General features: G+C 42.0%; 1 protein-coding gene across 1 annotated transcript; it reads right to left on the minus strand.

The window, feature by feature from the left end:
- Positions 1–516: 516 nt before the first annotated feature.
- Positions 517–124,364, minus strand: HMGA2 (high mobility group AT-hook 2). Its single transcript, XM_074901530.1, has 5 exons — positions 124,254–124,364; positions 121,599–121,685; positions 113,929–113,979; positions 23,562–23,594; positions 517–1,017 (listed from the first exon to the last, which is right to left on the minus strand). The coding sequence occupies exons 1-5, from the start codon at positions 124,362–124,364 to the stop codon at positions 970–972; spliced, it is 330 nt and encodes a 109-aa protein (XP_074757631.1). The 3' UTR covers positions 517–969.
- Positions 124,365–232,404: the final 108,040 nt, after the last annotated feature.

Consider the following 232,404-nt stretch of genomic DNA (forward strand, 5'->3'; position numbering starts at 1 on the left):
TAGAATTAGTCAAACTAAGCAAAACATCTGGTTTATTTTTGTTTAGATAAATTCATCATTAATTTTGAGGTACCTTTCTGTATGTTTGAAAACACTTTTCTCGATAAAGACTTAGTCATTAATGGCATAAGAGTGTTTGGTGTCAGTCATTTGTTTCCATGGAAACACCTGACTCTACAGAAAGACGACTCAGTCTGGATTCCTATAGTCCAGAAGATGAGGGCTATTAATTTTGTTTACTACTGCTTCTGCTGATATGTTTGTATCTATAACTATACAACGTATCTTTGTCTTTCTTCCCTTTTGCAAAATGAAAGTACCTTTTTCATGTTGATGTCTTCTGATTACCAGCTGAATGAAGTGAAAGATCAGCTTTCAATACTTTTCCTGAAATAACAGTAAGTCTTAAAATATTTTTTTTTTTTAAATCAAGTACAAGTCTACAAGGTTACAAAAGAGGAAGCAAAATATTTATCCCCTGTCTTTGGTGTTCTAAAATTGACTAAGTAGGGAGCGGGTTGCTGGAAGTGTTGCAAGGCTTTCGTGTTACACACCCAGCCTTTTCTATTTCAATGCCCATTATAATGACTATGTTACAAATTTCTTGTTTATATGCAGTGCAGTGAATGACATAAACCTGATTCAGAGCTCTTCTTGACCCATTCACCCTTACTTAGCAGCTCAAACTATTAGTAGGTTAAGAAAAAAGAAAACAGTAATTAAAAGTTGCATCGTTAATCTGTGTCCCCCCCCCATTGTGTTACAGCAGTTTTTCACTAAACCTGGGACTGTGAAGGGATTACAAAGAAGATGATTTAGTCAAATCCTTTTTAAGGTTATGCAATTATTTTTTTTCCCCCAGGCAAAAGTGGAAAGACCATGGCAATAGAAAATAAGTGGTCAAGGCAGCGTCTTCTCCCTTAAAAAGACCCAACTGCTGATGAGGTAGAAATTGCATGGTGTGGTCTCCTAGTCTTCCTCTGCAGACTCTTGTGAGGATGTTTCTTCAGTCTCTTCCTAGAATACACAAACAGAAAATATAAATACTGTGGTGAACATGTGTCTTAGGCTGCCACCTCTCTCATGCAGCTGACAACTACTTCCTGAACTAACAAAATGCCCTTTACAGATGCTGTGACATCTGAAGGAACCACCACCTTGGGGTGGAGGGGAAAAATCCCCTGCTCTCTGATCCCCCCACTTTGCCTTGTCAGGCTTTCCTCCTACCCCAGGGGGTACGAAGAACAAGTAACCCATGCCATGCTCTCTCATGGGCATCTTATGGCCAACAGACACGGGCAGCTAGAAAATGGAAAAGCATTTTGAGCAGGTATCCAATATTAAGCAGGTGCTCTGGGAAGCCTTCTCCTCCTCATCAGCTGTCGTCCTCCATCCTAGTGCTACCTTCATGTTTACCTTCAGCAGGCCTGACCAATGCAATGCTCTTACACTGCTTATTTAACAAATATGCAGTACCTTTCAGGACATGGGTGGTAAACTGAGGGCAATAAACATTTCTAATCAAAGGGGCTGTCAGTGCAAAGTTGTTTTTTATCAAACGCTGTGTATCATCACCTAAGACAGCACGTGAAAAAGATCTAGGAAGAAGAGGAATTTACCCCCTCAGCCAACTGAGACCTTTAAAGAATGACCAGCTTAAAACAGCTTATAACAGTCTTCATACTTTAATAGATTTGATTTTCCACATGGCTTCATTTTGTCTGGGTGGCTAACTGACACAATTTATAACTCTCTTCCTTTCCCAGGCCACTACAGTACACCATTCAGCAAAGCATGCCTTAAAGCTTGCCTGCGTTATATGACCAAACTTCCATTCATTAGTGTTTGAAACACCTCAGCTGTGAAGGGCTCCTAAATGCTACCATGTGTGACACTGCTGCAGAGGAGCAGCATCAAGGAAAAACACTGGGCTTTAATCATAGGCCACCACTCACTGCAATCCCCTTTCAAAAGGTTTCAACCTCCCCCAACACCTCCCTGCAAGAAAAGGCTGAAAAAAAGCTGTAAATCTAGGGAATAAACATAAGTATAAATGAATGGATGACAGCTTAAAAAATACAACCATAGCAGCATCAAGCCATGAGATTTCACACTGGTTTTGTTTAGTCTGCTTTGGGTTATGTGGGAAATGTGAAAAGCATGAAGCAGAGGCTCTCCCCTTCCCTTCATACCCCCACCCCCTGCTAAAGCTTGGGCCTCAGATATCTAAGCCAGTAGGTTTATACCTCTTGACTAGGAAACAGGCCATGACCCTGGGGTACTCTCTCGAGCACCAGGCACAAAGAAAGATGTAGCATGATCAAAGCTGTGGATGGAGGAAAGAGAGCAAAGTCAAGTGTCAGCTGCCCTCTGACCTTGAATTTTCAATTAATATTTAAATTCCAGAAGACACCAATCTATCATGCAGATGAACAATTTCTTCCTCACAACAACTTGTGTCCACTTGTAGCAGGGTTATATTCACAGTGCTGCTACAAAAATTATCCCCGACTCATGAGCCGATTAAGCGAATTTTTTTCTGCTCCTGGCAGCACTGGGGGGACCTGAGCTCACACTCCATTGAATCCCATTAACGTGTAATGCGTTTTCCCTGCTTATCTTCCCCTGCAGAACGGGACTGTGACTGTTACAACATTTAGCCAAGAAGAAAAATGTTATCTACAGGCACCTAAGAAGGGCTAATCTGGGCTGCACGTGGAGAGACAGTGCGAAATATGTTGGTTTGAGCCTTGGTAACTTAGAACTCAGGATGACCGTGGCAAACACTGGCTTTGCCTCCAAGCCAAGGATTTCAGTTAAAAATGGCAACTGTGGTTCCTGTGCTCTCAATACAGGCAGACATATTTTGGTATTTGATGATGATCACGTGTTTAATTCCTTACAGCGCCATGGTCAGCCTTGAGCCTCTCACTGTTTACCAGAAGACAGCAGCGCACATGTGGGAGGAGAGCAGCAGCTCCCTTTGTTTTATGCCTGGCTTGTCAGGGAACTACTGAAACCTGATGGACTCATTTTCCATGAAGGCAGACTTCCAGTCACAGCATAAGAAGGATGGGGTAGAGGCAAAGTATGTGGAAGGACATACTTCAGAGCCCAGCCAGGGTGGCCACAGAGAGCTATTTTCGAGTTGACCACTCTAATGATTTTTACTGTGAATCTCACAATACTTATTTTTTCTTGTAGCCCCTGCTGCAGCAACCAAGAAAATTAGTAAGAAACTCTTCCTTCATGTATATATAAATGTTCATGTAATGAAGGATGAGTTTCTTTTACCTGCATGTGTACGTGTTACAACATGCAAATGTGTGTACCTGCAGTACCTGAAAGGATGAGAAAACAAAAATCAAGCTAATCCCCCCCCCCCCCCCTATTTAAATAATAAACTAATTATTAAAAATTATTTGAGACTGGGGGACTTCAAATTCACATCAGTCTTGGGAAAGACTTTTTTCTTCATGAAAAAAAGATGGCAAAGGGATCAGAATGTTGTGCAGCAAAAAGAAAACTTTCCTTCATTAAGTTCATTCCTTGCAAAAGCTTAAGATAGCTCAGTTACAGATGGGTAGTTTTAAGCCAACCTATCATGTAAGTCCCTTGTCAAGACACAGATGGAGACATGATTGCTGCTCTGGAGTGCTTACAATTCAAACAAAGGGATAATACAAATCAGACATGTATGCATGGAGGAACCCAAAAGCAGCGAGTAGAGGTTCTGAAAAAGAAAATACAGATGTATAAGACAGAAACAGAGATTCTGTCAAAGACAGATTTTTTGCACTTGTGAAAAACTGGTTGCAAATATCAGACAGTTGTGCAGCTGTGATCCTTAACCCACCCTTTGCTTCTACAGCACCCACGTGCACACACACTTCTCCCCAAAAGATGGAGCAGGGCAAGTGTTTTGAAAACTGTGCACCCCTTAGAAGTGTCAAACTGCTCTACGTTGGGTGATTTCAGGCAGAGATTTACTAAATAGCATTGCTTGGCATGCCAGGGCACTGAGCACCTCAGGGGAAGGATGCTTTATCATCAGTTAGCACCCTCCAGGCACTTAAAAGTCCTCACAGACCAACGAAGGTTGATGGCATAGCCATGTATCATAGGATCAGTCCCTCAGTCAAAAGTTGAAGGAGGAATGGCGCTGAAGCTAAATATTTTGTAAGTCTAGATGTGCTTCAAATCAAGTTGTAGAGAACAGCAAAACTCAAGAAAGAGAGCATGGTCGTTGGAGAAGATATCAGAAATCTAAGTCATTCAGCCACAGCAGGATAGCCCTGCAGAGCATGAATTCAACAACCACAGGAAGCCGCAGCCAAGAAGCTAACGTTTCAGGTTACACCAGCCTTAATTCAGGTTGTTCTCATTTTCTAGGTGCATTCACTGTAGTTGTTGGAAACAGAATGGTGACATGTGTTAATTGAGCGTAAATGTTCATCGACCCAGTTTTGCCTTGAGCAGCTACTCCCCTCGTTATTTGTTTTCTGCTGCAGCAAGCTAGCGAGAGGCTGAGATAGCAGACTGCAAAGAGAAACCTGAGAAAGCTTCAAATTAACCAGGTCGGATCTGGCTAAGAGAAGCCACAGCGACACAGAGCTCAGGGTGAATAGGACAAGCACCTGAAGGGTAGGGTAAATACTCACATGTATAACTCAGGCTTTACTCCCTGCTGCTACTCCCAGGTGGCTCCCCATGCATCTGTGTGCCCCCCATACATGTGTCCTCAGGGACACACGTTACACTTCAGACACACGTGACTGACATGTGCCACAGAAGCAGTTTTACTCGGCACATCCTGTTCTTGGTTGTCGCATACATGGGTAAAGTTGCTACGTGATACTGTAAGACAAACTGGAAGCCAGCACGCTGAACTGTTTCCACCCTTAATTGCTATAACTGCCCTGATAAGCAGGGAGTGATGGGGAGCTGCTCTCTTTCCCAAAATAAAGCAGCAAGAAGACTTTCTCCAAAGCTCCTATGTGCACAAATGTTTTAACAGGTCTTTTCTTGAGCAGTATCACTGGCCAGTGGCTGGCAGATGCGGACACTGAACTTGGACCCTCGCCTCTCACTGATGTTGGGCTCCAGCAGGAGAGAGAGGACAAGGGTTTCCCAATGGCTCACAGCAGGTATCTGCCCTCAGAAGGGCTACTCTGTGGGGGCTGGCACCTGATTTGCGGAAAATAGACTTTACAACTTGAATAGAGTTCTAAAGCGGGTATGTTTACTCCAGTGCCAGGGTGCAAGGGGATTTCTCCACAAAGCTTGCACCCCCCAGCACGTTTTACCAAAATCTTACAGAGTGGATATTCATTGGATTACATAATACAAATATACATATGCATGAGTAAGGCTGGGTTAATTCGAAAGGCTGGTGTCAGCAGTTTATGTTCTCTTTGCGCCTGCGCATTGCCTCCTGGTGGTTGTCTTCGGGGGTCTTTGGGAGGAAGGCTTGTAGTCTTTCTCACTTGTACTTTTCCTCGGAGCACGTTCAGATTCTCTTAGCCAATTTCTTGAACAACAAGAGTGGTTTCAGCCGGTTTACTCATTCTATCTTATCTAAAAGTACCGGTGTATCAATTTCTACCATCCATATATGGCTATCTATTCATTAAAAGACTAAACTAGTTAGAGCACATCTGCTTTCCAAGGACAAGAAACATATTTTTGTCGAACATCGTAATTCTTGGTAAGTTTCCACAGAAAACTGCTTTGCTTTGATGAACACAGTAGTCCTTGGTAAGCTTCCACAGAACAGTCAGGGCAAGCAGGATTATTAAGCAATAGTCAGAAATCATTATAAGTTACTGTAAGTTGTTACAAGAAATAAGTTGCAAAGCAGGTCATCATTTCCTTGTATCACACCACTATTGTTAGCCGTGATTTAACAGAGGTGAATGTAACAAAAAGGACCAGGAGGCAGGACAGGAGGCTTCAGGCTTCAGTTAGAAGTCCTCTCTGCAGCCATTATGCCTATTTGGGCTTGCCCAACATACAATTTCAAAATATTACATTTTTGGTGGGATCTGGTTGCCTGAAGATAGGACCTCGGGGCCCTTTTAGATGCTCTGGGTATCTCATCTGGTATCCAACAGCCAGGCCAGAAGGGTGCTGGTCCCCTGTGTCATGCCCTCCTGCTCTGTGTAGATGCCTGTGATCCCCTGGGACACCTAAAAGGGCACAGAACAGCAGTGTCGAGATGTGTGGTCCCACTAACCCTCTCCAGAGCTATGATGCTGCATCTCTGCTTTTGAAGGTTCTCCACTATGGAAAAAACAAACTGGTGCATACTGCAGGAATATATGAAGTGGTAACTCCTAGCACAGCACCTCATTTCTAAAGCTCAGAGGTGGCACCATCCAGAATGGAGCTGTGCAATGAATGACTGTATTTAAGTGACAGTGTCTTTTCAGGTCAGAGTCACTCCATCTTCCCAAGAGACTTCTTTCCCATGACATCCTGCATGGGTGAAACATAGCTCTACTTGTCGCTCAAGATGTTCATTTGGTGATCCACATTTGGTTGGTGCGGGCTATTTTTCTGTCAGTACAAGCAGCCAGTAGCATCCTGGTGTCCTCAAGAACAGACAGGTTTAGTTGGTCTTTGTATGTCCTCGGCATTCCTTTTTTTTTGGTGGACCCCCACACAATGGTCACAACAAAACTCAATGATGAGACAACTGCTGGGTGTTTGAGAGGAGCATTACCCTCACCTGCAGAAGGGCAACTGTTTGGCATTTGTGTAAAAACGTTTGTTCTAATACCCTGGAACAAAGCTCCTTTACAGTTACTTCAAGGTTAATTGTCTTTGCCTCAAGAAACTCACTGGCAATTCATTTTTTTCACCTTCTGCTCATGAATTTCTGAACGGTGGATTTAAAAAACCAGAACCAATTTTGTGAGATGAACTGCACGATCATAGTAATGCTACATATGGAGCCTCCGAATTTGTCAGAGCTTTTATTTTATAACAAAGTATTAGCTATTGGCACAGATTTTGCTGGCTGCTTTCTAAGCCCAAGAGGGTATGCTTGAATAGATATGTCAAAAAGAACTGCTGACAAGAGCAACTTGCAAACTGTGGGCCATTGTCTGCTGTTAACTTGTCTGAAATCCCCTGGCATGCAAGCTAATATTTTCAGAGGAGACCCTGAAGCCAGTGGCTCCTATTGCACACACAGGGGCCCAGGTTGTGCCCAGCTGAAACACAGTGCCATCCCGACTGCTCCACAGCCAATGCAGCAAACTCCTTTAGAAATTCTTACAGCACTAACAGGCACAGTAGGTTTCCTCTGCGTGAAGTTTAGGGTGGGATCTGCTGCTCTGAGCTACTTGTCTCTCTTCAACAGGCACTGGTGAGCTTAGTGACAGCTGTTACTCAGCAGTAAGGCAAAGTTTAATTCCAGAAGCTGGATTCGGAGCTCTAATTGTTGCATGTATTTACTTCACACATCACAATAAAAGGATTTATTAGGGTGTTGTGGTATAAGACCAGAGGGCAACTGAGCACCACACAGCCCCTCGCTCACTCCTTCCCCCCCCAGGGATGGGGAGGAAAAAAATAAAACAAAAGGCTTGGAGACAGAGATAGTGATAGGGAGGGATGACTAACCAACTATGGTCACAGGCAAAAGACAGACTTGATTGGGGAAGAAAAGAAACATAAATTTAATTTGACCACCACTACCACAATCTACCAATCAGAGTAGAACAGTGAGAAAATACAAGCACATGTAAAAAAACCACCTTCCCCCACACTCACTTCTTCCTGGGCTCAGCTTTGCTCCCAATTACCTCCTCCCCTCAAGCAGCACAGGGGAGCAGGGGATGGGGGTTGTGGTCAGCTCATCACCTGTTGTTTCTGTCTCTCCTTCCACTTCAGGGGGAGGACTCCTCACACTCTTCCCCTCCTCCAGCATGGGGTTTCTCTCATGGGAGACAGTCCTCCATGAATTCCTCCAACATAAGTCCTTCCCACAGGCTGCAGTTCTTCACGAACTGCTCCAGTGTGGGTCACTTCTACAGGCTGCAGTCCTCCCAGCAACAGACTGCTCCAGCACGAGCTTCCCTCAGAGTCCTGGCCTTTCTTCAGGTGCAGCCACCTGCTCTGGTGTTGTGTCCTCCATGACCTGCAGGTGGGCATCTGCTCCCTGTAGACCTCCATGGGCTGCAGTGGGACAGCCTGCCCTCTCACCATGGGCTGCAGGGGAGTCTCTGCTCTGGCGCGCCTCCCCCTCTTCCTTTCTTCCACTGATCTTGGTGTTTGCATAGGTATTTCCCTCACTACTCCTCCTGTTATTAGGTTCTCCTTCTTAAATATGTTATCACAAAGGCGCAGCGACTGTCACTAACTGGCTTGGCCTTGGCCAGAGGTGGGTCTGACTTGGAGCTGGGGGAGCTTTGAGAAGCTTCTCACAGGGAGCCACCTCTGTAGCCCCCTCCCTCACTACCAACACCCTGCCACATGCAAACCCAACACACAGGGCACTGCGACCATATACAGAAAGGCCACACAACTCTTCTTACTGCCAGATTAAAGCATGTTTTTAAGAAAGGCACATAAGGAAATTATTTTAATACAGAAATTCCATATCTGAACACATGTAAGTCAACCAGCCCACAAGCAAGTGATTTCTGTGCACTGTCACTGCTAGCATGCAAGAAGGCACAACTCTATCTTGGTGGCTAAAAGCACAGTTAAAAGACTCTGCCTACAGAGCAGTTCTGAGACCCCCTTCCCACTCCCAGCACTGTTTCTGCAGTCATTGACTAAAGTATGGGACAATCCTGGAGGTAGTGAGCAGGCAGAACCCTCCAAGAAAGCAAAACTCTTGGTACTTAAATGATGTTAAAGATAAAAATAGAGAGATGACAGCTGATAGGGCAGTTTTGAATTGATATTTAAGGACTGGAAACCAACATTCTTGCTTTAAATGTGTAAGTTCCTATGGACTTAGCCTCTAATGGCTCACCTCATCACATAAGGATGATGGCCTTCAAAAGACTACAGACTTGGCCCTAGCATGAGTCCAATATTTGGATCCCAGTAAGCACCCTTGTTGAGCTGCCACTTAACTCTCCCAATGCCCAAATGCATGCTGGTGGACATATGCACAGCTGCCTAATGCTCTTGTGAGTAGTCTAAGGGCTGACAAGTGTCTTAAAGATCATTTTGACTTGGAGATGTTCTCAAAGTTTCCACATTCAGGAAGGCAATGCACAACAGACAGTATGAGTAACACTTTTCTTTGAGTGTGCATATATGCAATAGTTTGCAAACTCACAAGCAGACTTGTTTTGAAATCCCCGTGCTCTCTGATTTGAAGCAGATATTTCAAAATGCATTTCCTAGCTTCTAGGAAGAAGCCTACCCACCAAGCTGTTGTGTATGGAGGATGCACCTTTCTTCTGCTGAAGTCACTCTGCTTTTACATAAACGGAAAAGGAGCAGATGGAAAGGGAGCAGAGAGAATAAAGCAAAACACTGATGCTGTCCTGCAGGTGATCAGCCTGTGGCTTTTGAGCTGCATAGTTAGTAAGCAAATTAAGGGAGTCCTCTCCTTTCACTGCTGGAACAACACTGCTCGACTAACAAAAAGGCTGTTCATGGGGATAACTGGATGGTCCACATCCCCAGCTGTTGGAGGAAGTGAACTAGCTGGGGCAGCCAGAGTGAAGTTGCTGGGGCTGCAGTGTGACTCAGCTGCTGGTGGGTATGGCCCAGGCCAACAACAGTAGTAGAGGTCAGAGAGAGCTACCATCCTTGCACACCCAGGAACCACTCCTACAGATCCCCTTCTGCTGGAAGAAGTGTCTCACAAGGCTTGGCCAAGTTTTGGTCCTTGAGTAACAGGTTCACATAACTGGGGGGTGGGGCAGGACACTGCTCAGGAGGATCCTCTCAGGACAGGACAGGACAGGAAAGGAGATTCCTCTTTAAGTTAGAACAGCCTTCTTTCAGTACAGTCAATTCTTCTTTCAATTCAAGTCTCTTCTTCCTGTTAGATTAAGGGAGATTCAAAAACATTTCTCTATCTCCTAGCTTAACTCCCACCTGGAGAACTGTTTGGTATAATGGAGTGATAATGAGTCTCTGGTTACCTTGAGGGAAAGGGCTTATCTGACACAGGATTTTTAAATCCAGGAGGGCTCACACTGAGAACTTCCAGAAACAGGCATCAGACGGACATTTAGCTACCTGAGAAAGTACCTACCTGAGGCTCTGCCTCTCAACATGTCCTACAGATAGGCTTGAACTAGCCTGAGCTCCAAGAGCCCAACTTTGCCATGGATTTTAGAGCAGCCCTGAAGTTAACTCAGCAGTGAGGTTTCTGCAAGGCAGCAGGTCGCTCAGCACTGAAGCCTGTGCTGCTGAAGCCTTTTGAAATTGAGACTCAGCTGTCTAAATTACGTCAGGCCGGATTTCTTAAACACGTTTTGGCATCTGAGTATAGCAAGTGCCTTTTTGACCTAAGCAGGTCAAAACACTTTGAAAAAATCTGTTCCCCATGTGATTAAAAGGAGACTGAAAATCTCCAGCAATATCTCAGTACTGGTCAAAAGAATTTTGCAGGAAGCACCATTTAAAGTCTACAAAGCACAGACCTAAAGTGAAAATGGTTCTTGAAGCAATCGTGGGTGCTGTGCTAATACTGACAGAGACGTATTTTGTCTTGGAGAGCTTCAACCCTACAAGACGTAAATAGTTCTGGTGGGAAGGAAATAAAATATTAAGGAAAAGAAGGCAGGGGTTGCTGTTAGAAATATATACAACCAAGCTGGATTAACCCCAGCTTTAAGAAGCTGCTCTTACAAACCTCTTGTGGAGGTTGTAAACTGGAGGAGTGGTAAACTACTTTGCATTCACACAGCACACCACGCTCTAGAGCCAAAATCCAGACTGGAGTGCAAGGCAAGCAGAGGCTCTCATAATAGTCTCTAATCACTAATACAAACATCCATAATTAGATGAAAGAGAAAAAAAAAGGTGAATGCCAATCTGTAGAAATCCTTAGGCTTGTACAGTTCACTGAAACGCTGTGGGTCACTACATTACCTCTGCTTTCTTGTGGCAGTGGAGATGGCAAAGCCAAAAAGGATACTGGAGCCCCCACAGGCAAACCTGAGGGAGCCTGCCTTCCTCCTGAGCCCCTGTGGTACTTGAAACAGAGCCAAGTTCTGTGTGCATTTCATGTGAAGGTCTCCCAGAATGAAGTGGGGAAAGGAACATTAGGACAGGCTTTGAAATGGAGGTCAAACCCATATCATTTCCCTTTTGCTTCCCCCCCATTTTAGAACATGAAAAAGAGAATAAAGTAAGGCCTGTTAGATTTCTATTCTCCTTCCTCCCACCCTAAAAACAATTGCTTGTTACAGGCAGGAAGCAAACTGCCAGAAGTTATTTCTTTATCACTTAAAAAAGCATTATGGCTCCGTCCATGCAGCCACTGGCAACTGCGGTTTGGGAACAGCTATCTATCTGTAATGATAAATAATAAAATAAAGCATCTTCCCTTTTGAATCCCAGCTGAGAGATTTTGCCAAGTGATCAAACTTGTCTGAACCTCAGAGCAGCAGCTTTGAAGTAATAAGAAAGAGATTGAAAACCTGCAGCCAAGAGCCGCACACACCTCATTAGAGCCCAGCCATGCGGGAAGGCCGAGCAGCAGCCGCCGGGCCCAGCCCCATGTTCCCACTGGAAAGGGGCTGCGGGAAGGGAAGATAAAAGAGTCTTTCACAGTGGAAGTGCACTGGTGACATTTTTACAAGTGCCAGCCCCAAGGGCAAGTGGCCCATGCCACACTGCTGCCCGCCAGCGCAGGCCTCAGGGCGGGCAGGGGTGTAGGGGGCTCTGCCACTTCCATTGGTCTTCCTCAGTCTCCCCCAGCTTTTCCTTTTTTTTTTTTTTTTTTTTTTGTTTCTGAATGAGATAGTTTAACATAGTGGGCTCTACCTTCCCTGGGTTGTGCTCAAAAAAGCCCCCCCAAATGAGAAACATATTTCTGAAAGATAGTGAGTTGGATTCTCCCACCTAGTTCAGCAGAGTTCATGTGAGACTTTGTGGTATAATTCAACTAAATTATTTTTTTCCTTAAAAAAACCCCAAACAAAACAAAAATACTAAAACTTAACAGACTTGTAAAACACTTTTAAAAATGTCTGAAGAGTTTAATCATAGATCTTACCACACAGACACTGTTGAGGCTGTGTGCTGGCAGTAAAGCAGAGTATTTAACTTTGAGAGCTGAAGTTCTGGGTTTAATTTTCAGTTTCAGACTAAACAGCAGGTCTGCAGCAAAAGGCAGGGCTGAGCAAAATGGGGTAATGGAAATGCTTTTCTTGCAAACTTTACTGGTTGTGTAACCATGGAGCACCTCTTTGTGCAGGCAAAAGCACAGAATCAGAGAAGTTTGAGTTGGTTTTAATAAACTTCCCCCTATCCCCTCCCTTTTTTTACTGCAAAGAATTCTGCTGCTATTTTATTATGTAATGCTGCAGGCTAAAAATATATCCCTAATTTAAGCCATCTTGCCAATAAATCTACAAATACCAGGTAATCCAGAAATGGTAGTTATGGTTTAATGACATATTCTTCTTGTCATCTTAATATGTTCAACTCCTAAAGGATTTAGTGATGCATTTAAAGATTTTTTTCAACTTCTTGAATATCTCCACACAATCTGGTGGAAAGGGTGATAAAGTATGGTCCTCTTCAGCACAGAGTAGCAGCCCAACTCCTGAAGCTCCATCTGTGCCACAATCCATGCTACCACAGGGTGAAGCTTTTTCTTTCTCTATGCAAGATAGTCTGATCCAAAGTGATGGGACTGTCCAACTTAATAGATAGTGATTACTTCCTTTTGATTATAGAACCTTTATGAGAGTTTCTTTTCCAATTGAACACATCTAAATTCTATAATCAAATCAGAAAAGGTATTGTGATGGAAATGTGTGTTCAAAACACATCTTCTTTTAGGACCGAGACAGATTTACTGCAATTTATACCTCAATGTTGCTCTATTCTACTCTTCCTAAACATAAAAAACTACTAATATAAATTACAGTCAATGCCTCACTATCTAACACAGTTCTTAGGAGACTATTAAAATGATGGGTGAGTGGCCTAACATACTGTAACTGTCTCTTTGCTGTTCTGATTTCGGTTTCCAGATTTTGCCTCAATATAAGCATGTGAATCAGGGAAGGGGGTGGAAGCCATTCACTGCCCTGAATCTGATATCTCCCGGGTCCTAGAGCTCACATGTCCCTTCCTCCCAGACTCAAGTCTGGTTTCAATGGAGCTCTCATTTTTCTTCCCACTAATCCTGCCACAAGATCAACCATTGGTAACTCTGTGAGAAATTAAATACCAGGATGTGGGAAATCTGAGATCTGAATTCGGGCAGAATGTGGGTGATTCATTTTTTTATTTCTTTCCTTCTTTTTTCCCATGGTTGTTGTGTGGCCAAACCTGAGATCAAAGATTGACCCTGAACAATGTGACGACTGCATTGACAGAGCAGAGGCAAAGCAAGAAATACATCAGCAATATTATATCCCTTTTTTATTATAAGTAACAGTTATTTCTAAAGAGAGATTTTGGCCAACATCTTCTAAAAACATTCTGGCATTTCCAGAAATGCCTTACAATGGGATCAGCAGCAGAACTTCATCATGGTGATGCTCACCATCTGCTGGAGCAGATTTCATAAAGAATTTAACATTTGTGGCATTGGGATCCAAATGAAACAGGATCCATGAGATAGTTTGCTATGCTGATGTGAGTGCTACAAAGCCCAACAGTCACGCTTTTGTTTTGAATGGCTTTTTTCCTTCCTTTATTTATTTAGGTCCTATAAGGATGCACTCAAGACACTTAGAAACACGGGACTGCCCAAAGGTTTAGGTCCTTCATGTGCTACTCGGCAATGTGCTGATGTCTGAAAACCACTTACATACTCCTGTATCCTTCAATATGAAGTACCTAGGAGCACAATTCTCACTCCATAGCCTACTAAGAAGCTGTGATATTCCCAAACTTCTTGCTCTGTCTGTAAACACAGCAGCACCATGCTCACAATATCCAATAAGCAATCGATGACCAGGAGCTCTGAATGGACCCCCAAACAGCAGCCTGTCTGTCACAGCCAGTGCTTGCCATTTGGGTTGCTTCACACTATCACAGCACTAAGGGACAGCACAATGAGAGCACCAACAGAAACGATATGGGATGAAAGCTCCACTGGGGAAAATAGTTTTAGAGTGTCTATCACAGTTTTATTTTGTGCTGACTTTTACGAATCCTTTGCCTGAGTTGTCCACTCTGAGCTGCAAGGGAGGAGGCATGCTCATAGGTCCAGCCTATCCATCCCAGTCTTAACGTTTGGCACAGGTGTCACAAGCTGACAGGCTGCCCAGGGAGGCCACATGTTACCCCAGGGTAGCATGGCAGCACTGATTTCAAGGAACTAAATTCACCGAATTCCACAAATGCCCCATAGTGACTGACAGAGTAGCTGTGAAATGCTTCTTATTCTTCTTCTATTCCAAGACTGTTATTCTGGGCAACAAGGGGACCTTATAAAATTCCCCAGATGTCATGGAAACCCCAGAATGAAATATGATATTGGCTTCTTAGTGTTTCCTTCCAGAACATGTTAAAAGATGTATATCAGTTAATAAGGGTTGAGTATACCACTCTTTTCCCTAGCCAAATCTTTTTTGATAGCATTGGTATGCAAATACTGTAACTAACCATCCTAGCTGATTATTTAACATTAAAAAAATGTATTTTCATTGGTCTTAACTTTGATTTTCATTGTGTTTACCTTATTCCACATCCACTGCAGCATACCTAATTTTTAACACACAATTTACAACAGAAATTACATGGTTCTGAACTGGCATGGCAAAGATGTAGCAATTTCTAAAAGTGGCTACATAGAAGATTAATGTCCTGTGTTTTTTCAGCGCAGCAAATATTACATCCCTGGAGTATCTATTAATAATATTTATGTCAGGAAATAGGGTATCTTTCAGTCATATTAGACAGGTGTGGAGGAACAACAATGATGCTGACTGTGAAAGATGCAGAGCCTTTATGAGAACTTCAGGAACCAAGCTCTCAGCAAAGAGCGCTTTCTGACTGTGCAGCCTTCTGACACACCTTACCTTTGCTAATTAGTATTTTGATTATTTTTATTGCTGTAAGTCCAGAGGCTGATTGTTATGGTAGTTTCAATTTTCTGGATTCATTCTGGAAGCATCTTAAAATAATCCAGATTTTCAGGAGGTAGACAAGTACTGCCTAGAATCCTGTCTGTGAAGATACTCAAGTGTCTGTGAAGATACCCAAGTGTTAGCAGCACAGATTCTTTGTTACTCTTTGAAATCTTGGTGAAAATATGTAGTATGTGTATGCAAAAGTAGCACTGTTTAATTTACTCTTGACTGACACTTTTTTAAACACTGCTCCCCGCCTAGCCATCTTCCTCAATCATGGTACTCAAGTACACGTCACCACCCTGCTCTTCTGGCTATCATTAGTGAGATTTCAGTTCACATCAAATCAGAGTCAAGTTCTGAACTGCTCGGCATACCTCCCTAAACAGCTTCCGTGGTCACAACCATGGGGTCAAACACAAAGCTACCCTGTCCACAGTCATCACCTGCTCATCTTGGGCTTCTTCCCCAAGCTGGGAGGGGAGAGGGAAGAGGTGGGGAGAGCACAAAGAGGAGCACTGCTGACTTAGGGAAATGCTTTAGCTTACCCCATAGGCCTCCAGCCTTCTACCACTAATTGCATGGAGCAGCTCAGCAGCTGTAGTCCATGAACACTGATATGTACTTTTAGGGACAGGTTTTGCCTAGCACACAGGAAGAGAGCAGCAACCTGAGAGCATGTCTGTACTGAATGGTCGACTGTGTGACCAGCGCTGCATTCAGAAAGCTGCTTCCCTACTCTAGGGCTTGTCTCAAGGGAATTAAATACTGTGTATTTGAACAGTTAAAATAATCTTATTTTGCTCTTGTTCAGAGCTGAAGGCTCTTCCTTTGTTGGGCTATGCCATGGCACTCCGGCTCTTCAACGCACTCGGGAACTCTCTGACAAGGACATGACATCTCCAAGCGGCACGTTGCAGCAGGCAAGACTCTGAATCCCCCAGACAGTCCCTGACAAGCCATGAAGCAAAAATATCTTGCTTGATCTGATTCTTTTTTAGTCACAACAAATCGCGAGTGCAGGCACTCTCATAACTCTTTTACGCAAGAAGGGAGCATCAGCATCTAATTTTTAGCAGAAGGGGAATCCGCTGGCAGCCTGGAGCACTGCTGGGATGAGAAATGAGGCTGCTGCTCAGGTGACCTACTTCCAGAGCAACTCCTGCAGCCACCATGGTCATACGGGAGGCAGGCTACCTCTGCTCCTCTGCAAAGCTCATTCCACCCTCACGCCCACCCCCCCCTAAATACTGGATCCTAGCAGAGGCCACACAGGGTTTCTAAGTCCCAACTAATGTGAGACAGGAGCCTGGGGTAGGCAGTGCCTTACGACAGTGCAGCTGCTGGGCAAGTGCTTCTCACTCTTGCAGTGAAGCTAAGGTGCCTGCTGACCGCAACAGAGACTGGGCAGGTAGGGGTAAGGGTATTTTGTGATTTTCTCTACAAATGCCCAAACTCTGCCTGTAGGGAAACAGGGCTACCTCTATATCTTCTGGTAAATCAAAAAGATTGAGGGCTGGATTCCAAAGGTTGTTTGAATATCTAGTAAATCAACAGTTATAATGCACACTTAAATGCTGAACTACCTTTGTAAAAATCACCTGCCTGTTCCCTTTGTGCTCTCCATAATGATGGAAATGCTGGGTGAGCTCTTTCTATATTTTCATTACTGGTAGGATGGGTCAGTTGAAGAAAATACTCAAATGAGCTGTGAGCAAAAGCAATTTTTATGAAAATGATTTTTATAAAATTGATTTGTGGTAATGATCCTGTGGCTCCGGTGTTCATTGTGTGAAACTGCACTTGCCAGCAAAGTCTTTGTCATCCCAACACTGAAAGGCCAGCGTGTACTTACCACTATCAATAAAACAAACTATAAAAATGTAAAAAAACCCTGTCTCATAAAACAGAAACCTACATCTTCAGATCACTGTATTTCTGATCTTTGACTCTTTAAAAGTGACTGAATATCTGAACATACTCCTGTCCTGAAGGTAATTTTTTATCTTTTCTTCGCTTCCTCTGGTCACATCATATCTCAGCTTATTTGTTTAATTTATTTACAGTCAAATTTCTGGAAGTAGCCATCTCAAAAATGTTACTCTACCATAGCTGCGTAATAAATGACAATCATAAATACTTAAACCTTGGAAACCTGAATTTTACATGGACTTGGGTGTGTAGCCTCACTGAATTACAATATTCAGAGTCTATTCAGAATTTAGGTTGTATACATGAAAAAATATTGGCTATCAGAAATGCCTGACTTCCTCTTTTAGCCCTCATTATTTAGCACAGGTTAGTGCTTCATCTGTTCATAGAAGTGGTAATTGCAACTTCCAGATTTTTCCCCAGATTTTTTTTTTGTTTTTATTTCTAAAAACTGTGCTCTTTTATTTTTTTAGTCATCAGACAAACTATTCAGTCTCCCTGTCACAGTAAACCAATTATAAAATAAGACTGAACATGTCTTCCTTTGGAAACCACATGATGCAGTTGCCACAATTTGCCTTGGAAGGAGAAAGAAGGTAAGGATTTAAAGACCATCACCCTCCATGAGACTCCCATCTACTGCATCCATGAATAAAGCAAGAGACCTTCATGATTTCCTTAAAATCAAATTCAAGCCTCTCCCAGAGCAATGGTAGGCCCATTCCTGTTGTTCAGGCATGGACCTAATTTCTTAGTAATTCTGGCTGTAGTCCACAAGTTTGATATTATTCTTTTTCTTTTTCTTTTTTTTTTTTTTTTTTTTCATTTTACACTAAGCAATCCTTACTGGTTGCCTGAAATATACGCAGCAGAACTGGTAACAGTGAAACATAATTTTCAAATTGGAAGCATTTTTCATAGGACCTCCCATGACATTTTTATCCATTTGTTAAAAGGATGTTTTCAAATCAGAAAAATGTTTCCAGAATACTCAAAAGCAAAATCTGGAAGGATTTTGCAAAGCAAAAGTGTTCAAAAGCTAAAATCAAACCCCATTTTGATTTAAAAAACTCAGTCCCCCAAGTGATCATAATATTGTGAAGCTCTGGAAAAACAAAAATTTCAAGGACATCTATAGGGAAAAGTGTCAAAAACCACAGGTATTTCATCATGAAGCTATGCAAAACCTCTGACCACTTTCAGCAAGCATCATCCCCTGTCTGGTGGTGGTGGAAGGCAGGGCACTGAGCTGGAGGGCCCCGCAGCAGGTCCAGGTCTCAGTCCCACTGGGAAAGCTTTGGGCAGCTCCACTGGGACCATGCTCCACATGGGGAGGCGCAGTGAGTTTGGGCTGATGGAGCTGTGATACACACTTGATCAGCATGTGTTCCACATGGTACCAAGAGCCTTCAGCACATACAAGATGGCCTCTGCCACTGCCTCTGGGAAAACATTCAGTATTTGCTTTAAAAAAAACAGTAATGAAAGAATGGCAACTCAGCCTTTCAGAGGATGTTCTGGAGTGATGTATATAACACACATGCACTTACCAGACACTTTAGCATAAAATTCCATGTACCATTGGAAAATAAAGTTTTACCCCTGTGGGGCCTGACAACTTTCTGACTCTCTGTATCAGTAAATAAAGAAAAAGTACACAACATACAACACAACTTGCTGGATGCTTGGGAAGAGGAATGAAACCCCGAGGCACCAGGTCAACCTCCAGGGAAGAGGTTTTTCAATGTTTCTACAGCAAAGGCTCAGTTGAGTGAGGCTGCAATATTCCTGGCTTGGCAGGACAGAGGTTGGGCTTGGACAGTGGCACATGCTCTCTCAGATATGTATGTGCACCTGCCTTGGATGCGAAGGATTTGCCATCCTGTCTGTAGCAATCCTGTCTGTGGCAATCTTGTCTGTGGCAATCTTGTCTGTGGCAATTCTTTTCAACCTGTTGAAGAGGATTTCTGATACATTTCTACCGCATTTTTGTCTGGGATTTCCCAGAAGGCATAAAATTAAATCCACATGTGGTAGCTAGCATGTATGCAGAATGCCTGAAGCTTGTGGAGGTGCAGATTTACTGTGCAGCACAGGGAAGTGACGCAGCACATGCACCATGGGCCTGCTGCCCAGGGCATCCCAGTGTATCGGACCTGTCACACAACCACCATGGGTCCCGGGCTCAGCTCTGCTCACCAAGTCTGCTGCTTTTGGGCTGCATATGAATGTGTGAATCACAGATGTAGCTCCTGCGCTGCAGAGCCTATCTGATGCTTTTAGCATTTACTGTGTCCTACACTGAGTAGGCATATGTGATGGATGCAGCTAGGGAACACATATAATATGAGGTTGTGAGGTGCATATATATTATGACTAATTAACATGCATAACTTTAGTGATACCAAGACTAAGAAATGAGTAACAGGAAAAAATACAGTGAATTTGTATTTTCTTTCCTATACAAAATAACATTTCTCTTTTTAGCTTTTATTCTTGTTGGGATTTGATTTTTCTGGATGTTTTAAAAGCATCTAATGTTTTAAGAGCATCTACTGCAGCTAGCATTAGCTAGAAAAGTACACATCATGTACTTCTGGAGTACTTTTTCTGTACACTTTTTTGTTTACACTTTACATGTACCTTTCTGACTGATACACTGTCTTTCTGACTGATAGGCTGTCTTTCAGACTCTGATACAAAAGATTTGCAAGGCTTTGAGATTTTAATAGACCTCCCAAAGAGATTAAAAAAGATTTTAAAAGGGCTGTTCTACACTCACAGTATTTCTTCTCTCCAGAAATGATAAAAATAAAACATGTCCCGTTTCCAGAAAGCTTTGATAGCTTTCATGGTGTTTTCCTAAAAATATCTATTTCCTTTGTATTACTTAAGAGTGTAACTCCCCCATATGGCTGAGGCTACAGCTGCTGCAAATAGCTTAAAAATGAGGAAATGGAGAAATTTCTATTTCTATTTCTATTTCAACTGTTTATCTGCACACCTCAGTAAGAATATTACTACATCATGATTGTAAGATCTGGCTGTCCATCGTTCGGAGACAGAGCGAATTTCAAAGGAGCGTCTTGTTTTTGAGGTTTAGGCACATATTTACATGGAAGTGTTAAACTTACAGATATCACGCAGTTAGGCTGGCTATCTTTTCCTCATTTCCCCAAGGAAGTGTGAGAGTATGCGTCAGTAATCATCACAAAGATGTGTACAGACCACAGTAATTAAAGGTTTGTATTAATGATATGGGTGTGTAGATTTCCAGTGGATTATACTACTGCATTTATCGTCTGCGTGATGGTAAATCTTCAGAGCTCTGGAGATGTTTGAAGATATTGCAGAAGTTTATAAAGGCATCTATATGGCCCTGAACTGGACACCAGATATCCATAAAGAGATTTAGAGCATGGCAGAGCCCTGGAAAGTGCTTAAAATCTGGGAAACAAGTGATGGGAACAAAGCTGTTATTCATAAAAGAATGGTCTTGCTGCTTCTATACTTTTAAAAATGACACAAATCCAAGAGGCATAGGCACTAGCAGCAATAACAAGAGTAATGGTAGTGTAAACTTAATGCTCATAGAAATCTTTGAGAATACACCAAAAATTCAAAGCACAGGAAAGCACTCGGGGATGAAGTCTGACCAAGAGTTTCTGCCACTTTTACCAAGGCAGGCTGGGGTAACATATTCACCATCACACAGCAGTTCTTGGCTGTTAACGTCTTACAGTCCCCACTGATGAAGAAAGGATACATTTCTAACTTAATCCAGACTGCCACATGGTAAAGCCATCTGGGAGGATATTTTGAAGGAAACAGATGGAAAAGGAAGAGATTCCTCTGAATATAGTGCAAGATTTACATTATCCTCCATGAACTTCCATGTAGTCCCCATGTTTATATAATTTATCACTATTTCCTTAGACAGCTCAGATTAGGAAGCCTGAATGAGCTCATGTTCTTGTCGTTAGAACTCTGAGTCTGAACCTCCCTCCTTTAAAGGGAAATTCAGTAGTGAAAGAGAAAACGGAGAAGGGTAACTGGATTTAAATGAAACCTAGCAGCATGAAGTTCCTGATCGTCCCAGGAATTACACTCTTCTACCTTCTTCTTTCAGCCTCAGGGAGACATTGTCATGAGTGCTTGCTCACAGAGATGATTTTTGTTCTCTACCATACACCCACACCCAGCAAAACCGCAATGTTGTGTTAGCTTAAGTGTGGGAGCAGGGCCTATTAAACCCAGGAAGGGTTAAATACAAGTCAACGATTACACTGAACATCCCTCAGGACAAAGATTTAAAAAAATAAATGTTCTCTAAGTGAAGACATGGCACACAAATAATTTAAAGAGTGTAATTTCACTATTTGTGTTGTGATGACTGGGGATTTCTAAAAAGCCCTCTCTCTCTCCTTTCATGCATTTTTCTGTGCCTCCTTGTTTTCTATACAAGCATTTTCATTAATAATGAGAATGTCAAAGGGCCTCTTTTTTCTCTCTCTCTCTCTGTCTCTGACCACGTAGATGCTGCCGAGGCACTGTGCAGCAGCCACTGCATCCGGCTGGCTGAAACACCCTACGGCATCTCCACTGGAATCCTTGCTTTGGGAAAGGAGATCCATACAGGGATCCTTGGTGCTTCGATTCAAATGCCTACATCGTTTTGCTATCAATTAGATCCGTCGTTACTTTGTTCTGCTACCAAAAGGCAGAGTTCCAGGTCCTCTCGCACCCCTGCCCAGCCTCAAACCTCACCATTTCTTCCTCTCTTGTGCTAGGGTTCACACTCGCTTACTGTTCAAACAGAACACTCACAGAGTAAGTGCCAGTGGCACCATGTGTGCCATCAGCATCAGTGGCTTCTGTCAGGCTTAGGCTGTGGGCAGAACCACCAGGTCTAAGTGCCCTTCATCCCACTGACCCCGGTGGGCATGAGCTCTGCTATGTACCAGAGGAAACCACAACACAAACAGCCTCCTGGGAGTCTTTGCCTCCCAGATTTGGCCTCCTTTGCATAGCAGGGTTTAAGCCTCCCTGTCCCTCAGGTGTGACAGAGGAGATGGCTGCCGGCTTTGTGCCCACCAGCAGATTTACTACCATGTTGTAGTAGGAATAGTCTGATTGCAGCAGTAACAGCTGAAGAGACCAGGGAGAGGAAATACCTTTTATTAGAACAATTTGGTGTGTTTTGAATTGTGTGGTGTAGTCAGAACGTTATAGATGGTAAGTCTTCGGGGACTGATGTTGTGTTTCTTGCACAAACTGGCCTAATAAAAGACATTATCACTCCTTGCAAAACTTACCTCACTTGAAAATACTACTACATTCATCCTGTACGTTATCTCTGCCATGCAGAGACATTAATATTATTGCCAGTGCCACAGATCCATCACTGCTGGAACTGTACTGATTTATTTTGTAGAAACTCAATTTCTGCACATGATTTGGAGAGTTACATCATTCCATCCCTTCAACTCTCAGCTAGGAGGTTTTCTGTTTCTTATGTGACAGCTCCTAATTCAGATTACAGTTGATACTACAATAATGTACACTGTACAATAATGTATTAAAACCGTAAGGTGGAAAAACAAAAGTATTATTCCCCTCTGAAAGCAGACTTCTTTCCAGAAAAGCAATGGAACCTTTACACTCTTGACTCAGCAATCATTCATATTCACAGAGGTACATTATCACAGCCCATGGACTCTGCCAAGCAGGGATGGACCTGCTCCCATGCCCATGGACTTTTCACATGCACATGTAACAAAGTGGCAGAGTTAGGTTTTGGGGTTTTTAACACAGTTGGAGAATGAAAATAGAGGTGATCGTAAATGCAGCGTTTGACTGGTTTCATGACACATTGCACTTTGTCCAAGGTGTTAAAGGAGAATAATGCCACTCAACAGAAGTTCAAATGTGTTAGACTTTATGATGGATCCAGTCCAGTTACCAAGTTCAGCCTATTTTATTTTGTGTATTTAGAGACTCCTTTAGACCCCTGGGGAGAAGGGTTTTATACCTGTGCCCCTCCCTTGCTGTAAGCAGTCCCCAGTTACCCATGTTCAGGGCACAGAGATACCCATCACATGCCAGACTCGCACCACGTCTGTGTGTACGTGTACCTGCATTACCAGCTCAAGGCGGCCGCTCAGAAAGAGGACATTTCCAAGCAAGCACTGTCCACTACTTCCTCCTCTCCTTCCCAAGGGCTACCATGTGAATTGTTCTGGTGGTTGCGCCTAGCAAGCCAACAGCTGTCCCCCAACTCATATGCTTGATGTATTTCCCTTCATTTTTTACAGTAAAGGAGACCAGTTTAAATAGTGAAAAGTTATTTCATTTAAAGTAGTCTAAAGAATTTAAATTAGTTTTTCTTACCTGAGCAGGCTTCTTTTGAACCACTTGTTGAGGCTGAAAAGTAAAACAAAAGCATGGTAAGAAACAAAAGACACTGAGGTCACTTAAATGTGATTTCACAGATGCTGAGAAAAATGTTTTCAGTAGCAGAAATAAAAAACAGGCAAAGCTCACATTCAGAAATGGAGTGATGAACATACACAGCTCTCACACCCAGCCTCTCCAACAACTATCTATGACCTTGCTCTGAAGTAGTTCAGATTACTGGGGATGTAGATGAGTATGTTAAGTTTGTACAATGAAAGCCGAGGTGAATTCTAATTTAGCTTGTTACATCTTTCATCTCTTCTATGGTACTGCTAGATTTACTTTGCTGCATTTACTTAACAGACCATAAGAGTGGCCTAATTTTATAACTGGATTTTGTTGTCTCCACTGATGCTGTTCACCCTCTATCAGCTGTGAGTGGAGGAAGCCCTCCCTCCTGGCCAGGAGCAGGAGCACAGCTTGGGCAGAGAGGTGAGGGACATGTAACCCCATTCCTAACCAGGGCTTCCCACTTGACCACAGCCATCTCTGCCAAAGCTAGGAGGCTGGGACAGGCAGTGGCTGCAGCTCTCAGAAGCTTTGCTCTGAGATCTCTATCTGCATGAAGGTGATGCTGTGCTGACCCTTGTGAGGCCTGTTGACATGATTTTGGGGATGCCCAACATTGGGCAGGTGTGGGCAGGGAGAGCTGGCGGCCATATCCACCAGCCTACGCAGGACCTGGTGGCACAGCCACGGTCTGCTCAGCAAGTCTCCCTCCTGGGTGCTCCCACCTGGGAATGGGAAACATGGTCATCCCCACACGAGTCAGGACACCCACCAATGTGACAGTGTGCTTCATCCCCACCCTGGGGAGAAGGACCAATTAAGGAACTAATACAGGCACACTTAAAATACACCACCACTGCCCAGATGATGTGATGACCCTTGTGGGTGCTAGGAGCAGCACAGAACAAAAAGACCACTGATAAAGGATGAAATCCTGACACTGAGAGCACAAAAGGGCTTTTCTTACTTCAGCAGGGCAAAGCTGCTGCCTTCCTGCTCCTCCCCGGACTTTCTGTCTTCAAGGTATATGAATTGCACCCAATGATTTTCTTCCTGCCCTTGCTTCCTGCCTGTTCCTAATCCCAGCTGTGATTTTAGTGCCTCGCTTGGGCTGAAGCCAACATGCTGTCCCCCTCTGCATGGCCAAAAACCTCATTTTCATGACAGTGTAGTAGGAAATAACTGGAATATTTCTGAATAAGCAGTTTAGTGCAACTAGCCTTTCAGATCAATATTACATTGGGAAGGATCAATAAAAATGTAAATGAAATGTAACTGATTCAATTCAGACTGCCCACCATGAGCGTCCCATTTTAACAAGAGATGCTTTGTTTGTTTAGTCTTTTTCTAATTCAGTGGAATCCTACTGCTGTTATATTTTGTATCTGTGCCTCAGGCTCCAAATTCTGCTCTCAAATACACGTGAGAAAAAAACTATATGATGACTGCGTCTGTCTTTAAACTTCAGGGTGGACCCTTTTCCACTAAATTCCCTTGCAATGGAGAAGCTATTACGAAGGCACATATTTTATTGATGCCTTCTCCAGGTGGACTGCAAACCCTAAACTCATTAATGGACATTTGCTGCCCTTGGACAAAAGAATGATTTGTTTCAAAGGAATCTCTCATAACTACAGAACTCATTGAGCTCTTCAGTAATCTGCCACTAGTGCTTTTCAGCTTTATTTTCTTTTTTTGCCTGCTGATTACACCTGTACACATGTTTACTCCCAAACCATAAGAAATCCACAGACATTCTTAGAAGCTGACTGTTTTCTCCTGCTCAGAAATCCCCATGTATTTTTGGCTGTGTGCTCTGCATTCATGTGACTCTCACACACTGTAGCTCAATGAAATCTGAAAGAGCTGCCAACTCACCAAATTTTCCATGAATTAGGTCCTGACACTTCAATGAGAGGAAAGACAATGTCTGAAACAAGGCCAGCTCTGGCTTTCTGCCTAGTATGTGTCACAGTAATTCTACCAGCTGCCCTTCTACACAGCACTTCATACTTTTCAGACCACCAAAAAGCCCCTTGAATACTTCCAGTGATAGCTGGGGCTTGAGCTGCCAGCATGTTTTCCCAGCCTCTGGCACCCAGTGGCTCTGGACTGGACTTAGAAAGTTTTTTGTGTGTGTTTGTTTTGTTTTGTTGTTATTTTTATGAATGGTTTTCACAGGGGGCTCTGACTCCAGCACAATCCTATCCAGCCATTCATAAAAAGCAGAAGGAAAATATTGTACTTTGCCCAGTTGGAAACTGTCTCCAATACTGACCAAGGCTTTCAAGAATCTTAGTCATACAAGACCTTTGCTATCATAGTGCTTCATGTCGAGAGCTCCCTGGCAGTGCTTGCTTACTGCCAGTTAGGTTTCCACTGGATTTGGGATCTGGACTTCAGCGTGTGCTATGTATTCTCCCTTAAATGGAAGACGCACAGCTATGAAAGCTCAAAAGCAGGGCTCAGCCCCTCAGCTGGTATTAACAGCACGCACCACTACACACCACTGACATGCTGTGTGCCCACTCGTGTCACGCTGAGGGCTCCAGCTTGTGGCAGCTGAATCACTACAAGTGCTGGTTTTCAAGGGCATTGCTTTTCCTGCTTCAGCCTGGCTGAGTGGGAGAGCTATCTGGATGAATGCAGGCTAGATAAATCCAGGAATCCTGAGAGGTTTGCAGTGTCCGCTCACTTAGGTCAGCCCAGATCAGAAGAACTGAGGCATACAGGAATAGTGAGAAATTTCCCAAGCATCCCTTTTCATTTCTTTAACTGTTGTGGATGTGATGCCTTTGGAAACTTTTTAACACGCTATAGATGCAAATGCCTCAACTCACTAAGCTTTGTGTTCTCTGAGTTAAGAGATCTTTTCAGGGCTTCAAAGGAGACACCTCTGATTCAAAAGAGTGTTGCGACTGCATGTTCAACTAGCTGGAAAGAAAGAATCTGTCTTGGTTATGGAAAAGACTGAAACCATAAAAAAAAGCCAAGGACAAGAGACCTTAAAGAGGTGCTTTGGAGCAAAATAAAGTTGTACGCAAGACACGAGAGTTCTGAACTATTATGTATCCCCCCAGGAGCATGCAGAGTAAGATGGCAGACCTTCTGCTCTGCCAGAGTCTCTCTCACTTATGTCAGTGATTATATGTAAGGGGAGCTTTGTGCAACACAGGACTTTGACATTTTATTTTTATCCTAAGTTTAAGAAACAGCTATTGCACACTGAATGTGTATCAGCTGAAATTCCATACACTTGAAAGGAAAATTCATGGTTTTTTTACATCATAGGCAAGTACAAGTCAACCTTAATCAGCTTTCTTAAATCTCTATGAGACAGAAAGAACAAACGACAGTGTTGGAAAAATCCTATGACCATGTAATTGAAATGTCTATCATACAAGAACAAATCCAAAATACAGCAGAATTTCTCTTGCCATGTTTAAACTATTAAGTATGTGAGCTAAGGCAAAGGAAAATAATTTAAAACTTCAGGATAAGATTCCTAACTTTGAACAGAAAACCCCCCAAACACCTAAAGGGGAAAGTACACAAAGTTTTTGGTGGTTTTATCTTTGTGGTAAGTTTTGGATGTTCAAAGCCCAACTGTTTATGTTTTACAAGACACTTCTTCCACTCCTACTCTGTCATCACATCCCTCATTTTATTTTATTTTCAAATTCTGTTACTTCATTCTTCATCAGTATCTTAGATGCATCCTTACAGCCTATACAGTCACTGGCTAATTTCTATGCTTTCTATATGAGAACAAAAGAGCAGCCTCATGTTATGAGTCCATATTCATCTTGTACCAGTGGTCAAAAGTTGCATCAAATCAAATTTGTCACACTTCTCATTCTCTTCCATACCTCTTCTTACCCCGTGACTTTTCACAGCATTATAAAAATAAGGAAGGATACAGGTAGTCTATGTCAACTAATACGAGCAATGCTGGAACACATTTTTAACAATCAGACATAAAAGCACTGATCTGAATGCAAATCATCCTGACTGCTTGTGCCTGAATCTCCAAGGGCAAGCTGCCCAGTCACACTCCTCCTAGATGTTGTGTTCATGTCTTCCTCTTCAAACTGAGTATTATGAAGAAATTTGACTGATGCTTCTGGGCAACAGCGACTCTCTGTTTTATTCCCACAGCTTGACACAGTCAAGACATTTGCATGGAGGTAACTCTGCTGGTGAGACTAAATGACCATGATAGAAACTAACACCCATTTATAGTGCTGACAGCACAGTGTTGTGCAGAGAACATTAAAATAATTTCATAGGTCACCCAAACACTTGTAGTTCTAAATTAAAAGATGAGTAAAACCATATTTACTATTTTTGTCTACATTTCCTCAAAAAATTAATGAAGTTCATATTATACCAGTTGAAACAAATACAATCCAAAATAAATCATGTCCCCCAAGCAGTTCCGTATGACTGTTCTGCCCTACAGCTTTAATTGGTTTGAGTTCAGCCTTTCCCTCCCTCTCCCAGCACATGACCAGGGCCCACACCATGCAGCCTTCCAGAGAGCCCTCGCCTCTGGGCAAAAACTACTTCATGATTCTCAGCAGGGATCCACCCAGGGCTGCATGGGACAGTGCACCTGCTATTGTCTCCTCTGATCCAGGTATGCTCATGACTTGCTTTAGAAATTATCTTCTTTTTGAAGGTGTAGCAGAAATGCTTCTTTAAGCCAGGGGGGATGCCCCCTCCATCCAGGCAGGAATGGCTTGTGTTTTGGAAGCACAGGTCATGAATTCTTCTGCCTCCATTGCATGTTGGCAGTCAACTGTCAACCGTGGTGTCTGTGTATGCACACTGCTGTGGGTCATTAGGATCTAACAGCAAAACCATCTGGCCCTTAAGAGTTCAAAGGAGATTTCACAGTCCTCTGTGCAGTCTCATAAATGAAGCTAATAGTAATCTGCGGAGAATTTTGGCAAAATCTGTGGAACTTTTGTTCTTTATTTTCTATTCTGCTTGGCACTCTTCTGAGTTTTTAATACCAAATACAAAGTCAGGTCATTCAAAAAATATTTATTAGCTTATTAAACTGACCTCCCCTGACTGCTGCTGGAAAACCCTGCAATATCTCAAGAGCTGCACCAATAACTTTAGCTGATGACAAAGTAAATAGTACTTCTATTCCACTTGTGGAGGAGATCAGAGGGCATCAGAGTTTTCCAAGTACACAGAGTGGCTTTTAATTGCTATTTGACTGGCCACAAAATCTTATATTTTAACTGGTGAATTCAAAACACACTGCTTCAAATGACTCTTTTGGTAGCCTGAAAATTCAGGAACGGGCACATATATGCAGTCAGGTATGTATATATCCAATGGAAGTCAAACAACTGACTTCAGCAGCTTTAGGATTTCACACATTTTGTTTACAGAAGGCTACCTTCACTACAAAATGTCTTTAAGTTGCTACATTTGCAATGGTTTTATGTGCTGAGAGAGTAAAAACTGTGAAAGGAACGTATTAAAAATAAAATTCTGGGTTTTTTTATGCTCGTATTATCCATTAATTTTCAGCTGCTTTGACCCAACTTTCTTCACAGAGGTAAGATTTCCCACCATTACAGAACTTGGTAACTACAGATTTAATGGTTAGAACAGAAAGGGAAAAAAACATAATTTTTCTTCATCTGCTAGCTGAACTGTTAGTTCAAGCACAACAATACCCCATTAAGTTTATCAATGATATAATCAAAATTCAAAACGCAGTAGCTGTTAGTTCAGACTTCTTGATAGATGTTATTAGTTTTTATAATGTTTCAGCCAGTAGTATTGGTTACATTTCCATAAAATGCTTAGGGTACTGCAGCTTATGGAATACCCATTTAATGGGCCTACTATCTGCGGTTCAATACAGTAAAGTTTAAATTGGCGTACTCAGCTAAAATCAATGCATTTTGGCAGCAGAAGGATCTGTTGTTGCTGACTGCTCTTCTTCAGCTGCTCTGTTGGATTCCCCTCTTACTTCATTGTCATCCACCACGTATTTGATAAGCTTTCCTGATGCATTATGGTCTGGTTTAGTTCAGCACCCTGTGCATTCTTCTGCTAAAATATTAAGAAGCAATTTCTGCCTTTCAGAATAATTCTAGTAGACAGTTCAGCACTGAGGTTTTCTTGATATGCACTTAAGGAAATATGAGCTGGCTCTTTTGTCTGATGAACGTCATATGTATCTGTCTATTTATAACTCCCTATACAGGCTACTGAGAAAGCCAAATGGGAGGTTCCAGATATTCTTAGTTATAGTGTAAGGAAAAAAACCATCCATTTTGGTAGACAGAAATAAATGATAAAGTTATTTGCAAAGAAACCAGGCCCTCATGATTCAGGGATGTAAACCAATCAGAAACTACTTAGCTTTATACCTTGAAGACTTCTCCAGACAAATAACTATTGTGCAACTGTTTATCTCCAGACTATCTTGTCTGTTTGGATACAGCAACCCCTGTGTTCACCATGCATTTCTCTTGGCCCATGTGGAAATGATTTTTTGTGACTATGAAACAGATTTGAATTAATGACCTAGAGGTGAAAAGCACTGTATCACATTACCGTCTGGTTCCAACTTTTGTTTTGGACTTTTCCCTCTCTTTTTGCTCAGGCACCTCCTGCCATACAGACCGAAAAACCAAGGGCAGTTCCTGCTTCAGAAGCCATTCCTGGAGGTACCACTGATGGTGGCTGCATGTTGCTGATCAGAGCTACAAGACTGTCATCAGTGGACTCATATCTGGACCTGACTGCCAGGAGTTCCTGAATCCCCCTGACCTTTGCACTGGCCTCCAGTGAAATAACAGAGTAAATAAGGCAGTAAAGTCCCAAACCAGACAATCTGCTGCAAAATCTGTTACTGTTTGAAAAGCGAACTCTGAACTTCAATGGGTTTGCTCAAAATGTAACTATTGTCAGGTAACATTTCTCTTTCTGGCCTCCTACATTCATTCTCCTCATTTTAAGGTCTCAAAGACCTTAACTCATTCAGTAACAGTGTCCTTATGTCATCTGGAGACTGGAAAACATGAACAGCTCATTTTCCACAATGTAGGCTTAGATACAAACGATCATCAAATTCATTTCCAGGCCTATGAAAGCTTCTGTCAACAACAGGCCCAAGCCTAGAGGCAGGGATGGTAAAAGAACTGAAGTGGCAGTCACGGCAAACAAGGGGTTAACTGCTCCATGGGGAAATCCTGGGACCATTTTGTCCCACCAGTGTCAGGAGGCAACTCTACTCCCTGCCCCAGTCTCCACCACAGTGCTGCTGCAATGGCCATGCCACAGTCCGGAGCTGCACTGCTTCACAGGAGCCCCTGAAGGAGGATGCTGGTGAAAAGACAATATGCACTTCCCTCAGCCCTTGGGCACCTTCACTATCCTGGAAAGTTAGCTAGCTATTCAAGCTACCTTGAGAGTAGCAATGCAAACCAAGGAGTGTCAGTGTCCTCCCTTGGGTATTTCCCATTGGCAGCCTGTGGCACATTTCTTCAGTTTAGCTGCGTGCTAGAAGTGCTGCTGCCTCCAAAGATTTGTGCTTCATGTTTTAGCAAGAGGAAGAGAGCATCAGGGCAGGCACTATGTAAAGGCAGGTGCAGGACAACATGATCTACCTAGAAAACTTGCAGACATCACCTACGGAGAAAACAATCCAGCCCAAGTCCACAGCCTGGCTTGCATCTATACCACCTTTCCTCCTCCCATATGCCATATCTCCCATATCTCTTCCACAATGCTTAAGAGGGAAGACCCCGTGGGCCATGCTATTTCCTTAGCCACACCTGGGCACATATTAGGTGGCAGAGGACAAGACGGTGAAGGAGAGAAAGCTCCCAACTGCACAGCACAGACAACTGCAGGGCAGTGCTTGAGGCTGTGCCCAGGCACTGTTCAGCTCATGGAGCACAGACACAACTCTAGATCCTGTTGAGAAGGCTAACTGTCCCCTCATCTGCACAAATTGGGCTAAGGATACAAGGGATCTAGGCAGTCTCTTTGCACAGCCATTTCTGCCCCTTCAGAGATGTAAAGCATCTTGCACAGAGCTTATATGGTCACTCCCAGGTCTGGCCCTAAACTCCTGCAGGAGCTTCCCCTTCACAACTAGCCCCTTGCCTCCATGACCTCCCATTGCCCTGTGACGGATGAGCAGGATTTTCCTCCAAAGAAAAGGCACAGTCCAAGGAAGGCCAACTGACTGTGCCTGGCTGATTTTCTGCAGCTGAGGATCTGGCCTGAGGCACTTCTCTTGAACTTCTTTGTCTGAGCAGATCCATTGGTAGCCACATGGTTGGCTGGGGATGTTTTTTTATGTCTGGGATATACAGATGTCTGATAGCTGTCTGTCTATCGAATAGATTTGATAATTATTACTGCCTCCAGGAAACTGATGCTGCTAAGACTGTCTGTCAGAGTCCAACCAGAGCCTGCTGACATACTGGCACAGTTTCATAAAGAAGTCAGTGTCCAAAACAGAAATACATTTTCCACATACTTGAAATATAGCAGGGGCTTGGTGGCAAGTTGTAATTAATCCACTTCCTGGCTTGATATGTTTTGGGATCATTCTGATGCGTGGTATGTTAAATACTGAACTCAATCCATACTGTTATTTTTAAAATGGAAATTACATTCATTATGTCCAAAGGCATGATTTGTAGGCACTCCTTCCAAAGCAGAAAAAACCCACTGCACTGCATTTCTGGTGTGCTTTTACCATTCACTCATTAATAGCAATTTCATTATATGCATCATTGTGAAATTTGCATGACACAGTAATGGATTTTTTAAGATGGTAGCAAAATCTTTGAACCAGCTTGATAGAACCCACTTACGAGAAGATTGCAAAGTTAAAGTCTACAAAATCCTGTCACCAGCCTCTTGAAAGCAGCAGAAATATGTATAGTGTCTGTGTACACATGCTTCCCTCAGTCTGAAAGACAGAAAGAAGGGGGAAGAGAAGTGAGGAGAAAGAGATTCTGCTCTTGATAATCCTGGTGTAATTTGGAAGTTGTTCTATTTATGTCCCCGAACAGACTCTGAATTTAGCCCAGTCTAGGAGAGAAGAATTTGACTGTAATTTTTACAGGACAATTACCTGACTGTCTAGCTATAGTTATTTAATAGCCTTTTGGGTGCTACATCTGACCTGAACATCCTATTTGTTGCTTGGATCTAACAATGTGAACATCAAAGGTATGTGTGCTAGGTATGCATGCAAATCCCCTGCAGCTTTTTTCATAATAGTACTGAAACACAATACCACATCAAGAATGCAGTGCCTGGAGGACCCTACTACAGGTCTGCTCCCTGGTACAGCTTAAAGTGGTTTCCTTGCTCACAGAGCTCCATCCACCACTTGGAAAGTGGCCTGCTTTTAAATGTTACGGTTGCTAGGGAGCGCTTGTAAATGTTTTACCAAATGCAGGTCATTTCAGAGAATAGGACTGCTTGGTATTTACTCTCAGTTCCTGATAACCCTTCCATATTTTGTCGTTTCTGTTGCTTAAGTGACAAAACCTGATTTTTCATGCCACAAAAACCAAAACTAAATCCTGTCCTTGGCTGAATTTTGTCCTTGGTTCAAACCAGTTGCAGAGTCTACCCAAAGAGGTAAATACTTCCATCTTCCAACTAGTCACATTTTATTGTGCTTGGAACCTATGTGGTTTGGGGCATGCCAGTTGGTAGCATCTGTGGCTAGGTGGTCCTGGCAGCAGAGGTGAAAGCAGCTTGCTGGATGAAGGAGTGGGATAGGTGGCCTCCAAGTGCTGCTGTAGTTGGCACAGAGATATACCGTTTCTGGGAATCAGGTACACAGGGTAGACAGAAGCTTGATTTGCAGCTGAACAGAATTCACCTCCGTGAGATCAGGTATCAGCACCAGATTGCTTAACAGCAGTTGCAAGATCATTTTAGCATTGGCAGTAACACGGCCAAAGATACCCCGATATTCTAGATATTAACAGGTATGGGAGCTACTGATGGTGTGGAGCAAGGTCCTTCTGCTGGTGGTCAGCAGGCTGCTGCCATGCACCTAAATGTCCCCACATTCTATGCCTGTGACTCCCCAGCCCAGCCTCAAGCAAGACTTTATCTTGAGAAGGGAGCCAGGAAGCACCTTGAAGAAAGCCCCCAGGGACACAAAAGGTTGCTGCGAATCCATTCCTCTCCCAGGCAAATCCCATGGCCAGCAGGGAGACCACCAGCGAAGGAAGGACAGCATTTGAAGGAGGAGTAAGGAAAGTATAGCTTGGGACAGTGTGTGTACACCTAGGAGTTTCTGGAAGTCTTTGGCTAGTAGGGAACAGTTCTGGGAAGTTCTGGTTGGGTTGCAGAGTGGGAATGATTCAAAGAGATGGGATGAAGAAATGCAAGTGTAAAGGAGAGATGGTAGGGAAGAGGGGGACCAAATGCACACCACCTTTCCTGCTTGCACACAAATAGCACCAAGGTCTCTACACTGCCCGTTATGTGCAAGGAACTGAGAGGAAACACAAATAAATACCTTATATTTATTTTTGTCCACCAACAGACACACAATGGCTGTATTGTAATATTTTTGCCTCTTTTATGCTCTTAAAAGTGTGCACGTTGCTGATACATTTTGGGGGTTTTGTGGTGTTTTTAAAGAAAGCAGCTGGGAAGTTTGGTTAGAAAGATTGGTTTTTAGGTACCGTTGGCTTTTTTAGATTTTAGGATCAGATACATTCTGTAGGCTTTATGGGGGTGCTTCACCTTCTCAGATCATAAAAAGGAAGAGAGAAATAGGAAGGCCCTGGGACTGTACTGCCTTGGTGAGTGGAGGATTACACCCCTACATGCATGCAGAGAAACAACCTGTCATTCAAGGCTGCTGCTGACAGCAGAATCCGCATGAGCTCGTGCTCTTCCTGAAGAAGAACTCAAGCCATCTCTCAGCACAGCAATCTGTGGAGAAGCACGTCTGCTTCAGCTTAGTGGTTAGACAGCGCTGGCAACAGGACAGGGCATTCACTGTTTGTTATACAAGCACTTCAACAGGGTGGGGGACAGTGATGGGATAAGGAGTTGCCCATGCTCTTTCACCTTTCATCATCTCCAAGGAATGTCTGCCTTTGGGGCTAATTTACATGCATTTACGTTAATAAATGTGTGGCCTTTTCAGCTACGTTTTTTCACTTTAATCCCTGTCTGCCCTTGCTGCCACATGCCCTTGGCAATTTGTGGTTATTTTGCTCATTCAGCATTGTATAATTGTCCTTTATCACTGAATATAGATTTCTTTTTTATAGTTAAGATAATGCAGAGCTCATAAAAGCGATATAGTCTAGCTCCATTTTACTTAGCAAATACTGGGCTTTTTTTTTTTTTTTTCTTATCTTCTTTTTCTCAGTCAAAAAGACAATATTTTGCTAACTGTAAACTCATTTGCAAGCCCAAAACTGATGATTTAATGAGTCTTCCAGATGCATCAATCACAGTTCCAGAAAGCTTCCTGACTGACAAGAAAGCCAGGACTTCTGTGAGATCTCCACATCAGGGTATTATTTATAAACATTTTGTATCTCAGAGGGAACCCCCCCAATATCACGTAAGCTCCATATGGCTCCCTGCTCAGCACTGTGTATGTCTTCCCCCTCTCCCTACTCCTAACTGTGATGGGGCCCAACCTTTTGGGCTGGTGTTGGTTGAACGGTCCCTTACGGAAGTACTCAAGGTCTCTATGGTCAACTCCATGACTTAATACATGAAGATGTTTCCTTCACTTCCATGCTCATCCCATGCCAAGATGATGTCTGTGCTTGGACCAATTGATAGACATGAGATCAGATGGGTGAAGAGCAGGATCCACGCATCCTTGAAGAGAGAGCACAATAGAAAGAAGGCTGTTGCCCTCTGCCCAGGATAAGGACATTCAGAAAAGAGGATGCAGGGTAATTTTGTACTGTAGATGATTTTGGCAGGGAGGATCCAGCCCATAAACTTTAGTTTAACCAGCCCTGCCTGCACTAGAAAACAGTTAATAGGTCCATTTAAATTTATGAACCTTTACTTATAGCACTGGCCAGTAAAGGAGTGCACTTTCACATGGCTGTCTCAGCCATACTACACTCCACCTACAGGGCTGCCAATGTCCTGGGGAAGTCTTTAGTGTGCAGGAGTTACATTCCTGGAAGAGCCTGAGTCTTACAGAGACCTGAGGAGCAAAACGCATAATACGTTAACTGATTAGCATCTCATAGTAACACAAGTACAGACAAGGGCATTTAATTCCTGAAGACCACAGAACTAATCCCAGTCTAAACCTGACCTACTGGTACATAGCAGACAAGGGTAAACTGCAATAAAAAAACCTGGGAAGTGCCTGGACACCACCATGATGAACATGTTTGTCTACCTCCTCATCGGTATCAATTGCGGTGGATTTTTTTTTTCCAAGTACATTTCTCTTAACCCTCAGTGTTCCTTCAGAAACAGAAATCTAACTCATTACTCCTGTGGGAGATCTGTGATGCTGTGTGATGGGTCATATCGGTACTACTCCTCAGTTCAACATGGACTTCCTTACAAAAACCTTAAGAATATGTATCAGATAACTAAAACCAATCACAACATTTAAATACATAATCTCACCTCCGAATATCCTTTTCATCTCTGTAGATCCCAAAGCGATTTATACATTGGAAGTGACATGGGAATCTTATAAAGGCATCTGTTTCACTCTGCACTAAAATGCAGCCATCTCTGGGATGAGGTCTGGCAGCTGTTTTAACAGCACAAGACAATGTTACATACAGTTGGGGCAGGAGCTGAAGAATAGCATATCCAGTGTATGTGGCAGAGAAGGAAGGATGTAATTATCCAAACTGGAATTTGGCCAGGACACTGGGGTCAAAATCCCAAATCTTTTGAAAAGTGCCATGGGAATGCTAATGTCCACAAGTGGTCAGGGCCTTGATTTTACATCTCATCTGAAAAACAACACCTCTAACAAGTTTTCTTGAGTACCATGCAAAGGCATTCATCCTAAGTGAATCAGAAGAAAAAGTGTATCCCAGCACAGCAGCTAGGTGTCCCTGGGGATATTAATTTTGTTTCCTGGTTAGGTTATATAATCTGAGCGTCCAGAAGACATATACATAGTCCTTTCACAGCACTAGTCTGCAGCGAGAACAGGGCACTGCTTGTGTTGGATGTATTTATCAGAAACTCAGATCACAACCCCTATTTTCAAAAGAGCAATACTCCTCCCATGATCATTTTGTGACTTGACTTCGGTCATCTAAAATGTGAATCACCCTAAGTATTTAAGCTACGAATGGCTATTAGCCAAACAAACAACTTTCCACTGGGGTATTAATGAGATACTGCATTCTGCACAATTTAAGTACACAAACCAATCCCTGACTGAAAAGGCATTTTAAAAGTCACCACCAGGTAAGCAGCAATAATGGAACACATACAGCTTTAGCCGACTTCAGATGTGAAGATATATAGCATCACTTTACACATATTTTACTAAGGTGAAGCAATGAGGACAGGCTAGCAGTCTGTGCATGCGTAGTCACTAATACTTATCAAAGCTCAGCCAGGACACTATAACCCAGTTGTGCATTAAATATCTCAGACTAGAAATTATGTCCATATCTGTTTTTATAGATTTGGAGAGAGGAACTTTGTGCTAATGCACTAAGGTGGCTTACACCTTAAGACTTTAATTTTTGATCAGTCTTAATTCTTAAAATTAAGTTCAGCAACCCACCCACCCTGAACAGTTTCTGCCTGGCACAAAACATCACACAATTCTCAACAAGCCCCTGCTTCTTCTAGGGTAATTCTTAGACTCTCTCAGCTGAGAGCTAGACCTAGTGGCAGGTGCCTCCAGGCACTCAAATGACTGTGGCCCTCCAATAGCTCATGAACTCTATAGCGCTGGACTATGTAACACAGCCAGCAGTGGGACCAGGAGGAATCAATCCTGTGCTACGCGAGACAGGAAAAGCCACCAAAACCGACATTTCCAGGCTGCCCAGCAAATGTTCACCTATCTACTAGCTCTGTTCTTGTCTTCCCACGGTACTGCACAGCTCTGGGGAAACAAGCAGTGAACTCAGCAAGAGAGGCAGAAGGACTCTGGGCAACAAGATTTTCATGCAACACTGGGGAGAATCAGGGAAATTTACTGTCCCTGCATTAGATGCTGCAGAGCTGACCCCCTCACATGAACAATGGGTGCTCCAAACATGGAAGATTGACAAAAGGCAGGCTGTGGAAAAGAGGACCAGAGAGATGAAATGTTTCCTCACAGAACATGACGGTGTCAAAAATATTACTAAATGCAGGTTTCTTGGAACTGGTCTAGACCTCTATTACAGTCCACATTTTAAAAATATGTCTCAAAAGATTGTGAGAGTTTGTCACCTGCATTCAAATGCCATCCACAGGAAGGAATCCCCCTCTGGCCATAATCCTAAACAACCTGTAGGAGACTTTCACTTGTGATAGACTCAGGCCATCCTGCACATGAGGTCACATCAGATTACCACATGGTCCCATCTGGCTTTCGCATCTGTGAATCACGGGTTCAATACCAATGTCACTAGTCTAACAAGTGAGAGCTAGTCTGTCTCATCGAAATACTGCCAAGATGGTTTCCTTTTCACAAGCATTTCCTTACATAACAGGAACATGCATGCATGTGCTGCAGAGAAATTAAATAATAAATTATGATCAAGAAAAATTAAAGGATTTGACACAAAACCCACTAAGACCAGATGCACATAACTAGAAATCTCAAATTTGTTTGAACAATCTCACAGAAGTGAACCCAACTCAAATCAACCAGGTTGATAGCCTGAGTAGGAGTAACTGCACGCAGGAGAACACAGGACTGCAGCACTGGGATAAAACTAATCTTGGGCGTTCTACAGGGTGAGGCAAAGTATTATATAGGTCTTTCAGCTATAAAGTTATATCTAATATAAGAATATGCAGCAATGCCTGATTTAAAATCAATTATCAGTCTTTCCTTTAGGTAGGTACTGGTTTTGAATACACTCGATGAAACAGCATTATGTATGTAAGATCACATGAGATGGCTTTCACTCAAATGAGACACACATGACATTACATGAAGTGTAGACCAGCAAACCTAACAGCTCACCTCTTTTTTATAAAAATAGAACCAAAATTGTGATTTTTGTCTATCAGATTGTCCTTTCTTCAAAGCAAAATCTAGTTAACAGAAACACAGGCATGTCTGCTCCTGACCTCACTGTTAGAAGCTCAAGTGAATGTTTGTCTGCTTTGCTGGATGTATATAAGTATTAGTTAACCCGACACTCAGCTAATTTTTACTTATTTAATAATACTAATACTATTCATTATTTCAATTATTTGCTTGTGCCCTTAAAAGCAAGTGAACTTAATGTTAAATGTTTTCTCCTATTTCCTTTCCATCACTGCCTTCTCTGTAAAAAGTGTGTTGCTGCATCTTAACTGCACTCAGTGCCCACAGCATTATAAAAAACCACAACAACAAATACAGAAAATCCAAGCCTTCTTTTGCTTGTTGCTTTACTCTTTACTATCCTCTCATTGGTTTACTTTAATTGCAGGAGCTTGATACTGTACTCATTTTCCTCAGTCAGTTCATAATATCAATTTCCCTGAAGGTCAGAAACAATACATCAGGAAATACCACCTGCTATTCAGGGATATCGCAGGAAATTTGCATTTCCACTTTGTAAAGCGTTATTATTTTGGACTGATAACCTACATTTATTCCATGATCCCAAAGTGCTGGGATCCCTGAAACCTATAGAGAGAATGAGTGTCCTGGCTGGCCTCCCACTAGCATTTCATGTTTATTAACAATCAAGAGTAAAAGACAAACAACTTGCTGCTGAAAAGACGTGTGTGCCTCACAAACAGCTCTCCCTGCCACTTCCACAGGAGTATGGGAGCGACCCAGCCTCTTTGCCGGTCTCCCCCTGCTCGGCCAGCCCTCCTTCAGAGCTGGGTTGCTGCCTGAGTGCATTCTTCCACCCCCTGCAAATAGCAGAGGAGGATTTACAGCAGCCAGAGGATTTACTCTCCTGAAGGAATACAGGAGGCTTGAGCACAGTTTCCGCAGGGAGTTGCACATCTTCCTTCTAGCCTTTTATTCACTAGGTGTGAGAATGTGGCATTTTGGGACCATCAGCAGGGGAAGGAAAGCTGCCCCCAGTTGGGTGCTCCCAAGCCTTGCAACCTTCCCAACAGCTGTAGCAAAACAAACTTTCAGCATTTTTTCTGCAGAGGGGCATTCTGAGGCAGCCAGCAATACAAACTCCAGCAATTCTATTCCCTTAGCATTCTCAGCACAGCCGTGAGGGGTTGGGCAGGAAGGAGGAGACCCGTTAGAGAGAAGCTGCAATCCTACACATTTCTGAAACATTTTCTACACAACGAGTACATTAAATTTTAGTAGCCTTCTTCCCAGCTCTTCAAACTCAAACATATCTTTGGCTGTTTTGTTTTCTCCCCAGGCTTACACTGGTGGGGAAGAGCCATGCCCTGCAGTGCGGAGCAGGGTACCTGCTTCGAGTAGACGCGGCCGGGGCAGTGAGCAGTAAGGCTGCACATCACATCCCCTCATGTGTGCTGCATGAAATGTCGGGGGGAGAGGGGTATTCGCAACTGCCTATCACTTCTCCCAGGAAGCCCACTCTGCCACCCAGAAACACACCTAATGATGGGCATGAGGCAACTGGACTCAAGGTAGAAATGTGCTTTAAAATGGCTTTATTTGTGGAGGTCTGTCCAAATCCAGCTTCATGGCTCAGGAGGAAGTGTGACTGTGGGAACTTTCTTGCACAGTTTCTTTCTGGCTGACTGAACACGTCCCAGAGATTTCACTTCTGGGAGGAATGCCTTGAAGCAATTTTTTTTATGATGAGGGTGTTCTGAGACATATCTCTATTTCAAGCAACAGCACTGGAGACTGCTGAGGGGGGGCAGCAAGCCTTCCTGCCTGGATTAAAAGAAACTTTCTTTTTGGTTGGCTGTTCAAAAGGGCATGAGTGAGGGAGCAGCAGAGGAACGTGCTCATGGACAGCTTCCCTGAGTCACTCCCCAGCCCCGCTCATGCCAGAGAGCTGCACTGCCACCACCAGAGCCAAGCCAGCCTGCTGCTGGGAAACTCCATGTTATTCAGAACCAGGGGTGAGGCAGGTGCCTCTGTGTCGGTGCAGGTACAAGGCTGAAAGCTGCCGCTACACCAGCAGGTCCGAGCTGTAGATGTGGCACTGGCGCAAACAGCTCCAAAGCTGCCCAGAGTTGCATGAGCTTGATTTGCTCCTCTTGCCCAAGAAGAGGAAATGCGAAGAGGTATAAAGTCACCATGCCCTTTCCCAGACAGGAAGAGTACCGCAAACTAGCTGAGAATTCTCCTGCCTTAGGCGAGTCCTGCCCAGCTATGTAGCAGTCGGTAGGTGTTGACGGTGAGGCTGGCAGAAGAGAGCTTCAAGCTGGCACTGACTCAGAGGCTGTTTGCACAAGGGCTGTCTTTTAAAACTTCAGACTGATAAAACTAATGACTGTGTTGAGAGGTGCTCATAAAACACTGAGTCACCCCTTATTCCATTAAGAAAGCTGTCACTGATCTTTCAAGGAGGCCTGAATGGGTTATTCCACTCTACGCTGTGCTGAATTCAGAAATATCAATCTGCATGACACTTTGGATGACCTAGGCTGGCAGTGAGAGAGTTCAAAAGCTGAGGAACACCTCTTAACAGGAACGAACAGTAACACACATTTGGAAATAACCCTTGCAATTACCGTTAGCTGTTTGGGACACTCTCCTACCTGGAAGCTTTTGTGCTACTGATCAGTTATCCAAGGAGGGATGGCAAGAAATGACTGTAAACCAGCCCCAGCTGCCTTCAAGGCTGAGTTAAAAATCAGGAGGAGGAGAAATTTCAATATTTAATATTTAAACAAAAAATGTTTAATTTTTAAACATTTATGTTCCTTTTATGATTGTTAAATCAGCACTAATACAGAATGTAAACCATTTTATTGCCTTCACACAGTACTTTCCTGTTGCTCCCTTCCCAAGAAATCTATTTTTTAGGCAGATGAGAGCTACCAGCAGGAGGTTCAGAAATGCTGGTCCTAATAAATAACCTCAGAGCAAGACCTGCCACCCTTCTTCAGACACACTACCTAATGACTTCAGTGAGAGTTCTTCCTGAGTAAAAATAAGTTTTGGCCCATTACCTTCAAATAAACAGAACGCTTTATTGTGGCTTGAGGTGCTTCCTCCTATCTGAACTTTCAGTTTTCCAGGTTGAGCCAAAGAGGTACAAAGGGGGTTTCCCATGGGTTGTACGTGCACTCAAAAGGGCTCCCAAATTACTCTCCTCAGTTCTGTGTCTTGAATTTGTACCTGCAACCCCTGCCTTCACTGAGCAGAAGCAACGGGTAGAGGAGATGGGATGTCCTGACAATGAGCTTTCACTGAGCTGAAAAATAATCTTTCTCCAATGCTGGCCTTCAAAGACAAAAATCTTTCTCTAACATTATTTAGCCTTCATCCTCTCTGCAAACTAGTGAGTGCCTAAGCCTGTCAATCCTGTTAGTGGGCAGCAGTGACAACACCTGTGTGCGCTGTGATCAGTTGGATGACCAGTTCAGCCTGGTAGTGGAGCTCAAAGAAGAGGCTGAAAGATTAAGAAGTATTAAGGAGTGTGAAAGGGAAATTGATTGGTGGAGTAACACCCTAGCACCCCTGAGGCAACAGGAGCAAATGGAGGCTCCAGAAGAGGCAGGTGATCCCTCATCCTCTTGCTACCAGGCAGAAGGAGGGGACGTAAGAGATGGGGGAGGCTGGAAACAGGTCCCTGCTCAGGGAGGCAGGAAAATCCTCTCCCGACCTCCCTCACCTTCCATGGTGTCCCTTCACAACAGATATGGGGTCCTGGAACTTGCGAATGAAGCAGAGAAGGATGAAGAAAATGAGTCAAATAAGGAAGAAGATGAAGGTCCACCAAGGCCAGGTCACCCTAGACCAGGTATTAAAACCAGTTCTAAAAAGAACCCCAGGAGGGTCATTGTAGTGGGTGACTCCATTCTGAGGGGTGTCAAAGGCCCCATATGCAGACCAGACCCGCTTCATAGGGAACTCTGCTGCCTCCCAGGGGCCTGTGTGAAGGACCTCACAGCAAAACTCCACACCCTAGTGAGACCCAAGGACTACTACTCTCTCTTGTTTTTTCAGGTGGGTAATGATGGTATTACCAGGAGAAATCCAAAATCAGTGAAGAGAGATTTCAGGGCCTTGGGGAAACTGGTTAAGGGGTCAGGGGCACAAACTGTGTTCTCCTCCATCCCTTCAGCTGCAGGGATGGATGAGGAAGGTTAAAGGAGAAGTCAACAGATGAACTTCTGGCTCCGAGACTGGTGTTACCATCAGGGCTTTGGATTTTTCAATCATGGCTTAGTATACAGGATACCAGACCTTTTGGCATCAGATGGGATGCACCTGTCCCAGAGGGGGAAAAGGATCTTGGGGCAGGAATAAGCTGCGCTCATTGAGAGAGCTTTAAACTAGATTTTAAGGGGGAAGGGGACAAAACTGGAACTCCCAGGCATAAGCCCCAGGAAAGATTACCACAGTTTGTGGGATGGTTTGCCAGTGACAACCCTCACCCTGCTATCCCAGTGGAGGCAAGGGATGGAGACAGGCAGCACAACAAAGATGCAAAGGATATTGATGGATCAGTAACTGTGTAACACCTGTGAAAGCTCAGGCTGGACTTAAGACCTCTAAATGTAAAAAGGTGCTGGGGACATCAGCCCATCTGAAGTGCATCTCTACCAATGCACACAGCATGGGTAACAAACAGGAGGAGCTTGAAGCCATGATGCAACAGGAAAACTATGATGTAGTGGCTATCACAGAAACATGGTGGGATGTCTCCCATGACTGGAGTGTGCCAATTGATGGCTACGAGATCTTTAGGAGGGATAGACAAGGAAGGAGAGAGAGTGGCATAGCTCTGTATGTTAGCGACTGTTACGATTGCTTTGATCACAAGTGTAGTGAAGACAGGGTGGAGTGTCTTTGCGTTAGAATCAGGGGGAAGGCCAACAGGGCAGATGTTGTAGTAGGAGTCTACTATAGGCCACCCACCCAGGACAGAGAGGTGGATGAAATATTCTATAAGCACTTAGGAGAAATCTCACAATCGCTTACCCTTGTTCTTGTGGGAGACTTTAACTTCCCAGACATCTGCTGGAAATACAACACAGCAGAGCAGGACCAGTCCCAGAGATTCCTGGAATGTGTGGCAGACAACTTCCTGACACAGCTGGTGAGTGAACCGACCAGAGAAGGTGACTGCTGGATCTCCTCTTTGTCAAGGACTGGTGGATGATGTGGTGGTTGGAGGCTGACTAGGGCACAGTGATTGTGAAATAATAGAGTTCTCTGTTCTTAGAGAGGCCAGGAGAGGGGGCAGCAGAACTGACATCCTGGACTTCCAAAGAACTGACTTTGACTTGTTTAGGCAATTGCTTGACACGATCCCTTGGGAGACGATCCTGAAGGGTATAGGGGCCCAGGAAGGCTGGGCACTCTTTAAGAAGGAAGTGTTAATGGTTCAGGAGCAGGCTGTCCCCAGGTGCTGTAAGAGAAGCCAGGGGCAGAGAAGACCACCCTGGCTAAACAGGGAGCTTTGGCTGCAACTCAGGGAGAAAAGGAGAGTTTACAGCCTTTGGAAGAAGGGGATAGCCACTCACAATGATAATAAAGGTGCTGTGAGGCTATGTAGGGCATAAATCAGGAGGTCTAAAGCCCAGCTGGAAATTAATCTGGCTTCAGCAATCAAGGACAACAAGAAATGTTTCTTTAAGTATGTCAACAGCAAAAGAAAGACCAGGGAGAGCCTCCATCCCCTGCCTGACACAGGAGGAAACATGGCAACATGTGATGAGGAGAAGGCTGAGGTGTTTAATGCCTTCTTTGCCTCAGTCTTTAATAACAAGACTAGTTGTACTGAGGGAATCCAGCCTCCTCAGCCAGAAGACAGAAACTGGGAGAATGACCCCCCCGCATTCCAGGAGGAGACAGTCAGTGACCTGCTGCATCACACAGACACACACAAGTCTATGGGACCAGATGGGATACACCCGAGGGTGCTGAAGGAGCTGGCTGGGGTGCTCGCCAAGCCACTTTCCATCATTTACCAGCAGTCCTGGCTGACTGGGGAGGTCCCAACAGATTGGAAATTGGCCAGTGTGACACCCATCTATAAGAAGGGTCAGAAGGATGATCTGGGAAATCACAGGCCTGTCAGCTTGACTTCAGTGCCCAGGAAGCTGATGGAGCAGCTCATCCTGAGTGCCATCACACAACACATGTGGGACAACCAGATGATCAGGCCCAGTCAGCATGGGTTTATGAAAGGCAGGTCCTGCTTGAGAAACCTGATCTCCTTCTATGACAGGGCGACCTGCTCATTGGATGAGGGAAAGGCTGTAGATATTGTTTACCTTGACTTTAGCACGGCCTTTGACACCGTTTCCCACAGCATTCTCCTGGAAAAACCGGCTGCTTGTGGCTTGGACGGGCACACGCTTTGCTGGGTAAAAAACTGTCTGGATGGCCGGGCCCAAAGAGTTGTGGTGAACAGAGTTAAATCCAGTTGGCCGGTCATGAGTGGTGTCCCCCAGGGCTCGGTTTTGGGGCCACTCCTGTTTAACATCTTTATTGATGATCTAGACGAGGGGATCGAGTGCACCCTCAGTCAGTTTGCAGATGACACCCAGCTGGGTGGGAGTGTTGATCTGCTCGAGGGTAGGAAGGCTCTGCAGAGAGACCTGGACAGGCTGGAGCGATGGACTGAGGCCAACTGGAGGAGTTTCAATAAGGCCAAATGCCGGGGGCTGCCCTTGGGCCACAACAACCCCCAGCAGCGCTACAGGCTTGGGCAGGAGTGGCTGGAGAGCTGCCAGTCAGAGAGGGACCTGGGGGTGTGATTGACAGCCGGCTGAACAGGAGCCAGCAGTGTGCCCAGGGGGCCAAGAAGGCCAATGGCATCCTGGCTTGTGTCAGCAATAGCGTGGCCAGCAGGGACAGGGAAGGGATCTGACCCCTGGACTCGGCACTGGTGAGGCCGCCCCTCGATTCCTGTGTTCAGTTTTGGGCCCCTCACTACAAAAAGGACATTGAATGACTCGAGCGTGTCCAGAGAAGGGCAACGAAGCTGGTGCAGGGTCTGGAGCACAGGTCGTACGGGGAGCGGCTGAGGGAACTGGGGTTGTTTAGTCTGGAGAAGAGGAGGCTGAGGGGAGACCTCATTGCCCTCTACAGCTACCTGAAAGGAGGTTGCAGAGAGCTGGGGATGAGTCTCTTTAACCAAGTAGTAAGCAACAGGACAAGAGGGAATGGCCTCAAGTTGCACCAGAAAAGCATTTCTTTCCAGAAGGGGTTGTTAGGCGTTGGAATGGGCTGCCCAGGGCAGTGGTGGAGTCCCCATCCCTGGAGGTGTTTAAGAGTCAGGTTGACATAGTGCTGAGGGATATGGTGTAGTTGGGATCTGTCAGTGTGAGGTTAATGGCTGGTCTATATTATCCTCAAGGTCTTTTTGAGGGCTGCAAAGCAGCCTCCCAACTCCCCTCCTTAGCATCCCCCTGCCATGGTCTCTGGGAGAGAACATGGGGAAGAAGTCGTTCTGATGTGTATTTTACTGATGTTTTAAAGCATATGGTCTGAATGCTCTGAATGCTGCGGATTACTGTCACATGTCCTAACCCACTGCCTATCTGTTGACATAGTATCACCTTTCATAAATTGCTGGATACCATTTTGCCATCAGCATTGCTCTAAACACAGGAATTATAGTCAGGACACAAATCCAAATAACCCTTATATGCTTAATAAAATAAATAACAATCAGCTCCTTAAGCGTTTCTCCTTTAAAGGAAGTTTTCTTATTTTAGATCAAACACTCATTTGGGTTCCATGCTAATTTGTGCTTCCAGTACCATAAGTAACTAACACAAAGGAAAAAAAGCCCTAAGAAAATCAGCACATTCAAAAGCGCCAGATTTATATTTTTAAATTGTAAAATACATGCTCATGTCATGCTTTGGGTGCTGGCACAATTTCTGAATGAATGCGAACAAAGCAAGATCTGCTTGAATGCATCAGACCCCCTAATGCATACTTAGCATAGCTCCAGATCAGTGGAGCCAGACCAGTTTACACCAGGTCAACAGTTGGCCCGCAAGGTTCACATGAGCATGGTAACTCTGTAAGCACCTCCTTCCTTCCCTCCTTCTCAAACTTGTGAATGGATTAATGCCACATATCTCAGTACACTCTGAACTATTTGGATTTGGTCTGGGTCACACAGTAGGAGGCTGGAAAATGAACATGAACCTCTGCCACCTCCTCCCCTCTCCACACACATTTCCACACAGTGGTAGAGAGATAACATCAGCTTTTCATAGGAAAACTGATTACTGATATGTTAGTTCAGCATGGACTATAAAATGTTACATTCTGGGGTTTTCCATGAAGATAAAATCTTGTGAAGTGAGCAAGTACTTTCAGGTCAAACTTTCATATTCAAGTGAAACCAAATTTTCTGATGAAAATATTTCAACAGAAATAGCCTTGTCAGTAGCTAACACAGCTTTATATCACACTGAAGCAAGTGTACCTCTGTGTGTCTCTGCTCTCTTTTCAATCCCTACACATTTCGGCTTTCAAAATGGCCTGCAGACCCACGGATGAAGACTTCATTGATTCAGACCCCTGAGTGCCCTGCTTTTATCTTCTTGTTACATCTCCTTGAAGAGGAGGTTAACACATATTAAACCATTGGATTTGTCTGCTCCAAGTATACAGAGATGTGTTTGAGAGCCAAACACAAGTAACTTGGGGATGCGCCAGACAAAATCCACACCTGGCAGCTGGTGATCAGCCATGTTTCACTCCAGTGGTGCAGTACTAGTGAGAACTGGCTCGTGTCATGCAAGGAGACACACTCTGCTATGAAGAGCTCCAAGAGGAACCCAAGTGTACATCCCCTGAGAGCAACCCAGTCACTCAGTGTAGCAGAGTACTGAGATCTTTCTGGCTCGCAGTACCATTTCAAGTTTGTACGAAGTCCCTATTGTTACAGCACTGGACAATTTCCCATACACTAGAAAACATAAATAAATAATTAATCTTTTCCCCCCTTCCTGCTGGCTTATAGAAACAGCTTAATTACTGCATTGAGTTTTTCTCATGTCACAAGTGTCTACAGAGGATGTTCTCATGAGCATGCATCAAATTCCAGCACATTTGAGCAGCCATGCTTATGTACAGCTTCTGTCACCTAATCTTCTAAGATCTCCTTTGGTTACCTCATGTTCCCAAAGTGTCTAAGGAACATATATTTGCACTCTAATCCTTCTATCACATCTGCATGAGCCTGCCCCATCTGACACAATAGCAATCTGGGAAGTGAAATGTTAATCTGGCAACCTATGCTTAACATAGGGACTTACATTTTAAAAAAAGTACCAAACTTCCGGAAAGTGCCATGTATGCCATCTCATGTCGGTGTAGATCACAGAGCCATTAACCTCTTCCCTGTGAGCTGCCGCAGCTGCCAGCACTCCCGGCAGGACTGGCCTGCAGGACAGCCAGGCCAGGAGCTCCAGCAGCACAGCACAGTCCAGGCTTTGCCTTGTAGGCATGATTACAGTCCTGGTCATCGACACCATGGTCCTAGAGGCTCCTTCACTACAGTTAGAGGCAACACAGCTTCTAGCATAAAGGTTTAAAATCTGAATAAAGACACAGTCTGTGTCACCCAAACCAGCATGTTTCTTGGTGTAAAACATGATGGCGGTGTCCCAGTCCCGCTGCAGCAGCCGTTCATTCCATAGGCAAGGATGCTGCAGTTGCTGCTCATCAGAGCTCTTGTTAGCAGTCACAGACCACGGGCAAGTAACAAGCTAAGACTCTTGTTCCTCCCGATCAGCACTTATGCACATGACTGTTCTTTGAAATTACGTGGCTAGTACTTTCTTCCAGGAAGCTTCAACAGTAGTGATAATACAGTAACAATGTAATTCACATAAGGGATTTTCAAATGACTGATTTCCAGGACTGCCAGGCTAACACCTTTCGTAAGAACTAAATTCACCTAACAAAATAGTTTTTAAAAGAACTACCATACATAGTACCAACCACTGCAAAACAGGCTGAGAAACACTGAAAGCAGCTTTATAACTTAAAACAATCCTAGGATTTCCAGGTGAATCTAGTGGATGTTACAGATTTAACAATACCTACAAAGGCTTCATCTAAAAATCGTTCTCTCTCCTGACTCCAAAGAAACCCCCCAAAGCAGTCTGCCACCAAGAAACAGGGGGAGTCCAACTGTGAGAAGATGGACTTATCTTCCCTTTAGGATTCTGCTAAGGCTCAGGCCACTTGTTTTGGGGCTGGCCTCCCTACACTGAGTGAAAGCAGTAAGGCTGATGTTGGTGAGCAGAGTGTCACCCAATGCAACTGCTGATCCTACTAAGCTGATCAGATAGTGGTTGATGGGAGCAGAGTGAGAGTGAATCACCCTTCTCCAGCACACTAGTCTGCAGACACAAAAAGTCTGGGCACCAGTACATCGCTGTGCTCTCAGGGTTTAGAGCATGTCACCTCTGCAGTCCCCAAATTGTCCACAGCTAGAGTGCTCTGTGGGGGCTGCATGAGGTGTCTGTGGGGCCATCATCTTGCTTGTGGGTCATTTATTTACATCAAATTATTAAAAGTAGCTATAGAAACTAAAGGAGAACAGAGAGAAATGAAAAAGTGAATTAGTGTCATTTGACATCTACATCCTTGTGTTTCAAGGCATCTGACAACCATTAAAGGCCTGTAAAACAGATTGAATCTTCCTTCACAAACTTCCTTCATTAATAATTGTCTATTAGGAGACTTTTGTATCCTTTTCTGGGGCTGATTACTATATACAGGACATCAGATTAGCAAATCTGTGATCTAATCCTGTATTGTACATGTATTTTTTTTAAAAGAAGATGCCTACACAGTACTTGCATAGTGTACTAACCCCTACTCCCTCACCGCCAAGGTTAAAAAAGAATCCCCTCGCTGAGGAGATGGGGAATTATGCCATATTTTCACATGTGGGTAGCCAGTTAAATTGTACGCAAAATCTTTTTACTGTCTGGTTCCTTAATTTTGTTATATATAAAAACAGTGAAGAAAATTATTACCCATATTTGTTTCTGTTTTAGTGAAAGAAATGTAAAATATGTCCAAATGCAGCCAAAATCCTATTTTTGTCTTTAACTAAACCATGGCCAAACCAATTTCCTTCAAATTTTAAGGAATAGAGAAATGTTCCTGGATCTCAGCTGAGAACTTGTGCACTACGTTTCAATCTGGAGAAAATTTTTATGGCTGTGTTATTACTACTAAACAAAGTTTATAATGGAAACATTGACAGGACCTCCACTGAAGAGATACCAGCAAGGGCCGCTGTAATAAATTCAATGAACATCTAACAGAAATTCTGATCTCATCACATGCCAGCTAACGTTATGCTTGGAATAAAGTAAAACTAGCGTGGACTGGCTGCTGTCAGTTCTCAAAGACTGCCATCCTCAAATTTCTCCCAGAGTCGCAGGTTTTATAAACCAATGCACCTTCTTCAAATCAAAAGAAAGTACTGATGCTAGACCAGATTCTTGCATCATTTGACCAGATTACACTCCTTTAAATCTAGAAGACGCAAGCCCTCAGCCTCTTTAGTGAGGTTATGACAACAGCTGACTTTGGCTCAGTAGCTGAAAAGTTTAAACAAAAATTAGCAGTCTCTGTACAACAAAATATTTGGATATTAACCAGAGTTAAAAATCAAGCTTTAGTTTGCTTCCTGCCCATCGGACATGCTACACTGAACAGTATTTTTAAATTACACAGGTAATAAAACTTGCACTAAATGAGGCCAGTCTCAGCACAAGTCTGTACTGATGCCAGGCACAGCAATCTTTCATGTGTGCTGCTTTGCAAGCACTGAGGCTGCAAGGCATAGGGGCTCATTAGAAGACTCTGCTTTATACGTTTGCTGATAACTTCATAGAGCTGATAATGCACTTACTGCTTGCCGGGATCTGACAAGTTGAACAGATTTTCACAGTAGTGGCAGAGTAATGCCAGAAATGAGCGGGAAAAACAAGGCCAGTACAACTCACAGGATGTGAACTTCTGTTTCCCAGACAAGTAAATAAAACAAATCCTTTTCAAAAGGATTTGTCTGTAACCCAGACTCAGCATAGCGGAGGTGCAGTCAAGATAATTACAGTGGAATTCAGGTGGGGCTCGGGTGCGTGCAAATACGGCAACAGAAAGCCTTGTGCCACAGGATAATTAGATATGTAATATAAGGAGCCTAATCATCTGTTCCCCATGAGACAGTCTCCAAGGTGGGAACTGGGCAGCTGAGAGGGGAAGGGAGAGGCAGCTCTGAATCTGAGGGCAGGCATCCTTTTCCCTCAGCAGGATGGCACTGCTGCCAGCTGAGAGCTGCTGCTCTCCCCTCTCTGTCACTGGCGTGCATTGTGGCACGGCTTTCCATCCCCTTCAGACAAAAGTGATCAGGCTTGCTCAGATCAACCACTTAAACCAACTGAACTAATCCGACTGATTTTGCTTGGAGCTGATTAGGAAGTGCTCACAGACATCGCTCAGCCGCAGCTGGGCAAGGTCAGTAACCTCTGGGCAGGAGGCTGCAACAAGCAACCGAGGGCAGTGACCTCTTCTATCGGCACAGCTGGATCTCAAAGGGGACATCTTCCTACAGCTTAACTACACGCAGTCCTCCACTAGCAATGGGCAGCCAGGATGACTTGTCCTCTTTCCTCCACCAACGTCACCTACTTTGTACCACCCGGACAATCAGTCCCTTCTCACCAGCACACAGCTCTGGAAAGGATGGTTTTGCTTTCAGATCATTTTAACCATTACAGCAATGAGAATAGACTTCATGAGAACAGCAAACTGAATACAACACTGAACTGAGGCACAGTGTACAGGTCATAGTAATAAATAAATTCCGAAACACCCTGCACAGACACTAATAAGACCAGAAGGTTCCATTAGTATCACCTAGTCTGACCTCCTGCACAGCACAAGTCACAGAGTTTTGCCCAGCAACTCTTGCATCAACATCATAATTTCAGGTTGAAGTACTGCGTATCTTTAAGAAAAACATCCAATTGTGATTTAATGACTGCAAGTCTTTAAGAATTCACCACATCCCCTAAGCAAGCTGTTTCCATGATCAATTGCCTTCATTCTTCAAAATGTATACCTTGTGCACGTGGGAGCTGAAAACACCAACGGCAAATGAGCCAAGTTCTGGCACTGAGTGAAGAATCAACCTCTTATCAGTTTTATGACGTTATTACAACTCCACATGAGAGGTTATACTATCTTTCTGGAAGATCTCATGCAGAATTTAGCACGAGAAATGCTAAACGTTTTCCTCATTTTATGAAAACTTTTCAGATTGTGTTTCCTTTTCAAGGCTAAAACAGACTTGACAAGTTGCATAATTTTTGCACAAGGTACATGATGTACAACAGCTACCACAATGGCAGTGGCACCATGGCTCTTCCCTAGCCCCTAGACTGGCTTGCTTGCCAAACAGCTGGGGCTGAAGAGTCAGCTTGTGAAGTTAAAAGAGACCATGGTGCTAACAATCGAAGTTCTTTCCAGCTACATCTCTCATTCCTCCATATGAACCAAGACAGAGGACACACCACTGACATGCAACCAAAGGGAAGTAACTATGCCTTGTAATCTGACAAACGCCATGCTAAGGGTTACAGAATTAATTGGAAGTTGTTTGACCCAGCAGCTGGTATTTCAAGGATGGAAGAAGAAAAGCTATTTAAAAGCCCTTTAAAAATAAAACCATCAAAAAAGGTTCATGAAACAAAAACACCAACACATCAACTAAAATTTCTCATTTCAGACATTGGTACTCAGTTCTGATCACTCATGTTTGTTTTAGTCATAGACTGATTCATATTTCAAACCGTAAAGCAGACCTTTTCATTTAGAAAATGACAAAAAATGTAAGGTATTTTTTGTTTTAACTGAAATCAGAAATTTGTTGAAACAGATCTTTCCTTTTACGAATCTTTGATTAAATAAGGTAGTATTTCTGGAAGAAATAAAAAAATCCTCTAAAAATTCCAATGCAGTTCCAGTAAACTCTTACCCAAGCTGAAACGCAGTCAGAGCACCTCTAATTTTTTTGCAGTTGTAATCACAGCCCTGTGCATAACAGAGAGACTATGCATTTTCTCGCACTCCGTTAGTATTGCTCATGAACTACACCTCCGTAACAGAAAGGAGAAGGAGAGCCAGTGCTGTGAACTCATGGCAACAATGGGACATGACTGCTCACAGCTCATCTGCGCAGCAGCCAGAGGCAGGAGGGAAGCAATGAGCTGTAAGGGACATCCTTTTCTGGGGAAGTGTTGCATACCTTTTGTTTTCTTAACTTGGAATAAAGTCCAAAACAAGCACTTATGAATGCTTCCCTTGAAGAAGCTGTCAACCCATTAGCGTCACTGGGATCTAAGGAGACAGTTGTCATTGTGCTCCTTCTATTATGCCAGAATGTTTTATCCAATGTAAATATTATCTCCCTAATTGAGCATGTATTCTCCTTCAAGTTTTTTTTTCACCCGGAGGAATGAGATCACCCAAAGGGTATGGCTATGGGAAAGACCCTCACCAGACCCTCACCTTCTATTTCACTCCATTCAGCAGAGCAGAGGTCCAGTGACTTTTTTCAATGAGCTTAAAGAGGCCAACTGGCACATGGAGATACAGCTTTTCCCCTCCTCATCCAGTATTTCCTATGTTTGATGGAGAAGGCAGCAATTTACTTCAGCCACCACAGCTTTCAAATGGTTATTCTTACGCTTTTTCAGTCAAATACATGGGAAATAGATCTGCAGATAACATGAGCGTGTGGCTGGAGACTGACCTCTGAGGTGACCCCTTCATGACTCTAGTCTCCATGTGAACACTAGAAGGACTTCACCTTCAACTGCTGTTAAACGTGACCTCATGACTATATTTGCCTGCGTCAGTCTAGCTGCAGGTCCATGTTTTAAAGTTCAGCAGCACAAAAAACCAGATTATTAGACACAACCAAGAATTAAACTTCAAAGACCTTTAGTCTGAATCACAATTAAACCGTGATTGGCATTTTATACCACTAGTTCGCTGAGGACAGCTAAACTCATTTTTACCAATAGTCTTTGAGAAAAAGACGTAATTATTTAAAGGCACCTCTAATTTCTATACCATTTAAGATATTCTCAGGAGGTATGAAACATATGGTTTTGAACATAAAGTTGCTTTCACATTATTTCATTATCTCTGCGGTATCTTTGGCAATGAGTGTTTTGGAACGTGAATTTAGAAAGAGAACAAATACAAAATAAAGTTGTCAGTGCACTGATTGGAATTATGACTACACATACTTTAATCATGTGTCCCACTCAAACCATGCAACTCTGTGTCCACGTGGCCCAGGGCTGAATCTCCCACTGTGGGCATTAAACACTGTAATATGTTTAACTGATTCACTAAAATGCACGAAGGTCCTTGGTCACCACAGTGATTGGTGCCCAGTGTTTATAGTTCTAGCAACTGTTAATAAAACATCATGCACTCCAGGACTGGAAGCTGATATGAAAGAGCTGAGGGGCTCTCGGGCCTTGAGGTCATTCATATCTTGTGTTTCCTTAACAGTTAAGAAGACTGAATTTTTGTCAAGCCAGTGCCTTGACTCCTTTCTGTCCTCTCCCAACCCTCTGTGGCGGCCAAATTTCCACAAGTGCACGCTATCAGCTGTGGTCCCTTTGGAAGCTGGTGAAATATGCCCAACAGATCCTGGCTGCAGCATGACCAAGGCAGGTGTCCCACCAGGGCATCCATTATGTCTCGGCCAGCCAGCCTGCTTAACTTACACAGCACCACAGTCATTCTCACCCCATTTTCCCCTTAATCCATCAGAGATGCAACCTCTTACTCTCACGTTCATGTTCATTCTCACTTCAGAGCTGTCAGCTGGATCTATGGGGGCTTTCCATTCCTGTAACTGTCAGCTTGGGCAGCCTTCTCCGTCTCCTCAGTGCATCAGAAAAGCCCTCCCTTCTCTGGTAGCTTTGCAAGGAGACAAAGAAGGGTAGACAGGTAGGCAGATGGACAGATGAAGGAAGGAAAGATTTGGGGAGTCTTCCCCAAAAAGGCTGTAACTAGGCCCAATTACAGTAGATCTCTTATGTTTCCTTCAACCTAAACAATTCTATCAGATGCTAAAGGTTAAGACTCTTATCGGAAGACTTAAGAGGGTTCTCCAGGGCACCAAAAAAAAAGGAGTTACAGACTGCAGTGCCTTTGCATGTAGCCTGTTGATACACTGTTTATAAGCCTAAGAAGAGCTCTCTAACATACTTGCAGTACATCCAGCTTTTCCCTCAACACTTTCCCAACAGAGTGTTGTTCAGCAGGATGGAAGTGTGAGAAGTTATGTGTGGCACATGGAAGACAATGAACTCATTTCCCTCCTGTCGGATTCCTCCTTCTTTTAATTTTGCAGTGGAAAATTCCAGCAAAAAGCTCTTTTTGTGAGAAAAGATTGGCTGGCTTTAGGAAATCTTGAAACAAAACCAGTTGGTTTATGTTTACTTAATTGATTCATTATCAGTTTCAAATATAGATTTCTTTAACAAACTAAATGGTGAATGTGAAAATGAATTGGTTTGAAACTGCTGCTTGGAAATGTGTTTTTCAAACTCAGAATTTTAAAATGAAAGGGTTTTTAAAGAAAAATCTTGCCATTTTTGTTTTTTCAAAAGAAGCTGTACTGCTTACCCAAGCCACTGGTGTGATGTTTCATCAGAAGGCATGTGAGATGTTTAAATGAAAAGCGTGTTGGTACAAAGAGCATTGTATTATTTACATTTTATTGGGTCCCATCACCACACGAAGATGAGCAGGAACAACTTCAAATAAAAGATGCAGTTCTGTCTTATCTCTGGTTGCTGAACTTATTTTGTATAAATACAGCTACTTTTGTATTACTTCCGTGGGTTCTGAATGTTGCTTTTCACAGCATATCCATTACTAGGATAGTATAGCACTTTTTTTACTAGAAACAAAAGCCAGCATGTGTTGCCTAAAAAAGACTAAAAAGTCACTATTAGAAATGGAGTTTAAAAGCAGAGGCAACTTGGGATTTTATTTTAATGCCAAAGTGAGACCCCCTCCTTAACTTCTTTTCCTTCCCCTCTTCATCTGAACATCAGTTACTGATGGGAATGAAACCCATGGGAAAGAAGACAGGAATCAGGACCCATGGATGTCTCTGCTCTGATGCTGTATAAGACTTGGAGAAACCACCACACTGCTGAAGCTGGGTAGTTTGTACGGGTTTACCGCATCTCCTGGGGCTGAGCATGGGCAGTGAGCTAGCCCACTGCCTCCTGAGGTGAGCAAAGCTGGCAACATCTGCCACTGAAAATGGTCCCAGAGACAAAAAAGAACATATGTTCATAAAAGCAAGGGAAGGATGAGGAAATAAATGAAAGGAAAATGGAGAACGGAGGGAAATAGAGGGAGAACAGAGGGAGAAAGAACTGCACTGCCCTACAAGAGCAGCTTTGTGATTCCTCCAGTAATGTTACTCCGTTTTGTTTACCATGAAAAGATCCCATTAATGCTTCAGCCCCATCAAACAGCAGACCAAGTTCATGAATGGCACCTATCAGAGCCCAGGGTAAATCCAATGATTAGAGGGAATTTGCCAAAGGGCCTTTGTAGCTGAGAAAAATGCCTACTCCAGAGAGGAATGCAGAAAATTCCTGGGAGGACAGGCCCTCCTTTGTTGGCAGTCCAGCGGTATTCTGGAGCAAATAAAGGCACACAAAAAATGGGATCTTAGATGCAATGAACATTTGAAGAAAATGTTCAAAGACCTCCTTGAAACATTCACACCTCCCCCCCCTTTCCCAACTGTACTAATTCTCTTCAGGATGATAGAATAGGCTATACTCAAAATACTACTATTTTAGGATTACGTAATAGAAATGTCTCCTGACAGCAACAGCTTTACTTAGCTTTTTCTACTGCTTTTTCCCCAGTTGAAACTTTTGTTGACACAAGCTTTTAGGGGCCAAACTGTCAGCCCGTGCAAATTGCTACAGATCCACTGAAACAAAAGGATCCCCACTGGCTTACAGCGGTATAGAATTTGACCTCAGTTTTAGCCCATAAAATATAAGAAATGCACCCAAACACCAGAACGGACCTACAGCCGTGGAGAAGGGACATTGACGCCCCATCTCTGATTCACCCCGCCTTGTTAACGTATGTGCCAAATGAATACACATCACCTATGAGCTATGCAGTGGCAGCTAAGACTGTGCTGCCTGGATAGATTAGTTATGAGAGTATAAACACATCCAGGCAGAAGTTAAATTCACAAGATCAGATGAGACAAGCTGTCACTTAGCAACTGAAAGGGACACCATGACATGCGGGTGTTGATTCACTTCAGACTCACACATTGGATGCTCTTTTACTTCTAAGTTAAGAATTCGTTCATAAGAAACACATTTAAACTAGCAAAATTATATGTAGGCCCAAAGAACGTGGCCAAATATCAGCAAAATGACATTAAATCTGCAAATTGTTCTGTAATGTTTGTCCATATTTGCTTACCATGACCTTGTCAACTACATTACAGCAATCTCAATGTATTTAAAATAGTTTTTGTATTAAAATAGCCCCAAACCATACTAAACATATAGAGGTGATGTTCTGTCTGCCACAGGCAAGGCTCTAATCTCACTTACATCAGTGTAAATCCAGCATATTTCCAACAATTTTACTGAACACCAGCGAAAGTGAGATCAGAATTTGGCCCTATGCCTCCTTCCCTCTGTTTTCCTCCAGAGAAAACAAAACCATTTTTTGTTATTTTTTTGGTGCGAAAAATCAGATACAGATTTTATGGCTGATTTAGAAGATTTTATCTGCTTCTGAAATCCTGAATTGCATAAACTGCATGTAATCCTCACATAAACACATTTGGCAAACATGAATTTCCTCCTTCCCGTCTCACTTCCTATGCTCTGAATGATGTTAATGTCTTTTTTTCTTCACAATGTTCACTTAAACACAATACGCTTCCTTATAAACATTGTTAATGACTTTTATTTTATGTTGCACATTAAAGAATTTGCTGTGATGATGAAAGAGCGAAGTAATAATCATGCAGTTGGAAGCAGGCTCCATAAGCATCTATGGGTGTATGCTGCATCTGTGTACATGCATCTGAAACTTAATAAAAATATTATTTGCAACTTCGGCAACTGAGAATCTAACGTTTTTCAAAACAGGTATGAATTGTTTGCAACTGTGTTTCCTTTATTGCTCTGCAAATGCTGTTCATTTTACTATTTGTTTTAAATGACCTTTTACTAGTCCAAGCAGATTTACGTTCATAAAGCAGCACAGCGGCAGCGAAGGGATAAAGAGCCGGGTGTACAAACAAACCTGGGCTGTGCAGAGCACCACTGTGTTTTGTGACAATGTGTAAAAAAAGCAGTAATGTCAAAAGAGCTCTTTTACTCTGCTTTTTAAGGAACAAAAGCAACTGAAGCTTTCTGCGAACACCTAACTTCTGCCTTCTCTTGAATATTCCCAAAAGAGCTGGTTAGGGGATGCTCTAGCTTCCCACAGTGTCATTGGGAGCGCTGTCACTGTAACTGACTGACAGTATCGCCTTCTCTAGTAGAAAACGCAGAGCTGGAGTCTCTCACCCTCATTCATGCTGGTTTGTTTTCTTCAGAGAGTGAGATGCCAAACTGCTGTTGTGGGTGAGATGCCCTGAGAATGGGGCCTTGAGAAAAAAATGGCATTAAGGCAGACAGGCTGGAAGAGCTGTGCTACTCACACACACCCCGGGGCCCACACTTAACGTGGACACTAAGCAAAACAACAGACCTCAAGATACATCATTCCTCCAGCAAAGGTATACAACACCTACGACGCCACTTAAATACAATGGGAAGTGCACATATTTAGCACCTTCTAAGGCCAGACAATCAAAGCACAGTTAGATATACTTTAAAAAAAAGAGATATGCTGATAGTAATTAAATTCCCTACAAATAGGGCACATGTCTCTTCAGCATAGTTCTTTAATTGCCATCAGCTGCATAAATCTTAGGAGCATCTTCTGCAAAATAAGTATCAACTTAGAAAACTGGTCACTGGAGAAGTATGCAAAGCCTGCAGAACATACACGCACACGTGTGCGCAGTAACCTTCTCCTGCAACCTTGATTTATTGAGCCTCTGCCTGGCAGATGGCTGACATTTTAAAATAGGCTCCTAAAACTACAGATCTGTTTGTTTGTTTGTTTTCCACCAAACAGACCGTAACAACTCCAGCCATAATCCATTAAAATCCAGGCTAGTAGGGTAAATGACTGTCACTGAAAGCCTGACTTGTCACGCTGCCACAGAGCAGCGTGAAGCCCTGGGCTCTACCTCCCAAGCCAGAGTTACATCATCTCAGCACATGCTCCTTTTGCTAGCTGGTGTTTTGAGCTCCCTTCAAAAATGTCCGCAAACGATGTACTGATTTACTTGCTGCTCTGCACCATCACGGTCCCTCCCCCAGGGAGAAGTTCCTGCTCTACCACAGACTTCCTCTGTGTCTTTGGGAAGACGCATACACCCAGGCATTTAAAGATATTTTAGGAACCTAAAGGCACAGACAGATGTTTTCAATAATATATCAGACCAAAAAAATCTGTGTTAACGCAGCAGCCGACACCTTGGCCGTTCAGACACCCTGGCTCAGCCAGCAACACAACCTCCCGCACGTGGGGTGACACAGAGGCTCAAGGCAGGAACAGCATGAAACCACCCTGCATGAGGTGGCTGATGGGTGAATCATGGCAAACACTGACAGTAACACCCTGGTGATTTCTGCTGTAAAGGGAAAAATAAAGACTGTCTGTTTAAAGAGGGGATTCGGTTCAGAAGATTTTGAACTCTCCTTTCAATCAAGGCAGAGTTATTTACCACTGCAAACAACCATTAAATCCTAAACCATTAAATCCTGGATTGAAACAAGGACTGAAGCAAGAAATAATGACTGGCTGAGATTCAGAGGCGGGTACATATGAAGAGAGAAGTGGAAAGGCAGCTTGGAGGCATTTCTGCACACAGCGATTTGTGGGGCTAGCTCAGTTTCTTCAATAAGTGTCTTACAAGGAGTTAGGTACTGCTCATGTCCGTGGGAGACCTGTTTCTCCTCTCAGCGAGGTCTCTCAGCGAGGTGACCAGATCCCACAACAGCAAGCCAAATAAAATGGATGTTTATTCATGAAATGTAAGAAGTAAGACCCTTTATAGAGGACAGAGAAAGGATCAGCATGTCACTGCCTCCTTCTGGTTCCCAATTTAGACTGATAAGGAACTATTAAAGTAGTGGTGCCAAATAAGTATGAGACCAGAAGGAGGAGTGTGGTTTAGCAGAGCAGCTTCATGATGGGATTCTTGAAAGCCCCGAAGATGCTGGCACCACTCCTAAAATGCACCAGGAACCTCTGAAGCTCTCACTGTAAACATCATCTTCCTCCACTGTCACAATGAAACAGGCAGAGGGAAAGGAGGTTGGGATGAAGGAGCATCTGGTCCTAGAATACTCTGACAGAACTGAACTTGTCATTTGCTTGGCTTTTGGAGCCATGGCCCGTGTTCACACCCAGGCTCGGCTGCTCAGCCCCAGTGTAGGAGGCAGGAGGAAGCAGTCACCATCAAGGTCAGATAGAGGATGTGGCGATTGCCCCTCCGAGCAGTCGTGGAGTTCATCAGGATATGAATGTGTCTGTGCAGGAGTAGGCACTGCTTCCAAAACAAAATCTGGACAGTGTTAATTTATCATGTCTAAGCCCGAGGCCTGAAATAACAGTTACCAGCATTTGTGGTTTTGTATACACTTTAAAAGTTCTGGGTAACTGAAACTGGCTGTTTCTTCTCAAGAATTAAAGCACTTCTGACCTTCTTTTCAAATACTCTCTGTAAACATAGTAAGATATATAGGCACACATTTACTGGCTTTTTGTAGGGGGAAAAAAGCAAACTTAACATAAAGCAAACTGGTAAAGAGAGGGCAGAGGTAGCTCTGAACACAAAAGGTCTTGCTCTATTTCTTAAAGGTTCTCCTGTACTAAGAGCAATTAGAAAGTTCAGCTGTAATTTCACCCCTCATTCATATAGGACCTTGTCTCACCTTCAGCAGGAAACAGGGACTGAGTTAAGAGAGCCTGAATATAATAGGAGTCTGTGGCTGTGGTGCACTGCTGCCATCAATATAAATCTGCCATGAACACACTCAGCGAGGAAGAGGAACTTCCATACACTGTGGCCTCTACATTTTTGGATGCAGATGCAGATTTATGGCACATGGAAAGCAATTAGCCTTTGAGCCAACGTGGCCTCATGAGTGTGTGGGGCTGTGAAGGCTGGTGCTCTTCGACTGAACTGCACTTTCACAACTATATTTGTAACCACCTCCTGCCAGACAAGGGAGCTGGGTCGAAATAAGGCTAAGGAGATGGTCTTGTTAACATTGGATTTTCACAACAAGGTGGCCTACAAAAGGAAAGTCAGAATTTTTAAGCTGGACGGGAATTGATTTTTTACATGGTCTTCAAACTGCACTTTCATGTATATTAAATGACATCTTCTGTTTCTTTCATTCCTACGTGGGATGTGAATGGGACACAAATGCAACCCAGGGCTAAGGGGCCGTCCTCTATGAGGAACGGTGGAGGAATCAGGCCCACAAAGCCATCACAATTCCAGTGTAACTTTGTTCATCTTTCAAGCAAACTTCTAACCTCTAATTTAAAAAGAGCCCTATCTAGAAGACAGTTACATCAAGTGACTGGATTAAGGTGATTACTCTTCTGAACTATGGTATCTTAAGAGTGTTTTTACATAAAGGGAACTACAAATGAAAGCAGTTTTGAGCAAACTGAGAAACAGCTCAGTGTCACAATTAATTAAAAACAATTTTTCCAAGTCAGCCTAATAGAAGGCTTCCTACATGCAACTAGTAACTGATTAAGTGAGTGACTCAAGCAGTAAAATCAGTTTGGCCTATTTTCTTCATGCTGGAAGGCCAAGTTCAATATTTTTCCTATGAGGCATGCCTTACTATAAAAAGAATCTGATGTTTGAACGTGAGTGTCTCCACTCTCAGTGCTGACACTCGAAGCCTTCCCTAGCCCTCCTGCCACATTTCAAGAGTGCAAGATGAATCACAATCATGTGGCTCACCTCCCTGCCAAATTCTTTTCTTCTGCTACCACTGCGAGTTCCTTCCAGACTGCTGCCAGCAGCAGCTGTCCCCCAGACAAGACCTTGGGGGCGGGTGTCAGCAGGAGAGACAGGGCTCCCTCCCTTCCTCCCTCCTGCTCTGAGGAAATAAGCAGGCGCAGCGTTAAGAGACCTGTAATCACGGGGCTAACTAAATAGGTGGTGGAGTAGGTCAAGAAGGAGAAAAGGAGTAAATCAGAGGCTGAAACAGAGGAAGAGAGTGGAAGGGGGATGTGTGGGGCTGGCTGGATGCTGTGGCCTGCACAGTGCTGCAAGGTGGTCGAGCTCCACACCCTCCTTCCACCCATCCATAGACACACTCTTCATCTGTCCATCCCACAGAGATCAGTACAACGCTGCTTTCAACTGGGCAGTGGAGACCCCTGCACAGCAGAGCTGCAGTGGATGGGAGAGTGGGAAGAAAGGTATTAACTGGGAGGAGCCTGAGGAAAATAAGCGCACAGGTCATATTGTTTCACTTCGCAAAACGCAGGAAAAGAGGATATCATGTAATACTGTTCTGTGTGACAAGTTCATGCTTGCAGCTGAGGCATGAATAAATACACTTTATGTGTGAAGGGGGGTGGCATGCTGCAATTAAAGTACACAGGCTTCTGGACACAGACAAAAACATGCAGAGCCATGGATGGGAGTGTTTCCTTCATTTCCAAAAGCTGCCCACCTCATCACCAATGGCTGAGGTGAGGGCTGGAGGGATCTGACAAGACCCTCAGCAGAGTGCAAGAGCGGCACTCACAGCCTAACTCAAGCTTCTCAGCCACCAGCTCTCCTGCCAGCCAAGCTCACAAACCCATGGCTCTGACAAAGGTTTTTACCTCAGCCACAGAGAGGAATGAGGGGTTCTGTGCCCTTCTCTCAGGTCTTTGCTACCAGCATTGATTTTATGCAGAAGGCATCCAGAAACTACAGTGAGGGATGACAATACAAAATCCTGAAACAGGGTTTTCAGCAAATAAAAAAAAGATAGTGCATAGCACTTACAAGTCATCACCAGCTGAATCTACCCAGTAGTTGCTATTGAGTACCTACAGCATGAAGAATACAGTGAGTACCCCGGTAAAAACAAAATAATGGAAACTCCATGAACTTTTTAATTAAGAGCTTTCATGACAAAAGAATCCTGACTATCAGATGCTTTTCAATTAATGTGCTGATATTATTTGCCTGTGCAAAAATCACTGCCCTTCTTAAAGAAAGTATTTCCTTTTCATAGGATGGATAGTGGTGACAACCCAGAACACCAGACATAGGAGCAAGGTTGGAGATTCAGGATTGTAAATGGTTCACTCTTTAAGGCACAACTAAAAGCATCTCTACCTGGCCTTACAGTTTACTGGCCTGCTTCTAAATGACTGAAAATGATCAAGATGAATGTTTGGCCACTGGAGAAGCTTTACCAGTCTTGGATGTTTTTACTTGCTTTAAGGTAATGAAAAGGTTCTAGCTGAATAATACCGAACTATGTTTTATGTTTTTTCCAAGTTATGTCCTGATTCTTACATGCAAGCACTGTCCCAATCTCTTTGATGGCTCTACACTGATTTACAGGGCTGAAACCTTGGAACTTTTACAGCTTACCTTGTGCCATAAAGAATAAGAGCCTTAAAACATGTACAGTAAATCTAGACTTATATTATTCTCCCAGGTTTATTCATTGTCCATAAAAGCAAGGAAGGAAAAGCACCCTGAAGGATATTAAACTGCAGAATCTCTGAGCTCTAGTGCTTTGTTCTGTGTACACAGCGTTCCCATGCCCAGACACCCCAGACCTAAGGACATTCCAGAAGTGAATGCCCACCCTCCCAAGACACTGCAACTACACTAAGAGCTCTGCTAACACTAGAATGAAAAGCTTGGACTGACTTTTTCCAGCTTACATTGAATTAAATCCCTTTTTACTAAGCCTGTTCCCATATCAGTTATGACTTTAACTTTCCCTGCCAAATGCCTCTCAGGTAGGTTTTTACTACCAAACAATTGCCTCTGGGTCAGTTCAAAATAGGAATCACAGGCACACAGACAAGTTACTGACCACGTGCTCGCTCGCCGAGAGCAGTTAAAGTGATGCCTTTTACCTTCCATTTGCAGCAGGCTAACCACACACACGTGGCTGGCTACTGCAAGTCAGTCAACAGGCAAAACGAATCCTGTGACCCACTCCTTTTGTGAGCTTTCTCTACAAAGTGACACACCATGGCTATCACAGCTCTGACTGGCTTTGTGGGGAAGAGACACTGAACATGTGAAATGCCCAGGGTCAACCCTTGCTCCTTTTCGGTAATGGGAGTGGCTCATTGACTAGATTTTTCATTTTTGAAGTATTCCTTAGTATGGAGCTGAGGCAGAAACAGCTGGCAAGCTTCCATGGAAGAGAAATGACAGTCTTTGAGGAAACATACTGTCGGTTTCTGAAACACCTTCACAATACTCTTTTCTCCCAACTGAGAAATAAAACTTTTCAAAATAGAGTCTTTTTCTTGCAACCAATGGGAAAGTATATTATGTATTCTATAACACAATTTAAACTCCTGAAACACACTTTATTAGACAGGGAATGAAGAGTTGGAATATGCCACCAATCTACTTTCTGCTAATTTCCTACACAGAACAATGGTGTTCTGCTTTACGCAATGCCCAAGAGATCCACACACCAGAAAAGTTGTATACATAGAAGATACTCAACTTTTTACTCTTGTAAAAAGTACTTTTCCCATCAGAGGTCCAAAGGACTGAGAACAAAAATATCAGTTAATTCAGAAGAAAAAGAGACTATTTAAAATGTGGGTCACTTAATTTTAAATAACGATTATTAACCTTCCCTAACGACATTACATTCTCCTAGTTTAGAATTTTCAGAAAGCTGAATAAATCATTGTCACCTTTGACTTAATGGGAGAAAGCAGTATTTGTAGGCACCAATAAATTCCGGAAATAAAAGTGTCTGACTACAAGTCCATCCTATTCATGTTAGAAATATTCCCTTCCATCATTCTTGATAGCAAGTTGCTTTAGAAAACACAACAGATGGATCTCAGACTTTGCACTAAAGTAGTAAGTGGTTCCACTAAGGTTACCATAGGACACAGCACCTTGGTTATGTCTTAACTCCCATGGTGATCACATAAATTGGTGGTTCAGAACAAGTGAGTGGAAGAAAAACTGAATAATCTTTTTTCAGCAAGACAGTAAGAGCAGCACTTAGCCTAGGAATCAGTAGGTACTGTTCTTATGGGGGTAGGCTGGGATAAGCCCGTTCCTATCAGCAAGCATATCCTTCCAAATCAAGCAGTCCTGAAATGATGACTACCTCAACAAACTGCTTCTCAGAACTGTATTCATATTGCAGTTCACATTCAGCATCCCAAATGTCATTTGTAGGCTACTTCTCCGGAGGATGTTTTCAATTACTTGGCTGTTTTTCTTGCTTCCCTACCGCCTTTGTTTCTCCCAACTATTATTCAGTTCATATAAAAGTATTTCTGTTGTGGTTGTAACTTGGGCATGAGACATGTAAGTGTATACCCTGTCTGCACATGCAAGTTAATGACTCAGATTCTCTCATTACAGGCTGCTTATAAGCAGCTTTTACCATTTCCTGGTCAGAAGAGATTTCTACTTTTCTGCTGTACCAGAGCTCAGTTAAACCATCTAATCAACTCGATGAGTTCAGTCCAAGTTTATTCACCTCCACCTACATTTGAGTAGTAAGTGACCTGGGGTCTTCCTTCTGGTGTTTTTTTGTCTAATAAGGCAGCTTTCAAGTTTAAAGAAACATATGCCCATTTTTGCTTTGCATATTAAATAAATCTAACGCCTTTATTGCAGCTGAAGAGGAAGGGAAGCTCCAGGACACTGCTCCAATACTATTCAGCTGACCTACTCGTTAGCAAACACAGCTGATTTGATGGGGTTGTTTTGTTTTGTTGCTGGATCCACTACAAACACAAGCCATTGGCAGCTCAGCCAGCAACATATGAGAAGGGGCTTCCTCTCCCGCCGTAGTGTTCCTGGCTGCTTGAGCATGAACAGGAAAGGTGGATGGATGCCAATTGGCAAAACAGATAGAAATAGCAGTGCATGATTCTAATACAAGCAGAAAAAAGACCAAGCACAAAACAGCTCTCTCCCTTCCATTGACTAAGATTGCTTTTGGCAAAGAGCAGTAGGCTTTTGCATGCTTATTTCCTTCTGGTCGGGGAAGATAGCTTTAATTATGTAGCCATGCAAGGTAATACTGTACAGTCTCTGGCACTGTTAATGTACTAGGGTAGAAAATAAAGGGCAAAAGGACTGATCAGCTGTTAAGCAGCTCACAGATACTCCACACCTTGGCTTTCTAACTAAATTCCACATACAGGGTGTAGCTGGAGGACTACCCAGATCCACTCACATGCCCTGCAGGAATGCATGGGAAAGGGTGTGCTCCTACAGGGAAGGGGGATGTGTGAACGGCAGTGACATAGTAATCCCAGCACATTTAAGAAAGGCAGGTTCACTGGTATTCACGCTTCTTGCATCAACAGATCTTCATTAACAGCTGCACAGGTTCAGCTTGTACAGAGTATGGCAGTGGATGGACGATACTCTTTTTAACATTCTCTTTTTTAGTTTCCTGCAGGGCATTGGCAGCTAAAACCTGATGTGGACCAAGGCTGATACTTCTACCATTTTGCAATGAGTGCAAGAACTTGCAGGGGGACTTTTTCATAAATTAGGAGTCCTATGATTATGATTGTTATTATGATTATGACCATGACTATTTCTGTTTTGCTTTTAAGGATTCCTCTCGCATCCAACCAACATTTACACTGACAAACGAAAGCAAGATGGTTAATTTAGAAACTCCACAGAGCAAGGAAATAAAATACAAGATCATTCCTGAATCAGAGGTGACTTTTCTGCCATTTTTTTCTTTTTTTTGCCATTTCCCATTTCTTAACAGGTTCATTTGATAAAAATCACAATCGCTATTTCCTTGTAAAAGCTCTGGCAGATGTTTTGTTTCAGGAGGGATTGAGCAGAAAGGGATGGTGATCACTGAAGTGTTTCATGCTGGGCAGTGACAACTGATAGAGATCTTCTAGGAAGACATGCACTCTCCTGAAGTACTAAATTTGATCGTCTGCACATTGGGAGACTACTAAGTGCCTGAAGGCAGCACCAAGGGCTTGATAATCCTCAGTAAAGCCAACTTTCCATGGACTTTGGTGGGCTCTGCATCAGCCTGATAAATGCACACACATTCAAGCCAGAATAAATGTACTCAAGTACAGTATGAGCTTCTACATCTATTTTGATAGACAAACACAGGCAACTTCATGTTTAGATTCACTGAAGATGGGTTTATGGCCTCTGACATTATTAAAAGATGGCACTGTGAGGTGTATTTGAGGACGCCAAGGACACCACTTAGCTCATGAGGATCCTGACCAAAGGATTTATGACTCTCCTAGGACTTGTCCCCTACCCAGGTAGATTTCCAATGAAGTCAACATGGCACTGAAAATCGAGTCTTTAGTATCCTGTCATTGGAAGCTGATCCTGTATGGTGCTCACCTAAGAACATACAGAAAAGTGCGAATGCTCATCACAAGGTGATCACCATCTTCAAGAATTCATTCCTGCCTGCATTACTCTTGTTAAGAGGGAAGGCAAGTGAAGCTGAGTGCACTTACAAGATACCCCCGCTATTAGACTTATGTTATATATACAGGAATGGTCCTACTAGGACAGAACAGATGTTGATCAATCCCTGTATTCTTTTTCTGTAAGCAGATACCTAGAAAAAGGACACACAGATAAAGGATAATCCCCTAATACTCTCTAAGCCTTTAGTTATTTTAAGTTGTGGGGGCTCCTCATCCAGATGTGGTCTGCATGTGTTTAGTGACCCTCAAAGGATCTCCCTTCCATTAATTTTTCCAGTCTTTCCTTGAACCATCATAAAATGTTAGCATCCAATGCCCTGTGGCAAGGAGTTCCACTGATCTACAACCTGCAGCGTGAAGAAACATCTCTGCTTGATAGGCTACTACTGATTTTAGCTGATTACACCAACTCCTGTCTTAGAAAAGCTAGTCAACAGCCAATCCCTACCAACTCACTCCATGCCTCTCATGACTTTGTAGACACTTCTAAATCATCTGTTCCAGGCTGAAGAGTCCCAGCTTACTCAGTCATTCATCATAGGGTAGCCACTCATATGGCAGCCTCCTTGATCACCCTTTCAGCCACCTTTTGTTCTACTACTTTCTTTCTAGGATGAGCAGACCAGAATCACCATGCCATATTTTCAGATGTTGAAAAACATATTAGCATATAGACTCCCAAGTTACCTTCAGCTTGAATGCAACAATTTTGCTGGGTAGCTCAATACAAAGGGATTGTAATGATAGGAAATGGTACTCCATAGCAACAAAAATGGTACCACCTTAATAAAAAGGTTTCTTTGAAAGACAAGTCAAATTTAAATACACACTTCTACAAGTTACACTTTGTCATAGTGGAAAACAGTGCAAAGAAACAGTTGGTTGAACAGGCCTCACTACACATAAAGAAATCCCATGCTTTTTGCTTGGCTATGTGGGTGGGTGGGTAAGAAGAATCAGGGTGGAGGGAGGGAAGGGAGAACAGTGTGTTTTGTTTATAACTTGAGTGATTTGGAAGTGTGTGTGTTTTCCTGTGGGAAGTGCCTAGCTCTATCTCTAGTGATGTAAATCAGTGTCAAAGGTTTGTGAATGGGTTACAGAATGAGCAATGGCACCTCCCATAGTTAGCTGTCTACATTTTTTATAACCACTTGCATACTTTTGGTCAACCACTGTAAAATAAACAGTCCTTCCCAAATGTTTTTGTTTTCTTTGACAGCACAGCAATAATTCACTTGGAATGCTGCAGAATATAATAGCACTTTAAAGCTGTTGTAAAGCTGCCCTTTTATGATTTATGTTTGAGCTGTTTTCAAGCAAAAAAGATGCCAGAGCTACAAAAGTATATGAAACTAGAAGACGTATCATGTGTGCATGTACATGATGGGGGGGAGGGGGGGGGGGCTCAAGTTGGAAAGACTATTTTAAACAATTTTCATTTTGTGGGGAAGATCTGATCATTTGCCAGTGTCTTTGACTAAATCCAACAGCCAGATTAACTTCTGCAACTACCAAAATCTAATCAAGATGACCAGAATGAGTCTCTTTTAACACAAACTCTTAGGACCTCGTGCTTGATATGGCCCTTGAACAGAAAAACAATACACTCATAACTAGACATTGCATCTGACCAGAAGAAACATTTTACAGATGGAACATTATATGACTGCAAATGCAATCAAGAAATCATACTCCAGGACAGAGCAGAAACCTGTGAAAATTACACCAGTGTCTGTCATCCTGCACCATTAGGAAGTGAGTCTGTGTGACCACAGACGTTTATGTTCAACCAGCATCACTGTATTTATCTCTCTCATCTTCTTTCTTAAAACTCTTGTCTCCAACCTGCACAACAAAGACCCTAAATTGTGCTGTATGGGGAACAGGAATAAGCTGTACTTTAAGTTTGCTCTTGAAGGCTCAGAGGTTATCGGTTCGGCCATCACACCTGCATTCCTGTCAAACAGCTGGAGACCCAGAGAGGCCTGGCCCAGCTCAGTGCTTCTCCAGCAGAGAGCAGTGATACACTGTCAGTGAGCTCAGCCCTGGAAAGCAGGGCAGCTTCCAAACTCGAGAAAAGGCAAAGCTCAAAGCTGGCAAGCTTGCCAGTGTGAATGTCAGAGGAGCTGGACTTGGAGAACATATGACAACGTAAGGTCATCTGAAAAGAAAACCATTGAAAACACCTGCAAAGGCAGTGCCTGAGGCAGCAGCCCTCACTTCAGCAGGAATACTCACATGAACAAGAGCTCTCAGATCCTTGCAGCATTTTGCCCTATAAGCCAAGAAATGCAGGGGCATTAACTCCACCTGCTTCCACATTAGCATCTAATACTCTCTGGCAGCCATTGGTAAAGATGGTTATACCTGTTCAAGTGATATCAAGAAGACACCATGCTGCCATGAGAACAGCATCTCTTACAAACTGTGTTTGAAATGCCATAGTCACTGTAAATATGACCAGCTCAGGTTGTGAGCAAGGCAAGATTTGCAGGCAGAAATAGACTCTTATTAGACCAGCCAATACTGACTTAAAAAAACCCAACTTTGTCCTGTATATAAGCTGCTTCACATTATTACAAAGATAGGCTTACACATATACACATGCACATCCACACACACTGGCACTTCACACTTTACACCTCACATGTATTTCATCTTTGTATATATGCTCAATAGCCACTACTAGTAGTAACAAAGTCAAAATGTGAACCCCTCTTAGATAATGAAAGGTACTGAATAGTAAATTATAGATTTCATTGCTGTGGTCTCAGCAACAGGTAGATGGCCTTTCCTGTCCCAACCCCAAAGGAACTGATCTGGACCCCTAGAGGCAGGCCTTCCTGGGTAGAAAGTTTTTCCTCTGTCCCATGTGTTAGTAAAATAAATGTTTGGTTTTCATCTAAAGATCTCAAAATATTTCACAAGGTGAAAGACTAGAACTACCATTCCTATTTTACCCATGATGAAAACTGAAGCACACAAAGTACACTGTCTGGACTGAGGACACGAAGCCAGGCAGGCAAGTTTTGCGTCATACACTCATGCTTCCCAACCTGCTTGTAGCCAGGACACCATGCCACTGCTTTTTTGCCTGCCACATCACCTCATCTCTCTGCCACTTCTGCCTCAACATCCCTTGCCACTTCACTCCTTCCCCTCTCTTCTCTCAATATCAGCCTGCTCTCTCCTCCATGTCTGCCGCCTTATCTCTCACTCTCCCGTGACAGCAGCATTGGTGGGGATGCTCATACTCCCTGCAGAGCTTTCAAGGTGGAGCTCCCCACAGCACCCTGGCTCAGCAGACAACCTGGTCTAGTGAGAGCCGCCTCCTTGGGTGACAGCAGCTGATCTAAATCATAACTGATCTCTTCTGGCTTCGTGTCCCACATGTAGACACAAGTCTGCTCTTACAGTGGAAAAAACCACAGAGAATCCATTCAATCACACAAACTGTATTCTCTGAAAAGCACTGTTAGGCCAGCCTTAATATTGGAGCTATAAGGTTTTTTCACACCAGCTACCACCAAAAGAAGGCTGTCATGTCAGCGGGCAGCTTCATGAATCAAGAGCATGCATGCATACACACACCCTCCACCCCTCACCGTAGCCATCTCATCTCGCCTAGAGCAGTAAAGGAGTCTTTCTTGTCTTAATGAAACCCAGGGCAGGAACTGCTCTTTAAGCAATGACAGGTTGGTCAGAGCTGGCTCTTGGGTTATATACAGCTGTATAACCTGGTTAGCCAGTCTCTCTTTCCACCCATGTGCAAGATGAGGAAAGTTTATGAATCATGACCCCCCATTGCAGGGGATGGCTGTGATGTAGGAGAAAGGGTGGTGGTAAGAGCCTTGCTGGTGCTGGTAGAAACCAGACTGGCTCCCCTTTTGCTGGAGCCTATCTGGGTGGTGGCAGGGCTGGGATATTCGGGCAAGCTTGTATCCTCTGCTGCAGTAACCCAGAGAGATGCTGGCCACTGTCTCCAAACAAGGAACTCGTCTTGATTCTTCTTACTTTCTTCCTCCCCATTCCTGCTTGGTAGTCCCAAGATATCTCCAGGTCAGCATCTACTATAAAACTTATCTGTAAAGCTGTTGAGGCAATAGAAATGTGTAAGAATTGTATCAAGACAGAATTTCACATGGGTAAATATGGAATCCTGCTCTCTTCTCCTCTCATTTCACCATGAAGTAATCCTATGCTCTTTGGTCTCAAGTATGCATGTTTAAATAATCACAATCTGCATCTTGCGGGCACACAACTCTGCAGGATACAGCATGAATGAAAAGGTCTGAGAGTGAGATTTGTCTTCTGCAATGGTCCCCAGCCTTCCCCATGACTGGGCAACTGCACTAGGGGAGAGAGAAACCCTTGCTTTCTCCATCAGCCTGGGCTGTACTGCCAAGCAGCATGTTTTATCTATGGATCGCACTAGATGGTCCTGTAGACACCATGTAGCCTGTAATCAGCAGATCAGTAGCCTAAATGGTAAGAAAGATAACCATGAAAGCAGAAATGAAGAGCTTTTTTGCTCAGATCCTTTGCCACACACTGATCTGACACTCTCCCTTGCAGCCAAAATCCTGGATTCTGTTTGATTTTAAAAATGATACAAGCCTATCTATTTGTCCTCAGCATTTTGAAATTTAAGTCTGGCACCACTTGGAAAGGTAAAGAGATATTTTTTCTATTATTATTATTATTATTATTATTATTATTATTATTGTTATTATTACTACAAAGAGCTGATATTAGTCTCTGTTTGGGCTTTCTGATAGTCTCTGAACAAGAGCTTGAGGAAGCAATGATCTCATTTCCCCAGGTACCTGGAAGGCATAAAAAGAGCACAGCACTCCTCTGTGCACATAGTAGGGGAAAAACTTTGGAGCAGATGGTTGTCTGCTTCAGCAAAAATTCTGGTTTTCATTGGTATTTTTGTAGCTCACTGCTCATCAGTACCAATATGGTTCATAACTGGCACATCTCTGTAAGCCTCAAGCCCTTGTGACCTTTTGTAGTTTCAGGAAGAGCAAGAAAATTCACCTTTTTCGTAATGTTGAGGAAATGTGGAAAAAAAAAACCAAAACAGCTAAAGTTTTCATCCAGGGTAGTGACCCTCAGGATAGTGATGAGATACTATGTCTGTAACAGTGCTTGTTACTAAACCTGTAAAAAGCAAAGTGATGCTCCTCTCATTATCCATTATATTCCACCTTCAAGGAGTAGTTCATGTGATAGCTGGAACAAAGAGCTTCAGGCCACCTTCTTGAGTTGAGCATTCAAGGATACAGTGGAGGAAGAAGGATCAGGGTGGCACCATTCCCAAAAAGGCACACACACATAGAGGTAAATTTTGGCGGGTGGCTCAAATCAAGTGACACTCAGCGTTTCACATTCCTCTTGGTGATCATGATCTTCCACCACTATGTGAGATTCTCTTTGAAGCAATCCTACCCTGGGCCCCAAAAGCATCTATCGCTCTGCTCCCTCCTCGCTCTGCTACCACCCTGGGCCACGCTGTGGGCAGGGCAGCAGCAAGTAAAGTGGCGCTCAGCACACCTCAAGCCCAGGGTCCCCAGCTAGGGAAGAATGCAGGCTGCTGCGCCGGCTGAAAGGCTTGGGAAAGTGCAGCCCTGCTGTTTCATGTCAACATTCCTCCCCCTCTGCCTTTCCCAAGGTCTCCGGCAGAAAATCCTTTTTTGTTCTTATCAGTTCAAACAAGAACAATGAATTCCTCAAGCCCGCAAGAATGTGACAAGGTGCCAACAAAGCCAACCAGGAAGGTGATGTATGGTCTATAGGCTGCAGCTCAAATAAATCACTTCACAAACCCGTGCTGCAAGGAGGAAATTCAAACAGCTTAGAGCCTCTATTTCTAGTTCTTCCCTTCAGATTTTCACCTGCCAAGTATCCTGAATAAAAGCAGTATGTGTGATGCTAAAACGCTCCATGTCCTTTGTTTTTGTTACTAGGAATAACTGTGCAGCGTCTAATTAAATTGATATTACAGCAGTGTGCCTGCACAGCCTTGGTGAAGGCAGAGTTGCAGTTTCCATTATTAACCCCCTATATTCAAGAGTTTACAACTGGCTGTAAAACTGGCTCACTGAGCAGAGCTTGGCACACACAGCTGTCAGCCAGGGAGCAAATTATTTTTACCATACTTCAAAAATAATTGGTTTGGCTCTTTTAAAATGATACTAATGTGGTTGTTTTTTAAATGAGGTTATCATGTCTAGATGCTTTTTAGCGCATCTTCCATTTCTACAAAGGAACACTGATCTCCTAGTCCGCTAGTCTGATCGGGAAAATAAAAAAGAATAATGACCAACACATTCAGTCATAAAAAGGCAGCTTAGCAGGTACATATTCCACGTGTGCCAAGGATTCAGACATCTCACTCTTTGCTTGGACAATATGCCTTCTAGACAGCATTCACATGATGCTTGACACTGAAGAAATTAGAGTAACTGTTTCATGCTAAATTACATGCATGATGGTGAAAATTCACAGTTCAGACAGAATTGCAAGTGGGTGTCTAAGATGCTCAGCCCACACATGGGCTCTTTACCAGTCAGCAACTGAAATAAAGCACACCTAACCTTGCTGTAAGTTAGGGGCTCCTCCATTTGGTTTTGCCCATGCATCCCTACATCAGTGCAGCAGCAGCACCCAGCCCGGTGCAGGCACAGCACACATTGCAGGAGGTGATCAGCTGGGCAGGCAGCAACTGGGGAGCCCTCTGGAAGAGCCTGTATGTTGTTGCTGTTGTGTCGCACAGCTCTGGCCCTAGGGAGTAAACTTCTGGAACAACCACCCGTGACTCACCATCAAACTTACTCATGTACTACTAACATTGCCACACTGAACCAGTCATTTGAAAAATAACAGGTGTTTTTTAAATGGTTCACACTGTAGACCCTTTTCTTGACCAGAAACCTTCATGGACTTCACTGGGCTAGCTCTGTGTGGAGTGAGCACAGGATGCTGCAGAGAGGGAATCTGCCTGCTGGGGCCAAGGCCCCCCCATGGCCCATGACCCTGCACCACTGTTCTGACCCAAGGCAAGGGGCTGTAGGAAATAATGCCCTACAGCTTGCCAGTGTGGATTTGTCATACCTCCCCAACCCTGCCCCTTATCACTAACTTGTATTAGTATGAAAAACTTTGTTGGTGCTACACCTGGGGCATCCAGCTCTATGCCCGCAGCTCCTCACCATAACCCTGATGTGGTGCTTCGTTGGTGCAGAGAACACCTTCACCATGGATGGATTTTTCCTATTTTACATCACCTCAGCTCAGGAGACACACTTCTCAGCAAACACTCCAGCACCACTCCTGCTCCATCATCTACTTCACCTATATCCTGCCCCACCAGTACACATATCATTGGGATGCCAGTTGGAACAGGTACACTAAATGGCTGCATCCCTGTCCTGTCTATGTGTCCTCAGAAAAGAAAGCACCCCTGTGTCTCCTGCTACTAGCCTGTGGCAACCAGGCTTTGCTGGATTTGCCAGGTCTAGGCTGGCCAAGTTTGCCATGTAGTGAATAAGAAACACAGTAAAGAGAAAGAAATAACATACCTGACTGATGGAGCATGGTGCTTTTCAGATCAGATTTTACTGCTTCTGTTAAAAACTGATAATGTACCAGTAAATGTGCTGCAGAGTACTGAAAAAAGCTATGACACCTCTGTAATGAGAAATGTATGGCTCTGGATTACTACTTTTTTCCTAATGAACGAGGAGAGACAGAGTTGGCATTGTGAGGCTCCAGCCTACTGGCCACCTCTTAAAATTACTTCAGTTGAAGTAGGACTTGGTTCTCCGTCTTTAATGGACAGACTTGCACATCTTTGAACAAGCAGTTTTCTTTAACTACACACAGATATGTTTCCAAAAAGAAAAAAAAAAAACCAACCTTGCCCTAAATACATATTTTATACAACATACCAAAGCATTCAAGTACGTAATTCACATGCTGGGTTGAAATGGCTTACTGCGAACTGCTGCAGTTTGCTGAGCATGTTGTACGGGTCAGGAGAAAGGGAAAAAGTGCTCCTCAGAGATTCCTATGTAAAAGTTATTCTAGCAGAATGGGAAAGGTTCCCTTCTGATATTTACCTCGCCGCTTGTACTGACCAGAGGAGTACTTGTGGGCATAGATTTAAGCATGGAAATACTAATGAATATGAGTACCCCTGAATTATGCCAGTCAAAATCATCATTCCAGAAATGCAGCATTCCTGATGAGTGAGGTGTGGCAACAACAGAGGTGAGACATGGCACTGAGCCCAAGTTCATTCCCAGAGACATCATGATCAGTCTGAGCTCTGTGCCACTTTGGTGGGGCTAGGGGAGAGGCAGGGCACAGAAGGAAGAGAGGAAAGCTGGGCTAATGGGGCCAGCAAGGTAGGTTACAGAGGCAACAGTCCAGACTGGGAGTGGAGGGGATGCTCAAGAGGAGAGAGGATGGCAATGAAGGTTGGTAGAAGAACATCTGGAAAAACTGGTGCACTAAGTTCCACAATGTGTCGTGTGATACTTGGTGAGTTTCTTTAAATTCTCAGATGCTGGAGCCAAATGCATGTATAAAAATACTAAAATACATCTTCGTTAAACTAATTTAAAAGCTCAAAATCCTGAAGGCAAACATAAAAGCAGCTTCTCTTTTAAGTCTCTTATGATTCTCAGCTAATATGAAGCCTGGTGTATACATTCTCTTTTAGAAAAACTTCTCTACCACTACAAAAATTACATACATAAGGCACTGAGGCAGTTTTTGAAATTGCATATATAGTTTTTATACGAGAGCTTTTGATGTTTTAAGAGAAATGCCAATTAAGGGGCAAAGAAGAGGAACACCGAGGAACAGAAACTATTTTTACATTATCACTATACATTTACATTTTACATTACTTACGAAGTGTTGACTGTCTCTATCCATTCTACAGCCTGCTGACCCAGCTAAATAGAAATTATAAAAATATAAAGCCGTTTCGATTGAAGCATGTAATTTTATTGTACTCTTAATTCACTTCTGACTTTTAATTGTAATTCAGACCTTACTAAATTATTCATCTGCACCACACAAAAAGCCTAAAAACCCCTGAAATTAGCTCCATTATTCTGTTAAATCACTTTTTTTACATCAAGCTTGAAGAACATCAAGGGAATTTTAGCTAACAGAGACAGTATGTTAATCCATTTCACCTCAACAGCACAATGTCTTAGCACATACTAGAAGCAGAAATGCTCTTTAGCATCCTCTTATTCTCACCTCATAAAACAAACAAGTGAAGTCCAGTGCAGTTTGGCACAAATCTCCCAGCTCAAGAAAGGTCCCAAATGACATAAAACCAGATGTCATAGTCTGAGGCTGAATTGTAGTAAATAGCCTCCCATCATGAGCACTATCTCTTGCGCCTAACACAAGTATATTCTGCTGCAGCATCTTACTCAAATAAACACATAATTGCATAGCAAATGAATGCACATTTTTAATATAAACAAATGATGCAGTATGCTTAATTACCAGTTTCCACTTATGAAACAGTGTCAAAAAGGAGTCAACTGACCAACTAACAAAATCACAGCTCAAAAATAGTATTTAACAAAATTCTGTATGAAGTTTATCATGTACTACTAACTCTGTGATGTCTGTTAAAGGAGAAACGCATTTTCCATGTGACCTAAATAAGCCTTTCATCTGGGAAGAAGAGGGATAAATGACCTAATTCTCCTTGTCGCCAATTTGAATTCACTGCGTTCTCAGAAGGACTTCACTGAAAACTGACAGTACTCAGCACCTGGAGCTCGGAGACCTCACAGTTTTCAAACAGTTGGAGCAGGGCTGCAAAGGTCTCTCATAATGAAAATGAGTGACTGGTAATACAGTATGCTTGATCCTCTGTTGTTAATTACAGTAATGTCTTGTTTTGTTGGTTACTAGTATCATGCTATTAGTAAAATCTCTGCATCATTATTCAGATCTCATATGCTATCTCTTCTCTATTACCTCTCTCCTAAAAAGATAAGAGCATTCCAGTTAGATTATCAAGGCCAGTATCCCTTCTGAAATGGTTGTCAGTGAGGTTCCCTACTTAGGGAAGAGCTTGTGAGTAAGAAAAAGGAGCACATAGTGATACTTCCCATAATGTTGCCTCAGTGTTCAATGATTTATGGCTCTGGGACTTCCTGAACCAAAGCTCTGGTACTGAATAGCCCAAGATAAAAATCACATTCTTTCAATCTGTTGAATTAATCTTTGAAATCCCATAAAAACTTTAAGTTTCTGCAACATCCTGTAATAAGGGGTTTCAATATGCCTTGTGTGATACAGCATCTTCTTTTTGTTTCTTTCAGACCTACCAGCTACTACTTTCATTAAATGGTTCCCAGTTCTGTTATCAGAAGAATTACAGTGAACTACCTCTCCTTCTGTGAGCCACAACTGATTTCTGAGACCCCCTTAACACATCCTACCCACAGTCATCTTCCCTCTTGTCCAAAGAGCTCTGCTCAGTTTGATTCCTCATCTGAAGTTCATTCTATACCTTTAATTATCCATTTTACTGTCCTGTGTGTCTTTTCCAGTCCTACTCTCCTCTTAATTCCTCACACCCTCTATGCTCTCATTTTTGGCCAGCAAAGGAGAGCCTTCAGGATGGCTAAGAAATGCTCAGTGGAGTCTGGAGGAGACCTGAAGTTTCCTTTGGCTGTGTCTAGACTGAGTGGTGGCTAAATGCTGTGGTATGCCAATTGTCCAGATCAGAGACGTGGCCTGACCACTCCATGGCTCCATCCTGACCCATGCGTTCTGGTTTCCTTTGCATGGGGAAAAGTGTGTGTGTGTTTTGGGGTAGGAAAGAGTTGGAGGCTGATCCACTCCTGGGTCTTGCTTGGACATGGATCTGGAACATGGCTGGGGTGCACATCTGGAGTCAGGAGCTCACAAACACTCTCACGTCCACTAATTTATATGCAATCTTTTTATTCCCATAAAGCTGCTAATGACTGACCTAGCTGCTTGGGTAAGAATTCCTGTTGCTCTGAGGATGAAGCAGCATGTGCAAAGTCACCCTGATTTTGTCCTTTACAACTCAATGGAGAGTGGTGATGCTTTTCTAATGATAGCATGAACTCAGGCATCCTAAAAATCCTGCATGCCCTTTCAGCACACTGCTCTATGAAGAAGCAGCCTGTTGTTATCTCATCCTCCCACTGCCAGGGGATAAACTATATTGCAGTGGCTTGAAACCTGGTGCCAACTCATCCCTTTTGCCCTTTTCCTCCTTCGGCTTGTCAACTGCAAGCCTTTCCTGTGACTGTACAGAAGACAGCACGTTTTGGGAACACCTGCACTGCAATTGCTGCACACCAAGTCTCTGTCCTCCCCTGCAAAATGTCAGCCCAGCTGCAATCTTTCCTCAGGACCTCTGGCTTCCCCGGAAGTCCATTCTGCAGAAGGCAGGGGAGGAGATAAGGTAAAACTGGGACAGTCATGCAGGTTTTACCTCGTTCTCTACAGAGATTAACCAGAAGCAAAAATACAGGTTATGGCTGTTTCACTGAGTTAACAGTGTTTCCAAGACTAAGCATGCAAAGTACGTATTCTAGAGGATTTTTGTTGAAGGTTTCTTTGCTTTTTAAACAAAGTTTCTTAAATTCCCATTAAGAAATCATGCACTGCATATGCAGGCCCAGATAAATTAGTTTTGCAGCAACCTGACTTTGCCCTGAGCTGCTCTAAATTGCTCCTGACGACATTCCAGTTGTTTTGGGAAACCCAGGATCTGTCACATGGTAACATGGTCTTTCTGCTGTTAAACTGTCCCCTTTAGCCAAGGAGAGAGGAGCTCAAAGGATCTGGTTTCTCTTCTGATAGCTTCAGTAACTGGCCCTAAATTGGAACTGGAATGGAATTTTGTGGTGAAAACAGAAACACTGTCATCACATTGTCTCTTCATAGAGCCCTAGATAAATCTGCACACTCGGGAGATTTTTATGTCCACTTTAACACCTGCTGTTCTCCAGAGAGTTACAAAAAATGGGGAAACTAAACCATCACTGAGCTACATTAACATGACAGAGGCAGGCACTGCATTATTTGGTAATGTTTTAATGGCTTGAATTAACCCGACCATAAATATATTTTTTAAAACGTGTAACTGGTCCCCCATCTTTGACTAGAAACTCCATAAATTATTACCTGAATCTACTTTAACATGTGCTCAGTTTCACAAATTGCTGTTTAAAGGCTTCATATCTACAGTGCAGAAGTTGATGCAAGAAGAGGAACAACCCTGTAGGTAACAGAACAGATAGATTTTTATGCTCTTGCTGGTTGCGCTAAAGTCTTTCTATACTTTTCCAAGCAAAACGATGAATCTCATTTTTACCTACTATAAAAGTGGATATTACTGCCTTGTATCTATTCCAGCTTGGGTCACAAACCTTTATGGAAGGTCACAAACCTTTGACTGCTGTAGGTAAAGACTCTGTTTTCAAATGTTATAGGGGATAAAGAGTCTGTACTGCTTGAATATATTAGAAAACATCTCTAATTCACACAACGTTCCACTGACATAAATCGAAAAAAGGAAAAAAACCCTTTTTACTAGGTGGAGACAGTAACTGCAGTACTGCGGAACATGCTCTAACCCAGCACTTCCCTATCGCCCCTGCTGCCAGCAGGACTTGAGCCAGTGCCAGGGAAAGCTGCTGCTGCCCTCCCTGTAAGCCCCAGAGGAGAGCTACCGCAGAGGCACCTCTGCTACCCCATCTGCTTGGTGACCTGCGTCCTTGCCTGGCAGCCCAGACCAGTGCTGCAGTTCATCTCCCAGCACCCACTGAGGGCATTCAGGTCTGAATCATGTCATTTACATTTTGTGCATTGTGTTTGTGCAAAACCATCTGTGGAATAAGTCAATCGAGTCAACAGACTGCTACCACAGGTATATCTCACTTGTAATTTTGAAAGGGTGCTTTTAATTCCTATCTTTGCTTTTTTTTTTTTGTTGGTTGGGGTTTTTTTTGTCGGTTTGGAGTTTTTTTTGAGGAGAAAGAATAGAATCATAAAATCATTTAGATTGGAAAAGACCTTTAAGATCATCAAGTCCAACCATAAAGAGCAGTGTGGGAGGCATTACTTTTTTGCTCTGCCTGTATTCATTATGTTTCACCTCATGATACTGGGATGAAATTCAGTGAGTCCAAATGTAACTTCTACCACAATACTACCTAAAATTCAGCATGTTCACAATTCTTCCTAGCTGACTAATAAGTACACTTCATTATGTACAACTAACTCTGAAACATTTGGAAATGTTTGGGTATTAATATGAAAAGTTTTTCACCTACAGAACTTATTTGCAACATGCTAAGTGTTCTTCTCTTTCACAGACATATATAGACGGATATATATATATATATATGTATGGTAATGGAAACAGAGATGTAGATACGCTGCTATGGAACTGAAGATGTGCTGATATAGGACAAATTATCCTACACTCATGTTCATTAAAAATGCTAAAATTTCTGTTCAGTGTTCAGAAAAATTGTCCTACAGTGTATCATCATTTACTGGCATATCTACAGCAGGTTGACAGAAACTGACAGAAAGCACACAGAAACAACTGCAGTTTCTCTGCATATAAAAGAAATTATAATCTTGATTTGCATCATGTAAAAAAATGTTAAAGTTGGAGACACACTTCCAGTCCAGGGGTCCCAGGTACTTCACACCCATCAAAATACATATTCTTCACTGCAGAATGTGTGGGAACTGCTATTTCAGCTGGAATTTCTTATTGAAATATTAACTATAATACAGAATCATACTGAACTAGAAATTAAGACCTTAAGAGCACTTGCAGTGAGTCAGAATAAAAATCTATTTCTAGAACAGTGCCAGCTCAGACAGTGGCTAATAATGGATGCCGAGGAAAAATACACATGGCAAATATTGAATGACACTTCCTGCATGTTTGAAGTGGGAGATGGCATTAAGTCCACTGAGGTTAAAAATACCTTCTGTATAAGATCTGTAAAAATCCTTTTTCTGTATCTTTTTACTTTGAATTTGTCTAACAGTTTTGTAAACCAACTTACACATCTGACATGAAGAACTTCTGCCCTAATGAGCTCAACAATTTAAATGTGTTGTGTGAAAAAAATACCTTCTTGTTTTTACCCTAACCATTTCTGTTGGTCTTCTAGTTGTGATATTTTGAGAAGCAATAAATAATTATTTTCCATTCATATCCTATACAGAATTAATTAGATTTACAGGTCTCTTGTTGATTTCTTCATCAGTTCTCTCTTATTTTTAGCTGAGAGGACCTGGTCTATTTATCTCCCCTTGTGGGGGAATAATTCTGTACCTCTGAACAATCTCATATTCATCTGTGCTTCTTCAGGTCCATTACTACTTGTAGTGTTCAAACCCATTCAAAATCCAAGTGCACCACTGAGTTACCTATGCCAGAATTATGTCTTACATTTTAATCTCTATTCTTAACAATTATTAATCTTTTATTCCATTCTTTTGATCACTGCTGTCACAGAACTGACATTTTGCCAGAACTATCCATCATGACTCCAAGTGCTCTTTCTTATTTGGAAACAACTAACTCAGAGTTCGCCTTTGCAAAGGCAGAGCTTCTTCACCTTGAACACAGCAACTCAAAGTGTCGCCTGTCATTGCATTTGCCAAGCCATTCAGTACCACGAGTTCCTTCTTCAACTGTTAACAATCCATTTTAGTATTAACTAATTTTTTTATCATCACCAATTAAAAACTTCACAAAACTAGCTTCAGAATCATAAATTTTGAGCAGCATAGGTCCCAGCACAATTCCTGCTGGAAGTATACTGGTTATCTCCCCTCCACTGTCAAAGTAGCCTAGAACAAGACCTTCCCTCTCATTCCCTTACTACTTAATTCTTTTAAAGCACTCAGTGAATAACACTGAAAAAACCTGTTTTTGAAAACCAGACACATGAGATTGATTGAATTGTCCCTAGTCACACATTTACTAGTTTTCTTTCAGGGAATTCCAAAAGATTTGTGATACACTTCCTTCCTAAAAAAGCTTACTGCTTTGCCCTTTTTATTTTTTTTTACTCATTTTTCCTATCAATATTATACTTACCCCAGTTTCTACAATTTCATTCTTTCTCATAGCTTATATCTATTTGTCTGGTGTGGTGATCAGACCTACTAGCCTGTAATTCCAGGAGCTCTCTTGGTATCAGAATGGCTGCCACCACCTTCTTTGGGGTTGAGCCACCTACTCTATGCCCTGCAGCTAGGGCTTTGCTGTAGGAAGTTTGGAAATTTCGTATTTCAGTTTGATCTGACTTCTTCAGAAAACAGGATTTGTTCCTGACAATTTGTCACTACCAAATTATTGATCTGTTTGAAAACTTTCACTTGCATTTCAACATTAGATAGCTCCCCAAAATCATTCCCTGTAAAGAAATGGTCTGGTGTGGAAATCTCACATCTTTCTAAGATGCCTAGAATTCACCTCTCTCTACTCTTGTGGCCTTGCCTTACTCAAGCTCTCCTTTTACTTGTTTAAGATTCATTGCCTCTACAGACTCTTCAAAGACCTCCTGTTTCCAGCATGTCTGAAAGTGTTTTTATTAGTACTTCCAAACCCTTAACAGGCTGTTCCTCAGCACCTTTTTTAGGCCTGCTTCATCAGTGCTTCACATTTAACATGCTTCACATTTAACATAAATATATTTCCCTTTCTCCTTCATTTGGACATGACTTCTACTTTTTGAAAACTATTTATTTAAAACTCCTCTCCACTCATCTCCTTAAAAATTGCAACCTTTTCATAATCCTTCTAAAGTATTTTTGATAGCTGGTATATACATACTTTGAACACTTAAGATGTCTGTAAGCAGTCTTGCTGCCGAGTGAAAGTCACTTCACCCTGTTGACTCTTCCTTTTAATTCCCTTTTAACGTCAGTGTTAACGTTGTTCCTTCTCATGAACTCAGATATGACTGTGGAGAAATTACAGTGAAGTAGAAGAACAAGGATGGTTCAGTAGGACATCTTTGCCCAGTATGACTATGACTGTATGGATTTTATATATGCTATTTTTTATAGAATAATTCGAGCTTCCTTTTTCCAAGGACCAATAAAACGCTCTTCACTCTGGAATAGCGTGTTCCTGTACAGCCCCAATGATGAGTGACTGAGTACTGATGGGTTTTAAACACTGGCTGATTAGCTTATAAACTAATAAACTATAAAATAAGTTTGTGGCATCAGCTTCAGCTCCTCATGAATATTATTCCTTGGTTCAAGTATACATTTTTGAGCATTTCAGAGAAAGGACTCTGCAGCCTGTATTTAAATCTACCCTTCAACAGCCTTAGGCAAACTGGGGGAGCAGTGTGGGCCAACCTGCAATTCTTCCTGCTATGATCAAATTTTTATTTGCATGCAGAATATTATTTCAGAGGTCATTTATTTAGCACCTTTAATTAATACATGTAGTTTCATTAAGACATTTATAGTCTACACTTACATTGCTTTTGTCAGTACTGTTAATCACTGTGTTAGGTCATTGCTTTTCCAGATTAATCAAATATTTGTATCATCATTCACCTAACTGTGGCAATAACCATTTTGTGAGAAAACTAATTTAAGAAGCACTAGGCTTTTTGCTGCTATTGAAAGAGCCTGACCTCATTAATTCTTTGGTTGGAATTTTACTTCCAAAAATACCTGTAAGGATTTTTTCACAGGTTCTTTTTCTAGTTCTTAGATGTCTAATTGCCTAATTTGTAGATGTGATCAGGTAGTTAGTGTTCTAAGTACCATAAACAGCAATGACAATTATTTCCTGAAGCAAATTTGCAGGCAAAAAAAGGAAGGCCATTTTTCAAAAACAGACTAGAAATGTGTTTTTAATTGTAGATAAAAGCATCACCAGCAGGACTAAAAGACAGCTGGAGGTGTCATGCCGAAAGTGGCAAAGGCTAGGTCCATAATTGCTAGATATTGGCTACATTTAGTGAAGTTGTAAATGTTATGTGGTGACAAATATTACTTTAGGCTTGGCCTTTTCAAACCTTAATTATTATGGACTGATTATAAAACCTAAAAATATAGTTGGGCAAATGCACCTAAAATCTGTTTGACTATTTGTATTTCACTACATGGTGTCTTTTGTGCGTATACCTGTGTAATAAAAGTGAAGCCTCCTCTTCTAACTACATGAGGTATGAAGACAATGAGTATGGTACAAATGGTACTTCGAGTTACTCCACTTCAGCTTCTGAGAATTTCAATAGCATCATAGGCTCTGGTCTATCATCCTCAGGTCTTTATCATGTGTAGACTGGAATAACAAAAGGTAAGTTGCATGCAAGATAGACATATATAGTCAGATATGTCAGATATATAGTCACATATAGACATATATAGTCAGATACAGTCATCCTACAGGATATTTGGGCTGTACACAACATAATGCCTTGCACTGACTTCAAAACTCCTTAAACATGTAAGGTTTGATTATGGGAGCTGACTAGCGACACCTACTACAACCCTGGTAGACTTCAGTGTTCCTGCTGTTCAGTTTTCTAATGACTTATTCCAACTTATAAAAAATGTTTTTAAATAGTGAGTGCAGCATGCATAAAATGTAATAACTCAGTGCAGCTTGCTGCAGCTAAGGAATCTTGTGCAAACCCTTCTCTAACTCACTTACAACCTGGCTTCTGCCCATAGAGCTTAGCACCCTTGCATAAGAGAAGGTCAGAGTAACACAGACCCCTAGATTCTCTGAAAACATTAGACTGTGTCTGCAAAATCTTTCCATGGGAATAAAAATCCATGACAGACAAAAGGCATTTTGCCTGTTTTTGCCTTGGATAGTAATGAAGGAAAAATTACAAAATCAACACTTTTGAGTACAGAGACAAAGCCTTCTTTAAATCCCATTTCTTTAACTGAAAGTCCCATCTGTGGAATGCTGGAACTGGGAAACTGAAAATCTGACTCAATGTAAAGCACTTAATTGTCATTAGATGTAAAAGGGAAAGGTATCTATACTATACTTCCTGTCCTGGAACTTTAAATGGAACATATGGCATAAGTGGGTGGAGAGCCTGGATGTGAAAATACAGATACAGTTCTCTTTCCAGAAAGGCTATGAAGAGTAACTCACCGATCAAATGAAGTTGGAAAACTCACAGCACACCAGATATGGTCAAGGAATGTCAGAGTTTTAGCAACTGCTGATTAGTCACAGAGACCTAAACTTGCTTACAATTGTTGGTTATCTGGTACCCATTAGGGTTAAACCCGTTATAAAGAATCAACCCATCTCTACCAAAAAGAAAGGAAACAGAGAAACTGGAAAACAGTATCTGGACTCTTAGTGGTAGCTGCCTTTCTAGCTGGTATTATTAAGGGACAGAAGTATGTTGCAGTGTTGAGTACCTAAGATAGGAATGCTATCTAAATACTCCTTGAGTGACACTAGTGTGAAGAGTTTGCTGTGTGACGATGCTTGAACCAGATCTGTGTTATTTCCTTTTCCCCTTAACCATGGACACTAATAGAAGAAATATTCTGTCTCATTGCTCTTATATAAGAGTTCTCCTCCTACACCAACATTTTAGTCAGAGGGCAGGTCAGTGGGCAAAACACAGTCATGACTATTTCCTTTGCTTCAGAAACACTTGCCAAATTGTAATGGCAAAGGATTTGCATTTGCCTTTCAGGCTGAGTGGTCCGGAGACTCTGGAAACAAGCCAAGGTAGAGTGGGACAGTTCTGCTGACCACAATGAGCTCCTGATCAGCCTGAAAGCATTGTCTTCAGCCTGAAAGCATTGTCTTCAGGACTGCTCAGTACAGCTTCCCAAATGAATAACATCTTAAACAGCAGATAGCTTCACTGACTCTCCATTTAAATATGCAAATATAACTCAGAATTCTGTGAGTTTATACTCATGAACTCTGAGGTTTCCTCCAGAGTTCTGTCTTTTTTATGCCACACAAACTCTTATTTTCTCTGTCCCTTCTTTGAGCTCCACTCCCTCATTTTGGTTCTTTAGTGTCACAGAACCACAAGAGTCTGGACTGTGAAAAGACTCTTTGCCTCATCTAGTCTACTGATTGCAGGAAAGCCCACTGATTTTCTAATACATTTTTTTATAACACAATGTAATCTCTTGCTTTTTCTTACCCTCTTTGGCTTTGCTCCGTTTTCCCTTTCTTTTATGTTGTACAGTAGATTACAGCCTATCTTTCTTTCCATTTGTCCTCAGTGTCTGTTTCCTCTTTCCTTTTCATCCACCCTGCCTTTTTTCTTTTTCTTTCTGTGATGACTGTTCTACACTACCCCTGCATTTTCTCTTTTCCTTTTCCTCATACTAAATCTCTGCCACTCAATCCTGTTTTATCATCCCATCTTCACACCTGGGGGTTAGGTCTCCTGAGCAAAGAGTTGTTTGTGTCTCTGCAACCCCAAGTATGACAGTAATTACTTCTATACATTATCTTCAGGTTTTTAACTGTCTAAAAAGTATAAATCTTTCTTTATCTGCCTCTTCAGCCTCTCTTGCTCTGGAAGCATGTTCTTGTTTACCCTTTTCTTTTTGTGCATGTTCAGTTCCACTGTCCGTGGGCTTTTCTGACTTGTCCACAATCACTGTCACATGCTCCCTCTTAGTCTACCTCTTCTCAATCAGATTTTTTCTAATTTCTGCGAAGAAACTCAAGGTCTAATGAAAAAGCAGAACAAAGAAACTAGGTGTTCAGAAAGGCTTTTAAAAACAAGAAGGTAAGGCAGATGGGGAAAGGACTCCTGAACAGGTGGCTTTAGCAGGAAAGGGAAGCATGCTTTCCTAGGAGGTAAATGTGTCTGTCTCACTGCTTAACTAGCTGAGGTAGATGGAAATTAATTGCCAAGAAGAAAGTGACTGCCTGGAACAGATGCATCAGAAAGGACACCACAGACTTCTCATATTGCTCTTTCCTCACAAACCCAAGAAGAAACTGAGGTAGGGAAGTATGTGTGGACATTCATTATTTTGCTTAGATCTCTACAAGCGAGTGCATCTTAAGATACCTTAGAAAGTCTTATATGGCCATATTCTGCCATAGACCATACACCTCCTAAGAGTGAATGGAGTATCATACTGCTGTCAGGATTGGTCCTCTGGGACAATATGAACCTGAGAAAGGGTAAGCATGATCTGTGGTTGCAGAGGCCATCTAGCTTCACATCTGTGAAAAGTCCCAGCTGTAACACTGGGAGAGACTCAGGCAGACCCTAAGCGCTACTGCTGTAGATACTTTCCTAGACTGAGAAAGCATGGGACTGCCTCTGCTGGGGCATCAACACAGCAACCTGGTGTGCTTCGAGGTGAGCATATGAGGTGAGTGGGTTGGATCCACCAGAGCAGCAAAGGCCGGTTGGGAAATTAAGCAGCTAAACTTGCTGTGATCACTCCTGACCACAGCTCAACTCCCAGTGTATCAGAGGCATAGCTGAGCTTAACTCCAATTTCCTTTCAGTTTGGTAGCTCTCCTTTAAGTGACTCAAAGCAATTGGGTTTCCAGTACAACCCCTAGGAGTTTGCTCTATGGCCTAATACACTTCACTTTTTTAGAAATACTCCTGCTATCAAATTTAAATTTTCCTTTCTTCATTTTTTCCTATTATATCCACCTAATCTTTTAGGTTTTATTGGGTCCTTGCTCATCTTTTTATTAAATGTGCAGAAAGTGCTGAACCTCTGCTAACAGCTTTTATAGTATAATGCTACAAGCATTTCAGATGCTGTTCTGCATATTAACTCTCAAGCCCCTGATGGAAAAAAACCTTTAATTACAAAAATCTTTGAATCATGAATTTCATTACTCTTAAAAATATACCAACAGAAGCAAAAAGACAAAACAAAACCAAATCCTAGTGTACTTGATAAATCATTGTATCTTTGCTACTGCATTATAGAGGATATTTTAAAAATAACATGTTTTTTCTATTATTTGCTACCTCTTTTAGAAAAATTACTAAAGAAACAAATTAAACTCTATAGCTGCATCAATTTCTACTATAATCAATCATTAATGACTTTTCAATGAAAGTGAATTTTCAGCCCTGATCATTTAACATGTGCAAAATTATTTCTTGGGGGAGAAAGTAGCAAAAATCACTGAAAGAAAGTACTGAAAGCCAGCTACATATTCACTGGAGGTTTTCTGCATTCATTTTATGACTCATTACTACTAGTGCATCTATTACTGTTACTATACTGATTTTCAATACATAAAAAGAAAATTTTAAAAAGTCATAAAATTAATTTACCAGTATGTGAAGGAGGTGATTTTAATCACAACAGGTTAAGATAGCTCAGCAGTACTTCTGTCTGACCTACAAATGCCACTTAAAAATAAACAAAAGAAACACTTAGAAGTCTGAGTGAAGGGAAAAGTTTCCATGTAAAAGAGCTTGTCAAATTCAATTTAAACACAAAACCACTTTCTGCAACCCAACCTAAGGGACAAACGTATTAAAATCAAAGTTCTGGACTTTAGCTGGACAAACAGCTTTTACTGCTTAGCTCTGCTAACCGCATTCTAGTACTGAAGAGCCATTTTGGTAGTAATAGTAAACTCACAATTTTACATCAGCACCTCATGACTATTCACAAATCTCCACTGACCACCACAGAAGGCAATGTTAATAAAGGTCAAAATCACCATCTATCTGCATAATCTCCTGTAAGGACTGTGCTGTAAAGGATCAACCAGTCTAACTGTTTAATGTATTTGTAAAAATCTGATTAACCCACGTTAAAGTCACAGAAAACACACAGACTTTCAATACTTGAGTCTGAAATGAAGGTACAATAGGTTCTTTATCAAATATTTTAGTTTGATATTAAATTATTTCCATTCCTTTAAAGAGTACATTAGCTGACTTATTAAATCGACTAGTTACTCATTTAAAATTACTTCCTCGGTTTGTGGTACTAGGAAATGACTCTTTAACAAGTATTCTTGAAAATGTATCATTGCTCATTTGCTCCGTAAGACAAGTCAAAGTCTTTTAAAGCAGCGTATCAATTTGCAATTTTTAAAATAAAAACTGAGGCAGCAATTAGCAATATAAGCATGCAAACAAGTAAAACACAGGATTGTTCAATTCTGATTCTATAACCAACCTTAACTCTTCTCACTAACCCCGTCAAACATTTACCTTTCATATTTATTTTGTAAAGTGCTACATCATCATTATTTTCCTGAAAAAGATTAGTTGCTGCAAAACTTCCTTTTCCTAAGCACGTCAAGAAAACCAGCGCACATGTCAGTGAACTTAATGGAAAAGTCACAGGGAGCTGAATGCCACATGTAGGACATGCCACATTAAATGCAGTCCCAGCTGCATGCACGGACAGTGAGATTGTTTGCCAGATCATTAAACATTGTTCTTAGTGCATTCCATACATTTTATATATACTGTACATGGCACTCCATATTATTTATTCTGTATTATTTATTCCATATATATTATTCCATAATTTAAGGATCTGTATCACATAATTTTCTATTTATACAACATTTTTGTGACTAAGGACATAACAGTAATTGTTGATAAATGTTGTTGTCTGTGACTTAGAAGCAAGATGATCTTTCTTTCAGAGAAACAGGAAATTAATTAGCTTTGCTAGCACCAGGTACAAACCAGCAAAACCCTTCTCACAACCTGCGAGTTGAACTTGACAAATAGACAACTCAGTCTCCAGACCTGAATACGTTCCTCACACAGCTGCGCATAAACAGGAGCCGCTGCAGTGACTCCATCATAGAAATGGAGTCAGAAAGGTTGACCTCTTCAAATGACAGCACAGTACACATTTAGGATTCAAACATAAGCGACTTAGGATGAAATAAAAATCACAATTAAAAAGAGCACTGATGTCTGCCAGAGCTTTAATGAAAAGTAACTTATGCAAAAATATGGTTTTAGTATTAAGGGTCACTGCCGCAGTGTCTCTACAGGAAAGGCTGTCATTAAAATTCTGGTTGTGAAGAAAAGAACATCAGGAGGAAATAAAGTTGATTGACCTTAAATAAGCATTTGTATATTTTTCAAGCTTTAGAAAATATCACGTAGTGGGGTTTTGGGTTGTTTGGGATATTTTTTTCCAGGCTGAATCTCTCCAGCTTAAAAAGATTAGGATTTTAAAGTTTTAATTGCAATATTATTTTCTGTATAATGTAGTCTTTTCTATTTCTATACAGTAAAATTTACTTTTATATTTTAATATTTTATATTTCTATGTTATATTTATCTTTTCTATTATCTATAATAGAAGGTTCTTGCCTTGGAATTTCTTTGGTTTGAAAATATGTACGTCTGTCTGTATATGTATGTAGAAGAATTGCCTAAACCCAGGCACTTCTAAGGACCTCACAAGCCACATACTGGTTCTGCTCTGACTGAATGAACTGACCGTTCATTCTCAGATGGCATCCAATCCACATAAAGGTTATCTCATTCTCACTTCTAATTCACCATTTCATTCTGATCAAATCAGCTCTGACTGATCTTTACATGACTCCTCACCACAGCCACTCACAGCCTCCTGACGTCTCCTTCAAACAAATGAAGGCATTATTCAGGTGTTAAAAAAAAAAATACTGCAGGCCCTTAAGTATTTTTGTAACTTACATAAATATACTACAATGCACTCATAGGCCACGGAAGTTTTACATATGTAACGTCTGAAGAATATTTAACCAAATGAACACTAAAATGCATTCTCGCTAGCCTCTGGAAGTACTCTTCACCAAGGCTAATGGAATAAAATACTCATTTAAGAAAGATAAGCAGCTAAGGAGAGGCTGAAGAAAAAAATCAAACCCATAACATGAGACTAATCTCCATTATTTAATGTTTAAACCTCTTAGTGAACATGTCTGTCTTCCAACCCTAGCTCCACAAGCCGCAGGAAAAGATGGTTTCTTTTTTAGCAGTGAAGTTATGGTGCTCAAAATGAAATAGAAGCTACTTACTTGGAGCCTGTGAGTTAAACTATCCCAGCTGTGAGAAGCCCTGACTTGCAGCATGGCCGTGGCAGAGGTGTGGGTACGGAGGATTCCAGTCTACGCCACTCATCACTGTCGTCTGCATTAAGATGTTTCACATTGTTGCTGGTGTAATCATTCCAGGTACAGTTACTGTGAAACTGAGACTAAAATAACCACCCACATCACAGCTGAAGTGTGGCTCTGCACGTATAAAGGTGAATGACTTTGCAACAACTACAAGCAGGATTTTGGAGTGCTTCGGCAGTGTGCATGGATCAGGAAAGTGAAGAGCATGTATGTCTGCATTTAGCCATTGACAACCACATATTTTCCAGGTACCTAATAAAAGCAATGGGTTTTCTTTTTATCCTCTTTGTCTCTTCCGGCAAGCAAAAAGCTCAAAAGACACTACCTGTTGATATCTGCCCATTTTCTCAAAGAGTGGAAGGATTTATTCTTTTAACTACAAAGCCCAGGAAAAGTAGTGCCTACTAGGGTAAATACTTCTAGGAGCACCATTCCCATACATCAGGTTAACTTAGGTGAAAGAGAACCGGAAAGAGGTGTGTACAGCAACCTGCAGGAGGCTGGCCCAGGGTGAAAAAAGGATAATGCGATAAGCTAACAGGGGGCAGAGGAATCAGACAAGAACCTTACAACTAGTCCTCTCATTTCTTCATGGCATGGTTTTGTATTTGGACCACACAGGCAGCTCAAGGGATGGCTGATCACCTCTCATCTTGACTCATCAGTCAGTGAGGAAAAGTGGTTAATCACCTCAATTATATATCTACCCTAGTTCAGTAAATATTACCCACAGGGCCTGAAAATAATCCCTGAAAAGATGCCAGTACCACTGCAACAACCCTGAAAACTTCTTCTGCCAAGTACATTTACCCTTATACAACCTTAATTTTCAAGCACCTGAAGAAACTGTACTGGGGCCAGAGTTGCTAAAAATGCCTAAGGTTCAAAACGGGAAAGGTACTCTCCTGAAAAACAGTTATAAAGGTTACACAAGAAACCTGCTTAAAATAGTCTGCACAAGAGGCCCAGCTCCCCAGAAGGACTGTTCTACCTCTTCTCCTCTCAGCTCATCAAAATGAAGAGCAAACTCACACTGGATGCTTCCTCAGGATGAATAAATCAAGAGTCAGCAACCCCCTTCAGCCAGTCCTGCTGCCCAGAAAAAGTCCTGTTTGTTGTTCTTACCCCAGTACCAGTTGTGAGAAAGCTTTCTGCTGTCTCGGGAGCCACAAACAGAAAATTCCTCTATGAAACCCAGTGTGTATGACTCCATTAACAGGCCACGTCTGGGCACAGAGGATGTAATTATAAAAACTCCAGGAAGCGGAGAGTCCCTGTCCAAACTCTGAAATGCTAGGAAAAAAAATGAGACAAATCCTAGGGGAAATATTGCTGAGAAACTAAGAAATAGCGCCCGTGGGAAACTAAAGAGGAAAGCAAATTTGGAAAGCATTTAGAGTTAGAACGACTGGCCCACACAGAAACCCCTCCTGTCGTTACCAGAAGAGGGAAATGAGAGTAACACAAAGATGTCTGAAGAACACAAACACAATTAAATAAGGCAAGACCTACCATAACTTACCAACTTTATTAGCTGACATGTCGATAACCATGAATCCTGTCTTGAGGTCTGATATGGGAAGAAGCTGAAGAACAAATGTGGAGAGCAGAAAGCTCCACCAGGATATGCTGGCCATTTAATGCAGTCTCCATAAACTTGCTGCCCCTTTCCAGGTGCTTTTTGGCAAAGATGCCATTGGAGGGAACGTGGAGGGCAGGGGAGAGGGAGAAGATCCCTGCCACAGGGACAGAAAGTAGTTGCAGGGTGGCAGTTACCGATCTGAAGTGAACCAGCACCATGAACTCCGCGCAGAGCCTCGAACTGAGGTCAAAGTGTAGGCATGGACAGACTTGCACCTCTGTTAGCAGCTAGAAAGAGATGTAAGAAACAGCTCACAGAGCTGCTGTGATTTGTGAGCTTTTCCAGCAACATGCTCTGGGAAGAAAGGACTATAGAGATACAGAACACAGAAGGATGGCCACAGAAACTTCTTGGTTGTTGAGGACTCAGTCCTGCATCTATTGTCTTGTTTACACTAATGACTCCAATGTACTGGGGAGGAATTAAAAATTTACCCACTTGGTGAGGATATAAGGCAGACATTCCTGAACCTTGAGGAGTGTCATGACTCCAAATGGGGTTTATGAGCCCCACTAAGCAGCAGAAAAAGAAGAGCCATAAACCCAAAAGTGAAGCTGAAAGGAGGAAACGTCATTAAAAAGATTTGGGAAATTCTGGCATCAAAGGTAAGATTATTCCTGGCAAAATCCTTTCACTCCAACAGTGAATGCAATGCCACTGAGGTTCATCAGAAATGTTTGCTGTCTACAATCTGAGGAAGCTTTTGCAAGAAACTCACCGCAGCTGTCAGTTACACGTGGATCACACTGGCAGCAAAGTCCTTGAGACATCAACAGTGTCTTTTTCAACAACAATTGTACCTTGGAGGTTTGTGTTGTTTGGAAACAACACACAAGTCAGAACATAACTTCTGACAAACATAGCAGTTTTAAATAGCAACTTCAGCATTTCTAACAGAGATATGAAAATTTAATTTAACAGATGAATGTATTTTTATTGCCTTCAAATAATGCTATATATGTACAGGAAATCCTAACAACTGTTCAGGTTGAATCACCTTTATCAGTATGGTACATCATGTGTTTGGGATTTTTTTCCCCTCCCCTTTCATTCTTTATTAATGGAGTCATTTGCCTGAAAACCTGTTTCTTAAAGAGCTTGTCTGCTCATTCTGCACCTGAAGTCATAATCCTTTGTTTACAACCTCACAATCAGTTGCTGTGGAAATGATTATGATGTCACAAAAAAAAAAAAAAGATTAGCAAAACTGCAAGTAGCAAATAAACTGGTTGAGCAGATGAACTCTTAAAAAACAAAGAGGCTGTTTTCCTGCAACTATTCACAGAAACAAAAAAAAAAAAAAGGAAAGAACAAATTTCCCCCAAATCTATGTTCACACAGTGCTATCACAGACCAAAACCAGAAAAATCTCCTTTGTGATTTTTCATCCAGGAGCCATGTTCAGAAAAGTCTACGGGTAGTGAATATAATTATTACATCTTTATAAGATACTTCTAGAACACAGGACCTTACATTCAAACTAGTGTTAACCTTGTGCTTCTCTTCCCTTCTCAAAGAAGCAAAAAATAAACATTCTGTGGCTAATATCTGGAATTTTTTTCCCCTGGGAAATGATGCATTTGTCATAGTGATAAAATTAAGCTTCCCAATGGACTTCAGATCAAACTAATTAAAACCCCTCATGGCTCCTATCCGCTGTGCCATCAATCAGAGCAACTGCTGCTCATGCATCTTCACCATCAGATGCTCAGACTTGTAAACTCTCCCACCTTGACAGGTGACATGGGTGCAGCGAGTCACAGGACTGGGCCGAGGCTGGCCAGCTGTGGGGTCTGCGTGGCAGCACTAGGCATTAGCATTTGCCTGACGGGGCATGTCTCTGAGCAAGGACCTTTCCCAGCAGCTCACTGATCACCACAGCTTCTCTTCTCCACGGCTGGTGGCAGCCATCTGAAGCAGTCAGGTGGCAAATGTGTCAGTCAGTTGTAGCTGACAGGGGAGGTCAGAGCGGAGAAGGGAAGTTGTAGATCTGCACAGCCAGCATGAGATGGGCAGCCCATGCAGATGGGAGCACTTCCACACTATGGGCCTTGAGTGCTGCAGCCAACTGGGATCCCAGAGGCAAACATGCCTTGACTGCAACCCAGATGGTTCCTGGATCACCAAGCTTTGTGTCTAACAGTGCCAATTCCCACTCCCCCGAAGCAATGACTAGCTTCCCCTTCCTTCCATAACAGAGATGTATAGCCTATCTCTGCATGGACATGGGAAACCTGAACAGCAAGTGCAGCAGAGGAACAAGAATAGCACACCGTATCGAATACCTTTATGGCTGGTCCTGTTACAGGGCACAGATCCTTGCTATCTATTTCCCTACTTTTCCAAGCCACAGGAAAAAGTACAGGGTGCTTGGATAGATTTTGATCCCCCAGCTCTGCTCTTCCACGTGACACAAAAGTAACAACATTAAACCGCGTTTCATCTTTGTTTCAAGATCTAAGACAAAGACCAGCAGATTCTTTGTATGAGGGGTAAAATCCACTTAGTAATGGGGAAAAAATCTCTTCTTCTTAGAGGCAAAGAGCACAGGCAGTGCTGGGATGCCACCTGACTCCCATCAAGACTTGTCAGAACCAAGGTGCTCTGTTCTCCTCCCTTCACTTACTGTTCAGTGTGATGAGAAGCTAAAGCAAAGTTGGGGCAACTCTACTATTCTTTCCAGGCTTGATCCACCACAAAAGAAAACCTGTAAGTAGTCAGGACTCAAATGTTTGTCATTTCACTACTGTAAATCAGAAAGAACACAAGGAAAGCTGGTCCGATCCGCAACAAATTACTCTACCCAGCTGCTTAGTAAAAGGAGCTGCCCTAGCATGCTCTGGCTGTTCTCAAAATTCTTTTTCTCCTCTCCTCCCAGGTAAAACAGCAAAGCTGACAGGCTTATGTCAGGTCTATGTTTGATGGGGAGCAAACCAGCATACAGCTGTTCTCCTTTCATGCACCAGAAGGGCATTACATTGGCCAAGTCTAATATTTCACTAAATACTTCCATAAAAACCTGATGGAAGATCCTTAAGCCTAATGCATCCCCAGTGGATCAACTAAGAATTTGTGCATAAATTGGGCCTTTCTCAACTTACTCACCTGAACAACATTCCCAGTCATTAAAAGATTTAAGATACAATATGCTCAAATATGTTGACAGGTACAACATAAAAACACCGAAAATTTGGTTTGCAAGGTGCCTAGAGCTTATCTAGTCCAATCTCCTGCTCAAAGCTGGGCTAACTTCTAAATTGGAAGTTAGATCAGGTTGTTCTGGGCTTTCTTGGCTAGACTTCCGGAAATCTTCAAGGAAAGAGATTCCCCAGCCTCTCTGCAGAGCATGTCCCATGCTCATCCTCTTCCACTGTGGAAATTTTTTCCTTGCTCCATGAGAATTTCCCTTGCCGAAACTTGTGTTGCTCCTTGTCCCCTTACACCATTAGCTACATCAGGAAAATGCCACAGACTCAGTAGACCTGTGCAAGTAGGGGAGAACTGAGTTCTGTTAGGAATTTGGCTGGTGCACAAATGACACTCTCCATTCATTGGCATCCTCAAAAGCCTTCACTCCCCTTGGCCCAACTTTGTACATAATCTTCCAGAAGGCTTAGTATAGGGAATGCTGATTCAGAATAAGGGTGAACAACTTGCATATAGGTACATAAACATGTAATTGTTTATCCCATCTTTCCCTGTGTCTTAAAAATAATTATTCTTCAAGGTTTTCACAAGCACAGTGTATTGATGTTCTATTTATACTGTAGATCATTTATTTTAAGAGGTTACAAGCACTCTGCATATAAAGTTGGAGAGGTAATTCTTTTGTAAAGAATTAAAAATTAAAATACTATTTATCTTTGGAAAACAAGTACTGAAATGTTCTTTAAGAGATATCTGCAACATCTCATTGAAATGAACACTTTAGCTACACAAGCAACAACAGATCTGAAATAAGGAGACGCTTTGCACTTGGTAGCCATGCAGTGCTCATGACAGCTTTGTGACCTCCTCAATGGAAGATTGCTTTTACTTTCATTAAATATATATATATTATATCCCCAGTAAAAACAACCCAAAAGACATCAAACACCAGAAAAAATACATTGAAATAACATTAAGGATCTAATATAAACCCACAAAAGCCAGGAAATTCAGAGATAAAGAAAGACTTTCAGACGAGGGAAAACTTTCCAATATATTAAACTGGAGCATAAATTCACTTCCTCTTCACATGTTTGCCATCAACTCATTCCAGACGCAGGGGGTAAGTTTCTCCCTGGGGTAACTCCTGTGTCTTCAGCAGTACTACACCAAGAACCAATTCGGCCCTATAGAACTAGGTCTTAATATTTTCTCTATTTCTGATAATTACCAAAGATATTTGAACAGCAACTTTCTCTCTTACAACTCATTTTCCCATCATCCAGAGACTGCTATAAAACTGAATTTGTAAGATCGCAATAGTTTCCATGATTACAGACTATGAAGTCAATCGTGAGGTTATGACTTCATTGACAGACCAACCAGAAGGAGAACCTCTGTGCGAAGGAGAAAATCCACACTCGAATACAAATATATCTGAGATTAGCAAAGACAACACTGCACCTCACTGGGTATGGACATTTCCATCTGCATAAATAATATTCTCTACTTTTCACTTGAGCCAAGTATGAAAATGCCCCTTAAAAACGCCTGTTTCATTCATAAGTCATTCATGGTGCTGATGTGCTGCCACCCAAACTCAGCCTTGGTGCTAGTGCTATGTGGGCCAAGCTTGATGTCAGCAGCAGTTTAAATTGTATGCTGTAGGTCTAATTCCTTGCTGCACTCTCTGGAAGTGCAAAATCAAATGTACAGCTTAAGACAGGATATGAAGGAAATGAAGTGATTTTGAACTGCCTTCAAACTTCCCATGATTCTACCCTTGTCCTCAAGCTGACATGGCTTTTAGCTCTAGGGTCTGGCTATTCCCTCCCCAATAGAGCAAGATAACCATAATGAACTAGTTACTAGAAGATCCCCAGGTATCTGGCTGAGTAATAGGATCCAAAAAAGGAATGTGATGGGGAAAACTGGAAGAAGGGAAGACATGATGCAACCTCCTGAACTGACTTTCCACAGCTAACCCAGGTACATAAGACAACTACCCTGAGCCTTGAGATACAGAGCAGAACTGCTGTAAAAAAAGAGCTTTCCACATCAGTTTTGTTTTTGAAAGAGGAAAAATTACCTTCCCTTTCAATTTCCTAGACTGCAAGAGGCAGAGGGGCTATGACTGACCCCACAGAGTCATGTAAAGAAGGAGACAGATAATTTAGGCACGCTCTCACCCTACACTGAAAACTCTTTTCATACCAGCACATGGGACACAGCTGAGCTGACAGCTGGTGAGGTTAGATTCAACCCAAGAACCCAGGAGTGATAATTGCCCATTGCTCCAAGTCATACAAGAGACTTGGGCTCTATGTTCGTTCTTTTCGACTGTCTTCTACTCCTTGCTGTAAGACCTCAAAGGTTACCTGAAATTTCTCATATTTAGTCCTGGACAAGATATTTATTTTATTGGATGGCTTCCAAATAAATCCAGCCAGATATTTTTTTAATTAAATAAATGACCTTTTCAATTTTTCAGCTGCCTTATCATGCTCTAATTACTCAAAATGAGAACTTTTTCAAAGCTTCTATCCATGACATTTATATAGCCCTGAATGAGGCGAGTAGGCAAGCTAAGTATTCAAATGTTGACGTGAAGAAGACAAACAAACTGAGAATGGATGCAGCTATGGTTCACACTTGCCTCTATACTTGTGCAAAGTGTCTGGAATGCTCACATTGCTAAAGTGCAAAGGAAGGACAGAATCCCTCCCCCGGCTTTTAAGACCACTAAAAGCTTTTATGAAAAGTAACAGGTCAATAAAAAATGAGGAAGCTAAGTGTATCAATGGGGTTCTGCCTCCCAGTTATTACACACACAAGATTATGGCTTCTAGGGGTGTAAAGAAGGGTATACAGAGCTTTGCAATGACAAAGCCTGCTCTGGGACATTATTTAACTATCAGAAATTTTAATCATGCAACGCAAACCACAGTGATTCATAATTATGCAAAAAGATCATGATGGCTCTAACTCCTCCCTTAAATAGTTTTCTTAGTAATTTGGAAGGATAGGATTAATAATTTATTTCTTGGAAACCAATGGCATCTGGTTTGCCCGCAGAAGCTCTTGATACCTACTTCCTGAAACGAGCAATGAAAGAGATGAAGTAGCTCTGCTTGGAGCAAAATTATTAAGTATATAACTTCGAAACATTTTTGTGTGCATGTGTGACTTCAACTATAACATAATTTCTCTTTGTTGCTCTCTCTGAAACAAAGAGAAATCCTGTGTAAAGGATATTGCCTTTCTCTAAAGAATTTTGATCTAGTTTAAACAAAAAGTATGATGCACAAAGCTTGTCATTGAAGGTAACACTACAGATTAAAGGGCAAATTCTTTCCCTTACTTACAATCATAGTCACTGGCTTTTTGTTAGCATAACTAAGAAACGGTTTCCTATTTATGTATCACCATTTACAAGTATTTGGAGAGAAAATCCTAACTCTAACCAAGTCAGTTGGAGTCTTGTTACTGAATTCTCTTCAATGGAGCCAATACTTTACACAGACTTGCCATAAAAAGAATGTGTTTCAGTGAATACTTGGAATGTATGTACCCATGATCACAGCCGAGCATATCCTTAATGAAAGTTACACATGCAAAAGAAGCAAGATTATTCACGCATTTTCAAGACCACATCTTTGTGTATCTTAGAAAAATTTGCTGAAGTTTAAAGTGCAGAGGTGTCCATATTCCAGTTTTCAAATAGTCCACTGAAGTGATTAAACAAGAAAAAACATATACTTTTTTAAGAAGCAATACTGTTTATATGGCACACAAGTTGCTGTGTAATAAAAAAAGTATCAATAAAAATCTGCTGTCTGCATCTCTGTACAAGTCTAGCCCACCTGTTATCATGCAGCGATTGCTCAGAACTTCTTGATGTAAATAATAAATTCATCATATTCATAGAGAGATCCAAATACTATTCTTTCTGTGATAGCCACTGTAAAGTTCTGTTCACTTGGTGCCTAATCTGAACATTGATACATCTTCCTCAAAGGACCTGAGCTTTGTGCAAACAGGTCTATTTGCACAATTTATAGAGATTATAACCAACCATTACACACAGTTATACACCATATCAGTGGCAGATAGAGAAGGGCTGAAATCCAGACAACTAATTTCATTAGGAGTGCGGCCACTGACTTCAACAAGCATAAGATTTTATCACACATCTCTTAGCTGCATATTCAGTCTACCACTATGTGTCACTGACCAACCATTTGTCCATCTACCTATCTCAATCAGATTTACACATAAAGCTTGATAAAACAATTGTCGCACACACCTCTGCCTTCTCCACACAGTTAATGAATGTTAATGAATGCAAGAGTGCATGCCATGGCAGAGATAGTCTTGTCTCTAAATTTTTAATACTGTGATCCAAGTAATGTATATACTTTGTCAGTGTGTTGTGTGAGGTTTTTTTCAAGACCCAGACAGACAGTTGTCTGTGGAAGGAGAGTCCCCAAGCAGATTTCTCAAGGCATTTAGCATCATTAACAGGAAACAATGCAGGAGCAGACAGAGCACGAATGGGTTCTATGTGAATACTAAGGAAACCCGAAAAACATGTTAACACAATGCAACTTTGATAAGATCATAATACTGAATCTCACATATGTGTTAGTATTACATCTTGTAAAAGTTCCCAATTACTGTCTATTAGGATAACTGATAAAACAGTCAAAACGGATTAGGATAATATATTGGGTAAAGTAATGATTTCTGCTGTATACAGGAACTACCAGTCTGACTGTTTTTTAAGCTCCCAGCAGTTACTCTGAACAGACAAGATGTAAAAAACCTAAATCTTGACAATTCACTGATAATCTTAAAGGCTCCAACACAGAGACTGTCACTACTGGTAAATCACTTTTAATCAAAGCAAACCAACCTCTGCAGACCACACTCCATTCCCATCGACACTGATACAGATACACATTTAATACATTACTTCAAATGTAATTTATCAGTACTATTATTTAAATCATCGTAAGCAGCACTAAAGTCTGACCCTGCAGTTCCACAGTTCAACAGTTCTCTGGATTGACAGGCTAGAATAAAACAAACTGAAAATAGCAAGGTTATTTTTAAATAAAACAAAAGAAACTTTTAAAATTTAAATGAAAAAGCAGAATAAAGACATACATTATTCATTACTAGCCTCCTAAAACTGCTATGGAAATAGCAGACACACACATACGTAACTGAACTGCCAAAAAACCTCTGTAACTCTACAATACTTGCAACAATAACAGGCAACACCATTTGAACTGGTAAGAGAAAAATTAAAATCACGTGCAAACAGATTACAGCAAGCTGTTGCCTGCAAAATTCTTGCAGCCATGCTACAAAACACACAAATGTCTTATGTGTGTGGAGATTTCTCTAGAATGGGATTCAATCCATCTATTCTCCCCAACTGCCTATCTCTGTAAATTCCTCAGTTGCCTAGTATTTTCCTACTTAACCTTAAAGCCCTCTGCAGACTGAAGTTTAATTAGCTGAAAACACTCAAAATTGTTAGTCTAAGGTAGCAAGACTTACCTCCCAACTAACACTTCACTACATTTCAAGTTTCAACTGACAGCCACCCAAAATCCAGATCCACCTTTTGTAGAAACCTTCAGAATTACATTAAGGTCAGGAGGGCAGAGCACAGCTCCATTCATAGTGCTCACACCTAACCTGTACATTAGTGTCTCAGAGTGAGAGTGCTCACAGGCTGTCTGCCCATTCACAATGGGCATTTATGACTGTGTGATGAAGATTTAAACCCACACCTCCTATACAAGTGTCCTTATCACCAGCTCCTATACTTTTCTGGATGAGAAGCATTCTCTAGCCCTTCTCTTGAAGCTGAAATGCCACACAGAGAAAAGGCTCCAGAAGAAAAACAAGGAAGAAAAGGTTATCTTTTGAGTATCAGCTAAGGCCCATTCTCAAATTGATAAAGATGTGGGGTTCCAGGCTATGTTCTCCGATATCTGCATTTTAGATCAGACAAAAAGCAGCTCTAGGGATGTCACCTCAGATGTTTAAATGGATGCCTAAAACACCAGGACAGGCTTCCTCTTGTTTTTTTCTTCTCCCACATAGCCCCACTATTTTTAAATGCATTGCTGAATAGCAGTCCTAGATCTAAAGAGTTGTCACCCAGACCATCTCATGCACATCACTTCTCTTGTCACACAGGTTCAGCCCTGGCTGAGCAGTACCTAGGGTCTTTCAGTGCTTCAGTTATTAGGCTGCACATACTAAAGATGCACTTACAGTCCTCCTCCACAAAATGTCCATCCTTATGGCTAAGCAAACTGGTCCTGAGCAGCAGGGGGGGAAGCACCACATTTCTGGTTCCCCACACACAGGGTGGAAGGGTAGACACGTTAATTCAGTGTAAACTCAGTGGATCACCTTGCAGAGAGCAAGGAGGTACATAAGCCACATGAAGGGATCCCTCTTTGCGGCCCTTCCAAGGCACCTATTTCACAGCACTGACTGTATAAAGACTAGGTAAGAATGGGTTTTGTCAGGTAGATTATAACATCTGTCCCCTTCCATGACTGGCTGCTAAAATCCTAGTGAAGCAGCATGTAGCTTGAGTGGAATGGATTTCCCACAGTTTGAGGCGACAAAAGGGATGGAACCCAGAGATACCTGCATTCAGAAAGCAAACCCACCTTCTTTTCCTGTCTGTCAGCTCAGGGTGGCAAGCAGCTTCCCTTGCGCAGCAGAAAGATTTCCCTCCTAGAAAGAAATCACTACAACATCAAAATGACAGAGAAGCAGCCTCCCTGCTTTGCTGTATTGCAAAGAAGGAAATCATACCCCATCAACAGCCTCCAGTAACAGCTAGGCTGCTAAGTATTTTCTGTGTATTCAGAATCATTCTGAACAGGGAGTAACAAAAGATTGCAAACAAACAGTGAGCTATGAGCATTATCAGCTTCAATACCATGATTACATGTTCCTCAACATACAGCTTTCTCATTCAGTCTGTCATCTTCCCAGGCCTTGGTGTTTCCCATTTCAGGATTCCCACAAAGACTGAAAATAACTGGATTCTCTCAGACCTGAAAAGATCTCTTCCTCCTTTGGCAACAGGGTCACTAGTGCATCTTTAAACCACTAAACTGTGTATCTCAATCTGACTATTTAAATAGTACAGCCTGTGAAGCCATAATTTTCAAATTTCAGGTTCTTGTCCCTCTATTTTTATTTTGTTTTTCATTTGCAGTGTGATGAATATCCCAGATAGGGATAGAAAAACAAAGGCACTTGTAAATGCCATCATAAACTATGCTCCCTTTGTATTTTATGTTGGTGCCTAGCACAAAATAAATTCAAGACAGCAGAGCAAGAATGCATCATGCTAACTAGATCACATATAAAGTACATTACTGTTGATACAAAAAGTATATTTTTCCTGTCTTGGAGTTGTGTGCTACAGAATTAGAAGCCACCTCCTGCTGAGGGTATTTTGCAGCTCTACTGAAAGAAGCCCACTTTCTTGTTGAAAATCTAGCCTTCTACCTAAAATGTAATACTGAACTGCAATTTGAAGTGAGGCTTAGTCCCAAGATTAAGGAAGAGGAAATAACAATACTTGCACTTAAAGCATGAAATGACTTTCATTCAAACACCTGACAGCACTCTCTAAATATTAATTATCACCGTACTAGCCTACCCCCAACCCTTCCAGGAGCAGATCAACCCTGCATTCCTTCAGATCCACATCCTCTGATTGGGTCTGTAATAAATGCAGAATGAAGCCAAAAGTATTATCCTCTAATTAATATTGTAACTCTTAACTGAGAAGAGTAAATTCACCCATGCAGGGACTGACTGTCATTTTATAAAATGGCCCCTTCCCATCACTGGAAGAGAAAAAACGTGATAGTTTCTTGTACAGCTACTGCTTATTGAGGCTTGGAGTATTTAAAATTCTATAAAATTGCATTAAATAAGCTGCACAATTAATCAGAAATTATAAAAAAACCTAGAAGTCTTGACTCTGAATTTTCTGTCCTGAATCACTAACACATGGGGTTTCATTCCCTCTGCGCCACTATCTTTAGAAAGGGCAGGGAATGGAAATACCATCTCTGGATGAGGTGGCCTGGAATGGTCCTGTCCTGCAACTATGGCTCTGATCCTGAAAAGCGACATAACCACATTCAAAACATTCAAGGCACTAGGCACCTTGGTTTTGTGACTACGTTTGTCATTTACTGGATCACTATTGGACTTCTATATGTAATTAAAGCACAAAGATGGATAGAATACCATCAATATGCATCAAATACCTTTCAGGCCTGTATCTGGGTTTTGTTCAAAATCCTTCTGGCCCCAAATCTCTCCACTCTATCCTACATGCAGAATCATAGAATCATTTAGGTTGGAAAAGAGCTTTAAGATCCAGTCCAACCATTAACCTAGCCCTGCCAAGTTCACCACTAAACCATGTCCCTAAGGGCCACATCTACGTGTCTTTCAAATACCTCCAGGGAGAATACATATACCTTTTTAATATCTTAGTTCTACTACTTAGTCCACTGCCCACCAGCTAGACGTACGTTCGAAATATTGAGATACTCAGATCTGAGTTTACAGGAACAGGTAAAAACCATATATTGTTTTAAGAGACAGAATTGAAAAGCGCATTTCCCTTCCTCACCCAACCTGTTCGCAAGTGCGCTTTACTGGAGGAGGATGGCCTTGAGCTGAAGGCACAGGGCTGGCTGCCAGGAAATCCGAGTTCTATTCCTGGCTCTTCTACAGATTTCCTTGGGCAAGGCAATTAACCTCGTGGAGTACATTTTCAATGGAGGTGAGGCCCAGCTTCTCTTTCTGCATTCATAACATTTACAACGGTGAAAAGAAATTGTAGGAGCAAGAATGAGTGTCTGTACTTGATATGTTTTCTCTGTTAGGTAGTTGGTTGCACAATTGCTGATAAATGTGCTAGCAACAAAATCAAGAATTCAAACACTGCAGGTGTTAAAACGCCTCCCTGATGCTACCACAACCAGTCGTAGTGCTCAAACGTCCTCATATGTAAAATGGGCAAAGAGGCTTATAAAATCAAAATACACAGCCATATGGAAAGCTAATTTTTCAAGTTCTTGAACACCCATTATCTGAGATCATAAAAAGGAAACATCTCAGGATTAATTTCAATCTAACTTTCACTACAGAAGCTGTATTTTAACTTTCTGCAGTTTTTGCCTGGTAAAATTTCCTCTTTGGATCTCAAACACAATAAAAGATTTTCCTTTAAGTATTCTGAAATGACAGCTGAAGTCAAAATATCTTTTAGCTAAACTGAACACCTTTTAATATACCTTACCAGAAGTGGAAGTGAATTAGAGAATGGGGGAAATATCCTTTTTGGTAATATAAATGTATTTTAGAAAAGAAATATCATGTCTGCATTTTCTGTTGTGGTCTGCAAGAAGACCTGCACTTCAAATAAATGGTGCCACATCTACTTATACCAACAAGGAACAGGACTCTTAGATTACAAGGGAGGACACTATTTGCTTAGACAAGTTTCTAGAAAAATGAGGACACATACCTCTCTGTACACAGGTGAGACGGAACATATTTTTAGTGACTTTTTATGTATTTGGTACAAGCTCATAAGATGCTTTTTTCCCTTCCCAGAATATTGAATAGAAAGAAAAGACAAAAATTGGCAAAAAAAGAGCATTAAATATCTGTTAGTCACAGGAGAAAGGTTCAACAATCACCGCTTTTGTCAAAATTTTCAGATTTTGAGAGATGATTTCTTTTACAGATCATCTGAACTGGTAAGTAAATTTAGAAGTATAAAGCTTTTAAGGCTTTCAATTCAAGTCCTTCATCCACTTCTTAAGTTTAGGAATTTTAAAGGAAGGTCAATAGTCTGATTTTCATAATTATAAAAGCCCCTTCAAGCTCTTTAGACAACTGAAACGATGACCCCCTCCCAGGTGACAGTCTTGCCCACACAGACATAAAACATACCTTCATGAAAGAAGGTATTTTATATTACCATGCTACAAAATAATATCTATGACCTTCACAAAGAACGTAAGCTAGTTTGGAAGATTAAAGTAACAAGAACATGTGCAAATTTTCATGATGTGCTTCACACAAAGCAGTAACACCACAGATATGGCAATCAAAGTTGGAAAGATGTGAAGTAACTGAAATGACATTATTCTTCCAAGTATGAGAAACTGAATTTTTGTAATTACATAAATAGCAACTTCCTTTTTCGTTCATCATCCAATACATGTGATTTAAATTTTACCTCAATCATGGTTTGCTCCAAATGGACCATGAAGTAATTCATTCAAACAAATACATGTTCTCATAACAATGGAATCTCTAGCCTGTCTTAGGGATGCACTAGTAAGCACTATGGCATCAAAGGGGGAGATCTCTCACACGTAGTTTTTGCTATCTAAAAGTCAGATATGTGTCTTATTTTATCATCTAGGTTGTCTTTCCCAATGTCAAAAGACTGCTATCTCCAGATAAGAATTCACCATGCCTACAACAAAGCCTTTTTTAGGACAGGATGGACCATGATCTCAGAACATCCTTCTCTCTCCACCACCTAGTGAAGAAGGCTGCATGACTTTAAGCACCTCCTAGACTATGACTTCATATGAGACAAAAAAGGCTGCGCTGAATGAGGAATAAGCAAAATTAGTTAAACAGCTTCACATCAAAGAGCATGGCACTGCCAGACAGAAATTTCTGCTTAGACAATGGTTTGCAAAGACTCATTATGGGCAAGAAATAGCCTCAAAACATTGATGGGTCTTCTGAGGCAACAGGTTTCTCTTGACATGTATTTCTTCAAAATTCAAACCTCATTTTCAAAATCTTACAAATGAATGAGCAATAAAAATCCTTGCCCTGACACAGGCCTTCTGGAACTGCTGGCATAGAAATATCTTGCAGATTTCCATGTTTAAAGTTTGATATCTCAGCTATGTGAAAACTGCGGTGGGAAATAAACTGAAGAAAACGTTATTAGAAAAAAGCATTTTTGTAATTATTTTTTTAAACATGGTTTGGCACCACTTAAAGTGATTTTCCCTATAAAATGAAACTGCTCTCATTAAAAAGGGGAAAACCTGAGCTTCAAAAGTACTATAATGTCTAGCTAATTATGACTGGATCAGATAAAGCTTCTGCTTAAGGAAATTAAGTTCATTTCTGATTATCTTTTATCTTCTACCAACCTGAAATGTGCTATCTAGATTATCAAACAGAAAAAAAAGTTCTGGAAAGAAAGAGTAGTTTTCTAAAAAGTCACAGTTGTTACTTGGGCATCAGTGACAAGATGTGCAAGCAGATGCTTCACATGCACCCTGCACTTGGGAAGTCACTGATTCTCTTCTGCTGTTATAATCATGCAGCTTCCAGAACTGCATCTTTCCATCCTTTAAAACAGCTTCATGGCACGGCATCAACTATCTCTCCCACCAAAGTCCTGCTCAAAGCTTGAAAAAGCTGTGGATTGTTCTTTGGTTTTTTTAAGCAATTCTGCCATGCCATGCATGAATCTGTGGCTCAGGTTAAACAATGTGGAGGTGAAATCAGACAATGCCAAAAAAATCTATCTAAAGACATAACAAAAACAATGGAAATAAAAAACAAATACCCTTTTAAGCATCAACTTCAGAACTGGGTTTGTTTTCGCCATTATACTGATGTCTGAGAGCACTAGAAGTCTATGAAACAAGTCTGTGGGACCAGATGGGTTACACCCAAGGATGCTGAAAGAGTTGGCAGATGTGCTCATCAAGATGCTTTCCATGATTTACCTGAAATCATGGCTAACTGGGGAGGTCCCACTGGACTGGAGGGTGGCAAATGTGACACCCATCTACAAGAAAGGAAGAAAGGAAGATCCAGGAAACTACAGACTTGTCAGTCTGACCTTGGTGCCAGGGAAGGTCATGGAGCAGGTCATCTTGAGTGCCATTAAAAGTCATATAATGGACAACCAGGGGATCAGGCCCAGTCAGCATGGGGTTATGAAAGGCCGGTCCTGCTTGACAAACCTCATCTCCTTCTATGACAAGATGACCTGAATATTGGATGAGGGAAAAGCTGTGGATATTGCTCACCTGGACTTTCAAAAAGCATTCAACACAGTTCCCCATAGAATTCTCATAGAAAAACTGTCTGCCCATGGCCTGGATGAGCGAACGGTCTGCTGGGTCAAGCACTGGCTGGTTGGACGGTCCCAGAGAGTGGTGGTCAAAGGAGCTAAATCCAGCTGGTGGTTGGTCACAAGTGGTGTTCCTCAGGGCTCGGTGTTGGGACCACTTCAACATCTTTACTAATGATCTTGATAAGGACATAGAGTGTATTATCAGTAAATTCGCAGACACTACTTCCAAGTTAAGCAGTAGTGTCGATCTGCATGAGGATAGGGAGGCTCTACAGAGAGACTTGGATAGACTGGATCAGTGGGCCAGTGTCAATGGGATGAGCTTCAACAAGGCCAAGCCAGGTCCTGCACTTGGGCCACAACAACCCCATGCATCGCCACAGGCCTGGGGAGGTGTGGCTGGAGAGCTGTCTGGAAGAGAAGGATCTGGGGGTTCTAACTGACAAGCAGCTGAGCATGAGCCAGCAGTGTGCCCAGGTGGCCAAGAAAACCAACGGCATCCTGGCTTGTATTAGAAATAGTGTGACCAGCAGAAGTAGGGAGGTGACAGTCCCCCTGTGCTTTGCACTGGTGAGGCCACACCTGGAGTATTGTGTCCAGTTTTGGGCACCTCAATACAAGAGAGATATCGAGGTGCTGGAGCGAGTACAGAGGAAGGCAACGAAGCTGGTGAAGGGCCTGGAGAACAAATTCTATGAGGAGCAATTGAAGGAGCTGGGACTGTTTAGTTTGAGGAAGAGAAGGCTGAGGGGAGACCTCATCACTCTCTACAGCTACCTGAAAGGGCACTGTAGAGAGGTTGGTGCTGGTCTCTTCTCACAGGTAATTAGCGATAGATCAAGAGGAAATGGCTTTAAACTCCAACAGGGGAGGTTCAGACTCGACATTAGGAAAAAAGAATTCACAGAAAGAGTGGTCAGACAGTGGAATAGGCTGCCCAGGGAGGTGGTGGAGTCACCATCCCTGGATGTGTTTAAGGGACGTTTGGATGAGATGTTGGGGGATATGGAGTAGGGCTGGTGGTTGGACTCGATTCCAAGGGTCTTTTCCAACCTGAATGATTCTGTGATTCTATGGGATATCCTGGGGTTTACAATGCAGTTCTTTGGAACAAACAGCAGAATAATTGATTATTCAGTTTCCTGCTCTACTCATAACCTTTCAAGCACTCTCCCTTCAGTCAACTTCTAGACATGCACAAATTAAAAAAAATGTTTTGACTGTGAGCTCTTCACAAAGGGTTATGTGAAGCCATCAGCAAAACTGTTGCTGACCCCATGAGCAGCAGCATCAGGTCTCAGTGGCAAAAACTGATGAAGCCAATGACAAACCCTGCACTGAATTCTGGGAATGTGATCCTCCACGGCTATGAATTTGACTTTATGCCTATGCTACACAAAATAATCCTGCTAATAAATCCCAGGGTGCTTTATCTGCCTTTTTTAAGAATCAAAGGCTACGCCTACAATACATAGGCAATTTGAACCAGCCGGAGAAAAAAGGCTGGTTCTGAGAATCTAAGGTCCGCACCATGCACCTTTCAAGAGGTTTTCACTCTAGCCTAGTCCTATGGCTTGAACGACTACCAGACTGCGCTTCTGTAGCACATCTTCAAATTTTGTTTCATTTGAAAGGAATCCAGCCCAGGAGCTCTGAACCTGCTTGGGGGCAATGAGGAGATGTATTTCCAAAGCACACTTCTGATTTGACCTGACATACTAATGTAGATGCATCCAAAGAGCTTAGAACATGTTCCTGCATTAAAATGTCTAAAATTAAGGAGTTTCAAGGTCATGAATAGGTTTACTTCTCTCTTAGTTAACAGGGCACACAGCCTTCAATGCACTTCACACACGTGCAGCAACCTACAGAGACGATGAGTTTTACAGCAGCAGACACTGTGTTTCTGATTCCAAATATGTTCCTTTCCCACTTTCTTGACCTTGTTATCTTTAGGATTTTTATTCAATTTGCTCTCCACATTAAGAAAACTTCTTTATGCAGCTGAATATTTTATTTTCAGAAGAGTTTGTCAATCTTTATTGTCTGTTCTACTGACAAAGGTCTTCTTTTCCTTGACAGCTCTGCAAAGTACACATTATTGCATTAAAAAGATCACTGGATGTCTCATATGCTTCTGATAAACTGGGCTCCCTGCCCTCTTGACTTGGGCTCTCCCTCCCCCTTCCCAGTTTTATACTAGTCAAAAAGATTTACTTCTCTTCTAAAAAATAATATATAAATAAATACATTGTGAGTCACAAACATTAAATACTTAATTTGAACCGGCAGAAAGACCAGCTACCGGAATTCTACAGTGGTCTGTTAGCTCGTATGTCTCTGCATGTGCATATTGAAGGAAACAGCAGAAATAATACTTTACAGTTTGATGAACAACATATGACACAGAACCTCTAGACTCGCAAAAAAGGGTTACCAACTTAGGAAAATACCTGCTATATAGAATACTGCCCTCTCCAAGAAAAAAAGCCCTACACACTCCTTAATTTCACTGATACAGAACCATCATCATTAAGGCTTGATATATAAATAAGGACATAATTAAAGTCTGAGTGATAAAAAGGGACATTTTCTGAGGATGCTGGATGTCAAAGCAAAAAGGATGATACTGTGCCATCTCCTTTTAGGCGGAATCCTCCCTTAATTTCAAATACAAGCTTTGCTTATAGTTGGCACCATAATGGCTTATAATAATTTAACCACATCTCTTTCTGGAGCAAAATGTAACATCACTCTCCACTTCATCATGCACAGAGGAAGAACCCATGAACCTAACTTAAACTGAAAATAGAGAAGAAAGAGAGGGAAAAAAAGTCATATTTGATTCGCACAGTCTATAGAATTATCTCAATGCAAGCTGCAGATAGAAGCGTTATCTCTGAAAATCACAAGAAGCAATCACATCGTTGGAATAAGCAAATAAAAAGAACATGCTTTCAATAGGCACAACAGCATAAGTAATACTGAGTTTGAAAATATGCCTTATTTTCAAGAAAATGAGTGAAAGTGTTGTATCAGTCTCACAATAAAGTAATGTACAGGCCCACTAGATAACCAGTAATTCCCATTTCTGAAAATCATATTCTTTACTTGACAAACAGCCCATACTAACTTAATGCTCCACCGACACTGCCTATTCTTTCTTTCCCATAAAGATAAAAAAATAAAGGGAAACATTCTAGCCTAAAAGATGACACATGCCTTATATTTAGCCCTTTTCACTGAAAGCTTACCTTAGTTTCTGACTGTGATTGCTGGGGAGAGAAAAATAATATTTCAGACTGCTGCAACTTCCCTTTTCGACAAGCTCTTCAACCATCCCTATTCAGCAATCACACATTCCTAATTCAGTGGGGATGGCCTGCCTGTTATAAACTACTCTCAGAAACCAGCTATTTCTGCTGCTACCCCTGGGATTGCACCCAAGGTGAGGATCAAGCAAGTAACACTGGGCATCCACATGTACAAGGTCTGAGCCAGATGGGAGGAAGCAGAGAGTAACCAATCCATGTTTCACCGCACTTGGCATTTGCCTTCTGCAAGCTGCCTTTGAGAAGATCACCAGCACAGGTATGTTTGAATATGCCACCCTCTTCCTAATACCAATGAGCCTCTTCACAGACCCAAAATCTGCCTGACACAAAAACCACAGGCATAAACAATACATCTATTGTGTAATAGTCTGTTTTCCCCAAAGAAATATCCTGGGGTACTTTATCACTGGACAATGCTACAGAACTAGTTCTTAAAGTGACTGTTAAAGCCATCTCTCCTATGTTTAGGTGCTGACACTCTGGAGAACTTCAGCTGTAGTTTTAAGTACCTTTTGGTATCGTTTGAACTTTTGCAAGCATATATATACTTTTACAGCTGTGATAACACCTATGCAAAAGAACTGAACAAAATGAAGGAATAAATTATGGGATTGCAGAGAAGAAAGAGAAAGCAAAGTAAAATACAGGAGCAAAACTGAGATGGGGAGGGATGAATTTGAAAAAGAAGTTTAAAGAAAAATGTTGACCAGATAAAGGGAAAAGGAACTGGAAAAGGTAAATCATAAATGTTAACTTGTGATGGAGTACATGGCCACACTTTCGTATCTTCTAATATTCAATCATCTTTTCCAAGTGACATTCCCATCACTTATCTTTTGAAAGCCAGTGCATAAATGAAAGACCTGCAGTGGAGAGGTGCACAAGGCAGACTCTCAATAGCAGTAAACACCAGCAAGAAAAATTAGTTTCAAGTATCTGACACTGAAATCTTTCCATGGCCCAAGAATCAAAACACATGTGTCTGATAGCCATGTATCAGACTAAACAGCCAGGGAAGAGGAAACTTTTAATGAAACATACTACCAGTCACTACAATTATATGAGGCATAAGATGGCCCAGAATGGAAAAACTACATTCTAAGTGGAAGTATCCTGCTGTTCATTTTTGCTCTTTCTCACTGAATTTAACGAAAATATGCTGTGTTTCCAGGCAATGTAGAACAAAGACATTTTGGTTTTGAACCTGTACCTTGTGCACACTACATTTGAATGTTATCACCTCTCTTAATCACCTTCTTATGTCTGATAGTACCCCTTTAACCTTTGTCACTCAATTATTGAACAAGTTATCTCATTGTTACTCTCTTTTGAAGGAAGAGTTGTGCCGCTTTTCATGCTGATAAGAGACACATAAATATTCACTCCTAGCAAACATTTAATAGTAAAGTGTCTTGAGCAAACTACCAGAGTCTAAAGGTAGGAACCTGTGGTTAATTTCCCTGCTATCTTAACCCTTTAGTCAATCCACCAGAACAGACACAGAAGATGGATGCTCTTTTTTACAAATGAAGCAGAAATAACTGTTCTCTAAAAGAATGGACTTTGTAACATGTTTTATAACACAGCAAATAAATCAAATTATTCGAAGTGAAATACCTACCCATTTTCTGGGCCGGCCTCTGGGTCGCTTTTCACCAGTGGCTTCTGCTTTCTGTAAAGGGAAAAGAAACACAATGTATTTTATACCTCAGCATTATTTAACAGCCTCATTAACTAGGAACTACTTTCCTGTAACATTATCCATAATTATATCTCTTGGGTGGCACAAAGCCCCACTCCTGCTCTATGGGTTTTCTGGTGGAAAGTGTTTATGTTGTTTTTTCTGACATTTCCTAGCCAGTGTGGCCAGGGGATGCTTCACCTGCACCCAAGGGTGCTCCCAGTCCTGATCCACAATGCGTCCAGGAGCACAGAGGAGCATGCGCACACACTCCCCGCAGTATAGCCTGGGGTGCCCTGACCCCAAGCAGCCATGGGGCATGCAGGCTGCAGATGGGGGCACAGGGCAGTTTGGGAACCCAAGAACCCCCAATAACATCAAATCTAGTCTTTCACAGGCTGTCAGAATTACCTGAAGATACTAAATTTAAAACACAGCCTGCTCCAAGTCTGAAGAAAGCAGTTTCTAGCAATCACGATTCCTTCTTTTAGTTTCATGATGTTCACACATGAAATGGATTTGGACAGACAATCACCATGAACGTGTGTGTGTTCATACTGGGAAATAACTTTTCTACTTCACATGAAGTTTTCCAGGTAAAAGTGCATCCTTAAGCTGTACGTAAACCTTTCACTGGTCCAAAACACACCTTCCCTTTTCAGGTTTAAAGAAACAGCATGGAAGGTACCCTAGAAATGACAGCTTCATTTATGTATGACCAGCAGTTGGTCCTGGAGCTCAAAGTAAAGAAAATATGGGCTCTCTTACAAGACTCTTCCATTAATTCACTGTGTGACACTGTGAATACTACTACTTATGCACGACTCTAAAATATTTACAGGCTTTAAAATTAAAATTGCAGGTTATTTTCTCTAGGTAGGCTCTGCCCATCCATACACCTCATCAGGAAAATAACCCTGTACCACTTGGGATGATGAGGATTTTGCCATCAGTTTCAGTGAGGACAGGACTTGCCACATACAAAGTCCCCGAGAATGAAGACTTTTAGTACACATTCTGTAAATGTGCTTCCACATTTCCATGATTTTTTTTTTCCAGTTAACTGTAAGTGTATTTGATTTGCCCTCAGAAATCAACTATGTCCTTAAATAAATCACTTGCTGGTCAATCTCTGTAACATATCCTGTAACCCAATGCTGTGTAAATCGGATCCCTCTAAGAGAACTTGAGCCAAGGAAGTAGTGGAGGAATCTCTACAAGAAAACTGCCCTGCAAGTTAAATGCAATTATTTTGAAATAAGTATCTCACCAAGAAGAAAGCTGTGAAAAATAAAATTCACACTCCTAAATGGCAAAATTATCACTCAGACTTGTTAAGAGAGTAAACTTGCTTTTTAATCACTTATACTAGTGTTACACATAAGGTGAAACCCTCTTGTGAGAATACTTGTTTAAGTGCATTTACTATATACTACAGCTGTCTTATTTCAGAGTTTTGCTTCCTTTTAAAGTGTTCATTTCTTTATACCTTATAAGCCAAAGGATGCAAAAAAAAAGATGTGGTTTAGATTTGACAAGCTGTAGGCCCCTGCATTTATGTTTATTTCATGAAACACTAGGCATAAATCTTAAAGGAAAATATTGGGTTAAAATTGTTCTTAACAAATCAACACCTAACATGCTATCAAAGCACAACTGTCATTTATTTTCTTCTGTATTTTACCGCATCTGAAGAAAAGACCCTTTTCCAAAACTCTATGAAAAAAAAATAACTTTTTGGAAACAAAAACTACTTTGGTCTCACAATTAAAGTTCCTACAAACCTGACACAAATTGTAAGTTTAACTACAGCGTATAATCTAGTTTGATAGGAAAGAGAACATGAGAGATTTCTTTGAGTAACTAATCTTCACTTCCTGCCATAAACTGTCACACAGCATGGCCGCTTGCCATGAACAGTGCTGCGCTTTACCCCTGAGGAAGGTCCATGTCAGAAGTGGCTAGTGTTCCTGCTGGCTAGTTTGGGTATCAGTTTGTCAAGTGCTTGGGGACCTTTCATATTGAAAGGCACTATATTCCTGCTGTATATGATTTCCACCTCATGTTAGAAGAAAAACATTTCCATAGTTCTTATCAAAACCAAATCTTTCCCAGAGGTGAGCTGAGCAAACAGCAGGGCATGCCAGAGACGATGTTTTGGTACAGAGCAATTCTGTAAGTAAATAGGAAGGTTTCCACAGACTAAACTGCAGAAAATGAATGACAAGAACCTTCAAAGTGGATGTTTTTATCTCCATTCCAAGCGAAGAGAAAGACAAAACACTTCTGGAATGACCAAAAGGAGTGGTGGCAGTCCAGTGGTGATGATAAAGGCACGAAGTTTACAGAAATACTCCACCTCTTTCACTCTGGATTTTTTTTAGTTTGCATTTTGCAAACACATCCGGTATTTTCTCCAACAGCATAAGACTGTCTTTTAATTTAAGCACCTGAGGAAAGGTTTTATTGCATATCAATCAAGTAACTCAATGTTTCTCCATATAATTTTCAAGTAATTAATAAGAAAAGGAACATATAAGTGCCAAGACATTGCCTTTCCTCTGAAAAGGTATTTGCATAATCACAAACATGCCAGCATGTTGACTGCTTTAATTGAAGTGTTGTCTCCGAAGCTAGGAAGAAATCTAGAGAGAGCCTCAAACCACCCAGAGGTAACACAGATTCTCAGCTGGGCAGCAAGATGCACATGCTCCCAGCCACCCCACATGCAGCAGCAGTGGGCACCTGCTTAGTCAGGAAGGAAGCTGCTGCTGCCTTCATCCTCTAAAGCACCTCTTGAAACTCAGATGTGTTTGGTCAGGGTTTTCTTAACATTTGGTGCTACACGATGAGGCATGATCTTGCTCTATACAGCTAAGACACGAAATCACCAAGCTTAAAGGATGGTCGGTGTTATGATGTTTTATGAAAAATTATGAAATTTCTTGTAACCATAATATGAATACATCATTTTTGCTAAGTCTCATTTTAGGAACAGAACTAGATTTACTCCCTTTTAAGTGCATGATCTATACGGGAAATGTTTTGGGGGCTTTTTTGTCCCAAGTGAGAAAGATGGCCATTCCAGTCATTGCCATCTGGAAGTCAGTTAACAGTCCCCAGGCAGACTGGCAATTCAGCTAAACCCTGTACCACAGGGCCATCAAACCTGCTTCCAATGACTTGCTGTCAGCAACTGTAGGACTTGACTGCCCATCATCTCTGCCTCCTTGTTGCACAAATGTGCCATGCCCAGACAGAAACTGAGGCTGTACTACTGAAAGCAATTAACAAGACAAGTATAAATAATTGAATGGCTATAAAGTGCTCTTTGAGCATCTATCTATTGTCAAGGAAGATCTCAAATGGAACAGAATCTAAATTTGGAGAACTCTATCCACTTTGCAAAATGATCTGCTGGAGACCTCAGGTAAAATGTGTCAGAGCTGTAAGTCAGATGAAATAACCAGTTCTCAGAAGATCACAGATGTCAAACCATGACAAAAGACCTTGCCCACAAATGTGTCCCTCTCCTAAAAAAAAGTTATTTTGTCATTAAGAAAAACTTTTAAAAGAAATTCAGGCATTGGCTAGCTACAAAAATATCAGACTTCCAATGTCCTGTTTTACCCAATTCTAAACAGGAATCAGTCTTGTGCTTCTCCCATCTTGCTTAAAATGCCTGATTTAGAGGTCTCTCTTTTGGTGTTTTGGTTTTGGTTTTTTTTACTATAACCATGCTATGATTACTTGATAAATCTGATCTTGTTTTCGTTTTAAGCCAGTAATGACTGGTGTTGGTGAAAATGAATCAAGCATGGAGAAGAAAAATAGATCTTCATGAACCAATTTAGGGCAGAGTCCCGGTCACATGTGCTTTTTTTTTTTTTTTTTTTTTTACCTTTGGACTGCTTAACTAGAGGACATGCTTTTCTACATACCAAACTCGGGCCATGTAACGTAAAGACAGTAGTGAGTGTAGTCATACACAGTACTACAAGTTCCAGTTTTCAGAGGTTGATATTTCAAGATCTGGAGGTATTTTCAATGAATTTCACTACATCAACAACTACACAAAACTCAAAATATTTTAACTGAGGGTGAATTTTAATAAAGAGTGTTTACTTTTTGATCTTCCTGGGATATCCCTTGACATTTTCCTTTGAGACAAATACATAATAGCTACTACTCCTTTTTGTAACCTCAAAACTGTGTTTCCTCCTACCAAACAGGAGAGTATTTATGCCTATACAGTATTTTTGTCAAGCCCAACTACAGGAGCTAAACAAAGAAAAGCCCCTAAATGCTTCAGGGAAATGTGATGGGCTGGGAACACTGTTCAGTCTAACAAATAAAACTCAACCACAGAACACCCAGGAAACAAAAAAGTAACATCCCTACCCAGATCTTCCCGCAAAACTAATTGTCCTTTAGGAAAAAAAAGAAAACCTTCACTTTTTTGCTTTTTTTTTTTTTTACAAATATTTAAAATGAATAACAGAATGACTTGTTTAAAGACGCAGGCTTTAATAACAGCCTAATTGTGGGGATTCAAGTACAAAGTGATTAAGAGTCTTTTTGTGTCTATCTCTTCTCATCTGCTAGCATCTTGTGTTCCTTCTGCTCGTGAAAATTAAACTGAGAAATGGTTTGGTTTTCTACAAAATGCAGTTTACCTTTTGTGCCCAGTTTATAACAAGTTAGGCATGTGTGATAGTCAAGGCTTTTAAAAAAAATTAATATTACCTAAAATTAGATTAATTGTCACATTATTAGCTGTCCAATTGGTCTTGCAACATTCTGTATGCATTGTCAAGTTTCACATTGCTAATTTCCTAACAAGCAGAGTTTGTTTTCAGATGCCCCAAGGCCAGTTTACTAAGACCAAACACAAGCTCTGAAAGCTAAAAAAAAAAAATAAAAATAAAAAATCCCATGAATCAAGAAATTTTAAAAACACAACCACGATTCCAGGGTAAATTGTCCCAACTGATTTAAGGGTATTTCCTTTCTGAAGTATAGCAAAGCAAAGTCCCAGTTCTGGAGTATTTTTAACTCACTGCCAGTTCGTGCAATACATTTTTAATTGTGATGTGTAATGGTTTGCAAGAGAACACCCAATCAATTAATCATGAGTGCCTTCTCATGGCTGCTCGGTGGGTTCTCCTGGCCGACGTTTCTCTTGCATGTTGTGAACACTCTAATACATTTCAATGAGCTCCCTTTGAAACACACAGGCCACACACTATTCTTTAGAAATTCCAGCAATTTCCAGTTGCGTGTATAGTACACAGGTTCACATGTAGAGTGGCTTAAGCTAAGTTAGCCAGCTCCCTTTCTGAGAGTTGAGACAGGCTGTAGCAAGTCTTAAATAAATATATGTATGCATATGTATGTGTAAATATGTTTACCACAAAATCACACATAAAGCTCACTTTTAAGAGATGACACCCTCACCACCAAATGAAGCTTTTTTACAGTGCCAAAATCTCTCCATTCATATTACTGTTAGAAAAACTGTCAGAATTAATATTACATAAAAAGATACTTTGAGATGCCTGGTGAGATGCTGAACCATTTTAGAGAGGGTTAATTATCAATTTGGAAAAACATCTAAAATATTTATTTGAAATGTGATCTCAGTGACTTTCTTCTAGTAAGGCTTTATAAGTGTTTTATGTTTTGGAGGATTTATCAAACATTTATATACTTTATCTATAAACCCAGAAACAAATAAGACCTGTAATTACACACCCCTCAAAGGGTTTTTTTTATGATAAAAAAGACGTGTGGTCTTGGGTCAATTTTTTACATTATCAACACCCGAAAGGGTTTGCTTTAATTAGAGCAGTAACTTAATGCATTCTGAAAATCAAAACGTTACAACTGAATTGCTCAGTTCGTAAATTAGATTAAAAAAACCCAACTATATGTATCCAAAATCATCTGGAAAGCTCTTGATTTGATATACCTACATATATAGGAATGTTTTTAAGTTATTTTCCATTTACACTGATTTCCAAATCACTCATATAAGTGAAATTATGTTAATATTTCTTTTAGAAATATCCTTTTAAAACACATTTCTACGAATTACTTAAAATTTAATCTTATTACAAATATTTCTCCTAGGAAAGCCAACACTCCTAAAAGTAATATTTAAAATACTAAAGCTCACATTTGGATTCACTAGACTAATAAAACACTGCTCTCTCTTTTGAAGAGTGAAATTTAAACTATTCTAAAGTGAATCTGAGGAACATTTTTACTATATAAAGAAAAAAATCAACATTTTAAGCTCACCAGGTTGCAGAGTGGCTTTGATATATTTTAAATACCTAACCTGTAAAGCATTTTTTACTAATTCATTAACTTCTTGACAGAATATACTGCTTTTTTTCCAGCTCAGAAGGTAAAAAAGTATTTTAAATTTAAAGAGTTGGAAAACGTCCCTCAAACAAATGTTGAAAACACAACAAAACAGACATGAAACCATAGTCACCCTCTAATAATTTAGTATTTATCAGTAGTTGCATAACACTGAAAACTATCAAACTCAGCATGGTCAGTACCATAGGCATATTGAAAAGTAAATTATAATTAGATGAGGCCACAAATATCTTCCACACACATTTTGTCACAGATCTACTTAAAAGATACTGATACAAAATCTGGTAGTGAACTGTAGTGTAAGATTTTGTTTCCAATTTGGTACCTGTAAATTAGTGCTAACTGCTGTGCAACCATCAACATAAACAAAACTCCCCTGTTTGTTTTTAAGTCTATACGCAACTATTTGCCTTCACTAAAATAATTCCTACAGAAAGGTAATATTTGCCTTCTAAGTACAGTTTTCTAACGCTGAGCTTTCCCCAATTCAAATAAAATTAAGTCACATTTTCATGTTGTATTTGTGATGTAAAGTCCATGCACTAAAGGCAGTGACTTCAGAAAATTTCTCCTATAGCTGAATTCATTCAGAACCAGAATAAAAGTCTGCTCCCATCACCAAGCAATAGTGGTTCAGAAGACTAATAGCACTTCAAGTAAAAGTCTCTTTGAAACTGATTACTAAACAAGATATAGTAGGATTTTCCTGTAACTCACAGTTTACTATACAATCACATTTTAAAGCTGTAAATTTCAATATATGCACTTATTTCCATCAACACATAACTGGATTTACTTCTAATTAACCTATGTTTGACAAAACACTTAGCTTTAATATACAGATTTGGTCTGTAGTATTAATAACTTTAAGTGCACAAGAAATTAATCTTCCTCTTCCAAAAATCTTAATTGAGAAAATAATATCCTTATTATTGATTTCCTTACTAGATACAAGAGATTTCAGTAAACACATCAAATACACTATGTTATTTAACTAATCTGTACACTATTTAAAAAGCAAGCTGTCCTCATAGGTTTTGTACCTAGGGTCTTCATGCAGCATGCTAATTCTAATCTTAAAAATGCAAAATACAATCTTTACGTAGCTTCCATTATTAAAAGGGTCCCAATCCCAAAGTTCACAGCCTAAATGACCGGATTTTTTGCTACCAGTCGATGAAAAAACAGCATTAGGAACTCTCCCTCTTTAATAATCTCACCTTCTGAGCTGCTTTAGAGGGACTCTTGTTTTTGCTTCCTTTGGGTCTTCCTCTTGGTCTTTTAGGAGAAGGTTCACCAGTTGGTTCCTAAATACAGGAAAACATGCAATTGTGGCAAGAGGCTAAAACTAACCCAGAAGGTCTGAAGGATAAACTATAACTGAGAAGTTATTTAAAACATATATACATTAATAGTATAGATAACACAATGTTTAAAATGCAACATGAAAAATCTGAGGTAAAGAAAAAGTCTACTTTGCACAGTAAGAGTTTAACTTCCCTTGTAATTACATGAAAAACTTCGAAAAGTTTGCATATTCAAACATGTGATAGCAGAAAATACATTTTTAAAAGAAGATGGCTATGGTTTCCCTCATGTAAGAATGACCATTCAAAAAATAATAGCTACCCAATTAATTTCAATTGCATTTCATTGTAGGAAGATACAATTACCATATGCAGTTTCTAGCACAAACTTTTGGGGAAAAAAAAGAAGTTAACTACTGGAAAACTGTAAAGTAAGCTTACTAGTTTCTCAAGGGCACAAATATTTCGGGATTATTTTTTGTGTTGTTCTGTAGTTGGAACTATACTCACACCTATTCTAAACATAGTTGATATGTATTAAAGTGCAAATGTAAAAGTTGCTCCAAATAGAGCACTCTCAAGCCAAAACTCGACAAAAGAAAATATCCGAAACAGAAACGCAACTCTAAAATGACTCGACAGGAATACTTACTATTTTAGCTATTTTCTTAACTAGCTCTTCTGCCTGACAGTAAATAATCAGTCCTTAATAATGGGTATGAATTACTAAGAGTTTGGATTCCAAATATTTACTCACTGAATCAGAAATACTATAAAACTTTTCTAATTTTAAATATAGATTTCATTCACATTACAGGATGTGGTAAAACTAATTAAATGCAGTTTATTAACTTAAACCAGTTTAAAACTCTTCAGCTTTTTAATTCCCGGGTAGGTTAAGGGGAGGCTGGCGAGGGGACTCCCTAACTGCTCCAGCTCTCAGTGGCGATCCTCGCAGGCACCGCACATCTGGGCTGAACACGTTTACGGAGACGCACTTTCCTTTCTCTTCCATACACTCAAACGCTATGGCGGAGGGGGGGGTGTGGGGGGTGGAAGGAGGTGGAAGGAAGCCCCGGCGCAAGCTCGCAGGGCTGATGCTGGGGCTGGGCGAGGGCAGCCCGGAGAGTGAAGCCGCACGGGGGGCAGAACCCGGAGCCGCGCCGGTGAAATAAAGTGTCACTGGGGGCAGAGCGGGAAACCCAGGGGCTCCGCTTTTATGGCTTTCCGAAAAGGACTTTCCGCGCAATCTGCAGGAGCACATCGGTGGGAGAGGGGGCGAGCAAAGCAGCCGGGCTTCCCCCGGCCCGGGGCTCTGCTGTTCGGCTCCCTCCGTGTTTTCGGAGCCCATCGCAAGCTCCCGTGACAGGGGGCTGATGCGAAAGGAATGGTAGTAAACACGTTTAAAGCCCGCGGGAGCTCGCTCTAAAACCAGCTCCGTGGGCAGCCCCGCTTTCCTATCGTGACTGCCGCGGGAGGCATGGAAAGGGCTGCGAACAACGCCGCGCTGCCCCCGCGAAGCCGCCGGCTTAATTGGTTGCATCCGCGGGCAGGATCCCCCCCGGGCGGCGGCGGCGGGGGCTCCGCGCAGCCCGGCACTGCCCGGCGATGCGACAATGGCACCTCGGGCGACGGAGGGAAGGGGCGGGAGGGGGGGTGGGGGTGGAAATAATGCACGGATCTAGCAACCTCAGCGCGGATTCAGGTCTTGTAAGTCAAAAACAGGAGCCCCGCGCGTCCCCTGCGGGGCCCGGGGGGAGGCAGCCGGGCCCCGCTCCCCGCGCTGAGCAGCCCCCCCTCGCCCCGACCTGCCTGGGAAGGCGCCGGAGCAGAGGCAAAAGGTGTTGCAAATGCAGGGCAAGCCCCCTCCGGCTACCTCCCCCACCTCCATCGGCAACGGGGGCACCTCTGCATACGATGACGGGGGTGAGGGAGGAGGTGGGGAAGAGGGGGGGGGGGAAGCCAGGGGAAAGGTGGGGGGGAGGCAAAAAAACCTATGCGAGTTTCTAGACACCCTCCTCACCCCCAACCCCAGGATCTAGGGGCAGTCAGGGGCTGGGCTGGTCAAGATTGGAGGCGGCAGCAGCCCCCGGTGGGACCCGACACACGCACGCACACACACACACACGCAGATTGAGACATTGCAAGGGCTGAGAGACGAGGGAGACAGGAGAGAGAGCCCCGTTCCCTGCTCCTCGCTTTCGCAATTTCAAAATCAGCTCGAAATGACCCAGCGAGCGCTGGTTGGTCGGAGCCGCGCTGCTCCATGTTCCCCATTTACATTGAAAAGCCCCAGCTCGCTCCGTGCACAATAGTGAAAGTCCCGAGGAGGCTCTGCGGCTGAGGCTCGGGCAGGCAGCACCCCGCCGCTCCCGGGCTGCGGGGTTCCCCCGCCGGGGCGCCCGGCGGAGCCCCTCGCTAACGTCTCTGCACCACCTCGCCGGGAAGCAGCGCACAACAAAGCCCCCCGCCCCGGCTCCAGGACGCCTTCACTTGCAGCATAATACGTACATGTACATGCCTATAATACTATAGATCTGCGGCTCTACGTATCTATACGATACTGACTTGTGGTTGCTTCCTGGGTCTGCCTCGTCCTCTCTTCTGAGGCTCTGCGGTTGCAGGTTGCTCCTGGGCAGCAGTGGAAGGCTGACCGGGTCCCTCACCTTGTGCACTCATCGTGACTTCTGCTGCTCAGCCTTAAACCAGTCTCTCCAAAGCACCTTGGAAGGGGGGGAATCAAAACGAGCTCTTGCTGCTTTTGCTGCTCGCTGCCACCACCACACCGGACGTCCTGGTGCTGCCAAAAAGGAGAAGAGAAGGGGAGGAGGAGGAGGAGGAGGTGATGGTGGTAGTGGTGCTGGTAGTGCTGGAAGAGGAGGGGGAATGAATCTCTCTTACAATTTAGGAATGGTTAGTAACATGAAGCAATTCAAAAGAGGGGAGGTTAAAAAATTAAAAAAAAAAAAAAAAAAAAAAAGCAGAGTAAATTGCAACCCTGGAAGTGCAAGGAGAGAGGGAAATGCTCCGAGGTTGTCGGAGCAAACCAAGAAGGGGAAAAAATCCTACAAATTGAAAGCAAGTGGTGGCTATCGCGCTTAGATCGGATCAGGACAAATTAAGATAAGACACATTGAAAATGGACTGAGAACACTGCACAATCTTGCCAGAAGCATGCACCCTGGGAAGACGGGGATTTCGGCAGCAGCAGGAGCAGCTTGCAAAAAGAGCGATCATTTAAAAAATAATAATAGTAAAACGATTTGGGAGATTGGGGAAAAAAAAAAGGGGGGGGGGGGGCGGTCCTGAGTTCGTGTCTGTGATGCGAGCTGCTGGGACTGGAAATATTATTATGCGAGTCCTGCCCACGGACTAAAGTAGGATGAGGGATTAAAAAAATAAAGTAAAAGAAAAGAAAAACCACCTTTACCCGTGGGTGGAAAAACCAGGAGGGGGCTGTGAAAAAAAAAAAAAAAAGAGGAGGAGGCAGAGCAAAAATCCGAAAACCCCAGCGATCGGGGGCTGGCGGCCGGCCAGATAAAACACGAGCAGCACGGCAGCCGGAGCAGCGGCGGCCGAGCACGCCGCGGCCGCCTCACGTGTCCCGCACCGGCCCGGCCCCGCCGCCGCGGCAGGTTTAAAGGGCCAGGCCGGGGTCCCGGCGCCCCGGCCCGCGCCCGCGGCTGCCCCCGCGCAGCGCCGCGGCGGGGGGAGAGCCCGACACCCCCCCAGCCCCTCCCCGCGGCCGGGTGCGAGGGGCTGCGCGGGCACGGTGCCGCCGCCGCCGCCGCTGCACGTGGGCGCCCCGCCGCCGAGCGGAACAAAGGCGGCCGGGCCGGGGCCGCCCCTGGGCCGGGCCCGCCGGGCGCCACCCGCGCTCCGGCCGCGGGCGGGCGGGCGGGTCGGAGGGCGGCGGCGGAGGCAGTGGGGCCCCTTCGCCGGCGGTGCGGCCGGCGGGGAGGCGCTGCCGGTGCGGCCGGCGGGCTCCCGGCGTCTCCGGGGACGGCGGGCGCCTGGCCGAGGGGCGGGTGGTGTCACCCGGCAGCGGGTCGGAGCTTTCCTGCCGGGACGGTGGCGGGCGCGGGGAACGACCTCTTAGTAAGAGCCTGCCCCGACACCGTTCCCGTGAGCAGGGCAGGGCGCCGGTCCGCAGATCTGCCCGGGCTCTCAAAGCAGGGCGTCCCCCGCGGCCGCCTCCCTCCCTTGGTGGTCGGTCCGCTCCCGTGCTTCCCCGCGGCACGAGGGGGTCGCCACAAAGGCCAAGGAGGACCCCGACGTCTGTGCGGCCCCCAGAGAAAACGCTCGCACCTGGGCTCCATGTGCGACTTCGGCGTTTCCCCCAGTCCCACACCTCCCTCAAGGTCTTGGGCTCTGGCTGAGAGAGAGCCCCCCTCGTAGCTGTCTCCTCACATCCTTGCTCCCCTGCTCGGGGTGGACAAACACAACAGAGCCCTTAGAAGGAAATAAAAAGTTACATTATCATATATAACACTGAAGAGGGCAGAGATGCCGCTTGCAACACTTCTTGCACTGGCTATCTAGATAAATCCAATTGTCTTGCTACCTTATAAATTCTTAGCTGCATATAGGTTAACAGAGAAACACAATCAGGCAAAAAGTTACTCCAATCAAACATAGGCAATCATCGACGAGCAAGGACTGTGCTGAGGAGACAGCTGAGTTATTTTCTGTGGAATAGGAAAAGTACATTGCAGACAGATGGGCTAAAGAAAGAGTAATCCTAGAACACTTCTTAAGGCTGAAAATATTCCCAAAGTGTTCTTAATCCGATCACAAGCCTCCCGAAGACTGCTTCCCTCCCATCCCCAAAAGCAACCAGCTATGGAAGACGGACACAGTCCACCTGTTAAATCTCATAGCTATCAGAAAAGTCTTGTAGTCCCAATTATACTTTGTAAAATATTCAGTTCCCATCACACCATAAAGAAATCCGCAGGGCCCTACATCCATTCTGTACATCAAAAGTTTAAGCTGCTGTATGAGATCAGGATTCCAAACGGAGACTGTAAAGTCTATAGTTTAAAGCAGAGCAGCAAATAACTTTTATAACATCCATTAATCTATTTGAAGCATATCCATGTATGCATTTCTTTGGAAGAAAGTGGTACATGCAGTTGCTAAAAGCCCATAGCTCCAAAGCTGCTGTCTCCACAGATTCATCCTATATGGGCTATTAATAGTTCCATTAGTCTTCCCTTGAGTAGTTCTAGTAACAATACCTTAGTCCAAAGATTTTCTATATACAATCATAAGCAAATAATCTTCACATGGGACCAATGTTCCTAAACTCACTGTTGGAAAGCTTTTCCAGACAAGAAAGGTCTTGGCACTTGCACTGTGCCCAGCACAACAGAGTTTGGGTCTTTCTAGGGATGTCTGCCTAAAGAGTCACCATCATAGCAACAATCTGTATCAGGGATCTTTCATTTATTTGAAAGTGTCTTGATTCCCTCCTTAACCAAAAGTTCTTAGATTATAAACCAGTATGATATTCCTGATGGCAGCTCAGGGGATACAAACCTGTCTTGACTAATCCAAAACCTTGTTCTTATGTCATTTGTATCCAGAGTACCTTAACACAGGTAAGCAACACGGCATCCAGAACCCAGAAAGCCCAACTTCCTAAAGTGGCTGGTGGAAGCTGAGAAGCCAGAAACAGCTCTTGATTTTGTTTCAGAATCCTTCCTGAAAGAGATGTGGTAACTGTTCCTTCCACTGATCCAATCCATCCTCTGACAATATGGATTACTGCTCCATCCAGTGCAAACAACCAGTGAATATATAACTCACTGAAGACAATACTCCAAAGTTACTGGAGTAGAGATGACCGACTTTTCACCAGCTTTGGTCTGAGATATAGGCTTTGGTCTATCAACAGAAGTATTAATCATTAGTGCTTTTGTTTGTTTTTTGTTTGTTTTGGTTTGTTTGGGGTTTTTTTGTTGTTTTTTTCTTTTCTGGAAGCATTCAGAATAGGGTAGGAAATTTATAAACATAAAATAAGGCCTGGTTTCCACTCTCCTACAAACTCAGGAAATTTCCAGAGAAATTGGAGGAACTTCCTACAAGATTAAGAAGATAATGAAAAATAAGATGGAGATTTTGCTACCTAACCTGGAACATTTGTAAAGAGGTCATTTGTTATTCTGTAGTCAGTGTGATGGCTTGTAGAGAGTTAATCAGTCTCTGTTTCCAGAGGGTCTCTTTTGAAATCGTGCAGTCTAACAGCAGCAATAATATTTTGCATCAGAACACAGAAGTCCAGGTTGTGGCTAAGAATCTTTTAGAAAGACAGAAAATTACAGGTTAAATAGACCTTGGAGGTTATAAATAGCAACAAAGAACCCCCTTCCCTTGCTCCCTTCTTCATGTACCTCCTTTCTCAAAAGCCCAGGGATGCAGAAGAACCACACCCTGTACATCAACAGGCCCATGCTGTGCACTGTCACCAGGAGATGTCACCTATAGATAGCAATCTAACATAACCCATACATAGCTATAACTAACTCCCACCTGTGGAAATTTGGGAGCTCAGATGATCTCAACTGGTAGTGCATTACACGACAAGAGAACTTTTTTGTTTCCAAGCTGCTGAGTTTCCCTGAAGGTCTGCAATAGAGTTTGTGTGATAGGAAGTGTGTCACTGACTTTGCCTGCTTGCCATGTCGGTTAGAGTACAAAGAGTCAGGGTGCCCCTCTGTTCTGCTCAAGGGGGGTCCTATTTTCTCCACTCTAGTTCTCGTGAAGTGCAAGCTACTTGAAAAGGGATAAGGCAAGTTTAAGGCCCTAGCTCAGGGGGAGCAGCAATATTTTGACTTTGAAAGAGATCTCTGGCCAGGCATGGGAGAGCAGATGGTAAAATTCAGAAGAATTTTTCTGCCCGTTTCCTCAGTTCTTAAGGAGCTCACAGCTCTGCACTACTTCAGAGGGCTCCTAAGAGGAACAGTCTTGGTCTACAAGTGCTAGAGGCTACCCTGCCTATAAGGGTTGTATATTGGTTGGGTATTTAACTTTTGAGGCCAACCAGAGCAGCCAAAGATATTTATGTAGTCAAAGACTACAACGGGTACTCAAGGAGCTGGGAATCCTGATACTCTGTTTCTAGAAAACCAATCCTCCCAGGACAAGTGCATTTTACAAATATTGTCTATATTTGTGGGAAAAGTTAACTTTTGTTTTCCCTGGTTCTTTTTGAATGGACTCCCTCTGGTCTCTGGGGATAGGAGAAAAGGAGAAAAGCAGGCACAGAAACCTTGAGTGCACCTATCAGATGGGCCAGGATGAATTGTCACTCTTCCACTCACTTCTTTTCATCCAACTCATGGAACCAACAGCGGCTGCTGCTTCATAATCAGCAATCTGCAGATGGCTGGGAGAATGCTTTAGGGAAGCACGATAGCGACTGACAAACAAGACCTAGAAAAGAACATTAAGGCTTTCTCTCAGGCCTTGTCTACACTGGGGAGTTTTCTTCCCTCCTCCGTATTCCCACCATTGCTAATATGAATGCAGCTGCACAATTGTTAGGGATGTTTGGGGTCATAATATATGAGTTTTCATCTTGTCAGCCATTTGCAGCACTGTGTCAATTAACCCTCCTCAGAGCAAGGTTAACTGATACAGTGCTGAAAACGGCTGCTGGAGCCGAAAGCTGTCTATACTAAGGCTCCCATTGTTGCTAACCCTGGTGCAGCTGCAGTGGAATCGGCACATTTGGGATTATTTTGGTAACAATTCTCCAACCTAAAAATGCAACATAGCCACCTTATGGGCCAAAACACACTTCCAGTGCAGCTCAACAGCTATGCACCTAGGCTGTCACCCTTCATAATGAGATTTTTCTTACAATCCTCTCAGTCCAGAAGGTACTTTCTGTATTTCTGTATGAAATACTCAGTAGACTTCATCTCAGCAGACTGGTGTTCCTGTCACCTCCATAGGACTGCCTCTGCTCATTACTTCTTACTAGCTGTGGCCTTGAAGATGTGTGTGGAAGAAGAGCCAGTTGTCTGGTAGTGTCTTTTCATTGATTCATACATTCATTAATTCAAAACAAAATTTGCCCTTTCACTCATGGAAACTTTGTAATTTGTTTTTGGTTTGAATTTCTTAATGCAGATCTAGTTCTTCAGTTTATGGCTGGAGAACTCTTGTTCACAAGAACTTGCTAACAAGTAAAGCCTTATTTATGCAGAGCAGCACCGTAAAGACTCAAGCTGATTTCTGATAAAGTTCTATTTTGAATGATCAGAGTTAGCCGAATCAGTCCCACTTGTTTCCATGTGCTTTAGGAGGCATTTATGAAATAGGCTGGTGAAATGGGTGTTTAACCCCTGCCGATTAAGACTTAATACTTCTAAAAAGCCCCTCTCTATCCTCCCACATCCATATCCAACACTAACTAAAACAAGGAGGTGTTGTTTTGCATTTGTTGTACTTTTGAACAACTATTTATCAGACAGATGCTGGCAGTCCGGTTTTTTTAAGTGCAGTTTGCAAGTGTGAAAATGTTGAAGCTCAGGCTTGGCAAAAACCTCAGTGAAAAAGTCTAGCCCAATAAAGCCCTTGATAAATGACCAGCAGGTTTCAATTAATGCACAAGATTTTATACAAATACAGAACATAGCTTGATGAAGCATGGTGGGCAACTATATGCCTATAAATATCTACAGAGGCTCAACATACCTGCCCAGGGAAATGGCAAAGGGGCAGACAGAGGAGATGCCATCCACAGCCTCCCAGCTGTGGAGGTGAGCTGTAGAGCTCAGCTTAGGGTGCTGGGATGTTGATCAAAAAATGATTTGGCAGAAACTTGCCTACAGACAGGTGGGTATTTTGAGAAAGGGGAGAGAAACTGGCTCACTCCTCCTTCATCTCTGATACTGCTGTGGTGGCTGTTTCTCTCTCCCATGGATCCCTTTAGACAAAGCAAGGGAATGGACAGAGTAACTGAGCTGCCAGCAAAGCAGGTGTGACAGTGATCTGTGGAAGGAAGGAGTAGCAACGTGTTGACTACCTCTTTAGCTCAGATTGAGCTGTGGAGATGCATGACAAAGTTCTCAGGTCACAGCTGTCACACAAGGAGCCTGCCTCGTGGTAAACATATTTCTATATTTGCTTAAATGGTGTGCATTAATCTCCTGAAAGGTTCTTATAAAAATGCTAAAAAACTCCCATCCCAAATCCCAGTGGATCTGGATTTCTCCTCTCCCTTAGCCCCTTTTCCCTCCAATATTACGCTCAGTATCTTGCATATGTTTTTATATGAAACTCTGTGATTGAAAGTACTTAAAACTGGCTCATTTTTCTCTGCAATGAGTTCAGTTATTTCCTTTTTATACCTTCCAGAATTTGCTATACCATATCTAAATATTGGCTGCAGTCCACATGTTTTAGATCATTCTCTGTAATGGTCCGGTTGTTATAGAATCCTTTGTGTGTGTGTGAGAAAGAGAGAACATGCATATGTGTTGGAAGCCAGGCAGGGTGCATATAATTGTTTGGAAAGAGAAATCAGGGTATATTAATTCCATAAGTGATTACTGAACTGATAACATAAAAGTGATAAAAAAAGTGAGCAGTGAAATGATAGACCTCCAGTGCATTACCTTGTATGTGTGGTAAATAATACCTCTGATCCCAACATCTTACTCTATATATTCTACCAATAAAATGAATCATTCACCTTTTGTTGTTATATAATTTTTAAAATCAGATTTATTGTTGGCACATTTCCTCATTTTTACTTATGTTCTAAATGTAGATCCTTTGACCCAAGTCATACAACGTGTTAGTCAATGGTAAGCTACATGAAGATGAAACTAAGGCAGCAGCTGAAAGCCCTTACTCATTACACAGAAAGCTCATTACCTGCTAAAGACTGTACAGAGAATGTACAAATGTAGGGTAAGTTATCGATATAGGGGAAAATCAGGATTTGATGTGTCATTTGGCAAATCATAACCAAAACAAACAAAAAACTTTACTCGCAGTGTCATAATGTGTGAATAGAGCTTGTGAGGATTTAACTGAGAAATGTGTGTCCCAGTGGACACCTTCAACTCTTGCCTGTGTCTCCACACAGGGAAGATACATTTAAGCAGCAAACAGACAGCATCAGTCTGCTGCCTGTTCATTGCCTGTGTGGACTGATTTTGTGCACAGCCAGTGTGACTTAGCTCACAGCGCAGCAGATAAACCAGTTCACACTCACAGCAGGCTGAGTGTCCTCACAGTTCCAGGTATGGAGTCACGAGTGCATGGCAAATTTGCTCCCAAATTTCTTTTAATGTCTCCTTGCAGACAAGTCCTAAGACAGTCTGCCAGTGATGTAAATTCAGACCACTTTCCCATGTGGAGAAGTTTTCAACCACTCAGAACAGAACAGATGCAAAAACCCCTGCACTAACTATTCCACTCATGTCCCACCCTGTAGAGCTCTGAGTCAGGGATTAGGCAGTTCAGAGGGCTGAGTGGGTATCATTTTGTGCTGGAATGAATTTCACCCAAAGAGAGTATACTTAGTTTCTATAATTTTTTTCCCCACAAGCTAAGATAAATTTCTGCTTTGGTCCATTAACAATACTTGTATTTTTAATCAGAATTATTTTGTACCATATTTTCTTTGGAAATAACAGCAATACAGTTTATGTAAAATACAAACAAATGAGGGAACGATTTTTACCTAAATGTATGAATAGCATTTTGCAATTTGTCACTGTGATATATTTATCTTTTGAACTTTAAGTGAGCTCAGCTGAAAAAAATGCTTCTCTTCAGCACATGACTGGAAAATATATTACCCCAGAGAAGTATATTGCTGTTTCAGTTTAGAAATTAGTGGCTAAATATAATTTTCCACTATACTTACTTTCACAAAGTATGTAGTAAATTATTTACATTACAGTAAACTCTTAGTACATATTCCAAAAGGTGTTAAAATCAGCATTCTCGCTCAAATTAATGGGCATTTTGTGAATGTGTATTAAAACTAAGATCCTTAAGATCTTTTGTTGCCTGCTGAAGCCTTAAAGTCACTGTAATATGGCTAGGACAAAACAAATTTGTCAACAAAATGGACCCTGGGGGAAGGAAAATAAACAGGTATGGAGCAGAAAGATACAGACTGGCCAGTAAAGTGAAAACGGTTTATGGCAGCTCTGTCTTACACCCACCTCCTTCTAGTGCCACAGTGTACGCTAGTTACTACGCGGAGTCTTTCCAATCAAAACTTCGCACAGATCAAGAGATCAAGAGATGCCTGCAGTTTCCAGCGGGGCAGGCCACATCGCTGGCTGCAGCGGCAGCGGGGGATGCGGCCTCTGCCCAGCAGCGGGAACACTGGGCCGGGGGTCCCCAGCCTTGCCGCACGCCTGCACAGGTAAGTCTCTCCCTGCTTCTGAGGTGCTCCAGCAAACAGGGCCGCCGGGAGCGGGAAGCTACCGCAGCAGCAAAACCGTTCAGCCCATGCCTCACTACCTCCCTTCGCCTGGACGGCTTGGGAACAGGGAGGAGAGCTGGCTGCAAGCTGAAGGAACTCTTCCGGCAATGGCAGCTGCTCCCAGCCGCCATTTTGCCCAGGGGTCATTTGCCTGTCACATCCCAGACATGTAACCCTCATGTGATGGGAGAGCAGCCAAGCAGCCATCAGGAAAGGCTGGGGCCGGGTGGGAGCTGCGGCTGCTGCCAGAACAATTCATCTGACATACAGCCGGTTCCTTACACACTCGCAGAGCTGTACCCAGGGAAGAAGGCTGCTGGGAACAGACTGCAGGCCTGATAAATTGTCCTGGCTGCCACAAAAGCCTGCACTCCACAAGGATGAGCACCTGTTTCCTACAGCATACAGTCACCGTATTCCCAAACTGTTCCATTTCTTTGATAATTAAATTGCTTTTTGTCTATTTTCCCTATGTGCGTATATGGAGTACAAAGGAGGCTCCGGGGCTTACAGCAACAGTCAGGAGCTCAGGAAACAGAGATTCCTCCTTTCCCATAGCCAGAAATTCATTCCTGTTGGACCTTGGGCAAACCACATACACCCAAATCCTTGGAAGTGTTCGGATGTCTACCTCCCACCAAGCTGAGCAAGAATGAAGAAGTCTGAGCCCTATCATGAAAAGGCAGATGTGAATATTGCCTGTCTTCCAGGACCACTATGAAGATTAAGACATTTCTGGCCTATAGAAACTAGGGTAATGGCAGTCATTCAGAAATCATATATATGAGAGAGGGTAGTGCAAACACCAAGGAAAAGCTGAATGGTTACCTAAGACAAAGAAACATCTTCTAATGTTTTTAGCTGTGACTCAGAATTAGTAAATAGAGATTTTAAACAAATCTTTGTACTTAATGTTCTGTCTGAAAATATTCCTAGCCTTTTATTTATTTTTTTGAATAATGATATTAGTAAGAGTCCATTATATAATCACAAGAAAATTAAAACTCTCCAGGGCATGATCTTAGCTGTGTAATTAACTGGGGTGGTTAAAAGTACAAAGTGAACCTGAAGCAAAATTTGTACCAGAACCACACCTCATTATGTTTTGCTGCCTAAGTCTATCATAAATAGAGATGTTTATTACACATCTGCCATTTAAAGTATGTATTACATGTAATGTTATATTTTATTTAGGTTTAAAAATTTTAAAACACACGATGACAAGCTGTATTACTATTAACACATGCCTTAGGATCCAGGGGTGCACATTCACATTGTGCCTTAGGTTATATTACAATTCTGCCACTCCAGAGTTACAAATCGTTTACAGAAGTATATTGTGTAATTAGTGTGCCTGATTGCAGTCCATGGAGTTTCACTGGTGTGAAAGAACAATCAAGCCCTCTATATCCATTCACATTTATTAGACCATACTTTGTAGTCTGTCCTTAGAGCACCGCTCCCTCCTCTGCTTTCAACAGCAAATGGAACTAAGATCTCCAGAGCTTCCCAAAGCAAAAGCAGTTATTTTCTTTCCTAACATTTTTTTTCTTCACAGCAGAAGTGATTCAGTACTGACTCAAGTGTATGGGCAGAAAGGGCATGAGATGATGCACTAGTTACATGCTTCTTAATTCTCTTTTCTTTGGGTTTGCTTTCCTGAACAGACTGCCCTCCTGGACTAGCTCCAGGGCTGGCTTTGAAGAAATCTTTCACAGAAAATCTTTCTCAGAAAATCATCCTGTCCATGGATTGAAGTCCCTCTGTTGCATATGGGTTATTTCCAGCAGACCCTAATCAATTCACTTGGCACGTGAGGAAAAGCAAATACAGTTTCTTGGATGCAAGAACTTTGATGAAGAGAAATGCCACCTACTAGTCAGCTTTTCTTTGTAAACTGGTTATCCAAAGTCAATCTCTATCATCATTTCCCAGTTATCAGATCCTATTAGTTGCATGTTAATGTAGGACAAATTTAGTATATCTTACATATCTAAGATACATATCTGCATAATGAACACTTGATGTTGTCATGTTGAGGAAGGTATTACTCAGATCACTGGCAAAGGAAGTTAACATTTAATATCAGCCTTATCAGACTTTTCAGTAATATTCCATAGTATGGATCACCAGGCAGTCCTGACTGGTTTCTAAAAAGCTAGAATAGCCAATATGAAGGCTCCAAAATGAGTCAGGCCCATCCCATCCCTTCAGACCAAATCCAGGGAACTATAAAGTCGAGTGGCACGTTCAGCACTCAGTCCTTACCCAAGGAGTCTTTCAAAGTTTAGTCTTTGCCTGATCGGTCAATCTGCAAGACCTAGCAAGAGAGAAAGAGCTGAAATGCTAGCAGTTCACAAAGCCTGTCCAGATCTATAGTTCTCCTCATCAAATATAAACAGCAGAATCTTCCACATACTTCAACACCTCACTATAATCCAGACCTGGATCCAAACAACTGGCAAAAACTGAACCCAAGCCATCAAGTGTTAGAAAGAAGGATGCACTTAAAAGAATTTCCATAGCAGCAACACTCTCCACTGAGGAAACCTCTGTCCTCAGCTTTTTAACTTAGTTCAGAATTTTAGGGTCACTTCAGACACCAAAATCATTCCAGCAGAAGAAAAAAAATTAAAATGCTATCTGAACTTAACTGAAAAAGATAAAGATGCCTCCACTGGCAGAAAAGCTACAATGGGAGCTCAGCAATTCTCTTCCTATTTTATCTGTTACCACTCCTTTGAGTACACTCAGGCTGGTCAGGCAATAAACATACATGTAGCTTGGAATCAGACATAGCATATATTCTCTCTTGTCCATTTGATTGTCAGGGTCATAGAGGGGCTGGGTTAAGCACATACACATCTGAGTGACAAAGGATACTGAGGGCCGGTAAAAATGAGTAGGGGACAGAAGAGGGGAGGGACTATTGCTGTGGTCAGGGGTGCTGAGAAAGGCATATCGAGTATAACACAAAATTGTTTCATTTATCCCACTTATGAGAATACTTGGATTTATTGACAATATTTTTCATGCACTTTTTTTCTTGGACTTTTAAAGTCTGGCTACCTTAGTACCACATGTCTAACTACCAGGCCTGATGGAAGGAAAAAAACATGTATTAACACGTTAGAACCCTCTTAATATTACACAGAATAGCTTTTCCATATAGCATTTTCATGCACAGCAGTCCAAGGGCAGATCTAGGGTCTACTTCCATGTGATTGAATATGTATAATAAGTAATGCCTTAGGGACTCTTGGCTCACGTGTGGAATAAAATTCTACATTACCTGATAGGTTAAAATGGATACCAGAAATTTAACATAGGTCCAGGCAGAGTATGGTTTATCCTATCCATTAGAGGATGATATTCCATATTTATGGAAAAAGATAAATTTTTATTGTGGAAAGAGGGTGTTTGCAGGGTGTATTTAACTACTTGAGTTTGGTCCACTTTCAGTACAGAATAGCCAAAAGCAAGCTGCTCCAAGCAAGAGCCAGTAAAATATATGCAACATACACCATGAGTCTCTAGTGTCTAAAGGTATAGTTTATAAAGATACCTATCTCAATAAAAATTTGAGTTTAAGATATAGAAAGTCTTTCTTCTTTGTCCTTAAAGCCAAATGTTTAAATTTCTGTGAGTCTCATAACAAATATTTTAAATACATCTAACTCACGATTTCACATAGATTATTATTTTACAACAGAGTAGTTAGGTGCTACATCTATATTAGAACTGAAAAAGTAGTAACTTGATTCTGGTTTCTGACAATGTATAAAGTAACATTTGCCCAGTAACATCAGTACAGATGCTTTCATTGAGTTGAATAAGATTCTTGGAGTCTAAATTGTAAGTAAATCCCCAATATCAAGATGCCAGATGTTCGAGTATTGGTTCATTTCAAGTGTGCATGTCCTCTAAAGCAGAATTTATTTATCTGGAATTCTTATTGTTTGACAGATTGAACACTCTCCTAAATGCATGAACTTCACATGAAGTAAAAAAATTTAGATGGAACATTCATACATTAATTGGCATAACTACATAATGGAATAACAGAGCTGCATGGAATATAATACTCTCCTATTTCCAAAAGTCTATCTCACCCAAACCAAGACAGCCTATCTTCACTGAGAATTCAGTACTTCGTAGGCTAAGTCTTTGGCCAGGACTCAGTTGAGTAGGCAGTTCTGTTCTTTTCAGTGGGGTTAGTCACATGCCTAAAATTAAGCAGAAGATTATGTGCTTTGCTGGACAGAATGCAGAGTACTCCAGATCTTTCCAGATACTCATCTGCAGGCTGAATATACTGACACTTTGTATTTTATTTTGTTTTATAGAGCTGCATAGATTTGAAAAAGTAGAATCAAGAGGGAAACTGGCAAAACTAGGAACAAAGACTTGAAATGGGTTTTGGTTTTTGTCCAAAAGTGACCACCAGTCTGTTTTTGCAGGATTCTGCCACCACTGCAGTCAACAGAAGAAATGAGCTGAAGCCATCTTAGTTTTGAAGATAGATGCTGTTGGAAAGATATTTGTATTGCATCAGTACCCCTGCTGTGCTAATGTTTAGGGCAAGCTGCAAGGCTCTACTAATTTTGCTGGGACTTGGGAGTCTCAATACAGAGACAGTGTGGGGAAGACTGGGATATTTGGGAAAGGCATATTGCTTTTGATGTCATGATTTGATGATTTATTTTGTTCTGTGGGAAGGACAAGCTTCTCAGAATTGTATACTTTAAAAGAGACCCCTAGTATGTTCTGCAAAATGGATGGCACACCACCAGAAATCATGTTAAGCCTGCTCTTCTAAAGAAACAATCCATCAGTTTCAACCATACTTCAAAGAACAGTCAAAGTCTCAAAAATAATTAGGCTCCTACAAGTAAATAAGAGGGATCTAAATGACTGCTCCAATAGAAAGTTGGGCACAATTCAGGTGTAATAGGTTAAATTTCATAGTAACCCTTTATCCAGTCAGCACAAATGATTGACTGATCATTCAGAACATTTACGGTTTCAGGCCTGCTGTAAAATTCCTCTGTTTGTCTGGTAGGGAAAGTCAAATGTGGGATTGTTTGCAGCAAAAAGGAGGAGGGGAATTAGAGGATAACCAACACCCACAGAGAGTATGTTCAGGCTTCATTAGCTACTCATAGAACAATGCATATGGTTGCTCCAGATTTAGCTGTCATTTAAGACTTCAGATTGTAAGTGGATAGATGTAGAATCCAGTAGTAGCTAGAGCAGGAGAGTGTGGGAAACTGAATGAAGCAAAAAGGGATTGGAGTGACCAGTGTTTATGGGTAGGAACTCCAGTTATAGGAAGTACATTTTTTGTTCACACTGGAAATGATAGAACAATACACAGAGACATTTACTGGATACAAGAAATATGACGCTGCATAAAGTAATAAAAAAGGAAATATAGAAGCTATTAAAATGGAATATTAGAGAAGCCAAACCACATTTATGTACTCATTTCCTCTAAGAAATTTTAGTGTGTTTGAAATCTAGGATTTGTCTCTCACAAAAAAAGTAATCAAGTGTTCTCATGGATTTCCACAGAACAACACTCTGGGACATGATGGACAAGTAGAACATAGTAGCCAGACACAGGTGCAGAGTTACTGGTAGCTCTAGTCTAAGAGTCCAGTAGATTCTTCATGACACTTCTCATTGTGGGATTATTACTAACATGTATTCCCCCTTTCCAAGTTTTGCATTTCTATTTCTGGAATTCTGCTTGCTTTCCTGAGATGGTCTTTTGAAAGAAGATGCCTCAAACACAAGCAGGGGAATGGTAGCCCAAAGACATATTCTTTTGGATGTTCATCTTCTCTGGAGTTATGTTTTGCAGGGAGAGGCATTTGGAAGAAGAACTGAGTCTCCTTCCTTCGCTACAGTGCCAAGGGTATTAGTAAAACAGTTAAACAAATATCTTAGATGAAACAATACTGTGTCTCTCCTGACAGTTTAGAATACATTAATATCTTGAGGCCAAAATGTAAAGTTTTTACTTGGTTCTTACTCATTTTTTCCTTGGGCAGATCTCCATTTGTTTCAACAGCTTTGCCTGAGGAATAACCTTAGGATTCACCTTTTAAAGGATACCAAGTATCTTAAAGATTATCCTAAGTCCAAATCTGTTGCTTCCCAAATTAACCATTCCAGGGTCTACAGGAGAGATCATCATAAGTCTTTAGGCAAAAAACTGAAACATCATTATTTAAGCCTGGGAACACTGGTTAAGGGCAACACTCCTCTGCTTTGATGTTCTAGAAAAATGTAAACAAAAGCAGTAATTTGTGGTCTTGAGGATTGATCAAGTTTTCAGAGTGCAAAATAGCCCTACAGGAATCTGGTTGAAGTATATTACTGTAGGGAAGAAATTTGATCTTATTTTAAACCTAATTAAAGCCTTCTGCATTTCCACAAAAACCTCCAAAACCCTGGAGATCTCTGATGGTTTACCCTCTGGGGAGAACACACAGATATGAATTTTAATAGTGTCTTTTGGTAATGTGGTGGATAAAGACAAATTGATTACAGCAGTCTGGAAAAAAAGCAGGTGATGCATTACCAGAGCCACTGGGTTCATGTTTTCCCAGACATGGTGAAGGCCACCCAGATCGTAAAAGAAAGTTGATATCTTTAAAAACTTGAGTCCTACGATTTGGGGCTTGATATGGCTTTCTTGTGTCCGGATACACAGGATTATATCAAAAGAAAAATAAGATGTATGGTCCAAATTCTGTTCTCATGTACACAGACCCAAATCTAGGCTAAAACTTCTGACATCGATAGATTTGATCAATGGATTTGCTCCAGATTTATACCCAAAGAAAGAGCAGTACTGTCCTTCTGATTATAATGATGCCTATCATTATTTAGTATCTGAAGAGCAATATGGAACCAAAAGAGAGTAAAAGTCTATGAAATCTGAACTCTGAGATAAGTGTTTCCACATATTTGCATGAAATAGCAAACAGAACACTCTTGTAGAAGTCCTTTATGAAGATATTTCTGCCTGGTTTCAAAGGACATGGTTGTCCAAAACTTGTTTCCAAAAGAACACTAGGCATGCACCTTGATGGAACATCAATAAGTGTACTGTGATAAATGTAGGCTCCTTAAACTATTTCTTTTTAGTCCATATGGATTTATATTGGGACACTTAGATATACATGTATGAATAGAAAAGACATTTCACTGACACTCATGGATGTTATAACAGATGGCAAGCCAGATGACAGCTCTACTATTATTTAATTCTCTAGCTTTGAACATTGAAAATTTTATTGATTAATATTTGGTACACGTGGATATACACACATCAATGCAAGTTTGCACACATGGATCAGATTGACATGTGATCTGCTTTCATATCTAGCCATTTTTCAGTACCATAGATAGCCTGCAGCCTGCCACAGACATGCACTTGGCATGCTGAGGAGCCTCATTCACTCCAGCATTCCACAATATTAGCCTAGGTTTGAAAAAGAACATGGATCTAATCCAGACAGAGACTAACTCTCCATACAGAGATGTGGTCCCTAGAAAGCTCTGCTCAGTTGCATCTAGCTGAAAAAAATAAAGACACCTCTATCTCTGCCATGGAAAAGCCTGAAACTTCTGCTTTCCCAGATGTGCAGGGCTGTCCTTTATCAGGGCTACAAGTGAAGTATGTATGGGAGACATGGATAGAATAAAATGTCTTGGAAAATGCAGTATCAACTATCCTCTGCTTTTAAAACAAGCACCGAGAGAGAAATCCTGATTTCTCATCCTGTCTGTCAGGACCATTCTTATTTCTAAGTTAATGTTAAGTAGTTCTTACCTAAAATACAGAAACTACACTGAAAACAGCAGTTGAAACTTTCTTAATCATTGAAACGAAACCATGCTTGGCCCAAGACTCTTATTTACATTTTGCAACTGTACAACCCTAAAAGAAGGAATGGAGAAAGTTCATCTTCTCCCTCATTGCAGTAGCCTTTAATCTGGTGGTTAAAGCACCCTGCTGGAAGGCATTTCTCTTTGGTGTGAATCCCCATGCCAAAGGGGGGATTGGCCCTGGTCTCTTGTGTCGGAAGTGTGTACTTAAACTGTTATACCAAAGGCAAGATGGCTAGGCTACCAGAACTGCAGCCTCATTTCAGAAGAAAAAGGAGCTGTGTTGAATTCCTGACAGAAAGGATGTTGATAACCTCGAGAACTTCAAGAAGTGCCAGGCTGGAGACACAGAGTAAATGGAAACAGTTCCTGCAGCCTTGAATGAGATCCACTGGGGTTTACAGATTTACCTACATTCTTAAAATTTCTCAACTGGCCAATTCAAGGCCTTTACAGCAGCTCAACTTGCCAGTTCTGCCCCTGCTGCAGAGGGAACCTAGGCACCTAACACAGAGCCCTGAGGAGCAGATGTCAAAAGACTGCTGTTGTAAGAATTAACTTTTAGGCACCTAAGTCCTCACTGGATCTGGTCTTCTGCATCTGTGAAACATTTTCAACACCAAACCAATATTCTTTAGGTCTTGCTGGGCAAAGCGGTGCCTGCATATCAGAAAGTCTAGGTCATTTAGCTTGCATTTACAAAGGTGTGCTGGCTTAGCTGCCCTTGTCTGCAAGTTGAAGGTAGTCCAGGAGTCTCGTCCCCTTCCTTTGTCCACCCAAGGAACTTGGGATGCAAATAGGCAGATATTTAATTTTATTTGGTTTGGGTTTTTCCATGCAAGGTCTGAAATTACACAGATTTTTCTGTGTGTGGGATTTTTCTTCTGAGTTACAAGCCCATGTCATGCCTTTACATAAATCCTATTCTTTGGTCCACATATGTGCTAACAAAGCTTAGCTGGTATACTGCAAGTTAGTATTCATCTTTTGATCCACGGCTCATATTGTTGTATGTTTCAAAATAATACTCTATTATGCAATGCTAGTTCTACATCAACCTTTTTCCTCAATAAAATATAATATAGCCACCCACCTCTAGAACAGCAGAATGGTTGCATCTTGTAACAAGCATCAGTGCATGGGAAACAAGGAGATGAAGATGTTTTCCTATGCAACAGAGTAAATCTTTGACCTGAGAAACCAAATTGGGAGAGGAGACTGCTAGGCACACAAAAGTTGTGGAGGAACAGACAGCATTTCTGGTAGATTTACAAGACTGGGACTTACTGGCTTCAGAAGTGACTGAAAAAAACAATCAACACCAATTTAAATAATAGTGGATAATATCTGTTTGTCATGTATGGTATGATTTTACAGGTAATTTGCAATCTGGCAGAGTTTATACAGTTAATACAGTGATAGATTTAATCTAGTATAACAACAAAAACCAACACAATATAAATGCCCCAAGACTTAAAGATGCAAGAATATGGGTTTTCCACAGAGTTGTGACAAAGAGTTTGGGCATTACATTTTTTCCCTCCTTTTTTCTTATTTTGATTTTGAGATGAAACATTGACTAGTTTTTCCTTTACCCATTCCAGCCCTGGACAGCTGAACTTGTTATAGAGCTAACCATAACATGTTAGCATCGAGGCTGCCATTGTTCAGTGATATTGCCAGAAACACTGACAAAAAGCCAGTTCATATGTTCGCTTTGAAAATCACAGGAAGCAACTGAGGAGCATGCAGTACAGTGATCAGATGAATGTCATCTTTAGTCTTATATCTCATCTCCAAGAAAGTGAGCAATTGATGAAAGATCATGAAACCAAACAGATGGAAGCTGTAGGTCATTTTACTGGCCTATAATGCTGCCTGTGCTCAATTAACTGTTTAGACCAGCCACTAATAATGTCCATTAGAATAAGTTCAGCTCCATGAGCTGAGGGTTTGTCTCTCTACAGCTCTCATTTTTTGCCTTAAACTGAATATCCATGGTTGTAACAATCTAGTTGCTTTCTTTGTGCTTGCTAAGTTCATGGTCTGAAACTTGCATCAATCAGTTCCTTTAGCTATCTGCTTACTATGTTGTCATATTTTGTTCCCTTTGCAGTTGAGTGACCTTCAATTACACCGAGAGAGTAAGCAGAAGCATCCTATTTGTCTTCTCTGCATTGTTCACTACTGCATACAGCCTGTAAAAAGACACACAATAAACAGTTCCTATCTTGTCATTTGCCTTGGCTGGATCTCCCATCTGACAGACATTCTAACGTATTACCCATCTATGCCCAGTGCTCTTGCCTTTACAGACCAGAGTTCAGATTTGATTGACATATTAGTTGCTTTGACTAGCTACAATACAGAAAAAAAGAAGCCACACAGCTATAACTACCCATTGCTCTCTTAAAAAATGTGACCAGCTTTCAAAAGCTATCCAACACTGTGAGAAACTCACTGACGTAACAGTACTGCTGCCAGAAAACTAACAAGAGCAAAATTAGCCAACTGAGAGTATTCATGAACTACAAGAGAGAGAACCAGAGACCTGTCTTCGAAGACAGCAGCAGAAATACATGTGATGAACTAGCTGTTCCAAAAGCCGATACTCTTTCATAGGCTGCCAAAGCTGACTGAAGGAAGCATCCAGTCAAAGCCTGTAACTTAGGACCAGTTTTCCAATTGCTTGAGCAGTTTCTGACTAGTACAGGTAGCAGTTAAGAGCAGTGGATTCATATTTCACAGAGCTCAGGTTAAATCCAAACATTGATGAGGGTCTCCTGAGAATTCTTTGTGGGGTTTGCATATACTTTTTCTGCCTTTGACAATCCTGGAAATAATCTGCAAGGAGTTTTTTGTTTGCTCCCTGTAGAAATTTTTGACCGGTTTATGTTTACAGAATCAAAATCAGAATCAGTGAAGAGAGACAGGGAAAGCATGAAAACTGATGTAGAGCAAAGAGCAAACAGGGAAGTACCAACCTTTATTTGATACCAACAAAACCTTACCTTTCAGTATTTGTTTACTCTCCTCATGTAGTGTGTGCTCTGTCTTCTCTCATTTTTTACAATCGAACAGATGAGTTAACTGAGAGGATCTATCTCTATAAAATAGGGAATCCATTTTAGTAGGTTGACTGAGTTAGTTGGCTGGTCCTCCCATTGGAGCAATTCGCTAACAGCAGGAGTGTATCCAGCAAAATGTAGTTCTTCACACAGACCTCCCAAGTTGTCCCATCTCTTCATCAGAGAAACTTTTGTGGGGCCTGGGGAAGGGAGAGTCCTTCTGTTAAAATAAAAATAAAAATGCCATGTCTAGGTGGAACCCTGGAAAAATTCCACAGAGGAAAATCTCATTATGAATCCCTTCCCTACACACTGTATGGCTAATCAGAAATATTGAAGAGGAAGACAGAATATTAGCAGGGAAGGAAGAGAGGCCTGGAGTAGGTGGGATCTGGATTATTTTGCTTTCTCTTGTTCAGGCTTTCTAGGAGATCTTGGGTGAGAGACACAGCTGCTGTGCCTCACTTTTTCCTCGGAAAATAAAAATTGATTAATGCTACCGATGTCCCTTACAGAACCACCTGGAGAGATTATTTATTAGGGTTTATAAAAATCTCATAAGGAGGAACAACATATCTTTAAAACAAATAAAGTAAGTGTGGCACACACTTCAAATGGCTAGTGCAATGCACAGGACAAGGATTAACCTGCAAGCTTAACTCTAACAGATTTATTCTGCATGATGTGAAGTGTTCCACTCCAAGATGCTGTCTTGCTGTCTGCATGTTTTCTTCAACTTATAGACACTACAATATCTACCTTGGATCAGCTGACTGAGCTGTTCCTTGGCAGGAACTGAATTGGCAATTGTGTTGAAGGTTTCTAAACCTTGATAGTTCCCCCAGAGAATTGCGCTCACTTGAGTCAATCCTTAAAGTTAGCAAGAGGAGAGGTACACAAAGGCATATTTGATGGTATTAAAACAGTTACACTGAGTTGTGTGTCTAACTTGACTCTCAGGAAAATATAATGGCTTATATAGGCGGGGGGGGGCGGGGGGGGGGCGGGGAAGACTTAAAAGTGAAAGTTATGCACCTGGACTGTTAAGCTGTTTGTCTCTGTGTTCCTTAATACCTGTTTTCTGTCTCCAAAAATGCACAGAGGAGTATTTTCAGACTAAGGATATGTTATAATCTCTCATCAGTTATACAAGTGGGACTGAAAAATACCAGGTTCTCACTATTTCTTTGCTCTAATGCCTGTTTCAATAGAGATATGAGTTCTGGGAGCACTGTATGACTTCATGCATTTTTTTCCAGGAGTAACGATAAAGAAGTAAAGACCAGCCCAAACAAAATCTTTGAACTGCAAGATGAACCAAATATATATTTTCCAATTCATTTCTATTTGTGCTTGCAAATTTTTGGCAGAGCAAGGGCTCCCTTGAGTTCCCAGATGCCCCATTCAATTGGAAATCTTAAAGGCACAACCTAATGTATAGGCAATTTTTCAAGAACAAAGGAGATGGGAAAACAGCAGCTTGTTTGAAGCTGTAGAGCATCTATGGATCAATATTCCTGAGTGCAAGCAACTTTTAAATTCATTTTGGTTTGTATTTAAGAAAAACATTTGCATACAGACTTGCCAGAATGTATGTTAGTCAAAAGGTATTGTGCTCCCCTAGAAAGAGCCAGGGAGGGAGAATATGAACTGCAACATTCCCTGGGCTTCTGCAATATTGCAGCTGCTCTCAATTAAAGTGAGAGGTGGTTTCTAGGGACCGTATCTATGGTATTTATCTTCCAACCATTTTTTTATTATTTTGCAATGATTTCATGAATTGCAATTGCAGCTTAATAAAGGGGTATTACAGTAGTGACCATATTGTCTACATATTTCTTCCGTTGAGAATCCCAGTACACATTATGTTACTGTCCGAGATTTAAGCTACAGCTATCTATGAACATGAACAAGACTTAAATAATTAAATCCACTACATCCACAAAAAGCACCCTCTATTGAGGGACAAGGTGAGAGAAAATGTATGTGCTTTCAAGAGCCCAGAGAAAGATACCTGGCAAACCACTGTCACTAGGTTATGCACGATGAAAAACAGGCACAGACAACCCTTGTATTTAAAACCCTAAGTAACTGATGGGGTTTCATCCTGCTGCATAATTTTTCCCATCCCCCATTCCTCTGAAGTTGATGGGGGACTTCCATGCTACTTGGTGACCAGCTTAAGCATTAACATGCAAGGGTTAAAAAGGGACATTCTGTTTGTGCAGGATAAAATCCACTAATCAATTTTAATTCAATCCCAAATAGTTCCTAAAAGTGGCTCTATTCATGTTTGTCTATTTCCTATTTGTCACCTGAAATCATGGTAAAGGCATACGGTGAGTTGTCAGAAGACTGGTGTTATAGTATGTCTCTACTTTGAGCTTCTTCCCTGATTCTGGATGACTTTTTAACATTTACCAGTGAAAGGGATAAAATTCTTTCCCTCCACCCTTTCACTACAGTACTGGCAAATTGTTACCCTTTCTGTCTGGATGTATGGTACAACCACGTAGCTCTATTAACTGCTGAGTAAGGTGAAAATAACCACCTTATGCTTATGATGTAGGGTAAAAAGGAGGCTTAAAACCAAGACTAAGTATTGAGAGTTCTGTTATCCACACACCATCAGCCCACACTGCTGGATATTATCCTCTCAGGTATTATCGTGCAGCTCAAAGCATCCCCGGAGTGGGTATCTACTGCCTCTCTAGGCTATAGCATGCTCAGCCCCATGCATAGGAACTAGACTGTATGAACAGAAACTAGACAATAACCCTGCTTGCAGACTCTGGAGGGCATGGGTACTTCTGCTGAAGTAACCTTTTCAGGTAGACATGAGGGGTCACAATGAACATGGTTGATGACTCTGAGTGTGACAGACAGCTCATCTTGTTCCTTGGACAACACCACAGATTGTGTCCCAAGAATCTAATCAGGCTAATCCCCTGCCAGGACTATAATGTCAGTTACAGAATATAAAACATAAAAATTAAATCTCCAAAGCCTGTGGTAGGTGCAATCACATAGGAAAAAATTACTTTCTGGTTTGAACTGCTTTTAAGGAATAGCCCTGCCAGCAAAACCACAGAAATGTCAACAAGCCCATCATTTGACCAATATGAGCTTTGTAAAACTGTACCAGTTTGGTTCACAAAGCTTTAAAGAAAAGGGTTAGTCCAGAAATGTTTCCCCAATATAAATAGAAATTATCCAGAATACTTGGTCAGGAGACAGTTTAGTAGACATACCCTTATAATCAGGCATTCCCATCTCTGAATGGTTGAAAAAACTCTCTTTTCCCATAGCAGCCACTACAGAAAAAAAGGTAGTGACCACAGGCTACCAGTGGACATGAACGAGAGTACTCTAGCTAGTCCAAGGTGGACTATTGCTAGCCAGTTCAATATGAAAAAGATCACTTTTTAAACCTGCATGCTGTATTATTTTATATTAATATTGAAATAATAACTTATAATTACAGCACAGCATATTGCAGTTGTTCCTGTGCTGTAGCTAAAATATTTTTAAAGATAGAGTAGTTGAAAATTTCTGTATTCCAGAGAAAGGGCCAAGCAGCAGAAACAGGGAAGGGAGCAGTCTGTGGTTTCAGATGGCCCTGTCCTTTTTTCTTGGAAGTACTTGACACACTTTCAGCGAGCTCTTGTTAACATTAGCACTGATGCTGAGAGTAGATTGACACTGATGTCTCAGAACAAAAGCGTCAGAATCTGTAAAGCAACAGAAGTAGTGAAAAGAAGAAAAAGAGATAAATTTGTGTCAACAGATGTGTTTTACCACTAACGATCATGAAGCCATGATACAGTTTTAATTACCAGACTTCCCCTTATTATAATGGCCTCATAAAGTGCTGACTAAATAAAAAATAACATCAATATACATAAGATGGAAAGCAGATGGCTGGGATTTTTGAACTAGAAGCCATTGCTGGAAAAGAACAATTGCTTTTGAGAGTCAGTCGCCTATTTGGCTAGATATATTCTTTTAAAATGTTTTACTACATGATTAGAAGGTTTGAGAGTCAAACGCCTGAGGAGTGTGCTAACAGATACAGAAACATGAAAGAGTGACTTCCCTTTAAAAACACTGGTCCAGATGCTGTCCTCTACCAGAAGGCAAAGCAAACTCAGACATGGCCTTGCATATTTTCAAGTACAACAGAACAAATTTTTGTACTAGTGAGTCCTGATAGATGATGAACATAAACTTAACAATTGCTACCACCAATACAGACTTTTTTATCATGTTCGTTATGGCTTTGCTCCTCAGACCTCCATCTCACATTGCTCTCCAAAATGTCTAGCTCTCCAGCCTGACTCCTGCAAGATAGCTCCACTTGTTCCACAGTACAGTATCTGAAGCCCACAATAAAATCAGTTATTGTGAGAAAGTAAAAGGCTAGCAAGAAATTCCAGTATGGTAAGACTGAAAACTCAATCCTGGTTGTCTGGATGCACCCAAAAATTGAATTCCATGGGGTTCCGAGCAAATGGCATATTCTTCAGCTGCAGGACCATCTGCAGAACTCCATGCAGAAGATGAACATAGAATTTACTTCTCTGAGTGCTGTTATTAGGGGCTACTTGCTGACTCAGGCAGGCACTACAGAATGCATGACACATGCAAACATTTTTGCTAGAAATACCAATTGTAGAGGAAAATGGGTACAGGAAATGAAAAAGATGAAGCCCCAATTCTTTGGCACCTTTGAAAGTGTGGTTGGAATTCCATGGATACCAAACCCCTGGAACCTTTTTAGTAAAAGACCATAAGATCTCCAAGACAGAAGAAAAACAAGTGTGGTAACTGACAAGCACTCTCTGTGAAGTCTCTCCATAAACTTACTATGGGTTTAGAGTTCCATCAACTTTGAAGAAAAGGAAGAAGCCCAGCAGAACAGTATCCCGTGGACTAGCCCATGTACTCCCCCGGGGATGCCGAGGAGAAAAGTATTATTTCTACTTCATGATTGCATCAGAGTTGGAAGAGAAATTCAAATAAGTATACATGAAATCCATGGTGTCCAATGAAGAAGGGCTAAATTTGATTAAGGTTTGTCTTCCATAGATCTTGAGCTTATACATTTTCTACTTCTTCCCAGTGACAGCCCATTCCTCCATGAGTTGGACCTCAGGATTCTCTGCATATGTTTTTCTAAAGACCAGTGAGTGTGAAACACAGGAACCAACATTTTCCTCCTGATGCTGTAGGTTTCTGAATCAACCACACAATGGATATTAAAGAATTTCTCCATAACATCACGACTCACCTAACCAGCTGTAGATATCTACAGTGTGGAAGCCTAACTGATTTAATTGTTGAGTCTACTTTATTAGTCAACATAGAGAAAGAAGCTATAAATAATCTGGTTCTAAAGTAAATAGCACAAATAATGTTCATGAATTGTACTCTAGAAGTATTTCTTTCGGTCCTAAAAAGGAGCCTGGGGTGACTCCCTTAGTTGTAGAAGGCTCCAGTACAGGCATACCAAAACAGGTGAGATGAATCTCAAATCTGTCTTTAATATAAGAGCCAAGCGGAGACACAATAAACAGAGAGCAACAGGGAAGGCTCTAAATACTGCTGATGAGTTTTCCTGTCTCAATAGCACGCAGGTAAGTTTGTATTTTTGATACAACTACTAAAATTGAGTAAGGCTAGTGGCATTTTTCACTCTGTTATGGAAATTTAAAGCACTGGCATCAGATCTAAACTTCAAACCCTTGCTGGCAGGTACTAAACGTACTCCTGTGTGGATGAGAGACATGGAAGAACAAGTCTATCTCAGGAAAGTTCAACAGTTTTCAGGGCACTGCAAGCACCAGGGTGAACAGAACAGAATGAATAAACAGTGTTGAAGTCTTCAAGTGAGCTCAACTTTCTGTCAGCAGGGATAATTTTCTAGCACTCTCAAAATGGGGGCAAGATAAAAGCTTCTGTAAACAAACCACATTTTGGAAAACCTGCCTCAAGACAAAGATAAATTAAGACAGAGGAACTTTCATAAAATGAGAGTGACTAATTGAGGAGCACCTTTGCAAGGTAACAACAGAGTTTTAAAAAAACTGTCCCAGGGACATGTTGGCATGACTGACTTATGTACAGTACAGTGCAAGAAATGAACAGACAAAGCAAAAAGGATCAAAGGGAGGGAAAATAAGAACAGTCCATTTGTCTACAGATTGAAAATAAAAAGAGGTGGTTCTCCACATGCTGTAGTCACACTGTGGAATTACGCACCCTAGGATACTGTGGATGGTAAAAGTTTATTAGACAAATTAATAGGGAAAGGAATCCAATGAGGACTTTTAAAGACACAACCCTTGACACAGGAAATCCATGAACTGCAATTTATTGGAGGCCAGGAGACATGTCTTCCCTCTTATAACCTTCCCTGCGTGTCTGCTTTGGCTGCTGTTGGGGGCAGGATACCAAGCCAGATAGATCTTTGGGATCTGAGACAGCTGGAATGGCAATTCCTGTGATTTATCAATGTATTTTTACAGCAACCATGCCATTAAAGTAAGCGTGATTCATGGAATTTTTTTTTAAGCAGAAATTCTATTTTGTCTTAGTATTGGCAGCATGTGTCTGAAGATATTAAAAAGCTTTATTGGTGGATGCAGGCACTTTTTGTTTGTTTTTTTAGAGGTGTTGATGTACAACATAAAATCAAAGTTTTAAATCTTGGAATTATATTTAATGTTCTCTTCTGTATACTACTGCTACATATTCAAAAGAGATTGTTTCAAATCTTATTTTTAGATATGCTGTTTAAAAGCTTAAGATAAATGGCTAATTTTCTATCTCCTTCTGATGGACAATCTCACTTAGATCATCACTGGTGTCCCTGTAAGCAGGGCCAGAGATACAGGCACAGTGGAGAGTGAACAATCATGTTTCCTGCAGAGCAAGATGGGAAAATATTGGCAGCTTAGTGGCCAAGTAATGTCCAATGCTGCCTATGTTGTTCATGTTCTAAGGATAAACATGTTAGTTCAGTTTTAATTAATTATCAGTCTTGTACCTTTCATAAGTTTCTTTCTAATGGAAAATAATTCAAAAGCATCAATATCCAGCATCAACAGCTGGATTTTAAGATATTAAAATATTTAAGAATTACAGTTTATCCAAAAGTGGATAAGATTTTTTATTCCAACTCTAAAATGTTATTTAATACAGTTCAACAAAGGTGGTCAGATGGAACTAGTACAGAAAAGAACAAATCCAAACAATTATCAGAAATTTAATTCCTTTTTCATTTTGTCTGTACCCAACCATTTTCTCATTACCAAACTAATTTTTACATATGAGAAGTCTTAGAGTCCACTTGGAATGAAAATTAGCTAAAGATAAAAGCATGAGCTAGAACAGGAGAAGAGATAGATATGGCCTGGGCCTTTCTAATGTTCTGAACTACCATGTAGCAGCTATCTGGTGTTATTTACTAAATGAAGAACCCTGCTCAGGTATTGCCATCAATTTGCCAGTTACCATCTCTCTTATATAATCTGAGCAAAGCCTTTTACTTGACAACAACAACAAAAAAACCCCAACAAGAACTACGTATATAGTTCGTGGCAATCAGACAATCTCTGTCAAGATTCTGAATGTGCTTCTAGCAATCTGTAAAGAGTGGTCCTATACAGTAACTGGCCATCAATAGAAAGCAAAATGGGAAGCAGTTCAGCAACTTCTAGAGCACCAGTTTAACTAATTAAAGAAATTCTCTCAATAAGGCCCAGTCCTGCAAGAACCTAAAAGTAATCAGTCCCCAGTCTCAACAGAATTTGAGGAGGATAAGCACCATGAAGGGCAGGTCCTTAAGACAAAAATTAAGTCAGGAGCAGTTCCAAAAACACCTTTATGAAGACCTATGAGGAGCTTATAAATATTTAGCAAAATGTGAACCACTTGGGAAGATTTACAGGAGCACTGTAGATGTTTCCTGTCACAGTGAAGGAGCCACGCATTCACATTTAAAGTAGTCACTAATTTTGCTGCTTCTTTGCTCCATTGAGGTTTTATCTGTCTCAAGTGTATGCACCAATTTGCAAACTTCTAAAATTGGTGGATTTACTAAAATTATAGCCCCATCATCTTTCCAATTTCTACTTATTTTGTAAATATGACAGCAGCCTTACAGTAACATATTTCTATGTGTTGTAGATTTATTGAATCTTAATCTCTTTTTATATTCTTCTTCATACTCTAGGAATTGACATAACTGGAATGTATCCTTCTTTGCCACAGTGACAAGAGACTGATTGGACCAGATGAACTTTTTAAAGGCAATAAACCAGATCATATTCATTTAAGAAGCTCTCTTCCACATGAGAGCTTCATACAATTGCAGAAAAAAAAAAAAAAAAAAAAATCATGCCTCTGAAATTTATACACTTAATGTGCTCCACAAAAACCACCAACAATAAACTTCTTTATAAACAACCTAAATTAGTGGCTTCACTTTAACTAGTTAACATATCCTAGTGGTAGGGTAGAACCTCAAACAACATGCAGGTTTGCAAGATTTTTCTCATGGATTATACCAAAGTGTCTAACAGATGTGCTGGGGCATAGTTACAGCCTGCAGCTCACAGCCAAGGATTAGAAAGAAAAAAGTTACTTTGTCTGGTTCTTTCTTCTTACATAATGTATTATGTTGGTCTTCTCTTTTCAGATATCTTCATGTGTACTTACAAATTGCTAAGCTATATTTACATGGTTAATAAGTTATTATCATTACAAATGCACTCTATCATTAGGCTAGTAGCTGCCAGCTACCATCTGCATTTCTCTATGACTCTGCTTTCAGAAACTGTTCTAATGGAGAGCTCTAACCTCTAACTACCCTTTATACTCAGCAAAAAAATATATTGAGACAGTAAGACCCAAGTTACTGAATTCAGGACTCTCTGTCACTTTTGGGGTCTCTGAAATGACAGTCCCACTAAGTGGAAACAGGTTCTGAGATTCCCAGTTATTCGGTGCTCAGCAACAGCTCTTTTAGTTGTTTACTACATGAAAAACTGATGTTGATCAGTTTGTGAAGTTTTGGGAAGATAACCACCATAGAGTACTGGCAGGAATTGCACTCTTCAGTGTCTACACATGTATATTCAGGGAAAAGGCTACAACCAACAGCTTTTCCCAATACTATTTCTTCTTCACCCTTTATTCATCTTCCAGCTTCCAACTCTGTCCTTCCAGTTTCTCATGGCTGTTCTCTCAAAGCCATCAGAGCAACTGTCCCAGTTGCCACCTGAGTATGCTGACTCTATTTTCTGCTCATTTCTTTTGAAAGCATGCCCCCCATTTGCTTAGCAGTGAGCAAGAACAGGCAACATTCTAAAAGCACCGTTGCTGTAGCAAGAAGGAAAAATAAACCTATGTGAGCATTTGCCTATACACAGGCTGTGGAGCAATGTTAAACTGCATCATTTGTGGCTTTTGTTCGAGTATAATTTCACAAGGGGCTGAGGAGGGGCCTAGAATTACTAGTGAAAAGGCATAGCATGAAAAATGGGAATAACAGGTGCATGTTATAGTAGTATCACCCGGCTACACCTGTAACTGATAGACCAGAGTATGGGACTTCTAATAAATGGCCACTGCCCCTCTCTATAATTATATGCTAGAAAATTTCTTTCTAAAATCTGTAATAAATGACTATAGCATGGAAGGCATGCTGGTACCTTTCCACTCACAGAGTTCTTACCCTCATTTCAGACTTTGCCCAAAGTGCCTGCCTTCAATAAGCAAAAGATTGGGGTGGATGCATGTGGACAGAATCTGAATGGGGATGTAAAACAGACTAGACTGCCTGTGTGTTTGTAGCAACATTGATATGGGAGGAACTGTGGTTCTCACAGACCAGCAAAGAGTATCAAAGGCTGAAAATGCATTGAGAAAATGGGGGACAGTGATTTTCTGAGGATGGTGTAAGGGAGACAAAGTAAAGTGCAGGATTAGAAAGATCTGTATAAAACAGGAAATATATGTGGAGCAATTGCAAGGGTAATTTCACTTGAGACTAAGCGAGTGTGAGGGTAAATGTCTGGAAACAGTCTCTGCACTAGGGTTCAGAAGAATGAGGAAGGAGGAAACAATGCAAAGCTGTATTAAAACTGAATAGAGCAGTGCTATAGGATACTTCCAAGCAATTCCATTAAAACACAGGATTTTCTCCCATCCCACAGAGATTTAACTGCCTGTCACACTGCATATGATTCTACATCAGACTTCCAAGTAAGTACAAATTCATCTGAGCATATTTTCAAGAACATTGGTTTGGCCATTTTAAAAGTTGGAAGCCAGTAGTGGTGTGGGAGCTGTTTTGTAGCTGAAAACTAGCTGTTTTATGTTTTATAAAACCAGTCCATAATGATGATTAACCTCTTCTAAAACCATTTTTGTAATAACAATTGGGAAGTTTAATATTTGCAAATAGGCTACTAAACACTTTAGATACTTTCATATCTAAAAAATGTTGTGGGTGAATTTGGTGCATATAAAGGCAAAGTACAAACTGCACTGGCCTGAGTCAAGAACTGCAGGCAGGACTTCAAACTTTCACATACAGCTATCAGTGCATCCAAATTCTTATCTGCAACACTTCAGTGTGAGGCTTGGGCAAAGTCCCTGCAAATGGCGGCACCTCTGCATGGTTCTGATCCTGACCCTCTTTTCTCCCATGAGTATTCCCACTACCATCAGTCAGTCCAGTCAGGCTGCTCACAGTCAGAAGAGTAAAAAGGATAAAGTTATTCCTTCCTCTAGGACACAACCCAAAAATCTCAGCTACTAGAGCTGTGAAAAACTTAGAACTAAGCAACGTCAACATACTTAATTTTTATTATCATTCTAAAAGATTTTTGCCCACCATTCCTTCCCTCGGCTGTTTAACACTCTCAGTTGTGGTAGACACCTACTCATCTGTCTGGGTGGCTATTCCCACACCAGTGATGAAGCCACCAGTAGGAGAACAACCATTGGGACTCAGAACAAATTTTAATGCAATTAAAACTGACACTTGAGAAGGCAAAATTAGCAGTTGCCATTAACTATTACCAGTGGGCTCTATCCTTCCTAGCATTTTGCATTACCTTTCTCACATGCAACAACAGGCACTCAGCTAGACCACATCAGATAGTCCTCTGTTCTAGAATCATGGATTGTGCCACTGTACTGTCAATATTTGAGCTTTCAAGACCAGACAGGTGTGTTTATTTGAGCTCAGATCCACCGGGAAATACATGTGGCTTGTAGCATTCTGACCCCTGGCACAAGCTGATGCAGTCACTAATGGCCACCTCGGCACTCATCTGGCATGGAAGGATCCCTTTGTGGCTAGCTTCATAGCCTCTCTTGGGCTTCTCAGGCATCATTAAGAGATCTCAGCTCATTGGTTAATGAAACCCATAGTCTAATTCACATACCTAACAGACAAAACTATGCAACTCTCACATGTAAATAAGTGGTGGTTCACAGATGAAAGAACTGCCCCCAGACTCAGGCTCTGCAGGTAGTCAGAAGTGCCGCAGATACCGATATCCTGAACTGATACTGAAAATCAAATCCAGCAATCTGCAAATGCCAGCATCTACACTGACTGAAAACCTAGTTATATCCCTCCTTTTTGTTACACTTATAAATCACATGATTGTGTCTGTAGTTGTTTGAAAATGTTGTAATGAAGTAGTCTGATACTGTGAATAACAGTTTTCAGGAAAAATTCTATTCAGTAAAGGTTTCAACATCTCATCCCTGCTCTGGATGAAAACACACATCAAAATATTGGAGTTTCACACGGAAAGAACTTTTCCTTCTCCAATCTGTATGAAACATTTCCATTTTAGAATGCAGAGTATTGTATTCCATTTTGTGAATTTGAATTGGTAAATTAAAGACTATTCATTCAATGCTATTCAACACTATTTAACACTATTCCACCTCCCTCTGACACATGCAACTAACCTTGGTGACGTAATGGTTGTAGGTTCTACTTGCCCTTCTACTAGTCCTTGTTGCCTGCATATCCACAGCCAAACTAGTCATCCAAAGAGGCATCCAGCTCAGACAGACAGAGATTCTATCAGCCTGACTTTAGTAAACTCTAGTTCAGATCCCTTGATTTTTTTCCATCTAAATCAATCAAGAAAGTTTGACTTCATCTTACACCATTTCTCTGAACCTGTAGTTAAAAATATGTCTAGGTTCTTTCTGTGTCCTGCTACAGACAGCCCATGAGACTTTGCTCAAATTGTACAAACTCAGTACAAACTCTGCCCCTATAAAATTAGGATTGTATCTAATTGTCAGCTATATTGTAAGACTAAATTGTCTGTAGGGGGCTGAGATTTCCAGTAAGTCTTACCACAGATTTGACATACTGTGCCCAGATAGCTTGGCAAAGATGTCATAAAACATTACTGACTTTCTTAAGATTTCCTCAAAGCATGACAGAATGACTTTGGTACTTGAAAGTGCCATCACATGATTATTTAAGCTATCTATGAAAAATAGAAGCTATTCAAGTCTTTCTTAGTGCTTTTATTGGTCAGTGGCAGCAATAAGTTCAGAAAGCCTCTGTTGACACTGTAACATGCCACCTGAGTGCTTCCAGTGCTTCACAAATTGCCCTATAAAAGAGGGCAATTTTAGTAGGTGTGATTTTGCTAAACTTTCAGCATGTGCATGTGCTAGGGTAGCTTGTTAGGCCTATAAAATCTCACTGAATTGAATTAAAACTGAACACCGACCAACCTGCAAGAAGCCTGCACACGCGCTATCCAGTGCTGCCTGTAGCTTAACAGCTAGACAAATGATCCACCATGAAGAAGGTATTTTTATGGTTTCTCAAAGCTGACAATGTGAAGCAAAATACAGTGTAACATAGGCTCAGGTCACAGGACCACTCCTGGAGACTGAAACCAAGGAAAAATTGGTCCTACGGATGTGATCTGCCTCTCATTTCTTCAAGACATCTGATGTCTGATGACAGTAACACCGCTTTAATAAGTCTGATCATACAGTTGCCACTCCACACTCTCCGACACACAACAGTTCTGGAAGCTCAAGAAACTCAAGGAACAAGATCGCTTGTATTTGACAGGAAAGAACATATTTTATTTCTCAAATTATTTGAATCATTTGTTCTGAGCAAAGAAGTATAGGAGATGATCCCTTCAGCAGACAAGTCTCCCTTTCCTTGCTCAAAAGGAGATATCTGCCGTGGCAGTTTCACTGCACAGATGTTCTTCTACCTGTGTTGTAACTTTATCTATACCTAGGACTTCCAGCATACACTGTTTAACTAAGGCAGTAATGCACAGGAAAGCAGAACAACAGCCATTCCTACAAACAGCTCGCTCTTACATACAAGAGAAGTTTCCTACCATGTAAATCTTCACAATCCATAGACAGGGTCAGAAAGCAAAGGGAATTTAAAATTCACACTTCCACCCACAAATCCCTCTCTCCAAAACAAACAGTTCCAGGAAAACATGAAGCAAAATTTCACTAACCTTTCTCCTCAACTCTTTGAGTGAGTTTTCCATGTGAGGAGGCTGTATGACTTCCCGATACACCAGGGAGTGAAACATTCACAGGATATATACCAGAGCCCCAGCCTTGGTACCTAGTGCTCAAAATACAGGTGGAAGATAAATGTAACAACACAAGTACTAGGACAGAGATCTACTGGCTACAGTTGAGGCAGCTCAGGAATATACACGAGTCTTTCCAAAGATAATTCAAACTTGAGTTTATTAATTCAGCTCAAATTCTAATTGCTTTCGACAATAGCACATAACAAAGCTTTCTGCTGAAATTGATGAATTTAGACCAAAACAGCAATCCTTTTAGAAACTTACCATCATAAAAATGGAAGATGGGGATATGAAGAACAATGCTTTCAAGAGGAAGGTAAGATATTGTTGGATGGTAACTAAAATTCAAAGGCCTTCAGAAACTTCAAAAAACCAACTCTCCTGCACATTTTGAAGATAACCCATTCAGCTCTAAGACTGTCTTCTTTTTTCAGCTGACATTCTACTATGTCCCAGTGTTGACTATATTTGTTGTGATCAAAATTATAATTGTTTATAATGGAAGTGCACTCAGTGGTCCCAAAGAAGGATTTGGACCTCCCCAAATACAAAGCAAAGTCTCCCTCTCCCTCTCTCTCTCTCTCTCTCTTTCTCTCTGCATAACCACAGCAATATGGAATCATTTCTGAGACCTGCTTAGTCCAGGAAGTAGTGTCAACCAGTGGAACCAGATACCTCAGAGTTAGCTGCTAGAAATCCTTTCTACGTAGCTGTGGGATAGTCTGCCCTCATGAAATTGCATTCTAACTCCCCAAAAGTTTTCTTAAACTATGAGCCATAATGAACTATGAAGCATCAAGTTTTCTTTGCTATGCAAACTATGCATCTTTTAAACCATTAAGTATAACAGGGGATGTTCTTGTTATCATGTTTACCTCACTTGGAATATTTTGCTATATTCTTCACTATAAGATGTTGGTGAAGTCTCAAGCATCACAGTCAATACCTCCTTGTATAAGAAAATATTTTCTTGGACTGGTTTTCAGTTTGCCATCTTTCACTAGAAATTGTAAAAAAAACCTTGTAAAAGAGGGTTCCCAGGAAAATCTAAGATTCTGTTTAGTTATTTTTTATTATAACTTTTCTTACTTGTCTCCTGAATGGATCAGTTCCAATCCTTTCAGTCTCACTTCAGCCTTACCATGCTCCAGCCCTTCCATCACATCTCCGTAATGGCAGTGTCCTTGTGGAAATGGCATGACTAGAACCACATGCAATATTCTCATCAAAGAAAAAAAAAGATGCTGATCTTTCTAATGGTATAAAAAATTGTTCTCCAGATCTTTCTTTACTCAACCTACTCAGCCCCCACCTTGAAGACTTTACAGCCTAACTAAAAACAAGCCCTTTCCCTGTCAAACACACATGGAAGGTAGGAAGGAAAAATGTGATGTTCAAGCAAAGTCATTAAGATGACAAATTCTAATGTTCTGTTAGTTCTGTATTTTTCTTTAACAGAATTGCTTTATTTATTCTGGAAATGCTTAGGGAATGATTCTCCGTCACCTTTGTACTGTAATAGGGCAGCTGGGCATTCCCTGATGTAGGAAATCCCTGCACAAAATAAGGCAGTGTAGGAGGCCTTCATAGGTGGCCAAGGCGGAAAGGAGCAAGTGGCATAGGATAGGCCCTTGGGAACTGTTCTAACTAGCGTAATTTAGAGCATTCCTGCTCTCAGTTATGCCAGGGGCCACTTTGGCATCAAGTCAACCTAGAATCCAGGGAGATGAAAAATGGCTTAGAGCCACTTTCCCCCTCCCTATACCCTGGGTGTGCACCATGTGTGGTTTGGCTGGCTCCGAGGATCTGGCCCCTACATTTTTAAATACAGCATTTTAAGTTGAAGTTGAAAAGTGAAAGAAAATGGAATATGAAGAGTAAAAGGAGTAGAAAAGTGCTAAAGGGAGAGGTTAAAAAAAGGAGGGAAACAGAATGGGTGGTATTGGTAAGTGTGAAGCAGATCTCATGTTTAGCAAACTGAAGGAGCACTGAGGAGGTCTGGGTTCGCTTCCTAGGGATGCCAGAGACTTCTGAATGCCAAGACTGGTCTGTTAGGGTCACTTTCAAGGTGACTATTGAGCTTCTTTGACCATCTATGCTAAATATGTTTAACTTACTCCATGAGAACTCAGCAGCTTTGCCTGAAAGCACCATCACAGAGTATGAGGTCAGAAGTGCCTTTTAGCCTTAATTATCTCTAATAGGGACATGTATGGAAAGAAAGACATTAATGTCTTGAGAAGATCCACAAGCCACATGCATGGGATAGCTTTGGTGCAATGCTGCATCCACGGTACTTGGGAAAAGATGCTCTGCACTGTAGCTTCTCCCCTATCATGTGACAAAAGAGATCACTCTGTATCACACGATGGTAATGGAGGGCTCAGGTCCCACTGTAAGTCTGCATACAGCATAGACAGGAGAAGGAGTAGTAAGTGCTTTTACAGCTGGGGAACGCTGAGGTTGCACCTCAAAATGTGCACGTTCATCAGGATTTACTGGGAGTCTCTCTTCCCCTTGGTTTCTCATCTGGGAATACTACTTCCTCTCCAGCAGTAGTGTGGTAAGGATGCATTGAGACAGAAAATGAGGTATGTCCAAACTCAACAGCAACATGGAAAAGGGGAAAAACACTCCAAACTGATGGAACTTCAGCCTTAGATGTAAGTCTATATTGACAAATAGACAAAGGGCAAGTGTAACACATTATAATTCAGAACGTATCCAAATATTAAAATATTGGTAAAACTTTAAAATTCTTAGCCTAAAAGGATGGATGATCTTATTGGAATCTTACAATAGCCATGATACTCAACTTGTGCCACACTATGAACCATCCTGTGCCAACCAGCCCTGTTGTGCCTCTTCCTCTCCTTTCTTTCAAGCCTTCTTGCCACCCTAATGATAGGGCAGAGGAGATGTCCTTTCTCTTCCCTATTTGAGCTAAGGCGTTTCTCCTTACCCTCTGCAAAGCACTAGAGTGGGAATGCTGGGCATATGGATGGAGGTAGGAGAGGAGCAAAGATTAATTTCCAGCACCCTCAGCGTACCTTGTCCTGCAGCCTTTACCATAGGATGAAGCTTACCAGGGATAAATCCTCCTCTTCTAGTAAGACTAGGTAAGCAAGAGTCTAACAAAAGAAGAATGGAAGGAGGGAGAGAGCGAGCTAGAGAGGGACTTTTATTTCCTGTTTACATCTCCCCAAACCTTACTGACCATGTCTAAAAGGTTTAATAGTATCACAGTAGTGGTAGGTGGTTGTGATCTGTATCTTCAGCAGGTTTTTAAAAGATCCATATGGCAAGCCCACTACTACTGCTTGTCCTGGTTTATAGCGGGAGATGATGTTTGGCAGCCCTGAACATGGTCTTTTCCACAAGCTGAAGTCCTTGTTAAAAGTACCCAGGGAGATAATCCTAAATTTTCCTGATCATCAAACCCTAAGTTTGAGGAGGTCATCAAACCAGAACTTCTTGTACCTTTCCCCAAACACTTTGCAGCTTAGTGGAACACTACCACAGACTTACCCTGTGCCCAAAGCCCCTTGAAACACTAGCACTATTTTCCTTATCAGTCCAACCTAGGGCATCCTGTTCCTAAGTATGATCCTCCAAATTGCTTTCTGCGGTTTGGAACTATACCGAGCTGTTCTACTTAGTGCCTCCATGTTGCTGCCATTGCACTTCTTGCCTCTCCCCCTGTGTGCTCTGTTACGACTCTCTCATGAGGAGACCACAGGACCAAGCCCACCCCTTGTCTAGTTCTCCCTGTACCAAAACAAAGCAGAAAGAAGGAAAAAAGAGAGAAAGAAAACAAAACAAAAAGCCCCAGTTCCCACTCTGGCAGAGATTTTAAAACACAGAGTGCAATTATGAGAAGGTTACCCAGATGGGACCCAGAGGGCGGGTGAGGGGAAGGAGAGCTGTCATCCAAGGGGAAAAAAATCAGATGTATGGTAGCCCTATTCCTATAATACGATTCCTATTCCATGTGCAAATGTACAATGCAACGATAGTTCTCTTAGCCAGCATGGGCTGGTTTAATTGGATGTAAGGAATTTATTTTTTTAAATAACCCATTCATTTGATAAAAATCCAGCTCCAGTGATCACACCAAGTACAAGTATTTCACTAAAAGGCTTGCTCCTAATTGACTGAGGTTGCTTCCTACTTTTAACTCCCCATAACACTGAAAACAAACAACCCTGTTGAGAATATGGTTACAATGTAAAGCAATAGGCAAGTGCTCTTAGCATTTTCAATTTGTATTTAAACAGAGGTGAATAATTTTTTCTCAAATAGCTCCCAAAAAAATCACTCTGGGAAAGAAACAAGAGAGAAAATTATGATGTAAAGGGTGAATAACTGGAAGGCTGCAGTCAACTGAATGGAAATGGGCTTTATCATATCCCAGCAGAAGCACAGGGTGTTGCCATAAGCTCCACCTGTACTATGCACATAATATGTAACCATTTCACTGCTGCAACACTTGAAGCTGACCATTGCTGACTGTACAAGTGGAAAGATATTTGAAGGGTTATTATGTATATGGAGAATGCTAAAATATTATAACTTATTTAAAAAATACTTTTTTTTACTACTACTTATCTCAAAAACTCTGAGAATGACTAAACCCCTGTCCTTAGCACAACACAGCTGACACCTAAGGTACCAGAGATGCCAAACTGACTCGCAGTTACCTTTTCACCTCTCCTGTCTGAGGCTAATCAAGTTCCCGTCACAAGTTACAGCAGTCACAGAGGACTACCCTAAATTATAGTTGCTGGTACAACCCAGCATTCAAAATAGCTTGCTCCAGCTGCAAGCCCAGTATGTGCTACCAGAGGGTTTTTTTGTTTGGTTTGGTTTGGATTTTTCGTGGCAAGGGAATCCCAGAATAGGCTCAGAGATAGGCCTGGGTAGAAGCTTCTTTATGCATTTTTCTACTGCTAGATGGACACAAACTGGGGTGGTGGGAGAAACTAAACTCCACTTAACAGTTACTCACCAAATTCAGTAAATTCCAATTTTGCACATTTAGCCAAGGGAGAAAAAAATAGTATGATTCACTTAAAGCGTTTTAAAGTGTTTAATCAGGGCATACCAGTAAGCACTATAAAGTAGCAAAATCATTAATCACATAAGGTTAAATTCAGCTTTCTAACAGTACTAAAAAATTCAAGATATCACGATAGGCAGGTTTGGGGAGGTGGATCTAGAGCTGATTGCGTGCAGTTTTCTGACATCTTATCCCGAATATTTTATTTAGAAAATGTCACGAACCACTGTTAACAAAAATAGTCACATGCTTTTTCTACTCTAGTCTATCAAAGTGATTTTCTAATGCAATGTATTTCAGTGCAAGGGCATTTTTCCATGTGCTTTGGATATCCCTTCCTAGATGTAGTTTTCACATGTTGGCAGATACGACTGAAGTCCCAACCGCAGCTGGCTCTGAATGGCAGATGTCCACAGCATGGTTATGTATTGTTTTGGCATCCTCCGAGCTCTCCCCTCCCTCCACTGCTAAAACTGCATGCCATAGTAGCTTGCTTTGTACTACAAGCTACGAAGGACAACCCTCAACTGGTGCCAAACTGAAAGTTTTTTCTACTATAGTAACTCGCACTGTAAACTGTACAGTCCTAAAATTGACCTAGAGAAGGGGAAAAAAAAAAAAAAAAAAGGCGAACCACTATTCCATATATAACTAGAATGCAGCTATTTAGGCAAGACAGGAGAGACAGAAAAAGTGCAGTCAGGAGCCTGTGTGTTTGACTTGGGTGCATTAACGCCCCCAACTCTTCTCTCTCTCCCCCTCTCCCTCTTTCCACAAAGTCTGCATTTTATTTATTGATTGGATGTACTTTAGAGATTGGAGGGTTCTTCCCCTCACCCCCACCCCATCCAGCCCCCCGCTCCTGAAGGAGGAGGAGTAAGAGGGGGAGGAGGCAAAGTGGGTGCATTACGAGCTGATTGTGCTCTTGCCCCGACCTCCAACAGCCTGATCTGCCTTTGAAGTTTTCCACCCCTCGACTTGAAGTGAGATCGATTACAGAGAACAACAGGGACAAAGAATCTGCTGCTTTACGTGCAGCCACTTTCCCACGATCGGGGCAGCCAGCTCGACAGCAGCAAGAGATCACAACTTTCCCTGTGCTCCTCCTCGCCACCATTCAGAAAACATGCAGCCCCCGCCCCAAGCCCTCCGCTTCGCCTAGGAAAGCCGGGGGGGTGGGGGGGGAGGGTTACAAAATTGAATCATGTTGTTTAAGAACAAAGCGAATAAGGGGCGACTAGCGCGGTTTCGATCTTTAAAAGGAAACACGAAAAAAAAATCGGGGCAGAGAAGCGCGCGCGGGGGGAGGCAGCATTTAAAGCGCAGATACATTAAAACCACGGATAAGTGGCAAAGTTTCGTGCAGACGGAAAGCAAGCGCCTCCTTCCCGGGCTGGTGCTCCGCCCGGGGCCCGGCGCAGCTCGGCGGGGACGCAGCCCGGCAGCCCGCCCGGCGGAGGGCATCTGCGCTGCGGCCGGGGCGGTCGCCAGAGCCGCCCTCAGGAGCGGGACAAGCCCTTTCTTTACCTTTGTGTCTGGTAAACATCTTTGTCTGTGTGTCACTACCGCTGGGACAGTCTATAAACCGGGAGGGGAAGGAGGGCGGGGGCGCTGGAGGAGCTAAAAGGGCAGAGCAGAGATCGTAAATGCCTTACCGAGGGCGAGCGGAGCCGGCTCCTTCCAGGCCCGGGCCGGACGCCCCAGACCTTCCCTCAGCCCGCGGGCATCCCCCTCCCCGGGCGCCGTGACGGAGCCCCCGGCCCCGAGGCTCCTCCCGGCCCCTGTGTCGGTTCCCCCCTCTGCCCGCCACCCTCCGGGCCACCGAGACCCGCCGCCTCGCCCACCCCGGCTAAGCCTCAAGGCAGCCCTCACCGCCCCCCCCCCCGCCTCAGGGCGAGCGCGGGACCTGCCGGGCCGGGCCGCGGGGGGGGACACAGGCACGGGGACACCTCTCCCGTCCCCGGCCCGCGCTGAGCGGGGAGAGCTGTTGCTGAAACTCGGTTTGAACCCATCGCACGCCGGCTGGCTTTTTCTGAGAACCAAGAAAAAGCGGTTAATGTGTCACCGGGCATCCAGACCATTCATTAAATAAATAAATAAATAAAAAGGGAAGCTGCGGCTCGGCGCAGAGACCCCCAAAGAAGGCGGCTGCGGCGGGGGACTTCCTCCCCCTCCCCGTCCGGCTGGGCTCCTCCTTCCCAGACTGCGCGGCGTCGGGGCGGCGAGCGAACGGGACGAGGACAATCAATAGCCATGGTCACAAATTACCGCAGGAAGTGTTAGCTGCGCACCAGCTCCTAAACAAGATCGATTGCCTCCCACCGCCGCAGAGCCAGGCAGGGCTGCCCTCTCCCTCCCTCCCTTCCCCGCCGGGCCGGGCCGGGGGCGGCGGGGCCGGGCGGCCGCGGTGTCACCCACCAACCCGCCCCGGGGGGGGGGACGGGACAGGGCGGGCCCGCGCCCAGATGGCGAGGGGGGAGGCGGCCACGGCGGCCGTCGGGCCCTGGGCTAGGTCGGAAGCGACCCGCGCCCCCGGCTTCGTGGCCAGTGACTAAGGCCCCTCGGCCCCGCGGCTTGTTCCGCGGGGGCGGGCCGCCGCGCCCCCCCCGGGCCGCGCCCGCGGTGCCGCCGCTGAGTGACGCAGGAAGCGCTGACTCAGCGGCCCCGGCCCGGGCGGGCGGCCCCGGCTCCCCGCCGCGAGCGAGGTGTTCCCTGAGGGCAGCCGGGACGGGGGCGACGCGGACAGCGGCAACCGCGTAACAAGCCGTGTCGGTGCCGCGGGCAGGGGCGGGCAGCGGTCTCGGCGAGCGCCCCGGCCCTGCCAAAGGCTTCAGCTGCCGGTTCCAGCTCTCGCAGCGGGAGACTCGGGCGGCCGCGTGCCGATCCTGCAGGGAACGCGGCGTCCCCAGCCTCCTGCGGCTCCCGGTGCCGCTTCCCAAAAACCGAAACTACATTTCTGTTCCTTCTGGTGGTAAAAATACTCTCCTGACATGGTAGGAAATTCTGTTCGCTCTCAGGGTTTGGTTTTTCGTTGACTCTTTCAACGGCAGGTTTAATTTGATGTCTCTGGGTATTACTGAAAACAGTAGTTTCGTGCCGATAATTATATTAGCAAGGTAAATAAAGAGTCACGCTTTAAATGTGTGCATTTATATAAACATACCTCCGTGGTAAATGGGTACACTCGTACGTCTCTGTATATTTCACAACAGGTAACCAAGTCACACACAAAATTTATGTTCGTTTAGATGAAGATTCATCCCCCCTATGGTGATTTAATTTTAAGTAAGGTATAATATACAATGTATATTTTATATATATTACTGAAGACAGAAATATCACAGTTTAAAGGAATCTAGTTGTAAAGTCAAGCATACCGTTTGGAAAATACCTAAGTTAAGGGTGCCACCTTAATCAAAATCTTCCATCATGGTGGTGGTCTTTTAATTAAACATTAACAGGCTGGTTTTTCTACTGCACCTTCTTTCAATGCATAGGGTATTTTTTGTTAAGCTCTTCAATGTTTTTTCTATCCTCCTTAAGCCTGGGACTTCCTCTGTTGATAAGTACATGCTATTCAAACTTCACACTGAATATAGAATAACAACATGAGCTTTTTCTGTTACTCTTTCATCATAATATCTTATTGTTGGGCACATATTAATAAATTATGCGACACCCTTATGGAGTGAGATTTCTGATCGATATTGAACCATCCAAAGACCCAAAGTGCAACTGCTTCACCTCAGTGATCAAAAATTGACAACATTTGTCCTTGGTGAGGTTCCTCATTCTCTCCAAAAGAAGATTCCGACTTTGCTGCAGTGCCCTTATGCTGGGGAGATGCGAGGTGTACATCACCGTAGCTTGGAGACCGGTATTAAATTACCAGCTCAGGTGTTGCTAGTAGTAATATCACAGCAGCACATTGCTCAGCACACACGAACCAGCCAAGGTAGCACCTTAGTCAGCCTGAAGCAAATTTTACAGCCCATGTTGAGCTGCTTGCTGCTCTGTGCCTCCTGACAAGAGAACTCACACTACCTCACTTAAGGTAGCTCAGACATCTACAAGAGCTGTGCCTGTGATGTAAACATGTGTTTTGCCTTCATTCTCAATTTCTTTCACACATTATTCCTCTTCTCTGTGGCCAATGCAGCTGTTTCACTCAACCAACTTTCCTATTGCTTCCTCTTTGCCTATTCTGCAGCTATTTTTTTCAATATCACACACACACAAAGATAACAAAACCATATTTTCTCATTTTAACAGTGATAGGGTCATTTTAAATCTATGAAGAAAGCTTGGACCAAAAAATGTAAGCACACCTATTGCCTGTTTTGCATCATTAGATTGGCATCCCTGACCTCCATCATTAGTTCCCACACACAGAGATAAATACTCACATGGTAATACATACAGTGGTCAGGAAAAACAAAGCTGGTAAAGCCTACTTTTAAAAAGAGTGATATTCAAGGCATTCAATATACAGAACATTACTACAAGTCTTGAACTTGCTGTCACCACAGCACTATTAGTCTACATCCTTAATGTATGTCCCTTAACATACATCTGTACTCAATGTACCTTGTAATTACCTCATTATGGTTAACTACTGCTGACCCCTGTGTGGAACATGTTAACATACATAGCAACTGTGAAATAGCTAGGGGAAAGCAAGGGGAGCTTTTTCTTAAAACTTACAACTCCATTTATATGGTCTGTGCCACAGAGTTACCATTATCATAGACTTTTCTTCCATATTTAGTTTGTTGCCATTCCATAAGTATTTCTTTAATCAGCAAAATAAAGAAACAACTATAACATGACAGATGAAACAAGTCAGAAGAACTTACTGTAATACAAGGACCAGGTGGTGATCAGGCCTGGTATCTACAACTCAAAATTAAGCCCCTGGAATAACATGTCAGAATTGTGTTTACTTGCTTAAACAGAGTTCTTCACAGCACTGTTACAAGAAATAATTATCAAACTGTGCTTTACCACAGGGAAACCACTTGCTGCTTTTCTCTCACCCAACTTGCCATAAATCACAGGGCAGTACTGCTGTGCATGGTCCTGCAACCTTGAGGAGGGATAACGCACTTCTACCTCAGTTTCTGTATCCTACAGCTACAGTTCCAACTCCTGACTTTACCCGTAGCACTGACAGAGACAGATGGAAACTCAGACACTGTTACGATGGACTACAATTATTCATGCAACATCCTCAGGAACTCCTCCACCCCCCCCCCCAAAAACGTAATTACATGATCCTCTCTTGTATAAATATGGGTTAATTTTCATGCCCAGAATTCCTTCATCCCTGCAGCCTCCAAAATTAATTATCCACTTCTCCTTCCTCCAAACACAATTTAGCCTAACTGCATTCATTAACAGAACAGCTATCTCAGCAATGACTATTTCTTTAGCTCTTCTTATTGTACACCTTCTATTATTGCATCCCCTCTCTTGTGAAGTAGTGAGCAGGAGAATAGTGCAGCTGGAAAGCAAAGTCCATGGCACCTGGTCCTTTAAAGGGACACAGCTGGAGCACGTCTGGGTGACTCCTTCCCCAGGAAGCAGGTGGGAGAAAGGGAGTGACCAGACAGCAGAACTCCTTCTACAGACTCAGTTTATCTCTCCAAAACCTTAAGAGGGTCTGAAATCCTCCAGCCTACAAGGAAAACCATTAGAGCTGGCAACTCTGCTAACCATTCTCAGTGGCTCAGCTTTCACTCTATTGGTTCTTGTAATGTCATTGTTTCCCCATGCTCCCTGGTTGCCAGGGAGATTTGCAAGCCAGACAACACCTGATTTTCTAGTGCTAAAAGAAAAATATCATTTCAGCGTTTCTTTATGGATCATAAAGAAGCACCGAAGGCCACACGCCACTCGGACAAGCTGTAGTGTTGGCAGCTAGCGAGCCAAGGCCATTTTGTCTCTAAGCAGCAACCTGCCCATGGGGAGGCTTCCCAAGCTGTTTGCTGGCTCCTGCCCTGCTGCACCACCACTGCTGCCAGTGCTTGGAGAAAGAGAGAAACCAAGGAACTGCCCAATCCCTGCTCTTATGGAGACAGATCTTCCTTCTCCTGGGAAAAACAGTTCTCTCACTGGCTCCCTTTTAATTCGCTTCACAAAATGGCACCAGCCCAGTTTTAATCCCAGTAATGCCCTAGAAAACTGGGGACAAAAGGTCTCTACAGGTAAAACACACGGTTGGCTGTTTAGAAAGATGTGGGAACTAAACCTGCCCCAAGTTTAGGATCTGGGGGCCAGGGCAGCCACCTTTCCAGCCCCGTGTTTCCTTCCCAGCAGTTTCTGGGAGCTGGGGCCCAGACAGAGCCTGCTGGTGAAGGGAGTCACTGCAGGTTCAGCTGGAGGAAGGGGAAGGTGTGGGCTGGGCTGGACTGGCATCAATCACCAGGAATTTCTACATTAAGGAAAAGCTGTGAGTTCTTAACAGTATCAGATAGCACATGATGTCTGTGTTCTGTTTCTTTTTCACAAGAGCTTTTCCAGAGGAGGTCATCATTACTTTTCTCACTATAAATTTGTGGAGGGTGGTAGGGCTGTAATTGTGCATGCACCCCTGCGGAGGGGGAGGAGGTGTTAAAATGGAAAGGTAGTCTCGAAGAAAAGGCTCTAAATGACCATATTTTTAAATTTTCCATCTCACAACTTCCTTGGAGCCTGACTCCTGATGTTTTCATTTGGGGAGAGGGGAAAGTTAGCAGCTCTGAGCATAGTGTTTGAAACAAACAATTTGGTATCTCCAGCAGCAGTTCCCAAACTAAAAGACATGACCAGAAGTGGGGTCACAGAAGTTACAAGTGGGGTCACGAGCTTGACAGAAATGAAATTGTTTACAGCAGCATCTGGGGTTGCGAGCCCATCAGAAGTGAAACTGTGATGTTTAGTATTTTCCCATATCCAGTACTTGTGTATTTTTTCTGGAGCTCCAACTCCTAGAGCCCACTGATCTTTTATGTATACAGAGAGATCAGGGAACACAAGATCCCTTTCTATGTTGTGGGGAAAAAAGCATGAAAAGGTGAGAGAAATGTGTTCTAAGGACTTAAAAGAAATCACTGAGGGAGGAAAGGTTGTGTTGGTTTTGGTTTTGTTGAATTTTTAATGAATCGATATTTCTTAAGATGTTCAGTATTGACAAGCAGTGCTAAGTGGAAGGGTGTTTCCACTTAGATAAATGTAGGAAAGCTCCTCCCAGGACAGATACCACCTTACACTTTGTAACCTGCACAACTTTGGCACTTCTAGTACATTAGTCTGTCCATTTTCAAAATTAAAGCTCAAATGTTCTAGAGTGACAACACATCTATTTTGTTATGGTCAGTCATTCACTGCAGAGATGTGTTGTACAGCAGTCTCAGAGGTGATATAGCACATATTTATTGCAATACCTTTCTAAATCAAAATGAAAATCAAATTAAATTTTTTTTTTGTTTGTTTGTTTGTTGTTTTTTTTTTTTCTGCTGCAAAGGCAAGGAGACACATATCTCTACCTGAAGAGAGAGGTGATGTTTGGAAGAAAGAAGTTAGAGAATTAGTTTCACTGGGACTCATGTTATCTTATGCCATTAGTTTCTCTATCAAGAGGAACCTCTTTGGCCTTTCATTTCCTTATGTGTCAAATGTTAATAATAGTGTTATTCTACTTCTAACCATTTTGTGTTAGAAATTTTACTAATAAAATACTATATTTGCATCAAATTACTTGGTCTGGGTAATAGGTTTTTTACAACTCTCTTCATATTTTTTAAGGGATACTGTATGTCTAGTTTTGCCTCAGAGTAAATGATTATGAGTGAATGATGAAATCCTTGAAAATCTAACTTTTTAATGGAGACTGTGAGACAGTATGAGCTATCATAGCATCTCCATATATGTAACATTTCATGATGTGTGTGTATGTGGGTATTTCCTTAGTATCCAGAACGACTAGCTGTGATGCCCAAAATAGCCTTTGTACTTTACTCTTTTTTTTTTTTTTCTCGACAATCACACTGAGTCTTTGCAGTCAAAATTTCCTAGCCAGTCATGCAGTCAAGAACAGATCAACTGTGTTCAAACTGCCAAAGACGTCTGTACCACAAAGGCTCTTCAGCTTAGCTACTTCTCACAGCTTCCTAAGAAGAACTCTGTAAAAGAGGCTTTAGGTAGATGTTTTGGCCATTATCAAGCCCATACTTTTCAGTAATCAGACCTGACCATCCCTGACAAGCTGACCAAGGAGGGGTTATCTGATTTGAGAGTGAAGGGGAAGATTTCCAGAAGCTGAGATTTCTCATCACCCATCATTACTTTCTCAGGTGGGCTGCACAAACCCCTCTCTCCATCCAAAACAAGCAACCTACCAAACACCAAAGCGAGAACTCCTTCTTCTCCATGATGCTCTGGCCAAAAGTGATGCTTTGCCCCTGTTTTTTTTTCAGCTGCTGGGGCTTGCTTCCCCCATCTGCAAGGCTGGGAAGGCATCTAGTGAGTCTTTGGCAGAGACACGGGGCATGGCTTCAGCTCTTGAAAGCTGTTGATTTCCTTTGGGGAGCCAGGGAGGAAACCGGCATGTGCCCTGTGAGCGCCCAGGGGGGAGCTGGGAGCCAGGCAGGCAGTGCTGTGCCCACCCGCATCGAGGAGGTGCCTCTGGGCAGAGTGAAGGGGGACCAGAGCTGCTGACAAAACCAACTTTGTTTCTCTATGCCTTTCTTTTGGTGATAGTAGATGCATAGGAATTCGCCAGCTGGCCAGCGAAAGGCCAGCTCTGCTTGGCTTTACTGGAGGGAGTTCGCGCCCCAATCAATACAGACCCCTGAATAAGAAAAGAGTGGTGTGCTAATTATTGGACTTTCCACAAACATTATTTATTTGCCTTGAAACAAAACACATTCCATTCAAAATCCCAAATGGCTTATATGTTTTTGTAAAGAAAATAATAATAATAAAACTCCAAATGAATATTATACCTATTTGGAAATGACTGGTTCTAGAAGTCACCTTTCAAACAAAGGAAACACTGACTTGTTGTACAGAATTAACTGGAAAAAGTTACTGATAGTCCAGGCGGCCGTTCAGGGGTGTGGGTGGGTGAGGGGGATGTTTAAATATAGAAATAGCCATAACTATCATGACTTCCAAAATTAAAAAGAAAAATGAGCACAAACAAAAAATTACAGTGTCAGTGAAATTAATTCACTGGAAAGTGAGGATAATCCATGCTCATAAAAAGCAGAAAATAACTTCACGCAGTTGACAGTTTTATTATAGGAACATAGGAAAATGGTGACAGAAAATGATATTTTGATGCCGATTGTTTTATTTGTGCCTCTTTCTCCATGTTTTCTTTTCACAGGTCTGAGCTTTTAATACACCCTGACTGTCAAGTAATAAGCAAATGGAATGGTGTGAATTAATTATCTCTTTCATTTAAATGTACATTTTAATTAAGTTTATTGGTGGGAGAATTGACATCTTGAAAAGTTCTTTACATTTAAGAGATGTTAAAATAACAAAATCACTGAAGCTTAAAGAACATCAAGTAGGAATGGCATTTGTTTTCCTTAACTGACTGGGAGACATAAAAGACATATCCTGTTGGCTTTTAAAAGACCTAAAAAATAAAAGAAATCATAATAATTAGAGAACTCAACTAATTTAAATTATAATTTTGTTAAGCACTGAATCTGTAATTAAAAACAAAAACCAAGTGGTAGCTATAATTAAAAGTGTATTCCCCAGGGGAAAATGCAATTTTCTATACCTAAGAGAACTTTTAAAGAAGAGTTAAATGAAAGCTTGCTTTATTATTTTTGAGGGTGGAAGGAGACTTGATCACTGATTTTTATTTTATTTTCCTTTAGTTTTAAATAGAACCCTGTAAATATTTTTCACACCTATAGCTAAACTGGTAACATGGAGGTTATTTGTTGGCTTTACAAAAGATCAAAAAGATTGACTTTTTCTCTGGCAGAGCTTCGTTGTTAGTAAAAACAAAACAAAACCAGAAAAAAAAATGTTATTTCACCAGCTTGGGTTTGGTAAGTGCCTGTTGTGTATCACAGCAGAGGGAGGGAAAAGGTCAAAGTTTAAATTGAGCTGGCTGTTTTGCAGGGTCTCTGAATTCTGCACACAGGGCCTGATCTGTCCTTTGCTCGTGTGCCCCTCGTCCCCACTGCCTTGCATCCTGCTCCTCCTGTTCTCCTCAGCCCTGCAATGAGAGGAGAGGGAGAGGAGAGCTGAGCCGAGCCAGTTTGGGCCCAGGATCAGCAGCACTCCTTACCTCAGTGGGAATCTGCCAGAGGAGAAAATATGCTGGGAGATGACGTGGGTGAAGGCAGTTTAGGAGGGAAACAAAATTGGAGGGAAATGAGTTCTTGCCAATTGGAAGTTGAGTTTCTTAATCTATAATAAAGTACATGTTCTCTAGAGATAGAGAAAAAACACACCAACTCAGTGGATAGCAGAGAAGTTATGGAAATAAGGATTAACCCTTTAAAAGAAGAGAAGAAAGAAAGAGGGGAGTATAACAAAGCCTCCAAAGATTCGCTCTTTTCAAAAGGAGAGCAAAAGGCAGTGGCAGACACGAGCACAGCATCTTTCCTCCATGTGCTTTGTATTCCACTCCCAGGATCTGGCTTTCCTGAGTTTCTCATTTTGAGCCATTGAGGTCCGAAGAGGGGGCAGGGGGTGGGGAAGGCAGCAGGGCTGCTGCTGGAGGCTACCCAGCCAGTGCCTGATCCAGGCTGTGGTGACATCCCTCTGTGCTAACATCTGTGGAGGCATGCGGTGTCCCAACCACACGGCCAAAAGGTAAAATAAAGCAGCCGTTCTTCAGGAGGGGTCTGCCTGGTCAGCACACACCTACTGTGTGCCTGCTGGACCAGGCTTCTTGCAAAAGCCATTTGCAGCCACAGCAGAGGAAGGGGAAGGTATAAATTTCTGATGGGCTTGAGACAGAAGAGCACCATATTCTGGTCCCTATCTCTAGAAGCATTTGCTTATTTTCAATTGACTCGTGAGTGGATAACATATAGACAGAGCTGGTCGCATTTGGTAACCAGGACTGTGCCCACCTTGCAGGGAGGAAGCCAGAGTCTTTCCCTGGTGGCTCCTGATCTCGACCAGACTGGAGATGAGTCTCAGGAGGTGGGCGTAAGCCCCATCATAGTAAGGAAGGGACTAAACCTAACTCTCCCAGACTGGGTAAATGATCTGACCTCCACTATGTTAACCATAACAGGGCAGCATATTGGTACTGTGGCTTTCTAACCAGCCTCCTGTAGAGAAGCTGACTCCAGGTGAAGGGAAGCTCTCCTTGTGTTTCTGGAGAACGCATGAGGGGAAAGCAGCCTCCCCAGGGTTTCAGAGGTCTGTGCTGGCCTCAGGCAGCTCCCTGGTGGGCTGATGGCCTGTGTTGAGTCCCTGGGGAGGCACCTGCATCCTTGGAGTAGAGGCAGCAGCAAGCATCATAATTGAGATGTGTATTGCATTGCACTCTGAAGTCAGGGACTTAAAAATGAATTACTGCATCATGCAACAATCAGGTGACTTTTTTTCTTTGACCTGGACCCACGTATGCAATTTTGAAAAGGCTTTTGAAGTGGTTTCACTCCTCTTTTAATCAGCATGTTTTTAAACAAACCTTTGTACTTTGTATCCATGGTGAAAAATGATTAAAATCATGCTAGTTAGTTGTGGTTATGCATAGGACTGACCACAATTACTGAAACTGAACATGACCTAAGGCTGCTAGAAGTTGCCCTTGCAACTAAAACTTTAGCTTCTCATTTAATCACTTGCTGTTTATTTTGCTGATAGTGATGTCTTGGTATCAGCAGAAAGAGTGCAACTCTTTTTTCTATTTTTGAAAGACAAATACCTGCTTCAGCTGAGCAATGGGACAGCAAAATAGCTGGTTTGTAACCCCCTTGACGGCAGAGACAATGTTTCCTGTGTCCAGCCTTCTTTAAGCACAAAAATTAAACTGGTTAACTTAGTAAATAGTGTGTGTGGAGGGTTTTAGTCATTTCTGTTTGTGGTAAGGTGCAGTTAGAGACTCAGTGCCTTAGATGTAGGATGGAGTCAAGCAGAGACTAAGACTCAGGTTCTTCCCTCCTCCTGAGCTTTGCATGTCTTGAGCCACTGCCTAACTAGGCTTGGGACCTCAGACCTGTTTTCTTGTCCCTGAAACCAGTTCTGCCAGTGTAGATATCTTTAGATCACGTTGGAAGTTTGGTTTTCATTACTTGTCATGTAGCTGTTGTGTGTACAGATAAGCAGTGGACTTGCACTTGTCACCTTTAACAGTGTAATGGATTTGGAATTGTAATGGCTCGGATGGCTCCTCTTTTAGTAAAAGTGGTGGCAGCTGTAACATTTTTATCTTGAGGGGACCCCTAAATAAAATTCTGTTGCAGATCAGCTTGTGCATATGCACATGCACAAATATGAAGCAATGGAGAGCAATGTCTGGTCACTCACATCAGCAGGACCTGCTCTTCACAGGGGAAACTGAACAAGCACTTTTGAATTGCTGTCATTCCGTTTGCTAGAGATAGAAAGAGAGAAGGAGATATGGGCTCTTGTAGGGCTCCATTAGAAACCTGAAAAAATTCTATGTTGGACATCTGTGAACTGGAGTCTCATACTTCTTTCTTTTATGATTTTTAAATCAAATTCAGTGAGCTTAATCTAGACATGAAATTAAATCAAATGAATCCATAAAGTTTCAGTACTGTGTCTAAGGAGTTAAGAGCTTTTGCTTTTCCTTATTTTCAAATGCTTTATATAGATCTGTGTCATAGTCCTCACTTTGGACAGGTAAGTAGCTGATGTGCAGGGAGAGGCTGTGTTAAACATGAAGTCACTCTGCAAAGCAGTGGCAGCACCTGAGAGTGGGATCTGAGACCTCCTGAAGCCTGATCTGGAGCATGTGTGTATAGCTAATGAACCATCCAGTCCTCAGCTTCTGGCACCCAGGGCTGCACTGAAGCATATTTACCCCTCAGGTTTGCCAGTACAGCCGTACAACAGCCCCAGGTTGTCTGTCTTTATTGAGACTATCTTTTATTTTTAACTCTTTTGCAGTCTTCTTACATGACATATGGCAAATTGTTTAACTTTTTCCTGCTCCATTTTCCTTATCTACCAAGCGAAGATAACACTCACTTCCAAGGACTCTGGGAGACTAAATTCATTAGCGATGGCAGGGTGCTCTGAGATGTATGTGTGGCAAGTCCTGTGTAAGTACAAAGCATATTTAAAATTGAAGAAATGTTTGATTTCACCTCCAGCTGTTTGCCATGATTTCTCTGACTCATACAAAATGTTGCCACAGAGGCTTTAAAAGCTGTTGCCTGTGGCCTGCCCTTTTTTTCACCGCACTCCTTTCTTCATTGCATAGCTCACAGTTATGCCTTTTCCTTAAGCAGCTTTCCTCTAGCAAAACACAGTTTTCTCTTCCATTTCTCTACACAGGAAGAAAGACTGCCTTTCATTGTCTGGCATGAGTTTTCTGCGTTCTGTTTTTAGCTTTAATGTAACACTTTTAAATCGAATAGATGCCTTTTATTAAGCCGTTATTACATTTTTGTATTTTACCACAATCCTGAAGTAGTTACAAAAGACATTTCAAGTATAATAAAAATCCATAAGGATTCAATGGTCTCATTCACATTCCTAAAAAATTACGACATATGACATTCATGTCATTCTCCACAGTGTTTGTTAATCTAAAAAATAATAAATTAAGGAGATAAAGTAAAAATATCACATTTATAGGGCATGAGCTTTCCTTTTATTTTTGTAAACACACTTTCCAACAGAGCTCAATCTATTTGTAATTACTCAACACTACAGAATCTCTCTTTGGGCAGAAGATTAGATAATAAAATGTCTACAACAAGCAACCAGTCTTTAAAAGGGCCAGAAAAATAGCACCTGAGATATCAGTAAGAGCAAAAAATTCTACTTGAAAGATACACTGGTGTTTCTATTTACTAACTTATCAGCTTTGCTTAAATTAACTATGACTGAAGTATGCTCTACCCTTTTCCTCAATTAACTTTTCATTCATTCACAAATTCGTTGGGCCTCACCCTGGAACGAGACCCTTCATTCTTCAAAGAGCCAGAGTGACCTGCTAAAGTTTCCAACTAATCAGAGAAACAAAAAAAGGCTGAGATTAAACCCCAAGGAAGCCAGGCTATCTTGGAATTCACTGGCAAGAATAAACATTGTCACTTACAACAAAAGATCTGCAGATATTTAAGAAACCTCAGGGTACTCTATACAGTGAAGATTTCCACATTTGATTGCCATCTTCTCCACCAGATTTTTCTTAGGTCTTTATCTAATCAAGAAGTTAGCTGGGGTGTTAGACAAAAGAAACTTTCAGAACACTTAAAGGGTTTAGACAATCCTCTACGTCCCTAGCCATTACAGTCAGCTCTGATATTGTGATCCATAAAAATCACATTAAAACCATAATTCGAACAAAATTGAGAATCATAATCTATATGTGTGATGGGTCAATTTACGTGTGACCTTTATTTTTTGTAAGAAAAAAAGAAATGCACTTAAAACGTAGTGTGGCTAATGCTACCATTTCTGAACGAGTCTTGTAATAACTTAGCATTAATTATCTTTTTACAGAAAACGTTGTTTCAGATGTCTTTTCACTAGCCAGAGTGGGGTTTGTGCGCTGACTGAATGCTTGGAGCTAAACTGATAACAGTGTTACAGATATTCTTAGAAAACAAAAATCTGACTCTGGAGTCAGAAAGTTAGTAAGATTTAAGAAAAAAATTCTTTGATCTGCTGGGCTGCTGGGATGTCCCAGTGCTGTTGATTGTGGTTTTCATTTCATGCAGCAGAATGTTCAGTTCAGTTTAGATGCTGTAGAGCTGTCTGGAAGGTGCCTGTCAAAAACAGTCTGTCAAAGAGTAAAACTATCAGCAAACAATTTTGAGTAAAGTAAACTTTCTAATATAGTGTTTCATGCTGTATGCCTTTGAAAGCTGTTCCTGATGTATTCTCCTTGGAGGCACAAGGTATGGGTGATAAGTATCTTCTCATAACTACTGTATTCATACAAGGAAGGAGATAAAACAAGGGAGCAGAAAAATTGAAACAAAATGTGCTAACCATGCACAACATATGCCATGAAGAATAAAAACAGGACAAAAGGAGTGGTCAGATCAATGAGTTTCATGCCAGAATCATCACAACATACCTAAACTCTGTGCGTTTCCAGTGATTACTTTCACCCTCTTTAATGGTAAGACATTTCTTCCTATTGCCTTTGTTGTATTCTGGAGAAGCAATGGAAGATGAATTCTTCAATAAATTGAAAAACAGAGATGGAAAAAATGGACAAGCTTCCTTACACAGAAAGGTTTCTGTGCCCCAGCCTGTTCTGGGATGCTTAGATACAGATTAAGAGAAAAATCCACAGAGTGAGGAAATATGACTGCTTGTGTGAGTGTGCGGTAGCTTTTGTTTTAAGACTGTGCCTTCACAGGACAAAAAACCCTATCTATCTATCTATCTATCTATCTATCTATCTATCTATCTACCTATCTTTCTGCCTACTTACCCACTCACCTACTTACCTGTGTATAATATTGTTGTAGCAGTGGATAAGAATGTAAGCAACATTCTTCAAGTTCTGTAGGGTGAGGTGGCGCCTTTTTTTTTTTTTTTTAACCCAACAAATATGGATAAAAAAAAAAGAGATAAATCGTGGTATACAAAGAGTTCCCTTCAAGTCAGATGGCTGCTGGAAGTGGACTGAGCCCTCCCAGCAGCCTTGTCTGCAGCGGGTTGCCTAAACTCTCCCGCAAGTCCTTCTGCTGGCAGAACTGGGGAGTGCTAAACAGATGGTGGGAAGTGTGAAGCAGCCAGAGATGGTGGATTCTCTGGTCAGCACAATTGAATCTGAAGGCGGATGTCTGCCTACCACCTTTGCTGTGCTGAGAAAAAGAAAAATACCGCAACACTGGGACAGAGACAAATTACTTACTTTCCATTTTAGCACAGCTTGGGTAGATACAGTAAGACACAACACAAACAGGCTATGAAGGGAAAGTAAAAGAGCTTCTTGCACCTTCTTGCTCCCCAGAACAACAGTGTGGGGCCTGATCTCATGTACAAGTCTAACACTGCTCTTGCTAATCTAATAGTATAGACTTTAGTAGCAGTAAAAAGCCCCAGGGGAATAAATAAGGACTACTGTGCTGAGTAAGAGTTTGCACAGGCTCCGCACTTTTTACAGTGTATGTCTACATTTGGGATGAAGATTAGCAGGCTGGTTGCCTCAGTGCAAGCAGAAAACATGTTTCAGACTGCACATTTTCATGGCTGACTTGCAAACTGGTTTCAAGAGTGCAGTAGCACAGACATATTAAAACCCCTATTGTTTGAGCCCTTTATCCTTTCTTGCTTAAAAATTTATGAAAGACTTAAAATTGCTTTTTTCATTTCAGTTAACCTAGTTACTCTATTTCTCCTTACAGGTTGCGGAAAACAAGATTTTATGAGCAATTCAAACTACGCATGAAGAGTCTGTTAACAAATACGTAGTGCCAAATTCTTAGATACACAGGACCATTGCAGTAAAAACAAAGGGATTGTATGGGTGGGAATAGGAATAGATTTTGCAAGGAATGTGGATTCCCAAAGGAAGTGGTAACTTTCATAAACTCTTGAAAACCCATTTTCCATACCCACCACTCTCACCACCTTCTTCTTATAAACTGGGCTGCTCACTAAAACTTGCAGTTTTCTGTCCCACTGTGCTGTGCTATTTTGGCTGAACAAGTGGGGTGAAAAACAGGCATGTGAAATTTTCACAGCGCAGCATACACCAACACAAAGCCTTGCCTTGGTTTCAAATTTCTTTACCAATCCAAAACGCAGACAAGCTTCATTGAAAGGTTTGTTAAGGTTCATGAACCGCAGGATGAGTTTGGGGGTGTGCCAAAAAAAAGAAAAGTCTGGAAGAGTAAGCAGGAACTGGGAGCAGATCTACTTTGGGTTCTGCCACGGGCTGGCTGTGGGTCTTGAGCAGATCATCCTCCTTGTCTCCTGTTTCTCAAGTGGCATTGCATAAGTGATGTTGCTGAACTCCGTGTGTCTCAGGAGTGTTGGGAGAATGAATGGCTGAGAAGCACTTTGAGTGGAGGGCTATAGGGACTTCCCAGTAAAGCCATAGTAGCAAAGACTCAGAAGAGACCCAGATGGAGAATCCTTTTCCTGGTTTGCAGTAGTCATCCTGAGGACAATACATGATTATTTTCCTGAAGATAACTGCTTTTACTTCTAATGTACACCTTCTCGTGGATTTTGCCAGGATAGCTGTGGCTGCTATTCTACTTCCTCTAAGGCAAAGGAAATAATTATAAAATTCAGTTTACTGAGCGGGGCACTGAAAGGACAGAGCTTTGGGCTCAACAGGAAAAATTAAGCAGCAGGGGCAGCTCTGCTCCCATGTTCACGGGCAGACTGGTGTGTGTATGTGTGCATGGAGAGAGGTTCCTACCAGCTGTGCTACAGCTCCTTACAAATTACCATGAAGTCACAAACCGGAATTAGTCTGTTAGGAAATTTCTGAATCTGGGTTCAGTTTTATTAGGGTCATTTAATGTTTTAGCAATTGCTTTACCAAGGGTGTAAGAAAAGATGCCGAGAAAGAAAGAAAAACAAAAGGGCAAACATGAAAACCACAGTTAATACTTTTTGGAAAAAAATGGTCAAAACACTGATGTTTTCTTTCAGGTAAAATTATGCTACTCTGGTTCACAGCTCTACAATTTCATGAGAAACAGGGTGGCTAGAAAGCAGCAGTCACCACTCCAGTGACTTCAGAGAACACTGTTTTAAAGCTGAGTAAACATGCTAATCTGTTTGCTAATCTATGCTGTTGTTTGGAGAAATGCAACTATTTAAAGTAATGAGATTTGAGATTCCATGTTAAAAGTATTCAGATGTGCTACAAGTAATTATATATAATAAGTATCCCCCTACCCATATTTAATCCAGCACCTTATTTTGGCGTTTAAATTCCATGATTGCCTTTAAGAGGAGCCATGTGGTTTTTGACCATGTTATTAGAAGTGTTTAACGTATCTTGTTGTTTTGTCTATAAGTTTCATTTAAATATTGCAAGTCTGCAAAGCCCTACCCACAAATTCCTCAATACCAGGGGGAAGAGAGTTTTTTCATGTCTGTAAAATAATTTTATTGGGTATTAAGATTACTTGCTGCAACCACATTCATTGTGGGGTGATTAAATCAGAGGCTTTGTGACAATCTCATAACACAGTGGAGTGTCAAGATATTGATTACACCAAGCAATTTGGGGCAAATTTCATTTTGTAGCAGCCACACCAAGTGGTGTCCAATACATTCAAAAAGGAGGTTTCTGCTGTGTATGTCTTGACATATGGTCTAGAGAGGGTAGAGAAATACTGGATACAATATATGCTGCCACAAAGTAGGAAACAGGGAGGTCTGTTATCTTTAGTTTATACGGGATGAAGTGAGTCTGTTGCAAATTACGGTTGTTGAATTACAGTAGATATTGTTCTGATTAGGGCTGCATAACATAAAAAATTATATTTTTTAAAAAGGGTGCCAAAAGCAAGACCATCAGCTGCATATAGGGCCACAAAAATTATTGTAGGGCTGGAACACCTCTCCTGTGAATAAACGCTGAGAGAATTGGAGTTGTTCAGCCTGGAGCAGAGAAGGCTCCAAGGAGACTTTTTGTGGCAGCCTTTCAAAACTCAAAGGGCGGTTATGAGAAAAATGGGGACAAACTTTTTAGTAGGGCCTGTGGTGGTAGGGCAAGGGGTAATCGTTTTAAGATAAAAGAGGGTAGATTTAGACTAGGTAGAAAGAAGAAATTTTTTTACAATGAGGGTGGTGAGACACTGGAGCAGGTTGCCCACAGAGGTGGTAGATGCCCCATCCCTGGGAACATTCAAGGTCAGGTTGGATGGGGCTCTAAGCAATCTGACTGAGTGAAAGATGTCTCTGCTCATTGCAGGGGGAGGTTGGACTAGATGACCTTTAAAGGTCCCTTCCAACCCTAACTACTCTGAGATCCAATAAATGAGGGCTACCTCCAGCTTTTTGTTACAGCTGTGTGTTTCTCAGCATTTCATAGGGGAAGAATTCATTCTAAAATGTGTAAGCAGAAGCCAGAAGGTGTACATGAAAGGATTTATTTTCAAGGGAACTAAACATGGCCTAGGCCAATGAATTCCTTCTGCCTAAGATAAGAAAGATCAGAGGCCATGTGACAATCATAGCAAAATGTAAAGCTCCTCTATTTAACTTCTCCTCCTCACCAGAAGCTTCAGACACCACCTCGATGTTACTGGCTCACATACATGTGCACTGGTGTGTGCCTGCACACACACATTCAAACATACCCCCATTTATCCTGCAGAAAAAATAGAATGTAAGACGCTGTTACTGTCATTTCCAGGTTTAAATACCTGGACACAAATAATCATTAAGGCTATAATGTATACACAGAGTAGTTTCCAAAAATGAAAGGTTTGCTATGAATAGCTCCAACAGACGCTTTATAGCTTTACCCTGCAACTTTATAATTTTTGTTCTTATCACCACTAAATGCCTCATAAAGCTAATGAAATCTAAATGTATTATTACTTCCAATATCTGTATGATACCAGTTAGGAATAAGTTGCTGTTTATGCCACTTTACATTTCAGAATAGTTGATATATGCTGATTAAATATGACAACCTATGCAAAACTTGTCAGCTCAAATTAGGTACATCAAGTATATTGTTTTACAGAAGATTTTTTGGAATACATTACATCATATTTCTTAATCACTTTCTGAAAATACAAATGCATTTTCCAAATTCATACATTTTGTCTCACAATACATCTGTTAGGTAGATGAGTATTGCAGATTTATCCCCTATGTATCTGTAAGGAAAATGAGACACAGGCCTAGATCTTTGCTGTTGTAATTCCTCTTGCAGTCTAACCAAATCCTACATGTAGAACAATAAATGCCATCTCTTTATTCACTACACTGTTTTAAACAATGTATTTAATTAATTAACTGATCTATTATTATGACAAATAGTCACCATATGTTACGGGAAGGATGGGGCATGAGATTCCTATCTTGTATCCAATACCCTAAACGTTGTAGTGTCATCTAGGAAGGTACTGGTTCTGGAGGGTGCTTGAAGTGTCTCCTAAGGTTCCCATGAAAAAGACATAACATGGAAGAATGGTATTAATAGCTGATTAGTTATAAACTTAAGACTCACGAACCCAGTGTGGCTTCTTGAGAGCTGTAGAAATCTAGGACCGTGACATAGCTGTGAACCCTTGAAGCCATAAAACACCATCCTCTGTCTTGTGTCATGGGTTCTGGGGGTGTGATAATCACATGTTAAATACGCACTTAACCTCCCAACAGTGTACATGGCAAAGCCACTAGCGTGTGTCTGCCTGTCGAGCAGAGCTCCTGGGGAAGAGGGGAGCGGGGAGGCAGGGTTGCCTGACTGCCACCGCTAGTGATTGCTCTGCAAATAAGCCTGTGGTCATTGACTGGGCAAGACTGGAAAACTTCCAGCACAGTTGTTTAGACTACTTGACTGGGTGATATATAGGGACTTCTTTTTACAGTGCTGTTAGTGTCCTCACACTAACGTGGAAGAGGATTCAATAAAAATACTTTTCTTGTGGAGGGGTGCAGAAGGGGAGCTAGTATTTTATTTTAGCTGGGAGAAACATTAAAGCGTTTCAATGTGACTTGGTGGTGACTGAAACTCGCCATCGGCGGGGGGCTGAGCGGCTCGGCTCGACCCCCGGGGGCGGCGGGAGGCTCCGGCGGGCGGGTGCCCCCCCGCCGCCGCCCGCAGCGGGTGGGGGCTGCGGTCAGCGCTCACCTTCCCAGGCTCCGGTTGATGTCCCCAGGAGCCTCCCCACCATCAGCCGGGATCTCACCCCGCAGCCCCCCGCGGCCCGGAGGCGGAGTTCACGAAGCGGCAGCGGGGGATCACTCGGGGAGCAAGGTGCGAGCGCGGCGCTGCTGGGGCCGGCGCTGCGCCCCCGGGGCCAGCCCCGGCGGGAGGCCGGGCAGCTCCGCAGCGGCACCAAGCCGGGAGCCGGCGGGGCCGGGACGCCGGGGAGGGCTCTGCCTGGCACGGCAGGGTTTGGCTGGCGTGCCCCCAGCGGCCTGCCTCCCCCCTCGGCCCCCTCCGCCCTGCCTCCCCCCGGCCCCCCCGCGCCCCCCGCCCTGCCTCCGCGCCCAAGCCGGGGCCCGGTCCCCCCCTAGCGGCCCGCCCGGCCGCCGCTGCCCGCCGCGGGGGAGCGGCGCTGCCGGGCCCGGGGCTGCCCGGGGGCTGCCCGCGGGGCTCCCCGCGGGGCTCTGGCCGGGGCGTGTGCAAGGTGAGAGGGTGAGCTGGGTGTCTGAACCGCCGGCCTCGCTTGGTAAGACCCCACCGGCCCTAAACCGCTGAAAGCGCGCCCGCCCGCTCCGCCATCGCGGTGAACTGAACGGGCGTTGAGCCCGGCTCTCGGTGGAGACAAACCGACCCCGGGGGAACAGCAGCACGTGTTACTGGAAACTGAAGAACCTAATTCAAAAACCGCGTTTCAAATTCACCCTCCATCGCTGCTTTGAACCTGCAGGTCCTACCCACTTAGGTTCAGGTTTTGTTTAAGGAAGGCTGCAATGAGGCAGAAATGGCTTGAGAGAAAACGTCTGGTTTGGAGTGTGGGAGTACAGACGTACCGGGAAAAGGAGACGTTACATTTGATCCTACATATGTTTATATGTGCACAAATAAGGCGTTCTCCTGACATACGGATTTCCTATATTTTCCCCATATAAACATAAACGCACAGGAATACACAAAAAAGGATGTATGGAGAGAACCCGCTCTGCGGGTAGCTGAGGTTCTTGTCTTGTAACTACACAACAAATATTAAAAAGCAACCATAACCATCTCTTTGCTTTTCTAAACACAGCAGATTTAAACAAATACATGAACTGAGCAGCCTGCAAAATACAAGATAAAAATCTGGGGAAAAAACATTTGTGAAAACTGTCAAATTCCTTGCACATTCTGAAAGGTTTGCAAGACCTTGAACGTAATAAAGTTGCCCCATTTCCTAATTTCTTGGTTTTATCTCTGTCACAAAAATGCCATCTTAAAGCTGTTCTCCAAAGACTGTCATAACTTGTGTCAACAATTTTTTTTTTTTTCTTTTACTTGTAGACACTAAACATGATTTCTGGAGAAGCTGACCATGCTTTGCAAACAAGCAAATATAGTAACAGCAAACATATATATGTTTACACATATATATATATATATGTTCCACTAGAGAGAATGCTTCCTCTCCATCAAATCTTTGCTGGAGGAGTTGAGTTCACTGTATCAAGAGATTTGTAGAATTTGTAAAATTCTGGATTAATCTTATCTGTAGAGTACACCCGGTCTCCTCCTTCTTTCTTTGTACTCACAACTGTCTTCTCAACTCCTTTGTCTCACAGCTGCAGTGCTAATAATTTATTGACCCAGTCACCTCCCTCATACTAGTTGAGTTGAGTCTTCTTCAAAGCCAAAGGACTGAGCTGCTGGACAGCATGGAATACAGGCGGCACGCTAACAAGGGGGGTGCGAGTGAGCTTCAACTTCTCTTTGGTCATGAGTTCATGAGCCTTGTAAAGCTGCTGGGCAGGGTAACCAGATAAAGCGGAGATTAAAAAAAAAAATAATCTTTGAGATGAGGCCAGATCATCTTTGATCTCAGGCAAATTTGCACTGCTCTGTTACTCTAAGCTTGAACTAAAACAGACCTAGCTGGCAGCAGGAGAATGGAGGAGTTGCCTGAGTGGTGTTGGGAGGCAGAGAGATGTTGCTTGCTGCCATCTCGGTGCAAGTGTCATGATAAAAAGGATGACTCTGAGGGTATTTTGGCTTCTCCATGTCCAGGTGCGGTAGCAGCCCCTTGGAAATACCAAGCTTTGGCACAAATGACAGAAGCCTCTAAGCTGCTCCAACGTGTACCAGAAGACTGTTCTGCAGTGCGTGGGTCAGCAGTTGGGGCAACAGAAAGGTGGTTGGGTTGTAGTCTGGACTGGTAAGTGAGAGCAAACATTGGGGCCAAACTGTGTTATCAGACAAATATACAAACTGGATTCACTCACATCTGGAAGTAGCTGTCAGCCAAATATATTCAGTATCAAACATTTGGAATGGGATAGTTTCCTCTGAGTCTCCATGACCCAGGCTACTAGTGATAAAAGGAAATTCACTCTATGTGAGCTAAAAGTTATTTCAGTGCCAAATTCCACCCCCCCCTCCATTATCCCTCCCCTCCTGTGTTCTTGCCTGGCTTCAGGCAAAGGGCATTCAGTGCTGAGCCAAGCTACCTTGTATCCATTTGTTTTGCTGTTCACCTTAACATTTTCCTTTTTTTTTTTTTTGATATCTCTCAAAGGCTGAACAATGTTGTGTATCCAAATGCACTCAATCTCCCAGCCACTGGTGAGAAGACCTCCACACCTTTCCACATTGCTCTTTAGCCCGGCAAGACTCCATAATAGCAAACTCACCATAGGGGAGCAAGTGTTTTCAGCATACACATGATGCTTGGAGCTCTCTTAGACCCACCATGATATCCATACATCAGTACTGGCCTGGAAGCTATGGCAGAGGATTTAAACCAGACCTGAGTCTTTCCGGAATCACAGCTAGAGAGCAGATACTTCACATATCTAAAGCAGCACCAGATGCTGTAGGTAGGCAAGCTCCCAGCTCCTCTGTTTACCCCTGTGCTGGTGTAAATTGGAGTAACTGTGCTGCCTTCACAGAAGATTTGGGCCTCTCTTAGTTTTGCTTTTTTAAAAAATTATTTTCCCAAATTAAACAAGACCCAAGCTCAGTTCCACATCAGCTGAGCCCCATACATCTTCAGCTGAAGCTGACCAGTTATGTAAAGGCTGCATTACAGTCACAGCTGCCAATTAGAGGATAGCCATTCTTGAAAGCATTTTCACATTTTTCAATAGAAATTTAGAAATATCAGCAATATAAAAAAACATGGCCATCTCAAATCCAAGGCTTCTCTTTGAATAGAAATCTTAAAACATGGGGTTTCAATTTGATCTGAAGAGTTGCCTTTTCTCTTTTGATATTTCCAAACCTAAACATTAGTTGAAATTCACCCTGTGTGTAAAAATCTCCCATATTATGACATTTTGTTTGCTTTTTAAGAAAAAAAAAAAGTTCTGTAGCAGTGTGCCCACTCAAACTCAATGGCTTACCAGGGACCTTCTTGCATCGTGGTTCTCTGGTGATGTGCAAGCCCCTTTGGACCAAGGTCTGCAGACAGCTTCCAGCTGTGTAGGTGGAGATAATTTTATAAGTTCTGGCATGAGTGTATTCACACTCTGGTTGTCATGAATCCAGCAGCGGATCAGCAGTAGTTATTGACTTAGTGGCTGCTGTAAAAGCCCTGCCAGTGCCAGCACCTGCACCTTCTGGTATGACATAAAAGCAGGGCAGGGCAATAAGAGACAAAGTGCAAGGTGGAAGGTAATGGAAAGATGCAGACTGAGATGTCTGTCTGGGTGAACAGCAAGGGTACAGGATTGTTGTTCCCGTAAGCTGGATGAAGAAAAGAGGATATAAGGGCCTGGGTACGTTTTCAGTCATGGTTTGATGAGGCAGCGAAGAACAGTGTTGGATCCTAGACTGAGTCTAGTGATGGAGTAGAGAAGAAGCCATGCCTCCTTGAGCCCGGCTGCCACAGGGCCAAGAGCTACTACTGCCATGAATGCCCTGTAGCTGCTGGTTTGTTGACAAACTACATTTGAAAACATGGATTTGACAGTCCCTAAGCCTTTTTAACTCATCCTCTTCGTAGAAGAGAAACAAACTACACTTCATTTCTCAAGGAGCAAAGGAGATTATTTATTTGTTTATCTGCTTGTATCTCCCAAACAGCATGTGTTGGTAAAGACTACATATTTATGCCATGATTATAATAAGCAATTTCTGCCAGAGGACCTGAATATCTTTATAAACCTTGTTCCTGTATTAGTGTGGGCAAACTGATTTGCAGAACAGTTGGGACATGAGGTCTTCTAAGAGACGTAAAGGAGTCAGGCACCCATCTCTGCCTGGCTTTCTCTGGGAGCTGTGCATCTCAGCCCCCTTGGAAATTCCAGCCTAAGTGATTTGCCCCAGGGTCACACAGTGAGTCAGTGTGTGAAGTGGGAACAGAGCCAGGCTATCCTGACTCTGTTTCCTCTCCTAACCACTGGACTACTCACAGGATATTTGGTCATGCAAATCTCATCGCACAATATCTTGTTAGCAATGTTTTGCCATGAAAAAATTGTCATCCCTAACAGCACATGGGATCCCTTGAAGACAGAAATAGTAAACCCAAGCCGTTCTATATATTCAGTACTACAGATGACATGTCCCACAGCCAGATCTTATTACAATCAAATATATGTGGTGAAAGGACCAAGATGAAGTGATGCAGTCCTGATAAAATGGCCATTAAAGACCAGATGTATGCACCTGGAAAATGAGACATAATGCTTTAAGTATCAGGCCACAAGTATTCCATTTCCTATTTGGGGTCAGATCTAAAGTCAAATGAGACCACTTCTCATGCTGAGAAGATACTTCTCAGTCTTAAAAATTCATGTAAAAAAAGGAAATATTGCAAGTCAGTTATTCATATAGGTTCACCTAACCCAAAGAAAAATGTTTATTTTGTATATATAAACTCAGCCAGTGTAATAAATACAAATATATTAGTGCAGCCAGAAGGAGAATTTGGCACTATAGACGAAACTGTCCCTAGTACACTGAAATTAGTGAGTTATAGTTGGCTATCTGTTCAGAGATAGATAGATAGATAGATAGATAGATAAATAGATAGATAGATAGATAGATAGATAGATAGATAGTTAGTTCAACAAGGCCAAGTGCAAGATCCTGCACATGGGTTGGGGCAATCCCAAGCACAAATACAGGCTGGACAATGAGTGGATTGTGAGCAGCCCTCTCAATACCTGGGGGTATTAGTGAATCGAAGACTGACTATGAGCCAACAATGTGTGCTCACAGCCCAGAAAACCAACTGTGTCCTGGGCTGCATCAAAGAAGTGTGGCCAGCAAGTCGAAGGAGGTGATTCTCCCTCCTTTACTCCACTCTCATGAGACCGCACCTGCAGTGCTGTGTCCAGCACTGGGCCCCCCAACACAAGAAGGACACAGACCTGCTTGAGCGGGTCCCGAGGAGGCCATGAAGATAATCAGGGGACTGGAGCACCTCCCTTATGAGAACAGGCCAAGAGAGTTGGGGTTGTGCAGCCTGGAGAAGAGAAGGCTCCAGAGACACCTTATAGCATCCTTCCAGTACTTAAAGGAGGCCGACAGGAAAGATGTGTAAGGGACTCTTTACCAGGGACTGTAGTGATAGGATCAGGGGCAATGGTTTTAAACTGAAGGAGGGTAAATTTAGATTAGATATAAGGAAGAAATTCTTTATTGTGAGGGTGGTGAGACACTGGAACAGGTTGCCCAGAAAAGCTGTGGATGCCCTCTCCCTGGCAGTGTTCAAGGCCAGGTTAGATGGGCCTTTGAGCAACCTGATCTAGTGGAAGATGTGCCTGCCCATGGCAGGGGGGTTGGAACTAAATGATCTTTAAGGTCCCTTCCAACCCAAACCATTCTATGATTCTGTGATATAAAAAGTATTCTTTTAAAGTTTGCCCACTCAAATATTGCACTGAAATGAGGAACTGTTATGGGTACCCTAAAAGGGCAGGTTCTGCTTTATAAATTACTTTACATTTAAAATAAACTATATAAATTAAGCGTGTCATTTTCATTCCGTGGGAAAATAAGAATCCAGAGAACTAGTTAACAATACGATACAGTTCTCTTCTTGATCCAGCAGTAAATAAATACAACTGGAATTTAGAAAACATTTCCCTTGGTATTCTACACAAAGACTGAATTTGAGGGAAGCTTTGCAGTGGGATGTCCATTAACTGGGTATATAATCTATCACCTTTCCATTACAGTGTCTTTAGCTGGAACACAAGACCAAGAAAAACATTTTGTCCTAAAAATAGCCACAGCCTCCCTCGGAAGCAGATTACACTGAGGTACAACAGGCTGTCTGGATGAGGAAAACGTTTCTCATTTCCACGTGCACATAGCCTGTTAGCATTATTTACACTATGGGACTTCCTAGATACATGGAGAGTAGACCTCATTCTGCTAAGTGCTGTGGAAACATGTAATGAAAAAATAGTACCTGTCTGCAGATACGAGCTTTACGCTTACACTGCACTCCTCTGTACGGCTTTGACAGTGCAAATCTGTTGCAGCTGCCATTTTCCAATACATCTGCAATGCCATAGTTTGCTCCAAGATACATGAAAAACTATAACATGCCTTTTAATTATCATGTACCACCAAAGATGGGAAAATGGAGCAGCCAGTCAGTCTTGTCTTTGCATCCAAGTGGGTGGAGGACACCGCTAGATCATACCCTTGCATGCATTTGTGTCTACTGGAGTATTTAACAGCTTCATTACCACGTGAGTTGAACTGCAAGAGTCATCTTTCCATTCAGCAAATTCTGTTCACAATGAAAGATAAACCCCTGCTAGTGTAGCTGAAGCCCCATCATAAAGAAGGACAAGGAGCCACTGAACATGCTGGGAAAATAAGCAGCCAGCTCTCAGGAAACAGGTTTAAGGTAAGCACTGATGTCTCAGTGTTGATTTTTTTGTTACTAAAATTAAAACTCAGGAAATGAGCATATTTGGACACTAATGTGGATGAAAAATGCTTTTAGGCAATTCACCGTTTCTTGGTGAGCTTGCCTCTTTACCAGCCTGTCATGTCCATTTTGAACACGTGCTGCTTCTTGTCTCCTGCCTTCTCTCCTCCCTGGGGGTAAAGTTCCAGCCAGCAGTGGCACAAACCTAAGCAAAAGCAGGCTGTTAGAAGAAAACAGTCAAGCATTCAGGTGCAAATACCTTTGAGCAGTACCACTGAGTATGTCCATACCCTCTTTCTGTGGCCACAGTGAGCTTTATATCCAGCCACTCCCCAGAACTTCCTTCTCATTCCCATTGCATTTGGATTTGAATTGTCAAAATCATTTGAAAACCGCTCTACTGAGGCAATAACCTAGCTCCTGCTGAGGAGGCAGGCTAAGCTGACAATGAGATCACATGTTGGACATCTGTGGTCACTGGACAGGACAGACCAGAGAGTCTGCTGAGGGTTATGCAGTGGCAAGAACTGACCGTCAACCATCTCCGGAGTTGAGGATGTGAAGGCTGTAACTGCTTTTCCTTCCACAAGCACCCTGAACAGGGGACCTGCACTGCAATTGCACCTCCCTGTCTTCTGGCTTTGACAGAAGACCTGAAGGTCAGAGATGCTCACATGATCTGCCAACTGCTATCCAGAGTAAATGCTGGTCCAGAACTGAGTCAGGAGAACCTCACTGGGGAGACCTCAGTTCCTCTTAAATGGGAGCTGACAAAATCTCATAAGCAAGACCAAAACCTTAAGCTGGGTGAGACTGTGGGTACTTGGATGTTTATGTCCATCCTGTCCAGGCTGGGTTATTGTAGTTACTATCTGTGTCTGGATCCAAATGCAAATAAACCTGTTCTCAGTGGAACAGGCTAGCATGAACCCTCATTTTTCTGCTTTCTACTCCTGCATTGGTTTTTTGTGCCTTTCATTCTCTGCTTCTGGCTTTTAATTCTGATTTTCAAAAGACTCTAAGGTTGACTTAGGACCCACTTGAGTCATACAACCACCATCATATCACCACCCTGACTCACTCAGTTCAGCTGTATTCTATGAAGATAACACAGCTTACAAAGCCTCAGATGAATCAAGTAAACAGAAAGCATTTTATGAAAGGGGATTCAAATGAGATTTTAAAGATAGATTTAATGCTGTATGACTAGTGCTTGGGCATGTGACAACATCTTCCTATTTACAAAGCATTTTTTTTCTCAGAAATAGCATGATGATGATACAGGTGGTTAAAATGTTTCCCACGGCCTTGGCCAAAGACAGAAAATATCTCCTGGTAGTTCCCATGAAATACATAGATCTCATTTACCTCAGTATCATTTCAACATCCTAGGAAGAAATTCTATAAAACCCCTAAGAAAGCCTTTGTCTACACTAGGAAATAGAATAATTTCATTTAAACTCAGCCAGTGCTGGCTCTGGGTTTGCTGAAGGTGTGGACAAAAATAAATACACCAAACACTTCCAATACACATGGCTAAAACCCAGTTGAAGGCAAGTAGGTAAAAAAAACCTTGGCCTGCTTTTGTCTGACAGGTTGGGGCAAATCCCACCTCTGAATGCACATTTGGTCTCTAATCCAGTCCTTAGTTTGGCTCCTTCATTGAGAATGACCTGTTTTGTCTTACTTACTTACTTATCCCTCCCTGAGACCAGGGGTTTGTGTAACATCTACACAGAACAGCTGCTTGGACTATGCATAGGCCAGTTTACATTAGCCTGGTTTTTCTTGAGAAAGTCATAGTTTAAACAAATGGTTATGTCTATTTTAATCATTTTTGTCTTCTTTTGAAGTGTTTTTTCAAACATTAGCTTTTTTTCCTTCAAAATCAAGTTTAGCTTTACAAATTAGTCTGCTCTGTCATGTCCCCTTTAAACACAGCTGTTACTACAATGTAAACATACATTTTAAAATGTAGATAAACAGTTACAAGAAAGAGGGCTTCAAGTGTTTTTAACACATGGCCAGTTCTTGCTTACTTGATTTCCTTGATTTAAAATTAGAATTCAAAATACACGCTGTATTTCATAGATGTCAGCCCTTCACTAATAACACTTACATAATGCTTTACATTTGCTAAGTGATGAACAGAGATACACCAACTAATAATCTTCCAAATGCCTCCGTGAAAGAAGCGAGCATTATTTTATAGGTGGTGAAGTGGAGTTACGTTAGAGTAGGAAACATTTTCAACATTTTCCTACCCTTGCAAACAGCTCCAGTCCTGTCAGCGATAAGAGCTGTTGGAATCCCACTAGTGGTGCAATTACTATATAGTATGTCTTTATGTAGCAGCAGCCTATTGGAGCACAAAGCAGGGACCAGGGCTTACTCAGTGGAACTGAACAGTTGGTGCCTGTTCCAAAAAACACGGAAATTCAAAATTAGTGGTGAAAATACCCAATGTCATTATATTGGCAGACCCTGTGCTACCACAAGAGACCGGTCAAAAATAACCAACAACATTTTAGAAATGAAATTACAGGGCCAAGGTCATCACCAATGGACACAGTGGCTGGAGTTCAGGCTGGGATTTATAACCTTCTCCACTAAGACCATAGGCACTCATCCTTTCTCGGCAACATCACCTTTCATTAACAGAGCTATTCTCTTGCCTTTTCTGAAAATTTTACCATTATGTTCAGCAGCTGGCCTTGCCAGGACATTACCACTCTGTTAAAAGAATGTCAGTCATGTAACGACAGAGTGCGCATGATTTTAATGTGAATACTTCTGTGGATGAGAGAAAGGCCTTGGGGATCATAAATCTGAAATGAATGTTTTCCTTTTAATGAATTGAGAATGACTTCAAACTTAGGAAGTACTAAAATAAAGTGAAATTATGAATGAGCTCTCCCTTCATGGTTATCTCTAACAACCAAAAGTAAAGTGTATGGTATTTGTGCTGCATTTATATCAGACAAGTGGGAATGCCTACAGAGCCATTAAAAGTCTGGCATAAAATATTATACCATTTGTTTTTTCTACAAGACTGCATACTGGTTCCCCCAGATGAAGTTACACATGTGCTTTCATCCCAAAAGCTCATTTTCAGCTACTTAGAACTATGTTAAAACATCACCTTTTTGGAATGCATGTTTCCAGTGTTGGACTGAAGTGCTTCAAGCAAAACTGGATAGTCCTTTTGAGAAAATGGGGAGTAAAATAGTATGGTTGGGACACCATAAGCACTACTTGTTTTGCTTTTTTTGAGAACAGTTGCTTCTTAGGAAACAGAACTTCTAATTTGGCCTGAATGGTAGGACTCGGTGTCAGATGTCCTCCTCTGTTGGAACTAGGAACCCAAATTCCTTTTGAGGCTGTGGTCCTCAAGTTGTAGCACAGGCCTTCTGAGAAGATCAGGTTTGGGCTGGCAGAGTTCGGTTCAATATGTTTGTGGGTGCACAGTGTATTTGTCACATAGTGGACTATTGATGTAGGAAGAAGGATTTTTTTATGGTTTAGGCACTAAAACTGGGAAAGAAACAGAGGATTAAGACTCATTTCAGTTTAGCCGTCAAAAAAATTTAAGTACCCAAGTTAGGATCATCTGCAGTCAATGGCAAGAGACAGGGCACCACTAAAGAAAGGTCTATCACAAAACAGTGTCTCTAAGGTAGAGGAGATGAATCTTAGAGGTACCCTGATGAAATAGAGAGCTGAAATAGTTAAAAAATAAACCTGATTTCTTTACATACCCTGCAATCCCTGCTGCACATCCTTTGCTATGAGTATCTATCTACAGTAGGTAATATGAAAGAAGGGAAAAGGAGGTTGCTCTTTTACATAATACAAAGCATAAATACGACCAGTTTTCTGGTATTCCATGCCAGCATGTGAACTGAAGGGAAATTTCAATCCAGTAGTTGCTCTGCTGTTAGTTTGTTTATAGTCAGATGCCAGAGTAAGCAGAAGAAAATGGACTTTCAGTTTTAATTAGTGGATGTTTTTAACATAAACCTTCATCTCCCCTCCTTTCTGTATGATATGCAAAGAACATGGCTTCGTGAAAGACTATATCAAAGGAGAGAGTGCAAAAAGCAGACTTTATTCTGCCTGGTATATTGCTTCCAGTAATTTTTTAGAGGAGTCTTTTCTTACTGAGCATGAAAATTGTGCAGACTGGATCATTGAACTGTTATCTAGCAAATAAAGCAATCCCTTGCTTGAATTATTTTCTTATATACATCTAAGTAAATCTATACCATCTGCTCAAAGAAAGAAAGAAAGGAGGGAAGGGAAGGGAAGGGAAGGGAAGGGAAGGGAAGGGAAGGGAAGGGAAGGGAAGGGAAGGGAAGGGAAGGGAGGGAGAAAAAGAGAAAAGAGAAAAAGAAAATAAAAGAATAAAAGAGAACGAACATCTGGATATTGAGCCACTTGCCTATCAAGAAATATCAAAAGCAAGCTGCCCATCCATCCATCCATCCATCCATCCATCCATATCTTTCCCCTAGCACAACAAAGGCTTTTATTGCAAGACCATGTGTTTTCCAACCCTTAACCACAACATACTTGCCTTTTCCTTCCATGTGATATATGGTTCATGGTTGGGGATGAACAAGATTGAGATTTCTATGGTGTTTTCCCTTATTCCTAGGAAACTGAATGTGAGATGGACAGAGGGAAGAACTTTATGAAGAAAAGATGATGAGTTGCCAGTTAATTCCTCAGTACCCCGGTTAAGGCTAAATTTTGTTATCTTTTTCAAAGAAGGGTCCTGTTTAAAGGAGACTAGGGAAACTTGGCACCTTTTTAAGTAGGGCCACAGAGCCAACCAACCCTGAAGACACTCTTGCTGCTTTGGACTAATGGACACACATCATACAGATGTTTCGCTGGTTCACAGCCCTACTATGGCCGTGATCTGACCCAGGGTCATTCTTTCCATTTGTAATAGAAACACGTCACACATCTTCTGCACTGTCATGAAAACATCTACTCTGTGCATCAGACTACACAGAATAAGGCAAGAAATTTCATGTGTTAAATTATACACCAGAGGGAGTTCCATGAATGTAGTACAAACATCCTGATATTACCAAAGAAAAGTCAATTTAAAAATGACAGAACTTAAGTACTGTGGTCCATAGTTCACACTGTAGCTCCTCCTGTCTGCAAAAATTTACAGCCATCCAGCTTCATTTACACTCCACTTTCCATAAGCAGCCAAATTCGGGGGCTGTTGAGAGTGAAAGTGTTCCTTACATTTTTTTCCACAATGGATCCTCCTCTATTGCTCACTGAGAAAATCATGTTAAACTGATTTCATGTAGGTAATATTAGATAGTAGGATCCATCTAGGCTTAACATCAATCTGGTTGCAGAAAGGATTTATTTAATAATTAATATCCTGTTTTCATCCATTATAATTCCTTCCCCTCTGCCCCTGAAATGTTACAAATTTCATTATAGAAGATCAGCCCGTCCCTGCCTTTTTACCTGTACTTGACTCAGCAATGTTCAGCTTCTCCCTACAGAAATGACATCCTGAAACCAGCCATATACTTGCTTAATGACTTCAAGAGTTTACTTCAAATTTAGGTGTTGAAACGTGGAGGAGATGCAACAGGTCAAACACAGTTTCTGTGTTCTGTCTTGGCAGGTCTTCTTTCCTATTTTGTTACTGGGGTTTTTTGGTTTTGTTTTTGTTTTTTAATCAACTAAATGAATTTTGTTTTGTCTTTTGCATTTCATCAGGCTATTTATAGATTAGGTCCCACCATGCAACTGAGGTTTTTTTCTTCCAGTAACACAGTGCAAAAAAAGGTAGTGCCCTCATTGAAGGCAACTCTGTTAATTAGAGGAAAGGCTTGTATTGTGTGAACATTTGATAACTCTGACTGTGAGTTGCTGCTGCTCTTTGTCTGAGAAATTCAGAATCCATTAGGCTGATAGCCACTGTTCTTCTGAGGAAACTACAGCCCTTGTGGCCCTTCCTGTTTCCTTTCAACATTCTTAATGTGATAGTGGAAGAGGATATCCTAAGGTCAGACATTAAAATGTAAAGTTGCGAGGTGATGATTAAATGGGAACACAGTGAAAACTTCACTCTTCATTATTGTAATGTAGTCCAGCCTGTGCTGATATAATCATTTCCAGCAGATATTTAAGGTAGTTATAGAAATGATGAAAAGAAAGGCCTTTCATTTATTATCTTAATTATATTTTGTCTTTCTTTCTTTTCTTTTCTTTTCTTTTCTTTTCTTTTCTTTTCTTTTCTTTTCTTTTCTTTTCTTTTCTTTTCTTTTCTTTTCTTTTCTTTTCTTTTCTTTTCTTTTCTTTTCTTTTCTTTTCTTTTCTTTTCTTTTCTTTTCTTTTCTTTTCTCTTTTCTCTCCTCTCCTCTCCTCTCCTCTCCTCTCCTCTCCTCTCCTCTCCTCTCCTCTCCTCTCCTCTCCTCTCCTCTCCTCTCCTCTCCTCTCCTCTCCTCTCCTCTCCTCTTCCTTTCCCAGAGACCAACACTAAATGTTCAGGTTTAAATCTTACAAGCCTATTTCAAAAGACAGCAATATATTTTCAGCTCTATATTGCTCTTTGACCTTTTGAAGTATAATGCCTCACAAAGTGTTATAGCAGCGGCCATTTGAGATTCCTAAACATTTTCCATCATAACTTCATTGTTCCACAGTCTTGTAACCTGAAAAATCCCATTTGGGCTGAAATTGTCTTTATTTTCATACACCACAACTAGATTTCTAATTGCGGAATGATCTGTTCAGCTTTTTTTACTCATGGGAACAGTAGAGAAAAAGAAGCACCACTTTTCCCATAGTAAGTGGCTTTTTGAACACTGCTACAGCAAAACCAGCTGAAATATTAATCTTGAACTTCTTTCCATGGTCTGACTGCAGTTAGTTTAATTACAGAGAATTATTCTTCTATATCAAACCATACAGGTGGAACAAGTGACAGCCTCCAGGTGTGTGGTGCTTGCAGGAAAATTAGGATTCAGCAATAGGAAAGTCCAGCAGGACCGCTCATGGGCTTGAAGGGAGACACACACTTATGTACCTACTGAATATGCGTTGTAGTTAAAGGGAAAACCCAAAGTAACTAATGCAAGCTCCCACATAAAAACAACAGAGTAAAAGAAAGTGTTATCCCTGCATGGTGAATGGGGCACTAGGTCTGTGGCAGTCTGTGCTTCTCAGCTGTGAGGGAGGGGAAGGCAGAAGAGACGTGCAGATGGCATTGGCAAAGGTCGTATGCACCCTGCACTGGCTTTACACTTGCAAGGAGAATATTAACTCAGCCACACATAGACATCTTTCAGTTTCTGTTTTCATTATTTAAATGCCCAAAGTATTATTTATTTACATTTTTTTTAAACAGAGACTCCAAAATACAGAGGATGAGCAGCTAAATTACAGTTTGCTGTTAGAACCTTACTTTTGCATTTCCCAGCATTTTGTGACTTTAACTGTTCATCTGTAGCAACAGCATCAGCTTAGGCTTTTTCCCTCCGTTTAATTTTAGACTGAATACAGAGTGAATACAATAACCTTGGTAATTTAAAATGTCACATGATTTCCTTTCTGCAAGCTGAGCGGATATGTCTGCAGAGCTCTAATGAACAAAGGTTAGTACAAGAATGGAGAGCTTGCACTCCAAGCACATTAAAGGCCTTCAGTGTTTGTAGAGTTCATATGCAAAAAATGTGAATTCTGCGTGAAATTCCAATTTGAATGATGTATTTGGATGAGTTCTGGTCCTCTCGTATCTGCCATTAGGTCTTCATCTGGAAAGAAAATACAAAGGAAGCGGATGAAGAAAGCTTGGACAGAAAAGATGTGCTAAGATTAGACACATCAGTAAAAGCTTTGTGATTGGTCTCTAGGTTGTTACACCTGGCTGGGATTGCAGTCCTTTGCCAATTCATGTCCAGCACTTATTTGGAGCATGACCTAACTGTGGGCTTGTGCAATAGGTCATGAATTCATTCAGTTTTAACTTCAGGTCTGGTATTTTTTCTTTTCCTTTTCCTTTGGAATCATCAGGGCTGTTGCTACAGCACCTCAAGGAAAGAGAACAGACTCATGGTGTTTTGAAGAGACGTAAGGGACAGTTGTTGGCCAGGGCTGACCTCTTTCAGGTCCCATTACATAGAGTCAAAAGCTCTCAGCACTTCCCAGGAAGCATTCAGCAATTTGCAGGAATGGGTTCTCAGGATCTAGGTCACCTAATGAATTTTAACAGAGCGGAATCACATTATGAATGGAAAGCACCAAATAACAGATACTTTTCTTTATTTAAATTGGCTGCCTGTAATTTCTGAAGTACAATTGACTTCTTTCAGTCCCAGCCCTGTTGCAGAATTGTGTGGGGATGACAGAAGGATTTGGATAGTCGAATGTGCAATTCTACTCTGAAAACTGGCTTCAAAATGGCATTATGTATTAATGATTCCCAAAACAAATTTGCTCGCTTCACAAGTGAAAAGCTGAGGGGTTTTATATCTGCCAGCTCTGCAAATACCCCCTGGGACGTGAAGGTCAAGTTTGCGCTATTTCCTTCTCACACATCATCATCACCGTCATCATCAGTAATAAAGATTATGAGGACCAAACTGTGCCTCAGTTACGCCTATGTATGCTCCAGTGTGTTTCACAGGGTTACACAGATGTAAGGAATTGTCCTCCCATGGTTGCTGAGCTGTGCTGCATGGCCAGCATCAACCATGGACCTGCATGTGAGATGAGCTCCAGCCCCCTCTCCCGTGCCTCGCAGCACAGTGGGGCCCTGCCTGCATGTGACAGGTCTGACCCTGCAGCATTACTCCTGGTCACCTGAGCTGCTACCCCAGATAAGCCCTGCAGGGATTTTTGGATGGAGTTAGGCACCATGCAGGCAACCTTGCTTATGCAAAAGGTGAAGGTCTGCTTGAAAATGCCATGGCCAGAGCCAGCACAGCAGCCAGGCCCTGGTGTGGGTGCTCAGGACCCAGACATCAGCTATGGAGAGGCGTTAGACCTCATGTTTGCTGCCTTCTGGACCACAGGGCTCAGACCACGGTCTGTCTTTGAGCCTGGACTCATGCCGGTGTTGCAGAGCAGCTCTTACAGCTTGTCAGATGAACATGTAAAGGAGTTAAATGACTTCCCCCAAGTTTCTGAAAAGAAAGGCAACATTGCAATGAGATTTAACCCAATTCATAAAGTAGTGCCTAATAGGGAGCAGAGTTCCTGGAGAAAGAAGTGTTATTTTTCCTGAGAAGTGTTATTTTTGCTACTCCTCAGAAGAGGGCTGCATTTCAAACTCATCTCAGTGTGACGGGAGTGACTGAAACTAAAAGCTGGCTTAAGACACATTGTCCCTTTTCTGTCACAAGAACCAGAGCATGGTCCAACATTTTGTAAGAGGCTCCCAGATGACAGTTCTCTGTGGAGATGCGGCATTGGACAGGGCTGAGCAGCTAAGCTTCCTGTATAGGATTTCAGGATCAGACTCAACATGGGCTCAAAGTCTTTCCATGACATGAGTGTAATGATGCAAGTGAGAAAGCAGGTGGCTTTGTGCACTCACAGAGTAAGCTCAGGGACATTTTCAGCTATGCAATGGCTTTGTCTTTTATGTTGCTTTGTATTTTCTGTCTACCTGATGCAGGCTGTGCTTGGGAGTAACTCCAAGACCCTCACTGCAGCCACACAGGAAGCGGTAAAAGAGAACTAAACTGTATATTTGTTAAAACCTAAGCTTCTGGGGAATATTGATTATTGCAGGTGCTTGGATAGTAAGACCCATCTTCCAAGCAGCACAACATACAGATGACAAAAGCTTTTTTGACACACTGTCTCTGTACTCTTCCACTGCTGGGCTGCTCTGGGGACAGCAGAGTTAAGCTGGCATAATTTACATGGCACCAGGTGTGTTCCTAAAGAGCAGCAGCTTTCCCAATGATGTAAGGGGTTGAGAAGCTGCTGAAATCCTCACAGCTGTAACCCCTTTCTCTTTACACTCCTCCTCTGTCTCTAAAGTGCCTATGGCACTGATGCTCCCACAGGGTTGCCTCTGTGTTTCCTGACCCAGAATGAATTTTTCCCAAACCAGTCAGATCCCCTTTGCTCTAAGTGCAACCCTTTTGTATGAAGGGATTGGAGCAGAGGTGAGAATCTGATTTTTGTACTAAGAAGTAATCTCATCCTGAACTTTCATGCACCAAGCTTCTACCTATGTGAACTACACAGTTTGTGAACAGGCACCCTGCGGAGCTACTCTGGGTCAAATTACTGTGTTTGTATCATGAAATGCCAACAAGATCACCATGAATTGTACAATACGGTGGGAGCACAGAGCCTCTGCTGAGAAAAGCTTGTGTTTTATGGACAAGTCAAAGGCTGTGGGAGAAAACAGGCACAAAAAGGTGAGGGGACTTACTGTGCAGCTTACCCAAGACTGCACAGTAAACTACTGTGAAAGCTGAGACTCCAGTTTTGCTTCTGTACTGCTTGCTGAAGAATCAGAAACCTCTTTACAGATGACAGCATTTTTCTGTATAGATCTCCTTTTTGCTTTGGAGTGAATTAAAAATGTAAACATATACTAAGGTTTAGGATTGATCATGACCATCTCATACACTGCCTGGTCTTAAAGAAGTGTGCTAGATTTCCATGTACCATGGTTATAATTATTTGTGTGTATATGCACAGCACATATGTGAGCTGTAACTCATGGAAGCTCATATCTTCCTCATAATTTGCACACCACAGACAACAAGCCCATGGAAGGGTAATAAAAGCTTTTGTGTAGCTTCTGGCCATGACATGCACTTTAGGTTCCCTGCAGTCTGCATCTGAGGGCTGGGGGGATGTTGTCCAAATTCTTCAAGCACATTTTTTAATTTCACACATCCTTGGTGGCTATGAAATAACCAGCCAGGCTTCCCAGGTAGCCAGGGCCAGGGGCAGAGTGACTTAGTTACACATGGATGATAGGAGTTACCACGCTGAAGAGGAAGGAAAGTGTGAAGGAGCATAAGGTGGTGTCATTTACATGCCACAGGGACCAAAGAGCAGGTTTTCAGAATGGAAGTCAAACAGCAGAGTAAAGAATGTAAAGATACCTGCCCCATACTCCTCACAACCTCTTGTTAGTAGCTTTCCATCCAACAAACTTGCCCCTTGCTCTTCAGATATCCCCTTACAGCAGTTTACATCCAGGTGACTTCTAGCACCATGTTTCAATCTGATGCCTTATCTTGCACAAGGTGATATGATAAGCAGGCACTTCAAAACATCATAGAAATCCCCTACAGAGTAAACTTGCTCCTGATGTGAAAACAGCCTTTTCTTTAACAATATTTAAAAGAAAATAAGGCCAAAAAAATCCTTTACTAAGAGTCTGTGTTAGTCTCATTTCCTTGTTTAAATCTCCATGGAAGCCTCTATTTTTAGTTGTAGCCTTTAGTGTTATGACCAGGTAAGACATCTCCTATTATTTACCTCTATAGTAGATTTCACTCCTACATTGTCTGATCAAAGCATCTAGTAATTGTTAACATTGAGCATCTAATAACTGTTAGGAAATTCTGGGTTAAGATTTGTTTTACTCTATGAAGTGCTTTAGCAGATAAGATTTTGTGATTCCTGCTGTTATTAGAAGTGAAAATGAAATCATGGAAGTCCTGAATGCCCTAGTGTGCTTTAAAATGTCACCTACCCTTGCACTGTTTCTGAGACTCTGGTACCATGGGTACCTGTAGTATAAGCATTAATGTACTGAGACAGATATTTATACTCCCTTATTGTCTTAACTTCCCTTGAGATGTAGATGATGGTAACAAAGTTTGTGTCATCTTCACACTCTTGCACCTGTCTACAACACTATCCCCCCCCCCCCCCCAACATTATACTAGATCTAACTCCTGTTTACAGAAAATTCAGAGAATTATAGGGCTTTTATGGACCTCAAAGAATCCTGTACCCCAGAGATGGCCTAATTGGTACCCACAGGCCAGATCCAGTCCAACAGAACAGCCAGATCATACCATTACTCACTCCCACCCATAATCCATCCTTCAAGAGATAAGCAAGGGCTAGAGGGCTGGATCAGGTCTCACACCAACCCACACTCACTGCCTCTGGGATTTCTCACTATGTGACCACACACATCACTCAGCTCACCTTTCAAAAAAAGGTCCACATATCATCTTTTATCCTCCACAGATTTTCACCTACAGTGACTGACTGGACTATCTCTTGAATGACCATGTTCTGCTGTTTCTTTTCTGCATCTCATACATTCCATTACTCGTGAAAAGGAACACAAATTTCTCTGGGTTTTCTGTCAGTTGTTCCATAGACCATGTACTGCTGCCTTCTGCAACTCTTGTGGTCTACAACCAAGCTGGTCTCTAAGAATATTCAGTCTAGAAGTCCATGCAGATATAGCCTTACTCACTTACTGTATTAATCTAAGACTGTAATTGGAATCCTTTTCAGTGTAGAATAAAGTCTGCAATTCAAACAGAAGACCGCACCATCTTTTACTCAGTCTATTTTGTGGTTTTCACATTTCTATTGTTACAGTTGCTATGGAGGTAAGCATTTACTCAACTTCTTCTGTTTGCTGATTTTGAGGAAGAGACTGTAATTAACTAATGCACACACACTTATTTATATTTTTATGTACATGTATATAGCTATATATAACAATGTGTATATTTTTTATACTGAATATTACAGAGGGAACAGTTCCCTGATAGTTCACTGTTTGTTCTCTTCAGCTTTAGATGAACATACCATTCCAGTGATTCTGGCTGTCTGGTCATTACTTAGTTTTTCTTATGCAAGGTTGCATTCAGCATCTCTTCATAATATGAGTACTAACTCTTTTATTCCCTGGGAAAGAAGTGCCTCTGCAAGCAGGAACTCCCTTAGTGTGAAAGCAAACTCTGTGCCAGCTTGAGTTCTTGCTGCTCTTCCAGCAGCCCAGCTGTCTGCTTCTCACCATTTCTCCCAAAAGATACCAGCCACCTTTCTTGCCTGCTGCTCAAGGACTCCTCGTCCCTTCTGTTTGTATTTGTGGGTATAGTGCCTGTGGAGAGATCCTCTGAGCTCTCGTGGGGAGGGAGGGTGGGCAGAGATGGACAAAGGACTGACCTGGTCTTGGCAGCTCTGGGTCTGCAGACCTCTGCTCCCTCCTGGGCACATTGTGTGGCTGATGTCAGGCAGAGCAGAGGGCCCTGGCTCCTCCCTACCATGTTCTCAGCATTGCTGGGCAAAGGGGGGTGCTGTTTGGAGGAGCTTGGGCTGCTCCATGTCTTGTGGACAAATTCCTGCATGTGGCAGAGGAGAAACATGGTCTCACTGGGCACCTGGGATGAGTGCAGATCCCAGCTGCCATGCATTAGGATGGTTTCCAGAGCTTTGTCCGAGGTTCCGCTGCTTTCCCTGTCCTGTGGGTTTTCCACGAGCTCCTTGCACAAAAGGAGGGGAGAGGCCAGACATCATGGAGTCTCTGACCCCGGCGCAATTAGCCCTGAGGGTCAAGGGGCCGCCAGCTGGCATCTTATTTGTCTTGTTGTCCTTGTCAGGATCCTTGGCTGAGGGAGGAAAGCAGGGGTTATATAAGCAAAGCATAAAAGCAATTGTTTTCTGAGCAATGAACAGATCAGGTGAAGGCTGTTTCCTTTCTCCCATCTGCCACACTGTAGACACTTTTAGACAGAACAAGTGCCTACACAAAAGCCAGGGGCCAGCTACATGTTTCAGTATTGTGTGGGTCTAATTCTTTAATCCTGTGACATTCTTACTAAGTGATCAGTGGACTAAAATGGAAAATCCCAAAGTATAGATTTTAAAAATGCAAAAATGGAATCACTTGAACCATGGCTGATTAAAAAGGAGGAGACTAGACCTTCAACAAGTGGATCAAATTTAGCTGGTTGTAGGACTGTCTCCAGTGTTGTCTGCAACAAGAACCAAATGTTAGTTGCCTGACACTATTAAACACCTCATCAACTGTGACTTAGGGTTCTCCCTGTGCATGACTTCAGAAAAACAAGCCTGCCTTTATGCTTATCCCAGTTCCATGATTTTCAGTGGACCTGTTTTTCTGATGCTAATGGGCATAATGTACTTTGTTGCTACTGTTTTGCAAACTACTTTTGATGAAGTGCACAGAGGAAGCTTTCACACAGTCTGGATTCACTAATTGGAAAAAGACTTGAGACAAATCTGAATGGCACCATGTTTCCCCATGTCATCACAGAGCCGTTGATACTCTTCAAAAGACCACAAGGAATGGTGGTGACATACTTCATTTTCAGAACTCTCAGAAGAAGGGAGAAAACAGGAAGATTCTAATAAAGATGCTAAGTACAATATATTATTTTGCTAACAAGAACTTGTCCTATGAAGCCATTATTCAGAACAAGATGAAAATATGAAGAATTTGACCACAGCTTTTTTCAACTCTTTTTTTCTGAAGTCAAAATATGATCCCAGGACTTGAGAAAGAGTCAAGTCAAATTCACAGATTCTGTTGTGCTGCTTGAGTAGTGCAGGGTATTTCTAGGAAGTTTCTAGGAAAGTGGCATACTGTTGTGGTAAATAAAAATCTGACTTATGCAATGAAGGGCAATTATATTTATATCTGCAATATGTAGGTGACACAAATGTATGTGAAGGGTTTGCTGCAAGATAGCCTGTACACTGGCAGAGATAATTTTATCTGCAATCAGAGTAATCTCCAAATCTGAATATTGACTACTATTGTGGATCATGCTATGCTGGTTTTGTCTGGCAAACTGAAATCATAGAATCATAGAATACCAGGTTGGAAGGGACCTCAAGGATCATCTGGTCCAACCTCTCTTGGCAAAAGCACTGTCTAGACAAGATAGCCCAGCACCCTGTCCGTCTGAATTTTAAAAGTGTCCAGTGTTGGGGAATCCATCACTTCCCTGGAAAATTATTCCAATGGCTGATTGCTCTCATTGTGAAAAATTTTCCTCTTGTGTCCAATTGGAATCTCTCCAGGAGTAACTTGTACCCATTACCCCTCGTGTTTTCTGTGTGACTCCTTGTAAAAAGGGAGTCTCCATCTTCTCTGTAGCCACTCCTTAAATACTGGAACATGGTGATAAGGTCTCCCCTAAGCCTTCTCAAGACTGAACAAAACTCATGTGACAGGCTTCCCAGTCCCTTGATCATCATTGTAGCCCTTCTCTGGACCCTCTCCAGCCTGTCCACATCTTTTTTTGTATAGCAGGGACCATACTGGACACAACATTCCAGGTGGGGCCTGACAAGCGCTGACTAGAGTGGGATAATGACTTCTTTATCTCTGTTGGTGATGCCCTTGTTGATGCCACCCAGCATCCCGTTGTCTTTCTTTGCCGCTGCAGCACAGTCTTCACTCATGTGAGCGTGTTGTCCACCAGGACCCCCAGGTCCCTTTCCAGAGCTGCTTTCCAACCAGGTATATCCCAGTCTGTGCTGCACTCCTAGATTATGTTTTCCCAGTGCAAGGCCTTACACTTGTCCTTGTTGAACTTCATAAGGTTCTTGTTAGCCCACTCTTACAGCATATCCAGGTCTTCCTGCCTGGTGGCTCTTCCTTCCAGAGTGTCCACTTTCCCGCTCAGTTTGGTATCATCAGCAAACTTCACCAGGGTACCCCTGATTCCATCATGCAGATCACTTACGAAGATACTGAACAGTGTATCTGAACAGTGAACAGCCCAATATCTATCCCTGGTGGACAACACTTGTGACATGTTGCCAGTATAAAAAAGAGCTATTTATCACCACCCTCTGGGTGTGGCCTGTCAGCCAGTTCCCCACCCACTGCACAGACCGCTTGTCTAGACCGTAATTTATCAGCTTCTCTAGGAGGAGTCTTGGGGAACTGTATCAAAAGCCTTGGAGAAATCCAGGTAGACAATGTCCACCGCTCACCCCACATCACCTGAGAAGGTTACTTTGTCGTAGAAGGCGATTAGGTTTGTCAAGCACAATTTGCCCTTGGTGATTCCGTGCTGGCTTTTCCCAGTCAGGTGTTTCATTTGACTTGTGATAGCCCCTGGGAGGATTTGTTCCATGACTTTCCCAAGGATTGAAGTAAGACTGATGGGCCTGTAATTTTCCAGATCCTCCTTTAAGCCCTTCTTGTAGATGCGGGACATCCCCGACTTCCATGACCTCTCAAATATTATAGAGTGGCCTCGCAACGATGTCAGCCAGCTCTCTTAACACCCTTGGGTGGATAACATGAGGGCCCATGGATTTGTAGGGGTAAAGCTCCTGTAATAGTTCACATACCAACTCTTCCTTTACTGATGGTGGGTCTGTGTTTGTGCCGACCTGGATTTTTGTTCCCAAGGCCTGCGGCACAACAGTACAGAGGTGAAGAAAGTGATGAGAGTGTCTGCCTTTTCAGTGACTAATTCACCTCTTCTGTTAAATGGTGGGCCAATATTTTCTTTCTGTTTCTACTTGTTGTTTACATATCTGAAGAACCCTTTCCTGTAGTTTTTGACATCTCTGGCCAATTTCAATATGAGCTGAGTTTTTGCTTTTCTAACTGCATCTCTGCACACACTGGCAATGCTCCTGTAGTTCTCAATGGGTATTTGCCTTTCCATCTCTGGTACACTTCTCTTGGTTTTGAACGGACTCAGAAGCTCACAGTTAAGTCAAGGAGGTCTCCTGCCCTGCCTACTTCCCTTACCTTTAAAGGGGTTGAAGTGGTTTTGTGCTTGCAGGAGAGTGTTCTTGAAAAGCTCCCAGTAACAAGAACCATAGCTTATAAATACATGTTATCATGGGCAAGCTATGACCTTGTCAATCATAAAGTGTGCAGTGCAATGCTGCAAAACTAGAGCTCAAGCAGGATTGATATGGCAACTCAGATGGGAAAATGCAAAGGAACTGATACTGATAGAAATTAGAAAGTCTTAAATGTTGAGTAGAAAATGCATTGATCATATACTGCTGTCACAGAAGTTCTATAGCCTGGAGAATAACTTTTTATTTCTGTCCATGCACCAGACCAGACAAAAATTATTCTAGGAGCAAATCCATGAGAAAGTTGGGGGTGAAATGAATAGTTGAATTTTAAAGGTGAATAAAGTTTCCAGGAAAATATCAAGAGTGTGAAAGAACCCAAGCACCCGCATTGAGAAAAGAAACTTCACAGTCTCATCAACTAAGAAATAATTAATTGAAAACAATATTCAACCAAGATGTGGCCATAAAGTTTATATCATTATTTAAAATGTTGAGATTCTTAAGATAACTAAAACTGTAAAAGAAATGAGTGTTCAATGAGATACGTTTCTTATTTCAATAAAATGAATTTGTTTGCTTTCCCTCTTGCAAAATGACTAGAAACTTTCCAGAAGATAAATGAAGATATTACAGATACAGTTCAGCATTTGTGCCCTTGAGACACTAAGTTCTAGGGAGACTGAATCTGGGTGAAATGAAGATAAAAATTTAAAACTTAATTAACAGATTACATAAGATCCCTGCTTCAACATCATTATTTAGAGAGACTCTACCTCTAATTAATGCAATTTTAATATTTTTCCATACCGATTTTAATTTTGGTTTATATAGATATGTTCTACATTTAGCTAAAATTCATACCATGTATTTTCTGAATTGGGTAGCTGATAAAAATTATTTTGCTTGGGACCCATGCTGAAAAAGACAATTCTAGTGCTCAGCATGAAAGGAAAAGGTGATTTCAGTTTGGAGTAGGACAGTCATGGCTCAACTACTGCATGATTTTATAAGTCTACCAGGACAAAACTGGTGACCTACAGCTTACAGCTACTGTAAGAGAACTGTTTTCAAGAAAAGACACAATCAGTCATGTGCTACAGCTTTTTGTTTATATTTATAGTACATGTTTTTTGCTAATACTGAAAAGAGCAGTGTTTCAAATGGTAGTTTTTTAACATGAGTAAATGGTCCATTTTTGACGAAGTAAGATCTAGTTCTGTCCCATGCTCCATTTCTCCTTTATAAATGGAATCTCTAAATATTGAGGAAGAGACTAAATCTTTTATCCTAGTCCCAGTATCCTGTGTCCTACAATTGTGTGTGGAAATGCAACATGAAACTAAAGAAAAGGAAAAGATTTCCTCATCTGTATGGCTCTCATGCAGATCTTTAGTAAAGACTGTTGGGACATACTGTTTAATGTGTATTTTATGATAAATGATGTTTTTAACTTTTGAAATCAACTATTTCTTGGTTTTACAGGTGAATAAAAAATAAATATTTGGAAACAAATGGGTGTGGTCTTGTGAGCCCCAAGCACTAGGACCTCTCGGAAGGCTGTTTGCAAAAAGTGAGACTGATTTTGATTTCCACAATCCAGAATAAAATAAATGTGGGGGGAGAAAAATAAATATTGAAAGCAAGCCACAACAGATAATGGCACTCACACCGGAATTCTAAAGTGCTTTCTTTTTACCAGGATGTTATCTGTCATGTGAGTAAAGAGTTGTGAGTACAAACTTTACTTTTATGTGCAATATGTCAATTGATTTGTACCATTTCTTCAGCTTGCACAATTGTTCTACATCAGAGAAAATAGATCCCTCTCCAGTTGGGCAGTAACTGCAGCCAGCACCTCTCTCATTCCAATCACATACCTTTTTTTAGGCAATATATTACATACAAAGAAACCATTGTACTTTCATTCCCGCCAAATGTGATACAGCTTTCAGGAGACAAAAGAGCAGAATGGTTCCTTTTAATAGATCCTGAACCTCCAAGTAAATATATAGAAGTGCTAACCTCTGAAAACTGAACCCTGCAGCTTTAATTGTAGTAGCTCAAACAAACCAAACTCTGCGGGGCTTGCCCAGCCGTAATTGCAATAAACAACACACAAGAGCTCCCAAATATTGCTCAACCCAGCGCAGTGTTGGCGACCTGCCAGATGTCTGATAGCCACTTCTGATCTGCATACAACAGCACGGCGCGCAGCCACCCTGTGGCCTGTGGAGAGGGATGGTGGCAGCCCAAGAGACCAGGGTGGCTTTCCTCAGCCAGCTCCGTGGGTCATCACTGGAGCAGAGAGGAGGCACTGGGGGAATTGTGGACATCTGTGGATCACATTTGGCCTCCGCACCTCCCCGGGTGCTTACACATAATGAGTCAAGGAATAATACATACACAAGTCATGGAGAGCAGTAATACAACGGAGCGCAACAGTTGTAGCCAAAATAAACAAGACTAACAGCACTTTCCAGTCAGAGTGGTGCTACTCATAGCAACAGGGAGCCTTTTATTATATTTAGAGCAAAATTGTATAGGGAGAATATAGCACTTGGAGAAGAAAACCATTTCTGTAGAGAAAGGCCAGCGCCCATTCTCATTGAAGTCACTGACAAAACTCCTGCTTCTCCTTCCCAGGAGGCTGGTTTCGCCCAATGTCAGCAGTGTCTTTTGCAGGTTGTAAGCCTGTGCGTTATCACAGCAGAGCCCTAGTGAAACACTGGGTGGTGAAGGGGGTAATTTTCAGCAGAGGAATCTATGTGCAACTTCCCAAGTACCTGGAAGCAATTCCCCCGCTGCCTCCACTCCATGCTGTGCTCTACTGCCTTCCCCATAAAATGTGTTTGAACACATAAAGCTGACCTCCACATGTGGAGAAGGGTTCCAAGGAAAAACAAAAGCCAAGTTTTCTTTCAGGATTGCCAATATGGGCAATATCACTTATTTGTAGTTATTACTCTTGTTGACAGGAGGCTAGGGGGAAATAATACTGGCAGAAAAACTGTACCTGATGAGAGAACCCTGGCTAGAAGGCAGTAGTAACGAAGAGACGAGGCAGTGACGGTATATAAATTAATCATGAGACAGGATGCTTTGTGCAAAAAAGCAAATTGCTATTTTTGGACATGTTCCGAGGGAACCTGAGTAAATCAGTGACATAAAGCATTCCCCTTTTCACAGCTCAGGACTCAGGCATGAGACCCTGGCTCATGTTGGTAAGCACTTAGTCACACCAGCAGTCCCACTGACTCCAAGAGCATAACTCATGTAGTCTGTTTTGTTCTGGGTCCTGTGGTTCAGAAGACCTAGTGATAAACCTGGACAGCCTAAAATCCAGCAACACAATTGATAGAAAGGTCAGGGGCCATGACCTACTGGGAAAAAGCAGGTAGATTTAGTTCAGGCTGGAGAAGAGGTGACAATGGGCATATGCCTTTTGTCAGGAGATGACGCAGGTGTTAGTGAATGATTTAAAAAAAAAACACTCTAGGAAAAAAGTTCCATGAAAAGAGGAAAAGACGGTGCAATAATACCATTATAGTAAAACTCATGAGTGCAACTGTATGAAAAGGTCTTTAAAGATGTGTTCAGTCAGGCAAGAATAAGTATACCCTGAGAAATCACCAAAGTATATAGAACCCCCCCTGAATAGGTGCAAGACAAAGCCAGACTGAATACCTAGGAGTGAATGTTAAACACATACAGCATTGAAGTAACAGTATTAAAAAGTGCTGCAAACTTATCCTCTCCAAAACCCAGGAGGGCACTCAGTAACGGTTCCCACACCAATTTTGTCATAATTAAAGGACATTCCAATCTCAAAAAAAACCCAAAAACAAAGCAGATGAATAAATAAAAACAGTAGAAATAAATGATTGAATAACAACAGTGTTCATAACAGTTTCATCACTGGGAAAGAAAAAAACCCCACATTTTAAGTCTTTCTTGATGTGAGGGTGTGAAAAAACAAGCTAGATTTCAGAAAGAGGAAATCACATGCTCTTGGATGATTACTGGAAATAAAATAGTGGACAAATTGATTCACAAGCCTGAATATAACCAGGCTTCTTTTAGTCCAAAGATTTACACAGCCTTAAGGCTCACATAAGCTTCACTGTGTCTTAAAAGGTACCCAATATAAAGAGACACAATTAGACTGACTATCGTCACAAGACAGGACCACAAGTACTATAAACAAATTATAAGACAGCTTCTGCAGTCATGCTTCTCCAGGCTGTTGTGAGATAAATGGGGGAATTACTTATGCAAAGCACATAGCTGGAAATCACGTTTTAACTCTATAGCCAACTCAAGGCTTTCCAAGTGCAAGGAGATATTAAAAGTTATGCCAATATTGTTAACTTGATCCACAGTCTCCAGATAAGTACCTTCTAGCCAAGAAGACACTATAACCAGCAACAATATTTCTGTCTTTCCAAAGATGAGGACAAGACACCCCTAATGCAGCCAAAAATCAGTAACATTCAGACATTCCTCCATAGCTTAGACTGAATTTGCAGTGTCCACATGAAATACAAGACGGGTATTATCAATATACTCTATATTTCATAATGATCTCCCCAGCTGGTTATATTTTAAAGAACACAGACAGCAAAGCTGACCCATATTTCTGAGCCCTCAAGTGATGAGTCAAGCAGCCATCACCAGGAGTGTATTCCAGTACCCTGAAAGGGCAGGAATCACTGGAGAGCAGCTTCAATTAAAACAGTAATATCCCTGGCTGCTGATCAGATATATCACTAGCTGCCAAGAGGTCCAACACAAACAAAGTATCTTGGAGATTTTGATCATGCGTTAGCAGGAAATAATTTACAGCTTCCCATGAATGATATTGACTCCAAAGAAAGAACAAATGGCAGAACAGCATCTGAACCAACACCCCCTGAGGTGGAAGAATCACTGCCTTTCTTCAAAAAAGGAGATTTAAGATGAGCTTCAGCTGAGAAGTACTCTACAAAAAGAGGTGATTTCTTGAGGACTGGTTAAATGATCATGTGTTTTAAAATAGCCAGTGTTTTACCTTCAGTAAATAACATGTTAATAAGGACCACACCTTTGCACTTTCCTTAAGTAACTGTGATGGAGAGGAGAGAATTACAAATGGTTGTTCTCACAGTATAAGGTGGCCACACCAGAAGCTGACCTGAACTCAAACACATAGCAGCAGCCCATGGAAACCCCAAGCTCCTAGTAAGAGAAAAGGGAAAACTTGCTAAAGGCCAGCTGAGCTTTTCCAAAATTACCATTAACAAAGCACTTTATGGAAGGTAGCTATAGAAGGTGATACACCACATAATGCTATGGCCACTTTTATGTCCCAGCTTCAGTTATGTCCCCTTCTTTTCCTCACCAGATACCTGCAAAGTCTAACAAATTACCAAATTCCAAGAGGATCTTCAGCCATTTTCTCTCCAGGCTGTAATCCAAATACTCCACATCCCCCTTAAATGCCAATGGCTTCCCAGAAACTGAGAGGTGACAGGGTATGGTATAGAGTTCACAAGTCAAAAGCTTCCCTTATGAATGGATCACTGTTATTGATGAGCCACTTTCCTGGCTAGATGAATGGTTAGATACTTTTGTCAGTAGAGTCAAGCACGGGAAGATGTTGTCCAGAGAAGCTGCAAAATCTCTGTAGTTGGAGGTTTTCAAGACTGAACGGGACAAAGCTCTGAGTGACCAGGTCTAAATTCAGCTTTGAGCAGGAGGTTGGACTAGGTAACCTGCTGAAGGGCCTTCCAGTCTGAATTTTTCAGTTCTGTGACTTGCACTAGTATAAAAGTTACTTAAAATAAGATGGATCTGTTATGCTATAAGGCCATACTGAAAGACCTTGGCCACAGCATTAAGAGCAAGGAAGCATATCTGCCTTGTCTTGAGTGAAGGGGAATTTCAGGGAAGATCTCAGAACCAATGGGTTCCATACCATGGGTCAAAGCCTGATGGACAGCCCCACAAATGCTCTCAAATAACATCGTTACTGTACAAAGCTTGCGTGGAATCCAAAGGACTCCAGTTGCCACACAATCTGAGGTATGCTGAAATCCCCTAAGGACTACTACTCCAACACCACTAGCTCCCTGGGATCATCTGAAGATTTGTCCAGTGAATCTTGCAATTGTTTCAACAGTAAATGTGTCAGTTTTGGTTTATCCCCCATCATAAAAAAAAAAAAAGGCCAAACACCGCTTGCCTTCAAAGCTAGCAACCTCTAATGCTGTGAGTCTACTTGTCTCTACCATCCTCTGTGAGACTGCTGAATCACCAGTGGGGACAATGGGGACTGCTATGGTGTTGTGAAGTGAGAAGTGAGTCATGCAAATCCAAAAATATCTGAGTAAGCTGCAATACTATTTGTATTATACCATTAAAACTTTTTTGACTTTAACAAGCTTACAGACTTGATAAGAGAATTTGATAAGTCAATTGAAACAACAAGAAAATAATATTTTTTTTCAATTTCAGGATACTTTGCCAAAAGTTTTAGAAAGAATCCTGAACATTTCTCAGTTTGTAAACCAGATTTTTCTTTAATTTTTTTGGCTTATAGACAAAATTCGAATTTCAAAATATTTAACCATAAGCATGAAAAGCAGAAACATTTTTAAACAAATACATTTTCCATTAAAAATAATATGAAACAGGTGAAAACTCTGAGCAAAACAAAGACTTAATTTTGACAAAAAATATTTTTTCATACCAACATCTCAACACTTCCTTGGTGAGAATTCTTTGTGTCTGGAATTTACTTCTGATATACACAGTGTAGGAGAAGGAAGAATGAAGCTCTGGTGTGTATAGCACTGTCAGACGCATTGGAATAACCTCAAAGATGTATGAATGAAAATCCCAGTCAGACTGTCTCTACAGGAAACAGTGCATTCAAGGTCTGGATTCCTTTCAGAGAATTTGCTAGCAATATATATTAGCATTTATCAGTAAGCATGAAACAAATCTTACAGGTATGTTACCGGCTGTTTGTTAATGACCAGTAAGAGACTTTTTCCAGGGTCACTGGCTCGTTGTTTGACTTTCAAGAGAGCAGAGCTAGTTGATCTCTGGGATGAGATAATGCTTCATCTCTTGCAAAAGATACAGATTTATAACTCAGCTCTCAAAGGGAGTTGCAGCATGCTTGGATTGTGATGGTTACTTTCTGACATCTAGAATCTAATGTGTGATGAGTTACTCTTTGCATGTATGGTTGGAGATTACTTCTTTGGTTTTCTTACCTGAGTTAATCTTTGATTTGTCACCTGAGGGCTGGTTTATTTTCCAGGACCATTTAGAAATATGTGGAATCCAAAAATATTAAAGAATTCCTAAGTCTGGGTTCATTCCTCTAGGAATAAACACTTCTAAAAGAAAGCAAGCAAGCAGGAGACTAGAAGGCCATCCTGTCCTGCATGCAGGACTAGGGACCAGAAACCCCTCAGCGCCGGCTCTCATACCCAGGTACTTTTGTGGTCTTGGACAAGCCACGTCCGTACAAACAAGTTTTGCCCTCATACGCACACAGGAGAGTAAGCGGGTAGAGACCCTTCAGACTCCTGATTACAGTGGGTAGCAATCTGCTTCCTTTTCTTGCGCTTCAGGGTGAAAAGGTTCTATCTTTACACTGATCCATTTTCATCTTCCCTTCAGTCTCCCTAAATAAACACATTTCAGATTTTTTTTGGTATAATGATAATGCCACCAAGTTTCTTCATTATACTCTTCTCTCAGTGTCCTCAACTGCAGCCAAGAGCTGTGATTAATCAGAGAAAAGACTTTGGCAATGTCCAAAAGTCCACATGATTTACTAGACCTTATTTTTGTATCTATGTGGAAGAATAGTTAGAGTTTTCCATTATTTGAAAGTAATTCTTTATTGAATTATGAAGATTTCAGGGTCTGACTGGTATTACACTGCTGCTATAATCTAAAGAAAAGTCAGAATATTCAGTCATGACAATTCTTCCAACCCTGCCCTGCATTTGTTGCTTAAGAGTAGGAAAACTGCTGCAGGGAGTGCATCACACTGCTGAATGTCTTACCTGGTAATGGCCAGCAGAGTATTTCATGGCATCATAAGAAATAAAACCTCTGCAATTCCAGGCAGGAGCTGAGGGACACCTTTATCTGCAGGTTTCATAGAATCATTGAATAGTTTGTGTTGGAAGGGACATTTAAGGTCATCTTGTCCTATCCCCTTGTAATGGGCAACATCTTCAACTAGATCAGGTTGCTCAGGGTCCAGTCCAACCTGATCTTGAATGTCCATCTGGCCAGTCATTGTGGAATAGCCATCAGTAGACCTCCATGGATTTGATCTGATCCTATTTTTAACCTATGTATGTGTTCCGTCGTCACAACATCCTTGGTGCAGCAAACTGAACAACTGTGTGAAGAGATTTATTTGGTTTAAATCTTGTTCTGCCCTGTCAGTTCATTGAAGGTCTCCTGTTTTTTGTTGTGGGCATAAGAAAACAATCATTTCCCATACCCCCATTTTTTTTTTTTTTTTTGCCTGTCATATCTTCCTTCAGCTGCATCTTTTTCTAGATGAAGACTCTCGGTCTGTTTAATCTTTCTTGGTATGTTTGCTGTTCTGTGGCTGCTTATGTGATGCTGCATTTCTTTGTAATGTTTCTGTTTCTCATATACTGATGTTGAGATGGGTGTGCTATCCTGCAAGCGCATTCAGCATGGATTTATCCAGCAGCACAGTTCTCTGGCACTTCCTCTCGAAAAATCCTCACCAGTCTGCTTGTTTTCCTGACCACCCATCAGCGAGGCTGATTCCTTGTTTCCTTTGCAGATCAAGAAAATCTTAATATTTAGTGGTCTAGAGGTGCATTTAATTTCAGCCCAGAACACAACTGCTTTTTCTCCACTCGCTAAAACCACCCAACAGGAAACTTTGTCAGAAAGGAAGACAAGCACGCAGAGCACACTTTATTAAACACATCAGAGTTTATTTGTAGGCTTTTATTTTATAGTTCCTACACATTAACAAAATCAGCCAAAGGAGCAGAATCGAACAGCCTGTGCAGGATGAATCATCTGACGGCAAGTGGCATTTGACTGTATTTACCACAGTGTGAGCAAAGCACACTTGCTGTGAAGCTTCAGAGAAGTCTGAGTTGCATGCAGTCACCTCTGGGCCAAACCTGGCCTCTGCAGCGCTTGCTACTGTATCTCATTCATCTCTTGTCTTTGGAAATTCTATTAATCCTTGAAGCACCACAGAAAGTACAAAAGGTTTTCATTACTTATTGGTGAGTGTATTTCCTTAAGAAGGTTCTTGGCATCCTGTGGAAGTAAATGAATCACTGGCTTCTCTGGCTGCTGCATAACTACTTATTGTTTTATTGAACAAGAGAGTAAAAAGTCACATAAAACCTTACATACTATAAATGGCCAGGGTATAATTCAGACTACCCATGTGCGCATTAATTTACGCATTGGTCTTTTTGGAAAAAATGTCAACTGAATAAATATAGCTTAGACTGAGTGCTTGAACCACGAATGACTTTTATTATTTTTTTGGTTAAATTCCACTCACCTTTTTTTCCCTCTTTTTTGGCATGTGAATTTTTTAAGTATAGAATGAAACCCTTTGCTAACAAGGGGAAAGAGAGCTAGGACTACAAAAAAAGCATATGCCTTTTCCAAAGTCATTAAGAGCAACTTTTGACACTTTCCATATAGCTTTATGAACTTAATCCTTAATCTCTAGGTTCTCTAACTGATTTATGTGTTTACTTATGACATTGTGTGTTTTCTCCTTCTGAAGAACACATTCAGGTCTCTTAAAATTCATATGCAGGAGACCTTCTTTACATCAACACAGCGGTGTGAATTTCAAGAAAGTACTACAAGCTCCTTAATACTTCAACATCCTGGGAGCCTCAGTTGCATATGTATTTTTTGTAAAAGCCCAATTTTAGTTTCTTTCACAGAAATACATGTGTCCTACAGCTTGTCATGGACTTTCCCAAAGCCTCTCCCAGGGCCTTATCCCCTACGCACCAGCTGTGAGGCACTAAGTGCCCATAGTGCCTATGGATGCCCATGAGTCACCGCTAGAGAGGTGTTGAGTACCTGCAACTACCTCTGAAGTTAATGGAAATAGCAGGTGCTCAGCATTTCTCCAGAGGGTGACCAAGAGAGTCGGGAAGTACTCTGTCACTGGAAAAAACTGCAAACAGAGGGAGGCCCCGAAGGAAAGAAGATTTGCTGAGGTCCCCTCATGGCCCATTTCTTCACAAGTCCTCCTCCTGTCAAAGCAACAGGGAGCCTTTGTCCTCTGGGAGGCTGCACTCCTGAAAAACCTCCTGTGCTGCTGAAAACCAGGCTATCTTCAGGACTGGCATGTAAAGAAAGAGAGATTTAAAAGTCAGAGAAGTGCCTGCTGGGAGTCACTTCAGCAGTTAGGAGCACCACCTGCACTGCATCTGAACTGCACAGCCTGAACCTTCAGCTGTCTCAGGACTCCCTGGTGAACTACTTCCTGAGAAATACTTGGGGTGGTGTTGAAGATATAGCAGGTTAGAGGTATATCTACTCACTTATAGTTGGCCAGAAAGCAAAGGAGAAACTGACTGTATTCTTTAAATGGCTAATTCTCTTATGAGAGTGCAGCTGTGCTTCAAGCACCCGAGAGCGCCTTTGAAGCACAAGGTCTCTCAGAATGATCTCCACAGACCTCTTTCATGAAGAAGATATCTGTCATTGCTTGGGTGGTGGCCCACTGGTACTCTATGCAAAAGATACAGGCACATTGCCTCTGCACAAAAGTGCTGACTCCTGAGACATAATAGAGGGAAAGAGCTAGAAGAAACATAGCATGTATTAAGTGTACTTATCAGATGGTTAGAAAAGAGGGAGAAATGGCAGCAACCAAAACCAAAATGGTCACTTTAGGACCACAGCTGCACATCTGTGTCAAATTTGAAGGGCCAGCTTTGCGACAGCACGAGCAAAGCATAGTGGGAAGAGATCTTTGTAGAAAGGCTTCCTATAAAGATGCAGTAAGAATCAGACAGTAATTGTGTGCCAGGCTATTGCTGGGTGGTGAGGTGATGGTATATTCCATACATGCATATATAGCATAGGCAATATATAATGGCATGAACAGCCTATATAGTTTACTTGCAGCTCATATCCCATTAAAGTGAAAAAAGCACAGCCATCTGTGCATTGTGCTGTTCCACACGTATGCCATAGGCAGTTGTGCAATAGTGTTAAATTGGAGATGTAAATACATGGAGAATGGATGCAAGTACTCAACATAAAAGGAGCCATACGTCTCAAAATTTACATAGGAACTGAATTGTAAATGGACTTTCTTTCCTCTGTGTGTAGTGTTACCCTTGCTGATATATTGGAACATGCATGCCTAGTTAGGAAATCCTTTTTTTGTTGTTTTTAGGCCCTTTGAGCCCACCAGATAAGTAAGCTTCATGTATGTGCAGTAGTGCAAATTGCCTTTGAAAATCTGAGCTTTAGGTCATAGATGTGCAAGATATATTTACTGATCTTTACAAAGGTACATATTGCTACTATTCCCTTTTGCACTGCTAGGATCAGGCTGTTCAGGATGATTGCATGTTAATCTATGTGAAGCGAAGGGGAGATGGTGATGCAAAGCTCTGGAGAAGTTCCTGTTTTCTTCATGACTCTCTTCCTCCAAAACAAAATATTGCAGGGGCACCGTCTTTCAGAGGATATTGTCAGGTTCTGCTTTTCAGAAAAACTACAGGAGAGGTTCTTGGTCCTGAAGATGCAATATATACAGGGAGACTGGTTTGCTGTTGACCACTGTTTTCTATGAAGAGGCTGTTGAGATATTTTATATGTGTTGGAGACAAGTAGGATCATGTCACCTAATTGTAAATGTCTGCTTTGCTGACTGCTGGACTAACTAGTAAGTACCTGAGGGTACAGCTACGTCAGTGTTTCAAGCTGGATCTGGACAGTACGTCTGTAGTGAATGTCGTCATTGCCACCGTTTTTCACACTTTGTGTTGTGGAGTCCTCTCAGAGTGTGCATACTGGCTCCCTTTTGGATGAAAGCTAAGCCAGGAGATCTCCAGAGGACCATGAAATACGTTCCAACTGCTAATGGGCATTCAGGCCACAGGAGCAGACTAGAGCTAATCTAAAATAAAACCCCCAAATGTGGATTTCAGGTCCTTTGCATGAGCTGCTTTGCACTAAGCTGCTCCTACTGCTCCATGTGTTATCTGATGTAGACGTAACTTCATCCACTTTACAGTCAGTGGAAAGCAATGAGTAGAGTATGAGTTATACGACCTATATTACATATGTGCTTTACAATGAGATAAATTATACTGTGGAAGCGTCTCTTTCACTTCATTGACCATAAAGGGAATTTAATTGACAAGCTCAATTGCGGATTGGTAACATACAAAAGTCAACAGAAGTTCAACTGGAGGGTTTGGGTAAGTGTCTTTTCCCACTTTTATATTTTAAAGATTTAAAGAGTAAACAAATGCAGTACATTACAGCCTCTGAAATTTAGGGATGCTGCTTTGTAATTTTGGAAGATGCATGCATGCAGGTTCTTTTGAAAAAAAACCAACACAGCAGCTTTTTATAGCTGTAAAATCATGTTTACTGGCATTACGGTCATTTCCATAGATGAATTGTTCCAGATGTAAAATGCATTTATAATAAACATTTCATCTGCCTTTCCTATTACCTACAATTTATCTTCCCCTTTCTGTATGTGACTATTGGAAAGGAAGTAACAAAGCAGGAATGACCAAGGCTATGCTGACATGGAGTTAATATTCGGCTTATGTCACAAGCATAAAGACACACTCTCAATCTTACAAGGTATCTTTGCAAATAGTATTTCTTGCATTTCACTGCAACTGGTTTCCAATAAGCAGGAGAAACTGATTTCCAGTAACTAGCCAGGAGGACAATTTGATTCACATTGTGCCAATTTGAGCTAAAGAAATCACCTTCCCAGAGCAATCTTGTGCTGAGGATGGAGGAAAGCCTCCCTACCATTTGATAGTTACCAGACATACTGAATAAAGTGCCTCATTGGTGTCTCTGCCTTCCAGCTGTGGGCTCTGGAGGGGTTCTCCATGAAGCTAGTAAAAGAGGTACCAATAACATGTGCATAGGTTTACCCCCTTTCCATTGCAGACCTCAAGCTAATGAAGATGTTGATTTACAGTATCTTTCCTTCAGGGTTCTTTGATAAATGTGTAACTTGGTGTGTGAAAACTAAGGGCATGGCGTCCACTACAAACTACATAAAAGAAGAGAGGTGTGATAATGTATGTACTAAAGTGTGGTACAGACCACCTTCCACAAAGCCAGCAGAGAGAAAATTATTTCTTCACCATCCCCATTGCCAATGCATTACCTGAACCACTAGCAGCATATCTCCTCTACTTGCAGCCATTTTCAGATATTGCGGGTAATGTTATGATTATTTGATTTTACCGAAATAAATTCTTCAATGGAAGGTTTGCCTTTCCTCATAAAGGTTTGCGTCAGCTTTTTAGTTTGCAGTTTTTCTATATTCTCTATATCTCTGTATTTACTTCTGAGGTATTGGATCTCCCGAGATATTTTAAGTTTTACATCTTTTAAGTCAGTGAAGGTACTTTTAGCTCCATCAAGTGGCATTGGCAATATTCCCCATACACTGCTCATGATGCATACACAAAGCATTGGAGAGTCAGGCCCTTTCTGCCTTTGATCCAGATCTGAGCCAGGAGACCCTTCTTACCTGTTAAGAAATAGATATTCAGTTTTTCTAGGGCAACACCTGAAATGCTACCACTTCCATGAGGACACTGCAGCATCATAAGCAATGGCAGTATTTGTGAAGAGGGCAGCATTCCCTAGGGGCGTTTGAATTTCACTCTCCAGTGTTATTTCAATAAAAAGAATTTTCACTCTGTGTATCTCCAAAGCAACTAATCAGTCAGGTTTGCCCATGTTTAATTATATAAATGTTGCCCCCATTTGATCTAATCTTCTCCTTGCCTCCTGTGAGTGTGTGGTGGTGCTGTTCTTATCCCTCCCTGCCCTACTTGTTGGGCTGCTTGGTGCCAGGTGTGATTCCATCCACATCCCCCCGAGCCATACACCAATCTGTGGAGATAAGAACTGATAACATAACAAGCCTGGCTCCTGCCCCTCCCAATTACTTGGAAAGGGTTATAATGGCCCATCATCTCCTGATGGCCTGACACACCTGTGCCTGGGATGTGGTCAGATGGAACAATAACAGGGTTGCATCTTATTCAAATTCTTGTGCAACTGCTGGAAGGCACCAGATAGTATTTGACAAAAGTCAGTTATCTTAGACCCTATAAACTGCGACCACCAGAGAGACCCTTTGAGCCCTCCTGGATCGCAGCGGCCTGTGACCAGCATCTCCCCTGAGCTGGGACGCCTCTCAGGTACCAAAACTTAAGGTGTCGTCTGCTCCAGATGGAAGGCCGGGGCGAAGTCCCCCCGCTCGAGTCTCAATTATCGCCCGTTGAGGAATGCCAAGGCATTGTGAGTATTTGCTCTAAACTCGAGAGGGAAATTTTCTTTGAGCTAGCTTCTATTTCACCCATTCTTTCCCTGTTTATTGGTGTGTGTGGGTGTGGGTACGTACCCTTACCCTTGTTCCTGTATGTTTGTCCCTTTTGTGTTCATTTTACTGAATCCAAATACCTTTGTTTCTGTATGTATGTGCGCATGTATATATATGTATAAATTAAGGTATGGTTAAGTAAGAGTGAATCTTGTTATTTTAGAATCTAAGTCGCTTTTCTTTCTGAGTTATTTTGTATTGAGAAATTATTAGTTATTAATAAATCTAGATTATTTTTACTAAACCACTACCGTGTCAATACTTCCATCCGCGGCAAATTGGCGTAGTCGGCAGGATGACAAGCAAAATCACCGAATAATTTCAAAAACACGGTATCCACCCAAATCCCACCTTCCCAGAGGATTGAGTTTATAATAATTGGCACAACTGGGAAGAGCTAGAAAAACAGTTAACTAATACTAGAGGTGCAACTAAATTTGGAAAAAATAAAGGTATGATTTGTAAAATGTTGGGAGTGTGCCTGGAAGCTGCCTGTCGTGAATGAGAGAAGTTTAATCGTAAAATACAAAATTTACAAGATGAGATTACAGGGCACATCCACCAATCTGGTGTTATCGATTAAAATAGAGCAGCTGCAATGGCAACTTAAGGAATACCAATTGAAACAACAAAAACTGGGGGAACGCGTTGAAATGATGCTAATGCAGTCTCCGACCCCGCTGATATCGTTCAAATCAGAAAATTAATTGTGTCCCCTGAAGATTGGGATGGTAACATTTGGAGCGATACACATAATGACGACTCAGACGAAAATGATTTTCAGCCGCCTGAGTCTCCTCCACTTGCAATCAGACCAATTATTAAAACAGAAGTAACAACAGGACCTCGGGGTGGTGTGAGAAGCCACATCAGCAAAACAACCCCTTTTGATCCAATTCAAATAGCCAATTTACAAGATCGTTACGGCCGTATGTTTTAGAGAGAGGAGAACCTCTGTTGATACCTATCAAATCTCCAAATGACCTCTCCGCAGCTTTTACAAAGCTGCCTGTATCCAAGCCATGCATCAGCGTAATCCTACTGATGTTCCTCTTTCGGCACCTGTAGCTCCTGCTATACTCAAACTGCTGATTAAAGGAGCCCCTGCCATGCTCAAACTTTTCCTCATTGCAAAACAGGATGAGATCCAGAGAGACTTAAATTATAACGAATTGGTAAATCTAACATGAACTGTTGGAAATAGTGAGGAATAAGAATTAGAGCCAAAAGGATTACCCACTTGGGCAATATTAGTGCATGAAACTATAAATCATGACCGAGAAATGGGATGGAATGAAATTCCCAATGAAACAAAAAATACAGGTAGCACTGTTAGGCAAATTAAACAATTGCATCAAAATAATTTTCAGGAACAAAACCTCCCTGACTAACAATCTAAGGGTCAGGAATGGAGAAAGGAGCTATGGGAACAAGCGTTGTTACTAGGAATTCCTAGAGCCACAATTCAGAAACAGCCTACCGGCCTCATTCTGAGTCTAATTCAGGCATTTCAAAGATGTAACGCTTCAAATGCTCCAACTCCCCCATCGCCAGCTCCCAGGAAAAAATAATCCTTTCCTCCCTCAAGAGGATCAGTTGCAAAACACAAGATCAAAAAACTGATAAGGTCTGGAGGGCAATTGGGCCTGCCAGTCCGGCAAGTAAAAGCTTATCAGTGGATAAATGAGAACGGCCCTTACATTCTAATTCCAGTTGGTCCTCAACAACAATTAATACAATTTTAATTGATACTGGTGCACAAATTTCAATAATTACAAAGCGACATGCCGACAAGCTAGGCATACGACCTAGCCGGCGAAAGGTTACAATTACCGGAGTTACAGGAACAAGCGCTGTGTGCCAGACAGCAAAAGTTAATTTGCGGCTCCCTGGCGAAAACCGTGTAACACCTCTTGGCTCTGCGATGAAGGAGCACTATGAAAACATCCTGCGTTTTGACGCGTTTGAACGGCCGGACCTGGCGTTTGCCAGACGGCGGCCTGTGGTCCTTTGGTTCAGTTGCCAACCCTCACCCTAACAAACATCAACAAACGGCCACAGTGCGTGTCCTCCGTGCAGCTCCGGCACTTCCCGAATCAAAAATTACTAACGTCCCACAGTACCCTATTTCTGCTGCAGCACGAACTGGGATTTCTAAAGTAATTGCAGACTTAGAAACGACAGATTATTTCCCGAACTCACTCCCCATACAATTCTCCTGTTTGGGCAGTCCGTAAACCAGACGGGAGGTGGCGGTTAACAGTCGATTATCGGCGTTTAAATGCTAATACAGCCCCATTGACAGCGGCAGTCCCCAACACTGCAACTTTAACCGCTACACTGCAAGCCTTGCACATCCTTGGATGGCAGTGCTAGATGTAAAAGACATGTTCTTCATGGTCCCCTTAAGGGAAGAAAATAAAGAAAAATTTGCGTTTACATGGGAGGGTATCCCATATACTTTTAACAGACTCCCACAGGGATACAAACGCCCACCCACAATCGCTCATGCTGCACTTGCTGAACTTTTACAGACCGTTTCACTCCCTGAAGAGGTAAAACTTTATCAGTATATAAACGATACTCTAATTGGAGGAACCTCTCCTAACAAGGTGGGTGGGAGAGGTGGCATCAACAGTTTGGCAAGCATAGCATGAGGCAAAAATTGAAATTCCACCTGAAAAATGTCAGGGACCAAGTAAAGAAGTGAAATTCCTGGGCACTTGGTAGATTGCTGGAAGTGCAGCAATCCCACCAGATACTCTAAATAAAATAGAACAATCAGAAATGCCCCGATCTAGAAAAGAATTACAACAGCTAATGGGTACTTTAGGATATTGGAGAAAACATGTACCTGGATTCTCCATCATTGCCCGTCCACTGTATTCACTTTTACGAAAAGGAAAATCGTGGACATGGGGCTCAGAACATAAAGAAGCAATTAAAACTCTGATTCTGTTATAAACTGACTTCTTAAAATTGGCTGAGTCAGAGTTCCCAATTTCTTTATTTAGCAAGTGGCAACAAGCAAAACAGCGCTGGGCAGCCAGGGAGTCTCCTGCTCCAACAACGGACCGCACCCTCCAGGGCATTTTGTTTCAACCTTATACTACAAAGTATTACATAGTCATTATACACCTATACACATTCATTACTTGAACCCGCCTACTCCCGCTTCGTATGGTAATTAGCTTATCAGTCCTTTACGCTTGCGCAGAAGTTGTTAAAACTACGGTCAGGGGTCTTCAAACCATGGGGGGCGGTCTTCTGGGAGGAAGGCCGTAGGTCCTCCTCACAGTGTGCTTTTCACCTTTCGCTTGGAATGTGATGATCCTCTGAGCTTGTAGTGTTCTTATCAGTCTAGGCCCAGTAATCTCTTTGCATAATGAGATTCATGGTCGTGAACATCCTCCTGTTTTATTCAATTATGCGCCTGCAATTCTCCACATCTTCTGACATACAGATACTTCTTCTCTTTTTATCCCCCCCCCTCCTTCCTGTCACCTTTTTTTTTTTTTTTTTTTTACACTATCATGTTAGTTCAATTAAGCATTTGCTGTTAGTATTACACAATATGCAATAGTTCATATTACAATTTGCTGAATTTGATGAACAGATGGCTTACCACCTATCACAATACTGGAATTAAAAACATATCAATCCCTAGGACCTGTTCATCCTCATTGACCCTATTATAGCAGAGTGGAGTTTTGCAGAACATGGTATTTATCGTAACTTATTTCAAATCAGCCCTGACTGGCCAAAGAGACCTTTACTGTTTAGCTCAACTGCATTTAAAGAGACAGGACAAAGATATTCAGAGTGGGAAAAGGGTCTTTGGTCTTTAGTTCTTGCAGTTAAACAAGTTGAGAAAATAGGTCAAGAACAAGCTGTTCAGAGCAGAGGTCTCTTTAATTTATTAGACACAATCCTAAAAGGGACTGCTCCCCCAGAGGGAATTGCACAAAACCCTACAATTAGGAGATGGTATGCCTATATAGTGGGGGTGGCAGATGAAATGCAATTAACTGAAGGACACACAAAAGTTTCTACATTACAAATGTCTGTTAATACTGACCCGCTAGCATTACAACAACCATTCAAACCTTCACCAGTTTTAGATGTACCTCCCTTCATTGGAGATTCACCAACAGAGGGTGTCTGGTTTACCGATGCCTCAGCAAAAAGAGTGGATAGTAAATGGCAATATAAAGCTGTTGCATTAGAAATCAAAACAGGCAAACAAGTTATTGAAGAGGGTGAAGACAGTGCTCAAGTAGGAGAGTTAAGAGCAGTTGTTTTGGCAGCACAAAATGAAGCAAAAAACATTTATGTAGACTCTTATGCTGTCTGGGCAGGTGCCACACAGTGGCTTTGTCAATGGGAAGCCCTAAACTGGGAGATAAATAAATCACCAATCTGGAGGACTGCAGACTGGTAGTTACTGTTAACCATGGCTAGAAAAATGCCATTCCAAATAGGATGGGTAAAAGCTCATGCTAATGACAATAAACCAGCTACAATTTGGAACCAAAGGGCAGATGAATTAACAAAAATTAGGAAAATAGACATTGAAAATTCCTCAAACCCCACATGGTATTGATTAGGAGAATGGTTACATCAAAAATTAGGCCACACAGGTTGAGAAGCACTTTACTTTTCAGCTCAAAGCCTTGGATGGCCCCTTAGTAGAAAAACGTGAAAACATCCTCATTGAGCGCTCCCTGAGCGCTCCCGGTGTAAATTAAAATTGCAGATGGACCATCCTGCCAAAGCACCACCTTTATACATTAAAGAAGGGAAAACTTTGTGGTCTACTTGACAAATCGATTACATTGGTCCTTTAAAATCCTTTGCTGGGTACAAATATATTTTAACAGGTGTAGAGATAATATCTGGACTCCTTACAGCTACTAAGTGCCAAAAGGCTAATGGACAGAATACTATCAGAGGCCTTTCCTCATGGTTGTAAATTTTACCTGTCCCTGATTCTATCCAGAGTGACAATGGCTCACACTTTACCCGTAAAGAAGTACAAGAATAGGCAAAGCAAAAAGAAATAAGGTGGGTATTTCACACACCTTATTGCCCACAATCTAATGGTATAGTTGAGCAAGCCAATGGACTGCTAAAAAAATTATCTTAAACCACATGAAGGACAATGGGACAGTCTTTCTGAAATTATACAGCAGTTAAATAATCGGTATGGTCCCTATGGAAGCCCAATTACTGGAGCCTTCTTAACACCTTCTTCAGAAAAAACCCTAAACAATGAGCACACCTGGTCCTCAGTGAAAGCAGGACAGCCTGTGATGGCAAAAATACCATCTGTAGGAACAGTGCCAGTAACTCTGGTCAAGCTGCAAGGATTTCTAACATGGGATACTATTGATAATAATGGAATAAAACATAAAATCAGTACTAGATGGATTTATCCAGCATCCTAAGGGGTAACCTGAAGTGCTAAGGCTAGGACAATAGGCCCAAGCCAGAGTTGACCTATAGATGAATCCTGTATATTTCATAACTGGTAACCATTATGCCAGCAGGTATTATACTAAGTTATAATAAACAACCTATCCTGATGTAAAAAGTGGAAGTGTTGAAGCCTGAGCAACAGGCCCTGAACTGAAACTGTTAACCCGGAATGTAATCCTTAATGAAATATGCATGGAGGATGTAGCTACCTTGAATGTATCTTCCCCTTCCTTTGTATGTGAATAGAATAACAGAGTCATGGAGGCAGGTGTCTGTCACTGAGACCTGTTGTCAGACTTTGCACATAATCCCATCAGATAAGCAGAGAAACTCCTTTGACTTCTTCCTTGAGCCCTGGCCAGGCTCTGGGGGGAACCTAATGTGAGATTCAAACCAGGTATTTCTGTTTAGGTATGTAAGGCTGGACCCACTCAAAGTGACTTTGGCAGCCTCACCTATGGGTGGACGCACCGCGTAGGATTTCCCCCTTGCCGGGACAGGCTCCCCAAACCCTCGCTGTAACCGGGGCTGCTCAGCCACTGCGGGGCTGGATGATGGTAACACATGCAAGTGGTGATGTATCTTTCTTAATCACTATTCTCTCTCTCATGTAGTAATGACTTGATGCATTACCCTGTATTTTCCTATTTAGGTGCACTATTCTGTCTTTTCTTACCGTATGTTTTCTGTATTATTCTGTTGTATTATTTAGTTATTTCTAGTAAATACGCCTACTCTTTTCACTCTGGTGTCTTGAGTTTAACTGATATCCCTAATCAACAAAACATAACCTGTTCAGCTCTTCTGGATCCCAGTGGGTCTGTGACCATCATCTCCCCTGAGCTGGGACAGCACTCAGGTACCAAAACCCTTAAGGTGTCGTCTGCTCCAGACGGAAGGCCAGGGCGAAGTCCACCTGCTTGAGTCTCAATTATTGCCCATTGAGAAATGCCAAGGCATTGTATTTGCTCTAAATTTGAGAGGGAAATTTTCTTTGAGCTAGCTTCTATTTCACCCATTCTTTCCCTGTTTATTGGTGTGTGGGGGGGGTATGTACTCTTGCCCTTGTTTCTGTGTGTGTTTGTCCCGTGTTCATTTTACTGAATCCAAATACCTCTGTTTCTGTATGTATATGTCTGTTTTGTGTATGCGCATGTATATATGTGTATAAATTAAGGTACGGTTAAGTAAGTTAGACTGAATCTTGTCATTTTAGAATCTAAGTCACTTTTCTTTCTGAGTTATTTTGTATTGACAAATTGTTATTAGTTATTAATAAATCTAGATTATTTTTACTAAATCATTACCGTGTCAATACTTTCATCTACGGCAGAGTGTCAGCTGGAGTTCTGAACAATTTAGAGCTCTCCTGGGTATCACAGGTACTCTGGTCACTCAGCACTGAAGGTGCCAGTTCAGCTTGACTTTAGACAGCTACAAGCACAAAGAGAAAAGAAAGAAAACGTCATGTTTATTCTGTGCAATATTTGGCTAAATCAGGCATATACAGAGGATGGAACTGGGAGAGCTGCTGGAGAGAGTCCTTATTTTTGTTAAAGAATGGAAACATGTACAGGTTAAGTCTAGAGAAATGCATCTGCAGGTAGGGCATGATTGGAAGGAGTGACTACAGTTTATATTTATAATATAAATGCTATTGTTTCCCTTCCCATAGAACAGAAAGAATGCCTCATCTTCAGGAATAATCCACTCCCCTTGCTGAGATACATGACTCAGACTTCTTCCCTTGCAAGCCCAATTACTGCCTTGAAAAACAGTATTTCCTCCCATTATCCCTTTTGTGACAGAATAACAATCACTGTAAGTGCAGAAAACTCATCTTAGTCCAGCTGAGTTCAGTTGGAGAACAGCTAGCTTAGATCTGCCCTTACTCTTAAGGAAGGAATGCTTTTATTTGTATTATATATGATGATTAGTTCCGATTATCTCTGCAGAGTTTTAAGGAAACAGGGACTTTAGTGTCTGTATAAAGAAATAATGAGCTCTGAGTTATTTGTTTCATGTGAGTGGAATTTAGGGAAATTCCAGATATGAACCAAACCCCAAGAAGACTGGGTTCTCCCCCTTTAGAAAGTATGTATGCAGTTTCTCTGGGATCTACCTGGTCTTTCTTGGGTGGTGTAAACCAATGAAGCTTTGGGAGCATCAGTGGACCAATGCCAGTTTCCACCAAATGAAGCCCTGGCTCTGTTTTTCCTGCCTGCCTATAACAATTCTGTTTGCAAATGGGCTGTTGCCATGGCTGTGCTTCCCAAAAAGGACACAGCAATGCACCCACACACATTTTGCTGCCACCTTGAGAAGTATTTTGCCTTCCTGAGGAAAAGTCTCTACACTGAAGTCACTGTTTTGTGATACTGAAAATTTTTCCTCATACCCTTCATGGTTTTTATCATCAGCTGGTTTTCCCTGCAGTAAGCAGGAGACATGCATACATAGGCATTCAAGGCCAAGCTTTAACCCCATAAAGAATCAGCAGCAGCCTTTTTATGCACTTCCAAGAGCTGTGGATGAACAGAAGCAGTTAGAGATTTCCTCTACTGCTGACAGCCTACAGCAGAAAGGAGATATTTGGGGAAGTTTTGAAAGACACTGGCACAGCACAGGAGTAACAGCACTATGCTTGACATCTAGATGGACTCAACAGCAAGGCTAAGGTATTGACTACCAGAGAGACTAAACCAACTCAACAGCACAAGGAACTGAAAAATTATGATAGGTATTTCCCCAAAGATTAGCTACCCATGTTGCCATTGTAAGGAAGGGAAGGAAGCTTCAGGGTCTCTGACAAAGCCAGAAATAGATCATTAGAAGCAAGAAAACCTCAGAAACCATGACCTGCCTGAGACACCAAGAATTTCCATGTGGAAGAGAAGAATGTATTAAGGGAATTCACCAGTATTACCTCAAATTTCCTCAGAAATTCCTCAGGAAAAGGGAGCCTCAGTGCATAAATAGAAAGAGATAGTAAATCTTACATAAAATATCCACTGGGGAGAAAGGTGGAAGGAAGTTAATATGTTAGTGCATGGCCAAGGGGGAGAGAGAGACAAAACCCAGCCCCTCAGTTTGTCTGTGCAGAGGTGGTCCACATCAACATAACATTCTGTAGTTGAAACAGGATTTTTGCCCTATTTTGGAGGTTCCCAGGATCATAAAAGAGCTGAGAAAGAGGAGAAGGAGAAGTTCTCCAGAGTATTCTTTCTTGAGCTATATCTTATAGCTGATCTGCAGGAGGTTGCAATTTGCCCAGCAGAGCCAGCAGTTGAAACACACAAGTGCTGTTCTGGTTACTGAGGAGAGGGTCTGGCTCAACGTGCCGTTGTTGAGTTATGAGGATAGGAGGTATGCATAAGAACAGCTGAACCCTAAGTCTGAGCCTCAAGGATCTTCAAATCTCTAAGTCGAGTCTCACTGGAAATCAGAGGAACTCAGCTCCTAAGTTGCTTCAGAAAACTGGAGTTCAACTTTTTCTTCATGTACACACTTTCCAAATTTTTACCTGCCTTTTGATCTTTAAAGGGTGCACAAATCTCACATGTTTGCTATGTCTTTTGGATACTGGGGAAATTATGGTAACAGCTGGGGAATTTAATGGCTATTTTTGTCTTTTTGGTCAAGTGTGCATTTGTGTGAGTGGAGCTAAGGGGATGTAGCTGGTAAAACTCTTCTATTCCAATATTATTGTGAAAAAGACCTAGGAAAAGTTTTAGTTAGTACATAATTTAAAATTTTGATCTTTCCTCTCCAAGGATCCCAGTGTTGACCGACTGCAGAGAGAAACTTCTTGGAAGAGCAAATACACTTACATTTTGACATCCTGAAGAGCAGGTCTGACCAGGGCAGGTCCCTTTCTACTATGGCAAGAGAAGGAGAAGGTGGGGGCATATATGGGGTGGTAAAGCACTGTGGATGGCTTGGATTATTGCTGCTATGGTAGATAAGAAAGTTTTGGCAAATTTTGGGGATTTTTTTCACTGAATAAAGTCAGGCCTAGACAGGTCATGGCCATTTTTACCTTCTCTGTGCTTTATTGCTACAAGCAGCTTCCTCATTTGTGCTGGGCCAGGACAGAAAAGCAGCACTCAAACCGGGGCACAGTAGGTTAGGACGGAACACAAAGACAATGTTTTTCTCATTTCGAATGAGAAGAAGAGGAAGAATGGTTATCGAAGATGAGGTGCACGGGACGGCCCTTGCAACATTCACTTTGCTTTCTGATTTCCTTAACATAGGAGCAATGGGCCAGCCGGGCAAGTGAGATCAGTGAAAGTTCTTGCAGGACCTGAAGTGAAAAACTGTGTCACATCAGCTCCCATGGAAAATCACCCTATGCTGTGCAGTGAACTATCTCCGTGTGCTCCTGACTTTAGTCTAGAAAGAACCCCATGACATTCCCCCATGTTTAGTCCTCAAAATTAAAATTCACACACATGGTAGCCCTTTAAGGGAGATCAAAATCCTTCCACCTTTCATGCAGTGGCCCCTTTTCATAAATCATATTCAGTATAAGTAATTTGCTCTCCCAGTAATGCTGTAGTTCTTGTCAAATATTACAGACCTTCATCTCAACACCACCTTTACCCACTGTTGATGAAAGCCAATGGCAATCTGTTAGTTCTGCCTATTATATGATGCAATGAAAGAATGCACTCATCATTTGTATAGCAGCATAAACTCCCTCTTCTGAAATACACTGTGGTTACACATGGTTAACTTACATACTGCTCACATGAGCTAGAGCCTAGAAATCTAATAGGTCTTCTTCTGGGCTTGGGCACAGGTTCTTTCTTCTCATTTTTCTGTGGATCACAATGGTTTGGCA

The sequence above is a fragment of the Athene noctua genome, chromosome 3 (genome assembly GCF_965140245.1).
Source record: "Athene noctua chromosome 3, bAthNoc1.hap1.1, whole genome shotgun sequence".
Classification (NCBI taxonomy): Eukaryota; Metazoa; Chordata; class Aves; order Strigiformes; family Strigidae; genus Athene; species Athene noctua.

Bases quoted from the DNA above. Each gene is read 5' to 3' on its own strand.
- HMGA2 (XM_074901530.1), bottom strand. From the start codon at position 124,364: ATGAGTGCACAAGGTGAGGGACCCGGTCAGCCTTCCACTGCTGCCCAG. The intron at 113,980-121,598 runs GTGAGATTATTA...TTCCCTTTACAG, and splicing joins CCTCTAAAGCAGCTCAGAAG to AAAGCAGAAGCCACTGGTGA. The intron at 23,595-113,928 runs GTAGGTATTTCA...TTTACTTTTCAG, and splicing joins GAGGCCGGCCCAGAAAATGG to CCTCAACAAGTGGTTCAAAA.